A 280362-nucleotide genomic window follows, 5' to 3' on the forward strand; every position below is an offset into this window, starting at 1 on the left:
CTTACTCACCATTATAGCAGAAGAGAACATCTCTCACCAACCCCCAGTGTTTCCTATAATGACCTTGCTCAAGTGAAAAAGACTTTGGGGTGCAAATCAAATGACAGCGAAAGAGCGTGTAGCTCCTAAGGGACAGGGAACAGGAAGAGTAAGACACAGAGCATTTTAACATATTGAAAAAGTGACATCTATTTTACTCAGGCTATAACGATAACTTAGATTTGGAATTAAAAGTGAGATAGTTGCTACTGAATCTGATGTGGTGTTTATATATTCATTTTGATTAAATTGTTTCTGACACAAATTTAGAAATATCTTTGCTAGTTGGATCACATAGCAGATACTTTTTGCATGTTGAACATCATCTAGATTTGAAGAAAATATATTTAAAGCACTGTACAATATTAAAAACAGAAATCACATATTTTGCACTATCACATTAAAATTTTTAAGTCAATGTCATAGCTTCTCAACATTCTTTTGAAGAACACATGAATAAAATATTTGTCTATGATACTCTCTTACTGCTAGACTTTCATTATTTCTTCATTCATTCAGCATATACTTCCTGAGTACCCACTGTGTGAAAAACAACTATTCTAAGAGTGTGAGGTACATCAGCGAATGCTATTAAACAAAAATTGTCCAATCTAAGCAACAGAAAACCTGGTTGAAAAACAATCTAGTTGGAAGAGACAAAACACTCACGAATTCATAAGGCATAAAATTTGTACTGTGTTGGATGGTGAAGAATATTGCAATTTTAAATAGGGTTGGTAGGAAAGTCTCAATGTGAAGGTGACATTTGAATAAAAGCTTGAAGTAATTGAGGAAATATGTGACAAAACACAGGCAGAGCATGGGCCCTGCATCTAGACTATGCTTAGGGATTTTGACTATTTGAAAGAAAATGATTCTACCTGTTCTGGGAAAACCAGACCACAAAGGAATAGTATGGAAGCTGGGATACCAGGTAGGAGTCTCTTTCAGTCCTTCAAGTAAGAAATGATCCTGGCTCAGACCAAACTAACAAGAACAGAATTGAAACAGTTAAATTCTTTATACCTCTTGAAAGTACAACCACTAATAAGCCTGTGTAAATTGGTTGGAAAACATGAGAGAATGCGGTTTCAAATATGAGTTTCTAGAATTTTGGCCTAAGCAATAGGAATGGTGGTATTTCTACTTCCTGAGCTCTAGAACATTTAGGGGTCAACAAGTTTGGAAGAGAAGAGCAAGGTTTTTTTGCAAATTAAGTTTGAGATGCACATTAGCTACAGAAAGGTAGATGTCAAGCAGGCAGGCCAGGGGATGGGTGTGAAGGGTAGATGAGAAACTTAGCAAGAAATATAAAATGGGAATCATCACAGAGTGGGTCAAGTGGAAGGTAGTAAGATTAAATGAGAGAACCAAGAGATGCAAGGAGGTTAACACTGAAGTACAGAGACACCTGTGGGCTGAGTCCTGGGGAGTTGTAACATGAGGAGGAGGAAGAAATGAAAACAAACCAAGAAGAGATTGCCAAGTGGCCACTGGAGAAGAGAGAAAACCAGAAGAGTTTGCTGTCTTTGAGAGCAGGTAAGAGAAGTTATTTCACTGTAATACATTTCATTTTCACTATTGTTTTTAAAAAATTAAAAAAGGAACATATATTTTTATGAATATTTCCTTGAGATTGATTCCAGAAGTAGAGTCACTATTAGAAATAAATGCATTTGAGACGGTGTGGTAATCTAACCAATGTACAATCTAAGGCTATTTGGAGTTGGCACAATGAATCCCCTTGTACAATGAATAAAAATGGAAAAAATTAACAGCTTCCACCAAACTGCTTTACAAAATGCTTCACCAATTTATCAGTCTTCAAGAGTATTTAACAGTACCTGTTTTCCACATTATCATACTTTCCCACTATTACCAAGCTTTAAGAATAAACAAAAGTATGTCATATTTATTTTAGTTTTTATTTTTTGATCAGTGTTAATTAAGCATCTTTTCATCAGTTTATTGACTATCTGTATTTAAGTGAATTCCAGTTCAAATCGTTTGCCCATTTTCCATTGACTTGTTCTCTTACTGATGTGTAGAAACATATTTTACTCTAAGTATACTCTTTAGGCTGTAACTCATTTATGTATGGTGTATTTCCTTATAGAAAAATAGAATATCTTTTATGTAATCAAGTGTTGAATCTTTTCTATGGCACCAGGGTTGTGTTTTACTTAGACTTTTCCATCTGCACGGTAATAAAAATTATCCTGCAATATATCCTCAATACTTTCATAGTTTATTTTTCACATTTGCCCCTACAAATTTAAGGAACTCATATTGGTACATGATTTGAAGTGAAAAGAATGTTATTTTATCCAAGTGCATAATAAATTTTCATAGCACCATTTGTTGAATACTTGCTCTCTTTTTTCCATTAACTTGAAATGTTACTTTAATCATCAGTTGAGTTTCAATATTTGTCACTAATCTGTTTCTGGACTCTCTGTGCTATTTGGCCTACTTTTATAATATTTCAAATTTCACATCTTTTAATGACATATTTTATGATATGTGATATCCTTTTCTTTGTGGGTTATTGTTTCACATTTTTCCTTTTATGTGAACCTCTGGAGCCAATTTGTGTTGCTCAACTATGTTAACATGATCTTTTGAGATCTGTCTCATATTTTTTGTTTTATTTACTTTCAGTTTAAACTTGGGAAAAGTATATATGTTTATATAATAAATATTTAAGAATCACAGTATGTACTTTTATTCTTCTGTGTTTCTTTTATTATTATTGTTGTTGTTCTGGGTAGGGATACATTGGAGTATTTTCAAAGGTTCTTACAATGTAGCAAATATACACTTGAATTCACCCCTTCCTCTGCTCTTTTACCACCCCCTCCCCTGATTCCTGGAAGAGTTCCAACAGGTATCATTTTTGCTTTTACTTACATGTGCACATATTATTTGTGCCACCTCCCCCCTCCCCTCCACCCTGCCACCCCCTCCACCACCTCCTCTTCTCTGATTTTGTAGAAGAAAAAACATAAAAGATAATAAGAAAAACATGGTATTTTTGTTAGTTTGAGATGAAGATAGCAATACAGTCTTTGTGTTGTTTCGGTGCATAGATGTATTACAACGCCAATTAGTTCATCTCTACCAGATCTCTTCATTCCTCTAGTCCCCTTCCCATAGTGGTCTTGGCCAGTTTAAGATTAGTATATATGTTCCTATTCAGTGAGCAAATTAACCACATTCAAGTTTTTGGTTTCCTCTCTTGGTCTATCCTTCCTTTAGGCAGTCTCCCCTAAGTGTGACCTGTGTCCAATAATATTGCTGCATTTGTTTTAGGTCTATAATCCGCATATGAGAGAGAACATGTGGTTTTTGGCCTTCTGAGCTTGAGTTCTGTGTTTCTTAGTAGAGTTTCGTACTTTTCTTCAAAAGTGTCTTGCTTATTTCATGTTAAGCTTATTTTTATTCAGTTTATAGTTTTTACTTAGAATTTTATGAACAGGAATATTTTTAAAAAGTGTCACATCTCAACTTTCAGAGAATGGTCAACATCAGAGTTTAATTTCCCTAGTTCTATTGGCTGGCTTTCAATATACACATAGCATGTAGCATTATTAAAACATAAGAATGGATAAACTTTGGTTTTGATTTTTTCCCAACCAAGTACTTGTTAATTTATAGCTAATAGCATAATAAACAAGTCCACTAGATGGCAGAATAAACTATCTTTCCTGAACTTGTACAACTATTTTTAGAAAGGAAACTCATTCACAACCTTATTAAGAAGAAATTATTTTATAGTCCACAACACATCAGCAAATATTGACAATAGTATTGATCTTAAAAATCAATATGGAATAGATCAAAGAACCTTGACTTCAAATTAATTTCCATAAATTTTTATACTTTATTAAATTTTTCATATAAACATATTGTTTGTTTTCTCTAATTTATTTCCCTTATTCCACTGCAGAACTCTGGGTCCTGTAGAGATAGAGTTCAATTTTTGACCTTTTACTTTATGTTATTGTTTTATTGCTTTTCTTCTTCTAAATAACTTTATTTATTCCAGATGTCAAAGCTGCATTCATGACCTTAAATTCACTTTCATCCTTAAGGCTCATTTTTAGTAATGGATCGAGATGCCCTACAGGCTACCTGAGTCATTTTCTTCCCTAGAGCATATAGGTTGCCAATATTTACCCGTCCCATTAACCTCTCAGCCAATACTTTGTAAACAGCAAAGTACTGTGTTTCTTTACCAGGTTGTGAGATCAATTTGGCTAACTGTACCCAACAACATACAAAAATTAAATATAATGTGGTAGGATAATGTCAGGTGCAATGATATAGTAAGGGCAAAAATTCCTTCAATGATGTTTGTGTCAGCTAAATATATACATCTATATTAATATGTAAATGATGTGTTTCTTACTGTGAGTTGCCTTCAAAAAAAGTTTGAAGAAAAAAAAGAACTCTGCTAGAATCTCTCAGACTCCATCTTAACTAATAAAATATACCATGTAACCCATACACCATCTCCTCAGTCTTCACACAGATGTTGAACTTTTTTATTCCAGGTGCGTAAGACACTGAGATCTACCTGGACATTCCTTCTGTCTTAGACATCCCACTCACTCCAGAGGTGCTTAGCTTAGTCAAGTTCTCCCATATCTTCTTCCATAATTAGCTTCCAATTCCCTGTGTGTTGTTCCCTAAGTCCCATTGTATGCCATATCCTTGCTGACATTTTACAAGAGCAGATCTAAACCCAGGAAATCCCACTGATGTCAACATATCTCTTAGTGCCACTTAAAATTGAGTACTTTGAACCTTAATTCATCTTCTTTGTCCCAAATCACTTTGCATTTTGGTTTTTATTGTGGTAACATTATCATCTTTCTATCGATTACTTACAATTGAATTTTAGATTGTGTTGAAAGCATTAACTTTGGACTCAGAAGAATCTGACTTTGAATCCCAGCTTTACCACTTCTCTGTGGTTCATTATGCAGGTTACTCAGCATCTCCAATTCTTAGATGTCCTTGTTTATATAAGGATGATATGTACAAAGTCATTAAATTCATGCTATACTATTTACAAACACTTTAGATCAGGTCCAGCAAATAGTAAGAAGTCAATAAATGATAATTATTGTTTCTAGTAGTAATAGCAATCTTAAAGAAGTCAAAAGAACCTGCCTAGCTTTTACTCACTTTCAGTGTACTTGTGATAAATTTCTGATCGTAATGTTATCTAATCATTTTAATTATTTTATTTCTTACAATATCATCCTTAAGTATTTGTGTTTGCCTTATATATGAATCATTTATTTTTCTTGAAATGCTGTTTGTACTCCACCATTCTGTAGCAAAAATTATGAGCAATTAGTATTGTTCTTTTAAAAACTGAGAAATGCAATAACTGTATATGCAGAAGATATTAATAAAACCCATTTTCCTTAATTTTGAAATTTATGTTTCCAATGTAAAATGGGCAACATCAAAGTCTAAATGTTGGAAAACTGTTCTAAAGGTGAATTGGGGTCCTTTTTTCCCAAATACTTGATTATTTTGAAAAACTTAAATTATTTGGCTCCTTGACATTTGTAAGATATTCTGGAAAAAATATACCTTCAGTGTAGTAGAAAATGATATATGATCATTGGAGACACATTGTTCCTACTATATCACTGCACTTAAAGCAGTATCTCATATGGTTTCAACAATATTTATTGAAGGAAGAAATAATTAAATTGAAGGGATCAAATTCTGACTTTGCTAATTAACATACTGATTAGTCAAGATATTTAACTCTGGAACTTAATGTTATTCTTCTCTACAGTGGGCGTAGACCACCTTATAGTATTGTCATCATGCAAAATAGAAACTTTATGAAAATGTTTTGACAAGTATAAAGTGTATTAGTTTCCTCCTTCATATAATTGGTGGCATAATAAAATATCTGTCCTAATGTCTAAGTTAGTCTTAAGTAGAGGTGTTATTGTTTGTGTGAAGTCATAATTATGTGGGCTTAATTGTAGTTAAAGACTGCAATTTAAGTACTGCATACCACTAAGATAGTCTGAGAAGGGATTTTAGGCTATGAAATCCCACTGCTTAATTTTACAGATCAGTAAACTGAGGCACAGAGAGAAGCAAGTTGTCCAAGTTCCCACAGCAAGTTAGCAGCTTCGGTGGAAGTACATTCCAAATGTCTCAATTACTATAATAATTTATTTTTCTTTTCTCTCCTTCTGGCCTTTTCCCTTCACTTCTCCTTCTCCCCCCTCCTTTATTTCTCTCTCTCTTTCATTCTGTCTGCCTTTCCCTCCCTCCCTGTATTCCTCCAAACAGCTTTCTGAAGTTACATTGGCCAAGAGGGACCCACCAAAGACAGTAAGACAGCAGGCAAAGCTAAGACACAGCATCTGTTACTGTTTTATTCTCGTGTTAAACATCAGCAAGAGACTTAGGAAGAACTCTCTGGGGTGGCCAGAGTTGTGCTACACACATGCTACACATGCTATCCACCCTGGCTTCTCAGACTCTAGGGGAAGTGATGGACAGTTAGGCAAAAATACAATATTCAGCAGTTAATCAAGGGCAGGTTTTCTGTATGAGTGAGAAATTGGGCTTCTCTTCTGAGCAGTCATATTGTGGCATCAAATTGGCTCCATCTCCCCACATGTCACTGGTACCTGAGTGCAATAAATGCTAATTCTTGCATTTATTGAATACTTAGATATTTCATTAACTGTGTATTTCTTCCAAAGTATTTCTCATGTACTCATGAGAAATGAATACTTTATGCCCATTTTTTTAAACTCTGTGTCCTTAGGTAATATATTAAAAATATATTTTGATACATAAAAGTAGAGCATACTCAGAACTGAACAATTATTTCTATTCACTCAGAAATTTACATTCTTGATTACATTGACCTTTTAATTAAAATATGCTTTGTTGATTTAACTGAATCCAATTTTAGATTATTTCAGTAAACCTTGGTATCTGGTAAAAAGATTTTGTTTAAAAATATAGGATGGATTTGTTAACTCTTAAGAGTTGACTTCATCTTTAAATGTTAACTTTTTTACTTTAAAATAATCAATAAATTATGTTTCTTTAGTTGATTTTGAGTGAGTGGATAAATTCGGTATTACATTTCTGAGGATTTTTAATTTCATCAGGAACTAAAATTGGCAGGTAGAATTAACTGTATTTAGAAACGTCAGTCACTCATCCACTCAATTATTTATTGAGTATTTCCTCCTTTCTAGGTCCATGGTAGCACTTTTTGTACTGTGTACAAATGTTTTGTACTGTGTATAATGCTTAAAGACACTCAGATCAGGCTGGGGACATAATACTTGTCTACCTTGCAGAGTCCTGGGTTTGATCTCCAGCAGCATGGGGATGGAAGGAGGAAAAGAGGCCCAAATCTCATAACTAGTATAGAATCCAGAAAATTTGGGGCACCATTCATTGTGTTATGATGTTTAAATAAACATTTAACTGTGAACACATTCTTTTTTTTATCCATTTCTTTTTTTAAATTGGCTTACATTGTATATTAGTTAGATTGCCCCCACCATCTCTCCCCCTCCTGCCCCACTTAAAGTAACTGCAAGAGGTTTCATTGTTCTGCTTATATGAAGTCCATCAACCATCATCTCTCACCTCAATCTCCTCCATTCACCCTCTCTCTTCACACAAGTACCCCTCCCACACTGTACCTATTAGTCCTGTCTTTGGTTATTAATTTCTAAGTTGCTGTTCAAAAGGGTTTCTTGCTGTATCCCCACCATGAATATACTTTACTGTGTGACCGCATTCTTGAGGTCAATACAAAAATGGTTTGTTTCTCTCATACTGCTTCACTCACAGAAAGTTATTATAACAATCAGAAGCAGAATTTCAGAAAGCTCCTTTTTAGTTAGTCCTCCTTCTAAGTAAATAAGGAGGACTATTAATATTTGTTTATCAATCTGTTTGATTCTAACTGCCCTATTTTCTAAGGGATTTTAATTTGGGGTGCGGGAATAGAATTCACAGGGTCTATTAATCGGGATAAGAAAACAAATTTTTATACTAATCTTTAACTAAAATATAACATTTTTAAAAATATGAATGGCAACTCAAAAACCACAGATGTAGTGAAAGTCCAGGGCAACCAAAAGTATCTGACATATAAGAAAGATTAAGATTCAACCATTTTTCACTTCTCCATACGTTTTTAAAAATCTTATTAAATTCCTACCACGTGCCTGGTAGAGGAGGTTCCTAAATCAACCTCAGAAACTTGGGAAGGAAGTTGATATGTGAACATCAAATATAAATGTAGCAGACAGAAATGGTGCATCTGGAGAACTCAGAAGCATAGTTCGGAACGATTGAGCTATAAAGTGTGTGTAAGGAAATATCAGAGACTGAGGGCACAAAGCCAGACAAGGGCCAGTTATGGAAATTTCTCCCTCAAGATAGTGCAGAGCTTTTGGAAAAGGGAAAAAGCCTTGAATATCTATTTTCCATGAGGATTAGCAGTTGATCAAATTAGTTATTAGGAATGCCTGCTTTCATGATTTCCTAGCTACGAGGGCTGGTTTGGTCTCAAAAAAGTAGTTGATTTCATAAAGGAGCATCAGTGACAGCTGAGGCTGACTGAGATGCCCCAGATTTAGGGCCAGCAGGAGCCTCTTAGTGTGGGGTCCCAGACTCTGGAATGTTAGCTATATGTTCTGACAAAGCCCATTTGTTTTCCTTCTGAGCTGGTTCTCACTGTATCCTGTGATAAAGACCTATCCTGTTTAGTTCAGTTGCCCATTTCTTAATTGGTTCATTGATTTTAGGAGAGTTTAGTTTCTTAAGTTCCCTGCATATTCTGGTTATCAGTTCCTTGTCTGATGTATAGCTGGCAAATATTTTCTCCCACTCTGTGGGTGGTCTTTTCAGTTTAGAGACCATTTCTTTTGTTGTGCAGAAGCTTTTTAATTGTATGAAGTCCCATTTGTCCATTCTAAACAGAACTTTTTCAAAAGAAGAAATTCAAATAGCCAAAAAACACATGAAAAAATGCTCACCATCTCTGGCCATAAAGGAAATGCAAATCAAAACCACACTAAGATTCCACCTCACCCCTGTTAGAACAGCCATCATCCAAAACACCATCAACAAGTGTTGGTGAGGATGTGGGAAAAATGGAACCCTAATCCACTGCTAGTGGGAATGCAAGCTGGTGCAACCACTCTGGAAAAAAATTTGGAGATTTCTCAAAAATCTAAACATAGACTTACCATATGATCCAGCAATCCCACTCCTGGGGATATACCTAAAGGAATGCAACACAAGTTACTCCAGAGGCACCTGCACACCCATGTTTATTGTAGCACTATTCACAATAGCCAAGTTATGGAAACAACCAAGATGCCCCACTATTGATGAATGGATCAAGCAAATGTGGTACTTGTACACAATGGAATTTTACTCAGCCATGAAGAAAAATGAAATCTTATCATTTGCAGGTAAATGGATGGAACTGGAGAACATCATTCTGAGCAAGGTCAGCCAGGCTCAGAAGACCAAAACTCGTATGTTCTCCCTCATATGCAGACTTTAGATCTAGGGTAAATGTAGCAATGTGGTTGGACTTGGATCACAAGAAAACGAGAGAGCAATATGGGAGATATAGGAATAGGTAGAAAACCCAAAACATGAAAACATTTGATGTTCCTACTGCAGAGGAACTAATACAGAAACCTTAAAACAACGGGTTATCATGAGCAGGGGATCAGGAACCAAGGTAAAGATCAGTTAGAGTTAAATCAACATGGGTCTAACACATGGGTACATGAAAGCAATAGTAAGAGTCTTTCTGTATAGCTATCCTTAACTCAACTAGCAAAAATGCTTTGTCTTTCTTATTATGCATATGTCCTTTCTTCAACAAAATCAGTGAAAGGGCAGAACAGGACCTGACTGAAACTGAGGAGGGGAGGGGGGGAAGAATGGGGGAGGGGGGCAGGGTGGAGAAATGACCCAAACAATGTATACACATGTGAATAAAGAAAAAAAGACCAATCCTGCAGTTCACTCAGACTTACAGCTGCGTACAGAGGCTGGAAACAAGAAGGCTTGCCTGGGTTCTAGGAGACATGAAAGGAGGGAAATGAAAGTGTTGGCACTTCACAGCTTTGCTTTGTTCCTGAGACAAGTGAAGAACTAAACTGCTCCAGAAGGAGTCGATAGCTTCAACTGGAAAAAGCAAATAACATTTTCCAACAAGCTTGTACCATAATAGGGAGTAGAGACAAATTTTATTACAATTACAATCATTGGACCCTTTCTGTGTCAAGCACCATGCTAGATATTTTGCAAACATTAGCTCATATTTTCCTCAAAGGAATCACTTAAGGGTTTGCCTTTGGTTTCTCAGGCCCCATCTAAGTTGACCTTTGAAGGAACCAAGTTTTAAACTCAGTTCTGGCTGACTCTAAAGCCAAGTGTCTATAAAAAGGAAGTTTTATACAGTGGAAAAGAGCACTTTAAAAGGAGTCAAATCATTTGGATCTAATGTGTCACTTTGACACTTACCTGCTGTGAAATCTGTGCTGCCATGTAATCCATCTGTTGGCTTCCTCATATCCACAATGGGATAAGTAAAAATTTATTTCCTACAGAGATTTTGTTATGGAAATCAAATGAACTATGTATATAAGAGTTTTTAATGTTAGCAAATTCTAAGTAAAAGTTACTATTTTTTTATTGCTGTTTCTTTGAAAGCCTCAGTTTTCTCATTTGCACATGTGGGATAACACTAGTCCTGCAGAATTCACAGGGATGTTGGAAGAACACGATGATCTATGGGAAAGCACTTGATAAACTGTAAAGTGTTGTGCAAATGTGGGAATGTGTAAGCAATCACCTTGTAATTTTCATACACCGTAAGGGATTATAATGGTTGCTGTCAGTTCCTCTGAGACTACTAACACGTATCACCATTTAATATTTTTTAACTTTTATTAGGTTCCTTTCGATTGCTGTGGCATATATTTTCCAAGTAACTTGGCATACAACTTGTAGCCAGCTCTCCTCCTCCCATCCCCTCTGCCACTATAAAATAAGATGACGCCATTATGAAAGTAGCAGCATGTTCTTTGAATGACCTGCCCAAGTTGGAGCCACATGTATTACATATCCTAAGATCTGCACATGCATTAATACTATAAAAGCAGTTTTGTGTGAGAGAAAATACAAACACCATGAGGTCATTTCTTCCAGAGAATAACAGGTCGCAGACTCTTGGAAGAAAGTAGTATAAATGTCTTCTTGGAAAATTTTGTCTCTGAGCACAGAACACATTATAAATTTTTCCGAAACCCTCCAACATACAATCAAACAGTATGCCTTTTCTTTACTTTCTCTCTCTCTCTTTCTCTCTCTCTTGCTCCCTCTCTCTTTTTAAGTAGTTCTATTTTCAGAGAAAGAAGGAAAAGCTGGGAGGAGCTTTCAGTTACTAATGATTTCCAGTGTCCATTTCTTCCCTTTAAGGCCTAAGGCTCTGCAGACAGAGCAGTGTAATCAGGCATGAAAGCCTGGTTCCAATCCCACTTTCTTGGTTAGGTCAATAGTTCATTTTTCATCCATCTTCATCTGCCAAAGAGAGCAGTAGGACATGCAGTTAAAAACACTGAAGTAGAAATCAGGAAACTGAACTCTTAAATTGTAGAATGACAAAACAATTACTTCTTAAAATATCTTCTAAGTTCCTGGTAGGTTTCAGTAAATAACTGTTGAATGAATGAATGGAAAAAAAAATATATATATATATATACACATGTAGTTTATGAAAATGCTCACTGAATATTAAGCAAAATTTCAATGAAGGGATTTTGATCATCATTTCTCTATACCTCGAGTGGTCTAATGGTTCTGGCAAAATTATAAAACACATTATTGGAGTAGGAGATGACTCCAGGGATGTGTAGGAGCTACATGTTGAACTCAGGTCGTTTGCTCCAACTAAACTGTGTGGTGCCCTATGGTGAGTGAATTGCCTTCTTTGAACCCCAGTTCCTCCATTCATAAATAAAGTGATTGCACTAGATAGGCTCTCACAACATGCCAACTCCAGATTCTGCTTCTACAGTGTAGCACATAACAATTAAACAACCCTAGACTTAGAATTTTCTGTGAATACTTAAAGCAAAGTCCACATTCCACGAAAAAAGACATCAAACACAAAAGGAATTATAGTTTCTTTTTATGGACAATAGTCCCATATTTTCACTAGAATTTGGCTACTTGGTTCACTACTGACTCCATATCCAGAAACACTAAATGTTCATTTGATAACATTATGTTATATTGTCTAGGTAATTAATTTTTTTTTACAACCTTAAAGACTCAGTGCTGAGTTTGCATCTTTCCTTTAGACCAATAGTTTTCATTCGTGACTATATATTATTGTCATCTATGCATAAGGATGTCTAGACTTCTTTCTCTGAGATTCTGAGTTACTTGGGGAGGAATTCAAACATTATCAAAAAGCTATTGAGGTGATTCTACTCTGCACTACTCTTCTAGGGCAATACTTCTTTGATTTTAATCTGCAAATGAACCACCCAGAGGTCTTACAAAATAAAGATTCTGACTCAGTACGTCTGAGGCCTTATATTTCTAAAATCCCAGGTGATGTGTGGTCCATGGACTACTTGCTAGAATGTCAAATCTCAAGTACCTCTCAGAACTATAAGATTATTCAGAGTTTTTCAGAGAAAACGGAGACCACAAGATAGACAAATAGATTGATGATAGATAGATGGATAGACAGATAGATAGAATATAGACACATACAGAGACTTATTTTAGTAATTTGCTCTTATGATTATAGAGGCTGACAAGATATAAGGCATGCATGTGGTAAGCTAGAGATCTAGGAGAATAATGGTGCCATTCCAGTATGAAAAAATCAATCCCAGGTTTCACCAGGAATCTTGCCACAATCCTACTGAATTTGAGAAAATTGAAGCAATTCTTTGAGGATGTCAGCTCTGACTACAATACTGACGGCCACTTTTGAAAATATGGTGATCTCTCACTGTAGCCCAACGTTTCTCAGCCTCATCATTACTGATGTTTTAAGTTAAATAATTCTTTGTTGTAGGGAAATTGAAGGAGGCCCCAATCACTGATCTAGTTAACTCCATTTTGATTTTGACTCCATTTTGCTTTCTATTTTTCTTTCTCCAATCTCTTGAGTCTTTCTCCCTTGCAGTTATCTTAGATCTCAGTAACAACAGGCCTGATTGATGAGTCTCTTAAGATAAAGGACCAAAATACCCCCACAGCAACAGAGACCTTCTTGAAATCAACAAAACTCTGCAAAGCCACTCATTAGATAATTCCCTAAGGTAATGATCAACAAACCACAGACAGATCAAAACTGATGTGGACCACTACCATGGAAACCCTAATTCTTGCCTTTGCTTCTCTTTCCCATATAACACTGAGACTGCTGTAAGCATTTTAAAGGCAGATTTTAGATCATTCAACTGCTGTCCTTCCTAGTTTAATCATGCTGTGAATGAAGCTCCTTTCCTGCATTCACCACTGCTCAGTGTGTCTCTTTGATTGGCTTTCCAGGATGGGTGCACAAACCTATTGGGAATCTCTGGAGCCAGGACTTTTATCCTAACTCTGGTAGCAAGATGTGTTATGCATTGTAGAATGTAAGCAGCATCCTTGTTCAAATCCCACTGAGCAATCAAATATGCCTCCAGACACCACTAAATGTTTCCTGGAAGGCAAAATTACATTTAGCCTAGAAGAATTGCTGTAGACTAATAAAAAAAAAAATAAGTGGTGAATGTAAGAGTAGTTTCCAGATGACTTGTTCTTTTGTGTGGATGGTGGTGAGTTTAATTGGAATAGGGAATAAAAGGAAAGAAAAGTTCAGGTAAGAATGACAATGAATTCAAGGCTGTGTGGTATTGATCTTGAAACATCCAAGGAATTTATGAAATATCTGCATGGTCAGAATATGGACAGTTATCAGAGGAACTGCTGCAAATGTACCAGAGCACAGGTTGTCTTACACAATTAGAACTTGGAGAAAATAACATAAATGCGATGTTCAGAAATAAATTCTTTTCATTTATTAACTATGTTCCAGGTACTTCATAAGACCTCTTAGAAGTCTCAGCTATTCTATCTAGCATGACTCTTATTAGTTAGACTCTTAGTGTGATTCTTTTATTAATAAGAAATTAAATTCAGATAAGTGGAGTAATCATTAATGATACCTACATATATATATATATATATATATATAGAGAGAGAGAGAGAGAGAGAGAGAGAGAGAGAGAGAGAGAAAGAAAGAGGAACTGAGAGGGAGAGAGAAAGAGAGGGAGGGAGTGGGGAGGAAAGGAGAGAGAGAGCTCATTCTCTCCCATATAACTTTCATTGATTTATTCCTCACATACAACTGGCTACCTTGTGCAAGGAGATGTGTCTGGCTCTAGTCTACACTAGAAAGAAGGGTAAATAAAATTTTTCCCCCATGGAGCCTTCAATCTAACACCAAAGGCAACAAATTAAATAATGCATAACAAAGTGTATTAATTGCTATGCTAGAAAAAAATCACAGTGCCACAGGATCCCATAGCATTTATTCCAATCTTACTTCCAAGGTCAGAAATGACTCTCTTCAAGAAGTGACACTTAAGGTAAGATCTTAATGATAAGTAGGAACTTTAGAAAGAAGGAAGGGGAGGAATGTTCTTGTCTGAGGGAATACTAGATGTGCAATAGGTCTCTCTTGCTATTCTTAAGTAAGTCTAATTATCTTATTGTCTTCAATCTTCTATCCCAATAACATTTTTATTCATTTGTTAACACATAATTTCTTTAAACCAGATAATATATAATTGTATTTATTAAAAGTACATTTCTCTAATTTTCAATTAAGTTATATCAGTAGAGGCAATGTGACATGGTGAAGCTCTAAAGCATAAATTTAAATTACACATCTGTAACTTTGTAACAATGTGGTATTTCTACCTCGAGTTTTCATGTGTTTTATTATTTTTAAAAATAGGAATTGGCTATTCTAAAGAGCATAGAGAAGCTTGTGAAATTTAGGCTCTTATTAATAACCAAGTGGTTATTCTTTTGTATGAATACAAAAGACAAATTTGAATAAAAAAGGATAAGTCATATTAACTGGACCCTTGGGATTGGGTGGAAGATGGGGCTGATGAGAGGGTTTGAGCTGTGTTGTGGTAGTTGTTAAAAATCAGAAGAAAGAGTATGTACTGAATTTATAAATTTAATAGGCAATTCATTTTGTTGTAGATTACCACTCTTCATTGCTTCATACCAGATTAAGGGTCAATATTCTCTGGGAGACTCTGTAGCATGTGGCAATATCATAAAGCCTTTATAAATAAATATGTACAATATGCTGTCATTACCACAACTGATTCATGGGCAGTTTAAAAATTTCTGCCATTTCCAAGTATGCATGACTTGAAGTTCAGTTCCAGAAAGCTGTTTAACAGATGCAATAATATTTTTAAAGTAGAGATAGAGAAAAATAAATATTAGGCTGCATTTAGAAATACCTTAGGATTTTCCAGACTATTAAATGTGGTTCTCCAACAGTTTGTGTGTGCAGGGAGGAGAGGGACAGTGGTCACCAGAGAGACATTATTATTAAAAAATAATGTCTTAATGAGTTGCATTCATTTAGCAGAAAATTGAAGCAAATGCAAGTGATGATCCTGAAAACGTAACTGTGAATCTAGAGTCTCTGGAGAGAAGACTCTGGAGGTCCCTGAGTGTCCTGGTCTTCAACACAGCAAGAGGATCCCATTTGAGAAAACTTGAGAAAATGTGCATCCCAGGAGGGAGACATCCAAGAGGGCTGCTCCAAGAGATAGGAAGGCATCTAACAATGTATAAAAAGCTTGGATCCTGAAAACAAAAGATGTAGTCTTGAGGCACAACTTAGAACTACTAGCTGAAAAATTCTACAAGTCCCCTCATCACTCTCAGATTTATTTTTATCATTTGTAAAATGGGAATAAAGTTAGAGTCTCATTCAGAAGGTTGTTGTGAAAAAGAAGTAATATTATTCATTTTTTGTTTGTTTGTTTTGCACCATAATTTTTATTGTTTTAAAAACATCTGCACAAAATCAACCAATATCTCTAAGACACTATCATAATGGTTTCATCCTTTACAGTTTATAAAACATGTTATACCCAATTATATCATATCACACATGGAACTTTTTGAAATATGCATTAGTTTCATTAGTTTTATTTCATAGACAATGACTGTTTTCCTATATTATCCATTAAAAACTGATGGTATTATTACACAATTAGGGTCTTGTTATACAACCAAGTGATGCTGAGAGTATATTATGTATGGTAAATTAGTTACTGACCGCAATCCTTCACTCTCCCTTTGGAAATAGATACATACCTGCCCTTTTTGCCACAGCCACATGGTGGAAGCACCACCCTTCCCAACATTATCAACTATGAGATTTGCATGGACCAACAGGAAGTGTGCATATTTGTGTGGTTATGATGGCTCTTTTGCACTTCTGACACATTCAGGAGAAGTACCCAGCCCCATTAGTCAGAGGACTTAGATGGAGAGGAATCAGATCCACACTGCAGCAAGTAGCCAGGCTGAGCCCAAGTCATTCAACCAGCTGACTCATTAGGTCCACGAGGGCTGTTACATAGGATGACTGTGGCAGAAGCTCATCGTCACAGCATGTTTATATAAGGAAAAATCAGCTATTCAAAAAAAACACATGGAAGACTGATGTACCACTCCTGTATAGCTGTTGGATTTCTGTGTGTACTTTGTTATCTTTTCTGTTATAATAGTGCACAAGCACTCACATTATAAAACATCTATTCATTCATTGACATTTGCTTTCTTTTTCTCTCCTGCATATTTCTCCATTGTATTTACAAGCATATAAACCCACACACATGTGAATATGATGGATGAAACAACAGAACGTAAGTAGGTCTTTCAATTTAATTCTCAGGGACACTATAGATGTCAGGGCAATATTGGCATCATATATGAGTTGGAGTGTTCCCTCCTCTTCTATTTTTCATGGAAATTTGTGTAAAATTGGGATTTTTCTTGATTACACATCTGGTGGAATGTGCCAGTGATCTCACCTGGGGCTGCAGTTTCCTATGCTGTGAGAAATTTAATTATAAGAGAGATTTTTAGTAGACATTATAGGTTATTTCTTCTTCTTTTTTTTTTCATTTATTCACATGTGCATACATTGTTTGGGTCATTTCTCCACCCTGTCCCCCTCCCCCGCTCAGTTCCAGGCAGGTCCCGTTCTGCCCTTATCACTAATTTTGTTGAAGGAATGACATAAGCATAGTAAGGGAGACAAAGCGTTTTTGCAAGTTGAGTTAAGGATAGCTATACAGAGAGATTCCTACTATTGCTTTCATGTACCCATGTGTTATGACCCAGGTTGATTCAACTCTAACTAATCTTTACATTGGTTCCTGATCCCCTGCTCATGATAACCTCTGTCATTTTAAAGTTTCTGTATTAGTTCCTCTGGAGTGGGGACATCAAACACTTTCATGTTTTGGGTTTTCTACCTATTCCTATATCTTCCCATGTGTGCTCTCCCCTAATCATGTGATCCAAGTCCAACCACATTGCTGCATTTGCCCTATGTCTAATGTCTGCATATGAGGGAGAACATACGATTTTTGGTCTTCTGAGCCAGGCTGACCTCACTCAGAATGATGTTCTCCAATTCCATCCATTTACCTGCAAATGATAAGATTTCATTTTTCTTCATGGCTGAGTAAAATTCGATTGTGTACAAGTACCACATTTTCTTCATCCATTCATCAATAGTGGAGCATCGTGGTTGTTTCCATAACTTGGCTATTGTGAATAGTGCTACAATAAACATGGGTGTGCAGGTGCCTCTGGAGTAACTTGTGTTGCATTCCTTTAGGTATATCTCCAGGAGTGGGATTGCTGGATCATAGACCACCATGGCAGGTCTATGTTTAGATTTTTAAGAAGCATCCAAATTTTTTTTCAGAGTGGTTGCACCAGCTTGCAAATCCCAACAGCAGTGGATTAGGGTTCCTTTTTCTCCACATCCTCACCAACACATGTTGTTACTGATGTTTTTGATGATGGCTGTTCTAACAGGGGTGAGGTGGAGTTTTAGTGTGGTTTTGATTTCATTTCCTTTATGGCCAGAGATGGTGAGCATTTTTTCATGTGTTTTTGGGCAATTTGAATTTCTTCTTTTGAAAACGTTCTATTTAGTTCAGTTGCCCATTTCTTAATTGGTTCATTGATTTTAGGAGAGTTTAGTTTCTTAAGTCCCCTGTATATTCTGGTTATCAGTCCCTTGTCCGATGTATAGCTGGCAAATGTTTTCTCCTACTCTGTGGGTGGTCTTTTCAGTTTAGAGACCATTTCTTTTGTTGTGCAGAAGCTTTTTAATTTTATGAAGTCCCATTTATTCATCCTTTCTCTTAGTTGCTGGGCTGCTGGAGTTCTATTGAGGAAGTCTTTGCCTGTACCTATTTGTTCCAGAGTGCTTCCTGCTCCTTCCTGTAGTAACTTCAGAGTTTCAGGTCTAAAATTTAGGTCTTTGATCCATTTTGAGTTGATACTAGTACAGGGTGATAGACATGGATCTAGTTTCAGTTTCTTGCAGACGGATAACCACTTTTCCCAGAAACATTTGTTGAAGAGGCTGTCTTTTCTCCATCATATATTTTTGGCTCCTTTGTCAAAAATGAGTAGGGTATAGTTGTGTGAATTCATATCTGGGTCCTCTGTTCTGTTCCGCTGGTCTTCATGTCTGTTTTTGTGCCAGTGCCATGCTGTTTTTATTGCTACTGCTTTGTAATATAGTTTGAAGTCAGGTATTGTGATACCTCCAGCATTGCTCTGTTTGCTGATATTGCCTTGGCTATTCACGGTCTCTTGTGTTTCCAAATGAACTTTAGGGTAGATTTTCCAATCTCTGTGACGAAAGTCATTGGGATTTTGATGGGAATTGCATTAAACATGCAGATTGCTTTTGGTAGTATAGCCATTTTTACTATGTTGATTCTGTCAATCCATGAGCATGGGAGATCTTTCCATCTTCTGTAGTCTTCCTCGATCTCTTTCTTCAGGAGTTTGTAATTCTCCTTGTAGAGGTCATTCACATCCTTTGTTAAATTTACTCCTAGGTATTTGATTTTTGGGAAGGCTATTGTGAATGAAATTTTTTCCATATATTCCTTGTCAGTTTGTTCTTTGTTGTTGTATAGAAAAGCTAATGATTTTTGTAAGTTGATTTTGTATCCTGCCACCTTACTGTAGTTGTTTATGGTGTCTAAGAGTTTTTGAGTAGTTTTTTGGCTCTTTAAGGTATAGGATCATATTGTCTGCAAATAGGGATATTTTGACAGTTCTTTACCTATTTGTATTCCTTTTATTTCTTCTTCTTGCCTAATTGTTCTGGCTAGAAATTCCAGGACTATGTTGAATAGGAGTGAGGATAGTGGGCATCCTTGTCTCATTCCTGATTTTAAGGGAATGGTTTCAGTTTTTCACCATTAAGAATGATGTTGATTGTGGGTTTGGGTTTGTCATATATAACCTTTACAATGTTGAGGTACATTCCTTCTATTCCTAGTTTTCTTAGAGCTTTTATCACGAAGTGGTGTTGGATCTTGTCGAAGGCTTTTTCTGCATCTATTGAGATGATCAAGTGGTTTTTGTCTTTCCTTCTTTTGATGTACAGTATTACATTTGTAGATTTGCATATGTTGAACCACCCATGCATCACTGGGATGAAGCCAACTTCATTGTGGTGAATGATCTTTCTGATGTGTTGTTGGATTCAGTTTGCCATTATTTTATTGAGGATTTTTGCGTCGATATTCATTAAGGAAATTGGCCTGTAGTTCTCCTTTTTGGAGGTGTCTTTGTCTGGTTTTGGGATAAGAGTAATATTGTCTTCATATAATGAGTTAGGCAGTGTTCCTTCCCTTTCTATTTCATGGAACAGTTTAAGGAGAGTTGGTATTAATTCTTCTTTAAATGTCTGATAGAATTCAGCAGTGAATCCATCAGATCCTGGACATTTCTTTTTTGGGAGGCTTTTGATGGCAGCTTCAATTTCTTTTTGAGTTATAGATCTATTCAGGTGATTACAATCTTCTTGGTTAAGTTTTGGGTGGTTGTAAGCTTCTAGAAATCTGTCCATTTCTTCAAGATTTTCAAATTTATTAGAGTATAGGCTCTCAAAGTAGTCTCTGATGATTTTCTGGATTTCCGTGGTGTTTGTTGTTATCTCCCCTTTTGCATTTGTTTTTACTGCTTTGGTTTTTATCTCTGCTCATTTTAGTCAGGTTTGCCAGGAGTCTGTCAATCTTATTTATTTTTTCAAAGAACCAGCTTTTTGTTTCATTGATTCTTTTTATGTTTTTTGTTTGTTTGTTTCTGTTTCATTGATTTCAGCCCTTATCTTAATTATTTCTTTCCTTATGCTTGTTGGGATTTGCTTGTTCTTGTTTTTCTAGGAATTTGAGCTATAGTGTTAGGTAATTGATTTGAGATCTTTCTGTCCTTATAATATACACACTCATGGCTATAAACTTTCCTCTTAGGACTGCCTTTGATGTGTCCCACAGGTTCTGGTAGGTAATGTTTTCATTTTCATTAACTTTCAGGAAACTTTTAATTTCCTCTTTTATTTCATGGATGACCCATTCATCATTGAGCAATGTGTTGTTCAGTTTCCAATTGTTTATGTGTTTTTTACTGATGTTATTGTTTTTAATTTCTAGTTTTAATGTATTGTGGTCAGACAGAATGCATGGGATTATTTCTATTTTCTTCCATTTGCTGAGGCTTACTTTGTGCCCTAAGATATGATCAGTTTTGGAGACGATTCCATGGGCTGCTGAGAAGAATGTATATTGTGCAGAAGTTGGATGAAATATTCTGTAGACATTAGCTAGTTCCATTTGATCTATGGTGTGAGTTAGTTCTAGGATTTCTTTATTGATTATTTGTTTAGATGACCTACCTATTGGTAATAGGGGAGTATTAAAATCTCCCACTACCACTGTGTTAGAGTTTATATATGTTTTTAGGTCCTTCAGAGTTTGGTGAAATTGGGTGCATTGACATTGGGTGCATATAGGATGATAATTGTTATTTCCTTTTGGTGTATTTCCCCTTTTATTAGTAAGGAATGTCCTTCTTTATCTCACTTGATCAATGTATGTTTGAAGTCTACTTTGTCTGAGATAAGTATTGCTACCCCTGCCTGTTTTCAGGGACCATTTGCTTGGCAAATCTCCTTCCAGCCTTTCACTCTTAGCCAGTGCTTATTTCTGTTGTTATGGTGGGTCTCCTGTAGGCAGCAGATTGTTGTATCTTCTTTTTTAATCCTGTTTGCCAATTGGTGTCTTTTGATTGGGGAATTTAGTCCATTAACATTTAGTGTTAGCATTGATAGTTACATGGTGATCCCTGTCATGTAGTCATCTTTGTTGATAAAGGGTTTGATTGTGTGTAGCTGACTTAATGTTACTCTTTACTTTCTTGCTTTTTCTTCTTTGTGGTTTGGTATTGCCTGCCCTTTCATGGTTTTGTTTGCTTTCATTTTCTGTGTGCAGAATTCCTTGGAGAATCTTTTGTAGTGGTGGCTTGGTGGTCATATATTGTTTTAGTTTCTGCTTATCATGGAAGACTTTTACTGTTCCATCTATTTTGAATGATAGTTTTGCTGGGTAGAGTATCCTAGGATTGAACTTATTTTCATTCAGTGCCTGGAATACCTCACTCCATGCTCTTTTTGCTTTTAATGTTTCTGTTGAGAAGTCTGCTGTGATTTTGATGGGTTTACCTTTGTATATTATTTGTTTTTTCTCTCTTACTGCCTTCAATATTCTTTCTCTAGTCTCTGTACTTGTTGTTTTAATGATAATATGTCTTGGGGTAGTTCTATTTTGGTCAGGTCTGTTTGGTGTTCTGGAGGCTTCCTATACCTGAATGGGCATAGTTTTCTCTAGATTTGGGAAATTTTCTGTTATTATTTTGTTGAATATATTACATGTTCCTTTTGCTTGTACCTCTTCTCCTTCTTCAATGCCCATGATTCTCAGGTTTGCTCTTTTGATGGAATCAGTGAGTTCTTGCATTTTCTTTTCACAGGTCTTGAGTTGTTTAACTAATAGTTCTTCAGTTTTTCCTTTAGTTGCCATTTCATCTTCAAGTTCTGAGATTCTGTATTCTGTTTGTTCTCACCTGCTGGAATGGCCTTCCATTTTGTTTTGTATTTCTGTTTCATTCTTTTTTCTAGGTTTTCTGCATCATGGGTTACTTCCTCTTTAAAATTGTCAATTTTTGCCCTTAATTCATTTATCTCTCTGTTTATGGTGGTCTCAATTTCAGTTTGGCTTTTATTTAGGGCTTCTATGATTTGATTTATTTGTTTCTGGGCTTTCTCATATTCTTTCTTTTTGTTGTCTTGGAATTTCTTGAGTGTCTCCTGTACATTTTGGTTGACTATGTCTAGTAACATCTCTATGAAATTCTCATTGATTACTTGTAGGATTTCTTCCCTCAGATTGTTCTTGTGGGCTTCTTTGGGTTCCTTGGTATAGTTTATCTCTGTTTAGTTGGAGTCTGGATCTGGGTATCCATTTTCTTCATTTCACTCTAAATCCTGTACTACTTTATTTTTGAGGGGAGAATGGTTTCCCTCCCTTTTTCTTCTTCCCATATTTTCACTAGGTACCATTTCTTTCCCTGGACTATGTGTAATTTAGTATTAGCTAAATTAATACTAACAAAACCAAGAGAGAAGGATAAAAAAGAGAAAGAGATGAAGAGATAAAAGGAAGAGAGAAGAGAAAGAGGAAAAGAGAAAAAAAAAGAAGAAAAACTGGGAGAGATGGTGGGTGATCAAATAGTAAACAAGGCAATAAATCCCATAAAGAAGGGGGAAAAAAATTCACCAGTTCTGGAAGAGTTAAATTGCAGTACTACTTGTTTTGATGCCACTCTTCTAGCATACAGACCTGTCTGTGTGTGTCTCTCAGGCAGGTTTGGAGCTCTCCTGTGGTGGGTGGCAAGTGGGTGGGGTCCCACAGGCCTACAGGTGGAGGCCTTTGGAGGTAAATTAGCAGGCCTTTGGGGTGTGGGCCTGGAGTGACTGAAGGTCAGTGGCTGGTGGAATGGCGATCCTGCATGTCTGTGAATTGCTGGCTTGGCAAGCTTTAGGGGCATGGTCCTGGTGGAGATTGTGCAGACCTGTGCAGGCCTGAGGGTGTTGCCCGGAAAAGATCATGAATGTCTGTGGCTTGCAGCTTGGAAGGCCTTGGGGGGTGTGGCCAGGGGAGCAGAGATTGTGCAGGCCTGATGGCATGGCCAGGGAGAGATTGTGAATGTCTGTGGATCCCCAGCTTGGCAGGCCTTAAGGGCTCATTCAGTGGATATCATGTGGGTCTGAGAGGTGGGAGTTTGGGGTAGCATGGCCCTGGCAAGGCTAAGGAGCAGGGCTGGAGGACTGGAGATCCCATGGCATGTGGAGCAGCAGCTCTGCGGGCCTATGGGGCAGGGCTTGGTGTGCAGCACTGTCTGTTCTTTTAGTATATTGTGGTGTGGAGAAGCCTTCCACGAGCTAGGGGTTCAGAGTGCTTATGTTTCAGCTCTCCCTGGTGCTTTACCTCAGTCATATGTGTCTCCACCCTCTCAACAAAGTCAGAGGTCAGGAGGTCTGTGGCTATGTCCCAGTCACCATCTTGGATTCCTGTAATATTATTCTTAATAGAATTTTATAAATTTTATATTTATACAAAATATAACATATAAAGACAAGAGAATTCAATTAAATTATTAAAAGTTAAAAAGGATTAACTTTATTTTACTTTTTTAATAGTAGACATAATTTGTGGTATTTGAAGCACATTTGATTTTTAGCTTCCATGCTACACAAATTTTATCTTAACCATACTTTTTTACAATAAAATGGAAAGAAAATTTTAAGTTGAAAAGTATGATTAAATCTCAAATAAATTTTAGAAAGAAAAGGGAAATATGAATTGATGGAATCCCACATATGTTCACATGGATTTTACATTATCTAATGTATAATTTCTACACAAAGCGTAGTTGAGAATTTGAGATCCTCTTCCTCATGGGAGAACAGAGGGGACTAAGAAAATATTTGAAATTAACTTTAAAAAGACATTTCCATTTCATAGATGTTCACTCATCAGTGAACTCCCTTCCCATGAAATAAGTTTCTAAGATAGTTAAAATATGGGGCCATAGTCTTTTCCATACAGAAGTTTAATGTTTTGGAATAGATCTTCTGAAATGAATGGTATGAGACATTTAAAAAATTTTACATGCATAGTCAAACTGCTCATTTAAAAAAGTTGTGACTATTTTAATTTCTCTTTAACAGTTCTAAAGAATATCCATTTCCTCACTGTTTTGTCAACATGGGGTATTAAAACTTTCTCTAAATAGTAGAAATACCTACTAAACATTATCTGACCAGTATATTTTGTATTGTTTTGAAAAAACTTTTTGGTCCATTATCCTAAGAATTTGTTCAATGTTGTGAATGCATTTATTTGATAAATGATTATTTACTTTTCTCCTTTTATAAGGTAATTATAACTCTTTCCTCATCCCCTCTAAATGCTATGAAAGTGCCTGATTTCATGTATCCTTAATATAATATTTTTCAACTAATACCTCAAATCTTTAAAGGAAAATCTTCCAAGAAAAATAATGATTTAATTTCTTTCATTGTAAGCATTTAAATAACATTTGTATAAACAGTTTTAAAGATGTTTACAAAACAATTAAACTATTTTCAGAATGAACTTTTGCCTGAGATGGATAGGATAAAGGTAAATATAGAGAAATCAAGCTAGATTTAAAAGTTAGAAATTTTAAAATAGGATACTGATAATATAGTAATGCATAATGCATACTGAAAAAATACAAAAGCAGAAATGTACATCTTGAGCAATGACAAAAGAAAAAGACAAAGAACAAACATAAGATATGAGGGGTTCAAATTATCTCGATTTGCAGATAACATAATTTCATATACTGAAAAACCTAAAGATTCTACTGAAAATCTATTAGATATAAGTGAATTCAGCAAGCCCTCAGGATAGAAAAAAATCAGCATTTAAAAAAGTCAGTAGTTGTTTTTATATACCAGTAACAAAATTGCTGAGAAAGAAACCAAGAAAGCAATTTTATTCACAAAATCTATGAACAATGCCCAGGAATTAATTTAATAAAGAAATTTCATATTTCATTAAATATATGCATGTATGTGTAATGAAAATCACAAAACATTCCTGAAAGAAACTGAAGACAACACAGAAACACCGATACCACATGTTCATGGATTAGAAGAATTTATACTACTGGAAGCAAACTAGAGATTCAATACCATGACTATCAAAATACTACTAATAATGACATTCTTTACAGAAATAGAAAAGACACTCCTAAAATTTAAATGGAACCATAAGAAACTCAAATACCCAAAGCAACTCTTAAGGTTTTTTTTTTTTTTTTTTTTTTTTTTGCACAACTGGGGATTAAACTCAGGGACTCACACATGCCAGGCAAGCACTAAGTTAAAAGAAGAAAGGTGGAGGCATTGTAACACCTGACTTCAAAACATATTACAAAATAACAGTAAACAAAAGAGCATGGGGTGGCATAAAACAGACTCATAGACAATGAAACAGAAGAATAAAGAACCTAGAAATATTTATACTATACTGATTTTCAACAAAGGCAACAAGAACGTACATTGGAGAAATGAAAGCTCTTCTATAAATGTTACTTTAAAAAAATGGGTGTTTGCTTACAGAAGGAAGAAACTAGATCCTTATACAAAATTCAGGGTAGCTGGAATATTTATCAACTCAGATAGACATTATTTCATGTGTTAGAAACAAAAGGAAGGAAAGGCAAGTTCACTATACCAGTACTAGATTTTTGCTTTCATGATCTGGTGCCTTGCCACCTTAAATCTATCACTTAACATTTGATTTTGTTTCCATCTTGTAGCCTTCCTTCCTTTTGGAGTTGGCAAGCGTATTTGAATTCTTTGAATTTGAATCTTCTTGACATTGAAGATTTTGGCTTACATGCACTATTCCAATGGATTGTTTTTACATGCCTTGGGTAGTAAGTATCTTTGGAGTCATAATTTTGTCCTTGTTTCAGTCCACAGAGTTGGTGTGCTACAGTCATACTGGGGTATTGTAAGAGAATATTTGGATAGTTTAGATAAAAAGGATAGTGATGAGTTATGTGCCTTGCTAATGGAAAAAGTTATCTGAGCCTTGAACCTTTCCTTTTAGTAGTATTCATACATACATATTAATAGCAATGATTCTAAATATTAATAATTGTCTCTCATAATCTCCAAGGATACATCTGTAATTATTACACACTATTCTGAATTCATACAAAGGCTTTCTACCACCCATTTTATTCAGTCTCATCATTCAAGATATAGCTCAAATGTTACCTCCTTTACAAAGCCTTTCTTGATTTGTTCAGGCAATGGGTTTTTCCGTTCTTTGCCCTTCTATAATTGTTTGAAAAACTGAATAGCAGCTGTCATGTTTTGTAGTGTTTCCAATTAAATACACATCTCCACAGCCATATTAGGCATTCCCTCTGCTTCCCCAAACTTACCAAACTGCCCTGCACACTGGAAGCACAAATGTTTAGTGTTGCCAATGAGGCAAGGAGAACAAGATCTATCCACTCTGTTTCACAATTATATGAAAGGCAAGGAAGTCTCCCTATGGGTCCCCAGCTTTAGACTCAATTTCAAATTCTCTGAAAATTGTGGTATTATTTCCCTTCAAAACACTACCTTAAGATCAAAGTAGAATAATAGAACATTTACACAGAATAGTTTTACAGAGAACAAATGACCAAAATCTTAGACATGCGACAGGGGCACATGAAAAGTGTTCTGAGTTTCTAGTCCCAGAACAAAGTTGTCTTAAGTTAGTTTGTTTGTAACTGTGTAAGAGGAAATGTTTATAAAATTCAAAGCTTGAGGAATCAAACAGATACAACACTAATAAAAAGTTTCACAAGTTGAGGGTTTGCAAGTTCATTGTTACATATTTATGGTTACGTTCAATTTTTACAATGTTCAAATTAATTTTAGCTGGAAAGTTATTAGGGTAGCCATGCAAAATTTTAATATTTCTCCAACTTCACAAACTGGAAAATCAAAATACAAAGTTTGCAGAGCAACACAAGGATGGAGTCTTGGGTTTTAAGTCCTTTCCTTGCCTAACAGAACCAAAAGCAGTCTTATCATGAAGCCTCACCTTCAATCCAGAGTGCCCAGCAAACCCTTGTCATAAGCAATGGAGCATATGTATTCAGAAATATCATAGAACATCCAGAAGAGAGCTGCTGCTCTCACAGTGTTCCTTTGAAGAGAAACAGACTTCCGGCTTTAATAGATACCCCCACATTGAGATTAAAGCAGGTGAATTCATTCACTGGTCTTCAACTACTGCTGTCTGCCCCTGGCTTTCCAAGTCTTCAATCACTATCCAGCATTGTCCCAAGGCTGCACCTAGATACCATCTTTGACTTGTTTTCCCCATTGCACATCTAGTAAAGCATTAGGCCTATTGCTTCTTAGTATTTAAATTCATCCTTTCTTCCTTCCCCACTGCAGCTTAGTTAAGGTCACCGTGCTTCTATTTGGCCTTCCTTTCTCCAGTCTTGCCTTATTCCAATCATCATAAACATTCTAATCTCTTTCTCTCTTTCTCTAGAGCAGGGTTCAAATACCTGGATATGGCTAGCAGGCTTTTAGCCATGTGTCTCTCCTCACCCCATTTTGTATTTTGTTTTATCCAGGCTAAGAAACATGCAGTCGCATGAAGGCCCTCTGCTGCTGTTCCCTACTGTCCTCTGGCCTATGCTATTGCAATCCCTTATACATACTAAATTTGGCCATCATGTCTCCTTCCCTTACCCTGGGTAACTCAAGTCTGTGCCACTGGCCTCAGCCAGTATAGCAGTTCTTTCAGCCTGCCGGAGCCCTGCAAACAGGTTAGGCCTTGTGCTGGACTGGATGACAGCTGGTGTTTACTCCTAGTAGTGCAAGTGGTAATTTTACAATAGCACCTTGATTGTGTGTTCTCTCCATTACACAGATATTTGAGTATGAAGACTGCATGTTTCAATCATTCATGTAACTCCAGAGTATGAACATAATTTTACACAAAATATGTCCTTAATAAGTATTAGTTGAAAGAATAGATAATCTAATAAGAAAATGAAGGGTTTTTATTCTGGAGGTCCCTGTAAATGAAGTGTATTATCTATAAGGATCAACATACTGACCATCCCCAACCTTGCCTGACACATATTAATACTGCAGCACAGGGAGTTGATCAATTGTGGAATCTCTACAAGTGATTCTTTCTGTAGTTTTGCACTGGGAGTGGACCAAAAGATCACAATTGTAACTGTGACTATGCAAAACAACTTTAAAAACACCTTGGCATTTGTTTCAACTTTGCCAAGGCTCAGGCTTCATCCTGACTTATTTTAAGATTTTTATCAACCAGTGGAACTCCTGGCTTGAGTGTTTTGGCACTGGTTAAATAACCACATTTCTACTAAATGAGTAGTGAGTCAGCGTCTCCCCAGAGTTTATAAATTAGTTCCTGGTAATGGTTTCAGACATGCTTCTCAAAGTTCAGTGTGCATAAGAATTCTGGAGAAGCCTGGAGATTCCCTTATATCCACCCTCAGTGATAATTGGGACAAGTCTCAAGAATTTGCCTATCTAACAAATTCCCAGGTAAAGCTTATAATAACAGTTCAAAGACCATACTTTCTGTAGACCTGGTTTAGGCAAGAGTCAGCTGTTACTCATTGAGAGTTTACAGTTTGACAGACAAAACAAAAAAAGAAAGTTCTGCCAAAAGGTATACAATTACATCTACTTACTGAGGAATACTGTGTCACCAAGTGCCTGCTCACACACTAGAATATGGGGACAAACAAGAAGACTTCTTTGCTCCACAATGGTCTGGGTTTAGTAACACACACAGGCACTGATAACTCAAATTGTGATAAAGGTTATGGTCATTGTGGTAAGTAGTTTGTCTAGAACATAGAACAATGCATATGATGGACAAAAATAAGAACGGGAATTTCAGACCAGATGACAGGCTATGAACCTCATCACAAGGAGTTTGAATTTTTTTTGTGTGTGCTGTAAAGAGAAAAATTTTTAAAATTATTTTTATTAAGCTGGGGCCCTGTGGCTCATGTTTGTAATCCTAGAGATCAGGAGGATTGCAGGTCAAACCCAGCCTGGGCAAATAGTTCTGTGAGACTCTATCTCGAAAAAAAATCCTTCACAAAAAAGGACTGATGGAGTGGCTCAAGGTATAGACCCTGAGTTCAAGCCCCAGTACTGCAAAAAAATTATTTTTATTAGTGTATATTAATTGTACAGTAAGGGAGTTTCCATTGTGAGATATATATACATATATATGTATATATACATTGTACTTTGATCATATTCACTCCATCCCCCTTGCTTTTTCTTCCTTTCCAATGCCCCCTTTTAATTTTCTTACAAAAATTTTAAATGGGTTTCATTTTGTCCCATTTATATGTTCACACACTTTACTTTGACAATATTCTTCCCCATGAGCACACATACTCTTTCTTCCTTGAAAATGGAAATGATATTGGCCATTTCCTGGAACACTGATAGCAATTTAAGATAGCAATTTACATGGTGATATGTATGGACTGACAGTAGAAACAAGAAGATTTGTAAGGATATGATTGCTGTCAGTCCAGTAAGCAGCAATGTGAGCATAAGGTAGGGAGTGTAGTAAAGTTATGGTTTTAATAAGCACAACAATAGAACTTCAGGGACATTCTTACTCCTTAGGATAATGTCTGAGGCCCTATGAAGTCCTCAGACAAAGCATTTGCTGGCTGCTTCTTCAGGCTGAAATGAAGAAAGGAATCAAGTCTATTTTATTTGCTAATGTATTCCTAGCACAAAATAAAATTGGCACTTAGTAGGTGCTAAATAAATATGTACTGACTGCTAATCTGGAAAAGACTATAGGTACCACATAAACTCATCACTTCATTATTTATTCATAAACACAGAAACTGAGGTCAAAAGAAGAACTGGCTAAAATCACGTATCTGGTTAACAGTGAAACTAAAACTAGAACCCATGTCATGAATTCCAGTCCCATTCTTTTGAACATCACACTACGAGGTGTTGTCAGGCTTCTATTTTTGTGTTCTGGATAATGAGCTACTTCTGTATGACCTCATTGTTTTCCGTTTGTCTTCACATGCTGTGGTCTGGCAGACAGCAGCTCATTTAAGTCATTTTCTTCAGCGAATGGCATCCCTGACTGGGACAATAAAGTGTGTTTTTCTTTAGTCTGTATCCCATTTCTAGTGGTTTGTTTTTCTCTACTTTATATTCCACTACAAATGGATCACAACTTAATTTCACAAGCCTTTCAAATGGAGAAAAAAATGATTGAACAGGCAGTAATTGCAGAAAGATATTAAATCCCCAAACCACATCTTCCACTGAAAAATGTATCACAGTGGAAACACACCAAGGTCTTTTGACCAAACCTTGTAAAATATCTCTCTGCTGCGTAACTTTCTGGCTATGTCCCCAATAAAGACCTTTAATAAAGGCAATCTAGGGACAACAGGCTATGTGTCTATATTCCCTTCAAAAATGATAACTTGTATCAATTGAATGCTTAGCATATGATAGGCAGTTTAATTGTATGGTGTTAATACAACAATTAGGAAATGCAGAGATAATTTCCATTTGACACACGAGAAAGCAGAATTTTAAGAAGCAAATTGCCTTGCTTGAAGGCAAAACCTTGAAAGTGGCGGTGCAAAAATTCTATTCAAACATAACATGTCTAATTATAAAGCTTGTTATCTTACTTAAACTATACCAGTATCAGCCTAAATCTTCCATTTCATTTAAGTTCAGACCAGTTAGGGTGTTTTAATTTTTCAGAGAGAATCAATTTACCTAGTTATCTTGAAAGAAACAGCATACTAAAACATTGATGTATTTTCAGCTATCATGTCAATGAAAATATTTGTGTGTCTTTCTGAGACATTAGAATGTGTCATAGGGAATAAAGCTTACACAGCATGACAAGATATTCTAATTGTATCGTCTTCACTGTTCTTGAGACCCAAAGTGCTTGACATATTAAATACAGATTATTAAGATTATTATATAATTGAGAAAGTTCTTACCTATACCTACTAACTCCAGAGTATTTCCTACTCTTTCTTGTATCAACTTAAGAGTTTGGGGTCTGATATTAAGATCCTTGATCCATTTTGAGTTAATCTTGGTATAGGGTGATATACATGGATCTAGTTTCAGTTTTTTGCAGACTGCTAATCAGTTTTCCCAGCAGTTTTTGTTGAAGAGGCTGCTATTTCTCCATCGTATATTTTTAGCTCCTTTGTCAAAGATAAGTTGCTTATAGTTGTGTGGCTTCATATCTGGGTCCTCTAATCTGTTCCACTGGTCTTCATGTCTGTTTTTGTGCCAGTACCATGCTGTTTTTATTGCTATTGCTTTGTAATATAGTTTGAAGTCAGGTATCGTGATACCTCCTGCATTGTTCTTTTGACTGAGTATTGCCTTGGCTATTCGTGGCCTCCTGTGTTTCCATATAACAGCACAGCAACTAAGAGATAGCATAGATAAATGGGACCTCATAAAACTAAAAAGCTTCTGTTCATCAAAAGAAATGGTCTCTAAACTGAAGAGAACACCCACAGAGTGGGAGAAAATATTTGCCAACTATACATCAGACAAAGGACTGATAACCAGAATATATAGGGAACTTAAAAAACTAAATTCTCCCAAAACTAATGAACCAATAAAGAAATGGGCAAGTGAACTAAACAGAACTTTCTCAAAAGAAGAAATTCAAATGGCCAGAAAACACATGAAAAAATGCTCACCATCTCTAGCAATAAAGGAAGTGCAAATTAAAACCATGCTAAGATTCCACCTCACCCATGTTAGAATAGCCATCATCAGCAACACCAACAACAACAGGTGTTGGCGAGGATGCGGGGAAAAAGAACCCCTCTTACACTGTTGGTGGGAATGTAGACTAGTACAACCACTCTGGAAAAAAATTTGGAGGCTACTTAAAAAGCTGGACATCGATCTACCATTTGATCGAGCAATACCACTCTTGGGGATATACTCAAAAGACTGTTACTCCAGAGGCACCTGCACATCCATGTTTATTGTGGCACTATTCACAATAGCCAAGTTATGGAAACAGCCAAGATGCCCCACCACTGATGAATGGATTAAGAAAATGTGATATCTATACACAATGGAATTTTATTCAGCCATGAAGAAGAATGAAATGTTATCATTCGCTGGTAAATGGATGGAATTGGAGAACATCATTCTGAGTGAGGTTAGCCTGGCCCAAAAGACCAAAAATCGTATGTTCTCCCTCATATGTGGACATTAGATCAAGGGCAAACACAACAAGGGGATTGGACTATGAGCACATGATAAAAGCGAGAGCACACAAGGGAGGGGTGAGGATAGGTAAGACACCTAAAAAACTAGCTAGCATTTGTTGCCCTTAACGCAGAGAAACTAAAGCAGATACCTTAAAGCAACTGAGGCCAATAGGAAAAGGGGAACAGGTACTAGAGAAAAGGTTAGATCAAAAAGAATTAACCTAGAAGGTAACACACACACACACAGGAAATCAATGTGAGTCAATGCCCTGTATAGCTATCCTTATCTCAACTTGCAAAAACCCTTGTTCCTTCCTATTATTGCTTATACTCTCTCTACAACAAAATTAGAAATAAGGGCAAAATAGTTTCTGCTGGATATTGAGGGGGGGGGAGAGGGAGGGGGCGGAGTGGGTGATAAGGGAGGGGGTGGGGGCAGGGGGGATAAATGAACCAAGCCTTGTATGCACATATGAATAATAAAAGAAAAATAAAAAAAAAAAGATTATTATATAAGTAAAAGTTGAAGTCATTGACTTGAGGCTTTACTCCTTTTCTAATATAAGTGTTAATTGCTATAAAATTTCATTTAAGTATTGATGTAGCAGCCTCCTACAAATTTTTTAAATGTCACTATTTTCATTGGGTTCAAGATATTTTCTAATCATTCTTTTGAAATCTTCTTTAATCCATAGGTTTCTTAGATGTATTTTATTATTAAGACTTATTTATGGTCTGTAATAATCTTGGTAGATTTTTGCATATATCTAAGAAGAATGTGCATTCTGACCTTGTTACTTAAGTGTTACACAAATCTTAATTGATCAAGTTGGTTGACAGTGTTGTTCATGCCTTCTATACACTTACTAATTGTCTTTCTATTTGTTAGATGAACTATAGTTATTACAATCTTCTAAATGCCTTTCTCCTTAACTTTATTTTTTTCAGGTTTTTAAAATAAATTTCTTTAAGTTAGCATGTGTATTATAGGAAACAAACACACAAGAAGCAAAAACAAAGTCCACCATGGCCATAAGTAATAAAATTAGACATGTCCTATGTCCTACATGTACCCACCATTATCCATTTAGGTAATTGAGATCATTTGGTGCGTGCCATGCTTTTCAATACATTGAGAATATTCACTAATTCAAAATCCTAAAGCTACATGAATATTTTGACAACCAACAACACATTACACCAATTCAATCTATTAGAAAAATATTGTAATCCTTCCTTCCTTAAGGACAAAAATTTCACTGAAGACAGAAATGGCAATAGCCCTCAAGGCAGAAGTATTGAAAGAGTTACAATGATAATATTGTATTCTCTCATTGTTCAATTTAAAGGGAACATAAAGCAACAGAGTACACTATGCTTAGTTTCTAAGACAGTTCATTATTATATTGATACTAGTAAAATATTAACAAGAAGACAAGGTTCCACTGAAATAATATATCCCTATAGTATAGCCAAAAGATGTACACACATCAATGGATCTCATCAAACTGTAAATATGAGCTCACCTCCACAAAGCTATGCCTGTAGGCCTACTTCTGCCCCTCTGCTGCCAGCCTAATGAGCAAGTACTGTCTCACAGAAGGGACCTAATAACATGCATCTTTTCTGTTGATTATAAGAGATATTTACAAATTGATTAATTCACTAGCTCTACTTTTTACCATGCATTGTCACCTAAGAACATCTATAAAGCTGATACTTTGTGCAATAATGTACTTTGTGCACAATAAACACAAGTAATTTACCAAAAATGCACATATAGACTTATGGAAAATAGAGCCCTTCCTCCACCCCTCATCTTCACTACTCTAGCAACTAAGGAAGACACTAACTCCAAGAGGTGGACTAATAACTGTCACTCTCAGGAGACAATTCTTCCTAAAAACTAACAAAAGAACATTTATGTAGGGATTATTTTCTACTTCTAACATACTTTGGGCATTAGAACTCATCCTTTAATACCCAACAATACTAACTAAAATACTCATACAGAACAAGGGCTACACAACAAACATAACAGATACAGAGCAATACCCACTCTGCGTATTTCCTTCCCATCTTACCCCTCCCACCACCCAGTGAGCAATCAGCATACTCCTCAAGACATCAAGTTTTACAATTCCATTCCCAAAATGCAACCATTTCTAAGAAGTCAGGAAATTATCTAAATGGCATTAAGTTATCCCTCCTTGAATTTGTGTCAGATTGTTTCCACTTCTGTTTATGCTCTGCTTCAAATTATTAGCAGCATAAGTCTTACTTTGTTATGCCTTACTGATTAATTGAACTCTTTGTCATTATTAAATAGTCTTCCTTATTCCTAGCAATATTCTTTGCTGTGAAACCTACTTTGTCTGGTTTTTACTATAGCTATATTACAGCTTTCTTCAGATTGGCACTAGCTTTTCATGTCTTTTCTATCATATTATTTCAAACCTGTGTCTTTATAGTTAAAGTGAATTTCTTTTTGCCAGTATATAGTATGCACTTGTATTTTAAATTCAATTTGACAGTCTCTTTTAATTGATAACTTTAGACTAATAACTTTTAACATAATCATTGATATATTTTGCATTAAATCTTCCAACTTTTTTTCAATGATACTGTCTCATCTTTTTTTTGTTTTCTTTGCCCTTTTGCTGTCTTTTGGTATTTATTTTGATTTCATGCTAAACCCTTTGTTGACTAACTAATTACAATTCTTCAGGATTTTTTTCATGAGCCATCTTTACCTCATGATATTCTACACTTTCAAGTGTTATTATATCATTTCATATATAATATAGAAACTTACAATGGAACATTTCTATTGTCCTGTCATGGTCTTTGTGGCTGTGTTGTATGTTAGATGACACAAATATGTTATATTTGCTTATATTATAAACACAAATCTGCATTGGTATTTGTTTTGCTTAAAAAGCTAAATTTTTTTTCAATTAAATATTTATTGAATAAATGCAGATGAATAAACTAAGGGGTGCTTGAACAAGATACAATAAACAACTTCAAATATTCAGAGGGCTGTCATAACAAGATGAAAGACTTGTTCAGCATTTCTTCAAAAGGCAGAACTTAAATCAAGGGACAAAGATAAGCAGCTGACAGGCTGTGGGAGCACTGTACAAAGTGTGTCACCTCTCTTCTCTCAACAGCTTCTTTCCCCACAGGATGCATCCCACACTTAACTCTTCCCTTTTTCTGAAGGGGATATTAGAACTCAATGGAAGTAGCACGTTCATGCCAAGCCCTCCACTGCCAGCAAGGGATGTACTCACTCTACTGGAAAAAGTCTAATGCTAACAAGTTGGTTTACTCAGGAAAGTCTACTTTTTTCAGCTATATTTCCATACTCTACATGAGTAGAGGTGAGGAGAAAAGAGAGCACATTCTCCAAAGAGGGTGATCATAATCCCAGCAGCTCAGGTACAGTCCCTGGGAGCCAGTCATCCTCAAACCCCAAGTACATCAAGCAACAGTGTGGATGGGAGTGGGTGCTGGGAATGGAGAAGACAGATGATACCCCTGTTTCCACACATGGAGGAGGGGAGCTTATTTTATGAGTCCCTTGGAAATATGAACTAACTGAATTTAAAAGATAATTTTACAAAATCTTACATGTTTAATGGGTATGGTTACAATTTTTATTTTCTTAATTCTTTATCTCCATCTGGCATCATATTTCCTTCTGTCTAAGGAACTTCCTTTAATACTTCTTGTGCTTATGTTCAGGCAATACACTTTCTCAGTTTTTGTATGCTTCAAAAAGTCTGTATTTTGTCTTCTTTTTTAATAAGATAAATAATAGGGTTTTTAGAGGCAAGATTACTGATTGCTGATGGGCACCTTTCCCCAAGTCTCCACAAACCTGAAATAAAACATCAGATATGTGGCCACAAGCAGAGATGGGGACGTTATTACACAACTAAGGAGAGCGCCAGCATAAGGACAGACAGTAATAATGATACCAACCTCTAACATAGCTTCTAAAAGCACAAACCCACTGCTGGTGCATGGGTGCAAGCCTGCTCCATCTCATGTCACACATACACCCATCACAGCTGCTTCAGTTTTGTTTTCTCCTGTTTTTGTTTCTTGTTATTTTATTTGGCTGGTTGGGTTTTTTTGAATTTTAATTTTTTTTCTTTTCCTTTTTTTCCCTTACATTGTTATTGTACTGGAGGTATATTATGACATTTACAAATATATATATAGTTCTTATACTATATCATAATTGAATTCACTCCCTCCATCATTCTCATTTATCCCCATCTTCCTCCATTCCTAGAATAGTTCCAATAGATCTTATTTTTCCATTTTCATATATGTGTACATAATATTTCTACTACATTCAGCCTCCTTCATCCTTTCTTTATATCCTTCCCCCTCCTACTGTTACCAACCCCCAGACAAGATCTGTTTTACCTTTCTCTTCTCCATTCTTATAAAAAGGTATTTTGTTTGTTTATGATAGCTCTACAGGGAGGTTCCTTGTGACTTTTCCATGTATATATTTATTATAACTCAAATTGGTTCATACCCTTTATTTTTCTTCTTTCACACTTAGTCCCCTTCTTATGTTCATTTCAATAGGTTTAAAAATTCTATATTCATTCTTGTATGGAAAACACATCACCTATATTCACCTTCTTAACTTCCTTCTTTTACCCTCTCTCTCCCATTAGCATCCTCCCCTTAGTGTAACATGTTTTTCATAATATTGCTTATATTATGAAAATTATATTTTTTTTATTGTGTCTATCTCCCACATATGACAGAAAACATGAGGTCTTTGTCATTCTGAACCTGGCTTATTTCACTTAGCCTGATGTCCTCCAATTGCATCAATTTGCCTTCAAAACCATTTTTTTTTCCAGACCAGAATTACTTCCCACAGAGCCACTTGTGAGGATAACAACTATACAGAGGGCTAAGAGCAGTTCAGAAAATCTTGCTTAAGCCACTGGACAAAAACTGATTCTAGGGGCATTCCCACTACCACCAAGACCAGAAAGAATAGCCAACAAACCATTCAGGTGAGCTTGCCAACTTCTGTCCTGAGGGCTAACGCACAGGCCAACTTAGCTCACAGAAGCAAATTCATCCAACTCCCTGAGAAATCTTGGAGTCAATTCTGACATCCCCACACACACACCAAAGATCTTTGGCTTTTAGCTAAGGAAATGATTGAAAGCTCCTTAACTGACCTGATGGTGAGTGATTCAACTCAGTCCAGTGTCTCTATCCAAAGAAGGGGAAAGAAGCCAGTAGGCTAGTTGGGCTAGAGCTCAGCATCTGGTTCTCTATCCCAAGACAAGGAGGGTGCCAAAGTGAGCTGTCCAGCTAGCTAGAGCCATTAACCTAACAACAAACTCAGCAGTGTACATGTATACCCAGCTGACAGGAGCTAATCACCCCTCACTCCCAAATGAAACATTAAACTGGAGACCTAGTTGGAAAAGGGTAGGGGAAAGCTCATTGTTAACAAACCAAACAGTCATTGAAACGCATAGACTTTGTGCTCAGAGAATCCACCAATTACCCTAATGGCTACCTCCCACACCCTGAACTGACCTATCCCACTCTATCAACTCTATCAGCTTCCCTAATCCAGACACCCCCACCCCAGGTTACACCCGGTCAATGCAGGGCCCTGAGAGGACATGTGAGTAAATACAACAAACTGCAGGAAAACACCCAAAGACCAGACACTGGAGGAGAGCATTCAATGTACAGGAAGAGCACAGAAAATATACACTCTTCTCAACAAGGAAGAAATATTGACTTTTTAAAAAATTATGTTTTAGTATTTTTAATCCTCTTATATTACCAACTTTCCCCCTTACTTTTTCATTTTTTTCTTCTTTCTTAATTTTTCTTCTCTTTTTTTCCTCACTTCTCCTATCTCTTGTTTACAAACCACTCAACCAGTGGTCTAGTCTACATCCTTTATACATTATTCTTAATCTTTCTATGCTTTTGGAGTCCCTGAGAATAGCACCCTTCTCCACAACAATTGAACTATATCTCTACAAAGTAAGGTTTTGTTTACCTATAGTCCTCACATTTCACATCCCTTCTTCCCATCTTCCTTTTTCCTTACCTCCTCCCCAACTTCACTAATTTTTACTTCCTGTTTTAACTCCTCTGCAAACAAGTATTATTTTTCTAACCCCTTATTGTATTATACAAGAATGCTAGTCCCCTTCAAATATCACATGATTGGTTATACAGGTGATTCTGCAAATGATATTCTACTTCATCTAAATATCTGGTTTGGCATTGAATTGCTGAATTTGTCATTGTTAAGTTATTCTACACAGGCCAGTGATCAGAAATGGAACAACAACCAAGCCACTAACAAGTCCTACCAAAACATGGAGGATAATTCAAGGGAAGGACTTTAGGTGACTTAAATCCCCAACCAACAAACTGAATACAGATGAGCAAATCTCAAAATTGAGGCATAAGAAATATGCAAAGGAAGGGGAATGTCACTCCTCAAAAGGTCAACAATCATGCAACAAAGGATCTGATGGATAACAAAGGGGATGAAATCTCAATTTCTGAGCTCAAAGAATGATGATAAGAATGATTGAGATGAAAGAAGACATGCAAAAACAAATCAATGAACTCAAAGAGACTATGAATAAGCAGCTGACTGAACTCAATAAAAATTCAAAGAAACAACTAAATGAGCTTGAAGAGGATATAAACAAAAAAAAATGAATGAACTCATGGAGGATCTAAATGGACAGTTAAATGAAATAAAGAAGACAATGTAAGATATGAAAGAGGAATTCAATGAAGATATAGTAAGCCTGAAAAATTCTCCAAATCAAATCTTGAGAAATGAAAAACAGAAACTCCTTAAGTCAACTAAAAATTGAAGTTGAAAGACTCTCCAGCAGACTGAATCAAGTGGAAGTCAGAATTTCAGGATGAGAAGATTAAGTAGATAAAGAAAACACAGATGGCCAGGTCCCAGTGGCTGATGCCTACAATCCTACCTACTCAGGAAGTAGAGATCAGGAAGATCATGGTTCAAAGCCAACCCCAGGCAAATAATTTGCAAGATCCTATCTCAAAAAAAAAAAAAAACCTTCACAAAAATGGGCTGATGAAGTGGCTCAAGTTATAGGCCCTGAGTTCAAACCCCCCACTGCAAAATAAGAAAAAAAAAGAAAACGTTGATGACAAATATAGAAAAACAACAGAAGAAATGTGAATAGAATATGGAAGAACTCTGTGACTCCATTAAAAGACCAAACCTACAAATTACAGGCATTTAAGGAGAGTAGGTACAAGCTAAAGACATCTGAAATATATTCAACAAAATAATAGCAGGAACTTTCCAAATCATGAGAAAGAGATGCCTACCAAGGTACAAGTGACTTCTTGGACTTCAAGTAGACATAACCAAAATAGAACCTCTCCATAGCACATTATACTTACATCATTAAGTACATAGAAAAAGGAAAGAATATTGAAAATTGCATGGGAGAAGCACCAAGTCATCTATAATGGCAGCCCCATAAGGATAACAGCATATTTCTTAACAGAAACCTTAAAAGCAAGGATAATATGCAATGAGGTATTTTAAGTGCCAAAATGAATAACTTCAAACCTAGATTATTCTACCCAGAAAAGCTATCTTTATAATTGAAGGAGAAATTAAAACGTTCAATGATAAACAGAGCTTAGGCAATTTAGGACCACTAAATCTGCACTCCTGAAGATACTCAAAGGAATCCTACATACAGAAGAACAAATATATCCATGAAAGTATGGGAATAAATAAATTTCACCAGACTCAGTAGATCAGCAAACAAAGAGTAGGAAATAATCAAACATTAAAAGAAATAAAAATAAAAAAGGAACAAAATGGCAGGAATAACCACGTGCATTTCAATTTTAGCACTGAATGTTAATGGTCTCAATTTTCCAATCAAGACATAGACTTGCAAACTGATTAAAAAGCAAAACCTAAAAATTTGTAGCCTGGCCTATAAGAAACATTTCACTCACAAAAACAAATATTAGCTTAAGATTAAAAAGGGTGGAAAAAGATTATCCAAACAGAAGGACTCACCAAAACAGGCATGAATAGATAGTTACATCTGGTAAAGTAGACTTCAAGCCTAAATTAGACAAGACAAAGAAGATCACTCTATATTATAAAAGGAACAATACATTAAGAGGAAGTAATGATTGTTAACTTCTATGTGCCAATGTCAGTATACCCTACTTCATTAAACAAACACTACTGGACTTAAAAGCACATTTAGACCCCAATACAATGACAATGGGAGACTTCAGTGCCCCACTATGGCCAATACATGGGTCATCCAGAAAAAAATTCAACTAAGAAACTATAGAATTAAATGACACTAGATGTGAAAGTGGCTTCACAGACATCTACAGAATATTTCATCCCAGTAACAACACAGTACACATTCTTCTCAGCAGACCATTGAACTTTCTCTAAAACAGATCATATTTTAAGACACAAAGCAAGTTTAGCAAATGTAAGAACACTGAAATAACTCCCTGTATCCTATCAGACCACAATGGAATAAAACTAGAACACAATAGTGAAAGAAACTACAGAAAGTATTCAAACAATGGAGACTGAATAGCATATTGCTGAATGGCCATTGAATAAATAAGAGGAGAAATGAAAAAACTTCCTAGACTCTAATGCAAATGAAAACACAACCTATCCAAACATCTTGAATACAACCAAGACAGCATGAAGAGGAAAGTTTTCAGCTATGAGCACCTACATTATAGAAGCGAGCCATAGCAACAAAAACAGAATGGTACTGGCACAAAAAACCATGACCAATGGAACAGTACAGAAAACCTAGACATAAATCCACATAGCTACAGTCATCTGATTTTTTTTATGGAAAAGATAGCCTCTTCAACAAATGGTACTAGGATGACTGAATATCTGCATATCGAAGAAACTAGATCCCTGTCATTCATCTGTATTAATATCAATTCAAAGTGAAACAAAGACCTTAACAGAAGAGCTGAAACTGTGAAACAATTACAGGGAAAACACTGGAACACATAGGCAAAGGCAATAACTTTCTAAATAGAACTCCAATAGCTCAGCAATTAAGAGAAAGGATTGATAAATGGGATTACATCAAACTAAAAACACTTCTATACAGAAAAGAAAATAGTCATTAGGCTGAATAGACAGCACACAGAATGGGAGAAAATCTTTGTCAGCTATACATCTGACAAGGGATTAATAACCAGAATTCATAGGAATCTCAAAAAAACTAAACTCCCAAAGAATCAATGACACAGTGAAGAAATGGGCAAATGACCTGAACAGAAATTTTTCAAAAGAATAAGTACAAATGACCAAAAATCACATGAAGAAATGCTTACCATCCCTGACCATACAGGAAATGCATATCAAAATGACATTGTGATTTTACCTTATTCCAGTCAAAATAGTTACCATCAAGAACACCAAGAACCACAAACATCTATGAAGATGTGGGGGAAAAGGATCCCTTATATACTATTGGTGGGAATATAAATTAGTAAAACCACTATGGGAAGCAGTATGGAGGTTCCTCAAAAAACTGAAACTAGAACTACCATATGACTCTGCTATGCCACTCCTGGGTAAATATTCAAAGGAATGTATGTCAGGACACAATAGAGACAATTGCATACCCATGTTAATTGCAGCACTATCCATAATAGTATGTAACTGAAGGTCATCATGTTACATGAAGTAAGCCAGATTAAGAATGACAAAGATCACATGTTTTCTCTCATGTGAAAAATAGATACCAAATATAAATGTATACACAAATACAAACATGATCATGTATATACACATATATATGCATATATGTGTATATACATATATATATATATATATATATATAAACATGTTGCAATAGTGTGACTATAGGGATGAGGAGAAGTAAGAAGAGGAAAAGTAAATGATAGAGAATGAATAATATTGAAATACATTGTATCTGTGTAGGAAGAGGGTATAAAAATACACTAGAAAGCAGTTGAATAATAGGGGGTAGGGAGGAAAGAGTTAAGGGAGAGTAGCAGAGCAGGCTAATCTGATTAAAGTATAATATATTCACAGATTAAATATGGCAAAATCCTTTGAACAATGAATATAAAAATGAAGGACAGGAATGTAAAACAGGGGAGACAGGTGGGTGAATGGAGAGAACACAGGAAGTTGAACATGGTTGATGTATTAAAATATTTGTATGAAAATAGGACAGTGCAACCTTGTTGAAATCATTTTAAGTAGGAAGGAGGAAGATGAAGGAGAATGTTGGTGGAGATGAACCTAAATTATATTGTAAGCATATATGATAATGTCACAAAGAAACCCCCTGTACAACTAATATATGCTAATACAAATGTAAAATAATATGAATGATTGGGTATAGTATCAAAATTGACAATGTTTTCCTCTAACTGCTTTAAGGATTCTGCATCATTGTCTTCTTCTTGCATTGTTCCCTACAAGAATTCTGTTATTCATTGTGGCTCTTCTCTCCATAGCCTAGCATTTTTATTTGGCCCTTTTACAATGTTCTTTTTATTTTGAGATATTTTATTATTTATTTATTATTGTATGTCTTAGTGTGATTGTTTTCAAGACTAATGTGCTTGAAGTTTGTAAAAATTATTGAACCTATAAGTTTGCTATTTTCATTAAATTTGGGAAAGTTTCAATCATTATTTCTGCCTGTTTTTGGTCCTGCTTTTCTTGTTTCTTCAGGGTCTCAAATGACATATAGATTCAATTCCCTGACATTCTCCTATAGCTCACTGATTCTGTGCCCATGTTTTATTCTTTCTTCTCTTTGTATTTGACTTTGATAGTCTCTATCCTTCCATCTTAACTCATTGTTCTTTGATTCTGTCATATGCAGTATGTCATTAAACAAGGCAGTACATTTTTTCATCTTGGATATCATAATTTTCATCTCTAGAATATCAACAGTCTTTTAAAAATATCTTCCCTGTCTCTACTTAATATGTTCAATGTTACTTTAGCTTTTTAACATACTGAATACGTTTAGAATAACTACTGCAAATACTTTACCTACTAAATCTAAAATGTGTGTCAGTTCAAGATTAGATTTATCTGATGGGTTTTTCTGCTCATTGTGGACTATATATTCCTGTTTGTTTGTATGCCAGGTCATTTTATTATATGCCAGGCATTGTAAATTCTACATTGCTTGCTTGGAGTTGGATTGCTTTCCCCAGGGAAGATACATTCATGTTCTAACCATTACTCATTCAAAATGTGATCTGACTGGGAAATAGAGTCATTGCAGAAGTAATTAAGATGAGGTCATGCTGGAATAGGGGAGGCCCCTGTGGCTGACAGTTCTGTTTTGAAAAAGGGTATATATGATGTAGGTTGGAAATGCACAGAGGTAAGACAATATGAAGACGCACAGAGATGTGCCATGTGGAACGAGAGGATGGAGTGATGCATCTACAGGTCAAGGAATAAGGAATACCTCAGGCTGCCAGAAAAAGGAGAAAGGTATGGAATAGTTTCCTTCTCTACACCTTCTGATGGAGCCTGACCCTGCTGTCACCTCATTTTCAGACATCTGGCATCCAAAACCATAAGACAATGCATTTTTGTTATTTTAAGTCATGCAGGTCTGGTGCTTTGTTATGACAATCTTTTTTTTTTTTTTTTGGAGTACCAGAGCCTCAAAATTGAACTCAAGGCCTTATGCTTGCTAGGCAAGAATTCTACCACTGAGCCATGCCTCTAGACCATTTTTGCTTTAGTTATTTTTCAAATGGGGCCTTATGGTTGGGCCAGGGCTGGCCTGACAGGGCTGATTTTCCTACCTATGCCTTCCAGTAGCTGAGATTACAGATATGATCCATCACATCTGGCTATTGGTTGAGATGGGGTTCTTACCACCTTTTTTGCCTGGGCTAAATTTGAACCACAATCCTCTTGAACTGTGCATCCTGAGTTACTGGAATTACAGGCATGAGCCACTGTGCCCAGCCTATTTTTGCATTCTTACAGAGATTTTTGTACTTTGTCCTAAGATGTAGTTCCATTTCCCAGAAGCATCTTGATCTTTTTGGGTCTTGATTTTAAGCTGTTCAAAGATCTAGTAGAGTGGCATTTATCTTGGAATTTGTTTTACCTCACCACTGTGAAAAAAACCCTCTTCTAATCACTTTACATAATAAATAAGTCAGGAGGTTTTCCAGTCTGGCTATGTGGGAAAAGTGAATTTTTCTGGCCATCAGTGAACTTCAAATAATGTTATTTCTAATTCTTTCAGGTCTTTCTTTCTCTGGCCTCAGGCAGTTTCCTTTTAAACAATCATTTGTCATACTCTGCTGAATATTTTAGGGAGACTGCATATGTCCACACTTAGGTCTGTGTGTAGCTATGAGCTCTCTGGCTGTTTAACACGTGAATTTTGTTGGCATCTTCTTCCCAGATTCTCCTTAGTTTTTGAGTCTATATCTCTTTCTGGGGTTCCCCTACTTGTGCAACTTGCAAAGTCTGTCAAGGTGCAAACTCCACTAAGTGTTTACCTTGTCTGAGAGTACTCCTTGTTGCCTGACATCCATTGTGTTGAAAACAGTTGTTTGATATATTTTCTCATTTTGTCCAGATTTTCACTTGTTTCAAATGTGTTAGAGGGAGAAAAGGTAAATCTAATCCCTGAAACTCCACTGGCCATAAGCAGAAGTCCTATTTGTGCGAGCACATTTGTATGCATGTGGAACAGTGATATAAACACCAACATCAATGAGCACTTTGAGTACCTAGTTTACTAATCATCTATGTATTTCCCATTCAATGAAACCAAAACCAGAAACATGTCTGAACTGGCATAGAAATATACCATAAATGATCTAAAATGAACCTAAAATATTCTGCCTTACAAGGCAGTAAGAAGGTTATGAAAGAACAATAGGCTTCTGCCCAAATGACTCAGGAGTGTACTTGAGAGAATCCAGGTAACTAATGAACAAAATCTGATAATACAAGGGAAAATAACTTCAGTACCACCAGAATATCTATGTATATGAATTATTAATTATCATCATGAAAATATATTGGCTACTCTTCTAGAATGCTGATACCCACTTATTATTCAGAAAACTGAAAATAAGGAGAAAAACATAAATGTTTTTTGTCTTGCTTCTGCTGTCATAACCACAGCTAATGAGAAATTTCTCTATAGAACTATTTTACTAATAAGTAAGTTGTGGTAGAATAATAATATCCAAATTTTGCATTCTCAAATTAATGAATATAGGCCTGGGTCTATATTTATTAATATCACAAAAAAGACAATAATGCATTATGTGTCTGCTGGTGGAGAAAATGAACAGTATGGGAAAATTTTGTCAAATAAAAATCCAAACACAATAAAGTTTGAATTGAACTACCATTTATAGGATATAATGGAGTCAGAAAATACTTCAAAATATACCAAAGTGATACAATTAGTAAAATTCATTCTGTTGGAATTCTACAGAATCAGTGACATGATTTATTAAATGAGCAAGAAGGACAAGCCAGCAAGGTACTTCACGCCTGGAAACACTTAGGAACTAAGGGGAGAGGATCCCTTGAGACCATAAGCTTGAGACCAGCCCAAGCAGCATAGTGAGAACTTGTATCAAAAACTAGAAAACTGTATTGTTCAGAAATGCAAATTTTGTTATAATACCATAAAGAAAAACACAGAAGTGATTATTAATGATAAGTAGCAGGATATTGGGTGCTTTTGTAGTGATTACTTTTATAGAACAGGAGAGAGAGGTGACACTTGTAACAGAACAGCAGAGGCCTTGTCTGGTGGCCAGCAAAGTTTTATTTCTAACTTTCATTTTGATTACAAGACTGCTCACATTTCCTTATTGTGTCAGTCAACTTTCTGTTGCTCTGAAAAATTCCTAAGATGAAAAGTTTACTCACTGTTTCAAAGGTTTCCAGTCTATGGTCAGCTGAATCAATTGATTTTGTCTTTAAGGGAGTTGGAATATCATGGTGGTAGAACATGTGGAAAAGGAACTGCTTACCCTGTGGTGGTAAGAAAGCAGAAAGAGAGAGAAAGAGAGAGAGAGAGAGAGAGAGAGAGAGAGATGGCCATGAACATACTCTTTAACTACATGCCCCAAGTGACCTACTTCCTCCAACGAGGCTGCCTCTCCCAATAGCCAACTCAGCTATGAACACATCGATGAGTTACTCTATTGATGAGGTGTGTGCCCTCCTCATTCAATCACCTCTCAATAGCAATGGGAACCAAGCTTTCAACACATGAGTCTTTGGGGAACATTGCAGCTCCAAGCTATCATACTTTTCCATACATTTATTTCATGCATTCTTTTGTATCCTATAAATTTTGCTACAAAAGTAGTTTAGAAAAAAATACACACCACTGAACAAAGTAAGGTGTGAAAATGAATATTCATTAGAACAAGAAAATAGGTGATTATTATCAATTTTTGAAGTTGAGAAATAATACAAATATTAAAAATCTAGAAAATAACAATGTTTTTCATCATTTAGCTCTGAATAACCTCTATATCTCACAGCTCCCATTCTTTTGGCTCCATATAATTTTAACTCTCTTAATAAGACAATAATTTTATTATATTGTTTTCTGTGTCATAAAGAAAACTCAATATTTGCTTTAACATGATTGATCAAAGTTTTATTCTTGAGTTTTAAAAGGTTTCTTTCAATTCTATAATTCAGTATTAGACATGAGAAACACAGCAACAATTCAAATGCATTTAAATTCACCTGATATGCTATACTGGGTTACATAACTGATCAAATAATTACTATACTAGATAAACTGGCTTAATGATAGAAATGATTAAGGTATTTCCACTGGAACACTTTTTCTTCAGGCATGTCATTGTGTCGAAGACAATTACGCATATTGTTTCTTCTGGAAGCTCCAGACATGTCAGGATGGGTGAGCAATACACACTTAGCTACAAGTTGATTCCCCAAGTCAGGACTTAGCAATTCCCTCACAACTGAACTTGCTGTCATGACATTCCTGTAGGTCTGATCCATCAAACACAGATATTGTCAAATATTTCATTTTGCACAGTTTCCAGCCACATTTAAAAACAAAGGTTACATCTATAATTACATATCTTGTGATATCCAGTATACTTCTAGCAAGAAAAATCTTCCTATTATTAGAAGCTTATGATAACTTATGTGTCTCTACAGTGTTTACATCTGACATTTGAAAGGATTCCTTACATACCTTCTTCTGGATCAATGCACCAATGCATTACAAACCTTACCTTTCTTTCGATTTCCCTTTATTTCATGTGCTGGGTCTTATGGGACCCAGTTTTATTGCATTATGACCTCTGGCTCTGCAGCTTCATGCATATTGCTGTACCAGTGAACACAGTGGCAGCAGGAGCGTTTCTCAAGAATCTCTCCTACTCAGGGCAGGTTAATACAGTCTTCTTTTAAAAAGCATTTAATTTGCAAATCACTTCAAACTTACAGAAAGCTTTCAAAAACTAAAATAGTAAGAGAACTTTTATATCCTTACCTAGATTCATCTATTGTTAATATTTTATCCCATTTGCTTTATTATATTGTGTTTTTTTCCTTCTGTTATTTACTCATTTGCTTATTATCATATGGACTTGTGAATAACTATTTACTCAGTGGCTTATAATTTATTACTATAATTATCTCAGTCATCAGATTGTCCTATATGTGGTCATTGAAAGTCCTTTCAAGCTTATCCCTGTTTCTTTATAAATACTCCTGTACTTATTTGAACACTTTATTTTCTGTATTAACAAGCTATCCATCAGGCTCATTTTGTATCTGCCCCAATCTTGGCACCATCCATAATTCCAAAAAACCCTGATCCCTTTCAGTATAAATGGCATTGACTACTAATATCTGTGTGCTCATTGCTACTGGTATACAGAACTTAAATGCTGTTACTTGAGAAAAGGCAAGGCACATAAATACATTCTTCTGAACCTAAACTAAATGTATCCCCATATCAATTTCCTTGTAGCAGCTCCAAGGCCACACTTCATCAGTGGAAGCACAACAGAAGGCAAGATGGAACAAAAAGAAAATATTAGACTGGAACTGATAGTACATGCCTATAATACCAGCTACTCAGGAGGAGGCAAAGATTGAGGTCATGGTTTGAGGACAGTTGGGGATAAAAAGTTAGCATGAACCATCTTAATGAACAAGGTAGGTGGTAGTAGATAGCTGTAATTTCAGCTATGTGGGAGGCTGGTAGGACTAGGTAGGAGGATCATGGTGTGAGATCAACACTAAGCAAAAAAGCATGAGACCTCATTTGAAAAATAACTAAACAACAATAAAGGGCTGGGAGTATGGTTCAAGTAGTGGAGTTTCTACATAGTGAACAAGAGGGCTTGCGTTTAAACCCAAGTACTGAAGAAAGAAAGGAAGGAGGGAAGAAAGGGAGGAAGGGAGGAAGGGAGGGAGGTAGGGAAGAAAGGAAGGAGGGGGGAGGGAAGGAGGGAGGGAAGGAAAGAAGGAAGGGAGGAAGATAAAAAATATTGTAATATTTATGATAGCATAAAACTGTATGGGTACAACGCTCAAGCTTCTTCCAGGTGCTAGAAACTGTGAAATGTTTACCTTCTTTAGTTCCATGATTAATCCAATATGGTCAGCTGAAAAGTGAATTTCATCAACTAAGGTCTTACATTGAAGAGGAGGTGTCGGTAACAATAGCTCTAGAATAATCAATAAAATAGATTAAATGGGATTTTTTGAACATTTTCTCATTCTACATTTGTGGATTTCTCTAAATTCTTCATCAAGTGGATAGATGATTTAAGATTTCTCTGATCAGGGCACTAGTGGCTCACTCCTGTAGTCCTAGCTACTTGGGAAGCTGAGATCAGGAGGATCACAGTTTCAGGCCAGTCCAAGAAAATAGTTCACAAGACCCGCATCTCCAAAATAACCACAGAAAAATGGACTTGAGGTGCGGGTCAAATGGTAAGAGTGCCTGCTTTGCAAGTGTAAAGCCCTGAGTTCAAATCCCAGACCCATCAAAAAAAAGATTACTCTATCAACCTAACTATATGAAAATTAGCTTTTATGATTTTTCTGGTGACAAGAGCACAGTCTTTGAGATCAAACACACTTGAATAATTATTGAGTAAGTAATTGAAGAGAAAAGGTTTAAGAGCTCTGTTCCTGGCTAGGATGTCCATCTATTTTGCTCTCTACAGACCTCAAAGGGATAGGAGTTGCCATGGTTAGGGAACCAGGAGAGAATTCATTCTACTTTTAACAGGATGGTATTGTCTGTTGGGGAAAAGTGGAACCAGTTTTTACAAGGACATCTCAGGGTTATCTTACTTTCCTGGAATTCTGTGCACATTTTTAAATTAACACATTGTTAAGCATGATTGTAAGACATCATCATTTTGAAATCATATCTAGAATTTTTTCCTATGAGGAAATTATTTTAAAAGTTAAAAATTAACATTTGAATGATTACTATATCAAATCCTAGAAAAGGTAAAAATCTCACTGTGCTAAATATGCTAAAATGCATTCAGTATTTAAATTAAATTGATTTTTTAAATTTGACAATAAATAATACATAGACCTAGATGAGAACTAATAAATTTAACTGAGTAATGTAAATGTTTTGAATGAAAATATAAATTTGCATTAATGTCTCAAAGTATTTTTTAATCTGTCAAAACAAGTTCCCAGAAACATGCCAAGAAATCCAATAACTAAGTGTTTTGGAAATCACACAAAAGTGTGATTTTTTAAATATCAGTTTGAGTTCTGTCTGTGATGTGCACAGTACCTGAATTTATTCCCTTTACAGCCTTATTGTAAAATTGAGGCTGATAGTTGAGGCTGCTCACCAAATGTCATGAGATCAAATACAATCTCTGGTACCAATTGTCTCTGTGAGGCTGAGCAAGTATTTCTTCTCCATGGCTTCAAAGACAGCATATATTAGAAGAAGGACATGAATTATAATGTGCTATTCAACATATAACCCATAGCTTGGTGCCAGCTCTAAAAAATTTTTTGTTTGGATGAGATGAGTTTTGTAGAGCAATTCAGAGCAAATGTTTAAAAACATTTCACAACATTCAGAGTGAGTAATTTTATTTCTGCTGACTTTAATAAAACATCATGCCTAATTTAAAATATGTTTTTCTAATAACTCATTTTTAATTTTATTTTTCCAAAAGCATCGATATCTTACAGATTGGGGGAAAATGTGATAAGAAATCTGGTCCTGCGCATAGAAACACAGAATTAACGGGCTATCAATAAACCGTTTTATCTTAATATACTCTACTACTTTAGCATTTTGAGAAGGCTCATTTAAAAATAAACCATTGTCCTACTCTTAATTCCCTCTGAAACAGGCCATTTATAACAGCACAGGAAAACGCAGCTCTAGCCAAAGCTTTAGCCAAAGCTCTTTCCATTTGCCAACTGAATTTGGTTGTGACAGGTTGTCTGGGATAGGCATTTAGTAGCTAATTTGAACTTGTCCAAACAAAATCAGACATGGAATTATGAGGCAAGCTCTCATGTGAAGCAATGAACAGGACATGTGCTATCTCTAACTTTTAGGGGGGATAAATTTTTATTTAATTGTAGCTAAAACGAAATGCCAAAATTCCAAAAGAATTTATTTATTGTTCTTCAATGTAGAAACAGTGGGAAGATGCTCTTAACTGAGGCCAATACACCAAGATGCTCACATACTTTTACATTGAAAAAAAAGAACAAAAATGTTAGATACTTAAACATATATGATGTCTTCTCTGAAGCCCATGCAAAATAGTCTTATGATCAGAAATAGTGGATGGGCTTCTAGTAGCCCTAGCTACTATTTAGGGAAAAATCACCAGAATGGAATTTGCTCCAATTCCAATTCCAATTTGGAATTGGCTCCGTTTTTGCCAATGATACTGCACTACTTATCTCTCCAAGTAGACACAGGGTAGGTGTATGTTAAATGAAGGAATTAAACAGAGAAATAAAAATGCCAGTATTTCCAATTCTCCGTGATCCAAAATGATCTTGTTTTCTGGTTCTAAAAGGGATATAATCTGATTATAATTTTTATTAGGCACATGATTGACCTGTGAATCATTAGGAAAGAAGAAATTGTTTAAGACAACAAAAAATAATTACATTCTTCCACTTTTAAATCTTTCTAACCTTTGAAGCTGAGGGTTAAGATACCCAAAAGTGGTTCATTTTTGTGAGCAATAATAATGTTCTTAACCAGTGATCTTTTTCATAGTGGGAAAAGCTTTGGGCTTGTCCAGTTTCTTTCCTTGCCTCTATCCTTTTTGGACTGATTTAGACTTGGGGTAATCAAGGAGCAAAGAGTATGCACAAGAAGGATTTACCCAAACTTAGATTTGTGGAATAAGGTGCTTGATATTCATGGACAAAAACTCTAGACCAAGGTATAGAAGGTACTGGAGTGTGTTTCTTTTCTACCTTTGTAATTGGAATCACTACTGAGTGATGTACTTTCTCTCCATTTGAAAAATTCTGAGAGGGATCTGTATCACAGTTCCCAAATGCTGAAAGTAATGATGGTAATAGTCACTTGTTTTATATAGTTATCCTTCTTTCTTTCTTTCCTTCTGTCCTCCCTTACCTCTTTCTTTCTTTTCTTCCTTCCTTCTCTCTTTCTTTCTTTCTCTTTTTTCCTCTCTCTCTCTCTCTCTCTCTCTCTCTCTCTCTCTCTCTCTCTCTCTCTCTCTCTCTCTCTCTCTCTCTCTCTTTCATCTACATCTCCATTTCAGTTTACATGTGAAACTTCTGTGGGAAAATGCCCTTCATACATTTAGACTCCTTTGTTTAGCTGAGAGCATACTGAAGATAAAAAGAAGAAGCATTTCAAATCAACAAAAGTCACCTTTGGTAATGCTGCTTTTCAGGTAAATAATAAACTGAGTAGTGAAAATTAACTATTGTTTATGAATCTGGTTGGCTACCTTGATAAGGGTGGATGGAATAGAATACTGATTAGAGTGTGTTTAGGAGTGAATGAGAGGAAAGAGGTAAAGCTTGCTAGCATAGACTACTTTACGAAGAGCAGAAAATATGGATCTATTAGCTAACTTTCAAAAATAAAGTATTTTATTGCAGTAGTTTTATTTTTGTCAATTTATCTATCATTCTATTTGTTTATTTTTGGTGGGACTGGGATCTGAACTCAGGACTTCATGCTTGCCAAGCAGGTATTTTACTGCTTGAGTCACACCTCCAGTCCATTTTGTTCTGGTTATGTTGGAGATGGAGTCTCAAGAACTATTTGTCGAGGGTGGTTTCAAACCATAATCCTCCTGATCTCAGCCTCCCAAATAACTAGTATTACAGACATGAACTACTGGCACCTGGCTTAGAAATGATATTGCAGAAGTAAAATTTTTGAGGAGATAAGAAGAAATGGGATTTCTTCTTATCAAAAATGAAAATTATTTCAAAAATGAAAACTCTGACCTTAAATAGGAGTATAGAAAGTTCACTATCTGTAAAAGTTTCACTTTCCAGAAAAGACAGCACCAAATATGAATTTTTATGCAGCTGAGATATAGTTTGTTGGAAGGAAGATGATGAAGCTCTATTATAATCACTTCTCTTTTTTCAGATGAACATGAAAACCAAAGTCATATGCTATCAGTAATAGGGTTTGCACATAGGAAAAAGTTGTTAAATAGATGTCTACAGAGAGGAGTAGGGCATATTGATTTGTAGCTCTAAGGTTTGTTTGGTAAATCTGAAGCAATCTCATGTTCTCTAACCAGGTATGGGTATCTAGATATGAACATAAAGTAACCTTAAAGGAAGCTTTTTCCTTAGCAAGTTCAATGGCAAGAGAAAGGTATAAAGCCTTGGTTTTTGAAATGTGACAGCTGTTGGTAGTAGCATAGCCAAGTGAGGAAAAGAACAGTGAATGAAAAACTATGATCACCATTATACCTCCAACTTGTACCCTATTCATACTAAACCTGTTATGATAGCATTCTCTATCTTAAAAAATAAATGAAAAATAAATTATAAATTTCAATTATGAAATTGAGGTTTCTACTGGAATGCAGCAGAAACTTTTCCTTGGTTGGTTATACTCAGTGGTACTGTAACTTGAAGTAGCATGTAACTTCAACCTCCTGTGCTCTGCTCCAAGATTTGACTTCAAATGATTACCTTACTAATTTTTAAAGTGGGCATCTTATCTATGATGTTAATTGTAAGGAAATTGAGGATATAGGAAGGAGTATAATCTGCCTAAGGTTTCAGAGTTAATGAAAGGCCTTTATCAAAGCTTTTTCCCACATTTCCTTTCATCTCCAAAGCACAAAGCTGAAAGCCCTTGGAAAGATCAAGATTATTGGCTTTGTAGACTACCTATAAAACAGAAATCATAGCTCTTACTTTGACTTTACTAACAAAACTCTAAGGTATAAGATACATAAGGCTTTCAACCTCATCATAAGAGACAGGAGACTATGATCAGAACTGATGTTAGAAACATAAACAAGAATCATAAAAATATTCCAAGGAAGCAGCCAAGCACATAACTTTTCCCTGAAGGAGTTCTCCGGGAAGCTGCTGCCCTGGGCAGTGTAGAAAAGTCCAGAGAGTCCACTCATACACTACTGGAAGACCCACTCAGAGTTAAACTTTCAGATCCCTTGGAATTCATCCATTTTAATCTGGTTGTAACTTGAACCACCACTCTGTGTCTGATCCTCTAAAGACTGGTGACCACATTTGATCGTCATTCCCCTTAAAGGCCAGAAGATATAGAGGAATTTTTTTCACACATTTCCAGCATTGCATTCCCTTTACTTGAATTTGTGGAAGGGATTTGAAAGACAAATGGATTAACAAGTTGAATCAAATTACTGAATAATATGGTTATCTATTCTGTGCTCCAAGAAAAGATTAAGCTAGTTAAGTGAAATAAGACCCATTTTCAGAAGAAGGACCTGGAACCCAAAGATGTGAAGCAACATTCTAACAAACTCACAGGATGAAATGACGTAACTAAGGCAAGCTTCCATATAGAGTAGTATCCTCCCTGCCGTGTAGGGAAAGTGGGGTGGGGGGAGGGCAATGAAAAAATTCTGTCTTCATTCAAAATGTCACTTCATCAAGTACCGATGTCTGTCAGACAAGTGCTTTCAGAGTTCTTGGTAGTTTATTGCAAATCCTTAATTTTCATCTGGAGGAGCCAGTCTGTGCTACTACTCCAGCTAAGGTGACCCACCCATTGGCAGATTCATCAACCTCCTAAGTGTGTAGTTACAAAAGTTCCTGTTTACAGTACAACGATCAAACAAAGTTGGCTTTTCTTTACAAACAAGTGAAACCCTATGTGCCTAAACAGTGTTGATAAAATTTTTACTTACTCTTCGTAATGAGTAATAAATGGTCAAAATAAGGCTTTCTCTATTGAGTAAAGCATAACTTGTGGTCTACTTTTCTTATTGCTTTGAACCTCAGCACAGGCTTCTCTCTGGGGTTGTCACCAACCACCTGCAGGCTAATTCTTCTACTTCTGACCTTCAGTTCACTGCTGAAATTTTGAGGCTACATTTTTGGTAGGTGATATGGAAATGACTTCACTAAATATTGTCTATCATATAGTAATTAGTAATGAACTAGGCATTTCTTACCTTGATTTTTGCATTCTTTTCTCCAGATTCATATAAATTTTTCCTCCATATTATCACTAGTTTTACCAAAATATACCCATGTGCCCCAAACTCTCAATGACATTCTAGCATCTTTACTAACTAGCCCCAATTTTTAGGTTCATTTTCTGCCATCTGCCTCTATTATCTATACGATGTAATCATACAATATTAAGCATTGCTATTAAAATATTTTCTATCTCTATATATTTATTCATGGCATTACCTCTTCCTGAGGTATTTGTTTGCTATAAAAATATATTTCCACATCACTCATCTACCAGGTTCTATCTTCTCTGTAGTTTTCTAGATTTTACTTAGCAAAAATTAATATCTCATTAAGATGGGTTTCCATGATTTTATACTCACCCTTATAATTGTGTGTTTGTGTCTATAATTTCATTAGATATTATCAATTCCTAGATGTTGTTTTGGGGATTCTCAAAGCCATTTGCAGTATTTGACAAATTGGTTTCTTATAATTCAGTAACTATCGTAAAGAACACCATGTGACTGAGTTTTTTTTGTTGTGATGGTTCTTGTCTGTATATACTTTTGCTTGCTTAGTTTTAACATTACAAAAGTCAAAGGAAACTATAAATAACAATTATTTGTATTGAACAAACTAAATTTATAAATGATAATATTATATCAAATGGGCTTCATATTTTTTAAAGTAAAGTATTATGTGTGCTGTAATGATAGCATCCCAAACCTATTTCCCTCTCTAGAAGCAATCGTTCGCATTAATCTGAATCACATACAATCTAGATTTTTATACATTTTCTAAATGCATGTATTTTTCAATAAATCTATTACTAGTCTGTATATTTTAAAGTATATAATTGATATCATGCTATATATGTTCTTTTGTAATATATTTTTTCACTTATTATCTATAAAAGACAATTCTTATGACCCAAGTTACTTACTTTAATTGACATGTAATATTCCCCCATATAAATAATTCACAAGTAGTTTAGTCATTCTTCAGTCAGTGGGAATATATTTCAGCTTTTGCTTTATAACAAACATTTTAGAGAACATGCTTATCAATGTCTTCTTGTGTACATGTGTAAGAATCTAGAAGTGAAAATGCTATGTCATTTTCTGAGTTACTTAATGAGACCAAATTGCTCTACAATGGTATTGCATTAGTCCATGTTTCATTAACATAATAACTAAGGAAAGTATATAAAGAAAAGAAGGTTTTTATCTCAGAGTTCTAGAAGTTTGAGTGCATGTCTTTGACACGAGCTCGGCTCTGGTGAGGGCCCTTCTGACTGCATCACTCCATTGCAGATCACATCATGGCAGATTGCATCATGACAACATGTGCCAGAGAAAGTGATTACATTGAGAGAGAGTAAGCCCAAGAGAAATTCAAGGGTCAAGTTCAGGTTTTTATAACAACTCGCTCTCAAGAGATCTCAGGAGTCCCACATTAATCCCTTCTCAGGCAGTCTTCCCAGTGACTTAAGGATCACCCCAGGCCCCCCTTCTTAAAGGTTCCAAATTTCCCAACATCATCATACTGAGGTGTAGTAACACACTGGGGGAAGGGGTGCATATATGTATATAAACAATAGTAGGCATTTTGTAAACTGTCAGATATATACAATAGCTGTATTTTTATAACTAATAACTGATAAATAGATAGGCCATACTAGCATTTCCACCTTTTTATAGCTAATTAATTAAATTTGGTCAATCTTAAGGCTTCTTGTCCTTTCTTCTAATTTTTTGCAAATAGGAACTCCATAGATCTGATGCAACAATAGCTCTCTGAGGTATTTCTTTGACATTCAGCCTCAATGAATTTGATTTTTGCATTTTGGCTCATTAACATTGGGAAAAACACTTTGGGGTTGTACCTTCACATTTTCTGCTACTAATCCTCTGTTCTATACTGATTGTAGCTGTTCATTTTAAATCCTAACAGTTCTGCAGTTTTCAAATAGCCAGAAATCAAAGCATCATCAACAGATATGCCTAGACTGGATCCTTCTTTTCTCTTCTAATATGTGACCAGATTCTTTCTGATGTTCTTTCTGGGGCTTTACCTCCAGTTCCTACCTGGCTTTCCCTCCCCCATTAAGAACACCATGAGGTACTAAATTCTTGTCACACCTCTTCCCTGCCCTAACAGGCCTCTATTCTTCTTCTTTGTCTACCTGGAGTTTCTCACAGACTTCTAATCATTATCTGGCACTCCTCACTGATTAGTTGATTCATCATCTTCTCAAAATCTGTTCTTTGGAGCCTCAGGCCATGGCCCAGGAACAACAAGATTCCCTTAACTGCCTCCACCCACTTACAGTCATCAACAGCAGCGATGGCACCTGGAGTATGCACCCTACACAAGGCCTACATAGACTCATGTACTGGCAGTTTCAACCCCTTATGTCCCGGGGTGTTGGCCTTTTATGCCTGGATGAAAATGTGGGTGGAATGCACATACTATGATTCACCCCAGAAAAAACACTCCCTAGGGATGATAAATACCGCCAGTAGACAAGTTTATAGTTACCTACCATAGTCACAGTCCCCACAAGGAGCAACCTTATATTTTACATGTCTTATAGTCTCCTCTCTACCACCATCAGCACCACAGAGGGATGTCTGAACAAACACAGATGTTATGTGGCCTGGCTTCAAATGATGACATAAGCTATTGGTTTCCTACTCTAGCTGAACATGAGAGTCACCTGGGAAGATTTCTTTGTATCTTTACTAATACCTAAGCACCTCCTCTACAAGTAAAATTTTGATGTCATGGTGTGGGATGAGCTGTATTCTTTACAATACTCTCATTCCTCCAGGTGATTCTAATAAGAAACAGCATTGAGAACTGAAAACAGAAAATCATTTAAAATATACAGCAGTTCACTATGTAAATTAACACAACTTTAGGAAACTCCAGCCAAGAACATAAAGTTCCAAATGACTGGTTTTTCTTTCAAGAACTACCAAGTACATTTATCTGAACAAGAGACTACTACCCAGTTAACCCTTCCTACCCATTCTTGTGGCAACAGCTCACTTTAGTTGGCTCATTAAAAGATGGTTTACTTTTCAAGACTATAAGAAATCCTCAGCTCACTGTTTGCACCAATCCTAAAGTATTAGGTCACAAACTTGTCCAATGCAAAATTGGCTTCTTCATTGAAATGCTCAACTTAGCTGGGTGCCAGTGGCACCAGTGGCCTTGTGGTTCAAGGCCAGCCAGTGTAAACAGTTCACTAGACTCCAACTCTAAAAAATAACTAGAGCAAAATGTACTGGAGGTATGACTCAAGTGGCAGAGTACTTGCTTTGCAAGTGTAAAGTCCTGAGTTCAAACCTCAGTCCCAACAAAAAAAAAAGAAAGGTAAAAGCAATACCTTAAAATAGACATCCAAATCCTCAAATCCATCCCCCAAATTTATCTTTCCCTTTTATGATGTTACTAACACTGCCAAAATATTAGTTGCCTTTACCATGGCAAGCAATAAAACTGCTGAACTTTCTCAGAAGTTATCTTCAAGACCAGTAAGTCACCTTTATAGTATTTTTTAGAGAGCCTGCAATAGATAGACCCATTAATCTGGGCCAGTTTGTACTCTGATATAAGAGATTCAGAGACTAGCCAGGTAAAGGCAGATGACAGAACTCAGAAATTCTGAGGTATAGCCAGAGATCATTGTCATACTGCATTATGACCAATGTGAATATGCAGAGGAAGCTGGATAACAGAAGGAATGAAGTAAACATATACAGAGAAGAACAGTAAGAAAATGGAATGTGCTTCCAGGGTTAGACTCCTCAGTACCCACAGCTTTCTTTTCTGTGAGACTTGAGTACTTTACATTTTTCCTCATTTAGAAATCTGGGTGAGTCTCTGTGGTATCATGACAAGACAAAGAAACGCTGATCTTTTTTTTTTTTTTCTTGGCAGAACTACAGCTTGAGTCACTCTGTAGTCCTTTTTGCTATGGTTATTTTAGAGATAAGGTCTTGCTTTTTGCCCATGGACCATTAGCCTCTTGCTTTAAACTTTCCACCATTGCTGGGATGACAGGCTTGCTACCTGGCCATAAACTGTGATCCTCCTGATCTCAGTCTCCCAAGAAGCTAGGATTACAGACATGAGCTGCTAGCATCTGGCTGTTCACAGCTTTTATGTATTTTTATTTATTTTTTTTTTTCTTCATGAAGAAGCCCTAGTTGTCAACTGCTCAGATGCTGAGGTATCAGGAAGGTAATAAATCACGCTCCCTTCTCTCTGGATGGCAGAGTAGCAGTTGTGTTTCTAAGGATTTGACCCCCATACACTCAATGAAGGTTTTATACCTTTATATTTCTAGCTTGGGTAAGTCACGAGGATCCATACAAATGGGCTACAAAACTCTTTCTGAGTAGTCTTTAAGCCCACAAGGAACAAGAAACTGAAGGAGAGTTTTTGGAGGAACGAAAACCTAAAGAAGAGGGGATTTGGAGGTAGAAAGGGAGTTAGGCTGCCCCCTGGCTCTATGCCTTAAAGTGGACCATTGGTAACATGTGACTTCCTTTTATTATTTATTTATTCATATGTGCATACACTGTTTGGGTCATTTCTCCTTCTTGCTCCCTGCCCCCTCCCCTTCCCCCTCCCTCTTCCCTCTTCCCCCCTTGCTTCCAGGCAGAACCTGTTCTGCCGTCTTCCCCAATTTTGTTGAAGAGAAGACATAAGCAATAATAAAAACAACATAGTGTTTTTGCTAGTTTGAGATAAGGATAGCTATACAGAAAGATCCATGTGACTTTTTAAACCAGCAGGGCCTAAGGACCTGGAAAGGGACCATTCAAGTACCCAGAGATGTGTGCAACTGACTCAGCACCTTGGCAAGCTGCTGATTGCTTAGGAAAAACTGCCTTTGTATAAAAAGGAACATCATCCCACCTATTCATCAGAATAAAACATCCAGTCAAACTATAAGTGAATTAATTGTCCTTCCTCTGTATCAAGTTTTCATATACCACAATAAGTGGGTCTTTGTCTACTGAGTCAAAGGGTAAGTCCCTCTCAGCTGGAGTGAAGTATATTAGCATACCCCAAGTTAAGAACAGAAGAGTAGACACACTCGCTCCTACCATGAAGATTGTTACCTACCCAATACTTTATTTGAGCTAGTTTCTTGTCCTTGCAAAAAACTTGTATTACTACAATAAAAATATTATTTGTATAGGACATGTAGAAATTTCTAAGGCACTAAAGGTTGACTGTGTTGAACTTTAAGATAATTCGGAAAGGTAAATGTAATCACTTCCAATTTATTAATAGCTAAATAGGTGTTCTATTTTATAACTAATATCAAGGCTGAATAGTTTTCTCAATGTTAGATAGCATGTTGAAAGCAGAATGAGCCTCACCCAGGTATTCATTTCCCATATAATCATCCAAATCTTTTGTAGAGCAGCCTTATTTTACCAGGACTGAAGTAAGCAGGAAACATTCCATAGGAGAACAAATCCAGAGTTCCAGCATAGCTTCTACAGCAGTTCTTAAAACCATGTTACACAGAGAAGCCCATGGAGAATTATAAGGGCTAAGAGCATTTTATTTTTCATGGTTCAAAAAAATGTACAAATGCTTTGGGTCTTATGGAACTAAATAAATAGAACATTTTGTCATGAATCAAAAAGCTTCACTATTATTTTCTCTCAATGATTACTAACATTTGAGCAGACACTTTCTACAACTGCAGAAGGATACATTTGAGAAATAACTAAGTCATTTTTAGACAACAAGGATATCAATTTTCTTTCTGTTTGGGTGCAGTTCAGTCCCAATGTTATATTAGTTTTAAAGAGTGACTTTATTACTAAAAGTTCTTTATGAATCAAAGAAAAAGTCATGGAATTTTAGATTTAACTTCATATACATTGGAGTCTTTTATCCATTTTCATTTTAAGTACAAAGAAACTTTAATTTAAAATGATGCCTTTCAATGTTAATATTCAACAGTTTAATCATTTAATTAATTTGATCAATTACAAATTTCCACTTTCTCTTGAGTCCCAGAGAATCAGGAACAGCAAGAATTACCTAGTAGCAACTCAAAAAATAAATTTTTAGAATTATATTCTTTTAATAAATTACCCATGTGGAATTATTATATAGTTGTGTTCTCCTCTGAATACAGTCTAGTATCTTTAAGCTTCTAGCAGAATCCAGCACTTGTTTTTGTCTGTTTTTATTATAAATTCTTATTACTTTAGTAGGAAAATATTAGCACAGTCATGTGTAAACTTGCATATTTCTCTGTTTTTGAGAGCTTTTAGAGACTTACTTGCTTTGGAGGTTTTCCTCATTTATTAATCTACTTTGGCAAAGTTGACTATATAGGGACACTGCTAAGCAAGTTGATCTATGTATTCTCAAGTATCTAGCCATACTGTCTGCTCTGTCCATTAGTCTAGCTTTTAACCATGCTAAATGCCTAGAAAATGAAAATAAATAGATCAAAGTCTCTGTTTTGAATGATTAAAGGGGAAGACAGACATATACCTGTTTGTAGGAATGTGATATATAAATTTGAAAACACACAGACACAGTATTCATCTAAGTTACTTTGGGAGTGTTGAGGAGGGTGTGCTAACCACTTGATAATCTCAATAGATGCAGAAAAAGCCTTTGATAAATTTCAAAACCATTTCATGATTAAAACTCTGATAAAACTAGGAATAGAAGTAATATACCTCAATATAATAAAGGTTATATATGACAAACTTATATCCAACGTCATACTTGATGAGGAAAAGCTGAAACCATTTCCTCTAAAGTCAGGAATGAGAGACAAGGGTGTCCACTCTCCCCAGTCCTATTCAACATAGTCTTGCAATTCCTAGCCAGAACAATAAGGCAGGAAGAAGAAAGAAAAGGAATGCAAATAGGTAAAGAAGAAGTCAAACTATTCCTATTAGCAGATGACATAATCTTGTACCTAAAAGACCTGAAAAACTCCACAAAAAAACTCCTAGACACCATAAACAGCTTCAGCAAAATATCAGGATACAAAATCTACTTACAAAAATCAGAAACTTTTCTATACACCAAAAATGAACAGACTAAGAAAGAATATAGGAATATAATTCCATTTACAATAGCTTCAAAAAAAATCAAATACCTAGGAATAAACTTAACAAAGATGTGAACGACCTCTATAAGAAAAACTACAAACCACTGAAGAAAGAAATCAAAGACTACAGAAGATGGAAAGATCTCCCATGCTCATGGATTGGTTGAATCAACATAGTAAAAATGGCTATACTACCAAAAGTAACCTATATGTCCAATGCAATTCCCATAAAAATCCCAGTGACATTCATCACAGAGATTGAAAATTTTACCCTAAAGTTCATTTGGAAACACAAAAGACTTGGAATAGCCAAGGCAATACTGAGCAAAAAGAGCAATGCTGGGGTATCACAATACCCGCTTCAAACTATATTACAGAGCCATAGCAATAAAAACAGCATGGTGTTGGCACAAAAACAGACATGAAGACCAGTGGAACAGAATAAAGGACCTGGATATGAATCCATGCAGCTATGCCCACCTAATGTTGGACAAAGGTGCCAAAAACATATGATGGAGAAAAGACAGCCTCTTTGACAAATGTTGTTGGGGAAAGTAGTTATTTGACTAAATAAAACTGACACTAGATCCATGCTTATCACCCTGTACTAGTATCAACTCAAAGAGTAGATTAAGGACTTTGATATCAGACCTGAAGCATGTAAGATAGTACAGGAAAGAGCAGGGAATACATTGGAAGCAATAGGTATAGGCAAGGACTTCCTCAGTAGAACTCAACCAGCCCAGCAACTAAGAGAAATGGTTGACAAATGGGACTACATGAAATTAAAAAGCTTCTGTACACAAAAGAAAGGGTCTCTAAATTGAAGAGGCCACCCACAGAAAGGCAGAAAATCTTTGCTAGCTATACATCAGACAAGGAACTGATAATCAGAATACATAGGGAGCTCAAAAAACTAAACTCCCCGAAAATCAATGACCAAATAAAGAAGTGGGAAAAAACTGCACAGAACTTTTTCAAAGGAAGAACACTAAATGGCTGAAAAACACATGAAAAAAAGGTCATCATCTCTGGCCATAAGGAAATGCAAATCAAAACCTCACTAAGATTCCACGTTACTCCTGTTAGAATAGCTATCATCCAGAACATCAACAACAACAAATGTTGGTGAAGATGCAGGGTAAAGGGAACCCTCATACACTGCTGGTGAGAATATAAGCTAGTATAACCACAGTATAAAACAGTATGGAGCCTTCTTAAAAAACTGAACATAGATCTGCCATATAATCCAGCAATACCACTCCTAGGGATATACAGGAAGGAATGTGAGTCTGGTTACCACAAAAGCAAAGCACCTGCACACCCATGTTTATTGCAGCACTATTCACAATAGCTAAGTGGTAAAAACAGCCAAGATGCCCCAATACTGACAAATGGATTAAGAAAATGTGGTATTTATACACAATGGAATTTTACTCAGCCACAAAGATGAATAAAATTTTGTCATTTGCAGGTAAATGGATGGAACTGGAGAGCATCAACTTAAGTGAAGTTAGTCTGCCTCAGAAGGCCAAAAGCTAGATGAATGTTCTCCCCCATATGCAGATTATAGACCTAAAACAAATGCAGCAATATTATGGGACAAGGGTCACACTAAGGGGAGGCCATGCATGGTGCATGAGAAGGATAGGGCAAGGGAAGGAAAGCAAAAACTTGAATGTGGTTGATATGCTCCCTGTACAAGAATGAATAAAGAAATCTTAAACCGGCCAGGGCCACCATCCAAAGTAGACTAAGGTGGTGTGAAAAGGACTGGAAGAAATGAGCCAATTGTGTTTGTAATACATATATGCATGGAAACAACACATGGAAACTCCCTGTACAGCTATCTCTATCTCAAACTAGCAAAAATGTCATGTTTCTCTTCTTTTTTTTTTCTTTTATTATTCATATGTGCATACAAGGCTTGGGTCATTTCTCCCCCCTGCCCCCACCCCCTCCCTTGCCACCCACTCCACTACCTCCCTCTTCCCCCCACCCCCTCAATACCCAGCAGAAACTATTTTGCCCTTATTTCTAATTTTGTTGTAGAGAGAGTATAAGCAATAATAGGAAGGAACAAGGGTTTTTGCTAGTTGAGATAAGGATAGCTATACAGGACATTGACTCACATTGATTTCCTATGCGTGTGTGTTACCTTCTAGGTTAATTCTTTTTGATCTACCCTTTTCTCTAGCTCCTGGTCCCCTTTTCCTATTGGCCTCAGTTGCTTTTAAGGTATCTGCTTTAGTTTCTCTGCGTTAAGGGCAACAAATGCTAGCTAATTTTTTAGGTGTCTTACCTATCCTTACCCCTCCCTTGTGTGCTCTCGCTTTTATCATGTGCTCAAAGTCCAATCCCATTGTTGTGTTTGCCCTTGATCTAATGTCCACATATGAGGGAGAACATACAGTTTTTGGTCTTTTGGGCCAGGCTAACCTCATTCAGAATGATGTTCTCCAATGCCATCCATTTACCAGCGAATGATAACACTTCATTCTTCTTCATGGCTGCATAAAATTCCATTGTGTATAGATACCACATTTTCTTAATCCATTCATCAGTGGTGGGGCATCTTGGCTGTTTCCATAACTTGGCTATTATGAATATTGCCACAATAAACATGGGTGTGCAGGTGCCTCTGTTGTAACCTGTGTCACAGTCTTTTGGGTATATCCCCAAGAGTGGTATTGCTGGATCAAATGGTAGATCAATGTCTAGCTTTTTAAGTAGCCTCCAAATTTTTTTCCAGAGTGGTTGTACTAGTCTACATTCCCACCAACAGTGTATGAGGGTTCCTTTTTCCCCTCATCCTCGCCAACACCTGTTGTTGGGGGTGTTGCTGATGATGGCTATTCTAACAGGGATGAGGTGGAATCTTAGCGTGGTTTTAATTTGTATTTCCTTTATTGCTAGAGATGGTGAGCATTTTTTCATGTGTTTTTTGGCCATTTGAATTTCTTCTTTTGAGAAAGTTCTGTTTAGTTCACTTGCCCATTTCTTTATTGGTTCATTAGTTTTGTCTCTTCTTATATTATATACTTTTTCTTCTGCAAAACCAAAGAATAGGAAAGCGGAACAGGTTCAGGGGTGGGGGGTTGGCACCTGTGGGAAGAGGAGGTGGTGGGGAAAGGGGTAGGAGGATGAATATGGGTAGGTGGAAATAATGTATACACATGTATGTAAATGCAAAAATGATATCTGTTGAAACTGTTCCAGAAATCAGGGGAGGGGAGAGCAGTGGAGGAGGTGAATTCAAGTATGATTCATTTGATACATTGTAAGAATCTTTGTAAGTGGTACAATGTAAGCTCACCCAGCACAATAGCTTTAAAAAAAGAAAGAAAAGCTTATCAGGGAAATGTCAGTTGAGTTTGATTTGGAACATAAACAGTAACAACCATTGCAAAGTTCTAACAGCTTATCAGACAAGTCCCAAACCTTTAATTTATTCATTTACTACAACCACCCTGTATATCCTTATTTTAAATGTGGGGAAATTAAAGACTGGTTAAATAAATTGCCCTGTGTCACTTGATCGAGTATCACAGAAAATTAGAATGGAATTTTCCCTGCCTCATTTTCAAATAAGGTGTCAGTAAGATAACATGGGTTGCTGAAGAGTAAAACAAACCCCTTTCCATCTGTGGGGTTTTGTATCTGTACCTTTATCACTCCGTACTAGGTGGGATCAGAAGATTTGCAGAGTTGTCTTTGAAAATGGGTAATCATGACCTAAATCTTTTCCCAACCACTTTGAAAAGGGAAACTGCTAATTTCTTACTTAGGAATATAGGGCTAAGGGTTTCAAGGAAATAAATGAAAAAGTAGTGAAATACAGTCCCAGTAACTGAGAGATACAAACAACAGTAGCTGTTTCACTGCTTGGAAAGCTTTACTGAGCATTAAGCTGGAAAATCTGAATGGTAAAAGCAGGTTTGGCTTTGGTGTTGGGGCCTTCTAATTCAAATGCTATCATCTTACAGAAGATAAGGAATACTGGGGCTTTCCAAGGGTCAGGAAAAGGTCATATGAGAGAATGTCAGCAAAAGATCTTTTTGGACCTGACTAATAGAGTTGCCTGGAGGGCAAAGGACCCCCAAGTGCAAGAGTCTGGATATGTAACTCCAGACAGCTAGGTTCTAGCAAAGGAATTAGAAACAGTTACTGGCAGGGGTCAGGACCTTGCCTCTTACAACACCCCTCCCAACCCCACACTCCCATCACTCTGTACCTCCTCTTCACTGAAGACTAAGAGGCTCAAGTGAATCAAACTTGAAGAGGGAACTAATTAGCTGATAGGTCAGGCTCAAGATTCTGGCTCATATCTCAGAATGGACATTGTTTTCCATTTCGGACTGTGCTTACACATAAAGTACTGAAAGATCATAACTTAGAAATTGAAGCCATGGGGTGTATGAGAGAATCATCACATCACAAATCTTACTTCCACCAATTAAAATGTAAAGGACAATGGAGACACATATGCAGTAATATTTCATTTATGTCACAAGTTCACCATTAGAGTTATACTGGGAAAATCTAAAGTCATTGTTTCCAATTCTCTTTGTGCCTCAAAAATAGATCTCCATATATTCTGTAGAGTAACATCAATTGATAACCAATGATGAATTTCCATGTTTCTGTAAGTCTGGTTTTGCATGTAAAAATGCTTTAGAGAAGGACACTGAACATTGAACTAGGATTAGAACAATTTTAACAGTTAAACCTCTTGTCATAAAAGTTAGTAACTTTCTAACATCTCATCTATGAAGCAGAATGAAAATCCCAGAGTTGGAACACATGACATGGTTATTCTGAAGAACAAATGACTATAAAATTGGTATTTTATACAATGGAATGACAAATATAAATACCCCAAATATGAAAAAACAAGGGGAAGAACAAGATGAATAGTAAAAATAAATCATAAAATTTAGACTACTCCCTCTGCACAACACAAAAGAACACTGTATATTGATCACAGAAATATATGTGTATGCACATATACATTCTGCACAGGCATATGACATATTTGTGTGAATGTGACTGGGAAAGTAGTCAAAGAGGACTTCAATTTTAAACAAGGTAACTGGTAGAACTGTTAGTGGTGGGTTGTGTTGTTCATGGATTGGGAGAATCAATATTGTGAAAATGTCCATACTACCAAAAGCAATGTACATGTCAACACAATCCCTATCAAAATTCCACTGACATTCTTAACAGAAATAGAAAGATCAATCCTGACGTAAATGTAGAAACACAAAAGATCTTTACTAGCCAAAGGAATTCTGAGCAAAAAATCCAGTGCTGGAGGTATCATAATACCCAACTTCAAATTATACTACAGAGCCATAACAATAAAAATAGCATGGTATTGGCACGAAAACAGACAGGAAGAGTAATGGATTAGAATGGAAGACCCAGACATAAACCCACGGATCTATAGCCAACTGATCTTTGACAAAAGAGCCCCAAACACACAATGGAGAAAAGACAGCCTCTTCAACAAATGTTACTGGGAAAACTGTATATCCACATGTAGAAGATTGAAACTAGATCCCTGTCTTTTATCCTGTATTAAAATCCTCTCAAAGTGTAAACAACTCCAGGAAGTAGTAGGAGGTACACTAGAACAAATAGGTAGAGAGAATGACTTCCTAAGTAGAACTCAAAAAGCTCAGTATCCAAGAGAAAGAATGAACAAATGAGACTGCATCAAACTAAAGAGCTTTGGTACAGCAAAAGAAACAGTCACTAGACCCAAGAGACAGCCCACAGAATGGGAGAAAGCCTTTGCCAACTATGCATCTGATAAGGCACTAAGAACCAGAATCAAAGGAAACTCAAAAAACCCAACCCCCAAAGAATCAACATCCCAATGAAGAAATGGGCACATGATTTAAACAGGGAATTCTCAAAGGAAGAGGCACAAATGGACAGTAAATAAATGAAAAAGTGTTCAACTTTCTAGTTATAAAAAAGATGTAAATCAAAACCTACTCAGATTTCACCTCACCCCTGTTAGAATGGCCATATTCAAGATCAATAACAACAACAAATGTTGGTGAGGATGTAGTGAAATAGGAACACTTATACACTGTTGGTGGGAACGGAAATTAGTATAACCACCATGGAAAGCAGTATGGAGATTCCTCGTAAAGCTAAAGATAGAACTGCCATATAACCCAGTGATACCACTCCTGAGATCTACCCAATAAAGACACCTGTATACTGATGTTCATGTGGCAGCACTATTCATAATAGCCAAGTTATGGAAATAATCCAAATGCCCTACAACTGATGAATGGATCAAGATATTGTGGTATATATATACACAATGGAGTTTTACTCAGCCATAAGGAATAATGACATATTCTTTGAAGGTAAATGGATACAATTGGAGAACATCATGTTAAGTGAAGTAAGCCAGGCTCAGAAAAACAAAGGATGCATTTTTTTCTCTCATACGTGGAAAGATCCAAAAGATAAATATATGCATAAAAATAAGCATGATCATATACAAACTCATATGTAGAAAATGTTTATAATAGTGAAACTACTTTATGGAACTCAGGGAAAGAGGGAAAGGAAAAGAGAATAACAGAACATCAGAAATATCATAAAACACCACATCTGTGAAGGTAGAGGAGAAAAGGATGTTTATTGAAAGCTGTGGAAAAAGAGGGGGGTGGATCAAGGGATAAGGGAGAGTAATGGAAGGGGCTGAACAGACCAAAGTAAAGTATACCCACAGCAAGGATACATAGAGAAACTCCTTTGAAAATCAACTTAAATACTAATATTGAGAGACAGGAATGTAAAATAGGTACAGTGTGTGTGTGGGGTTACTAATGGGAGAGGGAGAATGAATGAAGGATGTTAGGTGAGGGTATATGGTTAATGGAGTTCATATACTTATATGAAATAAAACAATTAATCCTCCTGTAATTGCTTTAAGTGGGATGGGGAGGGTGTTGAGGGGGAAGAGAGACTGGAGTGATCTAACCAGTGTACAGCATAAGCCTAATTGGAATTGTCACTATGAATTTCCCCCTGTATAACAAATATATCCTAATAAAAAAATAGTTCAGTAAAAAAAGAAAGAAAAGAAACAAACAAAATAATGGGTTATGAGAACTCAGAAATTTATGGTATTCTTTTGTACATTTTTAAATTTTTAAATGTTTACTTTCATAAAACCCAGAAACACAGACAGGGAAGTGAGCAAATTAGAAGACAGATGTTATAGGGTTGTGAAAACTGTGAAAAACTACAAAAACATAATATAATATTCAAATATTGTAGTGTTAAATCATCTTGATTGGCAAATTGATTGGATTGAGAGTCACCTAAGAATATAACACACCTCTGTGAGGGTATTTTCAGAGTCAATTAGATCTGGAGGATCCTGGCATAATCAATGGTTTAATTCATTGATGGATTCAAATTTTAAATAGACTATTAGGAAGTGGAAGGTGGGGCCTGGTATTTTTTGCCCTGTTGCCTTCCTGTCATACTTCTTTGCTTCTTAGCCTCTGCACATGCCTCTGCCACATGCTCCAGCAGTCTCAGGCCTAAAGTGATTGAGCCAAGGAACCATGGACTGAAACCTCTGAAACCGTGAACCCAAATAAATCATTCTTCCTAAATTGTTTCTCTCAGGTATTTGTCACAGCAAGGAAAACATAACCAACACACTCTAGCTTTCAATATTGAGGTTTACACCATGCTAAGTAAGTATGGGAGTCTGATCTGTGTGAACATTATTCCAACTTTTTAGTGTGGTTCTCTATTTTTTTTTTACATAGAAAGGAATAATTTATCTATTTTTTCCAGAATTTTCTGTATACTTAATTTTATTTGCGTTTTTTTATTGTTGTGTTGGTTAGGGGGACATTGTAGCATTTACAAAAGTTCTTTCAATGTATCAAATATATCAATCATACTTAAATTCCATTGCCCTTCCATTGCTCTCCTTCATCCCCCAATGTGATTCTCTAATTTTGAATGCTTTTTCTGAGCTCAAGTAATTCAATGGATATTAAAATTTTAAATTAAATATCATTCATTTTTTTACTGTTTATATGCATTATTTGTGGAAGGTTCATAAGAATTATGCTTTAAATTTAAAATAATTCACAATTCTACTTTCTGGAAACAATGTATTCCACCAAGTTTTTTTTTCCTGTAAGTTCTTCATTGGTGTTATTATTTCATGTGTTTTGTTCTTCAACTCTGGCACATGTCATCAAATTTCCTTAAAATAATGTGTCTATAATAATATTCCAGCACACATGGGCACCATTGTTCTTCTGTTGTTGAACATACAAGTTATTTCCAGCTTTTTATTGCACTTAATACTCTAATGAATATCTTAATTTATAAATATTACTGCACATCACTGGCTTTGTTTAGAATAAGTTTACAAAGAACTCCCTAACTTTTGAATTTTAGAAAGATATGATGCCTTTACCATCTACTAAGTAACATCTTTCTTTATATTATTATAATTATTAATACATATTAAATGTACAGATTAATGTTTCTCAATGTCATTTCATGACAAATATGTATTGCATTCAATTCCACCCTCCCTAATATCATCTCTTGCCCTTTTTCTTCACCCTGTACCCCTTCCTCTTACCTAGTTTGTCTTTTACTTCATTTTGTTTGTTTGTTTCTACATATGAAAAATATGACAATTGTCTTTCTGTGTCTAGTTTGTCTCACTTAACTTGTTCTCTAGTCTCATCAATTTTCCTGCAAATGACATGATTTAATTCTTCTTTATGTAGGTAACATACTGCTTGGAGTCTAGGGAAATGTTCTGCAAAGACATTACTATTTTCTTAGCAAAACATATTAATAGTCTCACTAATTAAAATAAATAAAAACTGTTAATAGCCTCATATTACTTTAAGTAGAATTTCATCACCGAGCTATAAAAAATCTTCAAATTTTTCAAGAGTGGTTAAGGGATTGTGGATCCATACTGATTTGTACTCTTTCCCAAAGTAGATAAGAAGAATGATTCACAGAATTTTCAGCCACTATAATTTTTCAGTTTTAACAATTTGATAAGTAAAAGTGTAATATTAAAAAATCAGTACCTTTTAATATATTTATTTATATTTTCTCTTCCCAAAGTGTCTTCTGTTCTTTTAGAGTTGAAATGTTCATCTTACTAATTTGCAATAACTCTATATTTATGATACCAACATTTTGTCAATATCTTGAAATCTTTTTACATTTTACTATTAATATTTTAAAGTATAGTAGTTACTTTTATGTTCAGAAACTCCTTCCCCACTTATAGATCAAATATTGATTTTTATGTTTTTCCTGTCTTCCTACAGTCACAGATTTTATTTTTAACTTCAACTCTAGGGTTTTATTTGATCCATGTTTAATAAATGAAAGAAATTTTATATTCTGTTTTTTCAATTAAAATGTAGACATTTCAGAAGATATTTGGAATTCAATCTTGGGTCACACTGATAATTGTGTAAACCAATTTCCCTCAGCTGTACTGAGTTTTAATCAGTTTGATAGAAGTAGAAAGTTTAATAAGAACATTTGAAAATACAGATGCAAAGTGTTTACAGAAGTAAGGTCCTCAAAATTTAGCATATTTACACATATTTGTTTGTCTTATCAATTCAAATTATAATTTATGTTTTCTGTGGATCTGAATAAGATAAGTATAGATAATAATAATAAAAATTCCAACTCTACTCGGAAAGCCAAAATTCAATGTTGACTCTCTCCTTCCAACCTTTGCCCTCAACATGTCCTAATTTTTGTATTTTTTGTTATTGTTAATGTTATTTAACTTAAACTTAGTTTCCTCAGAAGTAGACCCTGAGCTAAAGATGTGAGTGCAAATGGCATATTTGGGATGTGGTCCTAAGAAGGGAAGTAGGGAGGGTAGAAACAAAAGGGAAGAAAGACAGTGAAGGAAATACTTTGGAATATATGACTGTTGTAGGCAATGGAGCCTCAATTCCCCAGGGAAATTGAATGTACAATGTAGAGTTCCACTCTGAGTTCTATTATACTCAAGGTCTCACTTTGCTCTTGTCTTCCCTTCACCACATTCTAGTTCTGGTTTATAGCACATTTTCCCCCATACAATTATAGCAACCTTCTTACTGATATCCTCTTATCCAGAGGATTAACAGTGTATCAACTTAATAAAATTGATTTAAATGCATAAGTGGATTCATATCTGGGTCTTCTATTCTGCTTTACTGGTCTTCATATCTGTTTTTGTGCCAGCACCATGCTGTTTTTATTACTATGGCTCTGTGGTATAGTTCGAAGTCAGGTATTGTGATACCTCCAGCATTGCTCTTTGTGCTCAGTATTGCCTTGACTATTCAAGATTTTTTGTGTTTCCAAATGAACTTTAGGGTAAAATTTTCAATGTCTGTGATGAATGTCACTGGGATTTTGATGGGAATTGCATTGAACATATAGGTTACTTTTGGTAGTATAGCCATTTTTACTATATTGATTCATCCAATCCATGAGCAAAACAGAACTTTTTCAAAGGAAGAAGTCTAAATGGCCAAAAAACACATGAAATAATGCTCACCATCTCTGGCCATAAAGGAAATGCGAATCAAAATCACACTAAGATTCTACCTCACTCCTGTTAGAATAGCTATCATCAAGAACACCACCATCAATCAATGTTTGCGAGGATGCAGGAAAAAAGAATCTTCATACACTGCCGGTGAGAATGTAAACCAGTGCAACTGCTATGGAAAACAGTATGGAGGCTTTTTAAAAAACTAAACATAGATCTGCCATATGATCCAGCAATACCATTCCTAAGGATGTACCCAAAGGAATGTGAGTCAGTTTACAACAAAGGCACCTGCACATCCATGTTTATTGCAGCACTATTCACAATTGTCAAGCTATGGAAACAGCCAAGATACCCCATCACTGACAAATGGATTAAGAAAATGTATTCATACACAATGGAATTTTATTCAGCCACAAAGAATGAAATTTTGTCATTCACAATTAAATGAAAGAAACTGGAAAACATCATCTTAAGTGAAGTTAGTGAGGCTCAGAAGGCCAAAAATCACATGTTCTCGCTCATATGTGGATTATAGACCTAAAACAAATGCAGTAATATTATTAGACATGGATCACACATTAAGGGGAGACCACTCATGGGAGGAATAGGGAAAAGGAAGGAAACCTAAAACTTGAATGTGTTTGATGTGCTCACTGTAGAGGAGTGAATATAGTAATCTTAAACTGGCAGAGGCCACTATGGGAAGAGAAGTAGGAAATAGTGAAGAGATCTGGTAGAGATGAACCAATGTGGGTTGTAATACTCATGTGCAGGGAAGCAATGCTAGGAATCTCTCTGTATAGCTATCTTTATCTCAAACCAGTAAAAATGCTATGTCTTTCTTATTATCTCTTATGTTTTCTCTTCAACAAAATCAGAGAACAAGAGGGCCAAACAGGTTCTGCCTGGAAGCAGGGTGTGTGGAGGGAAAACAATGTATACACAGGTAAGTAAATGTAAAAGCAATAAAAAAATAATATGATCAGTTGTATTTTTCATTGAACTAAGCAATAGTTGTACATAACAGACATATAAGAAATATATTTGAAATAATCAATTAAAAATCTGCAATTACCTCCCATGTAGGAAGCTCTAGGTTTAATTCCCAAAAGCACAGAAAGAAAAAAAGAATTGTACTAAAGATAAAATATTCAGAAATGACAAGAGTTGATTTCCACTATATGAGGTGATATCAAGTGACTGGATTTAATTTTTTCCTCTTGCACCTACAAGAAATGATGAAAATAAATGGAACAAAGCTACAGAGGCTATTGAGGCTAAAAAGGCTTTCCTTGACATTCTCAGGGTGCGTGTCAGCTGAATATTTGTTACCTTTCTATTTACTTTATTTCTTTATTCATTGATTCTTTCAGTTTGTTAGTGAATTGATAATACTGATTCTGTTCTAGTTTCTGGGTCCACATCAGTGAAAAAAGTACCGGATTTTTGTCTTTATGGAGCCTAGAGGTACATAAAGAGAAAGATGAAAATCAAACAAAAATAAATGGTCATGGTCAGAGCCATAAAGAAACATGAAAGTAGAAAGCAAAAAAAATATCTAGAAGATGGTGTTCAGAGGTACATCTGAAGGAGAGAGAAGATTTCTAATAAAAACAGTATCATGAGAATGGATCTGAGGTCAGAAAAGTCTGGGCAAGATTAAGAAACTGAAAGTCATTCACTAACATTAAAAGGTAGTAAGTAGGTAAATATTTACAAAATGCAAAGCTCAGTTTAGCATGGACTAAATCATGTATAACCTTGTCGAAAAAAAGTAAAGATTATACATTTTACTTTAACTTCTGAAGGAAATCAGTGAAGTTTTTTAAAACAAGCAATTACATGTTAATACTCACATTTTAAGAAATTTTGAAATGTTTGCTTATTCATCACCAATGGCTTCCTTATAAACCAATAGTAGCTTATTCAAAACTTATTTTTAAAAATTAACCTCTTTGATCTTAAGAATAAAACAAACATTCATATATATTAAGATAAAATGAAGTCATTTACATTGGTTATCAACTATCAGAAGATTATTTTGAGTGCATTTTCATGAACATTAATCAGTTTTCCTAAGTTTTACATTTTTGGTGCTAAGAATTAAAATCTACAGGGTCTCAGAACTACTAAGCACCCACTCTACTACTGAGCTACACCACCAACCCCAAAATAAATTTGAGGGCCTGTGCAAAAATTATTACAAGACTTTCTATTTTCAAGTTCATAAAATTACCAGCAACATTCTTCTAAGTTCCATTTTATGATTAATTAACTTGAAATTACTGATGATTTCAATGGACTTGTCCTTATGTTCTATAATTTTTTAAATGGTAGGTTAACAGATTCTGAAGTATCTGGTAAGCTCATGGCAAAAAAAGATATTTTACTCCCAAAATTCTCAAATCTAATTTTCTGAACACAAAATAATGTACATACTACCCTCTGGTTATTTTCATGAGTACTCCTTCTGTTTCATTCACTTTACATTTCACCAATATGTAACAACTATTTTTCAGACAACACTTTTCAAATTAAGTTTTTAAGACCATCTTAAATAAGTTGCCACACTAAGATCCTATAAAGCTGTAGGCCTTCTTTATGTAGCTTATTTTTAGTGTAATATTAGATTCACACCAAAATTGAGAGAAAGGTACAGATTTCCCCATATATTCCTTGTGTCAATGTATGCATGGCCTTCGCCATCTATCTCCCACTAGGGTGGCATATTTGTCACAATTGATTAATCTAAATTAATATGTCATTATCACCTGACATCCAAAGTTTGCATTGTGGTTCACTCTTGGTACTCTGGTACAACCTATGTATTTGGACAAATATCCATCATTGTAGTTATTACAGAGTATACTTTATTGACATAAAAATCCTCTGTGGTCTACCTATTCATCTCTCCTTCCTTCCAACTCCTGACAACAGCTGAGCTTTTACTCTCCATAGTTCACACTTTGTACAGAATGAATTTGTTGGCAAGACACAGTTTTTATCCTTTTTAGATTAGTGCCCTTCAATATGTAAGACCTATTTTTAGTCATATTTTTTTATGACTTGATAACATTTAATTTTAGCACTGGATAATATTCCATTAACTGGATGTATCAGAATTTATCTGTACTCCTACTGAGGAACATCTTGATTGTTTTGGAATTTATAAATAAAGCTTCTGTTAACATCTGTATGTGGATTTTGTGTGGACATTGGGTAAGTACCAAAGAGTACATTTGCTGGATCATATGGTAAGAATATGCTTAGTTTTGTCAGAAGTTGCCAAGCTTTCTTCCAAAGTGGTGTTCTATTCTGCATTTCTACCAACAACAAATCTTATCAGCATGTGGTGTTGTCAGTGTTCTAGATTTTGGACATCCTAATAGATATTTAGTGGTATGTCATTGTTGTTTTGATTTGAACATGTTAATATACTATTATGTGTTACATCTTTTCATACACTTATTTGATATCTATGTATCTCTTTGGTGAAATGTCTATTAAGTTAAAGGGAGAAAAGATTATTTAGCAATAAGAAAAGTATATTTTTTGTGACCTTACAGTTAAATTTTAAGAGTTTGTTGTGTATTTTTGTATATCTGTCCTTTATAGGACAGAGCATTTAAAAAATTTTCTCACAGATGTGGTTCATTTCTTTGTTCTTTGAAAGTGCCTTTCACAGGCACTTTAAAAAATTAAAATTTTTTAATTTTAGTGAAGTAAGTTTATTAATACTTTTTTCATAATCATACTCTTAGTGCTATATAAAAAAAATCATCCAAAAACTCATCCATTTTTTTCCATATTGTCTACTTATTTATTTTTACTTTTAGATATGTAATCCATTTTGAGTTAATTTTTGCAAAGGGTGTAAGATCTGTGTCTAGAATCTTTTTTTTTTTTTTGGCATATGGGTATCTAGTTGCTCTAGCATTATGTCTTGAAAATAATCTTTCTTCATTATACTGCCTTTGAATCAATGTCAAAGATAAGGTGACTATATTTATATGTGTCTAATTCTAGAGTCTATTTTCTTTTTTATTGGTTCCTGTGTTTACTCTCCCACCAGTTGCTCACATTCATTATTACTATGGCTTTATAGCAAGCAGTGGTGTTGAAGGGTGTCTCCAAGTCTGTTCTTCTTCAATATTGTGTTGGCTCTTTTGGTTCTTTTAACCTTCTCATATGAGTTTGAGAACTGGTCTGCCAATATCTCTAAAATACCTGTTGGTGTTCTCATTGGAATTGCATCTAAAGATGCAATCTTGACGACAATGAGTCTTCCTACTAATAAACACAGACATCTTTTCATTTATTTGATTCTTTTATTATTTCTTCTATTCTTTTATTAGTTCTTTATTATGTCTTATAGATCTTTTCTTAATACGTTGTGCCTATTTTGTTAGATTTATGTCTAATTATTTTATTTATTAGGGTGCTAACATAAATGGCTTTTATTTTTTATTTTAATTTCCATTTGTTCATTGCTGGTATATAAGAAAGCAACAGATTTTTATAGACTTATATCCTGCAAACTAAAAGAATCATCTATTAACTCTAGGATATTTTTGTTAATATACCATTTTTGTTGTTGTATGGCAAAAAAAAAAAATAAAAGGGATGAGAATAGAAGCTAGTAGACTTAGGAGAATGCAATTGCAATTTGCAATTTTTTTCAAGTGAGAGATTATGTTAGTTTGCTCTAGAGTGGAGGCCTACATTAGAAAGGGAGTGGATTGAAAATATTTATCTATTTATTTGTTTGTTTATTTTGCAGTGCTGGGGATTGAACCTAAGGACTCTTGCATGCAAGGCAAATGTTCTACAACTGAGCTACAATGAGCTACACTCCCTACCCACATCTTTAATTTTGAATGAACAGTGTGGAGCATTAAGCTATTAATTATGAGGAAATATAAATCTCAAGAATAATTTTGAGTACTTTTGAGCAATTAGATGGATATTGATAGATTTAATGATATGGGGAAGACTAAGAAAGGATAAATAATATTTAGGAAAGGAGCTTAAATAAAGAAATATTTCCAAATTTCTCTCGTGTCCAATGGGCTACTTACTTAGATCTGCCTGTGGCTCTGTTTTTGCCTTTCCAAGCTTCTCAAATTGTCTCTTCTATCGCTTCTCGGCCTTTTGGCTAAGATCAAGTGTAGTATCAAATTGTCTCTTCTATATAAATTACTGCTCAGAGCCCATCCTTAACCCTCTTTTAATTTCCACCTTGTTTAGATTCTACTTCATACTCTATCGCTAGATCACAGTTTGCTTGAGATTTTTCAGTTTTTGTTTTTTCTTGGTCAGGTCATCTTGATCTGTAGCCTAGATGTAAATGAAAAGAACCTCCCCCATGGAAATCTGAGCACACTGCAAATGCAATGGAAAGTAAGAGCAAAAGCAACTCTAAAGACTTCTGCAGTTGAACCACATTGATGTTTTCAACTTTGGACACTTGAGAATTTTGCATGTTTTCTTGGTCAGAAAGTCTTCTCCTGCCTATGATTTTATTAGATATATTGTATGTGTAGCATATTTCAAGAGGGTTTACAAAGTTTCAAAGCAGTAACATCTTATTGCTTTTCTAATATATTATGTAAAGATAGAATCCAAGAGCTCTGGCTGAGGTGGGAGCACAGGGTCTAAAACTTTTCAAGTGCTCTAGGCCAGCTCCAAGGAGCACACAAATTGTGTATGGTCATATAAAATGTGTACACAAAATTTTAAATAAATCATCAAGGAAGATATAAAGTCAGTTCCTACACAAAAAGAGCCTTACCACCAAAGGTGTGATTTTTATGTTCATTCAGCCATCAAATTACTACATGTTTATATAGCAACAAGTCACCAAGTCACTTTCCAATCTAGGCTTTGGGATTCTTTAGCTGAAATGATCTTTAAAGTTTCTCTGAGCCTAGAGAATCTTGAGCTTGGCATTTCAAGCTTTTGTCACTGTTGATGTGCTCATGGATAGCTTTTTCAACATTCCTTTTGGATGGTAGGTCTTGTATAGTTTTAGAGAAAAAGAGATTAGTGGGAAGTTTGGACAAGTATGGTAGTAGGAGGTTTTGTACTCTGGCTAACTAGGAAGCTAGCCACTGAATCTCATTCACTGACTTTATTCCAGATTTCACTGTGGAATTTGAGATAAACCAAATCCTCAGGTCATGACCTCTTTCATTATCAGGAAAATCTGAGAAATTTTGACCTATACTCATGGGAAAAGGAACAGAGATTATAAATAAATACACAATCCAGTTAAATTGTTCCATTCTTAAAATGTCAGATGAAAGGCCCTCTTAAAAGGAAAGTCACTGAGGAAAAATGAATACATAATATTTTTATCTCAACTTAACAGAAGCCTTAGTTAATCATGACATAATGTTCTAAAAGAGGGGTCATATGTTTTCCCAATTAAATTGAATTCGTGAATGTAATATAAGAGTAAGATTCCATTTTCATCTCTTCTTATCTGTTTTTCTGCAATACAGAAGCAGATCTCTGGGGAATTTCAAATTTTGTGTGACAGAATTTGAGGTTTGGCAGTCTTTCAGATGCACAGTGTGAAATTTAGTCTCTTGTTTTCTTGTGGGTATATCAGGAATGAAGGGGGAGGGAGAGATACAGAAAGACCTTCAACAGTGACTCAAAATTTAACATTTATTTCATTAAGTTTCTATTCAAAGTCCAGTAAACTCTGGAGTGCAGAGAATGTCTCCAGACTGTGTATTTAATGAAATTGTTTCCTCCTAAGCAATGTTTTAAATAATGTCAGAGATATGATGTGGCAAAGCAAAGGAGGGACAAACACGATTTTGAATTACCCTGCTTTGCAACATAACCCAATGCCTTTGTTTGGGGAATCAACAGGACACCAGACCAGGTGGGGAGGCAACTGCTGTATCACTATCATTTTATACTTGTGGAAAGGCTTTGAAAATGATTGAGTGTTACAGAAATTAAAACAATGCTATTTTTACAAACAAGTATAATTGTTACAAATCAAGTGGTTATTCATGAATCAAAAAGACAGCTTTTCATTCTTTAGAAGATTGGCTTTAGTCACTGCATTATTTTTAACAAGTTATATTTTCAAGTGCAGTTGACTTTAGGAAACACCTAAATGTCACCTAAAGTTGATTAGGGAAAATAAATCAAGGTAGGCCATTTTTTGGATAAAAATTTAGCTTTGACTATATAATATATTAAAATTCTCTGTACAAGTTCTTCCCAAAACATTGGTATCATCGCTGTGATCAGTATGTAGCACCCCCATGGTGTCCACTTGGAAGGAAATAAACTACATTTCTTCCATTTCATTTTAACAAATCAACTTATAACTACTTTTGTGGTATAGCAGTCCTTCAGAAGTAGAATGTCAAGTTACTGACCAATCTTTTCTTGCAAGTATGTAGGATTGAAGCAGGGGGAAATATAGAGAATTTATAAATACAATATGCATTAGTGAAAGTAAAGTCACCTACAAAGTTCTTAAGCATACCTATATATTTTTCTACAGTACCTCAAAGTAGTGATTAAAAGTTTGAGAGGTTTGGAGTTAATTCAGTACCACCCCCCCTTTTTTTTCTTTTGATGGGATTGGGGTTTGAATTCAGGGTTTCACAATTGCAAAGAAGGAGCTTTACCACTTGAGCCACAACTCCAATCCATTTTGCTCTGGTTATTTCGGAGATTGGGTCTTGTGAACTATTTACTCAGGCTGGCCTTGAACCAAGGTCTTACTGATCTCAGCCTCCTAAGTAGCAAGTATAATAGGCATGACCTACCAGCATCTGGCTCAATTCATTTTTAAATATAAAATATCCCCTTCTTCTCAGAGTAAGTTGGCCCAGACTGGTTTACTATTTGCATTCTAAGTTTTTCTAAGAGACAGAGTGGTAAGGAGGATCAGAGTCTACAGAATAGAGAAGTGAAGGTATTGGTTTGGCCAATTCTTTCTTTTTTTCAGGTGAGCTGCTTCATCACTTTGTCTAGGTGTTTGCCTGTCTATTTACTACATAAGGTGGGACTGTAAGGTATTTGTGCCTCTCTTCTTTATTTTCCCTCTGTTCTTGATTCTCTTCAAGATTCTTCTTTCCTGTGGGTAAAGGCAGAGAGACAAAAGGAGAACACATGCTGGACAGACTGAAGTGGGGGAGCTTCCCAGGGATCCAGGGCCTATGGATCAATTCAGCATTGCCCGAAAATGGTTACTATGCTACTGGTTGGCGCAAAACAACAACCACAGCCTCCCGCACTCAGCTGATATTTCCGGGCAAAAGCAGCATGCTCTGAGTAAACCGAGACATTTTAATTGCCCTAGGGAGAACTAAGAAATTTACTTGGGAACTAACCTTTTACTTTATCCCAGAGACTGAAGTAGGGAGAAGGGTAACATTGCTTTGGGGACCTTTAGAAATGTGGTAACAATGTTTTTTTTTTTTTTTTTTTTAATGAAAGATTAGAGAGCTGGAAGGGATCTCAAAGGTTGACTTCCATACCTTCCTTTACTGAGAGAAGTGCCTTGCTCAAGGTTACAAAACTAGTTTGTGGCAGAACCAGACCAGATCTAAAATGTTCTGATTTTTTTCCATAGTGTGTGCACATCTCTTTTGACATACAAATTTATTTTTTTCACTTATCTAAATATTCTTTGCTAGAATGTAGACAGTGCTGAGATCTGACAAAATTCTTTCTTTCTGAGAAGTTAAGGAAATGATGATCATTAGTTCCTGTCATTGAATAAATTTTCACTTGGGCAAAATGTACCTGGTGAAATACTGCTCTGGAGAAGTTTGAAAGTGAGCACAGCAGGAGTGGACCTGGACAGCTTGATTGATGCTAAACAGGTAATCAGTCAGGAATCAAGAAGCTGGAATCTATTTTCAGGAGAGTAAAAACGAGCACTGAAGTCAGAATTTAAAACATTCACATATGTAAGATGAGTGAGGAGTTCTCCAGCAGAGTCACACTGGTGAGTTTCATGGGTTCTACCATTTTTGTTTGAATCAATTATTTGAAGTCACAACAATAAGCAAAAGTAATCTATTTTGCAGCAGGGGCTTAATGACTCTTGGATTCCACACTCTCAGAAGATGTGTGTAATGATAAATGTTTGTTATTTTAAGACACTAAGGTTTGTGGCAGCAATTGGTAATTGATATGTTATTCATAGAAACATAATTAATGCACACACACACACACACAAAGACACATGTGTACAGAGAGGAATGAAAAAGATGTGCCAAGGTTACCTGTGAGGAGAGAAAGGTGACTGGAGGATGAGGATGAAAATAGCTTCACCTGGTCTGTTTCTATTTTTATTATATGAGACTTTATGCATGCATTATTGATCTAATTTCAGTAAACATTAAAAGGGAGGAGATACAATATAAAATTCTGCTACTTTAGAATTTTATGGTAAGTCAGAGAAAGCTGAGCTTACCTTTGATCATCTCCAGAAAAAAAACATGTTTGTTTAGTAAACACATTTTATAATAAACAAGGTTTTCAATGGTACTCTCGAACCTACTTAAGAAAGCCAACTTATGTCAGTGACTTTTAAAAATCATCTTTGCACAAGTCATTACAATAAATGATTTTTTCAAAGTAAGCTATTTTAATGGTGCATATACCTGGTACTTCAGTTTGATGATTTTATTTTGATCATTAAGACTTATTAAATAATTGGAAATTCCTGCAGAGTGAATTTAAGACATATTTCTTTATTCAAAAGCAAAGCAAGACTGTTCTCTTTCTTTTCCAACTTTTTCTCTCTCATTCAAAAAAAAAATATATATATATATATATATTCTTTGATAGCAAATTACTCATTATTCTTGGATAGTAAGTTATATTAGTTGTTAATCTGTGTGACAACAAATAGGATTTGGATAAAGGATAAGACAGTAATATTATGGATGTATGGATGTATGGATGGATTTAAAGTAAAATTTATATTGTATTATCCCAAAAGCAATTTATTCCAGATTCACCACAGACAAGGCTCCTCATTAATGTGCTAGATTTCTGAGGCCATTAGTAGGGAAGGATTATGGCCGTCCTGGGACATGGAGGGACCTCATCCTCCTGCAGTTGGGGTGGGCTACTGGCATTAGAGAACAGAAGAGGAAGCTCAACATTCTTAGGAAAGGCCCTTCTAGATGCTATCCAGAGAAGCAGCTATGTAAAGCCAGGTAGGGACACTCAGTGCTAGTGCATATTGTATCACAGTCACATTGTGAACTTTGCTGGCCAAAGTAAAAAAAAAAAAAAAAAAGTTGAAAATGATGATAAATGGTGGCAAAGAAGCCTAGAATAATGAGAGAAATAGCACTAGAATTCACGTGGACTTAGCTGCTATGACTTACTGCCCTAATATTTGGCAGTTTTTAATTTTTTGTAATCCCACCATAGGATGAGTTTGGAGCCTTTCAGAAGATGGCTAGAGAAGTTGACTAGAACAGACCTCCTGTTGGCAGGAGAAAGTCTTGTCTGGTGACCCAAACAGGAGAAGGAAGAAATCCTCAGAAAAGGAGGCTCTGGGTTCAGACTCAAGTCACAACTCTCTATTTGTTCTGTGAACTTAAAAAAAAAAAAAAAACTTTTTACTTTTCATTTCTTCACTTGTGATGTTTATATAAAAATATGTCTTCCCCATCTCCCAAGATCAAATATAATTATGAAGTGTTTTTAGCTTAGTAACTTCAACTAATTTTACTTGAACCTGAACAAAGATGAAAGTTTAAAGCTACGAAGGAATTTAATGTAAATTCTCTATCAGTCAAGTAATATCTTTACATTTATTCTTGTACTTTCTGTGTTTGGATTTCTATCTAGATCTAAAAATTGCAAAAAGTACAGCAGCATATATTTAAGATATAATTCTTTTGAAGTGGGCTGCTCTATCCTTTCCCCATGAAACTGAGGCCAGAGAAATAATCACACCAGCAAATCTTGCTTAGGCATGTCCAGTGTAGCTTGGGAGCACTGTTTCAAGATCCAGAGGAAAAGTCTTGACAATAGGACAGAACTTTGATGAGCAGACTTAGGATATACAAGTAGGATGAAATGCAGGTGTCCAATGGCAAAGCAGTCAAGATCAAGGGGGCTTTCTGCAGAGACAGAAGGATGCCTAACAGAGAGATGAAGCTTACCCTTAAAGAGTCTGTTAGCAAGAGCTAGGTGCTAGTTCAGGCTAAATGGCATTACTAATGCTTCTAATGGCTATAAACAGGAATTGGTTTTTGGAACAAGGAAATTTCAGAGGAAATTCAGTGACAATTATTCTGCTTATGTTGAAGAGGAACCTTCATTTTCTTTAACTATCTCAAGGAGGAACTTCTAAGGAATGCTTCATGCTTCTTTAGCTTGGCCTGGGAAGGCAGGTAAGTTTGACTTGTGGATGGCATAAATAATAGGAAGACCATTCACTGCAGATTAAAATCTATGCTCCTGAAACCTACTTTTTAGCAATAAAAGTAATATTTGGATATTTATCTTTTCCTTCAAAAGCAGAACAGAGGAATAGGGCAATGGAGCCTTCTTCATGATGACACAAAGTCTCCTTGAACTGCTGGGTGACTAGAGCCAGACTCAGTCCCTACAGCCTGTAGCAGAACTGAAAATGAAAATGTGGTTTGAGTCCCTGTTAGAAAGAGTGCAGATATGGAGATAGGAAGGGAGTCTCAAAAGTGGACAGGGTATGAGAGTTTATCTTAGGATGACAGATTGCTCCTTGCATGTACCATACTCTGCTCACTTACAATCCCAGAATTTCTGACAGACAATTTGTTGTTGCTTTGTTCCTCTTTGTTCATTTGTTTGTTTTTTACATCCATGCAGTGATCTGCCATCTCTTGTGTGGGAATGAATTCACAGGTATTTATTTCTGTTGTCATGACTATTTTAATACATATTATATGTGACCTATCAAGTTGAGTTCACAGTCATATTTGGTCTTTGTCCAATACATATGGCTACACAAAGACACACATATCTTGTCATATTCATTTTGCAGAATTATTTCATGAGGCTGTAACTCTGGCTGAATATGCATGTGAAACAAAACTAGTGATTAAGAAAAAATGTGGTCTGTACAAGTTAAATCAAAAGAGAATTTTGACAGAAGCTATGAAGATTTAGACCTAGAAGGAGGCAGTATAACACATCAGTGAAATGACTAAGTATAGGCTTCAGTTTGGGCTTGATCATTTGCAAATGTGGTGTTGGGCAAGTCACTTCTCCTTTACAAGCCTCGGTTTCTCATTGGGAAAACCACAGCACTATTGCCTTATTCAAATGGACTCTTGAAAGTTAAGTGACTTAAAGTTTGAGAAAAGAATTGGCATAATATCCAGTCTTTGGATTTCACTATGAATGGTGTTTTGGGCTAATATTATTTTGGGGATAATTGGCATTGCTTATTACCTATCTACCTCTTTTTGTTGTTGTTGAACAAAATGTGAGTCTCCCCAAGGGATGAAGTTAGAATGTGTCTATAATATGAATGTGAGGACAGAGTGCTTGCATGTTTCGTTTGAGCTGGAATTTTAAAGCTTAGTCTAGCATTAAGGTAAGCACAGGGCAGAGTTATTTAAAATACTGAAAGGAACAGCCAGTCCTGGAATGCAGCAGCCCCTGTTTGATTTTAAATGTTAGTTAAATATTAATTTTTCTAAAAAAAAAACCTCTTTCTCTAGAGAGGCCTTTTTCTTCTCTTATGTTGACAGATTGTTGGTGGCTTGACTCATAATGGCTTATTTAAAGAAAAAAAGTCTTCAGATGACCCTATTTGGCTAAGAAAAAAAGTCTTCAAAACAGCTTTCCTTGTCGCCAGCATCAACAGCAGCTGAACACGGGTTGGGTTGTTGCACAGTGAGAATTATTTCTTTCATTTCAAAGGAGTCAAAGATGTTTGTGGCAAGTAAAAGCCCTGGTTACACGTGATCAAAATAAATGAATATCAGATTTGCTTATGGAAAGTGTTGATTAAATCTACTGCTCAAGTCTGAGTATACTTTCTGTTCTTCCATACAGATTTAAAAAGGGGACAAATCAGCTCTAAAAAATCCAAAAGATTTGGGGAAACTAAGAAGTGTGTGAAGATCTTCTCTTTCTGAATCCCTTTCTGCTGATAGTTCCCTAATGCAAGCTGCTGTAATAATGTTGTTGACTTGTAAACAGAAGTCAAAAGGAAATTCAGGCTTCTGTCAAGATACATTCCTAATATAATAAAAAAGGAAACGATGGAATCCCTTTTAAAGCTTTTGAATTGGCTCTCCTGGGCTTTGTCTGTCCTTTGAATTTGTAAGGAATTGGGAACAAAAGTGAAATTTCAGCTCCCAGTTCATACCTATCTTGGTAGAAATTTCAGCATCTTATGTTTCCAACAGTTCTCTTCTTAACAGTTTCTTTCTTTCTTATTTTCATGTACTTCTTTTCTCTTCTAAAGAACGGAATTCACGAAAATATAAATGACATTTAGCATATGTGATTTATATTTCAGTGCATAAAATTAAGCATTTTTCTCCTGCTACTGCTTACTCAAGTGACCTGTAAGTCTAATCCTCCTCATTTGTATAAGGGAACTTAAACAAAGTTTACAGTACCAAATTATGTTCTGTTCCAGGGTTCAAGTTCAACTTTGGCAGTATTGATATTAATACTTAGGGCTATAATTCCTTCTTGTGTGTGGCTTGTCCTGTATATTATAGGATGGCTAACATCGTCCCTTGCTTCTACTCATTAGACAGCAATAGTGTGACTATTTCCCTTTCCCACTACCTAGCTGATAATCAAAAATATCTCTGGACATTGTCAAATGTCTCTGGCTGGCTACTATCATCCCCATTTGAGAATTACTGCATTAAGTCACTAAAGCACTGGTTCCTAAATTTGGGAGAATATAAGAATCCCTGAGAACTTAGTAAAAACATAAAGGTCCACACTCGATTTTACTTTGAAATGCTAGGACCTAAATAGTTTTCTTTTTTGATTGGGTTTTTGATAAAACAACAAAGTTTGAGAACCACTATTCATAAGGAATTGGACAATGAAAGATGGTTCCTGTACAAAGTGCATCAGTATCAGCAAGGAACTTGTTTTAAATGCAAATTTGGGACATGTATGGTAGTATCAATAATCCAGCACTTGGTAAACTGATCTGGGAAGATTGTGAATATGAGGCCAGCCTGGAATATATTGGAAGTTTGGGAACAGAATGGATTACATAGTGAGACACATGCAAATTTTTCACAATAGATTTGGTGAATCAGGAACTCTGAGATGGGTTCTAGTTTGTTGTCTGAGAAATGGCCCAGCTAAGTATGTTCTTGACATACCCAGCAAGCAGTTCAGGAGTGCAAGAGACCATTGGAGGACTGTGTTTTTCCACACAGAAGTTACTGTTGGGTAGAGCATATCAGGGAATTAAATTCTCTGCACTATATGGTCATGCTCCTTTTGACGTGATCAGCCTCAAAAGGCAAATTAGATAGGCCTTGTGGAAAGCTGATCTGAGGGATGGCAAAAGTTTTACCTACTTCCAAATCTCAGACTCATCAATCTCTCACAGCACCTGGAAGCCCAATTTACAGACATTTGTTTTTTTATCGTGAGACATTTTCAGATCAGTGGGTCTCAACCTTAGCTTTATCTTCTCTTTCTTCCTTCCTTCCTTCCTTCCTTCCTTCCTTCCTTCCTTCCTTCCTTCCTTCCTTCCTTCCTTCCTTCCTCCCTCCCTCTCTCCCTTCCTTCCTGACAGTATTGAGGTTTGAACTCAGGGCCTTTGCTTGCTAGGCAAGTGTCCTCTCTCTTGAGTCATGCCTCTAGTCATTTTTGTTTTGGGTTATTTTTTTAAATAAGCTCTTGTGTTTTTGCCCTGGTACACTTGGGACTGTGGTCCGTCTGCCTGTGCCTCCTGAGTGGCTGAGATTATAATCATGTCCCCACCATGTCCAGCTTGTTTGTTGAGCTAGATCTTACTAACTTTTTGCCTAGGTTGGCTGCAAATTGTGATCCTCGTGATCTCTGCCTCCTGAGTAACTGGGATTAGAGATGTGAGCCACCACACCCATCCCGACCTTGGCTTTATCTTAGAATTACCTCAGAAACTTTTAAAAAATCCCGGTGGCCAGGTCATACCTCAAACCAACTGAATCAGAATCTCTCAGAGCAAGAACCAGGTAAGTTTGTCAGATCATTGCAACATTCAGAAAAGCTGAGGTGCTAACTAAATGGTTTCAGATTGTGCCAAAGGAAACAAGATAGAAGGGCAGGCAGGAAGCTTGAAAGGCCATAGCCAGATGTTTGTATAACTATAGTCCAAAGGCTTTTATTCTGCACTGGTGTCAATATTTCCCCTAAGTTTCCCTCCAGAGGCCATTGTTTCAGTGCCTGCATTCCCATGGCATGTTGAACTTAACCCAGTATGTACCATATTCTCACACTGTATTATAGTCCTACATATCAACAGGACAACACTGTGAGCTCCCCGGAGATAAACAAGACATTTGCTTAATCATCTGTTCTTTCCATATAATACGCATATTGAAGGTAAGTGTTCAAAGATATGAATTTAATTGTCACATATGAAAGAAATATCTCTGGAAGTAGAAATGAAATATCACAAACACCCTGGCACTTTGTTATAATCCCACGGCAGTTTTTCCTACCCTAATGTGCTTTAAACTCTTTCACAAGTGGATTAATAAATCTAGACTCCAGAGTCTTACCTGAAACAGAGACAATCTCTAGACAAAAAGTCTGGGCAGATGACCCAAGTGCTAATTCTGGAACATTGTGCATCCAAGGCATCCAGTGTACATTTGGCTCCAAACTGGAGCTTTTCCATCAGTGGAATGAGATGACTTAGACACATTAGTGAGGATTGGTGGAAAAAATAATATGAACAAGATTCAGTTTCTCTTGAAATTCTCCAGCTAGAGCTGTTGGTGGCCAGATGGTGAAATCTAAAGACATGAATGAAGGAATGACTATGACTATCTGGCAACCTTCTCAGCACAGTGGTGATTCATTACAAAAACCTTCTTTGGGAAATTCAAATACACTAGATGATACCTGTGGTTCTTTCGCATTGCCTGTCCTCTACTGTGCACCATTCCAGAGGCCAAAAGACTATGGTGAAGATTCCTGCATGCAACAGGAGACAAATGGGATGCCCTCCCCCCTCCCCGTGGGGAAACAGGCTGGAGTCCAGGGTTTATTTAGCACATCTTCTTGCACACATTATTCTGAGAGCAATGATCCAAGGGACAGAAAAGTGGGGAACACCTTGGCTAAGAAGGTATTTACAAAGAGGAGAAGCAGAGGAACAGGAAAGCCTCCAGCTAGCTCCTTGCAGTCCGGCAGTTATTTCTGTCACCTTTCCAGTTCCTCGATTGATGTTCATTGCTTAAGTCCTGGGGCACTGGATTTATTAAGTTGCTTCTTTGTTCAATTCTTACGATAAGAATTTATATCTGCATACAATTTTACATGTTGGGCGTTTAGCTGCTTTAAAATAAAGAAACTGAGGCTCACTTGCACAAGGTCACATAGCTGGAACATTGGCAAAGGCGGAAGCACAGCTTCACCTTCCTCCAGGAGTTCTCTGTGTCCCATGCCAAGGTCCTCACAGAAAAGGCAGGATCTTAATTTTTCTTTCCCTGCCCCAGTCCTCTGTTGCAATGCAAGAACTCACATGCACACACAGTGGGCTAAGAAGGCAAGAAAAAGGAAACTGATTCCAAAGGCTCGGAGTTGAGTCCTTCCTTTGCTACTTTCACGTGTATAAACTTGGGCAAACCGCTTTTCTTTTCAAACTTCCTCAACTAGATTTAGGGTCCCTCTAGTGCTTTACACAAAGCCTGAGATGGAGCTTTGGGCTTCATCTGACGGTAAAGGACTTACAAACTACAAGGCCATCCATGTAGATTCCAGAAAATGAAATCATTAAGCTGGATTTTCTTCATGTCTAAAAAACGAAGAAATAAAATCCACTTCTGCAACCTAGGAAAGAACCCACGTGTAAAGCTCCTTGTCCTGGGTTGGCCTCAAGTGGCGCTAGCTCTCTGGCTGGCAATTGAGTGTGCAGCCCCGCAGCTGCTTCAGAGCGCCTGGGAGCGCGGCTTGCGGAGGCTCGGCAGCAGGAGGAGCGTGTGAGCTGTGGGCGTCCCTTTAAGAGCGGCTGGCCGGCAGAACCTCGGCCTTTTAGGTCCGCGGAGCGCCAGCAGTCACCTGGGGCTGTCGGCGAGCCAGATCTCTGCGGTACCCGCGAGCTAGCCCGTGAAGGTGGGACAGGGGCCGGGACGCGAGGTGCCGCGGAGCCGTCTCGGAGCGTGGCCGCCCAGCGCCTCTCTGCCGCAGAGGATGCGGGAGCGCATCTGGACGTCCCTGCTGCTGCTGCTGCTGCTACCGCCGCCGCTGTGGGGCGGTCCCCCGGACAGCCGGCGCCAGGATTTGGAGCCTGAACGCGGGCCTCTGCAGCCCTTCGACCTGCTCTACGCCAGCGGCGTGGCTGCCTATTACAGCGGGGATTACGAGCAAGCAGTGCGCGACTTGGAAGCGGCGCTGCGCAGCCACCGGCGCCTGCGGGAGATCCGCACGCGCTGTGCCCGCCACTGTGTCGCACGCCGCCCGCTCGCGCCCCCCGGGGCCGGTCCCGGGGCCGAGCTGCCTTTCTTCCGCGCCTTGCTGGAGCGGGCGCGCTGCTACCGCAGCTGCGAGACCCAGCGCCTCGGAGGACCCGAGTCCAGACACCGAGTCAGCGAGGATGTGCGCAGCGACTTCCAGCGCAGAGTACCCTACAACTACCTGCAGCGGGCCTACCTCAAGGTACCTACCCAGAGTGCGCGCCTTTCCACAACTACCATCCCCGGTGGGCCCTTAGGTGCGCTCTCCCTACTGCTGCACTCATCTCGATGTTCCTTGCTCTGCCCTTTAATACTCTTTTCATGTTTCTGAAGCTAGACCTCGGGTGGACCGAACTCATGTACCCAAGAGTAGATGGACGAACTTGGGCAGGGTCCATCCTCATCTCTCTTTGACTTCTCTCCCTCACTTCTCCTACACTGTGATCTACACCTTTTTCCCTTAAATTTTGCATAGATTACCCTCAAGGTAGCAGAATTAAAAGTAGACCTGATCATAAACAGAGTTGTTTCTTTTCTCTTCACCTACAAAAAAGTAAAGATCAAAGGTGACAGATAAAGTACACTTGGAGATGAGGATGTGTGAGGCAGCCTCACTGAAAGAATCTACAAGGCCGACTTTTTCTCATTTGATAGAGGGCTTCTAGTCCTGGAGGTTTGTATCTGCATCAGATACCTAGTGCTTTCTGGTTTTATTTTTGTGTACTTAATTTTCCTGAAGTTAGGGTCGTGAGGTTTTCAGTGTAAAATGGCATATTTACCACAATTTTGAAGATTTATCTGGATGCTTCAGAAAAGAATTTAGAATGAGTTCTTCAACTCCCACCCCTACTTTACCATGTTGCTCTGAATTCACACTCTTTTTCCACCTTCTGGCTTTCTAAGTCAATATATCATGATCGTTTCTAGAGCTGTTGGAGAAGTGGCACCTCTGGTTGGTTGGTAGTGCTGGCAAATGGACCAGGCTACATTTCCAAGGAGATAAAAATACATACCATGTTCAGACCTCCAAATGCCTATCAGCTCAGGCTACAAAGTTTCTGCCATTACAAGTGATAGGACTTTCAGGTTTACAACTCCCAGAAAGGTGAAACTCCAGAGTGCTTAACTAAGGTTCACTAGACTAGTGCCTTGGTCAGATAATGAGGAAGAAGCATCTTCTCTAGTTCTTGCCTTCTGCTCACCTCTGTCTTCTGCTGGATTTGCTAAGGCATGTATTAAGCATAATTCGTGGCTCCTTTTAAATGAGTGGCGTAGTATTTTGTGGTCTTCCAGAAATCAGTCATTTCTGGACAGAGGGGATCTTGAGTACCTGACAGCAAAGATAGCTCCCAATGCAGAATGTGGGTGGTTCTTCAGCATGGTTGCTGTAGCATGGTCCACCCAGGTGTCTCAGATGTGAGACTAGCCATCTTGCTGATGGTTCAGTCACATATGTTGGACAGATTTTGCTTTCTTAGATCCAGGGAAGGAATGAATATTCATGTTTGGTACTTTAAAAATAAATTACCATGAGGTAACTGTTAATATGTGGGGTAATTTGTTCTATAATTATGTTTGCTTTACTGTTAATATTATCATATATCAGTCATCTCCTGCTCCCGTTCCCTGCTTGGAGGTCATAGAAGGTAAAGTCTTAGGTTTAACAGGCTTCAAACATTCGCTGTACATTGGTTATAAGAACAAGTCACAAATGGTCACCTCTGTGAGTGAACCACTGGGCATTTTCTTATGAACCAATGATGTTTAAGAAGTTCCTTCAAAAATAGTCAGCTTTGTACGTGCCTTTCTGTACCATCAGCAGTGTTTCTGAGAACAGAGCAAGACTTTCATCTTCTCCCTACTTCACCTCCACTCTGACAGGCAAAGTTTCTTGAATCTACATAACTGATATTCTCTCATGAAGGAAATATTTTTACCACTTTGAGATTTTGTTTGTGATGGTTGGAGTTTGTTAATATCTAAAAGATGCATCATGGTTCTTTCCTACCCTTTCCCCTTGATAACTCTACAGTTTTAGTATTTGCTTGTCTTCTAGGAGTTTTTATTCATAAACACACATGTGTATGTACTCACATGCATACTTCCTCAGGCTCTGACTTCTGAGGTATTCATTCACTGGTAAGATGAGGCATTCCTTGTTTGTGTCTGGATATGATCATGACCCCTTGTGTTATTGAGTTACTTTTGACATCAGTAATCCAGTTAGAAATATAATCCTAGGTCAGATCAAATGCAGTGAAGACTGGAAGTCTTCACAGAGCTAAGGAAGTACAACTATTCTCAGCAGGAAGGTTTATAAACTGCAGAAGCTCTCAGGAGGCGTAGCTTCCAAGGGAGGCAGATCTTTTATGTGTGTGTTGAAGAGGAAGACCCATTGACAATTCTAAAATTTCAAATCCATTGACTTAAAATTCTCTTTTCACAGATGAGGAAAAAGATGCTCAGAAAGGGGAAGGGGCTTGGTCAGTGTCACATATTTAGTGGCAGACCAACACGATTTGGTGAAATGAGCATAGGACTGGGAGTCAGGAGTCTGGACTCTGCTGATCACTGATCCCAGGCCTATGTGATAGTCTCAGGTTTCAGGAGAAAGCTGCATTCCCTAAGGTTATCCTTATGCCAGATTTGGACAGCTCCAGGAATGAGTAGGCCCTTATCCTGTGGGGTCACAGGCACTCCCTTCATTTCTCTTTGTTACTGCTGTTTAGAATATTCCTTGATTCTTCTACTCTTCAGTGAGACCTGGCATGTTAGGAATTTGTCTGAACAGCTTTGAGACAGTAGTTCCATCTGGTTCCTTGCCACACTTTCTTGTGTAAAGGCAAGGTGATTTTTATCATTTCAGATTGTAAGATATAATTCATGATTCATGCAAAACCTAAGACAGCTGTTGCTGAAGCATTCTTTGATGAGAAACTTCAGTGGTTTTCCCTTGGTACTATATAGAGTCCAAATGTCTTAAGGCACCCACAGTGAGGCATCCACAGCCTCACTTCCCCTTATCTTTCCCAGTCTTATCTCCCACAACTCTGCCACTTTCTAGCCAAAGGAAACGATGGATGCATTGTCTTATGTCTGACCTATTTGTATCACTTGGCCTTGTTTATTCTTCTTAGGAAGCATGTAGTATTTAGAATAGGATAAATCAGATATTCAAGTCTAAGAGCAAATTACATAAGCCTTCTGAGTGTTAGTTTTCCCATCTGCAAAATAGGGGAATATTAGAACTACTTTCTTGGTTGAGGTTTAGTTTAAAAGATGATTGATATAAAGTGTTCAGCAACCGTCATAGTTTATTTATTTAGGTAGTTATTTTTGAGACAGGATCTTGCTAAGTAGCCCAGGTTGGCCTGAATACTCAATTTTCCTGCCTTAGCCTCCAGAGAACTGGTATCACAGGTGTGTGCCACCATTCCTGGTTTAGTTTATTATTATTATTAGTTATAATAGTAAAATTTTCTTCCTCTACTTTTGTATGTTAAAATCATAACTATCCTAACACAAATATGCCTACTTATGTGAGGTCTTGTTATTCCCTTCACAACTCCCACTGGCCCATCATTTCTCCCTTTTCTGAATGCTTAGAGCAGGTAATTTGTTCCTCTTCAGTCATTTCTTTTCATTTTTAACTTTATTTTTAAAAATTGGTATGTTCGCTATCAATTATGTAAGCACCCTGAAATCAAGAACTATCTTAGTTATTTTTGCATCTCCTAAAGTAAGGATTCTCAGATCTAGACAATTATCAGATGCATGATTATTATTAACCTGTGGGGCATTAAAATTTGACTTAAAATTAGACATTTAGGATGTACGTCTGAGTTGGGTCATCAGCAACCATATTCACTCCAAATACCTTAAATAGGGAAAGGTAGCGGTAGATGCTTACTCTGTACTTGTTGAGTGAACAACAGCTTGGTTCTCTGTACATGAAATATTGTTGGGAAAGAGTTTTGTGGAAATTAAGCAAATGTAAGAGATATTTTTTTCTTTTTTATCTGTGTCCTGGATAATCAAAAATGATTTGACCACATTTTTTTCTCCTATGTTTCCAAAAAACAACAAAGTAGTGCTGTTTATTTGACTTAAAACAAACTTTCCTCTGAATGTTTTGTTCTTGAGTTAGTGGTTTGTACCATTTGACCTTTGTTTTTCTTCTCAGGATTAAAGGGGTGGGAAAAAGGAAATGTAATTAATTTCAGCAATTCTTTCTCCCTTCTAGAGTCATCTTCTTAAAATCCTTTTATCTTGACCATGATCTATTATTGTAGTGGGTAATAGAAAGGGGAAAACATCAGCTCTCCTTAATTCCTCATTTTAATTCTGCTTTATTGGCTGCTTTCTTTTTCTAGAATGAATGCCTTCAAAGAAAAATTGAAAACCTTGACAACAACTACATCCTATAGGTCCAGTTGGATTGGAATAAATCTCATGTTTATATCTCTTTACCTATTTGTATCTCTTTACCATTTTGTCCTCAATTGTTTCAAATAGGAGGGTGATTTTGCCTTCTTGACATAGCCATTCAGAAAGTACTATTTATTTCCTTAGAAGATGAGGCTTTTTTTTTCTCTGTATAATAATTAAGTCTTTTTTTGTGCTTGATTCATCAAAATGCATTAGTCACCATCTTTCTGTCCCGCTCTTTAGGAAGGAAACCTGGGAAATTCATTGTCTGGCTAGTTCCTAGGTCTCTTGTGCTAGAATCACATTGTTTCCTCATGGGGTTGTCCATGAGAAGGCTGTTCAGCTCTTTACCAGACATTCATTCACCCCTTACAAATACTTAGAGCCGCAGAGGCTAAAAACTCAGTTCGACGAGGGAAACACTGCAAACAGTGTAGTACTGAAGAGTAGAGTGAACTGTGGATTTCAGAGATCCAAGGGTTAAAAAACATTCCAAGAGAACATCTTCAATGCAAATGATTGCTTTGGAGCAGTGAAGTAGGAGTGAGAAAGAGGGATAAATATTTTGTTTACGTAATGTGATGTAGAAAGGGAAGGAATGATGTTGTGGCTTGAAGGCCCCTCAAAGATAAGAAAGAAATCTATCCCTGTCACTTAACAGATGCTGGTGCTGGCCTCACATTGACAAATCAAGGAGGGTGAGCAAGCAAGCCAGATCTGGAATGTAGGTATTCTAACTTACAAATTTGTGTTCTTTCCAGACTCTGGGTAGAGGGCATGGCTGCCCCAGAGGGGCCATCTGGTGAATCAGTGATGCAGTGAGACCTGCAATGAACCATTGCTTTCCGAGGCAGAGCAGACACAAGGCACACCCACCTGGACTGCCCCCTCCACCCTGCCTTTTCATTCACATGATACATAAGTCATTCAGCCAAGAGTCACAGTTGTCTGGTGGAAAATTTTGCATTTCTCATTAGGAACAATAATTTTTCCTGTCTTTTTTTCCACTCAGCTTTCTTCTATAATTCTTTTTCTGTCTTTTAATTCATCCCTCCTTTCCTGCTGTCTGACTTCCTAGCTATCTAATTTCTACCAGACCTGGTCATCATTTGCCAAATGGCTCAGACACATTTTAACAGGATGATTTGGGGTCATCTTTCTGCATAGTATGACTAGTGTGTGTGACTTTCTGTTTTTAGTATTGAAGAGGACTGCAGACTACTGTTGGAAGGAGCTGATCTCACTTGGCCACACTCCATTCTGCTTTACTGTGATGGATAGTTTTCTGTACTTATTTTCCTACTTTTTCTCAGTCCTACCCTTCATTGCATTGGTGATCTATACAGTGAAAGTACATTTAAAAGAAGAGGACTAAGGTGATCATTAGAGAAAAAGAAAAGAAGATAATGGTAGAGGTGAAGTTAAGTTTCTGGTTCTAGCTTGATGACAAATCATGAGCATCTTCTTCCTTGAAATTCTCTTTTAGGTCTTATTTCCTCATGTGTGCTGTACTTGGGCATGGGTTGGAGGAAGCTATTCTCCTCCAGTTCCCTTCTTTCTGTGACTGCTCCCTCTCATATTCATAGAGTATTAGTACTTTATCCATCCCATTTTTACAGATGGAAAAATAAAGCCTAAAATTTGATGTGAGTTGCCAAAATTTAATGCAATTAAAATAGAACTTGGATTAGAGTTCAAGAAACCAGATTCTCTCCCACATTTGTGGCATTGCCTTTGGTTGCTATTTGTAGGATCCTTGCCAAAATAGGGCCCAAACCCTCATATCTAATACACAGGATTTAAAACAGCACATGTTTATAGTACAAGCCCCCAAAGGGAAAGTACTACTCCTGATTTAAATGAGAGGAGTATTTTTATTGTGTTCCTAGCTATTTCATTAATGATAAGGAAAGTAACTGAACCATAGGGGAAGTAACCATTTCAAGAAGTTCTTTTTATCTCTCTGAACTTCTTCCAACTTTCTGTGAAGTGTAAAGGTGGACCAGCTTAATTATTTAGGTTCCTCCAGCTCTGTGATTCTTATACTGAAGTTGTCAAGGGTATTATTTATGCTAAGACTTCATGCATCAGGTAAAGAGTCAAATTAGATGACCTGGAGTGCTTTCTAAAATTCTGCCTCTCCACGAAAGTTCATAAGAAAGGAAAAGTCACATTCAAGTGGCGAGTAAGAAGAACTAAAAGTAGATTACGTGGAGAAAGTGATGTTAAAACGGGCTAGTCTAGAAGGGCTCATGCTAGCTTTCAAATAGTGGTTTTTGATGCAAAGATGAACGCTGCAGTGCACTTCTGCATAAAATGTGTTGAAGTAAAGTCCTTGTGATTAGATAGAAAAAAGTATTCCTCCTCCTTCTCTTTCATCTTCTTATCTTTCTGCAGCTGTACCTTGGCACATTCATGAAACACTAGAATTCCAACCATCCCATTTTACAGAAGAAAAATAAATCCTCAAAGAGAATTGAGCTGCACAAATTTATCCAGTAATTTAATGGAAAAGCCAGGATTAGAATCCAAGGACTCTGATTCCTACCTTTGTGACACTGCCATTGATACCATTTCTAAAAGCTACACTGAAAATACAAACTCAACAAAATTCAAAAGACAAACATAGTATGCATTTACATTATTTGCTAGATGAAAGATTCCCTGAAAATAAAAGCTGCCATCTCATTATACAGTGTTATTCTTTTCACTACTGTTTTTACTACTTCGGAGAAAAAAATACTCACAAATGCAACCTGGGTCAGTGCTATTCCCTAGTAAGCTTAACGAAAATGAATTAAGCAAAGAATAGTCTTTGGAAAGGAAACAAGGAAATAACATCCAGAAAAAGAAGATATAAGATGTCAGAATTTCCAGAAGTTCAGGCCTGACATAATGACCCTGCTGGAATTCATTATTTGCAATAATGGATTCAGTTTTTGTTCAAGTAACAGAGCACTACTGGAGATTAGTGTAATTGCATTGGAAAGGGACGGATAAAAAGGATATAATAAAATAAATAAATACAAACCAAAGCAACTGCTAACAAACCTGGAAGTACAGGAAAGTTAATTGTGCCAATATTAATTTATTATTCTTGCTTGATTGATAAATGCTTGGCTTTAACTGCCAAGATCAATAGTCTTGCATGGAGAGATCAACACAGGAGCATTGGCTTCAACCCATATTTAGCTGTTTATAAAAAACTTATCTTAAATTATAGTATCAAATCCAGCAGACCATAAAGATTATTTCCCTATGAGAATGTGCTGTTTCTTAATAATATTGTTAAGATTGAATTTGGGATTAATGTTGGATTCTAATACATGGCATTCATAAATGCCAGTTGGGGGTATTTCACAGTCAATCGTTTCTACAGGATTACCAGGTGTTTAATTATACTCAGTAAGCATGTAAGACAGGGTTTCTCAACCTTGGCTTCTTGATATTTGGGGATGAATAATTCTTTGTTGGGGCAAGTTTTCCTGAGCATATCAGGATGGTTAACAACATCTCTGGCCTTTGACTATGGGATGACCTCACCCCACTTGCAAGATACAATAACAAGAAATGTCCCCATACATTGGAAAATTTTCCGTGGAGATCAAAATCACCTGATTGAGAGCCACTGATGTAAACATATAACCATGTTTAAGATGACTTCACATTAAAGTTATGAGAAGTATAATTCAAGTTTCTGAAATATATAATAGATGACAGCCTGTCTGCTAACAAGTCATGATACTTATGAACAATGTTGACATATTTTATGAGGGAAAATCCACTGGAAATAGAGCCTCTCTCCTCTAGATTCAAAGCACTGAGCTTATATCCCATAACTGGTCCTTCATGGGTAAAACAGTTGACTTTGCACAAAAAGTCAAATGAATCTGGCTTTTGTTTCCTACTAATTGTCCCCGCATGACAGAACAAATTGCTTTAGCATATAAACTAACACAACTTAGTTGTGAATGCTAAACTTCAGAGTTAATATATTTCTCATTCAACTTGGAAAGCATCCAAACCAGTCATTTTTAAGTATTTTATAAGTATTCAATTATAACTCTTAAGTTTCTTGAGGTTAGTTCTGTATCACACATTACCTTAGGAAGCAGCTTGACTGAAGTCAAAACTGCCAACTTCTAGAGGTCTGGAAAGTGGTGAAAATAAAAGAGATCAGAGGAAAGAAGAAATTACAAAGAGGAAGAGAATGAGAAAGAGAGAGAGAGAGAAAGAGAGAGAGAGAGAGACTAAAGAATGCCTAAAGAATGGAGAGAGGTAATAAATAATTAAAGGAAACCAAGAACAGTCAAAGTCCAGACAGTGTCTCAGGCTGAAAGGAGCTTTTACAAAACAAAACTTAGTGGTTGTACACTCAAATGTCTGCATCTCTGTACGTTGGTCTTTCTTGAGTCACCCTAGTCTCATACTTTGTTAAGACACTTCTACTCTGGTAAAGCCCGGTGCAGCAGAACCTCAGTGATTATAGTAAAGAATCCCCTTAAGGGGTTGATTGCAAATGTACAGTGTTGAGTATTGAACAAATGACATGACCCCCCTCCAAAACATAAATATACAAAACAAAGAACAGAGAAAGAATCCCACAAAATTGTTAACTTAATTTACATCAAATTATGCTGCCTTCCTAACCAGAAATTAAAGAATTTATTGAGTCATTTGAGATATAACCTTCTCTATAGGTGCTGGATCTAGGAAAGTTGAATGGGACACTCCCTGCTTTTAAGGGGACCACAGTCTATTGAGGGACAAAATGTGCTCTGAACTATAATAAGAATCTTTCAGCTGAGAACCAGAACAATTCCTGTTTGGTTGGCTATGCAGTGACAGTTCAGAGAAGATTGCTTCAAAGCAATGGCATTAGATAGGAAAAGTAATTTTCAAATGTGTAGTATATGAGAAATGCTATTCAAAAATACTAATAATTTTTTTAATATTTTGATAGGAAAAAGTATCTTGGAAGCAGGATAATGGAAGATTGGGAGAATTTCATCAAGAGTACCAGCAGTTTTAAGAATAAGCTTGATCATTTTAAACAGAATTTATTAACTATTCTAAGGCTTGAAAAATGTAGGTATCAGATGAAATAATACCTTGTAGGGATTTTTATTCATAATTATAGTGATGAAACATTCCACCTCAAAGCTAAGTCCAAATGAATTGTGGTTGCAATGAGTTTTTGTATTTGTGAAGGGAAATGTCATCTTTGAAATCCTAGGTATAGCTGAACTCAACTTTTTCTTTTACAGTTTTCCAGGTTACCTTATTTGAGTCATAGTTTCTGTCTCTGTGAAAATAATAATTACCCAACTCACAGGGCTGATGAGAGGATAAAATGAGGAAGTATTATAAAATCCATTTTGAAAGACACATAGAATGTGAAAAGAAAAAAGTAAGGAATGAAAATCCCCATTAGTAGAATAAATTATGTGTATCATCCCTTCATGTGGCTGACACTGATGTCAAAGAATATTCCTAATTTTTCAAAATAACATATTTAATTATTTTAGCTTTAAAAGGCCACAATATATCAGGAAAGCCATTACACTAATAAAAATGTGATTTATGTATGTGCATACAGAATCAGGCAAAACACACATATGTAAAACAATTGTTAAGCTTTGAAAACCATATTGTATTATCTCCTTGATACATTTTATTCGTAGAACAGTTTATGAAGAATCATGAAATGGAAAAGTGACATATCCTTTAATGACTTAAAAAAGTGACTGAAAGCCAACACTTGGACTTGACCTTGAGGCAGTATGTTTTATAACCATAATTTATCAGTAGTAATAGATATTATTTATCAACTATGACTATGTTTCAGGTACTATGCTATAATTTTTATGTACATTTGCATATCATACTATTACAACAACCCTAAGATATATATTCTTACCTAATCTTCATTTTGAAATAGGGATACTGAAGCTTGATGTCCTGATATTACACTGCTAGTAATTAGCTAGAATCTGAATCCAGGTTCATCTGACCACAAAACCTAAATTCTCATGCATATTTCACAGCTTGGGTTTGACATCCAACATATGTATAGTCAAAAGAGTCCTACCTTTTATTAATTATAGGATATTGGAAAAGATCGCCTATATGGACCTAAGTTTCCTACCTGGAAAATGGGGCTAATCATATATATTTCACATCCCAGAGTTCTCTTTTGATAAGTGAAAAGTGAAGATTGTTCCTTGCATCATATTTCTATGAAGATCATGGATTTGTGAAAGAAGATGAAGGGCAGGACAATTATTTAGACAAATTTATCATAATGTGTGGAGAAAAAAATTACATATATAGAGATATAGAAACTATGGAGACACATAGAACTAGAGATTGACCTGTACAATTTGAGCAACTGGCTTCAATTTCAATACTGCTCACGTGGGAATAAAGACTTACCAACTTCCTCCCTGTCAGACCAAAACAAAAGTGGTCCTTAGTGGAAACTTGGGAATGTTTTTGCTATGTTAAGAAAAATCCTTTTGCTCTCTTCCCTACTTCATTCTACCACCTTCTGATTTCACAATTTCCTTGAGATGGTGGCTTCTTCTTTACATTTTTTTAAAATGGACTCTGTTCAAACACATTCCTAACCTTTCTTATTTCACATTAATGGATAAAAATCTCCCTTCTCAGACCAACTTTAAATCCCTTTAAGCCTCTTCCCCACCCGGATCTCATGTACCCATGGGAGATTACTTAGGTTTGGGAATTAACAAACATCTCCTCACAGGCACCAAGAATTAAGTTGCTTCTTGTACAACAGGCAGGTAATGGAAGAGTGGTAACTCAAATGTAAAAAGTCTAGGAATCAGAAAATTGAAGCCCATTACCAGTTCTATCAATGATGTTTCTAGCCCTTGAAGGTGTCCATTTGGATAAGTGAAGCTTTGGAGAAAATGGTTTATAGGAAATCTTCTATGTCTACCATCTTGTAATTCTAAAGTTCTTTAGTGTACTTGTACTTATGGAAAGAGAAAAATTGATGAGAAGCAAAATAAAGAATATAAATATGCAGTGGAGATAAAAGAAGTTTAAAATGTTACAGGAAAGGAAGTTCTTCCAGTGTGTCTGATACTAAGTCCTCACCTCTGGATAGTGAATCACTTTAAAATTTGAAAAGAAGTCACACTACTAATTAGTTTTATAGAACTTGTACTTTAAGAGTACAAGATAAACTAGAACATGTTTGAAAAGGACAAGTAAGATAAAGAGTCAAAACCATGTTATACAACAGACAGCAGAAATAGGAATTTCTAACAAACAGCAGAGAAGAGACAACCAGAAACCTCTAGATCACCATTTGAGACAATTATTCTTGATCTTAAGTCATCGAGGAATTGAAAGACTATGATGAAGAAACAGAAGTTACCGAGAAATGACCCAAACATAGTATGCACTTATGAACAAAAGAAAAAAAAAAAGAAGTTACTGAGAACAAGACGTTGGTCTAAAGTGAAAGACTTTCCTAACATTAACAGCTGTCCTAAGATATAATAGGAAGCTCCAGAGGAATGTGTTCAAGCATGACTCAGAGAAATGCCTAACAGGGAGGTTGTATTTATGGTTCAAGCACTAGAGTGTTGTTGGAATAAAGGCAATTTTCTAATGTGGAGTCAATAAAGACTGCATGACTTTATGAAGTGAAAATTTGTCTTTTACCTGCAGATGGGATCATTAAAGACTTTTTCATTGGAAAATTCCTACAGTTTTGTTTATCTTGTTTATTAATTGTATCTTAATTGTATCTTGTTTATTAATTGTATCTTATTTATCTTGTTTATTAATGTAACCTTAGACTAGAGTCACCAGCACACTGCCTACAAATCATTTACATATGTAAGCGCAAAGCCTTGAATTCAAGTGAGATCCTTCAAAAAAATTTACATAATGCAAAAAAGAGAAGTAAATAAACAGTGCCAAGTCCCTAAAGCACACATGTAAGAACCCACATTTGCAGAATATTTAGTTGTAATAGTTATCTGTTTGTATGACTGGCATCAGTCCTCTGACTTGTGACTCAAGTCTTTTTGAGATAACATCTGAAATGGCTTTAGTTATGGGTATAGTGTACCACTGAAAGTTTTAAGTTAAATGTAAATTTATTACAGCTGACAAGCATATCCATATTTGGAACTGAAAGTTCACAATATACTAAGGAAAACAGTTTCATGTACAGAGGCTTGCAGGGGTATTCTGATGTGCTTCAGTTGTGCTCTGTCCAAAGGTCAATCTAAAACCCTGGAGGTATTCTAAACTATGGTTCAGCACTTACTCCTACTATGAGTGTTAATTCTGGTCAGTTTTACATACAGATTGCTAGGGTGTCTTCCCAAAAACAAGAAATATTTAATAGTATTTAAGAATTTTTAATTATTCTTAATTTTAAATATTTAACTATCATTGTGTTGAATATTGCTGCAGTATACTTTTACTAGTTATATGATTTTTAGGTCTACTATTTGTAGTAATGATACTATCTCTACAATTAGGCTTCAGTGACTTGTTAAGGAACCATGTTTTTGTTTTCTTGTAAAATGGAGCTATAGCAAAACATAACAATGATATCAAAATTAATAAAGACAGACAACTTTGTATAAATAAATAAATAAATAAATATACATATATATATATATACACACACATATATATTAAATAGTGAAGATTAAATGCCCCTTGATAACCATGTGGTAGCTATTGGTGAATGCCCAGTAGGAATCCAGTGCAAAGTTTCTATGAACTTAATATTATAAGTATAGAGAAAATAAAGGAATTGCTTTGAAAATCAGAGAAAAGCCTATATTTCAGATTTATGAAATATGCCTTAGCCCAAACACTTTAAGTCTGAAATTGTTGGTAGTCCATGCAGTAAGCCATGGATAGTTGATATATTTTAAGGAATAAATGGGGAATAAATAAATGAGGAGTAAATGAGACTGTGTTTCCTGACCTTGAGCAAATTGTGTAAAGCTTCTATTTCCTCATCTGGGAAGGAGGAGTAAGTGATAGTGGCATTGTGTGGATTTCATTATTAAAACAATTTATGTACTTAGAATAGCACCGGCTTGTTGCTGATGCTATCATTATTATTTCTCTAATGGTCTAGCTATCATCTATTATCCTGTCTTTCTTATATGAACTAAGGAGAATGTGACAATTGCCATTTCCAAACCTCTTCTTAATTTTTAATTTTGCAGTATGAGATTAACTTCATCTTATTGTTATAGGACTTAAATATTTCAAAATTTGATTATAAAATAGTAAAACTGATTTCATAGGTCCCTGTGAAATACATTTAACTTTTTTGAAATTCAGTTTTCTATTCTGTAAAATGGGGTCCACTCATATTTATTATATTTATGGAACAATTTTCAATAAGGAATGAGTAAATATTTTTAATGTGTTCAAGTTCCTTACAAATATCATGTAAAAGTAATGTCATGTCTCATGTGTATGAGAATTTGTATAATTTATAATTTTTTTCTTTTTTTAAATGATATACTACATTAATAAAATGTTTATTTTTATTTTTTACCACACAAAAATTTTCATTTTTACCTTTTAACAGTGACAATACCATAATGACCATAAAGCTTACCATACTCTGTTTTTCCAAATATTCTGTAGTTTACATGAATCGAATGAGGGTGAAAAGAACATATGTCGTTTCTTTTTTTCCCTGAAGTATTTAAGGCCTCTGACCTCTTTTAGTACATTCCAGATTCACAAATGCCTTTATCCTTGGGGTGGGAGACAGAGGGTGGAAACTGTTGCTTAAAACAACACTTAGAGCAGGAGTTGTTTGATAAGGCCAATGGTTAGAATATTTGCAGCTTCTTGTTTAGAATTCCTGTGATAAACTCAACTCCCCAAGATTATCTAGTAATGTGTGGAAAATCTAACAATAAGAATTGGATCTTCAAGTAAGAATTTCTAGATATGATACATGAGGCAGAAAGAAAGAAGGGAAATGCAAACCTATGATGGAGTTGTAAGTTGGTTTGTAAACCAACTTACAGTAAGTATGAGTCTCATTAGAGAGAGAGAGAGAGGGGGAGAGAGAGAGAGAGAGAGTGTGTGTGTGTGTGTGTGTGTGTGTGTAGTTCATTTATTCATTCATGATTATGGGTCAGTCTCTTATTTGCTTTTTCACTAAACTGTACACAAGAAGCAATGCCATGTATTATTTTCAAGTGTATGGAAAGAACCATATTGAAGTGTTAGGGAAAATCAGAGCAATTCATCTCTATTTTAGTTGTGCAGCACATCAATGAGAGATAGTTCATCCATAGCTTCCTGAATTCATACTCTGCTTTTAAATTGTGAAAATTACAGTGAGAATTAAGATAATCACCTCTCATGCTTCTATCATGCTTTGAAATTTGTAAAGTATGGTAAAACAGACATCTCTTCCTCAGGGAAGCTCTATGAAAAGGCTGAGATTCAATGACTTGTTCAGTCAAACTTGCTGAGTGAAAGTGACTCAGTAGTGGGTTTCAGATTCAAGACCAGTGTTTTGCCAAAATGTCACACATTACAAGAAATTGTAGACACAAAGCTACAAAATCACATAAATTTCTATTTCAAGGCCCTCATGATGCTGCTGTTGTCTTTCTTTTCTGATCTGAGGTATTTCCGAGCTAATGACATTATAATTCTAATATTTGGTGACCCTTTGGCCCTGTTGGGTGTCTGTGCTCAGTGATCTAGGTAACAGTCATAGGAGGAGCCGAGTATGAGAACTTTGTTTCCAGCCAGAAGCTAGCACAGGTGTACAACTGAATGATTACCCAACAGCTTTTTCATCTCTCTCTTCCTTTCTTTAGTCCACTGAACAATATTCCAACCGCTCATTACACTTAAGGGAAAAGGCCTTTGCATGGTCCTAGGGATGGTTGTGTGACTCAAAATACATGTTTGGTGCATTTTGTTTGTAAACATTCTATTTATACTCCATGTAAACACTGGCAAACAATGCTGGATTTCGTTCTCTGATCCAGCAAAGGACTACATGATTTTCAGAATCTAAAATAGGATATTGAAAGAGATGTTTAACAATGACATGTGACTTTGTTGCTGCCTTTTATGGTGTATTACTGGTCTTTCTCTTGAGTTGTAATGAGTTAGGGTTATGACTTGTTTTTGTTTTTTATTTTCTGCCTATGCTTCATGGACTTTGCCATCTGTTATTGCTGCTCACTATGGGACCCAAGATGAATTTGAATTTAAATCTCTACTCTTAAACTTCTGGATGAGATTTGTTATTCTTTTTCATTGGGGAAATTATAAGCAAAATGTTGAACATTGTATCACTCTTTTTGATGAAAATATGGGTCAATTGATTAACAAATTAAGGAGTTATTCTTTATGTTTTTTAAGCAAAGATAATTTGGCTTTGAGATACAGCTCAGCTTCAAGCTTTTGTGTATAGCTGTGTAATGCTAGAAAAGTTAATGCTTTATCATCTGTCAAATGAACATAACAATAAGCCCCAGTTTTCCTGTCTAGAAAAGTGGGGTTGTTAAGAGAATTAACTGATCTCATGCATATAAAGTGCTTGTTCTCAGCAAGCAAGAAGCATGTGGTAATTTTTCTGTTTAAACTAATGGATCTTACGGACTTTATTTTTTAGCAAGCTTTCAGATTTGTAATATTGATTATATTTGGTATGGCCATCAAATTTGTTTTGTATAACAGTGTAATCATGGGTTATCACTCAAGAACTCTGTATAATCATCCTGGTCATACCTCTTCTAGGGAATGACTTTGGACCAATCATTTTACATGTTTGAGTATCACGCTTCTCTTCTGGAGAAGAAAAGTAGTATACTTATATTTGATCTCCTTCCTCTGCAGCAATATTGAAGGGATGTTTCTTTAGATTGTCTATGTTGTGCTTTGTAAATTACGTAGTTTATATATGTATAATAATTACTATTCCAGATTTATCAATTTCTATTTTGGGTTGGGCAAAATATCAAAAAGACCCAGTACTCATTATTGTTGGTACACTGCACTCAGGCACTATTGAATTGTTATATCAGAGATGTGACCAGGGGCCAAACTTTGTAAAGCCATCATTGTCCCAGTGCTTATGAAACTGTGCCTGAGTTCCATGCAAACTGCAAGGAAAATATGAATCAGCAGGCTGTTTCACTTGCTTGCTAAATTTAGCTCAGGATAAATCTGTCTAGAATGGTTCTCGTTGCCACCAGCAACCAGGGTCATAGAATTGAAGGACATCAGATATGCAAGAGAAATGGAAAATAACTTCCTAAACTGAATGCCTTCTGCAAGAGTCTCAAGGCTAGTTACAGTGCTGAAGAAAGCTAAATAGGAACTGTAGATTGAAGCTTAGGATTTCCTGCTTGTGATTCAAAACGGAGGTGAGTATGGACTCCAGGATGTGATTCAAGATCTTGCTTTCCTGGGTATCAGTATTGGATTGTGGCTAGTGTCTTTCTGATGTACTTAACTTCACAGATACAATCAATGACATTACTGGAATCTTTTAGTGAGCCAGGATGTTCAGAATGATTTGTACTCTCAAACTTGTAATATTTAATTTTCCATTTTCATGGAATTTTTGTTAAAGATGAATATGGTAAAATTTGCAAAGATTATGAAACAAGGCACAAGCTTTTAAATTATTTTTGTGTATCTATTACTAATTCTTATAACAAGGATATTAAACAGGACACTCCAAATTATAACAGATATTATTTTCATTCCCATAACCTATCCCATTCTTACCAGTGCCATCTTCTGTGATATGCCAGATATGTGCCCCCATCTTCTGTGGTGAATTCAGCTTCTGATTTATGACTCATTACCTTCATTGCTTTCTATCTACTCCAGCTACAAACTTGTATGAATTCAACAACCATAAGGATATTACTTCAATAGTTTTGCTTTGATTTTTTTCGGATTTGTTTATCTGATTTTGCCCTTACTGATTATATAGCATCTTAGAACTTTCCTCAATGCCCTTCCATCATCTTTCTCTCTCTGCAGGCCAAACCCACGTGGCCAATCTCATTAGCAACCTTATTATATAGAGGCATATGGTCATTTGCACTGCAGTGAAGACTGACTATTGCTCTATTCCCTAACTTTGTGTGTTGTCAAGCTTTATGGTTCTTAACCATTGTTCACTGAACACTGCAGAAAAATGAGACACAGCCATGCCCCTGTGGTCTACTACATCTCATCTCTGTGTGATTGTAGCCATGGTTTTAGAATTGTCTAACAGTTTTATTGCTTGATATTTTTTCTCAGAATTGATGTTCTGAATTACTTGTAGTCCTCAAACCTATAACCATTCTCTTCATGATTTTATCTCCAACACTACTAAGGTGTGCTTTAAGGATAGAAAGTAGAGTGGTATGTTAAGAAGTCACCTCTATCTGAGATACTAAGGAGGTGAAATTAATAGGTGTTTGCATATATTTTTTAAGCATAGGAAGGTAAAGGTAATGGAGTGGGCTGAGAATTGGCTCAGAGATTTATAGGATGGTGACTAACAAATCTTGATTCCATGAACAGGAATAAGAAATACAGGAGAGAATGTAGAATAGGGAACAAGAATGTTATTTTCCCTTGCCTCTTCTCTTCTTTGCCTTTATAAAAGTCTAATTATTTGTGTTTAATTGCCTTAAATAAAACAGAAAACTCATTGAAATTTATGAGCTTTCAAAACAATATGGCACATGCCAGAAAGACCAAAAAGTTCAGGTCCTGGCTTCCAGAAAGAAAAATCCACTTAATAAGTGTGGTCTGAGCTTTCCAATGTTAGATAACTAGCGTTTTCCCTTTGGGAAAATGAAAGTCCTTTGCCCTTCTTATTTTTAAAAGTCATGTAGGTGAGATGAGGCTCTTAATGAGAATATTATCTGGATTTTTGGGCTTTGCTTTAAAAAGTAACTTTTGCCAAGTGACTGTCCCCCTAGAAGATTTTGGTGTTTAGCAAGTCAAATACTGATAGACTTTGTAATAAAGAGACAGACACATGGCATTGGAGTAATTTTAGTGTCACTGCTTTAACTGAATATCTATGTGGCCCTTTTATATTGTTTCAGCTGAATTATTTTCCATTTAGTAGAAATGTAATGTGGCTGAGACTTTAGAGAAAACTTCTTTTGTCTCATATTTGACCCCATGTCTTTAATAATACATTAGAAGAACCCAGGAGCCAGGTCATTCCTGTTCTAACATGTCAAGTTTGCTTTTTATGCCCAGTCTATAGTGTTTTCTTGCTTATCTCAGTGTCTTTGTTGCTAATTTTCTTCAAGTCACAGAAAACCTCAAAATACAAGAAACAGATCTTGAGTTCCAATATCTCTTTTCTTTCATGCTGTCAAAATGCTATTTTTCTTTGCCAGTCTATGAATTCTTCAAAAACTTTATTTGGCATCATTCTTTTCAGAATTATCTAAGTAGTCTATTTGTTAGGGATCTGGCTTGTGCCATCATTCTTTGAAACTTGATTGGTATTTTTTAATGAAAAATTTCTGGTATCAAATATATGTAATAGTACTAAATTATCTATTTGCAGAAACTAAGATCTACCTTTTCCTAATCTTAATTGTCACTTTGGTTTATTTATGTTGAAATAATACTTCTTTTCTTTCCTTAGACTAAGAAAGAGCCAGGGACACCCTATTATATTATTTCAATAAGAACAAATTTTGGAGAAGCTTGATGTTGAGGGCATTTTATTAAAATATATTGCTACTATGGTCACATTTATTCAGTTTGTGTTTATATATAGCAAGTGAAACTCTTAGAACTACCTCCATCAGTCTGAATGCCAAAAGCATCAAGCCAAAAGGCATTCAGCAAATTTGAGTTGAATGTTGCCCCTTGAGAACCATAATCTAGAAGGTAAACTTGTCTCTTCAAGTCAGAATTAATTTCAGGGGTAGAGTTAGTTCAGTGGTAGAATTTTTGCCTACCATGTGTTAGATCTTGGGTTCAATCCCGAGCACCTCCCCCACCAATAATAATAATAATAATACCAAAGTTAATAAATAAATTTTAGTTTAACTGTCTTGATTTATTTGTGACTGACAGTCCTTTTCATTTATATATTTAAAAATTAGCTTCAGGGCTGGGGTCGTGGCTCCAGTGGTAGAATATCTGCCTTAGCAAGCATGAGGCCTGATTTCAAACCCTAGTACTACTAAAAAAAAAAAACAAAAACTAGCTTTAATGTTTAGACATAAACATCACATTAGGTGCTAAAATAGGGCAGAATCCTTGTCATAGCAGTGTAGAAAGAATACAGGTTTTACTTCTCTGTTGTGTTTTGAAGACAGGGTGGCAGACACATACCCCAGTATTAGAAATAGTATATGAGAAGGATTACAACAGCTCTGATGAGGATGTAGGTAACATCAAGGGAAAGTCTGAGAAACAGAATCAAAGTTATCTCACCTTCAAATAGGTGAGAGGTTCCAAACAGAAGGAATCAGGTAGGGTCCTTCATGAGAAAAGATGATGACTTAGAGGTGTTTAAGTGCTCACTGAATTCTACCAGATGTACCATCCATTTTCTAAGGAAATATGTAGTTAAGACTTTTTGAGTCTAAGTTAAATATTTACTGCAAAAATTATGTCTACAAAATGTCTATTTTTCTTTCAATAGACATCAATATTCTGTCATTAGTAAGCATTTTATTCAACATATTACTGCCTATCATTTTGTGGATCCCATGAGGAAAAAGAGAAGTGGAAAAGAAACAAATAATGTCTTCAAGAGAAATTTTTTATCTATTTGAGAACATAGCTATATGCTTATTTAGTTAACAAACATGTCTGACCTAATGCTTAATGAGAAATGAAAAGGAACTGTGGAGGTACAGAGGAGGGAGAAGCTCTGAAGTCTTACAAGCCCTGGATAAATACACCTACAGAGAGGATTCACTGACTGCAGATTTTTTCCACTTTATGACACAGACACCAAACCACATGTTCTTTACCTCACCAACCACTGAGACTTTGCCAGGCCCAGAATGCCTCCCTAACAAAGGCCCCATTTATCATATCTTCACTCTGTGATTGAAATGTGATGTGGTATCAACATTACTAGCTAAATATAGGGTTAAAACCCAAAATTTCTCTAGGGTGGTAGATTTGTGGTCTCCAAGTCTTTTTTAACAGACCCCACAAATAGGACACCCATCTTGTCCTGCCTTACTTTTATGACTCTGTGGGTTTGGAAAGCCTCAGCATGACAAACAGCACTTGTTTCCCAGTTTCTGACGTGCTTCATTTCACATATCTCAAGTGCTTCCATGACTTATTGCCCCAAATGCCACATTCCTGCACTGACAAAATATGAAGGTAAGGAGGTGGAGGAGGGGGTATAAGGTAAGCATTTGTGACCACCCTCAGGGTCGGGAAAGACCACCCAGTTCTGCCTCTGGTTTAGAATGCAGGAGTAGATGGTTGCAAGGAATGAGAGATTAAACAGTTCTTAATAATTCAGCCTCAGGGCACGGAAGTCCATGTTGCCTGTGCTTCAAAAGACTACTTCAAAAATGTTAAATTAATTTCACCCATGATTCACTCAGTTAGAAGCTTCCTTAGTCATTTTGCATGAATGGTAGCAGCAGAGGCCCTAGGCGATTAAAAAAATAAAAAAATAAAAAACCTACAGCATGAGGTGTCACTGGGGAGCCCTCAGCATCTGTCTGGGGACACTGAAGGGGCTGCAGTGAAGACTTCTTACAAGTCTGAATCTTTTTCTTGTTTCTTTGGCCTCTCACACACCTTAGGTACTCAGCGTTGTATAAACATAGGAAAGTTGAAGGGTGATGTTGGTGTCAGATACCTCTTGCTTCCATTCATTCATGAACATCACCCAGTATTACAGGAATTGTTTTCATGGTAGTAATATATATAAGTGTTATCTAAATTTTAATAAAAAATTGTTTTCATTGTTTTGTTTCTTTTTTTATTATTGTTGTGCTGGGGGTACATTGTGACAGTTATCAAAGTTCTTACAGTATATCATAGTTGAATTCACCCTCTCCATCATTCTCCTTAATTCTCCCATCCCCCATTCCTGAAACAATTTCAATAGGTCTCATTTTTCCATTTTCATTCATGAATACATAATATTTCCACCATATTTTCCCTCCAAGTTTCTTGGACTTTTTTTTTTTTTTGAAAGAAAGTCAAGAACAGGAATCCTTTACAATCTTCGACATAATCACAAGTCTGTAGATACTCTGGGAAGTAAAACCAATACCTGTTTATCTTCCATTTGATCTGTTTTCACATATTTTGTTAATTTCACCCTAGTTATTAAGTATATGCCAAGAGCAGGATATGCTATTACTGTTAGGTTTTAATCTTTCCATCTACAACTGTTACTCATTTCAGTGACAATCTAGCTACAACAGAGATCCATGGTTTCTTTACACACCAGTGGACTTACCATGGATGCACTTACCACTTTTCAGATCATCAAAAAAAAAAAAAAAGAAAAAAATGTAGAACTCTTGAGTTTAGTGAGTAATCTTTCTTCCTTTCCAAGATATCGCTGAATGTTCCAGTCCAGTTACTTCATTCAGTATTGTGAAGGAACTTAGCCTACTGCATGCTTATCTACATGTACTATTAGGTATACAAATATTCTGAAGAAATAACAGTTTAGAGATTCAAAATTTTAAAGACTGTGCTCATTTTAAGGTCTTAAGAAAGAATGCCTTTTTAAAATGGCTTTAAGTTTTATGCTTGTCACTCATGAAATAAAAATGATTTTGAAATGTTTCTTATGGGACTTATGTATGGTCTCTGTTAAGCTTATCAAGAATAAAGTCAAATTGAAAATGTAGCACATAAATTTTGATAAGAAAAACTTTTATAATATAATTCATATGTTGGAAGATCATTAGGCAGTCACTTTTGAGAACTTGTTGAAAATTCAGACCAATGCCTTTACTTCTAATATTTGTCAATATGTGAATCACATAAGAAGACATCTTTCTGATTAGTACCTATGAAAGTATGGGTAGTCAACTCTACTTTTAATTTGTAGTAATACAAAAAATTTTGTTCTTAAATATTCTTTCCCCTTCCCTCTTTCTTCCCATTCATTCCCTACTCAGGAACTATCATCAATAATAAAACCTAACAAAAGCTGGGATCATTACAGAAATTTATAAATCTGAATTTGGCACTACTGATCTATTCTTCATCAAATGTTGAGTTCCTGCCATGCACTAAGAGGTTTTTTTTGTTTGTTTTGTTTTGCGGTACTAGTGCTTAAACTCAGGGCCTACACCTTGAGCTTCTCCACCAGCCCTTTTTGTGTTAAGTATTTTCGAGCCAGGGTCTTGTGAACTATTTGCTTGGGCTGGCTTCGAACCAAGATCCTCCTAATCTCTGCCTCCTGAGTAGCTAGGGTTACAGGTGAGAACCACTGGCGCCCAGCTAGATTTTTAATTTATATCGAAGGTAAGATTGACCTTCCCTTGACAATCTTACATTGAAGCAGATAATACTGATGTACAAGGAGCAGTGACAGAATTTGGAAAGTATTTTTATAGAGGTAAATTCAGAGTACTGTAGAGCATAAATAGGAGAAACTTGTTCTTCCTATGCATTTGTTAGATGGCCTTAACTGGTCTGGACAGATGAGTTGAAGTTTACAGGGTTTTGAAGAGAATAAATTACATGGATTTTCTTTTAGGCATTGTAAACTTATTTACTACTACTACTCACATATGCAATAAACTTGAGGTTTATTTTTCCATAATAAAAACCTTCTTGTGACCAGAATTCTAAACCAGAGACCCAATTCTGGGGTTCCAGTATGTCAGTTCTGGATACTTCTCCAATATGCCAAATAAAGAAACATGTAGTGGTAAAGAGCAGAGAAAGAAGATTTGTTATCATGGGAGGATGGTGGCTGCAGAATGACAGGAAGTAAACATTTTAACTCATCTTCAAGGTACTAACATGAACTTGTGGCTTAAACAGAAGAATAACTGGGGCAGAGGTGAGAGATGTGCATAAGTAAACAGTACCTATCAAAGTGTGGACTGCTTCATCATTATCTCATTTCTCACAAGGTATTTCAAAGAAGTCCTGAGGAAGTCCTTATTACTTGAGGGGGGCAATCTGGTTCCCATGAGTTGATTGCTTCTGCTTATGGGAAGGAGGGATCTATCTGAAGGTGATTGTAGTTAGGACAATGACTGGAGGATTTCAGGCCCCCTTGCAGTGGGGAGGGGTAGTGGTGGTGGAGGAGGTTAGTATGGAAGAGGATATCATAAGAACTGACAGTAAAATGTCTTATTTACTCATTGAGCCTTCAGCCTGGAAGGGGGATGAGATAGGTCAGGTATCACCAATTTTTAGATAAATACTTCTTGAATAATTCATATGCCTATATGCATGATTAAGCAAGAGTCTTACTCAAGGTTTTAACACAAAGGTGATGCATGCTGTAGTTTTTATCCTGCTTTTAGTTAACTCCTAGGCCCAAATACAGAGTTATTGCTTTTTAACAAAAAAAAGAATTTCTAAGTACTTGTTATATTCCTTGCAGGTTTTCATTCTATTGAGTAAGGTGGGCTACACAGTGGAGAGGAACTTTAACTTCTTAGTTAATTATATCTCATCCCCTTTTATTTCACGTGTTTTGAATGGCTTCATCTTTTGGAGAAAATCCTCAGTCTTTCAAATTTCCTCTGTTTTCTCAGACTCTTTTCCAAGATAATATCTTAATATTTGAGAGGTCTTATGTGATTTGTTGGTAGCAGGGGAGACAATCATTCAGATCTTCATGGAGTCCTCTATATCCTGGTCTGCTTTAGTCCTTGGGATGGCTTCACTGAAGAATTTGGTCCCATTTGATCTCTACAGAAGATCTGGGATTTATGATTTCTCTAGTCTTAACCATTTATGAAATTATGAACTGAAACCTCACTGGATGACTCTCCTTTCCACATCCATGATCTTATCAATTCTGAGATTTCTCCTGTGTAACAGGAATTCTGAAAATCCTTCCAACTCTATGAAGGCTGAGAAATCCAGGAAGGCAGCTGCATGTTGGGAGGTAGAAGAATTGGGCTTTTGGAGGCCAGTAGGTGCCCTGAAGATACCCAGGGAGGCAGACATCTTATGCTGGGTCATTAGATTACTTCATAGATGTCTTGTTCTTTCCATAGAAGTTCCATTCCTGGCTGCCCTTATTCTTGGCTCATGCTTAGGCTACTTCACGAGAGAGAATGATATGCAAAAGTACAACAGGGGCTTTTGAGAATAAATGAAGACAATGGACCCAACCAAGATACACTAGGAAGATTAGAATCAGACAGATTTAGTTTAAATTTAGAAGATGAATAGCTCAAGGTGACCTCAACATTTGTTCCTTCAGTTATAGAGTGGGTAGTGATGCCATGGATCAAAGTAATGATTTTGAGGGACTATTTAGTGAGGTCTGCTTTGGTAATGAAGAATGAACTTTGATATGATCTTTTCAGTGAAGTTTTGCATGCCTAATATTCTCATCTGTCTACCTGTCTAAAAGGTATCAAATGTGATACCTTAAAAATTCAAGAATTCAAAGATTCTGCTACCGCATGTTATCAGTTTCGTAAAACTAGAGGGTTATCAAAAAATGTGGATTTTAAAATTTGAGACCCAAGGAAGTAAAGGAGAATGACAGCAACAAAGTAAAAGCATACCATACTGTATGATATATATCAATGAATAGACAGGGAAAATCATAAACATATTAAATGCAACAATAGTTTAAAAATCAATTTTGTACATTAACTTGGTATTTTCCTTCTGTGTTTTCTTATCTGGTTCAAAGAAAGGATTAAATGTAATAGCCACTGAAGAATGAAAAATAAACAACAAAAGAGAAAAATATATAGTCAGTACCAATAACAGCAATGATTTTAAAGAGTTCTTTACTTACCAGGAGCAGATTTAAACTATCAGACTGTGCAAGGCTGCAAATGGTTAGATAATTTGCGCAAGTACTTGTCAAACAATTAGGAAATCAATCATTTCTGTTGGCAACATTTCTGTTCTCCAATTCATCAGCTTGTATATTTAACTACATGTATCAAGAGGCTTGTAGCATCTCAGGAAGTTAGCTATCTTTAAGTATGCCTATATAAACAAACATAGATATGTCATCATTTCGGCCTTCTTGGTTAACATCACTCTTACACTAATAGAAAAGATAACAAGTGACTGCATTATTATGGATAATCTGTACAACAGATACAACACCAGGTTTTAGCTCCTTCTCCTCTATTTGATTTATTGCAGCCCTGGGAAAAGTTACAATTCTTCTCTGGGCCTCAGGTGTTATGTTTGTGAAATGACAGTTACACCAAGAGCAATGGAAGAAAAAGCCCAAGTCTACTCCCTAAACAAAGGACCTTAGGATAAAGTGGCAGATACACTGTAATTCTACATTTGGGTTTAGCACAATTTAAATTTTTTTCTGAAAGCTTCTTAGCTAGTTGTTGTTTTAACTCTCAATAAAACCTGGGAAAAGGAAATACCCTTTGATAAAATGCCATGAATTTTATAAACATTATATTATACCTGAAATCCCCTACTGAGAGAGATATTAAGTAGGTGCTACAGGTTGAAAAGACTGTAGATAAAAGAACAATACAGAAAATGTTGGAACCATGATCTATACCTTAAAGCTTGTGGGAAAAATAAAGAAATGGGGTAATGTCATTTTATAGAGTTTGACATATTTATACATGTGTATTAATGTTTTATTTTACATTTAATATTGACCTTTTTCAAATGCAAAACTACTTGCCAGAAGAAGAATTTTAGCTTCATTATACACCATTAGTCATTTATTCAATTATTAGAACTACTAGCAACTTAGATTTTATAGACTTTCTAGGGTTGGGCCTCCCTCCCTTTTATATGCTTTTGGGTCTTGTAAATAGCATGAGTTAAGACTAAAGGCATGTCTACCAAGAGATAGATAAAATTAAGACAATTTTCTGAATACTTAAGGGACAAAAGAATGTTTTTAATGGGCTATTTAAAATAATGGCAACGATTTCTTAAAAGGTCATTTTATTAATTACCATCTATATTCCCTGTCTTAGATCACTTACTTACACCATCTTCCTATTCTGCAGCTTGTTAGCTACAAACACATTGGAGAGGTTTGGGGCAGGGTAAAGGAAGCAATTGGTGAGGATTTATTCAGGAAATTTTTGCTCTACTCACAGTATAAAAGATTTATGCAATCAGAGTATTCAAGTCCTGACTTCATGAGTAGATTCAAGTACGCCCTCTGCCCTTTAATACCTGTTTAGCCTTGGCTAAGTCACTGAGGTGAGGTACTGATCTAGTCCTCACCTCACCTTCTCATTTAGAACTCAGAAAACATGAGCACTTAGGACATTAGGTAAGCTCTTAACCTACTAATTGTTACTATAATGAAAACATCTACATTCCCATTTGAAAGCTCCACCTGGTTTGTGGTTATTGTGTTTTAATTTTAAATAAAAATTACTTTTAACACAGTTACTTACAATAGGCCCAGTGAGAGCCATGAGGCAGGATTCTACTTTATGGAGCTGAAGGTTGCTCTTGGGTACAATTAGCATGGGGGAGAGAAAAAAGGTGGTGCTAGTCTGAAATGTCTCTAAGAGGCTGAACATAATTTGAGATTGGATTAGATGTCTATGAGTGTCTAGGGGATCCTTATGCTCAGTTAATTTTAGAAAAACCTTTTATTTAGAGCTGCCTTTATGCCTGTGATGGGGCAGGGCACACCACAATTACATATTTTTAGAAGGGAGGATCCTTTAATGACAGATGTAATTTCTACCCATTCATTTTTCTCCAGTTAACAGTTTGCCATTTAAAAATCCCTTGAAAACATTTGATCCTTTTTGTGTATGAAAAAAACAATTTTTTTGACTTGAGAAGATTTATGGAAGCTGTTGGTTTTAATCAGAAAGAACACACCAGAGAACTGCTGTGTTTTCTTTATCCAGAGGAGAAAGGGTGTGAATTTTCCTCCTTCAATGTGCATGAGGTCCAACCTGTACCCTAACTATTCTAAATGACTTCAGTGTTTCCTGTTGTTAAGCCCTCACTAACAGCATCCAGTCCCTTCTCCTTGTCTTTCCCATAAAATACATAAGATGTTTTGTGCTTTTCAGGCAGGATATTTTTGGATAAGTTATACTGAAGGATCAAGTTATTTTCATAGTCAAGTTTTAAAGATTTTAGAAAACCAATTTTATCATAAGTGAAACAGCGTTATTAGCTGTTGGTTTACAGGGTTGGTCAATATGGATACAGTCCATGATTCTCTACTGTATGAGATTCTGATTACATATACACATTTAGCAACCTAAATTTGGAGTTTTGTGTTCCTTAACCTGAATCATGGAATTTTAATTTTTGTTAAAAAAATAAGTGTGTGTTCAATCTCTCCCTAACAGTGACTCTGTATTACCTCTATTAGTCATAGTAGTGGTAATTAATTCTTCGTGAGCATTACTATGTGCAAAACACTCTGCTAAGAACATCAACTTCATGGATTCATTTATTTCTTGTAAAATTCCCAAGGTAAGCATTATTAACTTTTTAATAGATGCAGGAAAACCAGGATACTTTGTGTACAATTATACAATTAGGAGAAGGTAAATTCAGGACTTGTGTCTAGGCTCATCTCGAAACAAGGTCAAACTTTTAACCACATTTACCCTTTTTAGCTGAAAGCTATAAGTCTTGTGTCTCAGAAAGACTTAGTGATTCAGAGCATTTTTGGCCTCGCTGAATTGTAATTTTTTTAGAATGAGTGACTGGTATTCGTTTGCCCTAGTCCTATCATTGACTGTCTAAGCTACTTCACCTTCCCTGCATTTTATATTATTATTTCATGTTCTAAAATCAAAGTAGTTTAATATAAATTTTCCATTTTGAGATCGTGAGGAAGAAAATGGAGTTCAAAAATATAGTGCCAGGGGTTAATTTAGAGACAGGGCTAGCATAGTCTCTGTCTGCTAGATGAGAATGACTTCCTTAGAAAGTCACTTGTTCTTTCATGCTTGAGTAGGAGACAACAGTCAAACTGAATGATAGTTCACGTTTAGCAATGCCATATTTCCTTTCAAATGTCAGAAGTCACTTTCTCTTTTTTTCCAAATCACTTTTTCCTTCTATTTATATTCAACCTCAACTTTTACAAAGATATAACAGTCAATGTAGAAACCCTTTCCATTAGAATCACTTACTTTGGGATCAATGGTAACATAATGCTACATTTTTCCAACTTAATTGTATATCAGAATAAGAAAAATAAATACATCAAAAAAGCCTTAAATGCATAATAATGTCTATTTTTAGTCTTCCATGTATCAAAGTCCTTTTTATTTACAATGATAGTAAATGTTATCACAAAACATACAGTTATGATAATACACAGATTGACTTGTTTGTGTCATATTACTTGATAATTTCCATAGCTTTATAAAAAAAATAAAAATATTTATGCTTTTTCTATTGCGCAGACCTGAACAACAGAAGTGAGAATAGTTCCTCAGTCAACCTGGCGTCAGATAACCTGAGTGTGAATGTCACCCATAGCTGTTCACATAGCATTGCAATCTTAGTTCTGATCTTTTGAAGTAAATTCTTATCTGCGTAGAAAAAAAAATCAGCATGTTCTTTTTATGTAATTTAGTGGTTCCGGAGGGTTTCTGTACATCCAATAGATGGCAAGGCCATTATTTTTATCTCATTTCTCCTGTTTTTCCATCGTAGGTATTGTCTTGATAAGCATTTCCTGTTGTTGATGCTGTTATAACTTGTGCCTCAAATATGCTGAGACCATCTACAGCAGGAGTTAGAAAACTTACTCAGGCCTAGTTCTCTTCCAGCTTTACCAACAAGATTAGATGGTGAGTGACCTTTGGAATGATGAGATAAACAGCACAGTGCTTATCATGATACTGCAGATCCTATACACATCAGAGGCTTGCTTACTTAGTTGCCTCATTGCCCACTACTTATGCACATACTTTATTCTCCATCTAGTCAAAATATTGGGATTGTCTGAATACATCATACTCACTCATGTATCTGTGATTTTGTGTGTGCTCTTTTTGTTTGTCAGGCCCTAAATTTATTTCCTGTACTGAATTTTGAATTTTGAGATAGAAGTGTTGCTTTGTAATCTTCCATGCCTTTGAATTCTAATACTCTTTGTTTGCTTCTGCCTCTATTGCAAGTATAATAGATAACTTGCTTTTACCTGCCATAATATAGTAGCAGTAAAGTTATTTATTGAGTAGCTTTATATAGTGCCAGCACTGTGTTAGTCATTGTTCATACTTTATGTGATTTCACACAAATCTCTAAGAGTGCTGTTAATACTCTCCCTCTGTTTCTTTCTAGATGAGGAAATGGCATTGGTTGGTTGACTGCCAGGTCATATGGTTATTAAATGATAGCCAGTACTTAAATCCAAGCCTATCTTTAAAGTCAGAACTCTTGATGACTAAAACGTTTTTTTTATTATGTGCATACATTGTTTGGGTCATTTCTCCACCCTGCCCCCCTCTCCCACTCTTCCCCCCTCCCCTCCTCAGTTTCAGGCAGGTCCCGTTCTGCCCTTGTGACTGATTTTGTTGAAGAAAAGACCTAAGCATAATAAGAAAGACAAAGCGTTTTTGCTAGTTGAGTTAAAGATAGCTATACAGAAAGATTCCTACTATTGCTCTCATGTACCCATGTGTTACGACCCATGTTCATTCAACTCTAACTGATCTTTACATTGGTTCCTGATTGATGACTAAAACTCTTGATGACCTTACTATATCAAATCCATTAACTGACAAGAGGGAAGTTCACCATTACTCATTTGTGTACTTGAGTTTCTAGCCCTATACTTGGTATTGGCTAAAGAGGTAGAAAGTATGATTTATATTGTTCACTGTCTTTTTGTGTCTTTGGGACATTAGTGGATTCCTACTTCTTGGAAGATCAGTTATTGAGGAAATAAAGTGTTATGAACTCTGGGCATATATATAAAGGGATATATAAAGGGATTTTTACCAAATCATAAGCTACTAAAAATAAAATTTAATTGTATTTATTGTTCTCGGATGCTTACATAAGTATTAACTCATTTCTCACAATAATCATTTGTGTTAGGTAATCTTGTGTTCCTAGCTTTGTGTGTACTATTGAGACACTGAGGAGTTAAGTTGATGTAGGTCACATAGCAGTAAGTGCTTGATCTAGGATTGGAGCTTAGTGGGCATTCACACTCCAGAGGACACAACCACTGTGTGAGGCCTCCATGAAAACAGTCCTTTCACTGTCCTGCACCTGCCAATGAAGGGCTCAAGGGAGCTTTCTGGCAATTCCTCCATCCTTCACTTAAGAACATTATTGTATTCACACTGGTTTCTTTGCTTCTCCCCATAAGAGCAAAGCCTTTTCTTCATGAGGAAGAGGTGATCCTATAAACAAAACAACAAAACAAAAACAAAAGGAGAAAAGAAAAATCTACGTTGGGTATTTAGTCAGAACTGAAGAAATGCAGACTATTTGTTCTTATTTATGAAGTCAAGAGTGAGGATAGTGAGACTTGAAACAGTGATAGTGCCTCTCTGCTCATGAACATTTGTGCCATTTTGTCTAGTGTATATCTTTATGTCTCATGAGGGATTTTATATCAACTTTATCTCTTGCTAGATAGCACAGCTCCTTGCATATAATTCCTCTGTTCTCTCACTATTAATAGGTGATAATGAGTGATAGTTGAATTGGATAGTGATAGAATAATAAAACAATGATTCTCATTTATTGAGATTCTATAAAGTGCCCAATGATTGACCCATATTTTCTTACTTAAAGGTAATAAACATATGAGCTTTGAAATCTTATTAATCTTCAGTGCAATCAAAAGAGTTAACAGGACCAATTTCATAGCTCTGACTCCTGAATTTTTTTCCTGTTTCAATAAATGTTTATCACAAGGTAGACAAAGACTAAGCTCTGGATAAATACTGAAGATAAAATGATAATTAGAGTAAAATCAACAAAATACATGACTTCTGGCTTCATGATGCTTATAGGCCAGGGACTTTGAAGGTTGAATTAGTTCCACTCTGTGTTAGATATTTGTCCGTCTTTCCTAACTCCTAACTTAAGTCCTACTTTGTAATCCCTTGATAAAGGGGATGAAGAAGGCTGGGGGTTGTTCCTCACCTCTGTTTTCATAAAATTTTGAGCCATTTGGAAACAATTAGAAGGGTCCTTGATTTATATGCCTTGGGCCAGCAGTAGCAGGTTTGAGTCGTCTTACACTCATTAGATTTAATGGCATTTTGATTTGCCTCATCTTATTTAACCCTTAAATTGCCATCAATATTCTACATGGATCCTTGGGAAGCTCTGGTAAAACTTGAAATGTGGATGATGCAGAGGAGCTTAATTTTAGTCACGTCACAATAGAAGCTTTGATCTTTCAAAACTGACTTGTTTGTCGTAAGCTTTCTCTCGGTTGTATATTTTCTTAAATACATGACTCGAGAACATTTCCTCTACTTATTGTTAACATTAATACAGTTACTGTAATAACTAGCATATATGTAGCCATTATCATTACAAAATCTTTTTATAATTCTTTATATCATTTGGGTGTCACTATAACAGTTCATGGTGGATATTTATCACCTCCCCTTTACATGCTTAAGTAATCAAAGAGATGAAGAGTCATTCCTAATCTCACCAATAGGTAAGCATCATTCCATGTGTTTTATACTAGATAACTAGATAGTATAGATAACTAGATAATACTGCTGTCACCCAGGGAACAGAGGAGAGGAGAGGAAAGGAGAGAAGAGGAGAGGAGATGATAGGAGAGGAGAGGAGAGGAGAAGAGAGGAGAAGGGAGGAGAGGGGAGGAGAAGGAAGGGGAGGGGAGGCAGGAGAGGGGAGAGAAGGGGAGAACAGAAGAGAAAACAAGTTGAGAGAAAGAAGAAATTTAATATCAATGGATTTTCCAGATCTTAATCCAGACATCAGACACCTGTGATGACACGGAAGGTTTTTGGTGTGTCTGGACTGAGGATGAGAGCAAGACAAGCATGAAAAAGAGCCAATTGCTACAAATGACTAGGCAGAGGAAAGGTTCAGTGTTGCTAGGAGACCAGGTCTGCTGTCAGCTCAGGAATGAGAACATATCAGATAGAGGGCACTGGGCTAGAATTCATATTTGACATAAACCATTGAATCACACATGCCAGTGAGGCTGAGTCAGAAACAACCAGAGCTGAAAGCATTCAGGAAAGTTTTCCTACCTCTTTTTGCTGTTGTTGTTTTTCCCTTTAAAAACCCCCAATTAAAGATTCAGCAGTAGATATGAAGTGCCTAAAGATTTTTAGTTATACCATGAGATAGACAGTACTGTGTTTTAAACCATCATTCAGAGTGTAAAATTTTCTCTCAAAACAGTAAGCATAGGGGAGTTGTATCTTGCTTGTCACCAAAGTTCCTTAGAGGTAGTAGCAACCATTGGTTAAATGAATTGTCATTACTATCTAAAGTCTATACTTTTTTTTACTGTCTACAAGTGAAGCCAGTGTGCTGTGTCCTTACCTAGACTCAGAAAATATCAGCACCAATCTCTGTGCTCTCACTAAGGAGCCATGAGGTGTCAGATATGCCATATCTATCTATAGGTTTCTATTTCCTCACATGCATGAGGACAGAATTTATATTATCATATAAAATATTCAGCTTCATTTGGTTTCAGGACCATCAACAGGTGTCACCAACCCAGATCAGCTTATATTAATCCTGAAGCCCATGGATGCTGGGGATGAAAGGTGGAATTGGAGAGGGAGGATGTTTGGATGAGTGAGCAGTCTTTCTGAGCTCTACTGATAGCTGCCTCACCTTTTTATGATTGGGTAGCACTTCACTATATTGAAGAACTGCATAGCCTTCCATTCTCTAGAGCCAAGAATGTTCAAGCACATCCTCTCTCTTGTCAAAATTCCAGGAAGTAGGGAGCACTTGGCTCTCAATGTTTAGAGTGTGCTCCTGCCAAAGCACATTAGCATCTCAAAATTAAGGACACTTATCCTTAATTGTTTCAGTGTGTGTATCTACACATACACATATCATATCTTAAAGTAGCTGGAAGCCACCAGAAATGATATTAAAGGTTGAATTCAGGCATAAACAAACTCCAAGTTGTCTAAGAAATATAAATTGAATAGAAGAGATAAAGTATGCTCAATTCACACTGAATAGCTTACAAAGTGACAGTTTGTTATCATGAACAGTATAAGGAAAAGTTGAGTTCAAATTTCCCTGGAGGATTTTCCCTGAAAGTTAATTGATGCATGTGCAGAAGAGATACTTAATTTTAGAAATTTAACTATGAATCATTCCAAAGTGTGGATTCAATGATATGGTTTCACCACAATGCAATCTGTAATCACTCTTATATAGAACACAGAGTCTGACTGCTCCTTCACCAATGCCACATCTTTCAGGAAGCTTCTCAGATGGAGGAAAGCTTTTCTTTCTCAGAAATCCAATAAGATTCTATGTTTTCCCATCTCATTTATTTACTGTGTTTGACTTTGCATGGCAGTTATTTTCTCTGGTCTTCTCTTCACAGCTGTGGTATGAGCTCCTTGAGAACACGGTCCCTGTTTTACTTCTTCATTTGCACAGCATCACATTGGTTAGTTACTAACAAGTAGGAGTGAAGTGGATGAGTGATTCTGAAGGAAATACTATTTGTCAGGTGTTCTCAATGAGTTGAGTGGAGAGCAGTATTCTGCAAAGTTAGAGGGCAAATCTCCTTTCACCAAGAGAGATTTTAAAAAGAAGAGACTGTACACAGAGCTATTAAGTTGTCCAAGAATTTGATGTCTCTAGTATATGTTCTTCTTTCTTTTGTGCTTTAAGATCTTTCAATTCTTAATTTTGAAAGGGAATTCAAGATACATGAGGAGGTAAAACAAAGTTGTGAAACTAATAGTTGAAAATGAGCAAATGGTTAAGGAGTTATTAGGCTTGAGTTGATTTGTACATGCACCCTGATTCTTTGATCTTTCCCCTTACATATGTAATGAGATGGAAATAGTTCTATAATATGATACAGGTACACCTTTCTAAATTTGGAAATATCATTGCATTTTGAAAAATTAGATCTCTATCTATTTATAGTGATTCTTTTAGTGTGAGCTTATAAATTCAGAATCAATGGTATTTTAGATTTAAATTCAGAATCATTGGAATAAATGAGATAATAAGATTAAGAGATCTAATTATCTTTACTAATTAAGAAACTGAACCCACAGGAGACTAAATGATTTGGAGTCACACAGCCTTTCCATGGAGACTTTTGGGTAAAATCAAAGGATCCTAACTCATAGTTTCAGAGTTCTGTCTTTTACTTATCCCAGGCTACTTCTTAATCAAATGGCGAATCATTTGCTACATGTTCTGCTTCTTTCTCACAACAACTGAACTATCCTCAAAAACATTCTTTGTAAGCCTTGTTTATCATTTAAAAACTTCAGCAAAGTACATACAGCTGTAGACAGGATTCACCAAACAGTCCTATTTATAGCTCATTCGAGGTATGACTTTAGTACAAAAAGAGCAAACATCTTTGGTTGTACTTGACATCTGTTCTTCAGCACATATGTATCAGGTATCCATATACCTCTGACTTTGAAGATGAGACTTGGTTCTCAATAAGCTGGACCATAGAAATTCTGGCCCTACTTTTTACACTTGTCCTACTTTGCTTGATTGCACAGCACTTTTGAGGCACACTGCTGTCATTGTCCTTCGGTTACACCCACCAGAGCTTCTGTGGTAGCCACAGTTTCTAGGCCAAATAACAGGACGCAGTCTAGGTCTGGGTAGCTGGTGATCCTGTCACCATCTGGGCCCAAACATGCCTGCTGCAGATTAGCCCAGACTTGTGTGAAAGTTAAAAAGAGGCAGACTGTTTGTGGTTTGTTGTGAGGAAAAGGGTTTTCTCAGAGCTGTGCATTAATGGAATGATGTTTAAGGCATGGTAGCATTTTTTATCTGTCACACTGAGGAAGTGAGGCAAGAGGCTGAAGTAAATGACCTCTCTAGTTTTCCCTCTAGCTCTGTTATGAGTTTGTAATAAGCAAGCCAGATATGCATACAAAAATGTACAGAGATTATAAATCACAAATTAAGCACCCATTTAATGAAGACTACTTACCATTACCTGTGATCCCTTCAAAACTCCAAATTAGATACATTTTTCATTAAGTCCAAATTCTCATAATAAATATGTTTTTCTGTTTGGTCACAGCTACTTTTTATATTATCTCTTTATACATCTTGTGATTTTGATTTTACTACTTGCCAAGTAATATAAACATAGTTGAAAAGCAGTACAGAAATGGAAAGTCTGTTATGAGACACTGTTGCAACAATGATGTAAAAATATTTACTTTTGGGGAATAATCAATATTCACCATAGATAATTTTCAAAATACAGAGAAGAATACAAATAGTTTAAAAAGTAGTCAAACTATCCCTATTTGCAGATGACATGATCTTATGCTTTAAAGACCCCAAAAACTCCACCCAAAAACTCTTAGACACCATAAACAGTTTCAGCAATGTAGCAGGATACAAAATTAACTTACAAAAATCAGTAGCCTTTCTATACACAACAATGAAGAAATTGAGAAAGAATATAGGAAAACAATTCCATGTATAATAGCCTCAAAAAAATTAAATGTCTAGGAATAAACAAGGGATATAAATGACTTCTACAAGGAGAACTACAATTGAAGAAAGAGATTGAAAAAGACTATAGAAAGTGTAAAGACCTCCTATGCTCATGGATTAATAGAATCAAAATAGTAAAAATGGCTATACTACCAAAAGTAATCTGCATATTCAACACAATTCCCATCAAAATCCTGACATTCATCACAAAGATTGAAAAATCTACCCTAAAGCTATTTGGAAACACAAAAAACCGCGACTAGCCAAGGCAATACTGAGCAAAAAGAGTAACACTGGAGGTATCACATTACCTGACTTCAAACTATATTACAAAGGTGTAACAATCCAAAAAGGATGGTACTGGCACAAAAACAGATATGAAGACCAGTGGAACAGAATAGAAGACCTAGATATGAATCCAAGCAGCTATGTTCACCTTATTGTTAACAGAGGCACCAAAAACATACGATGGAGAAAAGATAACCTCTTCAACAATTGTTGTGGGAAAAGTGGATATCTGCCTGCAGAAAACTGAAACTAGATCCAAGTTTGTCACCCTGTTTAAGTATCAACACAAAGTAGATTAAGGACCTTAATATCAGACCCGAAACTTTGAGGTTAGTACAGGAAAGAGCAATGAATACACTGCAAGCAATAGGTATAGGCAAGGACATCCTCAATAGAACTCAAGCAGCCCAGCAACTAAGAGAAAGGATTGACGAATGGGACTACATGAATTTGAAGGCTTCTGCACAATAAAAGAAATGGTCTCTAAATTGAACAGACCACCCACAGAATGGGAGAAAAATCTTTGATATCTATATATCAGACAAGGGACTGATAACAAGAATATACAAGGAGCTTGAAACACTAAACTCCCCCAAAACTAATGAACCAATAGAGAAGTGGGCCACTGAACTAAACAGAACTTTTTCAAAGGAAGAAGTCCAAATGGCAAAAAAGGACATGAAAATATGCTCACCATTCCTGACCATAAAGGAAATCCACATCAAAATCACACTGATTCCACCTCACCCCTGTTAGAATTGCTACCATCAAGAACACCACGAACAACAAATGCTGGCAAGGATGTGAGAAAAAGGAACCCTTATACACTGCTGGTGGGAATGTAAGCTAGTACAACTACCATGGAAAACAATATGGAAGCTTCTTAAAAAATTAAACATAGATCTGCCATATGATCCAGCAATCCCACTCCTTGGGGTATACTTGAAGGAATGTGACTCAGGTTATTACAAAGAAACCTGCACACCCATAGTTATTGCAGCACTATTCACAACAGCCAAATTATGGAAACAGCCAAGATGCTCCACTACCGATGTATAGATTATGAAAATGTGGTATTTATACGTAATGGAATTTTATTCAGCTGCAAAGAATGAAATTTTGTCATTCACAAGTAAATGGATGGAACTGGGGAACATCATCTTAAGGGAAGTTAGCCAGTCTCAAAAGGCCAAAAATCGCATGTTCTCCCTCATATGCAGATGATAGACCTAAAGCAAATGAAGAAATATTACTGGACATGGGTCACACACTAAGGGGAGAACATGCGCAGGAGGAAGAGGGAAAAGGAAGGAAACCTAAAACTTGAATGTGGTTGATGTGTTCACTGTAGAGAAGTGAATATAGTAATCTTAAACTGACAGAGGCCACTATGGGAGGGAGACCAGAAAGTACTGTAGAGGTCTTGTAGAGATGAACCAATATGGGATGTAATTCACATGTGCATGGTAACAACACTAGGAATCTCTCTGCATAGCTATATTTATCTCAAACTAGCAAAAAGTCTATGTTTTTCTTACTATCTCTTATGTTTTCTCTTCAATAAAGTTGGAGAACAAGAGAGCCTAACAGGTTCTGCCCAGAAGTGGGGTGTGGGGAAGGTAACCCAAATAATGTATACACATGTAAACAAATATAAAAATGATAAAGTCAAATTAAAAAAAAGATTAGCGGTACTTGGGGAGCTCCCCTAAGGGAAATTGATTACCTAGACATTGGGTTGCTTTCTCACAGAAAAATTATGAGAATTTGTCTGAACAGTGGCAGCAGGTGACACAGGCCTTGGAGAGGCCGAAGTAACACCAGAAGGTAGAAACGATTCAGGTTGAGAATGGGCCCAAATCATGGTTTTGAATAGCAATAAAGAAAATCTAATTATCTAATTGTGAAACAATACAAAAATTAAGAAACCAATATCAATATTCACCATCACCACCCAGACCTAACCATTGATAGCATTTAGCTAAATGGCATTTCTTGCACACTATGTATTTGAACAAAGCCTGAATCAGATTGCACATGATTTTTGGCAACTTTTATTAATCAAAACACACAAAAATCATACTTTTGGGCTGTAGCATGACTATAGTGAAACCATCAAATCTATGGCATTTAACAAATCCCTGCTCTACTTATTTGTGTGCAGTTTTGTACTCTCATAAATACTGCTTGATGCTCATTATCATATTTAAAAACTAATTTCTTATCATTCCCTTCAGGTTCATTTCACACTTTAAAACATTTCATAACAATGTTAAATCATCCTTTAAAAATTCACTACCACTGATTCCTAGAGTCATCACCAATTTCCAAGGTTAAACGTTCAATAAGGGAAAAATAATAAAATTTGATGCATTAAAGAAAAACATCTTGTCTTAATATGTATTTGAGTAAATACAGAAATATTTTTAAAGTGTTTTTATTGCTCATGGTTCATGTCTTTTGTCTATGTTATTGAGATACTGACTTTTTTTCTTACTTCTATGTGAGAAAAGCATATGCTTTTCCTAACCCATCATTGTCCTTTGAATTGTTGTCACCCATAGACCTGCATATCAGATCTGTTCAGAACTAATATGAAATAAGCCCTAGAAAAATATGTACTCTTTTCAATAATTCCGGTGTCATTCTTTCTTATTGGCAGCTTTTTCTTTTTCGTTTCAAAATGTGTGTTCCTAGAAATTCAATGAATAGCCCACAAAGATGCTAGTGAAATAGCCCAGTAGTGTTTTTTAAATACTCATTGGGGTTGTTTGGGATAAATACAAGTATACTGTTTTAATACAAATTTTAGGGGCTATCAACCAATATTTACTCATTGATTAATGTAATTCTCCATTAGTATAGAAGTTGACTAGGTTTACATGTCCCTAGAACTGAAAGTAGGTTTAACTGCCAGAAAAGAATTTACTGATCAGCACCGGAGTTTTGACCTGCTCCGTTTCCGACCTGGGCCAGTTCACCCCTCCTTAGGCAACCTGGTGGTCCCCTGCTCCCGGGAGGTCACCATGTTGATGCCGAACTTAGTGCGGACACCCAATCGGCATAGCGCACTGCAGCCCAGAACTCCTGGACTCAAGGATCCTCCTGCCTCAGCCTCCCGAGTAGCTAGGACTACAGGCGCGGAGTGGGTGGTAAGGGAGGGGGTGGGGGCAGGGGGGAGAAATGACCCAAGCCTTGTATGCACATATGAATAATAAAATAAAAACAAACAAAAAAAAAAGAAAAGAAAAGAATTTACTGAAAATTTTAAACTTAATTCAATGTTTATTCCTGATGGCAGATTTCTTTTAGGAACTGGAACTGAAAAGCCTGTTTATTGTGGTCTTTGTAATAAGAGATTTCAACGTTACTATAAACTCTTTGAAGCATGTTTATTTCAGCATTTACACAGTAAACATCTGGATACTGTCTGAATGTCTGGAATAAACCATGATAGCTCTGTCAGTGTTATGCAGGTTTGCTTAGATCATCAGTTTCGGTGAAAATATGCCATCCTGGAAAATGCTAGAATTTTTTGAGGAAGTTAGGTACATCAGTTTTTGAAGCTGAGTTAAATATTTTAGAATTCAGAATTAGAGTCTCGGTTTTCTTATTAAAATTTCTCTAATAAATTATTTTCCTTGACTTAATTTATGTTGCTTTTATATCATTTTAAAAGATTTTGTGCATTCTGCATATAACATGATTGTAATGTTCTGTTCTGGTCAGCTTAAAGATGAATACTGTTGACTCGAGTAGCCTGAGTTAATGAAGTGAGGCAGTGCAGAAACATGAAAATCGGAGCCATAGAAAGAGATTGGAATTTGAGGCAACTTTGAAGTAATGGAAATTCCAACTTAAGGCAAACAATGGGTTTTTACTAAAGAGAGGTTTTTCCTGAAGACTGACTGTTAATATGGATTGTTAGTACTGGAGATTTTAATGTGAGGAGAGGAAATAGCTACATATATATAGTCAATGTTTATTGTCCTATAAGCTCTCTTGCCTTTTTAACTGTGACTACTACCTCCTTGGATGGGGTGCTCTTGACTATAGCACTATTACGATAGTGCTGGAACTGACGGACAGGTTCAGCATGAATAACAAACACACTCATGTTTAGTGACTTCAGTAACTCACTTAATATTCCTAGGACCCAGTCATCCCAAACGCAAGACAAGAAAGTTGAACCAGATGCTTTCGGGAATCCCCTCTGCATCTGCTGATGTATTATGACTTCTGAGACAAAACAGATAAGACAAGCACAATCTCATCCTGTCACCATCACCTCCTTTAACCCACTTATCCAGCATCTGCTTCCTTGTACCTCAATAATAATTCTAATAGATCCCTACATGAAATTAACATGATTTCAAAAAGTTTAAAGAGTACATTGTCATAGTCTTTTCATTTAAACCTTCCACAGGATTTCATGCTTGTAGTTATTCTTTTCTCCCATCACTGTATCATCAGTTTCCATAGACACTTAATAATTGCCATCACCACACAAATCTGCTTTAATATACCTACCTTAAAATATACAGGCCATATTTCACCTCTGCTCTGTGATTATAAGTTTAAAAATAGATTTCTCTGCACTTGCTGTGTCTACCTTTTCTCTTCCCATTTTTTCCACAACTCATGCTAATTGGCTTTCCATTTACACCAGTGCAGCAAAATGTCACTCATAAAACTCCACAGTTGTCTACACCTTGCTAGAGCTAGCAGTCAGGCAGTTACTGCCAGTGTTCTTGTCCCTTCAGCAGCATTTCACTCTGCTGCTGACATGGCATCTTGGAATCCTTAGCTTCCTAGGAATCCTTTTCCCCACTCTTGTTAGTTTCTCTTCTGTTTAAAATTCTGATTTTTACACTGTCTCCATTTTTGCTCTTTTTCTCCTTATCTTTGAATGTTGTGCTTCAGTGTCTCAGGAAGCAGATATAGGCAGAATATTAAAACACAGAGATGAAGATGAGGACTGTGGAAAAAAGGGAAGGTGAATATGTTAAAAATTTTATAGGGATTTATATTTGGCTAAAATTTAGGGTAGGTGAAGAGGAGAATCGTTTACTGAAGGGTATTAGAATGTCCTATCAAGTAAATAATATTTACTTTAAGCCTAGGAAAAGATTTCTAGATACTATAAACCCTCAATTTTTTCTAGCATTTAGTTGGAGGTAAGTCTGAGGCTAACTTAGTGATGTTGGTAAGCTAACTAGGCCTCTTGTTAAATGTAGCAACTTCCTTTTAAAAAAACCAAAATCTTAGGGCTGGGGTGGTATGGCTGCAGTGGTAGAAGACCCTAAATTCAAACACCAGTACCACTTAAAAAAAAAGACAAAACAAAATCTTAGAAATATCCTAGAAGAGAAACCAAGTACATCACTCTGATTCCCTTATTGTTTTTAGAACACTTTTTCAAGTGTATTGTAGGATCTGAGTTAAACCAAATGGAGGCTGTCATTTACTCCACAATTGTTTAAATATTCATTGAACTTTTAGTATTGTGGAAGACAATGGTAGGTAAGGTTGTCTTGCGGATACTAGAAGATAGAATTTTCACTGGAACTCTTTAAGATACCACATAAGAACATACTAACATTATTATCATCATCATCATCATTATTATTATTATTGGCAGTATTGGGGTTTGAACTTAGGGTCTTGGGCTTGGTAAGCAAGTGCTCTACTCATTAATAAGAAGTATTTTTCCCCATTGCTTCCCAAGGTACTGCTGGACATGAATGCTACAAATAGTAAGAGTTTAGTTGGTTACAATAGGAGGTTAAATCTGAAATCTGGCTGTTCTTTTTTTTTTTTTTTCTTTTATTTGTATTTGAAACTTGATGTAAATGTCTTAGAAATTATGCTTTGGTTTCAATTTCTTTGATGCTAAGACATCTACATGTAGGAGACCTGCCAACCTACTTTCCAGTTATTGTTCTTCAGCTGCTGTTTTTAGTTTTGTTTTTGAAACTCATTCAGGTTAATTTTCTTCCCAAGGTTCTTTCAAAATGTTTGGTAAGAATGTAATCTTTGAGTTCACCTGAGAAAGAATTCTGTAAGTGGCTTATAAAAATTTATCATAAAAAGTTTTTTTTACCGGCAACATTTTTTTGAGGGTGAGGCAGTATTGGGTTTGAAATCAGGGTTTTTACACTTGCTGGGCAGGTTCCCTCCCACTGAGACATGCCTCCAGGTGAAAACTTTTACAAATACTGGCTAAAAATTTTGTATCGGACACTTGAAGAAGAGGGAGGTGGAGAACTGTAAGTATATGCATAGCAGGTAAATATGTCAGCACCAAATGTGAGTTAATGCTGAGTACCAGAAGGTAACATGGAACAACTAGTTATGCAAAAGACAAACCCCAGAGAATCTGAAATGATAGAGTGGTCAAACTTATCTGAAGATTTGTTTTAAAGAAGTTTTGTGTCATTATTGTTTTCTCTTGATTTGGGTGCATAAGGGAAATAAAGGAAAAGGGATATGGAAGTCAGGAAAGGATTATTTGTTTCTAAGGAAGATACACGGAGCTCAGGTTTCTGTACTGTGGAAGAGAACTTCATAGAAATTCATATTCCTCCCTTTTCCTTCTTCCCTTCTCCTGTCTCTTCTTTTCACTTCTTATTAAATAAGCATTTCCTGGAAGTATGAGCCTGGAATATCAAACAATAAGTGTCAAATGATATTAAGCAGAGGAATTTCACTGTCAGATTTCTTTCATAAAATTGTATAGATGATAAATTGTTGAAGGACAAACTGATGAAAGTTCAAATAAAAGGTATTGCCATATTCCAGAAATACTTCTTATATCATGGTGATATTGGAGATATGATATTTAGGGAGTGTTTTAAATAATTAAGGAATAACAGAATAAGCCAGATAATACAGATGTTTCTTGAGTTGTGATGGGGATATGTCTCAATAAATTGATTTTGAGTTGAAAATATCACATAGGCTAGATACCTAGCCTGCTGAACACCACAGCTTAGTAACATGGTACATTGTAGAGGGAAGGTTTCTTATGATTGGAGATACAGCTCACTGCCTCAGTCCAGCATCATGAGAGAATATAGAAGTCAAATACTGCTAACCTGGGAAAAAAGTCAAAATTCAGAAGTTGATGGATGGTTTCTACCAAAAGCATACCTCTTTTGTACCACTGTAAAGTAAAAAAAAATATTGTAAGTTGGGGTTGTTTATATTTCTGTTTGAATTCTATATTAGCCAAAGTTTTAACTAGAAAGTCTTCAGTTAGAATGTAATTCCATGGAAGAAAAAAGTGGTCTGTGTATTTATTGATTAAAATAACAATAACTTGTATAAAAGAAAAACTTCCAAATCTCCATGGCTTAAAACAATAAAAGTTTATGCCTCATATAAGGCTCATGTGGTGGTGGGTGGAAGTTGGGAGTTCTCTTCCTCTTCAACAAATAGCTTCTGAGATCATCCTGGACCATGACCTTGACCCATCATTTGGTAGATGACAGAAGAAAGAGTGAAGCATTCTATGCAAGATTTTTGTGGGCCAGACATGGAAATGGCATATATTACCTACAGCCAGGTTGTGTTTTAAAACTCAGTTTTGTAGTACGGAAAATATTCTCTCACTTTGTGCCAGGATGACAAGGAAGCAGGTTTAGGGAATACCACACAGTCCCTGAAATACTGACATTGCCTGATCTTTGGGAAAACTTGATTCCTTGTTGGAGTTAATTCTTTTCCTGAAGATCTTGAGCATCATACATGATGGCACAAGGGATTTTTAAGCAGTGAGTCCTTCCAAGGAAAGTCAGGCTATCAGAAACCAAGATCCCAAACCATTTATGCAAAAGGAGGCTTTACCTAGAAGATAAAATTAGCTGAATAGCCCCTGCCGTCTTCTGCTGGGCCTAATGAACCTGGTTTATATTTTGATTTTGTTCTGTATCCCAAATTTGGATGGCCCAAAACAAGAAAGCTTGCCTTGTTGCTTCTGGTGAGTCTTCCTGTTACTCCCTCTTGCCAGGAATGTGCTCAAAGCACCATGTTAATGTAGGGGGAGCATAGCCCCACTTGCTGATGCATTCCCCAGGAGGGATCAGAAACAAAATTACCTAAGCGTATTCTAAAATTTTGTTTAAGAATGCATATTTTTTAATTATTTTGTTTTAATTTCTACTTAAGGTTAATTTAAATTTAATTGTATAAATATGTAGCTAAATATAAAAACTCTCGAATCTGACACATTATGAAAAGAGAATGGAGGTTCCTCAAATGCCTTGCTTGCAGAAAATAAAAAAAGTTGGCATTCCTTTTAAGTTCTCTGCCTCTTCCCTACCAACCTGTTCTGCACATATGCGAGTGAAAGTTTAAGATTCAGCGACAAACCAGAGGGTTTCTAATGGTCACCACATAGGCTTCACTCACTTCAAAAATAAAATTAGTTATAATAACAAGCACCACAACAGGTGGGAGAAGACACATGCATATTTCTATGTCATAGAACATCAAGGGTGAAAACTTTGCTGGAGCACTATTATTTGAATCTTGTATAAATCACATACCCGGTATTTTATAGTGCATTTAACATGCAAAGAGAGCCTTTTAATCCTAAACACAACTGTCAAAATGTCCTTAAAATTAACTCTGGTACCAAGAAGTGTCTGTGTGACTGTCCTATTTAAAGATCATTAGTCCTGTGCTAATGTAATAACCAAATGCATTGACCAGAGCAGGAGTTTAGCAAAAATTTCTTTGTATTAGGAGCATTTGCTTTTACATTTGACATCCTGGGAAGTAGAATGCTGGGTTCAGGCATGGAAGTAATTAATCTGTTTCTTCATGTCAGACTGCCTGTTCACATTTTACTATCTATAGCTCATGGTGGTTGCAAACTATTCACCACTAACTAAACAGAGCAGCCCATCTCTTACCAGTGGCTGCATTTATTCCACCAATGCCATGCTTTTCATAGATTACTAAGCAATTTGCAAAGGTAGAACTCCTAACTTTAATGTAAAACATCTAAGAAGCCATTTGGGAGAGATGTAATTTGGGTCCAAATTCTCTGGCTTAGCAGAAAGATGGCTTGACTTAACTTTTTTAAGTGAGTAAAGACCTTGGTAATGGAATGTCAGAATTAAACAGAAACAAAATTGCCCAACAGGATTTGTACATGGCTCTCTTCTACCACTGTCTCTATATTCTTGCTCCCTTTCTGATATTATCTCATCCTGATGTTCAGTTCCCACCAGTTTCTTTGCCTTTGTTTTGTTCCCCCTTGAAATCCTTGGTAGTGATTGAAGTGTGAGCTCTGCAGATATGAGTGATTGAATAGATGGAGAAAAAAGCACTCACATTGAAACAAGCTGCTATTATTAACCCTACCTTACAAATACTAAAAACCAATGCACAGATAATCCCAACTACTCAAGAGGTAGAGGTAGGAGGATTGAGGTTTAAAGCCAGTCCAGGCAAAAGTGAGTGAGACCTTATCTCAAAAACAAACCAGGTATGGTGGCACACATCTGTGGTCTTAGCTAATTGGGATGCAGAGGTAAGAGGTAGGAGGGTCACAGTCCAAAGCAAACCAGGTAAACGTGTGAGACCCTATCTGAAAAACAAACTAGAAAACAAAAGAGCTGGGGGGCATGGCTCAAGTGGTAGAGCACTTGCCTAGCAAGCTTGAGAGCCTTAGGTCTCAATCCCTAAGTCCTGCCAGAAACAAAATAACAACAAAAATAAATAAATCAAAACCCCAAAGAACAGCACAGAGAGATTACTAGCTATGTAATCTCTAGTAAATTGAGAATCTGAGATTCTAACACAAAAAGTTTGTCTTTACCTTTAAAATGCAATGCAAGCCTACAGTTCCAGCTACTCAGGAGGCTGAAGCAAGAGGATTTTGAGTTGAAAGTCAAACTGGGTGACAGAGTGAGACCTTGTTTCTTATAAAAGAAAAAAAATACAGTAAATATAATGTAATACTCAGGCATAATAATGCTGTGCTATTAATAATCAGTAAGTGAATACTGGACACTTATTAAGCCATAGCTTCCAAATATAGATATTCTGTGTTCAATATGCTGAGAGATAATGCAGGTACCACAGGGTTTCAGGTACTAGAGGTAGTTCTTGAGAGTGAGAAATTATTTATTCAGTTTGAATTTGCAATGGGGGTATTCTATACAAGACATTTTGAGACTGGAGTTAAATAAGTGATGTTTTGCATCAAGGACTGTTTCAGGAAGGGTTATGCCATATATATCTGTTTATAAACCCTGCAGGCACAGAATTAGGAAATTCCAAAAGACAGAAGAGCATAAGGATCTGTGGAAATGAGGGCTGAAGCAAATAGGGACAGATTCACTAATATGTTTTAGAGGAAGGATGAAAATTCTTTTCCTGGAATGTTGAGTAGAGGTAAACTGAGATTGAAAAAGTGTATTTGGTATATTAGGGAGATCCTTGAGAGAATGCAAATCCAACTATCATTTATTGAGTATCTACTATAGGCCAAGAACATCACATTCTTTTTTCTTATGTCATCTTTGTAACCATAAGCAGTGTTTTCTGTTCTACCAGGGGAAAATCCAAAGCCTGGATAGATAGAGGAACTTTCTTAAGGTCAACTAGTAATACATGAGAATGGGAGTTCAGGCTTGCCTGGATCTTAGTAGTTTCCTTTTCATTCCAGTATTATCTCTTTCTTCTAAAGGCAAAGAGGAGCCATTAAAGATTTCCTCAGAGGATAGCACCTGAGTACTGACACCAGTTTACCTGACACTTAGAAGAAACTAAGACCAAGAGGACCTGGTATCTTAAGCAGGGCACTGTAGGGAAACGAAGAGTAAAAAATGTTCTTCAGGTCAATGTGGAAATGAACTAACTGGGCTACTTCCCCAGCACCTGGAATTAAACTCTTGAAGTTTCCACATTATTTAGATTTTGCAGAAGTGTAGTAGGAGGAATTGATAGACACAAACTGAGTGACCAGAATATGGGTTGAAAATTCCACGTTCCCGTCATCCTGCTGCTGGCCTTTGTAATTCCTGACTTTTTCTTGAGTCACTGTCCTTATATCTACCTTCTTATGAGGGTTGTGCATTAAGAACACAGTAGCATATTGCACTAAATCAAATTTACCCATAAGCTCCTGTGCCAACCTCTCAGTGGAATGTGTGTTCCTATGGATGCCAGCTCTCCCTCAGTTAGGATTAGTTCACAGGAAATTCCCAAACACAGCACATTATGTAAATGCTATCCTGAGGCCCAGAGAAAAGAGAATGGAGGAGGGAGTTTCAGACCATTATGGGAGAAATAAAAAAAGAAGGGAAGGTAGAGAACAAAGGTATTCTAGCTTTGTTTTTTTAGTCCTGTTCATCTCCTGTAATCAAGCATCTCAAAACAGTGAATTTTGATAAATTTGGTACTACTAAAAGCTGTCTCTGGACAAACATTTCTAGCTATTTGTTAAAAACCCTGATATTTCTCAGACATTGGGTTAGGTTTAAGTAAAATGTTCTAAATTTATAAGTTTAAGTGACTATGATCAGAAACAATGGTCTTGGCTTCCCTAAGAGCTCTTCACTCAAGGATGAAGCAGGCTAGTGTAGGTGTTCTACACAGGTGATCACAATAAAGCAAATCATGAAATCATCCCTGCCATTCCCACTCCTCCCACCTTGTATTTCTAGCATGTTAGTAGATAAATTTGGATTTACAACCTTTTCTTTTTACTCTGACATTTTTGTGAGCATACACAGCCATTTATGAAACAGCACCAAACTCTACTGTACTGTGAAATCTTTGTTTTGTCTTTTAGGAAAATAAGTCATCTGAGGATGTAGAAACCAGAGTGTAATTAGGCCATTGTGAATAAGATAGGGCACATCTTCAAACTACTTAAAAACAGACAAGTGACAACTTAACTGAGCATGTGACAATCTTAAAAGACTGGACTTAGAGCAAATGGGAGGGGATGAACCAATTCAGGTTATAATACATATATACATGGAAATGTCACAATGAAACAACCTGTATATTTATCTTAAACAAACAATGTCTTTTTTTCAAAAATGGAGGAAAGAAAAATAAAACAGTTCCTGTTTGGGGATTAGAACCAGTGTGTTGGAGGTGAATATAAGGAAAGGGTATAGGAGGGTGAACGTGGTGAAAATATTATGTACTTAGGTATGAAAATGGAAAAATGAGACCGGTTGAAACTATTCCAGGAGTGGGGGTAGGGGGAGATAAAGGAGAATGATGGAGAGGGTAAAATCAACTATGATATAATGTAAGAATTTCTGTAAATGTCACAATGTACCCCCAGTGCAGCAATAATAAAACAGATAAAAACTTGAAATAAGAATAAATAACTAAAATAAAATAACCAGGAAAATTTTCTCTTCAGTTTGATTTGGAATTCATGGCTCCTCTCATTCCCAAAAAATTAATATGTGAACTTGAACAGATTTATGTTCACTTACAACCTTCAAAAATTTGGAAGCTTGGGATGCTGAATTAGTTGCAAGTGAGATATGAGCTTCTCTATAAATCTCAAGCCTAATTTTAGAATAGATGCCCTGGATTTTTCTGAATACTTCACTAGTAGTGGCAAATATGGCATTTTTCTAAGACCTCTTCTTTCTGGTAACCTGCAGGCATTTTAAGAAACCTTAAAGCAACATATTTTAATAAATTTGGTGCTTCTAAAAGTTGCTCCTTCTGGACAAATATTTCCAGTTATTTGTTGCAAAACCCAGGTATTTCTCAGGATTAGCCTTAAGCAAAATGTTCAAGATTTTTAAGTGACTTAGAAGAAAATTGTTGAATTTCTTCAAAGTCTTAATATCTGTGCAGTCTAAGATTCCTCTGAATTTTTTCTTCATTAATCTTCCTTACTTGTAAAAATTTCTGATTTTTCTCCACAAAATGGAATCATACCTATTAAGGCTTCCTAATATAACTTACCTAAAATCAGGATGGTACCCTTTGGTCTTATAAAATCTCAGATTATTGGGTGTAAATCCTCACTTCCACAGTTTGAAAAAGAAGTGGTCAGGTGGAGAAGTTGTGAAGAAGAGCATGCTGTAAAGTGAGCATGGTTAGGCTTCTTGCAGGATACTTCTAAAAAAAAAAAAAAAGAGTCAAGAATGTCTCTTCTGGTCCCTTACTTGGCATTCTGCTTTTCTTTCCAAGCTTAAAGATTTTACCAAAATGAGGAGGCTAGCCTTAGTAGAAATTGGTGGCAACTGTTGTTACAAAGGTGGGCTACAGATAACAGTAGAAGAAAAGGATGCTAGAGGTAGCAGAGAACAGTAAATAAAGGTTGTAATAGTGGTTAGGAAAATGTCATATTTTCCAGTTCTGTCAATTTGTAGCTTTCTCATTTTCCTGGTCTTTGCTTCTTTCAACATGACACTATGGCTGGTAACACAAGGAAGGAAAGAACCTCTGTGACTAAAATCTGGGACCATTCCAATCTTCTACCCTCCCCAGTTTAAGGATAGGTTTTGATGCTGCCCAATGCAAACTGTGCTGGAAGTTCTTTATTCAAGAAGACGGTCTTCTTGGTATACATTTGTCAAACACATATTGACCGTTTACCTTGTGCACCTGTTATGTAAAAGTATAGATTGTCCGGGACTTGTGGCTTAGAGACTCATAAACAGTGGGGAAGACAGACATGAAGACAGATAAGAGCACTATTGTGGCATGGGTTGGGGGATGACAAGCCTGCCATAGGGCTACATTACTTAGGGTAGAAAGCCTTGTAACCTTGCCAGCTGCCATGATGTAGGTGTTCCCTGTCTGCCCTAGTTTCCCCTCTGTGGCTTGGTATTTGCCTGAGGGAAGTCCTAGATGTCAGGAAAGGATCCAGAAAGGTGGGTACCAAAGCAGAAAGTCCATTGTTGACACAGATAACTGGTTCCCCAGTCCATTAAGTAAGGAAAGAAGGAAGCAACAGAGGGTCACTATAAAACTCTCTGGCATAAGTCAGTTGTTTTCTCCCTGAACTAAATCTGGCCTTTGTTTAGAGAATTTCCTTTGGTTTTCTGCCTTTTCTGTTTTTTTTTTTTTTTCCCCTAGCATCCTTTTATTATCAGGGTCAGAACACTGTGACCCTTTGCACAGGGTTAAAATAACAACAGTAGCTCAAGTGAAGGTGGAATTTTGCTGACTGTTTATATCCTGCCTATAACTTGCTGTCTACATCAGCAAAGCAGGGGGCCCTTCCTACCCTCAGCATCCAATATGTTGTTCAGCCTGTCAAGGCAATTAAGCCTCTTTCCTCTTTTAAGTTGATAATAAACATTTCACCGTTTCTATTCCTCTTCTTTCCCCTCACTCCCACTCTGTCACCAAGTTGTTTTTAGCATTCCGAGGGCCATTTACTCCCCATTCCATCTCAGAACTTTGACCTGTGCTTGAAATTCCAAGAATTTTTCTTTTGTAGATCCTGCAAATCTTTTACTTCTTTTATTGTGGAGGAGAGAGGGGAGGCCCTCAATACCCATTGTCTTTACTGTAAGGTTAAGAGATTTACCTATGAAAATTTTGATAAGTGTTATTGATCTGTACACAAAAAAGTACAGCTTATCATCACCTTCTTGGAAAAGGACTAATTCTTCAACAAGCCAAATAATAGGCACAGGTTAAAATCCTCTAGGTACAAGTCATTTTGATACCTCCTGGAGTATGGTATGGGCAGAAGAATATGCACTCTCCTAGATTGTCAGGTATGACTGTGGTGATATTGGGAATTTCAATAGTTTCCCTTTTACTTTTGTTTCTTTGTTTTTTGGGGAGAGGTTGATCTAACTTTGCTGGTTCTCTGTGTCTTATACTCCCATCTTCCATGGCAAGATTCAAAGTAGTAATAATAATTATAACAGAGATTGAACTCAGAGCTTCATGCTTGCCAGGCAAATGACCTTCTACATGAGCCACACCCCCAGGTCTTTTGCTTTTTCCATTGGCTTTTCAGATAGGGTTTCTAGCTAGTTTTGCCCGGGGTGGCCTTGGACCTGTGTCCTCTTACCTCTGCCTCCAGATTACCTGGGATTGAAGGCATGAACCAGCACACCTGGCCCTCAAAATTACTCTCTTATTTATGATTTATGGCTATGCAACTTGAAGGCAAATATGCATCTGTGTTGGACGTGACTGAGGAAGAGAGGGGAAGAGGAAAGGGGAGCCCTCAGTAGCGACCCTTCCTTATACTCTGGAGCAGACTACTACTGTCAGATATTTTTCTGTTACTTCACCTTTCTTTACACTCATTTATTTCCTTGGAAGAATTATCCTGACCGTCAAACTTTGTTTTTTACTAAAATGAAGATATACTTAAAATAAGTATATGCCTGAAATAATGATCTCACAAACACCATGGCTGTTTGCTCTCCCTTCTGCCCTCCTTCAGAGGGACCTGGAAAACTGATAGACACCCATAAAAAAGCACAGAAGATCAGTGCTTGCTTCAGATGAAGAAGTGATGCAGGATTCTTTGTCCAGGGAAGCAGGGACAGGACCAGCCTTTGGGGAAGGGAGGCTAAGGAGACAGCTATGACAGGAGCAAAACAAGTCAGCCCAGGCCTGATGAATCAGAAGCAGTGGGGTTCAGGTATGTTCCTTAGAGTTAACCTTTTAGAATTCTTAACCTTGACTTAGAAAACCTCAGGTCTCAAACTTTCCTGGGCATACAAGTCACATGCACTTTGATAAAATGCAGTTTCACTCACTGTGTCTGGACTGCAGTTCAAGACCAACATTTCTGTCAAGTTACAGGTGATGCTTTTACTTCTGGTCCAAGGAACACACTCTATGTTACAAGACTCTAAACTACCCATCATGTTGTAAAAGGAGACATGATATTTAAACTTAATTTTTCCAAATTTTTCAAAATTAACTCATAAGTAGTGCAGACACCCCCTTTTAAATTCTATTTCTTCCTGCTACAGTTTCCCCCCTTCCTTTCCTCCATGTCTGCATGGCTGGCAGAAGTTCCTAAACTTCTCTCTGCTATAAATGAAACTAAGTTACCCTGGGATGAGGTCACTTTTTCCAAAAATGTGTTTCTAGTCTGTGGTGCAGGGGAGGCTCTGTTAGAACAGTCAAGTCCTAGGAAGTATGTCTTTGTTAGACAGCAGAATCTAGTAAGAACTGAGATTTGAGGACATTCCTTAGGCAAAGGAAGAGGGGAGGCCCTGAACAGCTGGGTGTGCTGTTCTAATTTGGTGCTGGACTTAGGGAAATAGACTTTGTCCAACGCATTCATGTGAACTGCTGCTAGGAAAAGTCTCCATCATTTCTATTGGTACCTAGAAGCTCAGTCACAGCTTAAGACTCTTGAAGAAGGGATGATCAATCAGATTATTATCCATAACTTCTTAAAATTATGTTTCTTATAGATAGGGCTTTTTAGAGAGGATCCCTATATGAGATATTTTGAATAAAATGAAAGTATTAAAGATTTCTCAAAATTCATTTTGAAGGACCTAGTTTAGAACTACATCTTTTTCCATAGACTATTTATGGAGTACCTACTATGTAGACCCTGTGTTGAATACTCAGAAATATAGTAGGGAACCAAATTGAGGTGGCAATGGCTCTCCTCATAGGACTGCTTACAGTCCTGATTAGAACAGTCACCTAACAAGTTGTGTTAGTCAACTAAGGCTGGCAAACAAAATACCACAGATTGGGTGACTTAAAACAGACTTTAATTTTTTCACAGTTTGGGAAATTAGAAGGCCAAGGTTAAGGCTCTAAAATGATTTGGTTTCTGATGTGAGGTCTGTTTTTGGCATGCAACTGGCCACTTTGTTTCTAGGTCCTCACATGGCCCTTCCTTTGTGTGTGTGTGAGAGAGAGAGAGAGAGAGAAATAGAGAGAGCAGGAGAGGGAGGTGGGGGGGAGAGAGAGAGAGAAGAAAGGGGGAAGAAGGAGAAGAAAACAGAGTCAGAGAGAACTCTCTGGTATCTTTTCTTACAAGGATACTAATCCTATCATGGCAAAGCCCTATCCTAATGACCTCATTTAAGATAATTACTTCCTTAGAGGCCCTATCTCTAAATACAGCAAAACTGGGATTGAGCCTTCAACATAAGTATTTTGGTGGGTACAGTCATTTAGACTATAACATAGGTAAACACACAAGTAAAACCCAAAGTATTTTATGTAACAAGAAGGAAAAAGACAGTTGCTTTCTTTAGAAATGTTTCCCTGGAGTTGCTTTATAAAGATTACTTTTATTTTCCCTTTCAAAATAGAAATCAGAAGAGCCAAGAGAATACAATTGAGAATTATATTGCATTCTGAATTCTTTTTTGGAACCCTACTTTATTCATACTTGCCCTCTACACCCACACAGTAATCTTTGTCTTCCTTAAAAAGAATATGATCATTTTGTTAAATTTAAGTATGAAGATTGCCTTTTTCTTGAAATGTAATTACTAGATACCTTACATGGCTAAGTACTGGACCTTTTCACATTCAGTGAAACTAGAGAAAGGGAAAAAATAGAATATTGTATCTGGCAAAAGTTTCTTTCCCAGAATTACATTTACATTTTGTTTATCATCTAAAAGTTCTTGTTATAATGAACTGAAAGCTTTTCTTTCATTATAGCAGTTATTGCTTAAATAAAAAGGGTAAAATAATGTTTTAATGTAAATTTCAAAATTTTTAACTGAGTTATATAAGTTGAATGAAATGAGATCACATTTAAGATTGGCAAAAGGAAATTAACTTGGGGAATTTTTAGACCAAAACAAACTTGGATGAATACAAAGGAGACTGTATATTATGTACACATTGTTATTATTTGCAACTTCGAAATGTATTATTAAGACTTGTTTATGAGCACAAAGGTAAGTGTTATTCTTAGCATTGGTGGTCCGATGCTAAGTTGATTGATGGTCCTCTCTCAGAGAACAAAAAAACTGTGCAGCCACTTCAACTACTGAGGGATGAAAAAGGGCTTGAGGAGGCCGAATAAACATGGAAGTTGACTTTCCTACTATTGTTATTCTGGAATAACTCTTAGAGAATTGTGTTCATTTTGAGGTCAATCTTTGAAAAGGAATCTTACAAAAGGAGAGTTATCAAAATGATAAGGTGACAAGGTGGAACATCTCTGTAATGTGAAAAAGAGGGTATTAAGCTTAGATTCCGCATTTACTCATAGAAGGAGAGAGCAGGGAAGTACCTGCTGGTGTCTTCACAATGTGTGATGGCAGGCAGGTAGGAACTATTGGTTCTAAAAGTTGGATCAATAGGTGAGAGATTCAGAATCACAGGAGTCACAAAATATGAAAAAGAGCTTTAAAGCAGTTTTGACTGTTCATAGATGACTGGGCTACCTTAAGTAGCAGGAGTGATGTTGGCTATCTCTAGGAAAAGCTTGAAGACTGAGTAAAGGTATTTTATGTGATAAAGAGGATCCTAGCTGAGCTGAAAGCTCTGAAGTATCTCCTTCAGTGCTGATACAATATGACCTTTCTGCCCACCACCACATTCCAAAGATAAGAAAAATTTGATGTCCCTTATTTTTTTTCAGTTTTTGTTGTAAGCAGAGTACATTATGACATTCCCAAAAGTTCTTACAATATATCAAATATATGACAGTTGAATTCACCCCCTCCATCATTCTCATTTGTTCCCCTCCCATTCCTGGAATAGTTTCAGCAGGTCTCATTTTTTCATTTCGGATGTCCCTTCTGACATAGACTCTCAGGTCAGTCACAGCTTCACTGCATCCTCAGAGACCAGGCCAGTCCACCTGCAGATTATTCAGGACGCAGGCACCCAAGACTATGATTTTTTTTGAGCACCATAATTATGTAAGCCAAATTCTTTCATTGTCTAAATTGCTTTATTGGTAATAAGTTAGGCATGTAGTAACTAAACTAAAGGTGGGGGAAAAAATTCTGATTAGGCAATATTTCAGTGACCTTGTCATTGAACTAGTATTCATGGGGGGTAATGCAGTGCAGTGGCAACGAACAGGAGAATAGAGTCCAGACACAGCTCCTACATGCATACATAGTCAATTGACTTTCAATTAATGTACCAAGGAATTCAATGAACAAAGAATGACTTTTTTCAGCAAATGGTGATGCAAACAATGGATAGTCATAGGCAAAGGAAAAAAAAACCTAGCATATAAAAATTAAATGAATTTAGACTAACATGTAGGAGACATAAAATGTGCAAGCTATAAATTAAAAAAAAAACAAGTGATATATTCCCCATTAAAATAAAAGATGATTGCTCTTCAAAAGACATTGTTATAAAAATGAAAAGGCAACCATAGACAGGCAGAAAATATTTGCAAAATATATACTTGACAAAGGACATGTATCTGGAATATATAAGGAATTTTTTACAGCTAAATAATTATAAGAAAGCCAATTAGAAATTCTGCAACATATTTGAACAAACATTTCAATGCAGATGATATATTGGTGGCAAATAAGTAAATGCAAAAATATTCAAAATCATTAGAGAAAATTTAAGACATATACGAATTTTGGCAGCTTTTTTAGTATTAGCTAAAAATTAGAAGCAGATCTTTATCAACAAGAATGTAGCAAAATGAATTATGGTCTTGCCATACAATGGAGTACTACTCAACAATCAAAAGAAATAAACTATTGATATTTGCCACAAATAGATTAAATCTCAAGCTATTTTTGTTTAATGAAAGCAGCCAAATGGGAAGTATATGCTATTCCTTCTATATAAAACTCTAAAATATGTCAAACTAACTTAAAGGAGAGAAAAAAGATTGGTGGTTGCCTCAGGACAAACAGAGGGAGAAAGATAAATTACAGAATGACAAATGGAAACTTAGGACTATCAATATATTCATTTTCTTGATGTGGTATACTTTTGTGGATGAATACATACATCAGTACTCCTCAAATTATATTTTCTAACATGTAAACTTTTTTGGTCAGCAATTAGTTGTAATTCAGTAAAGGTATGTATTATGAGTATTTGCACATTCATGTACACACATACAGACATATGTGTGTATACACACACACTTGTAGTCATATATTGTTAGGCAAGTGAAATACTTTTCTGCTTTCAGTTTGCATTTGTTCAATTAGGATATAATATTACTTCATGGAGAACAACACTGCTGATCACAGAGCAATATCTCAATAGATGTTAGCAAAATTATTACTCTGTGGTAATAACTCACTTCCTTTAAACTTTGTTTATTCTGCTGCTCTGTTATTCTTTTTTTCTGGGTGACTATTACCAGGAAAGAAATTGAGTTTCTTGAAGAACTATTTCTTAGCATTTTGATCTTTGGTTGTTATCTTTCGAAGGTCAGATGCCTGTGGAAGTGTCTAGACCAAGTGAGGGACAAAGCCCTTAGAAATAGCTTTCCTGGGCCCAAGAAGGGAAGTCCTTGTGCTCAGATATTTTCCATCCTCCCTCACAGCTGGAATGCCTCTCTTTGCTGAAGTGCCTCCCTCAGCACTTCTGTTCTGAGTGGAGGATCCTAAACCAGCTGCAAGAATTCACTGTGGGCTGAATCCTGGCAGATTAGATCTTGTGGAGGAAAAGTGATTTCAAGTAATAGTTGTTCTTAAAATGACAAGCAAGTGTTGCAGGTGTCTGTTATTTTCTATGTTCCAGTCAAATTGTTCGTGATTTTGCAAATCAGCCGTGAAACACTTGAATTGGCCAAATGACAGATCTCCTTTGCTTCTTTTAAGTTGTTAAAAGAAAATAAACTAAGCTACAACTTTTAAAGATCACTTCTTTAACTAAAACATTATTATTACAGCCATTGAATGTCCAGGATTTATATCAATTTGATTTTTTTAAAAAAGAGGAGTCTAGTAGTACAGAAAGTTGAACAAATCATTTCACCTTTTTTATATTAAATTGCATTGTTTGGGCAAAGATTGAAATGACATTGTTTATTGTTTATCTTCGGGGCGTAATATTCAACGTCATTTTTCCCATTTCCACTTTTATTTTGGGTGGTTCTGGGGTTTGAACTCAGGGCCTCACACTTACTAGGCAGGCACTCTACCAGCCCTTTATTGTGTTAGGTATTTTCAAGATAGGCTCTCACCATTTCCCAGGTTGGCCTCGAACCATGATCTTTCTGATGTGTGCTTCCTGTAGCTAGCTAGGATGATAGGTGTGAGCCACTGGCTCCCAGCTCCATTTCCATTTTTTATAGAGGAAAACAAAACAAAAACATCTTGCTATATACTGGTGTCCATCAACACAATTATGATGACTTTGTCGTCACTTCCCTTCTGACAATCCTGTGATCTGAAGTAACCTTCCAGCTGTTAACAGTTTGTTTCCTGGGGGGTAAGGGAGGAGGTGTGGGGGGAGAAATGACCCAAACATTGTATGCACATATAAATAAAAAATAAAAAATAAAAAAAAGAAACTAACCTGCATCGATACCTGTTGTGGTTACTGTGTTCCTATCCTCACAACATTTATGACATATCAAATCCCATGATGGTACTGTTAACTGCTGTAGATGATGAAATAATAAAAACTGCATTTTGTATAGCTATGTGATAGATTAGAAAACTGCTACATATTAAGGTCTTAATTTTTTAATGCATCTGACAGTGCTTCTAGTATATTTTGATATTCATCACTAGTCTAGAGGGATGTTTTCTGATTTGGTATCATGTGTGTTTGTACCTGCTTGAAAGGATTTACCTGGTGTCAAATAATGAATTAATATGAAATTGAAGGAGCTCTCCAGTGGTAACCTTCTGAGTACCATTCCCAATTCTCTTAAAGTGGTGAAATTTGCATGAAACTGAGATACCTTAATGAAAGAATGTATCTGAGAAAAGGTAAACAGTTTATTCTAAAGCATACTCTCTGCACAAGTAGAGAGTACACAGACTGCATAAGTATAGTGTTTGTATAGCCCTAATATTCTTCAAAAAATCATATGTATACAGATAAAATAGTCATAAAGCAGAGAACTATAGAGAATTGACTTATCCATGATACTTACAAATACTCAAAAGTTTTAGTAAATTAATTGGAATCAATGATAAGACATGTCTGCCCAAAACAAACTAATAGCTAACTAATGAGATCTAGGGCTGCATTTGTAGAAGCATATCTGAATTTCTATGTTTAATTCCAGTGCCATATTTAAAGAAGACATTGACCAATAGGACTATAGCTCATAATTTGATACATTCATCCAAGAACTACATGAAAGAGTTTGTGGGAATATGGTTGCTGCTTTCACATATCTGCAAAGCTATCACAATAAAAGAGATTATCTTACTCTTGGTTTCATTTTTCCAAAGTGGAAAATCAGGAGCAATGGTGGAAGTTACAGAGAAGCAGATAATGGTTCCATGTTTAAAAAATTTACATTTTGACTTAGGTCTTTTGTAGGACAGAATACTCTTTTGAAAAGTAGTGATTTTTTTTATTTTTCACATAGGGAAAATTTACCCATAGACTGCACAAATACCTGAGGGAGTTAAGATTGATGTTTCTGTTTACATGCCCTACTGATTAGTGCCTCATAAGCTATTTTGCAAGAGTCTGAGTCAGCTAGCTTTGGGAGACATTATATATTACCTTGCTCTCTTGAATGTTCACAATGTGCATCAGCAAATTAAAGTCTCTGAAAGTTCCATAATGAAGAAACCTGTTTAACATTGTATGACCCAGTATTTTTTCAATTTATTTAAACTACGAAAGTTTTACATACACATATTGTGGAGCAAGGAAGCTTCAGCACACACATTGGGAAATGCAGTCCTAGGAGATGGACTAGATGAATTAGATCCCATGAAACCATTGTCTCCATATTTCTGAACACATTTGAATAAACATACATACACATACACACATATGTGTGTTTGTGCAGCACAGAGTGAGTAACAAGGCTTACTTATGTATAGCTGACTATTTTAAAATAGTTTCCTAAAAGAATTATAAGTTGATTGCATGATGAATCAATAATCCTTTAAGAAACCTAACTGCCTCAAAAACACTACAAGTCTTAACTTTCTCTCAGAGAGGTCTTGAAAGCCAAATGTATTCACCACACATCAACAACCGCTCATCAACAGGAGAGTAAGACTATACCCATACCTTTTTTTTCTTCTTCTTTCTCCACTCTCCTTTGACATTTAGGCAAACAGCCAATGCCTTGAAAGTGGTACAGAAGGGCAGGAGGGGACGGGAGTGAATATAGGGTAATCGTTGAACCACATCTTAAACATCTGGTTTTATTTATATGTAAGCACCATGCAGAGAACTTAATTAATGTGACTGAAAATAACCATGTGTCTGTTGAAACGTTAGGTAGTGCCTCATGTGTGTGCATTTCTCTTTCCTAAACACCTCCCAAGCCTGTCCTTAGCATACCTTCACGACTCAATTAGGAACAGGAATTCTGAATGTGCAGTTTCTCTTCCTCTTCTCTCCCCTAGTCTATTTTTCTTTTCCTGTAGCTTTCTATTTAGAAAACTACTACTTTGGCAAGGGTTGAGGACTGAGTCATGAGTCCTGGACTTGCCCTTACTCACGTCTTCTGTAATTTGAAGCCAGATTCTGAAGCAAATTCCAGGACAGCTGTGACTGGCAGCTGTTTTCCTTCTTGAAATGCTATCTACACATTTGCACACACCTGCAAAGCTATTTTTCTTGTTTCTCTGGAAGGTTCTAAGGCTGCGAGTACATGTAGATGGAATGCTGCAAGGAGAATTCCTTTCCTCTTATAAGATTTTTTTTTAAATTTCGACTATGATACTGACCCAGAAGAAACATTGTTTCAGGATATGTAGCAGCTTGTCTCCAGCTGTGGTCCCTGTAGTCCAATAAATTGAAGTCTTCAACTCTGATAGCATCCTGAAAGAGAATATTTTTGGGAATATTAGATATAAATATTAAATACCTCAATATGGTTAGCTAAACAGATGAGAATTAATAGCTTTTAAATAGGACAAAGACTGCAAGTTTAAATTCTATACCTAGTCATGTCAAGCTTAAATTTAAACTTGCTCTTGACTATTGTTTATATTTATTTTTTAATGTACTAGGCTATTAATGCCCAAGTCTATCAGTGACCCAATAGGCAAAAAGGATCTCTAATAAAATGAAGTAAAATCCAGTATAGTTACTTTTAAGCCATTTTTATTAAGTGAGCAGAAGCCATCTAAAAAATGGAGACTCTTGAATTATCGTGAAAGAAAACAAAAGTAAGAATAAATGAAGAGAGTTGTGTTAATGAAACTACTTCTTCTGGATCCTACTGTTTGGGGGTAATCCTGAGGTACTGCCAGGAATCCTGAGGTGACAATCATTACTCTAGATTTTGGGAAACCAGAGACCTGTATATATTAGGAAGGATAAAATGAGTTTTCTGTGATTTGGTAGAAGACAAATCTATATTAAACAACACCCCACCAGAAATCACCTCTGATTTTTTAAAATAATGTGGCCTACCATATATTTTGTTTTTCTCTTTGTCACTGTGTCACAAATCAGTGACATGTAAGACCATATTCTTAGATCAGATTTCCCAAGTAGTACCATGACTCAGGAACATCTAAAAGCTTCTTAAAACACAGGATTCTAGATCATGTTTCTGGAGGCTCTGATGCGTAGATCTTATGTTGGACTTTGGTGTCTGAATCCAAAAAACAAATAAATAAAATCTGCCTCCAGGTTTAGAAATCACTGGTTTTAGATTATCTTCCTTCCCACAAAAACACAGACTCTTACTAACCCTGGCTCTTCAGTCCAATATAGTCAGTACTTTATTTGCCACCAACATATTGTTATTTGAGGTGAAAGGATAGAAGGTGTATTGTATCATTTTATTCTTAGTGTCTGTGATTTCTTTCTCTCACATTACAGATCTGTTCAATAGTCATTGGGTGTCTCCTATAAGAAAGAAAAGGTTACAAGATTAAAAATGAATGAGGCAAAATATCAGTCTAAAAAAGATTCAGGCTATCATAAGTGGTAATGCTTGATGGGATTGATTGTGATTGAAAGCAGCTGGCAAAAGTTCATGGAATAGGTTATAGGTGAGCTCTTCTGTGAGATGTGAGTAGATGTTTATGCTTTGTCAAAGGGTGGTGGTAGAGAAAGGCGTTTACAGCAGAAGAGAACTAATGTGCATAGAATATAGAAGTTGATGGATCCACAGGGGGTGATGAGTAAGGTATGTCACTCTTCAACAAGGAAGAAACAGAGAAGATCCTTAAAGGTAACCATAGTCACACTTGCGTTCTTGAAGGTCTGAGGAAGAAACACCTATGTGAAGGCATATAGAGTCAGAAGGATAAGCAAGGAGCATGAGTGGGATGTGGCCAGGTTAGACATGATTTGTTGGAAGATTTGTATCCATGTTGAAGGAGTCTGGGGACATGAAGCATAGATGCAATTGGGATAAGAATAATTAATGATATAGAGCTGGGGAAGCTTTCAGAACTTGGGAAGATTGAAAATGCTCTGGTGTGAGAAAGTGTAAGTAGAGGACATGGGCTCACCCTAATAGTTCAGTGGGTCAGATGTGCTAGATGGTGTGATTGGTACATAAACAGCCACATGTTTGTTTGTTTTTTTTTTTTTTTTTACATTAGATTGTAGTTTTTAATTTTTTTATTTTTTTTCTTTCATTTTTCTTTTATTATTCATATGTGCATACAAGGATTGGTTCATTTCTCCCCACTGCCCCCACCCCCTCCCTTGCCACCCACTCCGCCCCCTCCCTCTCACATGTTTGTTTTAAAATGAAAATCATTCATTTTGACTCTTCCTTTAAAAACTAACTTGAGTAATTTTTACTTTTTTAAGGAATGATATGCATTTATTGAAAACTTAAAAAATTAAGAGTATAAAGGTAAGCAGTATAAGAAAGTGGCAATCATGGGTAGTCTCAGTGCTGAGGGTAATCACTGATAACATTATCAGCTGTATCTTTCTAGGCCTTTCCCCCCCATGTTTATGAATATTTGTTTCTCAACTTTGCTAATATCATTTGTATCCAATGTTTTTTACCTTCTAATATATTATAAAGATTTTCAATGTCCATAAATCTTCTACCATACCAGTTAGAATTCCTTACAAAGATTTCATAATATTAATGGACATAAATATTTTTGCTTCACTAATGCTAGGAATTTGGCTAGTTTACCCTCGCCCCTGCCTTTTTTTTTTTTTTTTTTTTTTGGCCATTTACACATTACTGAGGAACATCTCTTTCTAGCAATTTCTATTTCTATCCATTTATTTCTTTACAATGATTTTTTTTTTCTACTGGAACCAAGAATCAAGGTTTGACCCAGGGCCATGTCCATGCTAGGCAAGTGCTCAACCACTGAGTACATCCCCAGACTTTTAAGATATGTTCTTATCTGTGATGTTGCAGTATTCAAGCAATTACTTTTAACATTGCTGATGATGACATGCTATTCTGGCAGTAGCATCCAGGACTAGAGTGACTCACACATCCAAAATGGTAGGGCTCTCAATTTCTGACCCTGTCTTCATCATCAGCTAACTGTGAGTTCATTTGGCCTGAACAATGGAATTTGGCAGCATTATACCTGGGTAGACACTTCTTCCTTTCTCCATCATTCACATAATTGAATCCATATTACATGAGCATAGTAATAAGGAATTAGGTTGATCTTTACCCCTTTGGCATTTGGGACAGGTTATCTTTAAGACTTCATTTTAAAGTTAAGTGCAGCATCTTGTATCAGTAGAGTTCAACTGGAAAAATAGAATGAGGTAGATAATAGGGAATTTATTGCAAAGTGTTGGCCTACACAATTGTGGGGGTTGGCTCAGAAAGACCCAACTCCTTATAGAAGGGCACCAGGAATGGGAGGCTTGAGGTCATAACCAGGAGCTGAAGCTTCTGTCTACAGAAGGAATCTCTTTTTCCTGTAGAAAGAAGAAATTCTCTCCTAAGGCCTTTAAATTCTGAAGACCTTCCAACAGATTGAATTGGTCCCACTTAAATTATCAAGGATGATCTCCCTTAATCAACTACTTATGGACTTTAGTCACATCTATAATTACTTTGACAGCTACAACTCAATTAGTGTATTATATGTTTCTCTCTCTCTCTCTCTCTCTCTCTCTCTCTCTCTCTCTCTCTCTCTCTGCCTCTCTCTCTTCCTTTCCTCCCTTCTACTCTTCTCTCCTCTCCCACTTATTATTAAACAAGGAAATTTTAAACAGGGAGTCAAAAATAAAAACCAGTATGAAGGAATGTAGTTTAATGGGAGAAACAAAATTTGAGTTTTTTCCCAAGTTCTTACAATGACAGCCCTATTTTTCTCTTGCTGAGGGAACAGCAGATTTTGAGATCTTAGCTAAAGAAAACACAGATAAATGTAAAGCCCAATGACATTAATTAGAAATAAATTTGAAATCTTTATATTAATCTGCAGTGTGTTGGTAATCGGGCCTCTACCTGCTGTTAAGACCTCTTTCGTTTCATTAGATTTCATGCATCTAGCATGTTTGGCTTTTGTTTGTTTTTGCTTGTTTTCCTCCCAAAAATACCAAAGAACTCCTTCCAAGAGACTGCAGTTGCTTTTCCTTATCGTTGTATACCTTCTTCCAAATCTTCTCTCTCCTGGCCTTGTTACTGAGTTGTCTGACCAAATGTTAGCTCCTTGGGAGGTCTTCCTGACCACTTAATAAAGGACTCTACCCCTTCCCCAATACTCCATCCCAGTGTCCAGTTTTAATTTTTGTAGCGAAAAGTTTTATCTGTAGTAATCTTAATGGGGTTTAACAGTTTTCTCATTTGTTGCATATCTTTATTTTTTTGAGAGCAGAGAATCTATCTCTTTTGTTCTACACTGAATCATAGTGACCAGAGCCTTACCAAATATTTAGTAGCTCTATTTTGTTCATATGGTTCAAATAGTTGCATCTTAATTCACTTTCCAGGTACAATCAATCACTCCTTCCTATCTGATTATGCTGTTCTTCATTCTAAGATTATATTTTCTGGTTTTGTACATTTTATTGCAAGCTACCTTAAAATATTATTTTTGGAAGTTGTTGGTGTATATTGATAAATGTGTGCTTTTGCAGAATTAACCAAGTGTCCCAAGTGAGGATTTCATTCTCCAGTCCTGAATGGAATATAATATGTCAATGTCACAGAATTTTGAGGAGACCACAAGGGAAGCAAATGTCAGATATTTAATCTGTGTGCAGTATGATCTAAGAAGAGGCGTGGCAGCTGTGAGGGAATTGAGAGTTGAAGGAATGTGCTTGGCTAGAAGTTACTCCATCATTCCACCACGCTGATTTCTCTGCACTGTAAAATTTCTCCTATTTGGCATCTGGTTCAGCCAAAACTAATGTCATGTGTTAGGATTATGAAGTGTGGTGAGAAGGCAGGGAGCAGCTGGGGAATAACTTCTACTTCTAACAAGTGCTGAAAAAGAATTGGATGACAATTTTCATAATATCTTGGGAATGGAGTTGGCACCTATCCACTCCCTTGTTTGTACTTTTGTTTTTATTTAAGAAACCACTTATTTGACCTTGCATATATCTAACAGATGTGTAATATGTAAACTAAAATTGTAGTAAAATATAACAATTTTGCTTTCGTTTTACATTTATCTGCAAAGTGTATATTACTAACCAGGAAGTTCAGGAAAGCAATGTATTTCTATTGTTTGTTTTGTTTTTATATCTGTCTGGAACTCAGCAAAATAACCATCCCCAAATTCTTATGTCAGAAAAAAAGACATATTTTAAAGTAGATTTACCAGAAAATTTGCTACAGTTGTTTTTAAAAAATATTTTTTCTTCACTACATTCTATTATATTAGATATGCAAATATTAAATAAAACTGCACTTTACTTTTGGAAGTTTATAACTTCAAACTTTGTATACCATAGCTAGCAGATACTTTATGAAAAAAAACTTCACTTTGTTCTCTCTATGGCCTGCATTGCTCTCTGGTGGAAGGGCATGTACTTATGTAGATTACTGAGATATCATCAGAACCCTTTTAATCATGGATTAATGATTATATCCTCTCTTGGAATTTCTGAAATGTAAAGGAGCTGCATAAAATTTCAACAATTTCTACTCTTACAGTCATAGAAGGATGTAGGCAGGCAATGGGTATCAAGCATAATTGAACTCAGAAGAGATAGTGTTTTCCAACAAGTAATTATTAAGAAATAACATTATGTTTTATTATTGCTTTTCTGCAGATGTGAGCATTCTTGTTTGAAAAGGACAAAGTTTTTCAAATGTCATTTGCTTTTATGAAGTCACTTGCAAGAATATGATTTTTGTTCTTGTGTCCTAAAGCAATAAGACCACCTACATTGTCAGTCTTATTTGAATTATGAAGTAACTCAGTGGCTGGATCTTGTTGAATTATGAAATAATTCAGTGGCTGGATCTTGTTTATTTTTGGGAAATTTTAATAGGAAATAAATAAATGTGGGGAACTCATATTTATGTATATGACCTTTTAAAGTACTTAAGTAGTTGACCTTGATCTATAGACAGTAGCTTGGCTAACCTTCATGAATTAAAAAACAAATATTTTCTGTAGCAGAATTTGGTTTATTAATTGTAAACCTGGAAGACCAAATGAGAGAAATGTTGCAAATAGTGGTCCAAATTGTTGCATGTTACCTATACCAGTTTTTGGACTACCTTGTGGATAGAAAGGAAAAAAAATCTATTAAGTGTCCTGCATCAGTGGCTAGGTGGAATTATGAATTGTGTCATTCATGGTGTGCTCTGGTCCTACACTGTATAATAATCACAATGCATAATAGTTACCAATCAGAAAAAGCCAAGGAATTCATTGAACTCTTAAAAATGGGAAAGTATAAACTGGAGGAGAGATAGCATGGGGATATGTGAGCTGTTGTTATGTTCTGAAATGATCTTAAGGTTGAAATGAGGTGGATATTCTTAGAACTGGGTGCAGGGAGGGAGTTGACTAGGAGTGGGAGTTACTGGGAGGGGTAACCAAAAAGAATGTGAAGGAGGTGAAAATGATCAAAGTACTTCATATGCATGTAAGAAAAAGAATAATGCAATCCATTAAGTTGATTTTTAAAAGGTGAGGTGATAAGAAAGAGTAATAAAGGAGTGAATTTTTTGAGAGTTTATTATATACATATATGGAAATATCACAATGAAACCCTTTTATACAATTAATATACACTAATACAAAATCTCATGCAAAAAACAGTGGGTGAAGAAGTCAGAAGCAGTACATTGGGAGCATTTCATAGGGTTATAGAGCAAAAGAGACAAATCAAATTCAGTTGGTAGTGAGTTTCTCATCCCTTTGATTCCTTGCAGAGCATGAAAAACCAAGGTGCAGTGCACATGCAAACCTGTGAAGAAATTGACTGGAGTATTTATAAAGCTACAGATTTATTTTAATGTTTCCTGTCTCCCTTAGCACTGCCATTTATTGAACATTTACTAAATGTAAAATATTGTCCTACAAACTAGGAACAAAATATATGCACATACACTATTCTACTTAAAGTTCAAATGAGCAAGTAAGGATCATACAGGCTTAGTATTTTTCACAGTAGTTGATAAAACTGAGATTCAATGCTAGCCCTTGTTGGATTCAAACTTAATTTTTTTAAATTTGCTTTTATTTTTTGTCCTATTCCTTGAAAATGAAGTTGCTGACTTGGCAGTCAAATGTATTGGACCGCCTTCCTCTTCCTACAGTTGCCGGAGAACCAAAGGGAGAGTGAGTACTATAGAAAGAATATCAGTTTCCTGAGGGTCAAAAACCCTGAGATTTTAGCTCTGATTTTGACATTGACCATGAAGAACCCAAACAAACCTCCTACTTTTACCCATTCATCCCAGAGTTTCATCCCATGAGAAAGTCATACTGGGTAACCTCTCTGCTACCATTCAGCTCAAACTTTGTGTATCCTTCAACTCTAGACTCCTCCACCTGTCGCCAAGAGATGGAGGAAGGACTTGTAGAACCTATAGGCTCAGGGTTCATCAAACTTACTCTCATTTCATAGAGTAACCATATAAAGATCTTATGTTAATTAACTGGAAATATGAAAAATGCAATGCTGTACCTTATTCACACATCTATTACTGTATGATAATGATAATATAAGAGTGGTTTTGCTATTCTGTATTCCTCCTTATGCTTCAAGCACTTTCTCGTCCTTATTCTCTCAAAACTGTTCACTAAGTGGACATGTCGCTAACCAGGTTCTACTGCTATAGGTTATTTTAGGTTAAAAAAAATAGCCATTTAATGGTTATATTTTAAATGAAAGATCTGTCTGCCTTTATTTTCGGCATTAAAATTGTTTAGCTTTCTTTTGTAGTCTGTCTTCCTACCAAAGGGGTCTTTTATGAGTGTAAAACAAGCATAAGGACTCACTGGTTCTCTCCAAAATATAGAGAGCTCTGGGGATAGATTTTCACTGCCTTCTTTGCCTCTTGTTTCTAAGTACAGTCAGCATGCTGGAGTCCCACTTACTCTTAAAAGGGACAGTAACTATGGCAATATCAAATAGGAGCTATTCCTTTCAATTCAAGCCAAAAGGCTTAGTGGAGGGACTACAAGTATCGTGAACAGAAAATACAGTATTTATATACATAGGGCTGTTGTAAAGAAAGATACATTAACTTTTGAAAAATCATTCCCTAAAAGGTAACAATCACTGACATGTCTATATAGCTTTAGTTTGTAGTATGTATTTATATATCTTGATATATCCCATAATACTCCTATGAGATAGATAACCAGAACATAAAAATGTTTCTTACAAGAGACAATGAAGATTTATGCTGCCCTGACAAAGGACATACAGAGTCAACAAAATTATTTGGAACCGTGTTTCCTAACTCCTAGTACTGTGTTCTTTCTTCTGTCTACACTGAAACTTCATGGTTATTTGCCATAAATTTTGTGGACTGATCATTTAAACAAAAAGCATCCAATATGGCACTGACCCCTAGCTCCCAACCCAATTTAGAATCTTAGATTTTTATTCATGTCAATTAGGATAGTTACACATCAAGAATCCTCTTACAGGCAGGTCTTTAACAAAAGAAATAGCTTTCTCTCCGCCTTCAGTTTTTTCCCCCTCCACTTGGTTTCCATATTTGCATTCACAATAATGGCCAGTTTGGAGTAGTTACAGTTGCTAATTATCAAGTGGCACTGCCTTAGGCATGTGCAGATTTTATTTATTAAGATTAAGGTACTTCCTTTGGAGGAATGTCGTTTATATGCAAATATAATTCTAAACTGAAAAACAAACTAGGTAAATATTTTTTCTTTCTTCATATACTTTCATGACTGTTGAGAAAATTTTAAAAAGTTGAATCCAGTGACCACAAATTTTTAAGTTCAGATTGTAAAAGTGCATTCTGCTTAAAAAATAAAAACTGTCCTTGTGAACAAAAAAAAAAAAATGGAGTGTCTCTCTCCTTGTTTCTGGGGACATATAAAGCCATATATAAAATTGGGGGAAATTATTTTTTTATGTTATTAGCATATTATAGTTGTACTGGGAGTAATTGTGACATTTTCAAAAGTGTTTAAAGTATCTCTTAGATTTGACCCCTTCATCTTTCTCCTTTCTCCTTCCTTCCTCCTTTCTAAGAACAGTTTCAACAGGTCTTGTTCCATTTTCATACATGAATATCTAGTACTTCCACCATATTTGTTCTCCTTCACCCTTTCCTTATACCCTGGTTCCAACCCTTGGATAAGGCTTGTTTCCCTTTCTATCCTTCTGTCCTTCATTTTTTAAAGACTTTTTTTTTTTTTTTTTTTTTGCAGTTCTGGGACTTGAACTCAGGGGCTTCACTTTGAGCCACTTCACCAGCCCTATTTTTGTGAAGGGTTTTTCAAGATAGGATCTCTCAAACTATTTGCCCAGGCTGCCTTCAAACAGTGATCCTCCGGATTTCTGCCTTCTGAGTAGCTAGGATTACAGATGTGAGCCTCCAGCACCCAGCTTTAAAGACATTTTTGTTTATGATGGTTGTACAGGGAGTTTCATTGTGACATTTCCTTAGATTTTAGCATGTTAACAGAGGGTCAGAAATGACCAGGCCAGAGCTGAGCTATTGAATAGGTCTTTCAGGTTACAGAATAGCTACTACTGCCTTTAAACTTTTGTAAGTCAGGCATGGAAACTTCTAAACAGGCTCTTACTAAAGTGCTAGTTTGCATTCTGTAATTGCACTAAGTGAAATCCAGCTGTGAGCCTCTGAGGACCTTCTTATTGAACTAAAGTTTTGCTGAGCTGGCAGAAAACTTTCCTCATCTTTCCCACCCACTTTGTGAAAATTCTCTCTTAGTAAGATTAAAGGAAAAGGATATGAAAATAATAAATGAAGAACTTGTGTTAAACACAGATTTTAGTACTTAAAGTTCATGTACTCCACCATTTGGAGCTTAATTTACGACTATTACATACCAGCTTTGTAGGAGGTGTTCATTACATATTTGTTTAATGAATTACATGTTGAGCACCTCAGCTTTTGCATAGACTATAACAGAAATGTATTCAATCTATCTGAAAGTTCAGACAATCATGCAATTTGTCTTGAGTCAGGCTGACTTGTGTGAGGCCAGGAAAACTAATGGGTGCATGACTCAAAGCAAGACTCTCACCATTCCTAGAACAACATTACTGTGCATGGTCATGAAAAGTTAAGCATTGTGTACCTAGGCAATGGGAACAATAATATTTTTATTCTATACGTCTGTTGTCCTTAGATCATATGCCATGTCTTAGAAAAAGATTGGGCACTTGTACTTTGACTTGGATGGAACAAGCTGATTTTCTAAAGTTATTCTGCAGATGACCATTAGTTGGCATTCTCCTAAAAAGCCTCAGGTAACCCCTGTGTCCACACATGGACTGTGAACTAAATGAGTATCACGATGTTTATAAACCCAATAAAAACTGTTTAAATGTCTGGCAAAGCTTTGCAAATATCTCTATCCTGGATCCTTTCATGTCTCCTGTCATCTTTGCTGCACAGTGGGCAATTGTCCCAAAACTGGTGATCTCCTACATCTCTCCTGCCATCTTTGCTGCACAGTGGGCAACTGTCCCATAGCTGATGATGTCCTGCATGCCATTTGATTAAATAAAATGAAATTTCTGTGATGCCAGTTACCATGGACATTATGACACTTATAGTGAGTCATTACATGAAGAAACATTCAAGGAGCAAATACCCACTTAAGAAACATATAAGGCAAATATAATCTTCACTCTTGTGTCTTCTATTACATTAGAGTTTTTAAAATCTAATTTGGTGTTTTGTTTTTTGAACAGTTTTATTATATGCATTAATAATACTCGGGGGTTTCATTGTGGTAATTCCCCATATGCATTCAGTGTACTTTCAGTAAGTTCAGCTACTTCATTATATTCCCATTTTCCTTTCTCCCTCCTTTTTTTCAGACAATGTTTGAAAAGTTTCATCATGCTGTCTTCAAATTTATATACATACATCCATATATATAGATGTACTTACTTCATCTCTATATGTAGATGTATGTATATATATGTAGTATAATACTTTGATCCTCTTCCCCTTCAGTATCCCTTCCTTTCTCCCATTGATCCTGAACCTCTCCTCATACTTGAGAATTTTGTTTGTTATTTTAGACTTTGAACTCCTAGAAAGTAAATATTGTCTTCCTTCCCTTCCTTCCTTCCCTTACTTCATCTCTGTTTCCCAATATGCTTTTTAGTACATGGTACGTACTTAACAAATGCCTTAAAAAATAGTGATCTGATAGTTTGGCATTAAAAGTGCATTTAGACATTTAGCTAGTAATTTGATATCTCTGGGACCTGTTTTTTTTTTTTAATCTGTGAGGATAATACATGCTACATATCATGAATTTATAATGCTAGAATTAGTTTAATTAAATTCTATAAACTGAAGCAGTGTACCAATGCACAGAATCATTCTTATTAAAACTGAGTATTTGCATTCATTTAGCTGTGAGTTACCACTTCACTGTGGTTGGCAATGATGTTTGAGGGATTCTGTGCAGGCTTAAAATTATGGAGAACTTGAAACCATATGCCCCCTAAAAGTTTCCTTCCATATACTGCTCAATGAAGCATACCGAGTCTAGTTTATTCTTTAAATAGAAGGGAGAGGATAAACCTCTCTTTTACCCATAAAATGTGAATTATTGTGGCATATGGTTCCATTCAGGAACCATAAATAAATACTGTATGCACTTTAGGAAGGAAACTATCAGGTATGTTTCTGGCTTGTCTTGAGGAAGAAATAAAGTGATTTCCATCTTTGGTTTCAGTGATTAACACATCCTAGAGGAAAGACTTTCTTAGGTTGTGATGCCAGTTTCTATCTCTAGTTCATTCCTGAAATTTTAGGCAGATGTAATTGGAAAAGTCATCATCTTTTTTTTTAGATAACTCTTATTCCACTCCTTGAGTTTTTCACATTCTTTTTTCATTCTGCAGGTAGTTCTTCTCATTTATGTCTCGGTTTTCATGTAGGAGAACAATTGGGATAATGACCAGCAGGGTGTGGTTGTTTGAAGGTGGAGTAAATGCTGAGGAGACTGAAGAAACCTCAGCAGTCTAAGTACCTATGGGTTTTGTGCATCTTGTCATGTTGCTCTCTCCGTCTCCAGGAACCTTGAGGCTAATAAGGGCTGCTCATTTGTGACAGATCCTAACTTGTCTCTGTCTGTGTTGAGCACAGAGAGTAAGCATTTTGTGAGACAGTCTGAATGGGAATTAACTCCATTTAACCCCAACTTTTTCTTGGATTTAGCTACATCACAACAACAATCTCTAATTCAGCTTTGTTTTTTCTTATTTTCCAAAAATATAGCTCCTATCACCAGTGTGATCTTGCTTATCTTAGATCTTGGTGGTCTTTGAAATCAATGTAAACGTCTAAATTTAACAGAGTGAAAGATGGCTTTCTTATGAAAATAAATATTAGTAATGATGTTTAGGTAATATTATTTGAACCCACATGTTAATGTTCACCCAGCCTTGATTTCATTTGGTAAACATTGAATAAACATTGATTTCAATTAATAAACATTGCATGTTTGCCATATGTGACACTAAAGGAGATGAAAAATATTATCCCACAGTTAAATTGCTTTTCTCAAAATTCCTTTCATTAGAATCTAAATTTATATTTCCAACAATTTATACTATGATTAGTAACCATAACTTAATATGCATTAAGAATTTAAAATAGCTTTTAAAAACAAGCTTGGGGCTAAGGAAGTAACTCAGTGATAAAGTGTTTGCTTAGCATGCATGAAGCACTGTATTTGATTCCCATCACCACACACACACACACACACACACACACACACACACACACATACACACACACAGAGGCCCGCTGATCAATAGCTGTATAAAGAGAAAGAATGAATTAAATGTGAGAAACTAAGGTATTGAGACGAAGGGAAACGATTAATGGAAAGTTACTAAATCAATCCACTTGCTAAAATTTGAGATCAATATACCTTATTTTTTTCTCCAGACTCTATCTAGAGTAGTAAAGTAGCAATTGTTCCTTGGGGCTCATATTCTTATTAAGACTTAGGGGTCTATGAAACCCATAAAATACTATTCAAAATTGTGTATATCCGAGCATCATTCTCTGGGTGGTTATAATACTCATTATAGATTCTAAACTAATGACCTAGTAATGTTAAAATCACTAATCACCTGTCTTATTTTTACTTCTAATTTGATTTTCCTTTTAGGGAAGACATTGTGTTTATTTTCAGGATCCTAGAATTGAGTTAAAAGGCATAATTATACTTTCTAATTCTCCCCTTTTTAGCTGTATTACCTCAGAGAAATTAATCATCTACAATATTTTTATTTATAAAATATAATGATAATCTAATCCCTTCACCCCTTAGAGTCAAATGAGATGTATTATGTGATTGCCCAGAGTAAATCATAAATTATTTGCAAACATATAGATTGTTACTATTTTGGAGCATCTGAGTCTGTCAATCCATGATGTTTTTGAAGTTTTTATTTCATTACCAACTAAATATGTCCTTCATATCTTAACAGTATTGTCAGCTTAATTTCCCCAAGAATGAAGATACAATTTTTCCATGCCTTTAGAAGCCTCTGTTTTTAAAATGAATCCTTGCCAACTATTTGAAGCACCTTGGCTGCTGCCTGCTCTACATCATTGTGGAGAGGAGAGATCACCACTCAGGATCAGAACTGGGGTGTCCCTGGCTAATGCCTGATTCTACAGAGGGAACTTGGAGGAAAGAATTTTGCTTTTTACTTTTTAAAAAAAGTAAAGCCAAAGGTAGATTGAGTATGTGGGATTGAGGGCGGAATAGAAAGAATGAAAAGTAATGTTGATGACGGCAAAATGGTGTCTTCAGAAGATCTTGGTTTTTGTGTTCCAGCATGGAAGAATTGAAGCAGAACGCATAGGTGTAAATGGGATTTATTAAAAGTTAGGAAAGAAAATACAAAGGGAGCATGGTGGAGAGCAGGTGGAGTCTACTGGCAGAGAAAGCATGCTTTTCTTTTTCAGGTGCTTTTAAAACCTACATAAACACATGGGGAGGGCAGATCCAAGAGATTCCCACCGATTAATGAAGGAGTGGGGAGGGGCATGAACAATTCCCAGCCAGGTGAGGTGGTCTGGGCCATCTCCAGGCAACTTACATGAGCCCCAAACATTTCCTACTGCTAGCCTGCCTCAGTGTAATTTGATATTAGAATGATAAGATAATTTCCTGACTTGCCACAATGCAATCTTAAGCAAGTCATAATCTAAGTCACAATGTTACTTGTTTTTATGATGGACATTAAATGGATTGATCTCGTAAGAGTATGTTAAGCATGAAGAAATTACATCTGTGGAATGCAGCTTGTCAAGTCTAATATGATACATTAATTTAAATGTTACTAATTTTTAGGGAATAATAATTTCAGCAGAACTCCAAAGTGAAAAACAAGTTGATCACTTCCTTGGACTTTCTTATTATGGGGTTTCACTTCAGTTTTGTTTATTCAAACATGTATTTTGTTTATTCAAACATGTATTATTCTATACTTTTCTAACTAAAGTTACTATTTTGTTTGGAGACACAAAAAAATACACATGATGCGTCATTAGTTAAGAGAAAATTCTTAAATAAGAAATCAGAGATGAAATAAAAAGCGAGAGACTTTGGGATCATGTGGTCCAAAAAATCAGAAACTGCTATGTAATTTTAAAGAACGAGGGAAGTAGGAAGAAAGTAGTTCTGGCAAATAGGAATTGCAAAAGAGATTTTCATTCTAAATAGAAAACGGGAAGCTAAATGATATGGTGCAGAAATGGTGATTTTCAGTAGAACAAAATAATTGTCAGGAAATAGTCACCCCACAGACATATAGTTTACTGGGACCCCTCGTTGCAGTTTACTATGTTTGATCAAAATTAAAGTACTAAGTACTTGGGCACATAACCTGTAGGTACCTCTTGTTACTCTAAATCTCACTGAGCGAATTAACAGCACGTTACAGGAAAAGGTCCAGTGAGACATTCTGATATGAGATCTTGGTTTGCTTTAGATCCCCCAAATCCCCTCAAGTTCAGTCAGTAGGTTCTTGGTCTTTTGCATTTGTTTGAATAGGAAGAATTTCAAGTTAACAACAGGGCAGCCCTCCCATCTTGCTGTCCTTTATGTAAAGGCAGAGGGCACAGTACAGTATCAATAGAATAGCAGAAGTAAAAAGGAAACCCAAAGAACCATTAATGGGTGACAGAAAATTACTGTAGGCGTCATAGCTGGGGGACTAAAAGGGAATGACAAAGAGAATGTCTTGAGAGACTGATACATTCAAAACATAGAAAATAGTCTTTCAGGATTTAAGACTCTTTAATGTACAAGGATTTAAAACTTTATTAGGCTTTATATTCGTAAAATATTTTAGTAGTACTTTTAATGCAAATTGAATGACCCAATTGCCAAATAAAATGTGTTATGTTGGATGGCAAATATTTTCATAGACATCTGATACATAACGGACAAGAAAAGTTGAAATATTTTCCTAGAAATCATGCAATAAATAACTTATGAGCCAAAGTTCAAATGCTAGTCTTCGGTTTTCAAACTATTTGTTTTATCAACTATTCCTCACTTCAAAGAAGCAAATGTAAAACAAGAAAAAAGTCATTCATCTAGATGTTTCCAAGGATTTAAAATGTATTTGTTTATTTTAAATTTGCAAACATTAAAATTAACTCTTTTTAGTGCACAGATCTTCTACTTTCTACAAAAGCATACTCGTGCAATAACCATACAAGAATGAAGATATAGACCGTTTCATTAGTCCAAAAACTTCCCTCATGCAGTCCTTCTAAAGTCAATTCCTCTCCCACTCAGTCTCTCACAACTGCTGATCTGTCTGTCCTTTATACCTAAAATTTTGCCTATGGTAGAAAATCTATAAATGATATAAAACAGTATGGAGTCTTTTGAGTCTGACTTATTTCTATTTTCAAATATTAATTTGGGTGATTGGAATCATGTATAATATGTCATTATTTACCTTTTTTTTTTTTTTGTGGTACCAGGGCTTGAACTCAGGGCCTTAACCACGTTGACCCACTCCACCAGCCCTTTTTTGTGATGGGTTTTTTCAACATAGGGTCTTGAGAACTATTTGCCTGGCTGGCTTCAAACCACAATCCTTCTGATCTCTGCCTCATGAGTAGCTAGGATTACAGGCTGTGAACCACCAGTGCCCCGCTATAGTTTTTTTTTTTTATATCTGGAACTATGAAATCCTATACAGAGTTCTGAACTCTCATGCTTATTTTGAAACCTGATATCCAAATTCTGAGGCAAATTATTGTTCAAATTATGCCACTGAAGGACTGTGCCTAATTTGCCTAAATCATTAATGTTGCCAATATGTGAATCCAACTCTCACTTTCTTGATTGTCTCATCATTACTAAATCTGACTTTCAGTTACATTTATGAGGAATAATTGTTGATATTTAATGAGATATTTCAACTAATTCTTCATCCAACACTCTGAAAATTATTTATGAAAGAAGTCTATGGGCTCTGTGGCCTCTTGTAAATAGTTTAAACCCTGGATGAGTACAGTCTTTCTTCCTTGGGAATTTTTACAGCCAAATGTATAGAATCAGCCATGTCCAAATAGCATGGACTGAGGAAGGGATGGTTTACAGATAAAAAACGTTGAAATGTCACTGCCAAAACAAGACAGAATGGATGTTGAACAGATAAAGTAATAGTCATGTTCTAAAAGTATTAAGTTGGTAGAAGGAAGGGTCAGAGATTTTCTGTTTGCAGTCGTGTCAAAAGGTTAGAAAATAATAGATGATTTACCGTCAAGGAAAATGAGAAAAGCTTCAAACTGGTATAGATACCTACTTTATTTCACACATTCCTCTGAAGGTCTATGTTATTTTTAATATTAATTTCTAATTTTTAATAAACACTTATAGTCTTATTTCTTTCAAAAAAGGAGAAAACAGTATTACTAGCTCAATTAAAACAGTATTACCTATGAAAGAAAGCCTAAATCTAACACTAACTTTAGTGACTATCACCAAGGCCAGATCAAACATGGAAGTAAACTTTGGACAGTTACATAGAAGCTATGAGAACATTTACAGATACATTTGGAGCTCTGGATTTGTAAGATCAGAGTTTGAAGCATTGTTATTTCTTCTTAGAAATACTGTTTACAAGTAAATTGTCACAGATGACCTGGTGTGGTTGTGCACATTCGAAATTCCAGCTATGCTGAAGGCATAGGTAGGAGGATGGAAGTTAGAGGAATATCTGGACAAAAAAAGTGAAATAGATCCTATATGAAAAATAACCAAAGCAAAAAGAGTTGGGCACGATTCATGTGGTAGAGCACTTGCCTAGCAAGCACAAAACTCTGAGTTCAAAACCCCAATATTGTCAATAAATAAATAAATAGTCACCAAATGACAGTCTTTCCCCTCCTCCTCCTCCTCCACCTCTTTCTTCTCCCCCTTCTCTTCCTCTTACAAATGTCCAAAATTTGTGAAACTGAAATCTTCACATGTTGATTTAGGACATGGAATTTGGAAAATCCCCAGGATCTTAAAGGAATCCATATAGTATTTTGGGCATTTGAACAGATGAATCAATGTTTCAACAACACACCTACAGGAATATTGTACTTGAAAGCATTAGTATGTCATTGAAAATGAACAATTTGGACCAGGCTGTTCAACTATGAAAATTTCAAGAATTATAGAGATAACAGATAATTTGTTTAAAATCCATTTTGGGATTGAATGTGGAAAGAAGCACAACTTCCAACAGTTTGGACAAACATACATTCCCAGGCTATCAGTTCATGTTGGTGAAACACGTCATTATTGCCTGATGGAACTTCTCTTAAACATTGTAGTATGCTCAGACACAGCAGTAGCTCGAGCACATAATAGGCACTCATTGAATATTTTGAATAAACTCAAAATACAAAGCAAATGAAAATGAACAAGTATGGAAAAAAAGAAGAAAATTAAAAGGGAAGTATTGCAAATGATACATAACAACCTGTCAACACAAGATATTTAAGTTCTTTTGTGCTCACATGAACTCCCTGTAAAATGCACATATACACACTGAATTTATATGCTTTATTATTACAAAAAGCGGCTTTTTAAAATTATTTCTTCTGCATTTTGTTAAAATTTTCTCTTTTAAGTAATCAGTAATATTTAAATTTGATATTTTTTATCTCTTTGGTTAAATGCATTTCCACCCAATCTTCTTTTTTGATTCACGATGATGGCATTGTTGAAAGAACTTTTTTGTGTGTTCATAACACTAATAAGTTTGCATTAGTCAACCTTTCCTTCTAAAAATCTTTTGTCCTTGTACCTTGAACAAGAGTTAAATGCCTATCCCAATATTTTGTAACTTTTCTTTCCTCTTCCTCTTGAAAAACATATATTGACCTTTTCTGATTATAAAAATAATATTGAGATAATAAGCATAGAAATAATAATTTCCGTATTATTTGGTTAAAATAGAAATAATAAGTTTGTTTTTAAGGAGGAGAAAAGCAGCCCATATGAACAAATGATCTCGTATAATCTTTGATAACTTTTGTGATAGATTTACTTCCATTCCTGTTTCTGAGGCATTCGTGTATAGTTTAACTTTGTAATTCTTTGATTCTTTGTGTAATTGAGATAGCTCTCTTTTCCAAGAAAAGCTGTTTATTTAATATTTATTGATAATATAGAAAAATTTTATTATACTTTCTTTATTACCTTTAGTCACATAGCAATTTATTTTTTTAGCTTTTCATCTTGAAAATGTATTAGAGAAATTTTGGAAAAATAGGGCAGAAAGTGATATATACTCTTAACCCAGTTTCTCTTAATGCTATCAATTGACATAACTGTAGTACAATGATCAAAATGAAATTAACATTCTACCACACTATTAAATAAACTACACACTAGTTCCATTCCCTCATTTTTCTACTGTAGTCATGTTTTTGATCAAGGGTTAAGTCTGAGATTCCACACTACTCTTAACTGTTGTTCTTCCTTAGTCTTCTCCAATCTCTGACAGTTTGTCAGTCTAAACTTGACTTCTATGCCTTGACACTTTTAATGAATGTTGATCATTTATTCTAGCTGAAATGCTGAAAACAATGTGTGTCACAAACCTTAACTGACATTTTAAATGTTTGTTACCGATCTAAATCTGTTCTTTTGTGAATTATGTGTTTGCATCTGGTAGAGTTTTAGTGATTTTCCTCAATAATTAGAACTAATCTTTATTAACATAAATTACATTTCTTTAAAATATTTTTCTAAAATGACTGTCATTTGACGCACATAAGGGTATTATTGGGCTGATTTTCTTTAGTTTTGTATATTGGCATTTTCCTTTTTAAAAATTATATTCATTTCTCCTCCTTCCTTCCCTCCCTTCTTCTTTCTCTCCCTCCCTCCCTCCTTCCCTCCTTTCCTTCCTTCCTCTCTTCCTCCCTTCCTCTATTTCCTTTGAAGAGGCCTGGGTGAGAAGCCAGCTGAAAACTATTACCAGTGAATAATGGTTTTGTTAAGCCTCTTGCTGAATATGGTAATTATCCCTTTAAGAACAGGGGAAGCAATTATCATTTGTCTCTTATTGAGCATAATGCTGTGATATTTAAGTTACATATGCTATAAATTGTGAGAATAATAATTTGTTCTGGAAATATATGGAAAAATAGGAAAGTTATTGACAGGAAAAGATAGAAAAGCTGCCTCAAAAGAAAGACAAAGTGACTGAGTACAGAGTCCAAAGGACAATTTGAGCAGAGAAGATGGTAGAAGCCTGGCCTTAGAACTGTATTCTGTGTTGGCAGAAGGGAGGGGGATGCTCAGGACAGCACAGATGACTCCTGTCTGCTAAATACATGCATCTCCCTTAGGTGGGAAGAGCAGTAGAGGAGAATTCTGAACAGGGAATGATGAATGGAAATTAATAGCATATGAGCTCATTGCCCACCTAAGAATCTCTAAATATTAACAATTTCTGAGTAGAGATCCCTTTTATTTTATTTTAGTGAAATACCACAAATGTTTGCAAGCTCTTATATAAATTAACTAATGACCTCCTTTCCTCTAAACTGATCAGGTCATAATTCCTCAGAGTTAGGTCTTTTATTTTAAGACTTTTCAGGTACTTACATTGATTCTGGGTGAAATTATCTCTGTGTGTGATACCCTTTTCTGCTTGGCTTTATGAATATAACAGTGAGGCAAAATGCCGCAAGGCAGATTGATGTCATGTTTGCTTAGTAGTAAAGTATTGTCTGTCATTTTCTGTCTGCAGAGCTACATGGCAAAGATTTAGTTAGAGATCATACATTAAAATCATAGGTCTCAGAACCAAACTGCCAGGGTCTGAATTATGTTCTCTGACATTTCTAACCCTATTTGCTCAGGTGAGTTACTTTTTGTGTTAGTCAGTTTTATTTTGCGGTGATCAAATACCTGATAAAACCAACTTAGGAGGGAAGATTTATTTTGGCTCACAGTTTTAGAGGTTTCTGTCCGTCGTGGCAGGGAGTGCAGCTCACATCATGGTGGCCAGAAAGCAGAGAAACAGAAAGCCTGTGCTGTCTGGCTTTCTTCCTTTGACCCTTTTGTTCCACCTGGGCCCCAGCATAGGGTGGTGCCACCCATAGTCACTGTGGGTCTTCTCACCTTAGTTAGCCAGTTCTAGGATCACCTTCACAGAAACACCCAGACATGTGCTTTGCTTCTCCTAGGAGCTTCTCTATCCAATCACCTTCACATTCAAGATTAACCACCACAGTTTTCATTACCTCACTTCTGTCATATATAAATGAGAATCACAACAATGTGTACTTCATACAATTGTCAAGGAGAAGAATGAGTTAATTTTGTAACTACCTAATAGTACCTGCTATGTAAAAAGCACTCACATTTGAAAGAAAATTCAGAGATTATTTTATACTCTTAAGTTTTTCAGTTTATAGCTTTTATGCCCAGTAGATAATGATTGAGCTCTGATAAATAGCAGTCATGTCAGTGATTGAAAAACTACCACTAGAAATGAGAATAGCTAATATCTGTATATGCTCAGTTTACAAAACACCTTGCAAAAAATACTCTGGAGTCCTAGTTCTAAGTAAAAAGACTCAGCAACAGAAGGGATTTGTGCCAAGTTCACACCATGTAAAAATTGGGATAAAAATCTATTAAATTTAATTTGAAAAAAATGAAAAGCAGTAAGTTTTCTAAATGGACTTAGAGAACCTCCCCACATGAAAAGCAAAGGTCTTTCAGACCTGAGAAATATGACTGATAAGGACAAAGAGTAAAGTCAAAATAAAGTCAGCAGCTTTGATGGGCACCATCATTCACTTACTGGAGAGACCAATGTCTTTTTTTGTCTTGAAAATTAAATCTTAAAATTGTCTTAAAATCACAGCAAATTCAATTGTGAATTTCTAAACTCTGCTTTTCTAAAGAATCTCAGGGATGTTTCTCCTCAACGTAGTTGAAATTCTGCTCATGATTTATACATAATCCTGATTCGTATTGGAAGAACCAGTTAGATACCTCTAGGCTTCTGATGGAGGCTTATCATGTGTATGCCTTTATTCATCATTGTCTATTTTTTTGTGTATGTTGTACTGGAGATTGAACTCAGAGTCTCAGGCCTGCTAGGCAGGCACTCCACCATTTGAACCATGCCCCAGTCCTTTAGTTCACTTTTAAATGAATCAGTTTCTAAGTATATAGCTTCCTAATAGCTTGAATTCACTATTATCATTTTATCCATGTTTACACTTGCTTTGCCCTATTTTGAAGCTACAAAGTAAGGAAATAAGAGATCTGGGTAAAGATAACAATTAATTGATTGATTAGATTGTTATTATATGCAAAGGACAGTTCTAAGTGTTTGACAATATCCAGTTACATAATCCATATCATCCCCCTCATAGGTAAGCATTCTTATCATCTCTACCTCAGCTATAAAGAAATTGAGTCACAGAGACTAATTAACAAACTAAACAGAGGTAGTAAGTGATAGTTAGGATTTAAATCCAGCCACTTTAACAGAATTCAGTGTTTACTAATTTATCACTGCTGCCTGTCAATGACTAAAAGATAAGGAATAAAAATTTTTAAGGAAAAGCCAGTGTGAATTTTCAGTCTACAAAACAGAAAAACAAAAGAAGGTGGTGTTAGGTCAACGCGGATGGGAAGGCCAAATCGGAGCCAAATAACAAAGCAAATAGGCTTAAAGCAGGCTTTATTGAGAGCCCGCTCTCGGGCGAGGTTCACCGTTCCCAAAGAACAGGACCAGAGCAGTCGCACGGAGAAATGGCAGGCCAGTTTTTATAATCTGAGTGAAGTCGAGTTTAGGGTATTGCAGAACGCTGGGATAGGTTGAGGCCTAGTGAAAGAGGGGCTCAGGGTAATATGGACCTATAGGATAGGTTGAAACCTATTGCCCACCGGCAAGGGTTGCCTTGACAACCATAGGGGGAGGAGGAAAGGAGAGGGTGATTGCCCACCTGCGGGAGTTGCTGTGGCAACCAGAGAGGGAAGAAGAAGAGGGAGGGTGGAGTAGAAAGTCGGTGGTCGCCAGGCGGTGGCTGCCTACCGGCCAAACAGGTGGCAGATTTGTGAACTTCTGATCTATAGAGGATAAAACACAACTGTCTCTGGGGGGAAATTATTCTTGGACAAGCACTAAGTTAGAGGCAAAGAGAAAAAAAAAAGTTCTATTAGTGACTGCCCATGACATTCAGCAGGGCAAATGACTTGTAGATCTTGCATTCTGTGTGCCTTATATATTTGCAGGTCTAGTTTAAGTACTAAATGAGATAGTATATATCAAGTGTGAATTATATAGTTCCTATTAATCTTTTTAAAGTTTTTTTTGTCTTTTGATAAGTTAGTCTGTTTATTGACTGTTTTCCTCAGGGCATCAAGGGCAAAAATACTTGGCACATTTAGGGTAGTGACTTAGGATACAGAAAGGTTTCTATGAATGGCCACATTTGGGTATACTGAAATGTCTCCAATATTAATATTGTCTTTAAGAAAAATGTAATCCCATATGTTTCTCTCACTCTATTTGTTTGAATCCTTCTTTATTCTCCCAGTATTTCTTTTGTTTAGGAAAATAAAGATTTCTGCACTGCTAGTGTTATAGTTCCACAACACAGGCACAATAGAAGGTAGAGAATCTCAAACTAGACAGAAGGCATCAGACACATTTAGCAAGAGCTCCATTGGTGCAGATGAAAGAGGAGGTAAATTCAGACTGCTTAAGTCCATCTGTTCTAAAAAATGAAGTTTGCATATGATGTTATTTGCTAACATTTACATTTTGAATATCTGTATGTACACCAAGTACTATGAGAGATACTTCAAAATTTAAGAACAATTCTTATGCATGATTTTTATTGACTTTAGAGTAAACAGGGTCCCTCTAATAGTCAACCACAGGGCTCAGCTGTTATGCACCATGTCCTTATATCATTGAATGTCATAATTTGTCCTTTGAAGCAAATATGTTTATAAGTCTTATTTTGTATATGGTGACACTGATGACAATAACAGTGGAGTAACTTGTTTGATGTCTCATCACCAACATGTGGGCTATGCATGAATCAAAGTGGTTTTTATTAACAGTTTTCTGGACATCATGTTGTCTTTGTAATACTCAACTTTGACATGCTCAACCCAAAGCAACTAAATACAGTTGATCAAAGGGTGAAAATCTTTAGCATTCAAGATAAATCCAACCTAAGGACTTGGTTTCTTTGTCCCCCAAGTGTAGATGTCCATTATCCTTTTAATCCTTTTAACACACTTTATATAGATAACTCAGTTCTCTGCATCTCTATAGAAACTGAAACATCTGCCAGTACTTGACCTTCTAGGGCTCTTTAATGTGTCATGCCCCCACTGTTTCCTACTGCTGTCTTCTCAGAGTAGTCCTGAGAGCTGCAGCCCCAGCTTCACCTCATAACTTCTTAGATACTCAATTTTTCTTGACTTGTCTCAGAACTACTTAATCAGAAACACTGGGGGAAATGATCAGCAATTTTTTTTTAACATGATACCCAGGAGATTCTGAGGCACACAAAAGTGTGAGAACTACTGTTCAATGGTTTTATGAAGTGCACATTTATTTTTTGATATTGTCTGCCTGATAATACCTCCAAAGATATTTGGGGTTTTGCCTCTTCAGAGAGTCTCTGAATTGCCATCTTTACAAATAGAGAAGTTCACATACATGCATTACACTATCTATAGAATCTGTTTCTTTGAAGATAATATGTTGAATAAATAACTGTATACATATTTTTGTACACATTTTTTGTATAAAATACCAACAGGAAACTTTTACCTTGTCAAGTTTCACTTCATAAAGAAACAAAGATCTTATCAAATCCCGAAAGTTACTGCTTTAGTTACTACAAGTTTAGAAAGGCAAATCCATTTTGAGTTGAAGACATTGATCCTCTGGTGGGACTCCCCCTGCTTTGATCCATACTCCACTTCTGTAGGGATCTGCTATGCCTTAACTAAATTACCAATCTACGTCCCAAAGGTCTTGAGAGTTATTCTCATCATTATCATTGCATCACTAAATGCCTACCCATCATAACACTAAGATAATATGGAGCCTGTGACAAATCCTCATAACCAAAATGGAGAGAAGACAGACTTACACAGAAATAATTAAAGAAACTTAACATATTTATTATTTGGAATATAATTTGGGGGATGCTAGTAAATGTTTCTTATGAGAAAAATTAATCTATTTATTTTGCATTATTGTGAGAAGTCTAGTTAGACAATAATTTTTACCAGGATTTTCTCAAAACCCTTTTGTGGTTCAATGTGATTATTAATTCCTGTGATAATATAATTTTCACCAACATATCCTTAAAATAGACTGACACATGATACGTACTCATTAAATATTTGTTGAATGGATAGACAATGGAGTATAATTGACTGCTTTGAGAACTGTCTGGTTACCTTACAGGAATATATCATATAACATTATAAATAATTATTTTCCTAACAAAATCCAAAATTGCTAATTCAGTATCACTAAACTAGTTCAGCGAGGTCAGGGATGTTATCAATCTTTTACACACTTTGATCACCCATAACTATTACAGTTCCTGGAAATGAAAGACACTCAGTAATGATTTATTGAAAAAATGACTAATTGGGTAGATGGATGGATGGATGGATGGATGAGCAGACAGATGCACAGCCAGCTGGATAGGCAACTGTTAGCATGAATATTACAAACTTATACAATTTAAGCCAAAAGTGTGGATTTTATTTTTAAAAACTGGATGAGAAAGAGCTTACATAATTTAGGAGCAAATATTTGCAGAGAAGAGAATGTTATGTTAAAAGAAGCAATTCTGAAAGAAAAAGATGTGTTTGGTTTGAAAGTATGCATTAAAACAGTGCTGAAATCCTAATTGTTATAAAATCAAAAAAGGAAGACTTTGAAAACAAAGTAAATGAAACCAATTGGATTTCAATTGTCTAGGCTTAAGAAAAATACTAAAAAATTGGCAGAGAAAAATGCCAATTATAATTTTAATGAACTACATTGAGGTGTAAGAAAGGGAACCACATTTGTTTTTCCTAATTGTGTTTATTTCTCTACCAGATTAAAACATCTGCATGAGTGTATGAAATCTCTGAGGTCATCCCAATGTTTTTGTTGTTATATTAATTTTTCAAAGCAAATTTCTGATTATTTGGAAGCAGTTCATATTGGGTGTTGTGTAAATACAGGTTTCCAGATGTCTGTAGTTTGGCATTATTTATACTAAACATCTGGAAGACACTAACTAGCCTGGTATAAGGCAAAGATGGTTACTTAGGATCATGGGAATTGATGCTTCCCAAATAATTTTGGCAAAATTACTTTCTGGGTCTCAGTTTCTCCTTTTATTAAGCTGAGGGATTTGGACTGAAGTATGCCTAAGAATGCTTTGTCTCTCCATAGCGACCCAGTTTCCCCAGCATTTTTTACTGGGATTCTATGAACATTGCTTTCATTTGTTTCACGTTTTTGAGAAAGTCCTCCTTGGAAAATGACTTCTGAGGAACACTTTCTGACTTCTGAGGCTAGTTAGCCTTTGGGCACTTTAGCAGGCTTAAAGTAATCAACATGTGTGTGGCAGCAGCCCAGCCTGACCACGCACAGGAAAAAACCACCCCTCCCCTGGATGGGCTTCATACTAGAGACCCACACTGTGACCCTGTTTAACTTTGCTGTGTATCTGGGGTTGGTCAGACATAGAAGGCTTTCATGAAAGGGAAAAGTTTTGAATTTTAAGATGAGAACTGGAGATGAGGCTATGGAGACACAAAATAAAGATGCTAAGAAGGAAAGTCCTTGAAGGACTCACCATGGCTTCTTTGAAGTTACCACTGATGCTATATTTGGGGATCTAGGAAGCTACTTAAATTTTCAAAGAGAAGAAAAAATTTTAAAGACTGTTTTCAAAGATGGAAAAAAAAGGCAAATTTGGCAGTGAAAAGAGTTCATCTACTCTTCCTCATAGAGAACATCCTTATTTATTTGACTAGTTTTTGAATATCTGACTTATACATTATTAACATCACACATTTCACACTAAAACTTACCCTTGATTTCATATCCATTGCTGTTAAGATAACTGATGCAGTCTTCTTGAATCACTACCTTTATTTTCACAGAATGTTGGTATTGAATGGCTTAACCTGGTGAAGGTGCGCTGCAGCTAGTGGCAGAAACTGACCTGGTTTGATAACTTCATCTTACTATGGAAGTAAACCAGTCATGCACATTTCTATCAAGGTTCTCACCTTGTGCCCTTGTTGCCAGCAATCATGACTACTGACAGAATTGTGTCTACTTAGTAAGGTGTGTTAAATTTCTTTCTCATCATTATCATTGCATCACTAAATGCCTACCCATCATAACACAAAGATAATATGGAGCCTGTAACAAATCCTCATAACCAAAATGGAGAGAAGACAGACTTACACAGAAATAATTAAAGAAACTTAGAAAGTTGTCCCTTTCTAAGTAATGTCACATGCATTTTGCTATTGGTTCCTCCCAGCAACCCCTTGAGGTAACCTAAGCAGGGATCATTGCTGAGGTTCTTGAAAGTCAGAGGGCAGTGAAGTAACTTGGTTGAGGTTGTACAAATGGAAAACAGATCTAGACCATCCTCCCTTTTACTATTACAAAGTGCCAAGTTAATGGTGTTCAAAATCATTGTGAGCATCATTTTGTATTTGGATGCAAAGACAGAGGGCCATTCTCATGTAAAAACAAGTAAGTCACCAAACCAATGAGCATTTTGGCCATTTCTCAGTTGTGAAAACTAACTTTAACCTTTCTCAGGTATTCTGATTATAAAGCTCTCACACTGTGTGTCTGAAATGTTTTTTGACATGAAAATAGGATTTCATTTGTGAGGAAAATGTGGATAAAAAATAATATCAGCATCATTAATCTCTATTGCCTTTTCAGGCATGGGGAGGGTCAGTTCCCTTTGGGTTTTCATCCCTGCTATTTGTCTAACTAGCCCTTCCTTAAGTGCCAGGTCAAAAAAAGTGAAATGAATGGCAACTTTCTTGGCTTTCTCAGGAGAGATTTTGGTCAAACTGTTTTCCAAGTCTCTATGTGTGTTTTGGAGAGAGATGAGTGATATAGAATCCAGTAGTTTCTTCATACATACGTCACAGTGGCACTAAGATCTCTTCATGTATTTTCATAATATCTAGGGCCATAACTTGTAAGGAATTTTCAGATGGCTGTATTCAAAGGAAAGACAGAATTCTTTCTCTGCCTTAAAATAGTGAATAATTTAGACAGCAAAACAACAATCCCCAAAGATAATACATAAACAACCTCTTGAGGCACATTCCTTCCTTAGGTCTACATAAAAACAAACTGGCAACATGCTATAATAGATTTAGAAAGATCTGAAATGCTTAACTCATCTAACTCTTAGTTTTCTCATCTACAAAAGTGGGGTTACTAATACCTTCCTTATAGCAATGCTCAGTTTAAATATGATAATGCGGTTTAAAACTATAAAAACAAATAAGGAACTAATCACAGGGACTTCACCCACCAGATAATTCATGGCAAAGAGAATCTAAACACTTATTTCCATACAGTCAGACCTATGATTCGTAGGTTACTATGTGTGTTGTATGTGGACATGTGTGTGTCTGTGGTATTACGGAGTTTTCTGTCATGAAAGCACTTTTCTGCCCTCTTGGGGCCAATTTTCACCATCTCAATGTCCCAAGTAATTTGGCTTTAATTATAAAGACAAGATCATTCAAGTCAGAGAGAAAAACCTTTCAGGAAGAAGACTTTATTGGGATTTAATGCTGGTCTGTTTGCTTGGGAATCCACAAACAAAGCTTACCTCTTGCTCTAAGACCGACTAGGACTGTAGCATCAGCAGCACTCAGCATCTCAAAACCACATGCATAATGCATTGTAGTTTAGGGGTGTGGTTCGGTGGCAAACATAACTTTGTACTGCTGGCATTGAATGTGCTAAGGAGAAATCCAGTGGAGGAGAATGTCCTTTCAAATCTATTTCCCATTACCCAAGCTGTCTTTTGGAACTTGCTTCAGTTACTGTCAGGAGTCAGATATACTTACCATGCTGTTGCTGGCTCCTTACAGGCAACATCTTTTGCATCCCATATGTGTGCTATTTAGCCTTTGGAAATATTATCACTTTTTGAAATATTTTTGGGATGATTCCCAAAATTTTGTAACTGGAGAACCAACAGTAAAGTTGTTCTTTTTTTTTTCTTGCCTGAGAGAGCAGCTGAGGTGGCTTAAATTTATACTAGTAAGTAGAATGTCTTTACTCTAGTCATGGCTGATTTATAAAGGAAAAAAAGTGGCAAATGGCATTGCCTTATGTGTCATGTATCACTGCTTCCTTGAGCAGAATCATTTAGGATGTGGGAAGGCTATTCCTGACTGACAAGGACAGCTGGGAAGGAACTAAAGAAAAAAATGCAAGGGAACACAGAGAAAATACATTATCTCCACAATGCAGACAACTGTGCCACCTGTCTGACTGTAGAGCTATGGTACTGGCAGTCAATGATAAAAACATCCTTAAAGGAATAACACTTGCCTGTCTACCTTAGACGTTTCTGCACTGTCTATGACCAGTAGATTGAAGACTAGTTGGTAGAAATTCCAAGACAGATTTTAGTCAGTATAGGACTTTGTAATTGCCAAAGCTGTCCAAAGTAGGAATGAGCTGTTTTGGAAGACAATGATTTTATGTCAGGGGGTGTATTCAAGCAGAAGTCACTTGACAATTGACATAACTTCACAGAGAATTCAAACACAAATACAGGGTGGGGTTTAGCCAGCTGTCCTTGATTTGAGATTCCAATGGAGGAAGCAGTGGGAATATATTAAGCTCATATAGGTTTTTCTTCTAAATTTGGAATTCTTTTCACAAACCATATTCCAGATTAAAAATAAAATAAAAATTAAGGTTTGAAGTTACTGTTCTCATTATATATATGGGAGAATTAAAATAGATTAAGATTTATCACATATCAAAATGAGTAAGATAAGAGGAAATCCCACTAATATTTTATGAGTGAATTTCTTCTCCCTCCAGAATAATGAGGCCACAGATGTAATGACTGATAATTGAATCAGATAATTGAAAGGCAGAACAGCAAAGTACAGAATGAGTGCATTTTATAGAGACCTATAGCATACCTGAACTCTAAGGGAAAATATTCAGGCAGGAAGCAGAATGCAAACACTCCCCCCACCACACACAGACACACACACACCAATTCTCCACCCAAACATCCTGTTCATTTCAAATAGATCATTTATCACCAGATCTACTCAATGCATGGTTGCAGCATTCTAATAATTATAATTGTGCCTAAAACAGTTATCCAAAGGCACTGATTGACTTTATCTTACTCAGAGAATACTTAAAAGAATGCAGAGCGAAGGTCCCAATGTTTGCCCTCTGTAGGAAAAAACTGGAAGATGCAATGTTGCTGAGCTAAACCAGATCTTACCAGTGTCAGCTTGGGAAAGATCAGAAAAGCAGAACATAGTCTCTTGTGCATGTTTTATTTTCCAGAACAGTTCAAAAGAGGATGAGTAAGAGGGACACGGAGAGTTCATTTCAGACTCTGTCAATCTTGTTTCTACCAAATGATTCTCTTTTTGTTATGGAGGAAAGCTCTGGGGTGGGAATCAGTTATTCAGTGAGTGAAGAGGGCCAAAGTCTCTAAGTAAGACTTGCTATATATTGAAGCAACCTTTTAAATTTTTCATGCTTAGTTTCTAAAATGGTTTAAGCCAAAATAATTTTTCATGTGATCCAACTATGGGAACATACCAAGTTGGAAGTCATAGTTATAATCATCTCATCTGGCCTAGTGCCTTCTTTTCACAGATGATTTAGAGATGTTGAATGCCTTGCTAATGGTCACTCAGCAATGTGCCAGCTGAGGCAGAACTCACATCTATGCCTTGACTTCTGCTCTCATACATTCCCTTTTTGCAATTTTGCTTCCTACTCACAAATCTAGAAAAGAAGTTGCTGTGACTCTGAAGACATCAGTATGAGAATGTGGAAAGAGTGACATAGAGTGGAATGATAGATAAAGAAGGCTCCCACGCTAAGTCCCAGACAGTGGAGAAGCCACAAGGTCACCAGAGTTCCAAAGACACCAGGCTTTTCCTTTTCACTCAAGCCAAAGATGTAGGCTGGGTGTTGGTGTGTACATTCATTCAAATACATTCATCATGCAAATCTCCCCTGTTTTCTAACAGCACAGTTCCTCCCAGTGGTTATTCTCAGGTGTATATCCAGTGAAAGTTACTTTCCAGACCACTGTCTGTACTTTCTGTGCTTACTGGTTTTCTCAGTTACAGTTACCTCACCTAGAATAGATATCCTTTTCAACTTCAGCTATAAAATACTATCCATCTATGAAGGTTGATCTCAAATGTCCCCTTCTGTATGGAGTCTAACTTCTCTCTCCCCAATGATCCACTTTCTCATACAGCCCTATCTGTTGGTCTTCTGTCCACTTTTCTCTCAGAAGGAACAAAACTTACCTGAATAAAAATAGGAGAGAGTTAATGTCCATAACAAGAAAATACAAGAAATTCTTCATGAAGACTTGAAGCTTGTATTCATTCAATCTTTTACTTTTAGAAATGCTCACTGAGCACCACTTTTCATGTCCAGATGACATGAAAAGTCATGGAAAAGGACAGCTGACCTTTTCCTCCAAGGTCAGCACAAATATTTTGTTCCTCACCTATGAGTAATAAATACTTCTCATAAATTAAGTATTTATTATCTGTATTTTGCCACCAAAATATTTTCCCCCAAGCAGACTGTAAATTCCCAGAGAATAGTTTTCTTTGGGAAAAATACTAAGATAATAACCAAGAAAACATAAATGGATATTTTTTCCTATTTTTTAAAAATAAGATCAAAGCAAAGATTTACTGATAACATACCCACACCAAATTCTTAGTCTCGGTGCCATATTTCATGGGCAGACATAATAAGGTGATGATTTAATTGGATTTTCTTCTCTTGTAGAGCACTTTCAAGCCATTAGCCCATGGCAATCAGGACCATTCTTACTCTCTGGTCCTGGAAAAGATATTAGAAACTCTAGCAGTGGCAAAGCCAGGGTTGTTAAAATCATCGTTTCCCCAAAGGATTTCAGAAGTCCTAAGGGAAAATATTTACAAGGAAAATCTGTTTTCTCTTTGGAGTTACAGATTTTATTTGTCTATTTTTCTCTGCTTGTGTGTCTACCCTTGGCCATTCCATGTGGCAAGAAAACAGATGCACTTGTCCTTTCACGCATGTGCCCCTCAGTGGTACCTCATTAAAGTTTATGCTTTTTCAAGTAAATTCCTTTCAGCTAATCAAAGTTTGCTAACAAATTCTCAATAATACCATTGGTTTGTTCCTATTTACAAAAAAATCTGAAGAATGACCTTCTAGTTCCAGTTTAAATAAACTGGTCTTTAAATAGTTATCAAGAAACTGCTGTAACTTTTAACCAGCTACCATAATTTTTAAAACTTGGCTGTATAGTAAATGCCATCTACTTTGAGTTGTGTTTCTTCTGTGTGTTTCCACATCACTTTCCTTTGTATTTGAATTCTGGTCATTGTCTTGTTTATGCTTACTCTAGCCCTCACAATGCTATAACTCTCCTTACCTTAATATTGGTATGTATTAAGAGATACTCGTGCCCTCCATAGATACCATGTATAATTTAATTGGTGACAGGTTCACAGTGACACACTGAGCACCCTTAATCAATGTTGTATGAATGGACAAGTATGCAAGCAGCCATTATCCAATTTCTTATTGAGAACCTTACATATGCCAAGGAGAGCTAGTATAAATAATCATTCAGAGAGATATAGAGACATAACTTTTCATGATCTGAGAGGACTCTCACATTAAAGGAGAAACTAGTTCTGTTTTATTTTTCTACAAATGAGTTCATATTTTAAAAGCTTGCAAAAATCTCTTAATACTCTTCTGTATACTGATAAACAATGTCTTCAGAACTCTTTCCCAAGAGAACCAATGAAGAACTCAGACATGTCAGTTGATAATTATAATCCTGTTGGGGAGACACTGTGAGGTGAAGTTCAGAGATCTATGGAGGTGTATGGGATTTGGAAGTTCATTGAAGACAGAGTAGAGGAAATGATGCCGAAGCTAACAACTAAAGATGAGTGAGAAATATCAGGCAAAGATTTTGGAGAAAAGTTTTCCAAGAAAAGGAACAGTATAAACTGAAAATAGGAAATGAATGGAATTGAGACAAAGTTAAATGGGACCATAGTTTAGAAATCAAGAAAGAATAGTAGGAAGTGGTCTGGACAGGTAATCCAGGACCAGACAAGTGGGAGCCTTACACACACACACACACACACACACACACACACACACACACACAGCTTTTCAGAATTTTATTTACCTTGTACAAATCATATAATTCAAATTCATTGGTGGCATTATATAGCCCTTCTTCTAAGATGTCGGCCTTCCTTGCTTGTGCCTAAAATATTTATTTATTCATAAAGTTGGATTAACTTACTTTCACATTCTGCTTCCATTTGTCTCTTCATATGCCATACATACATACCATATGTTTTTTTAAATTAAAACATGAAAAAATAGGTTAAATATTAAGTTCCCTGTCTCCATTCAGATTTAACTTCTAATAACATTTGGAGTATAATATTTTTCTCTTGGATTGATGTTACATAAGTGGAATCATATTATACAGTGTTACATAGTATGCTTTTTTTCATTCAAAAGGATATTATAAGCATCTATCATGTCTCAGTATTCTCAATGGCCATAAAATATTTGTCATATAATTGTGCCTTAATTTAGTCCATTCTTGCTACAAATTTTGCTTTTAATTTAAAGCAAAATCAAAGTTTCTATGGAGTCTCAGAAATTCTACTTCACCAAATTAAGATGACATTTCCCAAACAGATTTCTCTTTCTGGTTCTCTTCTATTCCTGATTTTCAACATTTGTGTGTGTGTGTGTGTGTGTGTGTGTGTGTGTGTGTGTCTGTTACTGAGGCTTGAAGTCAGGGCCTTCACCTTGAGCCACTCCACCAGCCCTATTTTTGTGATGAGTTTCTTTGAGATAGGGTCTCTCGAACTATCTGCCCAGCTGTCTTGGAACTGCAATTCTCCTGATCGTGCCTCCTGAGTAACTAGAATTACAGATGTGTGCCACCAGTGCCTGGCTCAACATTTTTCAGGCACTTTATCATATAATCAAAATAATCCTAGAAAAGCACCTTCTCTTTGGGATTTTTTCTGCATTAGGAAAACCTTTCACTTATAAAATGAAAGGAAATGCCTAGAGGAAGAAGGTCTTGATCAAACTTTCACAGAATAAATAAAAATGGGAGGATTAAGTACCATGCAAGCAGACGTACTACTTCAGAATGCCTACAGGGGAATATTTATTTGTCTTGACTTTTTAGTTTTATTCTGAGAAATTATAAAAGAAACCAAGTGTTTTAATTTTAATTTTGAACTTTTTCTTCTTAACTTTTTAAATATCATAATGGTTCTACCAAGGTTACTTCAGTAACCTTTTTATAGAAAGAATACTGAATTAAAAATCAGAATACCCTAATTTGATTGTCAGCATTGTAATTGGTCATAACATTGGGATTAAACAGCATACAAATTATGGTCCTGAGTTCTGGTGTAGGATAGAATTGAGTTTAAAGTCAGATTCAATTACTTACTATTTTTAGTTTCCTCAATTGTAAATGAAGTTATTGATGCAAATTTCTCTGTTATTTTCAGTTTTATAATGTGGTTTATTAGTTTGCTAGGGCTGTCATGACAAAAGACCACAGACTGGGTGGTTTAAAGAACTGATATTTATTTTCTAAGAGCTCTGGAGGCTCCAAGATTAAGACATCAGCAACCTTGGTTTCTACTGAGCCCCATCTCCTTACTAGGTCCTCACTTGGTCTTTCCTCTGTGCACGTTTATCTGTGGAATTTCTTTCTGTGTCTTAATTTCCTCTTCTCAGATGAGCACCAGATAATACAAGAGCCCACTTTAATGCTTCATTTTAACTTAATTGCCTCTGTAAATGTCTGATTTCTAAATACAATCACACTCTGAAGTTCTGGGGCTTCATAGCATGAATTTGGAAGAGGACACAATTCATCTCCTAACACCTGGTAATACAGACACTTATCTCAGGTCACTATCACATTAACGGCTCAATAGCAGTAGGGTAGAATTTACGCCCCATTCATCTTTTTATTTGTACAGTATCTCCAGCATCCTCAGTTCCTGGAATAGGAAGGCAGAAAGTTGATAATCACCACATCATATAGCTTTTCCCATAGTAACGTCTGTGCTCACATGGGGCAGAAAGCAAAGATGATTGAAAATGTAACAAACTCTCCGCTTCAGTCTCTTTAAGTAAAGGCAAGTGAGAATTCCTCTATTACCTCACGTAATTGTTTTCAAATGAAAACAACAAAAGCTGCTCCTATTATTTTGTAATAGAATCACATGTTCTTCAGGGTAGGGAGAACTGAAGTGATAACTTTCAAATGAAGACTGTTGATTTTCATGATTTGGCTGGGATTTCTCTCTAATTTAAAGTTGAACTTATGATACAGTCTTTAAAATACAAAAAGCTTTCAATAATCGGAAAGTGGATCTTTTAAAAATAGGAAATGTGGCAGTGTAGTGCCCTATTGTCGTGCTCTATCAAATGAGTTTCTGGAGTGTGAATATGTGACCTGGTTCCATGATGCTCAGGATCCAAAGCCAGGTGGGGACCTGGCTGAAGAGAATAGAGTGTGCTGGCCCCTCCTGCGCAGTGTGATTGATCTAACCCCACTAACTCACTACAGACCATCCTGTCCTATTGCTGCAGACCAGTAACCTAAACTTGCTCCTTTGGAGTCATATGAAGATGTTTCTCAAAAGAAGTTTTAAATGACTCAAATCACTCCCTTGTTCTAAAATGTAAGTATATGAACTTAGCTTTCAACCTCCAACCCATGTAGGCCCCATCCTGCGTTTTCAGTATTCTCTGTTTCTCCAAACCCCAGTCCCATCACTTTTGCTCACAATAAACTTATCCTCACACATAGTTGCAATTTTTCCTCTGTATCTTACTCCTGGTGAACTGTTCTTCCCCATAACTCTGCCATTGAAATACCACCCATTGTTCAGTGTATAGTACAAATGCTATATTTGTAGTAATCTCCATGAAGAGTTTCCATATTTAAGTCCATCTGTCCAGATGTGTTTTATCCTACTTTGAATTGTCAGAGGTATTTGTGACTTCTCATAAGATCCTTATTCAATCCTGAGTTATAGACAGTATCTGATTTCCCATCCCACTGTCCTATTAGCTAATAAAAAGGAGGAATTATCTTTATTTTATCCAACCATCCAATCTATCAATTGCCAACATAGCATCCTCATTAAATGTTGGTCAAGTTGATTGTAAAGATGAAGTAAAATAGACTGAGCCTCAGGGCCTCCGTAGTACTATGTTCAGACAAAGTAGGAATGTTGGACTCTATATGTGGAAATTCACAGTTGCAGTCTTTTCTTAGTACAGACCAAACATGCACCTGCTAAACCCTGCACAGTAGAACATTTCAAGGGAAAGGGAGCCAATATCAATCCAGACTATGCACAAAATCAAAATCAGAAACCAAGTTTTTTAACCAATGAATATAATGTTACAGTTTATTTGATATGATTTTTCTAGGCTGGTTTGCAATTCAAACCAGCCTCTTCATTTGAACACAATCCCATAGTTCTCTTCTTTACTTATTAGCAGTCACTTTGCAAATTTAACTTGATGTATCCTAGGTGACACAGAAAAAGAACTTCAGTTTGGCTTATTCTGGATGTCACTGACTTTTGAAGGCGTATATTTTAGGTATAACTTTTTTCCATATGCATTTCTTTAAAAATGGTAGTCTCTTCATTTTCCTGCTGTGTAGGATTGTTTGGACATTGAGTCTTGGATACAGTGAGGTATATACTACAAAAATACTTTGGAATCAGACGCTCAAGTTGCGGGCTTCAGCTCTTCTATCAGGGATCATGTGGCCCTGGGAACATTTTCCCACTGTATACTTCATTCATATAATCACAGTACAGAAGGGGGTATACACCAGATGGTCTCAAAGGGCTATACAACTATCCACATTTTGGGATTCTGATATCAATTAGGTTATTATTTTATAATTAAAGTCATTCTTTCACTGAAGATATTAAGTTTACCCTCAACTAAGTAGAGTCTCAGAAACCTGATAGTCTTTTGAGTCACTCTGAAAGATCACAGGTCTTGGTCAAAAGTAGTTGAAAAATGTGGAATATAGTATCACAGTCATTGAGATTAACTGTATTATAATAAATGAAGACTCCAAAAGTCCTCCCTAAAGAAATATGTTTCACTCTTAATACAGTTCATCTTATACTTTTTAATTAACTATAGTGTAATTTTTATAAGTCTTTGAATATCTAGTGGAATACACCTCTTAGCAAGATCAGGATTGACCATTAGCCACAAAACGTATTTTATTTCCTCTTCTTCTGTGTTGTTCTGCCTCATTTATAATAACTGATTGCTTCTTCATTTTGAAAATTCTTTTCTTTGCCTTCCTCTGGAGTCAAAGACCTTATGTGTGTCTCAAGTGAGTGCCCAGCACTCAGTTAATCAGAGCTCCCCATCAGTGTTCCTTACCACCAAGAAGATGTATTTCTTTGAATGCTTTCCCATTATATCAAACATAACCTTCCTTAAAATAACAATTTTCTCCAACCCACAAAACAAAATTTATATTCACACAAAAATATAATAATTGCTGTTACCACTATACTCAAAGTTGATGGGCTTTGAATTTTAATAATGCCCTTAATTTTACATTTCTTTGGACTAACTTGATGCTTCTTTATGTTAGAAAGGGAATTACAGTGGCTTCCCAAGGGCTTTGTGTCTTCTCTAGTCTCCTCCCACTTAATTCTGCTATAACCAGGCTAATGTTTTCACAACTTAAAGGATATCAAGTTCATCATGTGCTGTTGGTCTCACACCCTTCTCCCTCCTAAGACTTGAAGTGTTCTGTAGGCACTACATATTTTAGTTTTTATTTTTCAAAGTCCTCCTTGAAATGAAATAGGATAAGTTTTTCATGAGTATACTCACATACATGTTCACATAGGTACACAGACAGAGATCTGCTTCCCTTTTATCAGGAGTAAACCCCAAAATGTCTCATCTTAGGTAAAACGGTCCCCATAATCAAATCCTATTCAATCTTGTTTCACAGAACTCTGCAATTCAGACCTTCTCAAATTTCCATGTCAGTCCCTCCTACTTTCCAATGAGGACTTTACCAACAGCACTGTGTTGCTTGCCATCTACTCGTTCTGTCACCTAATCCTGTAAAAACTTAGTTCTTCATATTAGCATCCGACATGCCTTCTTGTCCTAACTGGACTATACTTAATAAAAGTTCAGGACCAGATCCATGTCACATTTATTTTGCATTCTCAGAAGTATGGCGTCTATCACAACTCTTTCTTTGACAGGGGTGATCAGCAGACAGGTCTTGAATGGATGGAAATTGTACTGACTCACCTCTATATTTAATTAATGGTGACTAACATTCCTAGTATGTATTTATGAATGTTTGTTTGAATCAAAAACGTATATTCCAACGATAGTCTTGCCATGAATTTTCTAGACAAATCTTTTGTCCACCTGTAAAATGAAGCAATGGGACTGTGTGGTTTAAAGAAGCTTTTAGGTCAAGTTACCCACAGTTATTGGAAGTTAATATTCATAAGACCAACTTAAATGTATCCGGGCAACAGAACTGACAAGGGTATTTCACTTACTATACAGCCTGAAGGTCATTGCTGTGGCTAAATACTTAAAAAGGTGCAGGTGTGGTGCTTTGAGGAACTTATGTAACACTGAAAGAACTCTATCATCAAAACCACCTCCTTAGGATGGCCTATCAGATTTGGAGCACCCTCTAGACAGCTTATTGGGTTAAATACCTAGAGAAACCTCAGACTCTTCTGGAAGATTCCTCAAGGAAGGGTCTTTGTAGTGAATTTTCTTTGGCTTTTAGCCATGATGCATTCCTTTATATGAGCCGAGGTGAGTGTTGGGATATATTTTTTGAAGTAAATCTCCCCACCCCAATAAGAGCAAAAGTTTATGTTTAACAGAAGAATTTGGCATATTTATTTTACCTTCTTTAGTGTGAGTGGAAAAGCTTTTGATTTACTTGTTTGCCCTTCTTGCATTTCTCACAGTGGAATGGTTGGAGTGGAATAGTAAATTTTCTTTGTAAACACAAAATAGAAAGGAGATCAAGCACATTAGAAATTATAATGACAGAATTTACTTGTATGTTTACTAAACCTTAAAGCTCTTTTCAAATCATTAAATTTGCTGAGCTATTTCCAGTGTTATTCTAGCACTGTTGCAATGTTCAACAGTCCAAGACCCAGTTGGTTGATTTTTTTCCTCCTGGTTCACAGGCCTTCCTCTGCAATCAACTCCGGAAGCATGGGTACTCATGGGAAAAACAGGAAATAAATACACACTTTAATTCCTAGTCTTCAGCCTCCAACTCCTTGTGTAAGACAAGAATTTTATTCACACCACTTTGTCATTTCACAAAACATGTTACAGATGCCTAAAAAAGTTTAAATATTTTTTCCAAATATTCTCCAGATCAGAAAAATCAGTCCTAAGTCAATATGCTGTTTCATTGCTGATTTTCAAAGGGTATTTCAGAAGCAGAAATCCATAGGTGATAGTCATTTAGCTATGACAGCAGACAAATTTAAATGATTGTGACATTGTATGGTCTATGGTGGGTGAATATGACTTGACTGTCAATAGCTACAAAGACAGAGGTCACTTAAAGAAAGATGACATTTATCTCTCTTTATCCTAATGAGAATACAGGCAAGAATAAAACAAGATTTTGCATATTTTGTTGTGCCAACAACAAAAACACATGGTTTCATATCATGAAGTTTATTAAGAGCACTTCTGTCCCAGCAGAATTTTCTATTTTGGTGCTATAAATCATTGTTTGTATCATAATAATGATCAACTAAGTACTTCCACTCTAAGCTTATCTCCTAGCTTTTTAAAGAATTTCATATTACTGTTAATTAGGTAGATTCCCAATAAATGGCAATTTAAAAAAAAAATTGTTGTACTGGGTGAGGAATCATTGCAGCATTTACAAGTTCTTACAATGTGTCAAACACATCATGCTTCAGTTTACCCCCTCCAGCCCACTCCTCTAACCCCTTATCCCCCCCATTCCTGAAATAGTTTCAACAGGTATCATACATGTGTACATACATGTGTACACAGTATTTGCACCGTATTCACTCTCCTACCCTCTTTCCCTGCCACATTCCCCCTCCCACTGGTACCAACCTCCTCTCCCTCCCTCCCCCGGTGCAGGACCTGTTCTGCCTTCCTATTCTCCCTTTTTGTAGAAGAAAAAAGATAAAAAGAAAAGAATGACATTTTTGCTTGTTTGAGATAAATGTAGCAACACAGGGAGTTTCCTTGTCATATTTCCATATAGGTATGTACTGTAACCCTGGTTGGCTCATCTACTCTATTTTTCTTCATTCTACCATAGCCCCTTATGGTGGTTTCAGTCAGTTTAAGAATTCTATATTCATTTGTGTATTGACAGTATATCAACCATGTTCATCTTCTTAGTTTCATTCTTTTGCTTTACTCTCTCATATGTGACCTCCCTTTAGTGTGACCTGTTTTTCATAGTATTGCTGTATTTGTATTAGGTCTATATTCCATCTGTGAGAGAAAATATGCAGCATTTGGCCTTCTGAGCCTGGCTAACTTCACTTAAGATGATATTCTATCCATTCACCTGCAAATTACAAAATTTCATTCTTCTTTGTGGCTAAAATTCCATTATGCATAAATACCACATTTTCTTAATCCATTCATAAATGACCACTTTATTGCTTTCTACTAATGTTGTACAGTGCTTTGCAAACTGCACAACAATACACAAGAATAAATTCGTAGTGTTAACATTCTCACAAATTATATTGCTACTGCCAATATGATGGGCACATAAGAGAGGAGTGTAGTTCTGAGCTAATATAGAGGAATATTAGATTTCTATTTATTTTTTAAAAATTGACACTAATAAGATTCTTTAAATCATGACTACTACAATAGTGTTTGGGACATAGACAAAGTTGGATTATGAAATGAACAACATATACCTTCAGAAGAAATTTTCAAAGAAGAATGAAGTTATGTTACCAGAAACAGTAGCAGGAAGCAAATGCCAGAGAGGTCTTGGCCCAAACTCTCTTTTCGGTAACCATTAGTCATTTTCTGACACCTCAAGGGACATTGCTGGACAAACACTGTAGAGGTTAAGATGCTGGCTTGGTTGTTAATTTGTACCCTGGTCTAGTGTCCAGAACTAAAACCAACAGTAAGACACCAATAAACCACAGATACTCATTTCATTGGCTTCGAGGCCAAGATGATTGGTCCACATTCCATCACTAAGATAGAGCACTCTCTCTTTGCCCAGTGCTATCCAAGTTTTGGCTAGTCTTTTGTTAGGAAGCTAGATGCTTTGCAGATGGCTTGAGGGATTTTGTCCAATTAAGCATTCACTTATTTTTGGCTAATACTATGAAGGTTTTTTTTTAACATCAAGAGTTTTTTGTCTTAAATAGTCTCTAATCTGAAATAACATGTTTAAAAGTTTTGCTTCTTCAATTTGGTGTTTTTCCAAAAAGATGGGTTTTATTTAGATAAGAAAACTTAGCTGACCAAATCTGTTGTTCCAATGAGCTCATAGGGTGGCTTTATTCTTCAGTGGCTGTCTGTGGCCAGTGTTTAGCATTCAGATGTAAGCAGCAGATTAGAACATCGCTAGAGTGTTAAAACAGCAGGAACTATTAATCAGGTTCAGGACCATAAGTAATTGAAAACAAGCACACAAGCAATTTGGCAAAAGAAAGTACTTTAAAAAGACACATTCTTCCTTCCTAATTTATTCCACAGAGGAAATGTTACTCTTTAGAAATCTCGTTTCCCCTTTAATCCTTACTAAATAGCAGTCTAAAAGCTATAAATATTTACTTATAACCATGGCTACATTTTAGACTAACGTTCCATAAATGCAATAAGTTTATTTTCTACATTAGCATAGACACCTAATTTATGAGTTACTATGTGTTCTTTAATGCTAGAAATTTCCAAATGTTCTACCTTGAAATGTAGGAAAGAAATACAGTTTCTAGATTTTTCCCTTAATGGGGAGACACACCTTTTTAACAAATTGTATTATTCCTATGTCCAAAAGTTTTTGAGTTACCCAGCTAATGCAACTATTTTTATAATTAACCTTTAAATGTAACAAAAAACTCAAAGGAAAATATACCAGCTTCAGCTTGATATACTAGAAACAACATATTATAGTTACTGCAAATAGGATAAAATTTAGTTCTGATCTTCCTTATAGTAAAGGCAAAAAGACATCATAATATATTGCATAGTTCTCAATGTATAATAAAATTAATTTTATGTTTGTCAAGAGACACAAACTGTTATTTCCTTTTACTCAATGATGAAAATAATTCTATACATAGGTTTTTTAAAGTTAAGTCAATATGATGGACAGCATCACTAATTAGAAAATAAAATACAAAGTCATTTTATATGCTTAATTGTTTTAATTCTCTAAAAATCCAAATCTATACCATAACAATATTTAGGAATATCTTAAGATAGAATTCTCCTAAACAGATTGGTGTTTAAGGATGAAATAATATAATGTATAGAATTTAGTTTAATCTAGTAGTTTAAACAAACTACTTCTAAATTTTGTTTTAAAATTTTACTATTTTTTCAAGAATATTTTTAATATGTTGTTTAGCTTTTAAAAAATATTTATTTGCCTATTTGATTTGTAGAAGAAAAACTAGCTTGGATTAGCAAAAATTTAAAGTAAATCTGGGGAGTTAAGCAAGTAATGGAGTATCTGCAAAATGCCTTATGTTATAATGTCTTTTCTTTTTTTTTTTGGTGCTAGGATTGAACCCAGGGCCTTACGCATGCCAGGCTAGTGCTGTACCACAGAGCTACATCCCAGCCCCCTTGTGTTATAATGAATATTGTATAACTTCATGAAATGAAGACTTACATTTTTAGCCCAAGAATTTTTAGGTTTACTCTGATGACTTCTTTCTTCTCTAGCTAGTGCTAGCACTGCTAGTTAGAACTTAAAAACTCTTCTGTGGTTTAGAAACCGGATGTCTCCAGCATCTATTTACATGCTTGTTAGTTGGTAAGCAAGCTGTATGTGGTCAAAAATCCCTAAAGTTGCTAAATTGTGAAACTTCAACAAAAGGTCAAGACAAAAATATAGCACTTCATAAAAATGTAATGCATGATATTGGATAAATTCCCAAATTTAGGATGGTGAATGTGGAGAAATAATTTCCTTCTTTATTGAAAATGTTGATGTTTGATTAGAAGAATGAAATAATTTATTTTAGATTTAATGTTTAGACATTGTTCAAAAAGTCTTCAGAAGAGAATAGGGGATGCAAAGTGTGTTTCTGAAGTGCACAGTGATCTTTATTTGTTACAAGATACTTTAGAATAGGCTTTTCCTTTTTGTACACATCTCATAAACTTTGAACTTTATAGTCAGTTTATTTGAGTTTCATATTTGCCCTATTCAGAAAAGAAGAAACTCTTTGGAAATTTATTTGTTTTCCTTTTGTGCTATGTCCCTTCTGAGTTGAGAAACGTTGTAGCAAGGATGGGCAAATGGAAAGGAAAAGAAAGGAATAGAGGGCATGGAGATGGGGTAAAAGAAAAAATGGGTGACAGATCTATGCTGTCCTATTTTTATTTTGCTAAGTAGAAGCATTAACTCTGACCCAAATTATGGAAATACTTTCCTACCTGTTACAAAATCAATTTCCTACATTACATTTTCAATTATCATTTTAAAATGTGTGTAAGATCTTGTTATCTTCTCCCTAAATTTCTTTAATAGTTTCCTCTTGCACTTGGAACAACATTCAGATTCTTTACCATAGCCTGCAAATGATCTGCCTTTTCCGTTTCTCAAATATCCCTCCTTAGTCTCTGCTCTGTTTTAAAAACACACAAAGGTTAAGTAGTAGAGGGAGTGAATTTGATCAAAGTACATTAATACATATATGAAAGTATCACAATGAAATCCTTTCATACAATTAATTCATGCTAACATTAAAAAAAAAACATGCCAAGGCTTTTCTCACTTCAGCGCTCTTTCATTTGACTTTTTTTTGCATGCAATGTTCTTTTGCCTTGGTAAGCTCATGGATAGATTCTCAACTTTCAGTTCTTAGCTCAAAAATTATATTCAAGAGAGATCTTCCAGTCCAACCCTATTCAGTGCTCATGACTTCATTCATTCCTACCTTCTTAGCACTTAGCATAACCTGAAATCATTTACACTGGTCATTATTTGAGATTTGCCACCTCCAATGAGAATGTAAGCCTCTGGAAAGCAGGCCTTTTCTAGCTTGGCCACATAGGTATTCTCAAGGTCTATCACAATGTGTTCAATACAGTTCACACAAATAAATATTGCCAAATAATGGATAAATGGAGTAAATAATTGGGGCATGACTGGATTATTAGTCTTAGTGTGTTTTCTTAAGTAGGAAAATGGTAAATTATAAAACTTATAGAAATCCAGCTCATCTGGGCAAATCTTGCTTAATTACAGATCAGAGGAGTTATAAAAGAAAGGCTGGAGCCAAACCTGGAGGATTTTTTTGTTTGTTTTGCTTTTTATTTTTCATTTTGAAGCTGGAGATTGAACCCAGGACATTGTGCATGCTAAGTGTACACTACCACTGAGTTACGGGCTTACATCCCCAGGCCCAATCTTGGAATTCTTGAATATCATGCTGCAGTGTCTGGAATTTCTTCTGCGGTCAATGGACAGCTCCTGAAAATTTTTCAATAGTCAATGTGATTTTAGAAATGCCTGCTTTATTACTAGCTATGGAAAATGAGTTCTGTGTCAGATGAGCTGCATTCCCTCAGCAGTCCGGGACAGTGTAATTCATGACCGTTAGCAGGGTGTTGATTTAGTCTGTGTTCATTTCTTTTTCCATCAGCATGACTGCCACGTATAGTCGTACTTCTCTGCTGGCAGGAGAAACTGTCTGTCTCATTCTTCATAGCCTGAGTTAAATGGCCCAGTGCTTCTCGAAGATACTCCTTACTGGTATTTCTCACATCTCAGTGAGCTGCGGCCTCCATTAGAAGTGTGATGCCACCTTCTTGTCAAATCATTTCACTTTTCTCAGTTATTCTTACTTCACAATTTATCTTTCTGCTACACAGAGTTACCCTCATATTAGAGTTACTCTCTCCTGTGGTTTGTTTTAATTTTGTCTTAAAGGAAATCCAGTTTGGAGCCTTTAAATGCAGTTTGTTCAGGTCACACTAAGGGGAGGTCACTAACAGGAGAGGGAGGGTAAAGGAAGGAAGTTAAAAAGGTAAATTCAGGCAGGAGCAAGGAAGAGAAATGGCCCAAACAATGTATGCACATATGAATAAATGAGTAAAAAATGAACAAATAAATAAAAGATAACAAGATAACTAGAAAAAAAAAGGTGAATAGGGTTGATTTACTTTCTATACAGGAATGACTATAGAATTTTAAACCTGTTGAAATCACCACAAGAAAAGGACGAAGGTAAGAAGGAGAAAAATAGAGGGGATGAACCAATTCGGGTTATAATACATATAGACATAAAAATGTCACAATGAAAGTCCTTGTACAGCTATCTTACACAAACAGAAACGTCAAAAAAAAAAACAAAAAAAAAAAACAGGTCCTGTCTGGGGGATGATACCAGTGGGGGGGGGGGGATATAAGGAAAGGTTGTAGGAAGATGAATATGGTAGAAATGTTATGTACTCAAGTAAGAAAATGGAAAAATGAGATCTTTTGAAATTAGTCCAGGAATAAGGGAAGGATTGATAAAGGAGAATGAAAGAGGGGGTGAATTGAACTATGGTATATTATAACAACTTTTGTAAATGTCACAATGCACCCCTAGTACAACAATAATATGATAACAAAAATATGCTTTTGGTATGTGTCAGTGGAATAGTGGGTAGTTCCATCCTTACTTGAAGCCTAGTACTTACAAACCTTTGTAATAATCTCCATCCAATAATATGACATATGTAGTGTACACATGTTCCTTGGAATTTTTTACTCAGACATGCTGTGAGTTTAGTTTCTAAAATGGAGTTCAGATATGTCAAGATTCCAGTTAAAATAATGGTCTATTTTATAGCCCCTGGCAGACAATTTTAGTTTCATTAACTGCTTTACAATAATTTAAAAGCCAGGGCCAGTTCATAAAGAAGTTTTATGGTTCAATGTGAGGTCACAGACCCTCCTCTATATGTATATGGGAAGGGTAATATTATGTTCTATACCGGGTTACGAAAAAGGAAAGCATGGAATAAGTAAAAAGCCAATGTGGTCCAATTGAAGAAAAGGATCCAGTTTCATCAACACTGACTGACTGTTTTCAAGAGTCACTAAATCACATCCATCTGTGATCTCTAGTACTGGAAGCTTTCCATGTGAATGATGACTGGGATGTACAACCTTTTATTGTCATGTAGCTTATGAGGTATACTCACATGTAATATGCCTTATGGTTTATATGTTAAAGATACATTTTTTTCTCTTCCTATAAGCATCATTTATATATAAACTGAGTACAAAATTAAAAGATAAGAAATTAGCTCTCTTTCCATGGAAAGCCCCATTGGGAGATGCAGATATAATTAGATAGATGTAGCATATGGCAGGGTGTGATAAGTGCCAATAGAGGAATAAGGATAAGATGATATTGCAGTGTTTGACAATAGTGAAGAGGTTGAGAAAGAGTCCTTTAAAGTTAGGATTCAAGGTTGGCTTTATAGGACTGTTGCATTTCAGTAAGAAGAGATACGAGACAAAGGTTCTCTACATTAGTGGAACAGCCTGAATCCAGGATAAAAGTAAGAAAAGGAAGAACATAAGTATAAAACTGTGTTCATCAACGTTAATGTCTAGTGTTGTAGAATCAGAGTTTGTCAGTGGCAATCTGTTTTATTCAGTACTTGCTGTTTGGCTCTTTCCTGGAGATAGATTTCACCGACCACGAATACCTACTATATCCTCATAAATGATGTGCTCCTGTAAGCTACAGATTCTACTCCTCATTGATAAATGATTCACATTGTTGAGACTTATAGGCCATTTATAAATTCTATGATATCATTTATTGTTTCTAATGCTTTTGTATTTCTGGAGCATATTTGTATATAATGCATAATTAAATCTTTCCATTAGATAGTGGTATGCAATTTCATGAGCATTTTTTCTTAAGGGAGAATTAAGCAAAAATGTTTAAATGACTTTTTCCAGGTTAAGTTAGCCAATATACGCAAACCTATGATGAGTGATTTGGAATCCATTCTTTTTTCTCTGTATATATCTTATTATTACCACATAGGTGCCAAAACAATTCATATTCTTGTATTAATATTCAAGAAATTGAGATAAGTAGAAAACAAATCCAAATTAGTGATGTTGACAGCTTAAATATTTCTGAGTGCATGGAATTGAAGACAAAGATAAAAGTTATGGGAAGAGCTAATTGAATTCAGGCAAGACTTAATAGGAGAATGGGCTATAGTTAAGAATTTGAAAATTAAGTGAAAAACATAAAGCATTTACTGTGATTAGAAAAAACGATATATTGAAATAGGGCAGTGTACATTTTCTGTGGCGAGAGCTGGTTCTTTCTATACATATCATCAGTCTGCAGCATCTAGGGACTTGTGACTCCACTGTCTTTCTATTTTTAAATTATTTAATAGCTAGATGGTCAAAGAAAGACCTAGTTGAATATTATATGATGTCCTGTGATTTGATATTGGCTTAGTAAGTAACAAGCTTCCCTTTCTTCACACTTTAAAATAGGACAAATCTATTCTGGGTTTCATCATGAAAAAGACTACTAATACAAATATTTATTTTTTATATGAAGCAAATGGATCTTTCCATAGACATTCTCCATTACTAAATTCAAAAGGTCTTAAATTGTTTAATTCTATCTTGTTAAAAATATATGGCTTTTTCCATCAACCATGGTGCTCAGGTTTAGGGGGACATTGACAAGATTTATGTAGAGATTATTAAAAACCTTTTCTTTTGCATTAATGAGAATCAAAGTTACACATTTACCATCTTTTATCCACTAGACTGATTTACTCCCTTTAACTTTTTATTCTCCATTTTCTAAACCCTGGGAAGAAATATGGGGAGAGATTACACAATTCCATCATTTAGAAAATCTGAGGTGTGTTTGTACTCTCATTTTCAAGATTAATGGCAAAGTGAACAAAAAGAAAAAAAAGAGAAAGTATAAGACAAAAATATGTTGAAAATTGAACTGGAGGTGAATAAGCCTGGCAGCTTTGTGTTTTGATTAATCATAATGCAAAAATAAGCATGTAGAACCAATTTCTTAGACACACATAGCTTAGAAGTGGGTGAGAGAATCAACTTGGAACAAAGCACATTTATTTATTTCACCAAAGCCAAAGCATCCATATGTTATTTCAGGAGCACTGCTTACTAACCCGCTGGCACTTGAGTATGGAAATTGAATATAGTATAGTAGAAAATATGTATGTGTTTCTATACTTACAAATAAAATGTGTGTGTTTGAATGTGTGCGTGTGTGTGGTGAACGTACACTGGAATCCTGGCCTTACTCCTTTCAAACTGTGAGACCTTGGTCTGATTCCTTAAGTTCTCTGAGCCTTATTTAGAGATATTTGCATTCACTTGGTTCTTTTCTTTTCTGTCATAGCTTAATCAGCTGGAAAAGGCGGTGGAAGCAGCCCACACATTTTTCATGGCCAACCCTGAACACATGGAAATGCAGCAGAACATCGAGAATTACAGAACAATGGCTGGGGTGAAAGCATTGCAGTTGGTAGATCGAGAAGCCAAACCACACCTGGTGAGTGCTGGGGGCCTCTGTCCCTACCACGTGGAGTGAGGTGCTCCAAGTATCATGTGACTCAAAGCAGAGTCATAGGAATAGTTACTACAAATTAATTCTCAATTTCCAGTAACTTTTATGCCTTCAGAGTTCTCAGATTAAATAATGTAATTATCAAGGTTGAAAAATGAGACAAATTTTAATGCTATTTAAGTCAAAAATTTAAGCGAAATAGAAATAGAATTAGCAAACCAGTACATGGTGAAACCTAGAAAATTATAAAGATTTCAGAAACCCTTTCAGCCTTAGTTTTTATTCATCACTTTTCTTTCCTTTGAGACTAAATTTTGCTATGCTGTCCTGGGCCTCAAACTTCTGAGTTAAAGTGATAACTCCTACCTCAGCTTTCTGAGTAGCTGGGACAAGTGTACACTATCACACCTGCCTTCAAACACATTTATTTTACACCTAGTTGTGGAAGTCACTGTGAATTATTCAGGATTCCACTATTGTTTCCCAGCCTCTAATCCTAAGGTTTGTCCACTGTACCTTCACTTTTCAAACTGGGTTTTGAAAAACCTACATAATTATTTTGAAGATGAAATGTTATTTGAAATCAAATGTCGGAAAGGGTCTTTTTCACCCAATTTCTCACATCACCATTTTCAATGTGTCCTCACTGTAGCAAAAGATGAAAAAGGAAGTTTCACATGGAAAACTTTTTTAACTGGGTGAGGCCTGGAAGTGGATATCATTTCCATCCATATCTTCTGTCCTGCCATTTTCCCATAATCCTACCTAGAAGCAAAAGGGTTAGACAGTACACTCTTACATGTGTTCAGGAAGAAAATTAAGTTGGTGCCATAGCAACCTACTTGCTGAGTACAGAACCTCTCATTTGCAGGTATTTGAACCTAAGAAGTTACAGTTTATCTTCCCATGAAATCTTTCTTTATCCCTCTGCAGCACAAAGTTCTGATATCCCACCTCCTAATGATCCCAACTCTGCCTATATATATCCTGCTCTTGCATATACTTATTTTTTTCTGTTTCATTGAAGGAGAACTACAGTGCAGGAGTTAAACATTATGAGGCCGATGACTTTGAAATGGCAATCAAGTACTTTGAACAAGCTTTGAGAGAATATTTCAATGAAGATATGGAGTGCCGGACTCTATGTGAGGGTCCTCAGAGGTTTGAAGAGTATGAATACTTAGGTTATAACGCTGGTCTCTATGAAGCCATTGCAGGTAAAGCTTATTTTTTCTATTATCAAAAATAATACATGCATTTTGCAAAAACATTCCAACAATACAGAAATAAATATTATAAAAATTAAAAGACTTTCATATGTTTATCCCATCCTAGCTACAATTGGTAAGTTTTTTAGTTAAAATTTTCGTAATTGTCCTCCTCACATTTTTTCAATGCATTTGTAGATATTCAAGTACTTGTGTATCATTATTTAATTTTTATAAAATAGGGCAATACTATATATACTGCTTCTCAACATAATTTTCTTTTTACCTTATGCTTAACAATAAAATGTGGACTTCTCATGTAAGTACATGTAGATTCAATTTACTGGAGTTAATGGCATGATAATATTCCATTGTGAAATTGTTGCAGTTTTTCATGATTATAAACAAGAGAGTAGTGAACACTTTGCCATAGCCTTCTACAATTATGTAAAAGACTGGTTTATTAACTATAAGAATGACATTTAAAATAGTAGATAATGCATCTTACAGTAATTGCTGAGATTAGATAATTAATCATTTATGGGAGGAAGTGAGTTCTCCATGGTATGTAATATTCAAAAATAAATTCTATTTGTATTAATAATATTAGTATAAGGAGTAAAATTTTAAAGGAAAATATATACTGTTAGTAGAGGAAAAGAGGAAAAGCTCTTGTAAGCATAACAAAAGATGAGAAGAATGTAGAAAAAACTGCAAAAGACATATAAATATTGACTTACACAATAAATTGATTTACAAAAGACAAATTGAAAATATTGCAAAATATTTTCCAGAGTTAGCATCTGTCTTATATAAGGAGATATTATAAATTATATTTAGTAGTAATTTACTTACCGTTAGTAGTAATAATTACCAACACTTATGTAGCAATTATAACATACAAAGTATTTACATGTTTATATCTCTTTTAATTCTCTAAATAACTTTGTAGGTAGATACTATTGGCATTTAACCTTCTCTCCCTGCTTATTTTCTTTTTTATTACTGCTCCCATCAATGGAAGGGAAACTTTATTGAGTCCCCGTAGCCAACAGGCTAGGGCAGAAGATTGCTCCATGTGGGAAGAGCCCATGGAGGGGACTGAATTGACCTTCTTGGGGCAGAGGCTATTGGTGTGGCCATACTCTAGCAGTTTGCAGAATAGGGCTGCAGAGGAGCCTAACCCTTGCAGTAGATTATTTTATTGCAGTTGTGCTTCCGGGTGAGCAGGCACAGGGATGGCTTAATGATGCCACCTCACAGATGAAGCAGCAGGTACAGGACAGACTCTTTCTAAATGCTGTAGTCTGAGAGAATTTGGCCATCTCCCACCTCTTTGCAGGCAAATATCAGATGATGCTGGTCAAGTGGAATGCCCTCGTTGTCTTGGAGTTCAGTTTTGACATTTGTGATGGTGTCACAAGGCTCCACCTCAAAAGTAATGACATTGCCCATCATGGTTTTCACACAGTACTGCATCTCTCTGTCTACTGCTCAGACACCTCACTGAAGAGACTCTTCTCCCTTTTGAAAATGAGAAATTTTGCATCTCAAAAGGATTAAATAATGTGACTAAAGTGAAGCTAGGAATCAAACCTCTGCTGTTCTGAATCTAGAGCCCATACTTTTAAGATCTACATAATTGAAAAATGAGCAAAGAGCAGTTTATCAAATAACAAATATTTGCAGAGCACATAATGTGTTCTAACATGAACACATGAAAAAGTGTTCAACTGAATTACAAATTACTGAAGTTAATTTGCTCTCCTCAATATCCAACATTTTGTAGCCACTTACAAAGCACTTACCTAGTAGTTCAAATCAAATCTCAGAAGTTATCTTTCAATCCAGCATCTTCCTGAGTTCCTAATCCCTTATCTTTTGTTTACCAAACTTTGATAGATGCTACTCCTAATGCCACTTAAGACTTCCTGGTTCTCCCTCCATTTTTCTACCACCCTGGCTCAAACCACTGTGACTACCTCCTTGTAGTTCCTAGTGCATGCACAGTTAGTTTGGCTCTACACACAGACTGAGCCAAAATTCTGTACTCATAGACCTATTTAAACTCCCCACTCCATGGCTTATATTCTCCTTGTAATAAAACCCCAAAACTTTAATGACTTTCATGTGTATATTCTCATTCTCCTTCCCATACCCTCTCTTTCACTTTGGCTTCTACCTTCTGCCCTTCTTAATTCCTTGGATATGCCATCTTCATTTTCCCTTGCATACCTCAAAATGTTTTCTTACATCACTTGGCTATAGTCCTATCTCTTCAGTGCCTAAATACAGGGACAGGCAAATAGGGCCTAGAAAGTACTGGTCAAGTGAATGTGTTGATGAGTGAAAGCATAAAGGAGAGATGACATATATAACAATAATATTGCAGAGATTAAGTGGATTACCAGTACTCCATGTTTATGAGAATGTGGATTATAAATCATTATGTTGTTTAGAAAGACAATTAGAGAATAGCAATCAAAATATAAACTAGAATCAATATATCTTGTAGACTCAAAATCACTATGTCAAATCACCAAATTATGACATACCATATTACCCAAAATCAACTCAAGTCACCTAAAATCAATGTCATGTGAGTTACTTGGTCCCAAGTGCTCTTATTCCCTGGGTCTCTGCCAGATCCATTTGCCTATATTTTTGTGAGCATTGCTCATTTGAATGTCAATTGTATATGCATTTTAATTGATGTGTATGTCTCTACATTTAATACTTTACTATGTGTGGTTTTACAGGAATAGCTTGCCTCCAATTTGCCCTATCTCCAACCTCACATTTGCCCCTACACTTGCTTGGGTGAATGTCCATGGAACAGTTCTGGAAAATGCAATAAATTCAGTTTAGGAAACTGACTATAAGTTTTCCACAGGTTTAGCATTTATTGACGGTCAAGGGCACCATACTACATTGATTGCTGGAAATAATAGAGGTTTTCTAACTCAGGTCTTCCTTCCTTCCTTCCTTTTTTTTTTTTTTTAATTGGAGGTACTATGGCTTAACCTCAGGGCTTTGCATTTGCCAGGCAAGTGCCCTACCACTTGAGTCAGACCTCTGGCTCATGTTCTTTAATTCTTAACACAACTACCACCAATAACCTCAAAGCTTTCAATGAAAAAAGATGATTATAAAAAAGTCATAATCTCTCAAGTCCAAACCAAGTATTGTCAATTACAGAAGTATGGTAAGCCATCTTAGGAATCTGAAGCACATCCAATTTATTATGGGAAGGGAAATTTTAAAAGTATTCCCACCTAAGTGTCTTGGATCTCACTTATTAAATCATTTTAATTGCAGGATGACATTTGAGAAAAGCAGGCAAGGAATACAATTAATGAATAGTAATAAAACAGTTATCACTGTTTAAATTCTCACCTGGTTCAATGTGTCCTAAATTGGGAAAGAAACAGCATTTAAAATACAGACTGTATTAGGAAGTCTAATGTTTGAATTGTAGAGTTAGAAGAGACTTTGAAGAAAGACACAGATGTCTGCTGAATGTGGTTCATCAGTTGATGAAGCCCTGAAGGACATCATTTTCCCCCTTATTGTGCAGCAATTTTATCTTGCTTTGAGGAATATTTTCACTTAGATTTAGTTATTGGGGGATATGTTTTCCATCTTTTCCTTTCGCTTGTCATTTGGAATTAAATGAACTAGAAGGTAAAGAGAAATGTAAATACTTAAGTTGGAGAAAACAGTTAAGGCTGTTTGTTATTTCCTTTAAGAAACAAAGTGGCCAGAAGTTTGTTTTTAAAATGCCAATCAAATTAATAGAACTCATTCTCCCCTCTCACCCCCAACTGAGTTTAAAAGTGGTAGACTAGGGATTCCATTAGCCATGCTGTGTAGGATTGAGTTAGCTAGGTTATGTGAAACTGGCACATTTTCCCGACACAGAAAATGCACTTTTCCTTCCTGTTATGTCCTGAGGTCGCTCTGCACGGTCACCCAAATTAAAGCTGAACTCTGACTGAACAGAGAACCTCTCGAATGAAGGCAGTTGTGGTAAATTACATTGTGCAGCCATGAAGTCATATGATTTTATCACCCTCCTCAAGGGAACCTATTTGGCACAACCATGAATGAACTATTCTCTCCCTAGGAAAGGCTACCTCTATCTTTATTGTAAATATCAACATTGGACAAAAAGGAGGTGTTTTCATCTCTTGATATTAGCTACTTTTGTCTTTCAGCTCATGCTTTGATAAGATACAGCCTAAAGCCAAAGAGTATGAAAACCTTACAAGTAAGGGCTTGCAAGAGAGGAGAATGGGAATAAAAGAGAGAATAAGGAGAAAGAGGAAGCACTTACTCAAATTCTTTAGCTTTTATCCTTTCTCTACCTTATCAGTTTATGGTCAAGAATATACAGTGTCCCCAGTATTAGAATATGCAGTGTTCGAGTGATGGACTGATTTGTAACTGGGTAGACTAGGATGTTAAGAAATAATACTTTTTATTTCCCCTTTAGGAAAATGTGCTTGATAATATTGACAATGAAAATGAGCATTTTTGGGTTTCACTTTTCTACCTGAGCACTCCATAGTTCCATTCTCTGAATGGTTCCTTAACATTGTGAGGAGTTGAACTTAGAATCCTGAATCCAGGGTGCTTCAAGCCCTCTAAAGTATCCAAAGACAAGCTAGAAGTTGTCAGATAAAAAAGTCCATGGTCAGCAGGTATGGGTGTGGAGAAATGTCAAGAGGGGTGAAAAAGCATGCAGAGAAGAAGAGTGCAGTGTAGAGAAAAGACCTCCAACTAGAGGGTGTTGGATCCAGTGACGTTCCAGTGATCACTGGCAAGGAGACCATGGAAGGTTTTAAGGTCAGGAAGTGATGATAATGAAGTCTCTTGGAGTGTGGTGTGGTGAGGAATGTTCAGTAGGACTGAGGCTCTGACTGAGATGTGGCTCTCAGCAGCCTGGAGGACACACCTGTCCCTTTTGTCTTCCAGATCACTACATGCAGGTGCTGGTTTGTCAGCACGAGTGTGTGAGGGAACTTGCCACCCGCCCCGGCCGCCTCTCACCAATAGAGAACTTTCTTCCTCTGCATTATGACTACCTACAGTTCGCCTACTACAGAGGTAAAGTGTGCATGATCCATGAAGAACTTTGGGGTTTTTTTCCCATTGCATATATCATGTGTTTGTGACTCAATTCATGAAAATTACCTGCAAATTATAATGGACACTGTATGATTTTTAAACTTACTTCTTAATTTTAATAGGAATAGATTAGCATGGTTTAAAGGCCAAATATAAAAGCCTTCCTTTCTTCCTGTTTTCACAAACTAGCTTTGTGCCCTTCAACTAAAATTCTTATTTGTATATTTCTAAAACTTTATATATAAACAACAAATAGACCCTCACAGAAATTTATTGCTACTTATTTTACACAAAAACAACATATTGTTTACACTTTACATAGTTTCTTCACTTAATACATGCTTAACACATGACAGATCTTTTTAGTAGACTAGGCCTATGAAATTACCATTTTCTTAGGTCAAAATAGTTTTTGCAATTTTATATGGTTTAAATTAATTGCATCAGTACATACAGATCTTTCTCATATATTTTTCTTCACATCTGTATATTATTGTACTATAATTTTTTTATTGTCTTCTTGTGCTGTTGCAGTGAACTTTCAAGTGAATACCATTGTACATATGTCATTACACATCTGTACACACATATCTATAGGATAAATATCTGCAACTACAATTGCTGAGTCAAGTGATTTTCTAATTTATAGTTTTGAGAAATGTTGCCAAAATTTTGTCCACACGGATTACATTCTCCATTGCTCATCATCAGAATATTTTATCAATTTCTTAGATATTTCTCAATCCATTAGGTGGAAATTCATATCACAGTGTAGTTTTATCTTATTGAGACAGAGAAATTGAGCATCACTTCTTATCTTTGAAAGCCTTGAATAGAATCTAGATCGACGACATCTGCTTTAGAGGTCACATTGTCCTACATCCTCATCTTACTAAGAAGTAATTTGCTGAAAGTCACTTGGCATATCGACAGGTCATAATTCCTGGCTCATTGCTTCTCTCATTAGTTCTTACTACCTCCAGCCAGCATCCCTGCCTTGTAGGGAGGTCAATAGTAAGGAAACTATTTCCTTTTTAAAATAAAAATAAGAAAAAGTCTCAGGCCAACATTATAAGGCTACTTTGGCAAATCCTTTCCCTTTCCAAAAGCAAAACATTACTCATTGTCCTGGCGATGATGGCAGTAATAAATCATGTGTTTGTCATAAGCGGTGAATGCAAAGGAGCTGAGAGAGTTGCTTCTTGTCATTCTTATGGAAATTAAAGCCATCCCTGTGTGTATATAACCATACATCTGGAGGGAATCTATTTCACAAAAAAAAATCCTATGTTGTGACCTATTTGAAAACATAATTCTGTTCATAACAGCCAAATATTCCTTTTGTAAATGGTAAGTATTTAACGAAGAGATCATAGCTGAAACTTACTTGATTGTTCCTTTTAATGGTTGGCTACTATTAAGATTGCTGTAGCTGTGTAGTGAGTGTTGGAAACATTTCTCCAGAGCATTAGAGGCTCTATTAAGGACTTTCTATAAAAGTAACAGTTTGCAATAATGAGAAATAGCATTTTAAAATCACGAGGCCAGGTACAGTGTCTCACAGCTGTAATCCCTACTACTCTTGGGATGCAGATATCAAGAGGATCTTGGTTTGAGTAAAAGTTAGTAAGACTCCATCTCAACCAATGAGCTGGGCACAGTGATGTATGCCTGTTGAACCAGCTATGTGGGGAATGTAAATAGAATGATTGTGATCCAGGCCAGCCCCACACAACACAAGACCCTATCTGAAAAATGACTAACACAAAAAAGCTGGAGGTACGGTTCAAGTGGTAGAGTCCTTGACTAGAAAATGCATTACTCTGAGTTCAAATTCGAGTACAACCAAAGATAATTTATATTACTCACACATTGGGTGTAAAATTGTGCATCGTGGTTTACAAAGTCATGCTCAGGATGTCGGCTTAACCCATACTCACTAAAAAAAAATCAGAATTAATTCAGACAGCTTCTCTGTTTCTTTGTATTAAGTTGCCAACAAAAATCTTCAGGTAGAGACTATTGATAATATTTGCAAAACATCCAGCACTGAAGCAGACAAAAGGTAATTCCTTCTGAATGCCAGAAATCATGTCCTTCCTTCACCTGCAAACACTTCTGCTTACACTGCTCAACCTCAGTGTATCTTCCCTTTTCTTGATGATTAATGCTGACATCTCAGGTACATTGAAGTCTCTTTAAAATCCTCTGGGCAGACCTAGGCTGACTCTAATGCTACAAATCCTTGGCCTTTCAGTTGGTGAATATGTGAAAGCCTTGGAGTGTGCCAAAGCCTACCTTCTGTTCCATCCAGATGATGAGGACGTCCTGGACAATGTGGATTACTATGAGAGTCTGTTGGATGACAGCATGGACCCAGTGTTCATTGAAGCCAGAGAGGTAAGAGGAAGCTCTCTGCTTCTCTGTGCTCCAGGGAGAATTGATAAAAATATAACACTGCTCTTAAAAATACCTAGCAATTTAGTAAAGGCTCTAGAACTTAATTGTTTCAAACTTCATTCATGCCAGGAATGTATTTTCCTCATACATGCTAGCTTTTGGAAATTTGTTAACATGGAAACATTGCTTTGCAAATGTGGGTATTTATGTTAGATCACTTGTCATTATCTAATGGAAACTATTTCCACTTGAACATTTATCATATCTCTTAGCTGCTACTTAAATATAAATGTTCTTTCTTTTTCTCCTAGGATTTGGCAATGTTTGTGAAACGTCATAAACTTGAATCTGAATTGATAAAGTCAGCTGCAGAGGGTCTTGGATTTTCATACATTGAACCAGTAAGGGCAAAGTGGAAAAAGGAAATGTTTATTAAAAGAACTTCTCAGGGGAATTCTTGTTTATGTTTCTATTCTTCATCTTCATTTTTTGAATATTCTAATATCCTCCTTGAGTTAACAATATGATTGGGAGGGTCTTTGCTCAATACAAGTAATGAATTTAAAAAAACTTTGGTAGACTTCCAAGCCACTAAGGTCCAAAGTCAAAAGCAAATAAATTTGGTAGAAGTCTTTGTACATAATTACTTTTGCTTAGAATTGTCTTATTTCCCCAAATTTAGTGTGCAGCATTTAACATTTTGCTTTAATGCACATAATTTTTGCTCTTTAAACAACATGGTTTCGATAAGAACAACATAAACCACAATTCATCATGCTGCCACTACCTATTTCCTATGTTGTCTCCTAATCACCATTCATATGAAGACATACCATTTGCAGAAATAGTGCTAATGTATAAATCATTTGTGCTCTGAATTTTATTTAAGAAGATATCATAAGTAGTACCTATATTTATACATGTCCTTAAATTATTTTTGGCTATGTATATAAAATTCAGGCACAAAATTAACTTTTCTTCTGCTGCTAGAAGTTTGAATGATTTCTGATTTTTTTCACCAGAGGTAATATATTAAGCATTCTTCTCACAAGTGAACTATAACCTCAAAATAAATTCCCGGGAGTAGGATTATTACTCTGCCATAGAACAATAGGATGTTTTAAAGTTCTTAAAACTAAATTGCTTTTCTAAGAATTTTTTTCTTACCTTCACTGCTCCTAGTAATCAATAAAAGTATCAGTTTACCACAGATTTTTCAGCAGCAAGAAATAACATTATAAAAATCTCTTATGTTACTCACATATTATGTACAAAATGATGCATCATTATTGTTTTAACTTGTACTCCTTTAAAGATCAGCAAGAATTATCCTTTTCACGTAAGAATATTTTTCTTCTAAATTACCTGGGCACAGACTTTGTTCATTTATCTCTTGGTTACTAAATATATTCTTTATATAATATTCATATTACTATGTTTGTGACATCATTTTTGGTAGTATATTCTATTTACAACATGTGTTTTCATTTGTTCTTTGTCATGGCATGTTTACATTGGCACATTTTAAAAATTAGTTTACTTTCAGGTAATATTTCTAATCTAACACATCTAATGTATTTATCTCTATTTATTTTTTAAAGTGTTGTTACCCCATAAGACCTCAAAACATGTCATTTCCTTCATGATCTTATACAGATAATTAATCAAACAAGACTTCTTTTATTTATTTATTTATTTTAATTTTTATTCATAAACCATAAAACAGTTGAATTGAACTGAATGATCTTTGAAGTTTCTTTCTGCTACCAAATTTCAAGTTGCTTTCTGGAGCAAAAGAAGAGATGCCCAAGATGATTGCATATTATTTTTAATTATGCCTTTGCCAAAATTGCATCAACCAAAGCCTTCCTTTTTATTTTTTAAGTAAAAAGGTATTATATTTTTTACATAAGATGCACATTTTTATTTTAGATCTTCTAAGTATAGTAAGTATAGTTTTAATTTCATTTCTGTAAATGATATTTTAGTGACAAGCATAATTTTTTTCTTAACTTAAAACAGAATTACTGGATCAGATATGGAGGACGACAGGATGAGAATCGGTGAGTCCTCCAAAGCACAAGTGGTTACCTTTTTAATGAAGTTCTTAGAGTCAGAATGTGGTACAAGGAACTTAGCTTTTTGAAATTGGGAAAAAGATGTAATTAAGAGTTTTAAGCTGCAAATTAAGGGTTTTGTATCCTGGTTCCTGTTCTTCCAATCACGTTTTATGACTTAATTATTTTTCTCCCTGGGCCACATGGACAGGCATTATTTGAATGCTAACATTTTGTGACTCCAAATCAGAGAAAGTTGGATGCTGTTTTTATCAATAGGAAAAAAAAAATCTGTAAAATTTTCCGTTTGATGGTGAATTTTCTTGCTATATTTGTTGGCAAGCTAAAATGTTAATTGTCACTAATTCAATCAAAAATGAAGAAAACTCATTTTTTAATGTAATCAAAGTCAATTTGAGTGTTTTGAATAACTCATATTCATTGCATGTATGAGATCTCATAAACCATTCTATTCATTCTGAAATTGGGAAACAAGCTTGAATAGGGAAGAGACTTGTTAGTCATTCACCACAAGGGTCTGGAAGATCTGGGTCTTACTCAGAATCTTGAGGACTTTCACTAGGTTTCAAGGACTTGACCCTTGGCTAGTGTGAGATAATTGCAAGATCTATGAAAGTATATGCACAGTTGGATGTGTCCTGTCTGTGTATATTGAAATAATATCCTACTCTCATTTGTGTGTGTGTGTGTGTGTGTGTGTGCAAGTATTATACAAATACTCAAGAACGAGCTGCTTCATTAGGACATAACTTATTTCAATTCACCATTATTCAGTGAGGTAGTCCATGTTCAAGGCACAATAAAACACAGAACATTATGAAGATACAGATATAATTTTGTTTATCCTCATTAAGAAGTCAGTCTAAGCCAGGGAATAGTGGCTTATGCCTGTAATCCTAGTTTACATCCTAATCTGATCCTATCCTAGATCAGGAGGCAGAGATCAGGAGGATTGCAGTCCAAAGCAAGCCCAGGCAAAAAGTTTGTGAAACCCTATCTCAAAAAAACCTTTCACAAAAATAGGGTTGGTGGAATGGCTCAAGGTGAAGGCCCTAAGTTCAGGCCCCAGTGCCAAAAAAAAAAAAAAAAGAAATCAGTCTAATATGAAGAGGGTTAAGTTACGAATGTAACGAATCGCAATAAAGGTTTTAAAGCAAATTTAGAGGAGTGAAAGGAAGCATAGCCCTTGAGGAAACAGAGAATGGCCTGGAGACAGGGACATTCAGTGTAGAACACAACCTTAGACTGAATGGGTGCAGTGTTCATTGCCTTTGAACATCTTTATTCAATGGGAAATTGCCATTTCAACCTTTTTGAATGCGCAGAGTCCCTTCAGGAGTTAACATGGAGGGGGCAGAAGTTCATGGATTGTCAATGGGGAAAAAGTCATCACCCAAGAGAGGCGGAGACCTAAGAGAGGGTAAGTAACTGGAAACATTTACTCTTATGAAGTTTGAAAGAAGAGGGAATGGTGTGGGTTCACTTCTTCTCTACATCAAGGCAGAGCCTACTTTCTCTGGAAAGTTAAGAGTTAAGCCTAAACTACTACAATTGTTCATAAAAGTCTGAAAGCAAGGCTTAAAAACAAGAATATTACAGATTTGTACGCCTTTCTAAAAGTGTTTCCAAATTCACTCTTTCATCTGTTTATCATAAGAATTCTGTAAGTTAGGCAGGTACTATGTGGTCATCTTCATCCAAAGGTGAATATTAGAGGCCTGGAGAGCTCACAGTACTAACTTCTGTCACATGGTTATAGTCTTAATTAATGTGGAATGGACTGCATATCTAAGAACCTTGAGAAGAAGATAGATCATATTATTCAGCTCATCTAAGATACAAGAAGAATGTAGATCTGAGAGGTGCTTTGAGAGGAAGTAGACTTTATTTTTGTTTTCAGTACGATCACCATGATGGAGTTTGAACTCAGACCCTTGTGTGTGGTAGGCAAATGCTCAATTACTGAGCTACATTACCAGTCCCAAAGTGAGTTTAGATTGAATTGAGAGGGTATGAGAGAGCCGTTCAAATGTATAAAACAAATGGAGGAAAAGCACAGAGATGGGGAGAACAGAACCTTATATGCCTCCTCATGTAAGATCCAAGTCAGTGGAATTATTGGTGAAGTGCTGATAAAAAGTAGTTTTTAAATAGAGCCGAACATTATTGTCATAATAAACTATTATCAAGTCATCCTAACAGTAGTAATAATTCAAAACAATTATTACTGTTTTTATATGTTTTATAATTTTTCAAGCAGATTTACACACAATTCACTTTAATATTGACAGCTCTCTCATGAGGGGAATTTAGTGATTTCTACAAAGTCTCACAACTTATACTGGGCAGTTAGTTTGAACCACGCTTTGAATCTAACTCTCATGCTTTCTTCTGTAGCTGCTGTATTGAACATAGAAATATCTGTACCCAAAGTATAACCCCTATTAATTAAATGCAGTCACACCTGGGTTACTATGGTTGGTTCCAGGACACCCTCTTCTCCCAAGGATACAGAAATCTCAGAGGATGCTCCAGTTCCTACATGAATATACATATAACCTATACGCAGCCTCCTGTATACCTTAAATCATCTGTAGATTACTTAATTTTTGTAAATTACTTATAATACTTAAGACAATGCAAATGTTATTATATAGTTGTAATATTATATTGTTTAGGGAATAATGACAAAAAGGGGCTGTATGTATTCAATACAGAAACACTTTTTTTTCAACTGTTTTTCAGTACAAGCTTGATCAAATGCATAGATGTAGAATCATAGATACAGAGGCCCAACTGTAATTGTAAGATAAGAAGAGACTTTCAAAAACCTACATGGAGAAGTATAGTACTTCTTTTCTCAGGAGAGCTTGTCAGCACATTCCTCTAGATTTGAAAACTTCTGGCTCTCTACAGCTCTAACAGTTCCCAGCCCTTTCCTTCCTTCACTTCCAAATCAGTTTGAAGCAGTAAACAGGATAATAAGCTCATCGAATCTGACCTAAACCTCAGTGTTAACCACAGAGCCCAAGCTGTTGTATAACTGCCAGAATGGTTCATGGTTAGTCAGAGTTTTTTTTTGGCTAAGAAATCACCCAGGAAGTACATGCCTACAGGCCAACACTATGCTGTAATTGTTTGGGAAACTCCAGAGCAGTTGCCAAATTTCAAAGGTTTTTTTTTTTGTCCCTTTTGGCTATCAGGGAATATGATGTGCAATAACTATGAAGGCTAACAAAAAGTATAGAACAGGGCACCATATATAAATATTGATTTGATGCTGCAGTCTACCATTTCTCCAGTTTTCTTGGTTGAATTGGTGAGTGGATATCAGGATGTTTCCTGGGGACCCAGTGGTCTGAAGGAAAAACGCACCCGTTTTTCCAATTCTTCTTACACTCAATGCAGATCACTTCTGGGACCAAATGTGTGTGTGTGTGTGTGTGTGTGTGTGTGTGTGTTTCCCTTAACACATCAAACAGTTCCCAGGGATTTCCAGTCTTTCCACTCTTCTTCCAGAGGTCCACGGGTGAGGCTGTGGGTTTCAACCCTCTACTCACTTGGTATTTCTGGTGACTATTCCTAACCTGAGTCCATCCAGGGGCTGCAGATTAAGTCACTTTATTAGTGTAACTCAGATGTTATTTTAAAAAGTTGTATCATGAATAACAAGATACTTCTATCATTCAGAAAATTGCAAGGGTTTTAGAAGCTTTGAGCTAATAACTGGGGATAAAGACCAAACATAATTCTTGTTATACCACAGCTGGAAAGCCTTGTATCCAATCATCACACACCTAGTCAATAAGATCTCAATTAAGAACAGCAGTAGATAGAAGCAAAGTTCCAAACCAGAAAATACACTCTCATCTTTGTCTGGCTGAAAGCAGATGGCAAGGCGGCAAGGAATAAACTAAACTTGAACAAACAGCATCATCTCCTCAGGTTACCTAATAGCATCTAGTATGATAACCCCACCTTAACCACAGATTTATTACATGCAGCTTTGAACAAGTGTGGTAATAAATATAAGAATCAAAAGAAATTTCAAAAACAAAAATTTTAAATTCTCATACATATTACACAGCTCAGTTGACAAGAAACTCTCAGTCGGTGCTGCGTTATCATCAGTTGTGCTTAAGTGGGTGTGTGATCTCTTGTTTCCCTGCCCTTAATTTTGGAAAGATATGCCTCCAAAATAAGCAAGGTAAAATAAATGTGTTTAATTTATGCAATAAAGTGAAAACATGCTGTCTTGTTGAAAGGCAGCATGTTTTTAGTGGAAGGTGAGTGGCACTATGGGAAAAATGAATGAAGCATCCACAGGACACGAACTCCATGCTTCCTGAGCATGCAGTCTCCTTGCAACGACATACCCATGGAGACTAGGGTTTACTGTAGTCATACTGATGGCTCCTAAGAATTGAGATCAGAGTCACTTACGGCTACATACCAGAGTGACTCCAGTCCAAGGAACATACAGAGTAACTTACTAATATCAAGACACGTCTGTCATTTGTTCATTCTCTTTGTAACCACCAATTTCCAAAGGTCATGCTTGATAATGACTCCAGTGTCATTGGGTGAGATAGAAACAATGTTGAACTTGGTACCTGGAGACTTTATTTCTGAGATTGCCTTATTCTGATGCTCTGCACACTGATGGAAACCTAGAGTTTCAATGATGCAGGATCCTGTGGTCCTTATCTGTAGGACACAGGATGGTAACTTTATTGAGACAATAAATGTGAAAGTCTTTTGTAAACTGCAAAAGGCTGTACTTACATAAGGGCTTGTTAGTTGCTGCATACTCTTACCATGCCTGGTATAATATTGTATTTATGGAAAATGATTCTTCTTTCCATGAGCCACAGGCAGTGAGCATGAAAGAGTACTTTCCTGGATGATCTCTCTTTGTTACAACCGGGAGTCAGAGCCAGGCACATACTTTATGAATGAGAGAAGAATTAAAGTTGTTTAACTAAATTCCTAGCGTTGTGGTTAAGAATTGGCCAAAACCATCAAATTAGGCCACAGGAACTGCAACCTATTGGATTACAATTTCATTTTAATGTCAATGTTTTCCTCTGTCTGGTGTGCTATCAGTCATCTGCAGGCTGGTTACCTTGCCTTATGACTGGCAAGGTTATTATTTATTTATTTATTTATTTATTTATTTTTGGCTAATGGTTGAGTAATCGGTTGGTTTTCTTTTTGTGTTAATTACGTGTGATAAATTTCTATATAAAATTCTATAGTGATAATTATATTAGCGACATGAGAGTCATATTTGTAATACAGATTCTCCTTGATCCTGTTACAATTTAGATACTTAATACTCCATGAGGCACCAGGTTTCCCCTGATCTTTGTGTGTGTTATTTATGGAATGGTTAGGGGAACTGTCCATATCCCATAGCCCCATTTTAAATACCCTCCATTATTTCACAATGACTCAGTCAAAACTTAACACAATATTTATTCCAAGCATAGTTAACTAATTTAATTATATTAACACCAAATACTTATACAGAGCTTGGGTGATATACATTTTTCTGAATTTTTCAGCTCAGTAACTAAAATCATATTTTGAGAAGAAGCTAGTAATATTCAGAGTAATATACCCTCAAATTGAAAAACTTGGCAAAGTACAAACCAAGCAAGTTTACTAAATGCATGTCTACTTTGTGTCTTCTATGTCTATTTGAATTTTATATTAGCAAATAATTTTCAATGAAGCTAGAGAAATCTTGTCTTTCTTCTTTTTTTGAGAATTTTTCTTTATGAATAGAAAAGAGAGAAAAGCTGTATCAATTTCCACATGATCATGCTGTCACTATTCACACTTACATCTTGTTTCTCAAAGCTTTTATCTACATCTCTAATCCCCTGACACTTCTAACCATAGACAGTTATGCTTCTGAATAAGGCAGAACATTCATAAAATTAATGTTCAACTTGATTTAGGCATGAAATTCTAATACCTTCCAGAGAGGGCTCATGCTGCTTCAAAATAATTTTTTTGTGAAATTCTACAAATAAAGAAGCCATTTATATCAATAAAATACTTGTTTTCTGTATATTACATAAAATCAATTTATATTCATATATTTGGCTACTGTCAAATCAGAGTCTTTTGGAGAGCTTAGAAACAAAAATACCACAGAGATTAGCTGTGAAATGTTTTGCTCTATGAAGAACAATGAAACACAAATTAGAATATTAACAAAATGGCAAAGCTATGCTGACAAGTTCACTCAGTAGCTGTGGGTCACTTCAGAATTAGTAATTTTCTACCACTCTTGAAATCGATGGATTTTCCATCCTGGTCCTGATTTACTTATTCATTAACTAAAGGGATTAGCAAAATTAATCAGAATGAAAGTTGATATAAGTATTAAAACACCAAAGATAAGGAGCTGAGAGTATCAATTTGCTTTTCTTCTGAGTCAATTTTTAGAATTAAATTACAATATAGAACTTTATATCAAATTTCTACAAGATTTCTATTGTAAAGTTAGGAAATTTCTTTTTAAATTATTCCTTTATTCACATGTGCATACATAGTTTGGATCATTACTCCCCTTACCCCACTCCTCTACCCTTTCACTCCCTCCCCCACTCAGTTGCAGGCAGGTTCTGTACTGTCTTTATCACTAATTTTGTTGAAGAAAAGACACAGCCTAATAAGGAAGACAAATTGTTTCTGCTAGTTGAGTTGAGGATAGCTATACAGAAATATTCCTAGCATTGCTTTTGTGTACACATGTGTTATGACCCATGTTAATTCATCTCTAACTGATTTTTACACTGGTTACTGATCCCCTTCTCATGATAACCTCTGTTGCTTTAAGGTTTCTGTATTAGCTCCTCTGGAGTGCGGACATCAAACCTTTCAGGCTTCCTGTACCTGTATGAGCATAGTTTTCTCTAGATTTGGGAAATTTTCTCTTATTATTTTGTTGAGTATATTATGAGTTCCTTTTGCTTGCATCTCTTCTCCTTCTTCAGTGCTCATGATTCTCAGGTTTGGTCTTTTGATAGAGTCAGTGAGTTCTTGCATTTTCTTTTCACAGGTCTTGAGTTGTTTAACTAGTAGATCTTCAGTTATTCCTTTAGTTGCCGTTTCATCTTCAAGTTCTGAGATTCTGTCTTCCGTTTGTTCTATTCTGCTGGAATGGCCTTCCATTTTGTTTTGTATTTCTGTTTCATTCTTTTTTCTGAGGTTTTCCATATTGTGGGTTACTTCCTCTCTAATATTGTCAATTTTTGTCCTTAATTAGTTTATCTCTCTGTTTATGGTGGTCTCAGTTTCAGTTTGGTGTTTATTTAGGGCTTCTATGATTTGATTTATTTGTTTCTGGGTTTTCTCATATTCTTTGTTTTTGTTGTCTTGGAATTTCTTGAGTGCCTCCTGTACATTTTGGTTGACCATGTCTAGTAACATCTCTATGAAATTCTCATTAATTACTTGTAGGATTTCTTCTTTCAGAGTGTTCTTGTGGGCTTCGTTGGGTTTCTTGGTATAGTTTATCTTTGTTTTGTCAGAGTCTGGATCTGGGTATCTGTTTTCTTCATTTCACTCTAAATCCTGTACTACTTTATTTTTAGGGGGAGAATGGTTTCCATCCCTTTTTCTTCTTCCCATATTTCTATTGGGTACCATTTCTGTCCCTGGACTATGTGTAATTTAGTATTAGCTGGGTTGCAATATTAACACTAACAAAACCAAGAGAGAAGGGTAAAAAAGAGAAAGAAAAGGAAAGATAAAAGGAAAAGAGAAGAGAGGAAAAAAGAAAGAAAAAAAAATGGGAGAGATGGTGGGTGATCAAACAGAAAACCAGGCAGCCAAATCCTTAAAGAAGGGAGAAAGAAAAAAAAAATGGGAGAGATGGTGGGTGATCAAATAGCAAACCAGACAGCCACACCCTTAAAGAAGGGAGGGAAAAAAAAAAAGAAAAAAGAACAATAATCACCAGTTCTGGAACAGTAAAATTGCAGGCAGTCTTAGTTGTTCTGTTACCTTTGGCATCCAATACTGTTTGTGTGTCTGTTAGGCATGTTTGGAGCCATCTAGTGGTGGCCCGAGCAGGAGCCTGGTGGAGCAGTTATCTGGAAAGCCTGTGGAGCTGGGGCCTGGCTTCTTTGGGGCGGGGATCCCTGCGGGCTAGGGGATGCAGTTGTTTCACGCCAAGCTGGCCTGAGGGGTGGGGGAATCCAGAGGCAGGGGTCCCAGCAGGGTGTAGATCCTGCACGGCCCAGAAGGCAGAGAACCAGGCATGGATCTGGTTGTCCCAAGCAGAGCTGGGGTCCAGCAGAGCCTAAGAGGTGGGGGGGAGAGGGGATCAAGGGGTGGAGGTCCCAGCAAGGCGTGGATCCCGTGTTGCCGCAGAGGTGGAGGTCCTGGCGGGGCATGGATCCGGCATGGAGCTGTGGCCTGGTGCAGCCCAAGGGGCAGAGAGCCAGGCGGAGTGGAGCAGCAGCTCTGCAGGCCTATGGGGTGGGGACTTGGCAGGCCGGCTGTTCTTTTATTAGATCGTGGAGTGGAAAAGCCTTCCGTGATCTAAGGAAGGCACTCTAAAGTGCTGTATTTTTGGCTCTGTCTGGTGCTTTACCACAGCCAAGGGTGACTCTAGCGTCTCGCACAGGGTCCCTGGTTCAGGAGCTCAGGAGGTCTGAGGCTCTGTCTCAGTCGCCATCTTGAATCATCTCTTTTCTTTCTTCTTGAAGGAACATTTCTCTTTATATTTTTAAATTGGAATGAATACACAATTCATTTTTCCAAATATTTAAAGGGAGGTCTGTCTCAGTTTCTGAATCCTAATTTGCCACATGGATTGAAGCCACCTTCCCCAAACTGTCTTGCATGTTAAGAGGGCTATGGGAGGAAGGAGTATTATTCTGTTTTGTCTGGTTTTATTGCTCTGTAAAATTAGCACAAATGTAGCAGCTTACAACGTCCGTTTATTATCTCACAGTTCTGTGGGTCAGAACTCTGGAGATCACCTAGCTGAATCAGTTTCTTCAACGTTTTACACAAGGCTTCAATCAGGTTTTTGCCCAGGACTGGAATCTCTTCTGAAGCTTATCTGTGAGATATCTTTTTCCAAGTCAGGTGGCAGAATTCAGTTTCTAAAGGACTATTGGACCCTTCAGTTCCTAGTTGGTTACTGGCCAAAAGATGTCCTCAGTTCTGTGTCACATGAGCTCTAATAGGGTCATGCGCTTCATCAAAGTGTGAAAGCTGAGAAGGCAATACACTGAGTTGGCTAGCAAGATAGAAATCACAGTAATGTAACATAATCAGACATGACATCCCATCCCCTTTGCCATATTCCACTGGTTGTAGGCAAGATGCAGGCCATACCCACACTTGTGGGAGGTGGATTACACAAGGGTATAAAAACCAGGAGGCAATGATCACTGAAGACCATATTAGATGGACCTTCCTCTGCCATAGGAAGGGAAGAGGGAAGGAAAGAAGGGAGAATGGAAGGAAAGAGAGGAAGGGAGGGAAGAAGAAGAGAAGAGGAAATGTGCTCAATTAAAGCTGAAAACCACTACATATTAGGACATATTAGAAATGCTAAGAAATCCTCTTAAATTCTATGTAATCTAATACTATTCAAAAACTTTGCAGTACAGGAAAACTTGAGAAACACTGAATTGTAGAGCAACATTTATTTTCTTTTTATCCAAAAGATGTGGATCCTGAAACTGAAGGCTTGTGAATATATCCTTGGAATCTAAAAAATTCTGTATTTATAAATTTCAATGACAATTTTAAAAATTAAGAGAGGCAATGAGTGAGCCCTCTGAATGATCACTTTTTAAAAATACATTTTTATTAGCATATATTAGTTGTGTAGTGGGGGATTCGTTGTGACATTTCAATATATGCTTACAATATGCCTCAGTTGGGTTCACCTCCACTATCCACCTTTGTAGCTAAGTACTGCCATGAAATTTTATGTTTCAATAGGTATGGATGCACTTACTGTCACATTGGCACCAGTTGTTATTACATTACAATAAATGATGTGGATAAAATTATAAATAATATATTAAGCAAAGGCTACAACTCATCACATACACTAAGATTTTATAGTAGCTTCAATCGAGAAACACTGGTAGAATACATTATTGCACAGCAAGGTACTTTAAGGAATGCTAGCTCAAAAGATTCTGGTCTGCAGTCAGGCATCATGGTACACATATGTTATTCTTGCACTTGGGAGGATGAGGCAGATTGTGAATTTGAGGCCAGTCTGAGCTAACCAGTAAGACTCAGTCTCAAAGACAAAAACAAAAAATACCAAAAAAATTTTTGTCCAGGTCAACTAGTGGTAATAATATTTATGTGGAATCTGGTGTTTTATTTTAAGCAAAATAGCATCAACCATTTCATTAATATTATTAATTTGAATGTAGTTGGTTTTATGGTTTTGCTTTTACTTAATCTTGTAAAATGGATTTATATTATACTTGTTGATATTACAAAAATAAAATATACATGGTTTTATGATTATAAATATGGAAGAAAATTACAGCAAAAGTAATTTGTCAACACTGGAACTTCTTGGGGGAATATTTGCTTTAACAGATAACCATAAAGATTGAGCAATACTGTCTCCTTATTCTAAGTGTTTATTAGTAAACACTTCGATAATGCTATCCCCTAGTTTGACTAATCTATTTTATAGAGGTAAAACAGACATCAATTTGATGTCTCTTCTTCCTTCCACAGATGTGCTTTAGATCGCTGTGTCTTTGCCCTTTGGTAGACTGGGGGAGGATGGGAGGAGCTGTGACTTTCCAGTCCCACCTTCCATGTGAGCTGTTATCACTAGTGGGCACTTACTGGATCCTAATACTTACTAGGTATATTATAAGGAAAGGACCTTACCAGGTCTGGATTTTGTAGTTTCACAACCTAAAATGTGACCCCCAAATCATCATGCTCTGAAGGGCCTTTGTGTTGCTATTTTTTCTAAAGTTGTATAGGAAACCCTCCTTTGTAGAAAACATAATGTAAAGATCTTACCCAAAAATCAGAGAAAAGTAATTACTCTAAATACAAGAACACCTAACGTCAGTTAAATGGGAAGAAGTCTGGGAAGAAGCCAGGGAATATGGTATACATGCCTGAGTTACGTGGGAAAAGATTGCTCTGCGTGCCAATGAAACTCGGTATTTATGTCTGAGGACATGGATGTGCAGTCAAGGAATTTACTGTGATGTTGTAACAGAGGTACAAATAAGGGGCTGTGGAGAAGGGTGAGTTTTCTCAGAGGAGAATGGTAAGAGATGTCCAGTCTACTTTTAGGATCATCTGGAATCAAATGAAAAAGTAAAATAATTTACCCATCCCAAAAGACTATCCACATGTAATTCATGATTTTGGCTTTATATGGAAATCTGGCATTGAGACTCTTCCCTTTTCCCGAGACCACATTGTGTATATGGAGCCTCCCAATATGTAATTTGTCTTTGCACTCCTAAATATCCATGTGGAAACTACCTCCCCCACACTGCTCACTGAAAGCTGTTGGGTGTTCTGTGTTTCCATCCTTGAGGACAGAGGTAGCAGGCAAGACAGTGTGCTCTATCCTTCCAGGTGGCCCCCTGTTGTACGAGAACATCACCTTCGTCTACAACTCAGAGCAGCTGAACGGGACTCAGCGGGTTCTCCTGGATAATGTCCTGTCTGAAGAGCAGTGCCGGGAGCTGCACAGTGTGGCCAGTGTAAGAATGGGAGGAGAGGAGTCCCAGTGTGCTGGCCTGTCAAGAACCTGGAGGGTGGTGGTCTTGGTCTCCTTTGGATCCAAGGAAAAAGGCTGGGAATTTCACCTCTTTTATGAGAAGGACATTTGATTATAGAGGCACTTTCATAGTCTTTGGGTTGGGATGTTTTTAGTTTTTGAGGTATCATTTAAAACACCAAGTGACTTAATTCCTAGGACAAGCCACCCAACAAGTGACTCACCTTGGCATATAAAGTTGCTGGGGAAATCCATTTATTTTAATCAATAATTAACCAATATACAATTCATTTACATTCTATTTATTTCTATAAAAGGAGATAGTATTTTATATTGAAAATTTTAAATGAATATTAAATAAAGATATCTTTTTTGATTGGGGAATTCATTATACCTGGATACAGGGAGTAAAATGGGAATAGTTCTGAGTGTTGACTTTGGTTCTCACCCTTCTGGCAGCCAAAGTAAAAGCAAAGACTAGATGAATTCATACGAGTCATTGATAAAAGAATCCTCTTGTATTCTGCTTCAGGGAATCATGCTTGTTGGTGATGGATACCGAGGGAAGACATCACCGCATACACCCAATGAAAAGTTTGAAGGTGCAACTGTCCTGAAAGCCCTCAAAGTAAAGTCTTCACTCATTTGTGTTTGGGTTCCTAAGCATCATTCCAGAGGCTTTTGTGAATGGCTGTACAGGAAGGAGAAGGATTTAGAAGGGAGCAATTATGAAGTAGAATCTTTGCTGTGTTTTTGTGTGTTTGCTTTTGAGTACAAGGGATTGAATCCAGGGCCTCATGTGTCCTAAACATGTGCTTGATCAGTGAGCTCCATCCCAACCACTTTTCCTGTTTTAAATCATTCCTTTATTCAGTTATAAATGTGTCAAACTTTACATTTCCTAAATTTGTACCTGACAAAATGTACTCAACCACTGTTCTCTATGAGCTTGTGAACTCGTTATAAAAACATACCAAAACAAGTAATTCTTCTTTCCTGCAAGAAGCATCATTAGAGAGGAATGAAGAATGTATTATAAGGGAAGAGGGGAGGGGACGATTAAATTTTAACTTTCCTTCTATGATTCGGAAGAGCTTATTTCAATGACTCACTGTTCTAACCCAAATCCACAAGCCTGTGGTAGAACTCCCATTAGACTGCAAGCATTTGTTGCCCTTAACGCAGAGAAACTAAAGCAGATACCTTAAAAGCAACTGAGGCCAATAGGAGAAGGGGACCAGGAACTAGAGAAAAGGTTAGATCAAAAAGAATTAACCTAGAAGGCAACACACACGCACAGGAAATTAATGTGAGTCAACTCCCTGTATAGCTATCCTTATCTCAACCAGCAAAAACCCTTGTTCCTTCCTATTATGGCTTATACTCTCTCTACAACAAAATTAGAAATAAGGGCAAAATAGTTTCTGCTGGGTATTGAGGGGGTGGGGTGGGGGGGAGAGGGAGGGGGCAGAGTGGGTGGTAAGGGAGAGGGTGGGGGCAGGGGGGAGAAATGACCCAAGCCTTGTATGCACATATGAATAAAAAAAAAAAAAGACAGCTTAAAGATGACCGTCCTCTATTGGCTTACTGTTTGTCTCAAGTCTATCAATCAACCCAGTGGTTTCCAATGATCTTATTTTGGTTTTTCAGTTTGGCTATGAAGGACGAGTGCCCCTGAAAAGTGCTCGTCTGTTTTATGACATCAGTGAGAAGGCCCGAAAGATCGTAGAATCCTATTTCATGTTGAACTCAACATTGTATTTTTCTTACACTCACATGGTCTGCCGAACAGCCCTGTCTGGTAAGATTTGAGAGCCTGTACTTGTTCCCTTCTGCTCACCAAGCAATGGGAAAGAAAACGACGCAAAACAATATTCTGTTGCATTTTACACTAATATTTTATGATTCTAGATTCCCCAAACAAGAGAAGTTTATGAACTCTTATTTTCCTCTTTTTCATCCCCTGCAGTTCCAGAAGACCCTTACTCTGCACACTGTCTCCAAATCTATTTCTCATAATTGCTGAAGTCATGCATATAATGCCTTCCTGGTGTAGATTTCTCTTTTCAAGGACCGATAACCTGGAAATTACAGTTGTCATGTCCACAAGCAGTGAGTGGAAGCATAGATGATCAAGAGATTATTTAATAAATGTTCTGTAAAAGGCAGAGACATTCTCACTCTCTGCCCATTGTTTCTTCTGCGTCTTCTCTTCCGCTCACTTGAATGGGAAGGAGATGACCCAGTAGACTTCCCACCTATGGAGTTTCATCTGAATCAAAAGTATTCATTTACATTTTTATGTCATCCTTATCCTTTTGCTATCCCACATGAAATGCAACCCACAAGATGCATGGAATTTATACATGTATGTTTTTATCAGAGAGTCTTTATAACTGAAGAGACAGGTGTGATTCGCTTAAGATTTCAGGTCAAGTCCATGTTCAAACCAAACCAGAATCTCTTGTCTGCATGCCCACTGTTCTTTCCTCTCCCCAGCATTTTTCTGTTGGAAGTTACTGCACATTCATCTCTCATTTTTCTGGCAGGTCAACAGGATAGAAGAAATGACCTCAGCCATCCCATCCATGCTGACAACTGCCTATTGGATCCAGAAGCCAACGAATGCTGGAAGGAGCCTCCTGCTTACACTTTTCGGGATTACAGGTACAGCCAGCACCTGCTTCAAACCCAAGCTTTTACCCAGCATTTATCAAAAGCCCACGGAAACTGGAAAGCTGCTCTGTTTTGCTTCCATAATGCCAATCTCTGTGAAGCAGAGAGTCTCAAGTAGTCTTCTGAAACAGCCATGATTACTGAGAAGTGATGGTCTCATTTTTAACTTAAAATCATGTGTACTTTGCATTTTATTAAGCAGAATATACACTTTGTAAATCACTTTGTTTAACTGATTTACGTGTTTTTGCATGTTTGTTAGTCTGAGGACACAAGGGCATGGTATCTCAACACGCATAGGGTCTTATCACATCACTTGTCCAATATTCATACCCATGCAGAACTATGTCTGTATTTTGTAAGAAACTCAGAATAAAATACTGTTTTATCATATGGCAGGATGTGTAGTATGTAAAGAGAAGAATCAGAAGTTGTAGTTATTGTGTATATTAGTGTATTAATTATAGCTCTACTGTGTTTTATTAAAAAACAGTTATTGAGCACTCTCTATCTGGAAGGCCAGGATAGAACACAAGGAGCTCTAATAAAAGGAAAAGGTCCTTTTGAGTTATTATCATATACAGGAAGAAGAAAGTTATAAATAATGAAGGTAGGTTTAGAGTGATCAATTAAATCTAGTTAGGTATTCTTTGAAGGAAGTGACATAAACTTTGAAATGTGATTAAAGTGTTGATGCAAATGGAATCAATGAATACTTTGGGGATATAACCCAAACTATTTCTGACTTTACCTTCAAGGGTTTAGAAGGTCATTTATTTCATATCTAATTCAATGACAACTTACTAATCAGGCTGGCCCATTCATCATAGTCTTTAGGATTCTACATTGATATTGTTGTAAGCATAAATCATCCTAGGGATGGCTTTCCCTTTTTTCTTATAGCGCACTCCTCTATATGAATGATGACTTTGAGGGAGGAGAATTCATTTTCACTGAAATGGATGCTAAGACTGTGACTGTAAGTAAACTTCTTCCTGCAAATTCATTTAGTACATTTTTCAGTCTTGCCACTTTTCCAAGAACTTAACAAATGTTGAATTTCAAATACTTCTGAGCTCAAAAATTCAAAGGGTGGAGAAAGTCTGAACAAGTTTATATATCATAAAATATTAGTATCTGTAAGCATCTTCTAGCCCCTTTTAAAAATGGGTAAATCAAGAAATAGAGATGTTAACAATTTGATAATGATCATATACGTAGTGTAGTCTTGGAACCAAAACCAAATTCTTCTGATTCTCTTGTCAAGTAGAAGTTGAAAACATAAAAACATCAATTCCTAGTCACTCAAGTCTAGGAGAAATCAAATGATTACACAAAGAGCCTTCAGGTTACCTGGTGTTCTACATGCTCGGATTGAGTATTAGCCTCCAAGTCCCTTATTTTCAAAATTATCATATTTCGGTACACATAAGTATAAATATATATATGTATATATACATGCATCTGTGAATAAAAATAGATACTTGTAACTGAGTGTAAGTCATAAATCTTTGGCTCCAAATTGATATACACACTCACACATATATATATATATATATCAAAAGTTAAATTCTACCACCGTCTTCCTAAGCAAACCAATGCCTGTGGTACTTAGCACCTAAAGAGGATCTTTTGATCTTTAAGTCAAAGAGCATACACAATGTTGTAAAAGCAGGTTTTACAACTTAAGAAATAATTTCATTATAAATAGATAATGAGATATCTTTTTTATGAGAAAAAGCAGTTGGGACATATATATGAAAAACTTTGAAGTCTTGGCATTATAAAAGTTATTTGTATAGCTTTTCCAGACTTTTATGCCTTTCAACTTATATCCTGTACACTTTTCTCAGTAGTGAAACATGCATGTTTCATTCATGACACATTACTGTGGAATAAGCAGGTGATACCAAAACCTGTTTTATTGGTTTTAAAGGGGATTCTTGTTAAAATTTCCCAGAAATGCATTTATAATTTTTAAAATTCATTCAATTTCAAACAACAATGTATGTTTAAAAGGTCATTTGCCTCCCTTTTTGTAAAAAAAAATTAATATTAATTATAATCTGGAAAATCAATCAAGATTGATGATTTGCATTGGAGACTAAAATTCCTATAGGAGAGTCTCTGTTTTGGAAGAGCTGTGTGTAGAAAGCATCTTATTTCTGAGCTCTCCCAACACTGAAACAGAGATAGAAAATGTTCACACAGTTTAAGGAAAGCAGGCAGGTGGTTGAAAAGATTTCTTTGTTTCTACTCCATCTAGCGGACAGATTTGGAAATGGTTTGAAAGAAGAGATGTCCGCAGTACTGTGTGAATATTTAATTCATTGTTGACTGCAGGACAACTGCAATTCTGTTTTTTTGCCATGTGGAAGCATACTCTATTCTCCTTTCAGATGTCTATAATTTTAAGAACTGAATTTAAAAGCACTGAATCTGACCTCCCAACAACAAAATAACCGAAAAATTGTGTTAAACAAAATTTTAATCCAAAAGCTGAGAAATAGTTTGTATTAATGCACAGGGAAGAGATATTAGGGCATTTCATAAAAAAATAAAGTTCTTACACAAGAATTGTAGGAATTCTTAAAATCATGGAATGCCAGTTCTTACCCCTTTTCCATCATAAATTTATTCTAATCTCAACAAAGATAAATAGACAGTTTTCCTTTTCAACTTCCTTTATTGAATTTCCAAAGGAAGAACAGAGCAGGGTACTGGCCTAATGTGGGGTTACCCAAGGAATTAGTGTCTTCTGAGTCCATCACTTTTGGAAAAATCTGGAGCTTGTATAATTAACTGAATGGTGGTGAATGTTTACATTTATTCAAGATAAGTACAACACAAATGATTTTTTGGCTCTTAATTATCAGCTAGATGGAAAGACAAAAGAAGTTTTTTTTTAAATCCTACCTGGAAGACAATATATGAGGAAGATAAATGGGTTATTTTTGATAGCAACATTTGTTTGTGAGACACAGGAATTTGGGACATGGGGTTGTTTGTACAAGTTTGAAGAAGATAACGCTTAATGAGTCCCGTTTGCTTCATGACTAAGTTAGTTCAACATTAATAAGACTGTTGCAAAAATATGTTTATAATCATGTCTGTAAACTTTAGAACACCTCTTCCTGTAGAATCCATGTCATAAATGGAAACAGGTTCACTAAAGCTGGCGTATCTTCCATGTGCTGATGTGGGACAGGCAAATCTCTATTTGTTGAGATTAGTCCTAACAATTCTGAGGATCCACACAGACTCAGTTCTAACTGCTTCAGGCAGTTGATAAGCTTGTTTTCCTAAACTTTTCCAAAGTTCTTTGCATTTAAAAATATTTTCAATTCTTCAAATTCCATAAGAGAGAAAACACTAAATTGTCCCCACATTCTTTCTTTAATATTGTAAGGTGTAGCTATCAAGACCTGGTAATCACATAGAAGCAACCACCTGAGGCCTGACCTCTGCCAGGAAATGAGCAGCCAGAGAATTTGAATCTGCATCTCTGAAGGCCATTTACTATGAAGACTTTCCCATCCTCCTTCATAGAATTTACGCATTGCTTACCGTGCTGTTTCTATGTGGAAATGCACAGCAAGTTCTTTGCCCATAAAATTGGAATCAGACTGATACCAAGGGTACCAGTAACTACTGAGCTCACTAGATGTACATCAGAAGAGTCCTCTTACTAAAGCTGCTTAAGAAAAGTAGTTCTATCTAGTAAGGCAAATCACTGTTCTGTTGTTGTGGATAGAATAACTGCTCCTTTTTTCCCTTACCCTTAACACTCAACCACACATCTCACACACACACACACACACACACACACACACACAGAGCACACACACACTTGGGTGCCTGAATTTTGACTCCTCACCTACCTCTAACATTCCATATGTAGTCACACAATCTTGGAGTATAAATATTACGTAACATCCAAGAACGTCATGAAAAATTTTGAATATTCTTCCTGAAGGCAGCAGTGGAAAAACCATAGCAATCTCCTTTTATGCAAAAAGAAAACAAGAAATTTTTCTAGTGAGCATGTTTCAACTTGTGTCAATTCAGAAGATAGCTAGTTAGAACTGATGAGTCTTAGCACAGGGCAGGATGGCTAGCACTGCTTTTCTGGTTTGGCTCTGCCTTTCTGAACTCTACTATGGAAGAGTAAGTGTTCAGTATCTTCGCTGGAGGAAAAATAGTCGCTGCTCACATCAGACATTTCTTCAAACATAGAACTAAGGCCTGCAATATTTGATTGCTTAAGCTCAATCAGCTTGAAGAACCTGCTTATTGATCTTATACTCCAGCTCAGCGCCCCCAGCAGGGTCTGTTTTTCCTTTACTACATTCTTTGACCTTAATATTAGTGGACAACTCCGCCTGCAGGGTGCAAGCTTTGAAGTATTGTGTCAATCATCTCAAAGCACCTGGAGGCAGTGGAATAGGTCACCCCAAGGACTCAAAAGTTCTTACCACTGGAGGTTGTCAAGCAATGCCCGAGTGATCACTGTGCAGGAATACTGAGAAGAGTATTAAGTATCATATGGGATAAGACTTGACATTTAAAATTCTTTATACTATGAAAAAGCAGAGAAGTCATTGATGTACAGTTATGGAATTAGAAAGGATGCACCCATGTCAGCATTACCTAGATGAATAGTAAAACTTTTCTGGCATTGGAGATGTCCCCTTGACTTCTTTAACTCTTCAAATGTTAAACGTATAGCTACTTTGCACACAGACACTTTGTTAATGCTAAAACGATGTAAGTGAGTTAAAAGAGAGCTTTGCTTTCTTGGAATCTAAGCAGAGTATTGAGAAATTACCATGCTCATGGGCATGTGACACATTTTATCAGAAGTTTTTATTTTATGAGTTAGGTGATATTTTGCCCTTACTTTTTGTTAAAGATGAGAAAATGGAGACCAATGCTTCTGCAGTCTTCTTCAGTCCTTCTTGTATCTTCAATCCCATGATTCCATTTTTCTTTGACTTAAGCTTTAACCTGAGTAGTTCCATAGAGGAAATGTTCATATAAGCATTGAAAGTCTGATTTTCACTTTCTTTGTCAGGCCTCTATAAAACCAAAGTGTGGGCGTATGATCAGCTTCTCATCAGGAGGAGAGAACCCACATGGGGTGAAGGCAGTCACCAAAGGCCAGAGATGTGCTGTGGCTCTATGGTTTACTTTGGATCCACTTTACAGAGAATTGGTGAGTTCCTAATACACCTAGAATGCCAGTTAGACCTGCTTCATAAAATGACCTATCCAAAAATTCCTTTAAGTGGTTCAGTAACTCTTTAGGGACCTAGAAATTATAACATAATTTTTACAGAATTCTTTCTGGCTTGCAACTTGGCACTGTTTTCTAAGCAAGAGAAAGTTCTCCTAATGTGAATCTTCCTAATTATGATTTAGTAATTACACATCTAACTTTTGTAGGGAGACCTGAGGAAAAGAAAAGGAGCTATGAAGGTGAACTCTTAATCACTTGAGTTCTAGTTGTGAAGATGTTTGCAGATATGGGTACATCAGTGATATGTGGCAACCATTAATCAGTGCTGAGCTTATTAACAAAGTATAGCCTCGGGAGAGAAGAATGACTTTCTCCTGCTCAACAAGAAGACCATATTGTTTTGTTTACAAAGCTTTAAAAAGAATATTGAAGACTGGATGTGTTGGCTTACACCTGTAATCATAGCTACTCAGGAGGCAGAGATCAGGAAGATGATACTTCAATGTTTGTCTTGCAAGTTAGTGAGACCCCATCTCAACCATAAGCTGGGAATGGTGACATGCACCTGTCATCCTGCTACATGGGAGGTGTAAATGGAATTGTGGTCTAAGGCAGCCTAGGGGAAAAAAAATATAAGATCCTATCTGAAAAATAACTAAAGCAAAAGGGGAAGAGCCTGTGGTTCACCTGCTGAGCAATCGTGACACCGTGAGTTAGGAAAACCATGGTTCCACAAAAAAAAAAAAACCTACATTAAATAGTTTATGGAACACATGTGGAAAAGACTAGGGGATCTGAAAGATTATGATTACTTATTACAATTATTAAATTAGAAGTTATATTTGAAGTAGCTGAGGATACTTAGATTACACAGAGACCACAGACTCATTCTTTGGGATGCCATGGGGCAAAGGTTATAGTCTGTACCTGTGAAGGGCCTGAATTAAGGCTGTAGGTAAAAGCCCTGGAAGAAAAATTTGGGCTCACTGTAGGAAATAATTTCCAAATTATCACCACTCTTTACTGCAACTGTCTGCTCTGAGCATACTAACATGGAGCTCTGGTCAAGCCCAGGCAATTGTCTGGCCTGCAACACAGAAGATGAAACTGAAGCCTGGCAGAGGTTACACCAATGACTTCAAAATCCTCTCCAGCCCAAGTACTGATGAATCTATGCAATTCTATTCTTAAAATGACATTCGTCTGATTTTCTACTTTAGAGCCCTAAGTTGAATTCTGTTTCACCAGCAACTGCTTAAAAATGTTCCCTTTTTCTCAAATGCTTTCCACCATCAACACTGACTGCTTTTTGCCCACATTCACTAAGCATTCTTTTGTATGTTTACAGATATTTACAGGAGATTCATGATGTGCTTGGGAAACTGTGGGTAGGCCCTTAGGGTACAGATTTGAACAAAAAAATCCCTAACCAAAAGAAGTGTGGAGAGAGCCAAGTAGATAGGAAAGAAGACAGCACTATATGTTTTGTGGTGAAGGAATCAAGAAAAATTTACATAAACTCAGACAAAAGAAAATGAGAGCCTGGCATAGACTTAGGTACTAAGGTAAATTAATAGGTTGTGAAGGTAACTAATTGTGGAAAAATTGCCTGACTATATTAGTGTTAATTCAGCATATGAGTTCATCATTCTGTGTTCATTATTGTCTTCCAACATATTTTTCTACCCTAATAAAGTATCACAAATGAAATTACACTAAGTTCCATGTTCCTTTCTAATCAGGAAACAATGCCAGTGTATCCCCTCTCTAATGAAAAGTACTGAAAAGTCTCCAATCTGCAGGGAATAGCGGCCTCTCGTGGCCACAGTGGAAAATAACAAGAGCCACCAGTAACTAATGGAAAATTTCGCATGTGCTGGCTGTGATTCCCAGACTTTGCAACACATTGGAATCACCTGGGGATCTTTACAAGTTACTATCTTCTGGCTCCCACCTTCGGAAATTCTGAAGTAACTGATATGTGGTCTGAGCATTGGGAGTTTAAAAAGCTCCCCAGGTGATTCTACTATGCTCCAAATATGGAAGTCTCCAGTTTATATGCCTTTTCTCATACTGAATCCTGAGCAAAGAGATCCTGTCACTGAACAAATCATTAGCAGATCCCATTTCTGTTACAGTTTGCTATAAACACACTCAATCCTCAAGAAATATTTAGCAACAGGAATACTTAAGGATACAAAGATATTGGATATATATTCTCTCTCTATATATATATCAGTTCCAGCTCTTGACTTTATTTCCCTTCATGAGAAACTCAGTGATTATAATAGCATCTTGTGGCCATTAGATATGAAAACTTTATTTGTGTGTCAGTTTGTTAAACATTGAGATTGTTCTCCCATATTCATAACATAGTATTTAGGCATGTTTTTAAATGTGATTATTTATTTTTCTATTATTTAATATATTTGATCCTTTTAGTTGCCATTATGTCAATACCATTTTCAATTATAAGCTCTTGCATGAAAGGGGCTTTGTTTTTCAAGTCATAAAATAGTTATTTCTATAACTTGTGGTGCTAGGGACTACTAATAGGGGAGAGAAACTAGAAAAGACATAAGCCCTGCTTTTGAGGCATTTGAGGTCAAATTGGAGAGCTAATGCAGAGGTCCAAGTAATGAAAGGTAAAGATGGTTAAGCATTGTCTGCACAAGTGAATGCCTGGGGATATAAACAAGCAATCAGGATAAGTTTCCCTGGGATGACATTTGAAATAAGCTTTACAAGATGAGTAAGATTTCTTTAGGGAGAGACATTTTCGACATACAAGGCCTTCATCCATGTGTGTATTTATTCATCAATACAACAGAGTCCTTGCAAAATGCCAGTAGCTTTTGTGGGTGCTGAAAATACAGGAGTGATCAAGAAGGTAAAGAAATCCTGTTCTCCAAGAGCTTACATTCTAGAGGCAGGACATAGACAGCAAATAAGTAAAGATGTAAATAATCTGGATATTTTTCAGTAGTAATAAATGTGTGGAAAATGGAGCAAAACAACTGATTTCAAGCCAGTACTGGGTGGGCAAACTATGAAGCCTCTCCAAACAAGTGACATGCAAACTACAACCTGAGTGACAAAAAGAGCCAACTATGATGAACATTGGAGAAGAGCATTCCAGGTTTAGGGCAAGTTGTGTAGGCCTGGAAAAGAGGGAGTTTGGAATAACAAGAAACAAAGAAGGTGCTGGGGTGTAGCTCAGTGTTAGAGCATGTGCTTAGCATGTACAATGTACTGGAATAAACTCCTAGAGATTGGGGGAGAAGAAAGCACATGATAAACAAGGAAGGCAGAGTTGCTGGGACATGGAGTGTAAAAAGGGGAATGGTATGAAAAGAGAATACAGAGAAAGCAGGGGTCACATGTTATAGGTAAATTAAGAAATGTGAACTTTATTCTAACTGGAGAGGCCATCATGCCTCCTATGTGCTTCCCCAGTCTTGAGGAACTAATGGATCCAAAAGATTATTTCGGCTAACATTGGACTTCAAGTAGAGCAATAATTGAGAAGGTGAACATGTGGAGAGTTGGGGATGCAGTTTAGAGGCAAAGCAGTTGTACCTGTCAATGACTGGTGTGAGACAAGAAAACAATAGAGGCTTTAAGGTGAACATACACTCTCTCTAGTCCTGGGAGAATAAGAATGGAGAATTATTATGAGAGTACTGCATTCAGAGACTTTGAAGGAAGTTAGGAAGGTGGATTAGGAGAAGACAACATAAGACTGAAGAAGACCAAAAGATAATCATCTTAAAAGGAACCAAGAAAACTGATCCTGGACATCAAGCAATTGGAATCCATTAAAGGGTTGTAAGCAGGAGAATGGTGTAGTCAGACTTAAGTGAGCAGAATCCATTAGAAACATGTGAGAATAAGGAGTTAAACGAGGAGACCAATCTGGTGGTTTTGGAAGCAATGAGAAGAAATGCTGAAGACCTAAACCTGTGGCAATCAAGAGGGAACACTTGTCCTCTATGGGACACTTGGCAATGTCTACAGACATTTTTGGTTGTCATTACTTAGTAGTATGTGTTATTGGCGACCTGCAGTAAGTAGGGGCCAGGCATCCCATAATGCACAGGATACTACACCTTCCCCTCCACCTGACAAAGAATTATCTGGTCTAAAATGTCAGTAGTGTCAATGTTGAGAAACTCTGGCCTAAATTAAGGTAACAGTAACGTGCCTTAAAGAGAAAGGGGCAGAAACAGAAGACAAACGGGACCAGATGGCTTAACAGATGCTAGAAACTATGGCCAGGCTTTAAAGGCAAGTGGGTGATAGGGATGGCTTTTACCAAGAGAGAAGAATACGTGATGAAGAGAATATATCTGTAGAAAGAGAACAGTGAATTCAATTTGAACACCGAACTGAGTTGGAAATGTGAAGGAGATCATGAATTCACAAGGGTAGAGAGCAGTTGAACATGAGACTTCTTTACAGACCAGAAATCTTAGAAGGAAATTGCTTAGGATGCAGTGATGTCAGGAGAATATACCAGACTGGGATGAAGTGGATTTAATCCTTAGATGGATTTAGCACCACTCCATGCACAGATGGATGCCTGGAAGTGTTCAAGAAGCATCTGCTTCTGCAACTGATCATTGTGCTTGTAACAGAAATGTGTCAATTGTCTTTTTTGCAGGAGCGAATACAGGCTGATGAAGTGATTGCAATTCTGGATCAAGAACAGCAAGGAAAGCATGAAGTGAATATTAACCCTAAAGATGAGCTATGAAAATGAGAGTGTTCTATCAAATATTTATTTAAATTGTTAATCTTATAAGAACAAACTGTTTTATTTTTGTACAAAGCTGTGCTATAAATTAACAGGTTGATATGAGTCGTTAGATCTCCCTTCTGCTCCTAAGGACACTGACTGTGCCTTGCTCCTATGTGTCTTGGTTTTTCTTCAGTTCATGTCTCAAAGCCCAGTCACAGCCCCCAAACACACTCTACACACAAACAGACACAGGCATACCACACACACACACACACACACACACACATCACACTCACACACATCACATATATACCAAACACAAGATAAACAGAAACACACCATACAGACACACACACACACACACACACACACACAGTTAATTTGCTACACATTCAAAAACTCAGAGAGAATTAGCTGATTCTTGGCAAAACCACAGCTTATTCATGGCCAAGTGCTAAAGTTAGCGTGTGACTTGTCTTGGAAGGTCTTTGTGACTGGGTGCCTTTCTGCTGCCTCCTCTTATGGTGCTGAGAGCCATGGACTCAGACTCTCCAGAGTCATCTTGGCTTTGGAACTGAGGTACCCCTGGCAGAATCTACAATGCCTTGAGTATCACAGGCAGAGGGCCATCCAAGTTCCAAAAAGGTACCCTCTTGAGACAGGGACCCCTCCCAGTCTTTCCAGGGCCTTGGTGAAGCTCTGGTACTTTCACCAGAAAATAAACTTACATTGGAAGATTTAATTTCCCTCCACTGAAAGGAAGGCACTGAATTGTGTCTAAAAAGCTATGTTGCAGAAATGGTGGCGACACCTGTAATCCCAGCACTAGGGAACAAGTTTGAGGCCAATCTGGGCTACATAGGAAGATCCCATCTCAAAAACAAAGTCATATAGAGGCTAAAGCAGAATGATTCTTCACCCCAGTAACTTTGAAAGAAACTCTAGTCCTCCCTGGCTCAGGACACCATTGCCAGGCAGTCCCTGGTGCAAAGGGGTGTTTTATACTTAAGAAAATTGAACCTCTGATTCCAGCCATCATCTGCCTGTATTTGTTTCAGCAACCCCTCCTTATTGCTGCTATCCAGCTGACAGATTCATGCATCTGTCCAAGTTGTTTAATAAAGGGAGCCTTATTTTAATATTTGGTTTCATTTTTCTTCTCCCAAATGTCTCTTTTATCTTTGAATACTGGTTTCATGATCCTACAGGAGCTCTGAGAAGACTCAGAAGCAATATTGAGTGGTGACTATTTCACTAGCAGACATACACAGGGCTCCGAGAAGGTGAGAACCCTGCTTTGGAAATAGCAAGGAAGGTTAAGAAACAGGGAGTTAATCTAGAAAATGTCTGGTTCTTGGCATCTGTAAAGACATTGCTCTCTGTCTTTGGGGTCATTCTAGCCTGTGGGAATCTGTGCTGTGTTTAACCAAAGGGAGATGCTTACCCTTGTAATGGGTACTAGCAGCAGTAAGAACTACTTTCTCCCATTTATGATTTTGGTTAGTGATAAAAATATTCGTTCTTTGAAATTGAAAAGTTGAGTTGCAGTGATTTATGTGCCATCTGCTTTCTACCAAACCTTCTTGTTACATTTTCATCCTGGAACAATAGAAAGAGCATTGGATTCTAATCCCATTTCTATCAAATTCGTCCTGCTGTGTGACCTGGAGCTCCTTTCTTTCCCTTTCTGGGCTTCAGTTTCCTTCCCTGATAAGGACATAATTAGTTATAATTGTTTCCAGAACTTCTTTCTTGCTTAAAATACAAAACAAATACAAATGAAAACAACACTCATTTTAGAAATATTCACAAATACAACCAAATTTATTTCTATGAACATTTTGAGAATTGTGAATGGGCTCATTTCATGTGCACATGATTATGAAACCTTAGTCCCAATTTTAAAACTAACAGTTCCTGAGATTTGAAGTAGATTGTTATTTATTTGCTCTTCTGTAAAGCACTTTTTGGCACTCAGATTTGCTGATAGAAGGATCTGGGCAAGGATCTAATTTCTGTTTTCTGGCAACAAGGCATCAACAAAGAAAACAGTCATTGGCTCCTCATAGTTCCTGCTTCCTGGGTGTGATATGTGCTCTGGGAGAGACAGGAGCTCCAGCACTGAATCTGATGTTCGGTCCCATGGAAAGTGGGTGAAGTCCTCAGTAGACGCTGTTGTGTCAGATCCACATCTTGAGCTCTTTGCTAACAACACAGAGTAGTTATTCCTGTTTGGCTGGTTCACTGCATTGCTTTATACCTAGAACATCATGTATATACCAGAACACTTATTTTTTAATCTTCTCTACATCAAACCATACATAATTTCTTTCACATATTTAGGGAGTGTCATCAGAAGACTTAAAAATCAAACTCAGAAGTCAGAGTCTTCTGCTTTTGCAGAAAAATGGAAAATTCCATTAAAAGTTTTGTTGCTTTTAGAACTAAAGAAAGCCATGGAAATCATAATTCAATTCCATCTTTCTAGTTGAGTAAAAACAGAGGTTCAAAGAGGACTCTATGGTTACTGAATTAGAGCAGGCAGAACCAGAGCTAAAGTCAAGACTGTTGAATTTGGTTATGCAAGAATGCCTGGCCAAGGGTACATGTGGGACTGAAATCCTGCCTGGCACAGGGCTTCATCCACTTAGAGAAAAGGATGCCTGGTTCTATTTGGCCAAAGATAGGGCTTCCTCACTAACTAGTGGATCTACAGGACTGTGTTTGTCCAGGAGGCAGCCTTGACTAACAAGCCATATTTTTATAACTGGGATTCATCTGTTTTGTCACTTGGGGAACTAACATTTGTCTTGATGGCTACGTCATCAAACATGAAAGTCCTACAATTCATAAAACCTTTGTTTTGTTTAAATGCCTATAATTCAAAACATGTTCACATGTGAAGAAGACTAGGACCAAAGATTCTGGGCATGGAATATGATGCCCATTTTGCTGGTTGAGAAAAGAAAAGCAGTGAAAGTGGTGCAGTGACCACTCAGCTCAGAACCACATCTGAACTAGAAGCCAGAGAGGAGAAAAAAGTACCAGGATTGTTGCTGCCCTGTCCATCCTTCCCAGGCATGTTAAATATAAAATAATGAATTAATGTAAATAAGAAGGTTTGATTTTTATAAAATCAAGAGAATGTGTTCTTGATATATCTCCTCTGAGATATATCGAATTTGGGTATCATAATTCTGTTTTATAAAGCCCCACTTTTGAGACATACCTGGCATTCAGCATGGCTTTCATGAAGCTCACAGAAAGGAAGAAGATTTTGGTCAAGTATCATTTTTCTTTCCTTCAAAGGCAGAAAGAATCTTGAATTTCAATTTCTTTAGAAAAGATTGACACAGGTAGGGGGTAGACACTCAAACCCATAATCCTAGCTACTTAGGAGGCAGAGATCAGGAGGACAGCAGTTTGGTGCCACCATGGGCAAAACGTTACCAGATCCCATCTCAGTCAATAATAAAGCTGTGGTGGCATGCACCTATCATCCCAGCTGCATGGGAAGCATAAGTAAGATCATGGGTCCAGGCTGGACTGAGCATAAATATAAGACTTTATTTTTTTCCATTTTCTTTTATTGTTGTGCTGGGTAGGGGTACATTATGGCAGTTACAAAAGTTCTTACACCATATCAAATATACTTGAATTCACCCTCTCCACCATTCTCCTTTATCCCCTCTTCCCCCATTCCTGGAATAGTTTCTACAGGTATCTACCAGTTTTAAAGTTCTGTATTCATCCTTATATAGAGAGTACATCAACCATATTCACCTTAACTTCCTTCTTTTACCCTCCCTCTCTTGTATGTGACCTCCCTAAGCATAACTTGTTTTTCATAACATGGCTGTATTTGTATTATATCTATATTCCACATATAAGAGAAAACATGTGGCTTTTGGACTTATTTGAAAAATAACTGAAGAAGAAGGGCTTAGCTCAAGTGGTAGAGCACCTGTCTAGCAAGCACAAGGCCCCGCGTTCAAACCCCACTACCAAAAAGAAAAGCAAAAAGCAGACCCCAGTTGAAAGAGTAATACCTGGATGTGTGAGGTGCTTTCTTCACCATCCTGCAAGCTGACAAGATCTTAGTTTTAACACACTTTTCATCATTCATGCATCTGTAAGATTTTTGGCACTCATTCAACTGAAGAGAAGCCATGGAATGAGTCAGTACCATTTAATAATATATACCTATGAATTTTAATTGAAGTACAAATGTTGAATTATTTCACATAAGACAGCCACAGGGAACAACTCCCTTACTGACGTCAAGGAAGAGGTAATGGGGGCCACCTCACCAGCTCTACATGCCAAAGTATTAAGTATTCTGAGGTGACTGATGATGCCAGGGCTGAGAAGTGGGAGAAACTGAACTGATCCCACATCCAGAACTCTTCAGGGAAACAGAAGCCTTTTGGCAAAATTGCTAAACCACAAGACCATGGTTATGCTCCCTCTCTACCTCCTGCCAAGAAACCTGTGATGTGAAGTGACCTTCCCACATTGTCCCAACAGCCCACCCACAAGTCCTCTACTCCGAGATCCTCTGAGGTTTCCAATATGAGACAGAGAGCCCGTTTTGTTCTGGACCTGTTCATATCTTCAGACACATCAAGACAAGTCACATCAGCTACTCTTTGAGCTCATTGCTGGGCTGGAGCTACAGATTCATGCTGTCAGATCTTCCCCCTCCTTCTTTTCCCCCACAAATCACAATGGGTTCAGGACCTACTGCTGACCTCTGAGGCAAAGGATCAAGTCTGGAACAATCTGATCATTGATCCTGGTTTGCTTTACAACAGATGGCAGCAATTATGTGAAAAGTTGGAATAATGAATCGCCTCTGCTTCAAAAATCTTGTTAAGAGCCCACAATAAAATAACCAAATGAGATGTCCCTGCCCTCTCTATTCCTGACACATTGCTGGGGAGGAAAGTCTGAATGCCCCATTTATTCAACAAGGAACACACTTCTTCGGGTCACTTTATATGATACATCTGGAAGAAGAAGGAACAAAAGGAGAAATATCTTTCTTTGGTGGTCTGGCAACAAAAGAGATCCAGGATAGAGTTTGACAGCCTTTCATATTTAACAGTCCCTCTCCTAACTTCCTCACCTCTGTTCTTGAAAGGCTAACCAACTTTGAATAGGTAAGACTAAGCACCTTAAGACTCCTTTTTGGAGTCTCCATTTCAACTGTAAGTTGGGAGTCATTCATATATATGTGTGTATACATGGAAATTCTCACTCTGTGGAACTCTGGTCAGACTTGGGTGCCTTCCCTTATATTGACAATGGCATAGGTCCTAGAAATCTGATAGTCTCTAGTTAAACACTCCTTCCAGATTTGTTTTCACCTTTTGAGTTCTATCTGGTGGTGGGTGGGGACAGAAACAGACTGGGCAAGAAGCATTACCTGTCATGTCTCATCCTTTTCCACTCGTTAACCATATATCCATTGTTTCAAAAGGTTATAATCATGGCTGGCCTTTTTATGGTCTTAAAATACTTAGCAATCACGTATAACTACATAATTATCTTGAGAGACATTCAATGCAATATTCATTTTGTAAATAGGGAAAATGAACAGTCACAGGGAAGGTGGTATATGGAGTCTCTGTTAACTTATGAATTTATTTCTCAGATAGTTTTTGAGTGGCTACACAGTTCTGGGCTGAGAAAGGTGTTCAAAAATTAATAAACTTTCATCTCTTCCTTTAAGGAGCTTGAAGTAAAGTGGAAAAAAATCAATGTAAATGAATGATCCATATGAAATAAATGTTATGTAGAAAGGTTATGACAGAAGTAGACCAGGTGAATTCAAAGAAGAGAATGGCTGGGGACAGGGCAAGGTTCACAGAAGTGACAGTTAAGCTGGTTCTTGGGTGTCTGTTGTGCTGCCAATAAGCCGATAAGAGCCACATGACCTCTCACTTCACCACCATGTCCTCAACTAATGTCTTGCATTTAAACTGGGTGCCTTCTTGAATTCTAAAATACTGAGCATTCAAGAGGAGTTGGGAGAGTTCATACTAAAGTTGGTATTTTGAGGTGGGGTGGAATGGGCTCTTTACTACAGGTTGCCTTGGGAAAACACTTTAATGAATGCTATGAAAATCCAAATAAATACCAGTTAAAGAGGAAGTTTAATTGAATTCCCTTGCGAGGGAGGTATTATTTAAGTGGGTGGGGTGAAGCCCTCCAGGAGCCTGTTTCCCACTGGAAAGGAAAGGAGCAGCCACTGTCAGAAATGGCTGCAGGATTCCATCATGCAGACAGAAGGCACTGGGCTCCTTCAGGACCATTTCCTCAGTCTATGAGTGCATGTAACTTTTCACCCCTCATACCCTGGAGCTGTTCTACTCACACAAACCCTTACACTTTCATGTCAGAAACAGGAATAATGACATTCCAGCCCTCAGGTATGATGTCTGAAAAGCCTAAAGCATTTTGTAATCTCAGTAAGTCTTTTAACAAAATCAGAAAGCTATGTAATACTTTGTTAAGGACATCTTTTCCAGTGTCCCACAGGGAATGAGGTTTCACAATTCTTGGGAATTTTAGAAGAAAATCATCTCCAACAGGAATTAAGGAAGCCAATTTGCCTCACTTAAAACCAAAGAGTCAAATAGGACATTATGCAACAAGTATCTAATCACACTTATTTTGTTTGTTCTACCTACCTGTTTTTTGGTTTGTTAAACTTTGCAAATGCCTTTGAAGGTGTTGGGCAATCATATTCCTTAGATTTAGAATAAATTATAGAGTCCCTGAGGCTCAGAAACCAACTTCAAGGCTTCTGGTCACCAGAACAATATTCTGGTTTCTCATGATATTCCAGTGTTTAGCAACATTTAGTGAACAGACACTTTATATTATATATTTGAAGTTCAGAGTTTCAGGACATGTTTTTCCTACAAAATACTATGAACTAGAATTATATTACTTTGAAGTTAATATTGGCAATTAAATAAAGACTAAATTCCCTACCTCCTCAGTATCCAATATAAACTGTCACATCTTTATACACCATTGACTTCTAAGTGCTCTTAATATGCAGTTTATTCTACATTTAACTGTCAAGCAAAGAGCTGGTGTGGAAGGCATTGCGGGAGCTCCCTTGTCTGACAGAGTACAGATTTCTGGAAGAACGTTCCACTTTGCTTTATCATTTGGCACTGGGGTCATTATGCTTTGTGCAGCATCCTAGGAGAAATAATCACTATTTACATGTAGGGGAAAGGAAGCCCAGGTACACAAATAATTTGACTTCTTGAGTAGAACTCACGGTAGAATGTGAGTTCTACAGGTAAAGATGAAGTGGCAGCAGTGCTGACTCTTTTCAGGTCTCAGGGTAAGGAGGAGGCAGGAGAAGTTATCAGGAGCTCTTTGACCCCAGGTCTCACCTACTCCTCCGCTCTCCTGTGGAAATCCAGGAGGCGACTGTCTTAGGCAAAATGGCCGCTGCCACCGCTCTGAGCGGGTCAGGTATGATTATGTCTCTGTTCTGACATGCCCTGGTTTCCTCACAGGAGCGCTTTGAGTCTTCTCTGAACTTCCAGGCCGCAGGGCTGAGCGCAGGGTACAGATTTTTCCTCCCAGACTTTTGGCTTCTGAGGGATGATTTTTGTCTCTAAGGGCAATAAAAGTACATCAGATATTGCTCCCTGTACCAGGAACTTTGCTTTGAAGCACTAGCGTGCCACTTCAAAGGCTCAGCAGCACTCGGGGTACATTCCTGGGAACACCAGAGTGTGCCTATCAACTGGACACAGTGCCCACCAAGGCACTTATCCACTTTCCCTTTAAGATTAGCATAGAATAGAACATCGTCTCTTGAATACTGTGGATAAACACCTCGTATACATGCAAGAAGATCAATAAATTGAACAGAAAGATGTTTCAGTGACCATCCATGCTCAGCACAGGGTGCTTTTTGTTGTTGATCTGAGGTTCAACAATTGATACTGAAAAGACCAAGCCCAAGATGGAGATGCCAGGGTAGAATCAGCAACACAATAGTGCTTTGTACTTATAGCTCAGCAAATGAAGTCACTGCAAATACTGACCCAAAATTGGAGTCAGTTCTCATGGTCCCACACACTCCTTGCTTTACGTTTAGGAAAACTGAGGCCCTGAGGGAGAGACAATTTACTGAAGTCCATTTAAAAAGTCAGTGATAGAACTCAAACTCCTCTTCTAGAACCCCATCATGGGAATCTAGACTTTGAGCCGTGTAGACTTGGCACCCTTCACTGCCTTTTACTAGTGCCTTAATAATGGACAGACACATTCCTAATCCTCTTATTTTCAAAGCCCTCATCTGAAAACAAAAAACTAATAACTGAGATTTAACTGAGATCACAGATAAAACTGCCCCGAACATAGAAAGAGGTTGTTAAGCAGTGTATATTATTACTATCTCTGGAGCCTAAGAGGGAAAAAACAGGAATAAGGCTGTAAGTTCCCTAGTGGCATTTTCCCAATTCACACAAGATTTTTTTGTTTGTTTTAAATGCATTATTCCATGAAAAACTTCAGAATCTTGAAAGTTAATTTTCATACAATTATACTTAGAAATAGTCTTTGGCCATAAATAACACAGTTTTTGCTGGGTTATGGGCACAGGACGTAAAAAAATTGTTACACAAATCAAGAGAGTGTTTTAGCTTCAAACTAGTTGTCCATCACCAGTGTAGACAGGCGATGCCTGGCTTACCTCAGCTGTCACATGAAGCCCTTCTGACCCCCTAGTTTCATCTGCTCAGTGACATTTAAGCTGCTTTTTCTAGCTCACTCTATCTAGACATTTTGAAAGGCACAATTTCTTCCTATTCCTTACACTGAGTACTCTCTCCCTTACTTTCCCATAGTGTAGAAAACTTAGACTCATTGGTCAGCAGCAGAGGGCACTATTAGCATATTTTGCTTTGGGGGTAAAGAAAAAAAGGGCAGTCTCTATGCATTCATTCATTTACTCATTCATTCATTTTGTCAAGTCTTGATTAATATCTATTGTGCTTTCTACGTTGAGAAAGTATGCTAAGTACGCATTAATGTGGCACTTACAGATCAAATGTGAAGACCATGCATAAAGTAAAATGGTTATGTCTGGTACTTAACTGAAGGCAAAAGATACATGTTTGGGAGGTTTTTGAGGAGAGCAGGGTTCAGGATAAGCTGTGTAGTCTGGGAAGAATTTACTAGGGAGTTGGTATAGAGATGTTCCTTAAATGACAAGTAGGATATGGAGTAGTTAAGACAAAAGGTATAATAGGTAAAAACACAAGCAGAAACAAAGAGTCTTGCATTGGGAACAAGTACACTTGGCTATAACCGTGACAACCACTGTGTTGACATTCCTCATCATCAGCATGGCTCCTGTGGGTGGCAACTTTCACAACCATGAAGTCATTTGACCCTCATTGAAATCTGTGACTTCAGCTCTACAGGTATTATTCTAATCTGACTGATGAGAAACTGGAGTCTCTTGGAGGGAAAGTGACTTGCTTAAGGTCTGAGGTCCTGGGGCTTACACTTCAGGGAGGATGTTGAGCTTTGGGAAGCCAGAGATGGGTGATCATGAGTATCAGTTGGTATATTAGCAAAATCAGCATAGGTAGAGTTGGAAGAGAAAGGACAGGTGTTAGGGAGACCAATGAAGAAAATGTTATGCTAATTGAAGTTGGGGAAGGAGGACAGGGAGTTGTCTGTCCCAGTTTGAAGAAGGTTTTATCATTGTCATTATTTATAATTGGTGGCACATGGGAGTAATCCTAAACCAGCTGACTTCTAATTGATTTTATATTGGTTTTAAGTTTCCTAATAAACATCATCTCTGAGTTATTGCCTGCATCCAGGACAGCCCAATTCCACTGATCCCCCTCACACAACTTAGTCCACCACTGTTCAAGGCACACCTAAGGACAGCCTGAAAGAGACTGGCAGCAGTGGGACTGGAGAGTCAAAGGCTAAAGAGAGGCATTCTAAAGGAAAAAAGAAATAAGGGATGGAGGCTGGCAGATTCACCAAGGAAAAGAAAACAAAAATCATGAGTTTGAGATGTTAAGCCTAGGAAAAAAATGTCATCGATCCAAACAGTAAAGCCAGGGAAAAACCCTCTGGCTTCACAGGGAATGCGAACTTACTGAACACGAGAACTTCCAAATGGCAACTGAACATGAGGCTGAAATGGTCCAATGCAAATATATTTCATACTCTATTGATTTCATCCTTTTCACTTTTTAACTTCTCCTGAAAACTTACAAATGATCTTAGAAGTTTTCTTTCACAAGAAAATAAACTGAAGTGTGGGAAAAATGGCCAAGTTGTTGGTGTTATTGTACCATGCTTAAAACACTTCCAGTGACACCAAAACAAACTTTAGCATTTTTATGGCTTAAGAACTCTGTTCCTTGGAGCCCTTGCCAACCTCTTTCACCCTATGTTACCTCTCTCCTCCCCTTTCCTCCTTCTCCAACAGCCTCCTTTTCTTCTCTCTGCAATGTTTACTTTCTGTTCTCTCTTTTTAGAACATTCTCACCTTCCACCATCTCTCCAGCTTCACTTGCAAGCCTTCATAGTAGGGCGATTTCCCTGAGAAATGTGAAAACCAGCATAGAACTGGGAAATGTGGACAACTAGTCACACTACAGCATGCATCTGCTATAATCTTGGATCTTTCTTTCTCTAGGAAGTTTTCTCTAACTGCTACACTCACAGGCTAAGTTAGTCTCACTGCTGAGTAGTCAGCCCCACCTTTCTTTCCCTGACCTTTCTCACACTCCTAATTACTGAATCCATGTCCACCTCCTCTGCTCTTTACAGAAGCTGCTTTTATGCCAGCACAGCTCTCAGCACCCTAGTTCAAGCCACCATCATCTCTCTGCTGAGTGGCTCCTAACTTTTCTTCTTGCTTCTGCTTTTGTCCCATGTCAATATAGTCTTAATACTGAAGCCAGAGTAATAATTTTAAAACATAAGTGAGGTCATGTCACTCCTCTGCTCATGTTTTCATTCACTTTCCCTCTCACTAGCTAAATTATTACAGTGGCTCACAAGATGGAAGTCAGCTACCTTTCTGCTCTGTCTGTAACAGTGTACATCGACTTAGTTGACTCCAGGGGCACTGGCTTCCTTACTGCTCCCAAAACATGCTTGGCATGTTTCTGCCCCAGGGTCTTTGCATCTACTGTTGCTTATGCCTTGAACTATTCTTCCCTTAGGGGTCCACATGATTCATCCCTCATGTTCATCAAGTAGAGATCAAAATACATCTTCCTAGGGAAGTCTGCCATGGTGTCACGTCACAATTGAACTACGGCACTTGCCAATTCCATTGTCCTTCTCTGATGAATTTTTTTCATGTATTTTTACCTTAATTTCAACTTATATTTTATCTAACATTCTTGTTTATTGACTGCCTCCCTCCACCTAGATAATAGCTTCTAGGACAGGAATTTATTCATTGATGTATTTCCAAAGCTTGAAATGGTATATAACAGAGAAGAAACTCAGAGGAGTTCACTGAATTAATAAATGAATGGCTAAGTGAAGAAGTGGGCAAGCACAGTGGGAAGTCAGTGAGCTGACAGTTACACATTTTAGCTCAACCACTCAGAAATTGGGAGACACTGAAAAAATTAAGTTCTAACTCTAGTTCTTAGTTTCTCCAACTATAAAATAAGGCATTGGACTCAGTACTCTTTAAGGATACTACAAATAAATGTATTCTCGAGGTTCACAGACAACGAAAAATAAGAACCAGAATCCAAATTTGTTGTTAAATGGAGTTTGAAAAGTACGAGGAATTAGCAAGGAAAAAAAAAAAAAATTGTGCATGTTCTAACTGAGAAAGAAAAGTATGCACAAGAGACATGAGAAGCTCCCATGTGGAGAATTGCAAGGAAGGCAGGTGACTGAGCCAAACTGATGTAAACAATTCATAACTGGGTTAGGATTAAGCCTCAGCCCAGGGATAAATTGCCCTAATAGCCTGGAAAATGACACCAAGGGAGGGCCAATACCCCCATCTGATGACAAAGACCCACACTGATACAATTAGTGACTAGAACACTGCCTGGAAATCTTGTCTAGCACCTGCCTAAAGGCCCCTAGAGTGGGTGGATTCCCAAGTTAGTCATATGAAGACAGAGGGCTTTCAAGAAAACATGTAAATTCTAGGTTGTCCTACTGGAAAAATATTATCTCTTCAGGAAAGGGAAGGAGTTTACTATGCATACAAATTTCTGTCTACTCCATGCTATTTCTGAAGGATGAAACAAGGCAGGCACCAAATCAGAGAGGGAACTTTGAGTTAGGGTGCAAGGAGATGAGTTAGTAAATTTAAAAGAGACACTGCAAATGCTACAGCTGCCACACCCAAGCTCAAGAGACCAGACCGGTTATTCAACTTCCCCTGTATAGCTACTGTGTGGAGACAAACTTGAGCCCAGTGAGGTCAGTGAGTTATTCTGCAGTAACCAAATCCACAGTGTTGCGGTGATTATCTGCTACATCTCCCTCTGCCGCTGTGGTTGAATAGGATTTTGCTGTTGTTACCTTGTTTGGTAACACAACAATGGCAAGTGTTGCAAGTATAGTTATTACTGTTGAAATGTCCTCTTGGCAGATCCCTGTGTGTGTGTGTGTGTGTGTGTGTCTGTATCTGTGTGTCTGTGTGTTTACATATTTGCATGTTTTTCATCCTCCTGAGTCTTTTTTCACAGCAGCTCTGGGAACTTGGTTTCCATACCAGGGAAGTAGCTAGGAGTTACTAATAGATATAAACTAATAGATATAAAAATCTTAGTTCATGCCAGACATTTGGAACCCATCTGCTGATCCCCATCTTCCTCTGAGATCTTCCTAGAGTTCTGTGGAGCATATCCACAAAGGCCTGTAGGGTGAACTGTATCACCCCCTGCTTTGATATGCTATGGATCTAAAACTCTAAGGTCTTGTTATACCCAGATGCAGACTGTGGGCTTCTTCCTCTGGATGAGTATTCACTAGTCAGACCAAAGATACAGAGATAGGAATTTTTTTCATCATGTATAGAATCATAGATGGTCAAAGGAGGAAGACACTTTAGAAATCAACAAGTCCAATAAGTCCACACACTGAATAAAATGTTAAAATGTAGCAGCCTCGGACAGTTATCTGACCACCTGTCCTCTATCTTCCAAAGAGGTGATATATAAAACATATAACAAGCCCACATTTTACACAATCAGGATAAATAAGGTCCCAGGGCAGGATCCAGGGCACCTCTCCATACCAGGCTGTGCCTCTTCAGTCTGAATTATTAAGAAGCACCAGGAATTTTAGAGGAGGAACTGAGGCAGCCAGAGCAGCAGAGTCTGGGGCAGTCCTGGGACTGAGTTAGGGAAGTGGCTATCTGGAATTACTTAATAGCTGGGATGGACACCCTAGTTCAGAATAGCAGAATAGCAGTGCTAGGCTTTATGAATTCATTAAGCATCATATCCAAATTGTAGAGCTTCTAGTCAATCCCAGAACTTGTCTAAGCTTACGAGGCTCTGCCCTACTGCTGATGCCATTTCCTTTTCAGGAAGGGAAAAAGAGACAGGGAGAGGCAAACTTTCTGCCAGCCAAGTGACACATCAAAGAATTCACCCAGGTCCACACAGGTGCAGATACCTAAGGGGCATCACCATATAGATAGTGCTGTCTCTGGTAATTGGGTTGATGTCATTGAGCTGCCTTAGAGGCTTTGAATCCCTTCCATGGCTCCTGTCACCTCTCAACTGGTGGTGAAAACTCCAGGTTGGGAGCTAAGTGATTGATTATGCAAAAGCAAATGAAGGAAACTAAAGAGTCACACTCCTCAAGAAAGAAGCTTTGTCCTACATTCTGACCCAGATTCCCAAGAAGAAGAAAAGGCTAAGACCTTAGTTAGCTACAAATACTTATAGGGGATCCAAGCATCGTAGACTTGTGTGCTCATGGGAGTAGAAGGCTCCCTAATGGTCACTTGGTCCAACACTACCTAAAGCTTGCATGGCCTACCTGAATTAGTCCTGACATCAATCAGACCAACAGATGACTTCTTCCTAAATGAACCTCCATTTCACTCCCTTTTAGATCCTTTTCTATATAGTTTTGTCAGTCTGCAGTGGTCTTTCTCTTCCCTCTGATTCTTTTTGGGTCTATCTACTATTTGCTTTCCAAGTATTATTTTAGAAAATATGTTCTTCAGAAAGTCTTCTTTCTTCCCCTAAGTCTGTATCTAGATTCCCCTTAGAAACACTACCATAGTCACTGTCACTTCACACAGATAGTATTCATTCCACTGATGTTCTCAGCACTGTTTTCCATTCACGACTCTGAGTTATACAAGGGAGTTGAAGATTGGCTCTGCTATGCTTCTACAGCAAGGCCTCATACAGGGCTCAACCAAACAGGGCATTCAAAACATGTGAATGAATGAAGGAACAAATGAATGACTCCAGATAAACTATTTACACATTCATAATGTCATATTATCATCGTACTATGCTTATGAAGAAGATAAGACATTTTATGCTTATGAAAGGCAATATTTTAATTCCCATTTTTACAGATAAGGAACAGGCTCAGAGAGAAAGGAAAGCAATTAATAAATATTTAGGGCATATATGAGCCATTCATTATGCTAGGTACTTTAAAATCTGTTATCATCCTCATCCTCCTTGGTGAACTTTGAAATGTTATTTTAACATTTCAAAGTTATTCATTTTTAAAACTTGCATACAGTGAAATTCATATTTTCATTTTGAATTTTGAGAAATTCATAGAGTAAGGTACCCACCATTGCAGTCACAATACAAAACTGTTCTGACCCCTGAGCTGCCCTTTGCAGTCATTCCCTCCCCAACTGCTCCATGACAATCACTGATCTGTACTCCATCACTATAGTTTGTATCATCACATTTTTTAACAAATAGAAAACAAGGCTTGGAGTTTAAGCATCGTGCTCAAGGTAAGCAGTTAAGGTGATTAGATTTTGTCTTTGAACCCAGCACTTCTGATTCCCTGTAATGGTAGACAACATGAGCTTGGAGCCAAGGAAAACAGCTGTCACGTTCCCTTGACTACCTCCTGCCTTTCATGGAGAAAATTCTGTCTCTGAATGTTCTCTTAGAGGCAGGCAAACACAACGTCATTACAGAAGGCAAAATCTGATAATGTTCCACCTCTGATCATTCATGAGGTGCTGAGGGAAGACTCTGTTCCTATCCAGTGGAATAATCTGAAAACCATTACTATCTGAAAGCTGCTTAGCAGACTGTGGTGTAAGAGATTGGTCTTTTTCCAGTTCCTTCACTTATCTCCAAGACAAGAGGGTTCTGAGAAGAGGTCACTGCTAAACACTTAGATTCCCAATTCATCAGCTTCCCCACTAAGGCCCAGGGGGAAGAGACATGGTGAGACCGCAGGTGAGCCTTGCTTGCACAAGGTGGGTGCTGCTGCTAATTGGGTTGATGTAATTAACCGTCGTGGTTGTTCACCCTGGAAGCCAGCCATGGTCTCAGCATGAGCAGCTTAGCTAGGCCAGCCTACAGCACTGAGCACAAATCTTATTGGAGCTCCAGAAGCAAACAGGTTTAGAGGCAGCTTCAAAGGTGGAGACCTGGGCTGCTGCTGGGAGAGGGCCATTTCCCTGGGAGGCGTTGGCTTCCTAGGCCAGGAGGGATAGAGAAATCATTTTATCTTCATCCTGCTTTAACCAGGATGGCAGGATGTTGCTGCCACTTTTGTCTAAAGGTAATCTCCTTTCTAAATAAAAAGTACTTGTTTGAGGCAGAAGAAAAAGATAAGTGATCTGCCCTGACAGATGCAGACAATAGCTATAGGCCTCCTGCTTTTACTCTGGTCCTATGGCAACAACTTCTTCCCATCACCCTGAGCCATCAATATTCTATCTTTCTTTTCTTACAAGACATCTTAGGAAATAATTTGTAATTCATTAGAGATTATCCTTCTCTTTAGGCTTACAACCTTTGCTTCAGTCTTCACTTCTGAAAGGTAACTACGCTTCTAAAGCCTTCAATTTGGCATGCTAAACTTAGCAGCACACCAAGAAGGACATAGAAGAATCCTTTTATACTGAGTTCAGAGCTCAAATTCCAGGGCTCAGGATGAAGCCATGCTGATGGGCCTTGCCAGTTTTTTCTATATCCTACCTTGACTCCTCTGTTCCCACAGAATCAAAATTATCTCCAAACCAGGCATTGTGGTATACATCTGTAATCTCAGCTACTTGGAAGGCAGAGATAGGAGGATCCCAGATTGAAGCCAGCTAGATAAAGAATTGTTAGCTACAGCCTATCTCAAAAACAAGTCAGACATGGTAGTGTATGACTATAATCCCAACTACTCAGGGGACAGGAGAGAAGGATCATGGTTCCAGGCTCCTGCTAAGACAAACTTATTGTGAGACCAAATCTCTAAAACAAACTATAAAGGCAAAAGGAGTGGGGCCATACCTCAAGTCGTAGAGCACTTGCCTAGCAATTGTGAGACACTGTGTTCAATCCTCAGTATAGCAAACAAACAAACCCCAAAGGTTCTCACCTAAATAGAAGGCAACTTATAGTAAAAAAACCTTAAGAAATGTCGGGTCAACAATGCAAATATGAAAACCTGGAAGTTCTTTTGCTTTCCTTCCCCACTAGCTTTCCCAGTCTGAAAAATGTGCCTGAAGGTGGGGTTCAATCCTTGAACTCCCTTTCTTCAAGAGAAAATTCTCTCTCTTTCAATCTTTTAGTGTTGTAGGCATCAGAGGGAAGGTGAGGCCCACAGAATATGTATGTTTAAGTCATAAAATGTGAGATAATTTAAATGAAGATAACTACCTTTTACACCACAGCTAACTACCAGTGTAGGGATGGTGGATGTTGTAATTGACTTGTTGCCTATTTCTAGGATCAGAATGAGACCAGATCTTCTGCCTTTCAAGCTACCTCATTCCTTTTCTTTCTTAGACCTCAGCAACATGAAAATATGGATATAATGAAAATGGATATGGATTATGCAATGAATTCATTTACAAGGCAGACCCTTTATCCACAGGAATCCTGGCAGCATGTCTGAAGTTAAGAGTTGATTTATGATTTAGGTGCCTTTGCCTATTGAATGAATATGAACTTTTCATCACACTAACACTTGAACTTCATACATGAGCTTTCATGTCAGGGCTTTGAGTTTGTATTGACATTGAATCTAAATTCTCATGTCTTCCCTGGGAGCAGAAATGGAGGACTAGAAGAAATTGCATGGACTTGGAAATTGGAAATTAATGACTAGGAGATCACTCTGTGATCTTTGTGTACCCAAGATTAAAACTACCGCATCTTCTATTCCTAAATGACTCTTTCAGCTATTTTGTTATCTCAATTCCTCCTCCGTAAAATGAAAGTCATAATCAATCCTTTTTATGGTATGAAAAATTATGTTAAAAATATAAAGGAGAAATGCCTAGTGATCAACAGTGTTTATTTCTAGCTGCTGGGATTATAACTGAGCTTATTTTTTGTTACTTTTACTTCCATATTTTCCAATTTCTACCACTGAAGCATTTATTAACTTTATCCTAAAGAGATACATATTTAAGAGATACATATCCTCAGAGATACATAAGAATGCATGCTGTGCATGGCATACAAAGTCCTTTACACAGTCAAAAGTCACAACACATCTGAGAGGTATAGCTATTCAGTAATTATTCAATTTCTTGACCACTCTATAAACTCTTTGACTCTTCCTCACTCTTTTCCTATAGGGTAGTCCCCTAATATGATGCGAGATTTAAAGGGTACTCAGAGAAGCATCCTGTCCTCTTGTAGCCATTAAATGATTGTGCTTTCCTGCACCAATGCAAAATGAAGCTATTTCTGCAACAGCAATTCCATCATGCAATATTTATTGCTCTCGAGGTCCTGGCCTGGCAGGATGAAAAGAACTGGTTCGTAAGAGATCTGGGGTGGAGAACAGTACACTGAGTCACTAAATTCTCACCAGATGTCAACACAAGACTTCAGCCCACCCAATAGCCTTAGGCAAAGTCTCTTGGCCATTGTTTCCCCATCTATATGCCCTGGTGCTGACCAACCATCCCCTCTGGCACCATATAAGGGAAAGCTAATTAGAAAACTCATCTTACAAGAATGCTGTAGAGAGACCTTTCACACGGAGTAGAATCACAGTGCTCAGAGGACCTGTGACTCAGTGATGGAACAGTCTTCCAACACTCTGTCCTGATCTCTCTCCAGCCCAAAGAAGAGGCTGACCTGTACAGCCAAAGCCAGTCAAATTCACACAAGCAGTCACTAGGATAGGGCATGGGAGAAGCAGGTCCTCAGAGTGCTCCAGAAAGTATAGTTAAATCCATGGTGTCAGGAAAAAAAGAGAAGAGGCCAACCAACTCATTTACTCATTATTTTATTTTATTATATGCATTGTCTGTGCATAAATATGTTGTCTGCTCCTAACATATTGTTTGCTGTGGGGAAAACAAAGATGAATCAGATAGCCCTGATGTTCAGGTCTAGTTACAGGGAAACATAGACCTTAAAATATTAAGTGCCTTGTAATTTACTATAAACACAACCATATACAAAAAGCCATGAAATTAAAAAGCCAGGTGTAGCTTAGACTGAGAAGGAAACATGGCCAAGACAAGATTCATGTGGGAATTTGCTCTAACAGGATGAGTAGGAGATAGCCAGGCAGTGGAAAGCATGCAAGTTAGACGGACAAAGGTACATCAGTAAGTAAACAGGAACAAATCAGGCAGAGTAAACCATACAGCTTTGAAAGTTAATGTCATTTCCTAAACATGCCATTGCCCTCAGCCATGTCATTCTCTAAAATTGCAATGAAAACATTACTGTTGTACCCAAAACTCACAGTAAAACTGTTATTTCCAAAGTAGTCCAGAAAATCAGAAGAAAAAGAGGAGGGAAAAATTGGAATTAATCAATTTTCTTTTTTTTTTTTTTGGCAATTCTAGGCTTTGAACTCACACTTCTTAGGCAGGTGCTTTCCACTTGAGCCACTCCACCTGTAGAGATGAGCAATTTATCTTAAAAAAACAAACAAAAAAGACAAGTGTTCACTGGTGACTACAGGTTACCGTATCTCAGAAAAGGAGGCCCAGTCTGTACTGGTTCTGAGTGATTCTTCCACTACACCTGTTAACTTCATTTGATGTCTTTTCTTACTAGGATGAGTGGGGACCATCCAAATCCATCTGCAGCTACCCATACTGTGGATGCAAATACTATACTTTTTAATGTTGTTATTTCTCCTGTTTTATCTTTTATTTTTATTTTTCTTACTTTCCAACTTCCCTGACCTTGGATGTGTAAGGAGGTGTAAACTTTACTGTTTGGCATCTTTGGGAGGCAGTTATGAGCCTGTCACTCCCTTGTCAGTGTTTCCTTCATTCACTGGTGTTTACCAATTTCCATCTTTGCTGACAGCATAACCATCCTGAGCAAAGCTGTGGTGTCTTCTGCTCATTCTCTCTGCTTCACCCATTTCTTCAGCTTATAATAATTAGAAAGAAAATATGGGCATAACTCCTGAGACCAAAAGTAGTTAGATACCTGGGAGACCAGAATGCTCTCCATTTTCCTGGATGCATATGTGAGCAGAGAGGTAGAGGCATTGCAATAACAGTCCATTCTAAGCAGGGATTCTTTGCCACTTATGACTCAACAGGTAGATTATCGGGACCTTAAAGTGGAATTTCAAAACAACTCTGTATTGCATTTCCTAGAGTCTCTTCAGGGGATCTATTACCTCAAGGTGCATGTGGAGAAACATGCCATGCCTTTCCAGAATATTCTTCTCTTGTATCTTGGTGCCCTTCTCCAAGATCAAAGTAGGAAGGTGTGGTTCATGAGAACAAACTTTAGCTCTGTCCTTAGATTCTAACAGGCCCCAGACATATTTCTTCACTGTTTTAAATTAACATAAAAATGCATTTGCCTCTAATTCCTTTCTCTAGTTCCCAATCACATCCATTTTTCTGAAAACAACACCTTGATATTGTCATCTTTCAGTATTTAAATTTTTATTAGCTCCCCTCTGTCTTTAATCCAGAATAGCTACACAGCAATGCACTAAAGGTTCGTAGACTTTCCAACTAGCTATATACCTAACACACCAGTGACTGCAAAGTGTTATACTTTATTACACACACCAGTGACTGCAAAGTGTTATACTTTATTACACACACCTGCTTGCCCACTGGAGACTATAACTCGTCTGTACTTTTACCTTGATTGCATTTCTTTTGAATCTTAAAAAAAAAAAAGGAAAGTATGTAATTTATGTAATTTATGGCTCACCTTCCTTGATGCTCTACCATCCAAGGTAATTGCTCTATCCTTCAGTAGGAGGCTTACAACATTTTATCTGTATTTCCAGCCACTTGGAACTTCTTTCTCATTAAGTTTTTTTTTTTCCTCTTGTGAGGACACAAGCAGCTTAGAGGCAGAGGCTTTTGTCTGTGTAGTTAGTTCAGTTGTATATCCTGAGCACCTAGAATAGTGTCTGACAAATCCTGGATGTTCCACAAACATTTTTAAGTTAATTAATTTGATTAAATTTTCATAGAAATTTATTGAGCACCTACACTATGCCAGAGACTATGGTAGAGTTACTTACCTGCACATCATATTTTTCCCCAGGGACTATGTGTCCCTGACACACAATGGAGATCTCTGATGTACTTAGCAGAGTACCCAGCCCTTACCAAGAATCTTGTAAACATTTGTTTAGGAAATGATATAATGAATGAAGGAACATCATTGTAAATGACTAACCCTTCCTATGTTCTTTTCATTCATAAATAACTGCCTTGTTTCTGCCTGCATTCTTCACATTCCTCTAACAAGCTTCTATTTTGCACTTGAGTAGAAAAAGCAAAAGCACATCCTTGTCCCACTTCAGTTCCTTCAAACACTTTTGCCACTGCTTTAGTCATACTCTTAAGTATCCATTTCATTATTTACTATGGAGTTGTGATAACTAGGGGTAAAGGAGAATGATATGAAAGAATTAAATTAAATTGAGTGATTAAAAGAACAAAAAATAAAAATCCTACATCCATTGCCTCACAAATTGTACTTCTTAATTCTTTTGTTTACATGATAGACATTTATTTTGCTTAAATTTTGTGTTACTTGAATACCCTGAATATGCTGGAAATTTTCATTTTCACTATAGAAAATTAGCACTCAATCCCAGGATGCTATTACTGGCCCATATTTTGGCTGGTGTTATGACTTTGGAATAGTTACCATATTTATAGCAATTCTAAGTTTCTGTTTCTCAAGTAAGATCTAGAGATATCCATAAGGACAGAGTTCAGGTGTCCTGACCTTTATGTTGCCACTAGCTAGCCCAGTTACAAATACAGAGTAGGACCTAAATATATACGCAGTGATCACATGGTTGATCAGTTGATTAACTGAATTAATGAACATTTATTGATGTCTTACTATACGCAACCCAGTTTGCTTCATTCTGCGATAATGCAAACATAAAAATATCAGTTACTGCTGTGAGTTCCTCATAGTCTAGTGAATAAATAAATTCACAATGAGTTGAAATAATTCTATCATATAATTCCAATTAGTTTTAAATCCATAAATCAAAGGGTGGTTAATACTCATGAATATAGTGCAAACATCCTTAAGAAAATATTATAAGATCAAGTCTGATGGATTATAAAAACAATTATGTACCATAATCAAGTGAGACTTAATCCACATATGCAAGACTATTTCACCGTCAAAAAAATCATAATCCCTTCACAGACCAAAGAAGTGAGAGCTTTTATGACATTAACTAACAAGAGATGCAAAAAAGCATTTGGTAAAATCTAACACCCATTCATGATTTTTTTAAAAATAGAAATGGATGTAGGATGTCCTCACCTTGAAAAAGAACATCTTCAAAAATCCTAAAACTAAATCATACTTAATGGTGAGAAACTGGATACCTTGTTACTAAGATGAAATATAAAATGAGAATGTCCATTCTCACTGCCCCTACTTAATAACATTTTGTAAATCCTAGTTAATGCAATAAAATAAGACAATAAAAAGTATATATATATTGGGACAGAAGAAATAAAACTGTTTTCCAGAGAGGTCTTGTTTTGCAGAGATTACCTTATTGTTAATAATAACAAGACCCTAGAACTAGTGAGCAATTATAGCAAGATTCCAGAATACAAGGTTAGTATAAAAAAGTCTGTTTTCTTTCTTATTTAACATTAGTGAACAACTGAAATTTGAAATAAAAAACTCTCAATATTATTTAAACTATAATGAATCAGTGAAATACATAGGCATAAACACAGTTATATATATATATATATATATATATATATATATATATATATATATATAGTAATAAGAGGAGGATTACCAAAATCTGACAAAAAAATTAAATCACTGAACAAAAAGAGAGATGTCACAGATATATGGATGGGGAGATTCAGTTGGCAAGATGTCAGCTCTTTGCAACTCATACCAGTTCAACATAATTCTGAACAAAATCACAAGTTATTTTATAGGATTCAAAAGATGTTTCTATAGTTCATACAGAGAAGAAAAAGCACAGAATAGCCAATGCAATATTGGAAGTGAAGAAAAAGTCAAGGGACTGACACCACCTAACTTCAAGATTTACTATGAAGTCACAGTTTTCAAGCAAGTGTAGAACAGCCAAAGAATTGAAAAGTTGATCAGTGGAACAGAATAAAGACCACAGAAAGATCCACACAAATAAAGTCACACATCTTTGATAAAGGAACAAAAGCAACATGATGTGAAAGACTGATCTTTACAACAAATGGTCCTGGAAAAACAATAAATAAAAACAAGAAAAACAAAAAACTCTACAGAACTTCCACCTTTTAGAAAAGTTAACTCAGAATTTTTTGTTTTGTGGGACCAGAGTTTGAACTCAGGACTTCACAATGACAAAGCAGGCGCTGTACCACTTGAACCACACCTCCAGTCCATTTTGCTGTGGTTATTTTGGAGATGGGGGTCTCATGATTTATTTGCCCAGGCTGGCCTTAAACTGCTATTCTCCCAATCTCAGCTTCCCAAGCAGTTAGAATTACAGGCATGCATCACAGGCACCTGGTGTCAGAATAGTTTTAACACCCAAATATAAAATGCAAAACCATAGAACTCCTAGAAAACGACATAGGAAAAAAAATCTAGTTTGCCTTGAGTTTGGCAATGATGTTTTAAACACAACACCAAAAGCACAAACCATGAAAGAAAAAATTGATAAATTGAACTTCATTAAAATGAAAAACTTCTCTGTGAAAGACATGTCCAGAAAATGAAATTATAATGCAAAGACTTGTAGAAAATATTTTCACAACATGTATCTGATAAGGGACTGGTATCCAAATTATACCAGAAAGCACTCTTACAACTCAGCAATAGTAGAGGGGGGAAGCAGCACTCTAAATAAAAATTGGGGAAAATATATGAATAGTCTTGTCACCAATAAAGTTAGACAGATGGCTTATAACCATATGAAAAGATGCTATGCATTATTCACTCTTGGAAATTAAAAGTTAAAATGACAAAAGATACTACTACTCATCTATTAAATGTCAAAACATCAAAAGACTAATAACGCCAAGGTAGAGCAACAGGAACTCTCATTCAGTGTGACTGGGAATACAAACTGGTATGGCTACTTTGGAAGATAGTTTGGCTCATTTTCCCAAAAATAAGTATATTCTTACCACAATCTGGCAATCGTGTTGCTTAGCATTTATTCAAAAAAGCTGAAAACTTATTGATCCACACAAATACCTACACATAAATGTTTATAATTGCTTCATTTATAATTGCCCAAACTTGGGAGCAACCATGGTCTCCATAAATAAGAGAATGGAAAAATAAACATTGCTGCTTCCATACTATTATTCAATGCTAAAAAGAAATAAGCTATCAAGCCATGTGGAGACATTTAAAAACCTTAAATGTATTTTATCAAATGTGTCAATCTGGAAAAACTATACCGTATGTAAGCCTAGCTATATGACATTCTGGAAAGGCAAAATTGGTTAGTGGTTGTCAGGGAGGAGGGAGGGGGGAAAGATGAGTAAGTAGAAAACATAGGATATGTAAGGCAACCAAACTTCTCTATATGGATACCGTAATGATGAATACATGTCATCATATATTGTTAAAAACCTATGGAATGTACAACATGAAGAGAGAACCCTAATGTAAACTATGAACTTTGATTAATAATGTAACTTTGTCTGATCAATTGTAATAGATGTAATGCTGATGCAATGTATCTATAATGAAAGAAACTAGAAGATGGAGACTTTTTAAATGTCCCACAAAACCTTTTCTGTAAACCTAAACCTATCAAAAAATGAAGTTTTTCAATTGTTTTAAAAAGCAGTTAATGAAGAGGGGCAATGATTTTACTATGACAAATGTAAGAGAAAAATAGAAGTTATAAATCATAAGTAAAAGTACTTTTTGAGAATTTCCATGTTTAAAATAAAAATCCACCCTTGCCAGTAAAAAATTATGTGTATTATTTTTGGTGGATAAGGGGTTACAATTTTCTGTCTGGAATGATTGTGTTATGCCAGTAGTAAAGCAAATGACTTTTATCATCACCTTATAGTATAATCCACTAAACAACTGTTGGTTATAGGAGACGGCTTCTAGGAAGACAGTGTAGGTAAATAAAGAATAGAAATAATAATATGTTTGAAAATGTCTTTATGTACTGATAATTGTCCAAGATATGATAACCTTACAGAGAGATTGCTTTAACTCTACAGATGATCCAATATTATAATTTTTATTTTATTAAATGTCATCCAGTGAACATTTTTTGGACAACTAAAATGTCTAAGGGAATCAGAGGTGCATCAGGCATATCTTTCCTCCTGAGCCCTCAAAATATAATCCTAAAAGCCTGCAGGGTAGAGAGTGTTACATGTGATAAAATTAGTTAACCCTTGATAGCGTAATTAAACTAGGATTACTTCCAGGTAGGAGGAATCTGGAAGGCATCATGGAGAAGTAAATGATCAAATCAAGTCTTACTCAAGACAAAGGGCAAGATTTACAAGTCAGAGGGAGAGAGGGAGAAGAATTTCAGCCAAAGAGAGAATGATGGGTAGGAATGTGGAAGTGAGCAAGATGAGAATGCAATATGGAACTTAAGGAAGCAAATGACCAGAGATGAACTATTGCTCTGCCAAGTACCCAAGCAGGATATATAGAAGTGAAAGATTCTGGAAGCAGGGATATCTGACAGCATAATTAGGCAGTAATCTGGGGAAGAGGTAGTGAAGACATGAATTAAGTTTCTTTTGGAAACAAATATAAAAGAGAAAATATGTCTGAGAAATATTTTGAAACATTATCAGAATGTTAATTAAACATGCATGTATAGCCTAAAAATTGTAGGAGCTGTAGCAAGGGCCAAAAGTGAAGAATGTTTGGGGAGGAGAAGATTTGGGTTTAGATAACAGTAATTTTTATTCATATTATTAGTTTTTAGTGATGATGGGAATTCTAGCAGATGTGTGGTAGGAATTTGATATATAGAACTTGGAGAAAAAGGTAAACACTAAAGATATAAATTTAGATAAATCTATTAAATTCATGTTAGCCAAAACTTTAAAACTGAAAAGTTTCTCTAATAAAAAAAATGTATGGAAGGAGAAGAAAAAGGAGTTAAAGACAAAGTTGTGTTGCAAATTACTTTTAGGGAACAGAAAGAATTATTTGGAGTAAAGAATAATAAAGAGGGAGGATGAGGAATGTGTCATGAAAGGAAGCGAGAAAAGCCAGACCTCTGATTTAAAACGAGAATCATAATGTTTAAGAACCATTACCCTGCAACATAATCTGATGCTTGTTTGTGTGTGTGTGTGTGTACACAAATGATAGAGGGTCACTTTAACATAAATTATTCCATGTAAACCCTAAAACAAGCCTTTAAGTTAGAGCTTTCAGTTCCCATTTTCACAGGTGAGAAAGGGTAAATGAAGAATAACAAATAGCAATGATGAGAATAAACCACAAGTGTTCTGACATTATTCAATGCACTTGCTACTACTACCTCACATTAAAAAGAGAGATATAGAAATGAAGGAAGGAATGCCTGGGGCATCCTGGGTTTCTGGAAATATGGCTTATATTTTAGACAATTCCTTCTTCATTTTCACATGACATTGAAATCTCTCAATACCTTATGGAATCAGGTTTTCAAGATCCATTTTACAGATGAGGGAAATGAGAAAATAATATTTAAACTACTCATAGTCATATGGCTAGATCAAAGGTATAGGCAAATACTGTTCTTCACATTTCTGGTGTGGAATTAAATTTTAAGAGGGGAAGGAAAAGAAAGTTGCTATGATGTGATGTGGCAGTGAGAATTGATCATGGTTCTAGGAGTAGTAGTGCTGCTTGAAGATAATTCCAAACTGATACATGGTCTGCCAGAATAGTCAGTGGAGCAATCAGTGAGCTTGATCTTCTGGTACAGGTATATATAAAGGGGCTGGGAGAAAAGTTTTGAGTCCAAACACTTTTGAAGCTATCAGAAGGCCGAGGGAGACAAAGTCTCCTATCAATTTACTTTGGCTCAATATGCTTCTTCAGTTATAGTTTGCTTCTTAATTTCAAAATAGAATTGGGGATTAAGTACTGATCTCTATCAGAAGCAAGTGACGGTCTCTTTTAAAGCAAAATGAATCTTTTATGAGGTAAAGGGTCTTATCTAGACTGCTCCCTGAATAATTTAATGGTTTCCTGGACTAATGGTACCCAGAGGCATGTACATTGAATAAATTAAATAAGATAAGCTACCCTTATCCTTGTGTTGGTAATACATCTCTTCTCTCTACCATCTTCTATCACTGTCAGCATTCTGGAAAAGTGACTAAGTCTCACCTGAAGGAAAAAGGAACTAAGTGGTTGGTACGGCTGATGACTTGTTACATGACTAACTATTCCCAGAAATGAAGGGTTGATCTTTTTTCCCTGTGGCAAGGTACAGTATGGCAGCTAGTTTCCTGAGACTCCCCTGATTTGGCTGCCAGCTTCCTTAATCCAAAGCCAGTTATGCTGAAGGAAAGTAAGAAAAGTTCTGACTGGCCACTCTGCTCATGCCCATCATAAAACACTACTGATTTATGGTAAGAGTGGAGTTGGTCACAGAGAACCTAGTGAATTGACTTTAAACCTGGAATCTATCAGGGTTTGGTGATTTCTAATGAAGTTAAACCATTCACTAAGGTAAAATGTAAGGATTTCTCTAATGTCTTCTTTCTCAAACTTGGTTGTGCATTAAAACCACCTGGAGAGTTTTCAAAAAATATTAATGCTGAGGCATAGAATATTTCGAAGACCCAGAGATTCTAATATGAGAAAGAGTTTGAGAACTATAAATCTTATTAATACATTTTTATTTTAAGATTTGGTTTCTAAAACATTCTTACATCTATTATCTATTTTCATTTCCATAAATACTTCCTGCACGAAGCTAGGCATGGATTCTTGTTTTCCTCTTTCTATTTTTTAGGTAAGGATTTTTCTCTCCATATTACTGAAGATATCAAGTCAGTAATCAATGTGCTGTTCCAATTTCAGTACCTTGTTCCATCTAACTGTCAATGATCTCCTTGTGATGAATGAAGGACAAGTAGACAGAGGTGTTCCTGCTTAAAAGGACATGATTATATGCTAGATAATCCTTGTAAGGAGTACTTGAACTCTGAAGACTTTCCACTGTCTGCCAAACATCTCAAATTAAAACAAAAATCTACAGGGCTTTGGAGAATTATTTCTGATAAGCATCTACATTAAAATATCTGGGGCTCTGTGAATATGCAAATCCTAAGTCATAACACTAAAGGGTTTGGTATGGTCAATCAGAGATTGACCTTGGGAGCACTGCAAGTGTCCCAGCATCAATCTAGATTCCTGCGACTCCACACTGAGACTTAGAATCAAGATTTAGTGACCTATAAAGTCTTTTCTATCAATTCTGTTGCAAAGTGAGAACCTAAGAATCCTCAAAATCTAGTAGTTGAGATGTTAGAAATATTCCTTCTAGAATTTCACTATGCCTGAGATCCAGCTAGACAAATCTGGCGGATATTAGAATGGCAGCACAACCAAAATAAGTTTTTATATTGATATGTAGGCACTGGTTGTATATAGGCCAGAAATATCCTATGCTTCTTAGGCAAGATCACTGATAATGTTTCTTGTTTGTTGCAGAAAAATAACATGGGAGACCACAAACTGGAATGGAAAGAGCAAAGATTTGAACTTAGTGTTAAAGGAACAGCACCTTGGATCTACCACTGACTTACTCATGTTGCATTGGGTAAGTTATTTAACTTCCCTGATCTCGGTATTTTCCTTGTCAAACAGGATTGTGGTATGCAACATGATAGAAATATTTTAAGTTCCAAATGGCATGATCAAAATGAAAGGGCATTGTAAATTAATTAATTCTGTACAAGTATAATAATATCATAGTTAATCCAATGAGGTCCTTTTGTTGTTCACTGATAATTAGAGTTTTACTTCCCAGCCATTTTTTGGTAGATATAAATGTGTAAATCTTAAGAGAAATTCCTCTGATATTTGTTAATGAGATAAAAGATAAATTTGACATATTTTATTATGGTTAGTTTAAATTTGCTTACTAACATATAGCAAAACATTATGAGAACATTTAAAATACATTTTCAAAGGTTTACAGATATGCTCACAATGATGAATGAAAAACATATAATTTGTGTATATATCATACTACCACTGTAAAATACATGAAATATAAATTAATTTTAAAATATTGGTATCCACTAAATACAATAGTGAACTGTTCTTACCCTGTCCTCATAAACATAGTCATTGGATAAAAATATCCTTATTACCTATTTATATCACAATTGACCCCATCTCTACAATGGCTATTTTTGTGACTAACATTGCTGCTGTTTTTGTAGTTGAGGTTCCATTAAAAATCCTTACCAATCAGAGGATTTTCTCTAGATCCTTTGGGACACAGTAAGGAATTCTGTGAAAACTTTATGCACGTATGTGATTGTTTTTAAAAAGACAATATATGTTATATTATATTAACATATGTTTATCTGTACCTGTGTGGGCTTTTAATTTACATCAAGCAACAGAGAAATTTTCTCTTTAGTTAAACCACATTTATCTTTTTGAAATATTTCCAACTTGTATATTGGTTGTTATTCAATTGCCAATGTGTGTGTGTGTATGTGTTTTTGTGTGAATGTATATTATCAGGCATATGCTTCTAACTTTTAGATGGAAGTGGAGCAAAATCTATGCCAGATACTGTGTATTCTGCAATGAAGCTAATCTCAGAGCTAAATGATACTCTTATTTAATTTTAAAAAGTTTTAAATAATCATCTATGTGCCTGTTTCCCTTTTGAGTGTTACACATCATGCTAACACAGTATTGTGAAAACAGATGAAGCAAGTATATATTCTAAAATCTAGATATAGTACTATGATCCTCATTTATTTAAAAACTAACTAGAACTTTTTTATGCAAAATGGACCAAACTGGCATTATTCTTATTTAAACATAGAATTTTAATACAGTATGATATCCTACAGGGTAAAAGAATGTCTGTAGTGGATGATTGTCCTCAAAAATTTTACAAAAAAAAAAAAAAAGAATGGTGAGCAGACTGGTAAAACACACACACACACACACACACACATACACACATAAAACATGAGCAGGACCTTGCATGGAAAAGAAAACAAAAATAAATAAATAAATAAATAAGACAATATATATTATACATTAACATAGATAAATACATATGCTTCCATGTTTTTGTGTGAGTATATGTGAATATATATGTATGTGTATATACATAGAGATTATAACATTATTAAGTTACTTTTTAGTTAATATGCTATGCATTTTTAGAAGCAACCTAAAATAATGGAAAGAAGAGTATTAGTTAAAAAGGTAAGCTACTAAACTGAGGCAGTATGTAAAATCTAAAGAATATAGGTAGAATAACCCTGAGAGGACATAAATAGAAAAGGTCCTTAACCTTGACAAAGCTGATACACCTCCTAAAACTAGATTCTAGTTAGCACTTGCAAATCAATGCTTTACTGAATTAAATGGATAAAATCTGTGGTCAACTATTTTAAGATGGAATAGTTTCACTGAGGCTTGTCTACCTCAAAACTCCTTAAGGAACACAGATATTCTTTTTTCTATTCACCAGCTTATGAGAAGACCACCTCTCCATACCAATCCTGCCACCCATAGGGACTAATTTCTTTGCCAGTTGAGCTGAACAGTTGTGTGTTTCTCCTTTCTGTTTGTGGGGAAAGACAGGAACTACTTAGCTGCTAAATCATTTGGAGGTAAAATGTGTGCTCTGGAAGGAAAGTTAAGGCATGTGCATTATCAGAGTGTTAAAGTTCAAGTTGTACTTTTACAAACACAATCTATTCAGTGAACTTTCTTACACATAAATATTTACCTGTATCTTTGATAAGATCCTCTAGTAGATTCCAGGATGTGAAAACTCTAGGTCAAAGGATATAATCATTTTAAAGTTCTTTGAGCATGTTGCCCAGCCAATTTATATTCATATAAACATTTGTATGTACTTAAAACTCTTCAAAATCAATTAGGTATGTACCTAGAAGTTGACTGCTATATCATATGGCAAACTGTCTTCCAAAATGAATATACCATTTTGTATTACCACTAGCAATAAACAGAAATTCCTGTGACTATGCACTTGCATTAACAATTCTTATTGTTATTAAATTGTTTCAGTTTGGTTTACCCATTCTAAAAAATGTGTAGCTGTGCCTCACTGTTTTAATTTTCAAGTTCTCTGACACATGCATTTAAGGATCTTTTCTCATGCATATTTACCATCTGCATATCTTCTTTGATGAAGTGTCTGTCAGGTCCTTTGCCTATTTATATTGGTTTGTTCATTTTCTTACTGTTGATTTTTAAAGATATCTTTCTACAAGTTTTTCTGAATTTGTGGCTTTTTCTGAATTTGTATTTTTCCCTCTCAACATTGTTTTTAGGAAAAAAATTTAATTTTTTACAAAGTCCAATTGATTTTTTAAAAAAATGTCATGGGTTGTGTACTTCTTGTACCTAAAAACTCATTGTGTACATTATCTTACCTATTTCCTTCAAACATTTTGTAGTTTTGTAATGTACCCTCTAGTCTCTGATCCATTTTGACTTAATTTTGTGAAAGGTGTAAGGTCTATCTAGGTTACGTTTTTGGCACATGGATATCTAGAACAAATTGTTGAAAAACTATTCTTTCACCATTGAATTTATTTTCAACTTTCTCTTAGCTATATTTATGTGAGTCTATTTCTAGCCTCTCTACCCTGTTCCATTGATTTTATTCTGCCAAATGTATTGGGGTGTGTGTGTGAATTGCTAGAGATGCAACCCAGGGCCGCAAGTATGCTATGCAAGTATGCAACTGAGTCACATCCCTAGCACTATATTTCTTGAGCAGGTGTTTAGCCTTTAAATATATAGATGAAAATAGTTTTTCTAATATTTATTAAATAGTTTGCTAGGATTTGATCTGAATCTATAAATTATACTGAGGAGAACTGATATCTTAAAAATATTGGGTCTTTCAGTTCATAAATATAGAATATCTCTTTAAGATATTTGATGTGTTTGTCATAGTATTATGGTTTTCTACAATTATAATCAAATGAATATTTTGTTATATTTATACAGATTTAGTATTTTGTCCTTTTAGTGTTACTAAAAATGATACTGTTTTCATAAATTCAAATTCCAATTTTTAATGCTGGTTTAAAGAACAGCAATGGGATTTGGTGTATTAACCTTGTAACTTGTCACCTTGCTATACTTGGTTTTTAGCTCCAGGATGGATTTTCTACAAACATGATTACTTCATCTGTAAAGACAATGTTATATATTTCTTCCTCATTTCATACACATTTTATCCACTTTGCTTATCTTAAACTAGGTTGAGCTTCTAGCACAAGTCTAAATAGAAATAGTAAAAGAAGATATCTTTGCCTTGTTTCTGATCTTAGGGGGAAAGGATCTAGTTTCTTAGTGTTTAATATGAAAATGGACATTTTTTAACAAGTTAAGAAAGCTTCCTCTATATAAGGTCTTATCTCTGTGGGTTTGATTATAGAAACTAATGAAGTATTTTCTAAATAATGAAGAGAAAAAAAGAAAGAACATTTCACCTCTACCTAATTTGCCAAGCAATTGTTTTGGTTGGATTTGTTTTTGTTTTTGATTCTGAATAGGTGTTGGATTTTATCAAATCCTTTTTCTGTATTTGTCCATATATTTCTTGATTTAGTATTTGGTATGGTGGATTACATTGATTTGCAAATGTTGAGCCAGACTTGCATACTTGGAATAAATACCACTTGATCATGGTATACATAGAATGTTTTATACATTATTGAATTTAATTTGCTCATAGTTTGTTGAAATTACTGGACCTATGCTAATGTTAGGTACTAGTTTAAAGAGTTTTTTTTTATCTCTTTGTTTAGATTTGGTATCAGAAGTCACACTGGCCTTTTAGAATGAATTAATAAATGTTCTCTCTGCTATTACTTCTGGAAAATAGCTGAGAATTGACATAATTTGTCTTAATATTTGGTAGAACTCACCACGAAGCAACTTGGGTCTACTGTATAATTTACTGAAAGTTAATTATTGATTCAATATGTTTGCTACACATAGGCCATAATTAAGATTTTTTTGTTTTCCTTCATGAGCGTTTTGTAAGATGCTTTCATAGAATCTGTGCATTTAATCAATTATCAAATATGTAGGCATAATCAAAGCATTCCATTATTATCCTATTAATGTCCATTGGGTCAAAAACCATAATCTATCTTTCATTTTTTATGTTGGTAGTTTTCTTAGATTATTGATTTCAAATATCCCTTATTTTCTCATGTAGGTGTGTAATTTTGTAAATTTCCCTTCAAACACTACTTTTAATACAGCCACCAATCCTGATAAGGTTAAGTTCCACTTTCATTTACTGAAAAATATTTTTTAGCCAGATTCAGGTGACTCACGCCTGCAATCATAGCTATGTGGGAGACAGAGATCAGGAGAATCATTTTTCAAGGCCAGTCCTGGCAAAATAGTTCACAAGATCCTATTTCAAAAACATCCAGCACAATAAAGGGCTGGTAGAGTAGCTCAAGTGGTAGAGAACCTGCCTAGCATGCATTAGGCCCTGAGTTCAAACCCCAGTGCATTCAGAAGAAAACAATAAAATATTTCTAGTTTCTTCTGGAACTTCTGTTTTGGAACCATGTATTAGTCAGAAGGGTGCTGCACGTTAAGATGCCACCTCACTCCTGTTAGAATGGCTATCATCAAGAACACAAACGACAAATGCTGGCAAAGATGTGGGGAAAAAGGAACCCTCATACACTTATGGTGGGATGTAAATTAGTACAATCATTATGGAAAACAGCATGTTTATTGCAGCATTATTCATAATAGCTAAGTTGTGTATACAGGCAAGATGACCCCCTACTGATGAACAGATTAAGAAAATATGATATTTATATAAAATGGAATTTTATTCAGCCACAAAGAAGAATGAAATTTTGTCATTTGCAAGTACATTGATGGAACTGGAGCACATCAGTTAGCTAGGTTCAGAAAGATAAAGGCCTCATGTTCCCTCTCATATGTGGAATAGACCCAATACAAATACAAGCAATATCATGAAAAATAGCTCATGCTAAGGGGAGGTCACATACAAGAGAGGGAGGGTAAAAGAAGAAAGTTAAGAAAGTGAATGTTGTTGGTGTACTTCCTATTCAAGAATGAATATAGAATTTTAAAACCTTTTGAAGTCACTATAAGAAGGAGACAAAGGTGGAAAGGAGAAAAATAGAGGGAATGAACCAATTCAGTTTATAATACATGAAAATGTCACAATGAAATACTCTGTAAAGCTATCTTAAACAAAAATGTCTTTTGTTTTTCAAAAATGGAGAACAGGAAGGCAAAACAGATCCATCTGGGTACCAGTAAGAGGGAGGAGGATATAAGGAAAGAAAGTAGGAGGGTGAATGTGGTGGAAATTTTACATACCACTTATGGATGAAACTATTCCAGTAATGAGGGGAGGGAGGATAATGGAGAATAATGGAGGTGTGAATTCAACTATGATACCTTGTAAGAACTTTTGTAAATGTCACAATATGCCCCCAGTACACCAACAATAAAAAGAAAGAAAGAAATAAACAACCAGAAGAGTGCTGTGTAATCTCTGAATACTTGGAGATTTTTCACCTTTTTATTTAGCTTCATTCTGTTGTGGTTTAAAAACATACTTTGCTTAATTTCTCTTCCTTGTAGAAATGCAGTTCATGTTCCAGAATTGAGTCTTTTTTGATGAATGTTCCAAGTGAACTTGAGAAGTATGTGCATTCTGTCATTTTTGGATGGAGTATTCCATAAAAATCAATTAGATCTCATTGACTGATAGTGCAATTTAGGACAACTATATCTTCCCTGAATTTCTACCTGTTGGATCTATCAATTATCAAAAGAATGGTGTTGAAACCTCTCCTGCAATAATAGTGTGTTTATCTATTTTTCATACAGTTCTATCAGTTTTGTTTTAAATATTTTGATGCTATGTTGTGAAGTACATACACGTTACAAGTTGTTATTACATACACTTTAATATACACCAATAAATAAGTTATTTTTCCTTAGAGACTTGACCTCTTTACCATTAGGTGTCATTACTCATTATCCCTGGTAATTGTTGTTGTTCTTACTTACTTTGATATTCTGTACTCCTTAGTGTATCATATTTAAGATGACTATTGATATATTTGTGTTGGAATATATCAGGTTTTAAACTGTTTGCTGTTTGCCACAAGTGCTCTTTTTGAATTCTCTGGCTAATCAGTTATTTCACATGATTACATTTACTCTTCTCTTGGCATATTTATTGTATTAATTTTAAATTATTTGGTGATTTCCTTAATGTTTGCAATATTTATTTCAAATTAATCAAAATCTACTTTCAAATAAAACTTCACCTTTTATAGTAGAGGATTCTGTTTCTCCTTTTCATTTTCTGATAACGTTGTCATCCACTTATCCATATGCTATAATTACCCAATAATTATTACTATTATTAGCTTAAATAGCTACCTTTTAGATTAAGAACAAGAAAAATATAAAGATTTTAGTTTAGATTTATTTTTTCTTTCTATGTGCTTCTCACTTTCAAAGTCATCTATACCTAGAAATTTATTTTGAGAGGTTTTAAAATCAAACCTCATTTAAAAAAATTTCATTAGGGCTAGACACAGTGGCCCATGCCTGTAATCCTTACTGCTTGGAGGCAGAGATTAGGAGATTATGGTTCAAAGCCTGTCTGGGCAAAAAGTTAATAAGAAAGACCTTATACAACAAAGAACAAGCTAGGCATTGTATATGCCTGTAATTCCAGCTGCGCAGGAGGCAGAGGTAGGAGGACCTTGGTCCAAGCCCAGGCCTGGGCAAAAGCAAGACCCAATCTGAAAAAGAAACTAAACCAAAAAGGGTTGGAGATGTGGCTCACATAGAGGTCCTGAGTTTGAGTTCCAATACAGAGAAAAAAAAAACTTATGTACAACTATATATATTATATTTTTCTCTTGTGTCTGCTTTGGTAAATTATATTTCAGAATTAGTTTGTTCATTTCACTTATTTCATTTGTAACTTTATTGGTCATAGTTTTTTTTTTAACATTCTCTTATTTCTGTAATGTTTATATCAATAACAAATTCTACTTTTACTTTCTAATGGTACTTTATTTTTTCTTAATCATTTTGCTAAAAGACTAATCTTTTTCATTAATTATTTCAGATGCCAACTCTTGCCTACTGATTTATCTTCTCTATCTTCTGATATACTTTTGGTTTCTAAATTAATGGCTACTCTTATTTTCTTTTTCTCTGCTTTGCTGGTGTTTACTTTGATATTATGTTGCTAATGTCTTAAGCTGAAAATTTAAATCATTGAAGCACAGCCTTTCTTCACTAGTTCATAACTGTACAGCAGAAGCTTTCCTTTACCAGTTTTAGCTGCATATAAATGGTTTTGCTATTGTCATATCTTTATCTGTGTGCCACCTGAAACATTTTGAAATTTAAATTGTAGTTTATTCATTGACCCATAGTTTACTTTAAGAAATGTATTAGTTAACATCTAAATATTTGAGATTTTTGCAGTGTTTTTGTCAAAATAATGTGGTATATTTTTCTGGTGAACACACTTTATATTATTTTATACATTAAAGCATTGAAATCAAATTTGTTGATTACATAGCTCAAGCATTCTGTGTTTATGCTGACTTTTGTCTACTTGTTCTACCAGTCATTGAAAGTTCTAAATCTGTCACTTTGTATTTTCAACACGTTTTATTCTCCTTATATATTGAGATTGTTATTAGGTGATGACATCTATAATTGTTCCAATTTTTGTTTCTTGTTATTTCTAATGATGCTTTTCATCTTCAGCCTATTTAATCTGATGTTATTAGAGTTACCCTTGGTGAATATTTATTAATATTTGCATAGTGTATCTTTATTCATTCTTTTATTTTTAGCCATTTCCTGTTTTTATGTTGAAGATGCGACTCATGAATTGAATGTACATTTTTTTTTTACTAAATCAAAAATATGTAGTCTGTTTGTAGATAGTTTTTCACTGATATTTTATGCTTAAATACACATCTTCCTATTCAATTTTGTTTACTTCATCTGTTCCTTGTCTTTTGGTTTGCTTTCTTTTCAATTATCATTCTATTTTCCCCATATATTACCTTATTAGATATAAATTAATTTTCTTTTGTTTTTGTGTCTACCCTAAGATTACAACATGAATCCTTTAATTACTAGTACCGACTTTGCATTAATATTTTATTCATTTCTCAAGAAATACAAAGACTTGAGGACTCTTAAATTCTGTTGTACACATTCATACTTTTTTGGTATTATCAGGTATTTCAATTATACCTATATTTTATTTACTTATTTCTTTTTTATTTCTGGACCTGGAGTTTGAACTCAGGGCTTTGCATTTGTAAAGCAGGTGCTCTACCACTTGAGTTATGCCTCCAGTCTATTTTTGCTCTGGTTATTTTGGCGATGGGGTCTAGAGAACTATTTGCCCAGGCTCTGACTTTGAACCTCAATCCTCCCCATTTTAGCCTCTCAAGTATATAGAATTAGAGTCATGAGCTCTGTATTTTAAGTCCTCCATTGTAAAACCATTGTTGTTTTGTATTACCAGCATGCATTTCTATTTATCTGCACTTGAACCCTTTCTAGTGACTTTTTTATTACTATTTACATGCCTGTCTAGGATAATCAATTTCTTGGCTCCTGTCTCGATCATTTTCTTTGTGCCCAAAGGATACTCTTTAATATATCTTTTGGTAAATGTCTGCTGTCACTGAGTCTTCTCAGTATTTTTCTTAGCATGTATTTTTCAGTAGTGTCTTCAATTGGCATATAATTTTGGTGTGTGGGTTTTATTTTTCAGTTCTTTAACATCATCTTGCTGTCTTCTGGCTTTTATCATTGTTTTTGCAGAGCTATCTTACCAGTCTTTCTGTTGCTTTCCTGAAATATGTCTGTTTTATTAGATGTTTTTATATTTTTCTTTTTGCCTTTACTTTTTAGTAATTTCCCTCTAATATATCTAAGGGAAATATATATCTTGACTGAGGTATATAGATCTTTTTAAATTTGTGAATTGATTTGTCATTTTGGAGAAGTCTTTTTTTCTCTGTATCCATTTTCCCTTTTAGGATATTTCTAGTGAGATTTTTTTCTTCTCATGGTCATTTTGTGTTACTCTTGAATAATTACTAATTTTGAACTGAATACTGGATATTGTATATAGAAAATTGGAATGTCTCTGCATTTCTTTCCATTCAGAAGGCAGGCTATTTTCCTGTAGCTCACAGATACATTACTAGAAGATCATCTTAATTCAGTTACTACCAATTTGAGGCTAAATTTCAGTCTTTGTAAGAATTGATCTATTTCCGGATCCCCCTTAGTCTTAATCAAGTCATGAGAGTTATTTAATCTATTGGTTATTTTTTCTTTATTAGTTGCCAAGAAGTGTCACATTAATTCTCAAGTACAACTCTATTGACCTGGCTTTATATATTTGTCTCTTGTTCCTGTTAACAAACATTTCTTCTATTTTTAATTCAATTGTTTTTATTGTACTTTTATCTATTATTTTAAAAATTCTTAAATGCTTTTAAAAATAATTCACTCAAAGTTGATTTACACCTGTCTAAATTGTTTGGGACACCACATTGAGTTCTAACTAGTCTGTATAGATGAAATCTGTATTTCCTGACTTAACAGAGCTTGCAAACTAATTCCAAGTTAACAGATAAATGACTAAAATAGAAGAGAGTGGAAAGGTATGAAATAGGTGGACAAACCATGAGCTGCAAGAATGAAGAGTTTTTTATTTTCTCTAGTATAATGAGGCTGAGCATGGTGGTATTGTCAGTAGTGTGGATACTAGAAAAATGACTAGAATTACCAAGACAGATGTTTTACTGCAGGCTAAATGAATAAAGGAAAAAGAAGAGAAAAACAGAGTATTTAGAGAGAAGTGTCTGGTGAAGGAAGGGATGAATAATATGGGGGATATTGATGTGGTATTCAACCATGATGGAAAAGGCTTATGGAAAAGGCTTATTGAAAAGCTACTTTCTGAGATTCTTAAGTCAGCAATCGTTGCTAGAAATAAGATGAAGTTTTTTCTTTGGTGATCTTAAGATTTGAACTGTGCCTTTAATTACATCCCAGGAGATTTGTTTAGCAAGTAAAAAACAAGAAACAATTGCTGCCTCTAGGTCTAAGAGTAACCAAGGAAAAAAGAAACACACCTGTCTTTTTGGTCACCAATACTAATATTTTACTCTCTTGCATTTGAATGGTAAACTGAAGCCACAACTTGGAACGGAATGCAGGCTGCTGTTAGGGTGATGATTCAGGATGACTGTTAGACTTGCAAAACTGAATGTGGGTGGTTTTGTTGTGTAATCTTTTCCCTTAATCTTTCTGCCTTTAATGAAGTGCTTTGACTGTTTCTTTATGTGTGTGCCTACTAGAAGTAGGACAGGCACAGAATTTCTTAATGGAACTTCATCAAATTTAAAGTCATGATTGAAAAATTGTTTGCCTTAGGTTAAAAAGTCTTCGGCTATAGAGGAAAAAAAGGAAATGTTAATAATTAAAGTCTTACTTAGCAGTAGGCATTATTTTATTTGGGGACTTAAAGTCCAAAAAATAAAATAATTTGGTCAGATTTGCTTCCTACTCAAATAAATTTCAGATCTGTAATTTAATATGTACAGAGCTAGTGACCCACATGCAACGTTGGATACAAAAGCCAAGAAAAATAGTATTTTGAACAGTAATTTAATCACCACTTTAATATTCTATTTACAATTTTGGGAAAAATAAGAAAAAGAAGACAATTCTTTTCTATGTAGCATGCCATTGCTTCAACTGTCTCAATATTTTATTTAAGTCTTCTCCTTTTCAGCAACATTAATTCATTGTATATTCTCTGCCACATTCTCTGCTAGTCTTCAGGAACCAAAGAATAAAATACAGACAAATCTTCACGATTCAGAGACCAATCTGATGAGAATCCTCAAATATTTGTCAAATGAAAACACATATGAAAAAATAATTCCAAAATGAAAAAAAAAAAAGCACAATTCTATGAGAGCTAATTATAAGGGATTTAAAAAAAAAAAATGCCTCCACTTCTCTTGACCTTAGCAGAGAATGAGTTGGGGCTATGAGGTGCTTGGTGCAATGCAGGAAACAGAAGTCCTGGAGTTAGATGCTTGTTCTTTTGACTTTGGAAGCTTTTAAAAGATGTTCTGTCTGTAAGGCCAGAACAGAATATTCCTGAGCACCTCCTGAATTTAAATCTGTCTTTCTCCTATTTGGATCAAAACCTTCACCAGTCTTTCACTTTCCTCCAATCCATCTCCACAACACTTGCAGAGTAACATTTTTCAAACTCAGCTTCTAGAATATCTCACTCCTCCTCAACACCTCTTGAAGTTTCTCCTTTACATGGTTGCATTGCTGTGCTCCATATTTATGTAAAATCAAGTTCAAAGTCCTGGCAAGCTGGCCCATCATGATCTTGCCAGACTCCAACCAGCCTTACCAGATTTGTCTTTCATCACCCCTCCACACCCTGTGCACCACAAGTTAGAACCTCAGTTAGTATTTTGTAGCAAAACTGTTCACTTCCCTGAAACAGGCATGCATGTTTTCCTTTTTCTGGGAAGATTCTCTCCCTTCCTTGCCTGAAAAAAATCACAACATCCAAGTCAAATATGATTTCCCTCACTGAAGTCTTCTCGTGTCCCTGAGAGTCCCTTCCTTCTTGATGCTTCATCAGTATTTTGTACCTAAGCAGTTACAGCTCCATTGTATTGTAGTGTAAGTATTTGCTTCTGTTTCGTGTCATAAATTAGTTTGTGAAATTTTTAAATGTGAAGAATAGGTCATACGTACTTCTGAAATCACATTTTGTCTCCTTTCAGGAGGTTTTCTATAACTAGGCCTTATATAAATTAATGTGATAGTATGGAGAAAAGACAAGATATAGGGGACCATAGTGCCATGCTTTTTTTATTGCTAAATAAAGCCTGTTAGTACGAATAAAATCAAGAGCTCAGGTAGCTCTTAAAAGTAAATTCTAAGGGCTAAATTAGAGAGCTTTTTGATTTTGAGGAGTAAGACTGTCCCTAGCTTATAAGGCAACAGTTTGCAAATTTAAAAATGCTGCATTTTTCTCAAGACTCTTCACTTCTATCTTTTGTAAAGTTGTTGTCACTGTATCTGGTTTTGTTAGAACGAAACCCTGTTTTTGTCAGCTTTCTATAAATGTTGCCATAAATATGCATGTCTGTGAAATCAACAATAAGGACTTTGTGCCCAGGTATAGTACTTAAAACTATATGTGTAGGCTTTGGAAAGGTCATATGCTTTCCATTATTGAGTACTGGATTCCTTCCTTAAGAAGAGAAAGAAACTTAGAAGTTAATTTGTGAATGAACAGTATTGTCATTACCATTCTCAATAGGTATTTACCTACTAAATATCTAGAACATGTTGGTGGTTCAGTGAGCCATAGGGAAAATAAGAAAAAGAAGTTGGGCTCTTTTTAATGTGAACTCCTAGAACTTCTAGCTGTGCCAGAACATGGTTAGGTAAGGCATACTAAAAAGATTGGCCTGGTCCAGGGGAGTCGAGGTTTGGAATCATATAAGCTAAGGCATGGAGGGACTTTTTCTGAAACAAAATACATAAAAAATTCAACAGTTAATAATTTTGCTTCTAGTGAACCAGGTATATTGTTACAAAGATTATTAAATAAAATTCATACTTTTTAGAGTGGGCTACTTGGATCTCCATGATCTGGCCTGGTCCCTGTCACGTCCCTGACCTTGTCCCCTTGGTCCACCTCACAACATGGCAGCCATGCTACATGTCTCCCTCTTTCACTAACATTACACGTATATCCCTATCCCTATCCAGAGTTGTTATTTGTACTATTACCACATCCTATAACTCTGCTCTTCAAATCTTTACATGGCTCTGACTTTCAACTTGGCAGGTCTCTGCTCAATTGCTCTTCCCAGAGAGAATGTCTTTGACCATGAGATCTAATAATAACATCCATCTCCCACCCTGCTACTCTTTTTTTTTCCTTGCTTTAGTTTCTCTGTTGTCTGCAACTGACATATTGGTCAGTTTATTATTTATTCCCCATGGTAAAATGTAAACGCTATGAGGGCAGGGTCCTTATTTAATACCTCCGTAAGCCTGATCTAGAAGAAGCTGCAACATTTCATAAGTGCTAGATAAATATTTATTGCATACATGAAAAAGTAAATGAAGACCATTATTATTGCTGTTACCATCATCATTACTCACAATTAATGTTTATGGAGACTTCATTATATGGCATAACTCGGTTATTAAATGTTGGACTTGGTTATTTCATTTATTTCTTACAACTACTCTACTCCCTGAGTGACAGACAGGTGAGGTAACATGAGTAAAGTCACTCAACTAGTAAATAGATGAGACAAGATCCAAACTTGGGACTGTTGAGTTCCAGAACCTTCCATATAAGGTATATGATAACTACCTTGTTATATCACAGAGTATATTACATTAGTACAATGTCTGCAAATTTAAAAAATGAAATTAACTCTCTTTAACACAGATCTCCAAGTTAATAGGAAACTTTGGAAATATAGCAAGTAGGATACTATTGGGTTAATGTGAGTGTTTCAGATACACTTTTCATTTTAAATATGTGTCCTGAGTTTTCATATATTTCACTTCCCATAGTCAACAATTGTGGCTCTTTTTGGATGACAATCCCAGGGTTTATTGGAACACAGAAAGCTGGAAGTGTCTGGAAGTTTACATACCCCTGGGAAAACATTTTACCAATGATTAGAAGATATGTGATTATGAAATCTCAAGCTCCCTGTCCCCAGGTTGAGTCTCTGAGGCATCTTGACATTCCAGAATCAAGAAGAATAGACTAGAATTATTCAGTTTCAAGTTCAGTCTGACGCTACTCTCTTAGGTCTTTGCCTGACACTGTACCCTTGGTTGATAGGTTTCTTTTCTCCTGTCCTGCTTCGCTCACTTTCTTCTTGTTTTCCTTTGAAGCACTTTATAAATAAATCACTACTACATTATGATTTTTTTGTTTCTGATCTGATAGTACTCTAACCTAAGACAATGAATCAAACAGTTCCAGTTAATGCCAATAAAAATATGATGACCACACCTAAATTGCCTTGTCATGGGCATCCGTGCCTTTCTCTCCATTCTTGTTCTTTCCAGGTTTGTAAATATGAGATTCTTACTCATTGGAATCAAGTACTAGGGGAGACTTACTGTAAAAGAATGTCATTTTATAGGCAAATCACCTTGGGTGTGTGTAGATCCTGATTCCTTGCTTTGTGGAGCAGGAATATAGATTTAAACTAACTCATTTCCTCCCCACATTCCTGGCTGACAGACAAGAGAACAGAGGAAAGAGGAGTTGAGTCATTGAGATTTAATTCACTTGTCTATTTCTTGGCCCCCAGAGCTTGGTTTAATTGAAGAATTTTTCAATGAGATTAACTTTGCTGTAAAAAAAAAAAGTGCAGGATTTGGCTGTGCTGGAAGAGAATGTATACTTAAGGGCTTTGAAGAATGCAGGTATTTTCTAGTTCTGATGGGACTTGCTCTCCGACTAGTCTCACAAATATCACCTTCCCCCATGTCATCTCTGTCTCTGCATTAGAAGTCTTTTAGAAACAGCAGCATAGAGGTGAAGTGCCACAAGTAACCATATTAGGTGACCAGAACAGATCCTCTTCCCTAAGGCCAAGGGAGACATCTCCAACATTAGGGAGATTTAGGGAAGAAAAGATTTGCCTTTATACCATAGAAGATCTGAACAGTGAATACAGGTTTCAGGCCTCACCTAATAACTGAAGGAGTAAATTTGGCTCTTAGGATGTGGGTAGTGTGGTATTTGCTCAGCTCAAGCTGAACTGGAACATGCTTTGCCCACGAAAGTCAGAGAACCATTTAGAAATGTTGGAGTGATAGAAAGAATATTACACAATGTATGAAGAAGAGACCTGGAAAGTCATACCAGATCAATTACTGACTAACTTCATGGATTTAGAAGATTAACTCGATTTATCTGGTTAACAGTATCTCTATCTATAGACTATCAATATTCTATAATATCATCCCTCTCTTGTAGCATTCATTGTTTCTACGGACATTGAATGGCTCCTGTATCAGCTCTGCTAAGCACAGAAGGCTGGGAAACTTTCTATATGGCAATGATGCAAGCATAGGAAACTTCCTGCTACTCCCATGTCTTGGTATAAAAACTACAAGTTACTCTAGAGGCAACTAAGCAACTATCTGAATATTCTAGGGGTGGCTAACCCCACTATAGTTTTTGGATGTTTAGCTGAGTTATAGAGCATTAGGAAAACAGACTTTTTCTAAAAAGCACAAGTGCCCAAATTAAATGCAACGCCTCTCTTTCCTGGCCTCTGGTCATAAGTAAAGCTGCAGAGTCCCATTCACATTCCTAGCACCATGAAGCCACCAACTGATGAGCTCCCTACATTGGCATATTATTGTGGTTTAATTGTGATGCTCATTTTATGACATTGCTCTAGATATCTCTCTAATCAAAAGCATATTTTCTTTCTCTGGATTCTCCAAGGTAGTTGATACAGCAGTCATACTCTGAAAGGCCTTACTAATATTTGCTTAGGCAGCTGTATTTTCTACTACCTTCTCCCCAAGCTCTAGATTATGTGTACCTAAAGAGCAAGGCCAGGTCTTACATATGTCTTGTTCTAAAGACATGGTGTTGAGAGTGGTATATATTAAAAATTATGGACTTCCAAGCCATGTGCGGTGGCACACACCTGTAACCCCAGCACTTAGAAACAAAGGCAGGAAAATCCTGAGTTCAAGCCCAGTCTGTGCTTCATAACTAGTTTAAAGCCAGTCTGAGCTACAAAGTGAGACCCCCATCTCAACAAAAGAAGCAAATAATAAAAAAAATATGAACTTCCAAGCTCAATAGCATTGGCACCTGTCTTATTCAATCATTTAAGAAGAGATAACAAGATGCATGGGGAGAGCTAAGGTTTAGAATTAAAAAGCATCATTTCCATAATGTTTTTTAACTTAATCTTTGAGCAGCCTTGGGCAAGTTGGTCCAAACATTTGACAGTCTCTCTTCTTATCTGTGAGATGATTGATTTTATGTGTCAACTTGAATGAGCCAAGTGATGCCAATATTGTTGGTAAAGCATTATTTCTGATATGTCTCTGAGGGTACTTCTGGAGAGATTAGAATTGATTCAGTGGGCCGAGTAGAGAGGATGGGTATCACCAGTGTTGGTTGGCATCATCCACTGAGAACAAAGAAATAGAGAGGCAAATTTTCCTCCTATATGAGCTGGCCCATTTATTTTCAGACTTTAGCTTTCCTAGTACTTGACAGGAATTTACACAATCCACCAACACACATATAGCACCCATTCTCAGGCTTTTAGACTCACACTGAATCACACCACTGGCATTCCTGTTCCTCCAGCTTGCAAACAGTAGATTATGGTACTTCTTGTTCTCCCTTATCACATGAGCCAGTACCTATG

At 36.3% G+C, this 280362-nt stretch overlaps 1 protein-coding gene, 1 long non-coding RNA gene and 2 pseudogenes across 3 annotated transcripts; 2 read left to right on the forward strand and 2 right to left on the reverse strand.

The window, feature by feature from the left end:
• The first annotated feature begins 78299 nt into the window (after positions 1-78299).
• LOC141423531 (U2 spliceosomal RNA) lies at positions 78300-78390 on the forward strand (annotated as a pseudogene).
• An 11894-nt stretch (positions 78391-90284) lies between these two features.
• P3h2 (prolyl 3-hydroxylase 2) lies at positions 90285-236074 on the forward strand. 2 transcript variants are annotated; one of them, XM_020153956.2, is made up of 15 exons: positions 90285-91011; positions 199535-199687; positions 200730-200919; positions 205888-206019; positions 208298-208440; positions 208752-208841; positions 210463-210503; positions 211844-211938; positions 222135-222262; positions 222812-222907; positions 223930-224080; positions 224829-224946; positions 225859-225934; positions 230030-230170; positions 234858-236074. In XM_020153956.2, the coding sequence occupies exons 1-15, from the start codon at positions 90547-90549 to the stop codon at positions 234948-234950; spliced, it is 2112 nt and encodes a 703-aa protein (XP_020009545.2). In that variant the 5' UTR covers positions 90285-90546; the 3' UTR covers positions 234951-236074. The 2 variants fall into 2 exon arrangements, with proteins under 2 accessions (XP_020009545.2, XP_073929638.1); XM_074073537.1 differs by lacking the exon at positions 90285-91011 and adding an exon at positions 91046-91066.
• On the reverse strand, positions 201839-202425 carry LOC109678352 (ubiquitin-ribosomal protein eL40 fusion protein-like; annotated as a pseudogene).
• Positions 236075-236798: 724 nt separating the features above from the next.
• Positions 236799-239043, reverse strand: LOC141423268 (uncharacterized). Its single transcript, XR_012447991.1, has 3 exons — positions 238985-239043; positions 238165-238236; positions 236799-237195 (listed from the first exon to the last, which is right to left on the reverse strand). It is a non-coding gene; the product is annotated as an uncharacterized lncRNA (long non-coding RNA).
• Positions 239044-280362: the final 41319 nt, after the last annotated feature.

Source organism: Castor canadensis, chromosome 5 (genome assembly GCF_047511655.1).
Source record: "Castor canadensis chromosome 5, mCasCan1.hap1v2, whole genome shotgun sequence".
Classification (NCBI taxonomy): Eukaryota; Metazoa; Chordata; class Mammalia; order Rodentia; family Castoridae; genus Castor; species Castor canadensis.

What these genes read in the sequence shown, in the direction of transcription:
- P3h2 (XM_020153956.2), top strand. Translation starts at nt 90,547, where the DNA reads ATGCGGGAGCGCATCTGGACGTCCCTGCTGCTGCTGCTGCTGCTACCG. An exon ending in TGCAGCGGGCCTACCTCAAG is followed by an intron (nt 91,012 to 199,534) that starts GTACCTACCCAG and finishes TTTCTGTCATAG; the next exon opens with CTTAATCAGCTGGAAAAGGC. An exon ending in AGGCGGAGACCTAAGAGAGG is followed by an intron (nt 211,939 to 222,134) that starts GTAAGTAACTGG and finishes CTATCCTTCCAG; the next exon opens with GTGGCCCCCTGTTGTACGAG.